The sequence below is a fragment of the Aquarana catesbeiana genome, linkage group LG07 (assembly GCF_042186555.1).
Source record: "Aquarana catesbeiana isolate 2022-GZ linkage group LG07, ASM4218655v1, whole genome shotgun sequence".
Taxonomy (NCBI): domain Eukaryota; kingdom Metazoa; phylum Chordata; class Amphibia; order Anura; family Ranidae; genus Aquarana; species Aquarana catesbeiana.
In genome coordinates this window covers 155589971-155878328 of record NC_133330.1, presented here as the reverse complement: position 1 = coordinate 155878328, position 288358 = coordinate 155589971, and positions in this window count along the sequence as shown.

The window sequence follows — 288358 nt, the reverse complement described above, 5'->3', positions numbered from 1 at the left end:
GATCTTGTAAAATAGGGTACCTGTGTCATTTGGGTGTGCCTAGAGCAAATGGTAGGTGAGGGACAGAGACCCCACTGGTTGGGGAAAATGAATATTGCATGTTAAGTTCCTGGGGAGAAGGGTCAACTCAGGGACAATGCCTCTATAGAGGAAGCATTCTGGTATCGGATCAGTGAAGTGGGGCTCCTCTTAGCAGCTTTAGGGGGCTGTCCTAGTGCACCACAAACCACCATCCCTTCAGCGAAAGCCATCCTTCTGTAACACAGGCTCAAGTCTGGTGACACTGTACTAATATCAACAGCTATATTGCCTGATATGCAATTGAGAAGAGAATGTATGTGAGTTTACGAAGGGGAGCAGGGGTCTGCATTGTATGTGGTAGGGGGCTGCAATGTGCATGAGTGTATATTGTATATAGGTTAATGATATTTAATAAAGGCAGTTTCTATAGGTACTAGTATCAGGAAAAATTAAAAATAAATGGGTAGTGGAGCTGCTAAATAGTATGAGATTTAATACATTCTTCCATCAATAAGACTTTGAAGTGCATACTCAGTATATATGTGGAGGGGGAGAGATGAAGAGGGGAGACCTGTATACAGTGCCTTCCAAAAGTATTCACCCCTCTTGGCATTTTTCATGTTTTGCTGCCTCGCAACCTGGAATTAACATGGATTGTTTGAGGATTTGCATTATTTAATTAACAGAACATGCCCACAACTTTGAAGATGTTTTTTTATTGTGAAGCAAACAACAAATGGGACAAAATAACAGAAAAAATCAATGTGCATAACTATTCACCCCCCCTAAAGTCAATACTTTGTAGAGCCACCTTTTGTGGCTATCGCAGCTCCAAGTCGCTTTGGATAAGTCTCTATGAGCTTGCCACATCTTACCTCTGGGATTTTCGCCCATTCCTCCTTGCAAAACTACTTCAGCTCATTCAAATTTGATGGCTTGCGCTTCTGAACAGAAATCTTTAAGTCTGACCACAGATTTTCTATTGAATTGAGGTCTGGGCTTTGACTAGGTCATTCCAACACATTTACATGTTTTCCTTTAACCACTTGCCTACCAGGCACTTACACCCCCTTCCTGCCCAGGCCATTTTTCAGCTCTCAGCGCTGTTGCACTTTGAATGACAATTGCACGGTCGTGCTACACTGTACCCAAACAAATTTTTTATCATTTTCTTCACACAAATAGAGCTTTCTTTTGGTGGTATTTAATCACTGCTGGGTTTTTAATTTTTTTTTTTAAAAAGACCAAAAATTTTGAAAAATAAATGTTTTTTACTTTTTTCTGTCAGTAAATTTTGTAACTAAGTAATTTTTCGCCTTCACTGATGTGCGCTGATGAGGCAGCACTGATGGGCACTGATAGGCTGAACTGGTGGGCATTGATGAGGTGGCACTTATGGGCACTGGTTAGGTGGCACTGATGTGGAGGCACTAATATGTGGCACTGATGAGCACTGATAGGCGGCACTGATGGGCACTGATAGGCGGCATTGATTGCCAGCACTGATTGGCATTGCTAATGGGCACTGATTGGTGGCACTTGTGGGCAGTGGTGGGCACTGATTGGTGCCACTGATGGGCACTGATAGCTGGCATTGGTGGGCAATGGTGGGCACTGATTTGTGACACTATTTTACTTTATTGTTATCAGGGCACTGATGATCAGTGCTCTGATTACATTCCTAGCTGTCCCCTGTGAGGAGTTGCCACTGATCAGCTCTCCTCTCCTCCCACTCTGTCAGTGTGAGGTGAGGAGTGCCGATTACTGGCACTTCCTTGTTTACATGTGACCGGCTGTGATTGGACACAGTCGATCACATGGTTAAAGAGCCAGACGCGGCTCTTTCCAGATATTGGGATTGCGTCGTGTCCTAGCAACACGGTGCGGCCCCCCTGGGAAGCTGTCCTATGAGGGCGTCCCAGAACGAGAGCCGCGCCGCCCCGCCGTCATTTGACGGTGGGTGGGTGGCAAGCAGTTAAACCACTCAAGTGTTGCTTTAGCTGTGTGTTTGGGGTCATTGTCCTTCTGGAAGGTGAACCTCCGTCCTAGCCTCAAATCACACACACGGAGTGGTACAGGTTTTGCTCAAGAATATCCCTGTATTTAGCACCATCCATCTTTCCCTCAACTCTGACCAGTTTCCCAGTCCCGACTGCTGAAAAACATCCCCACAGCATGATGCTGCCACCACCATGTGGCGATGGTGTTCTTTGGGTGATGTGATGTGTTGGGTTTGCGCCAGACATAGCGTTTTCTTTGATGGCCAAAAAGCTCAATTTTAGTCTCATCAGACCAGAGCACCTTCCTCCATACATTTTGGGAGTCTCCCACATGCCTTTTTGCAAACTCAAAATGTGCCACTTTATTTTTTGCTGAAAGTAATGGCTTTCTTCTGGCCACTCTGCCATAAAGCTCAACTCTATGGAGCGTACGGCTTATTGTTGTCCTATGTACAGATACTCCAGTCTCTGCTGCTCCTCCAGGGTTACCTTAGGTCTCTGTTTTGCCTCTCTTATTAATGCCCTCCTTGCTTGGTCCGTGAATTTTGGTCTCTTGGCAGGTTTGCTGTTGTGCCATGTCCTTTCCATTTGGTTAGAATAGATTTGATGGTGCTCCTAAGGATCATCAAAGATTTAGATTTTTTTATAACCTAACCATGACTTTGTCCCTTACTTGTTTGGAGAGTTCCTTGGTCTTCATGGCAGTGTTTGGTTAGTGGTGCATCTTGCTTAGGTGTTGCAGCCTCTGGGGCCTTTCAAAAAGGTGTGTATATGTAATGACAGATCATGTGGCGCTTAGATTGCACACAGGTGGACATCATTTCACTAATTATGTGACTTCTGAAGGTAATTGGTTGCACCAGAGCTTTTTATGGGCTTCATAACAAAGGGCGTGAATACATACGCACATGCCAATTATCAGTTTTTTATTTCTGAAAAATAGTTTTATGTATATATTTTTCTAATTTTACTTCACCAACTTAGACTATTGTGTTCTGATCCATCACATATAATTCAGATTAAAAAAGCATTGAACTAAAGGCTGTAATGTAACAAAATAGGTAAAACGTCAAGGGGGGGTGTGAATACTTTTGCAAGGCATTGTAGATTACTTTAGCAGTCCAAAACAACCTTGGCAGCCTTTGAGGGGGAAGTTGAAAGCAGACTCCAGATATACAAATGAGAAACACAGGCGCCTCTAGGTTAGAACTGTAAACATGAGATAGAGGTGCGCCATTGCAACCCACCAGTGATGTCATCATGCCCGGTGCCGCGTTCCAGCCCTCACTATCGGCCTGATCCAAGCCTCGGTTTCATCACTGTGGTTCTAGAGATCCTGCTGGCTAGGATTTCTCCCCCACAGGCAGAAAAATCAGCTGTTCAGAACGCCACTCTGCAGTGAATGCCACGCCAGTGTGGGTGGACTTATGCCTTACTTCTTTAACCTCCATGTAAGTGGATAATGCACCTGTATCTCATTAAAATGTTTACAGTTCTAAGCTAGAGGCGCCTGTGTTTCTCTTCTCATTTGCATATCTGTAGTGTGCTTTCAACTTCCCCCTCAAAGGCTGCCAAGGTTGTTTTGGACTGCTAAAGTAATCTATACAGGTCTCCCCTCTTCATCTCTGCCCCCTCCAAAAATACTGAGTCTCCACTTCAAGAACTTATTGATGGACTAATGTATTAAATCTCATACTATTTTGCAGCGCCACTACCCATTTTTTTTTTTTATATACTGCCTGATACCAGCACCTATAGAAACTGCCTTTATTCAATATCATTAACCTATATACAATATACTGTACATTCATGCACATTGCAGCCCCGTACCACATACAATGCAGACCCCTGCCCCCCTTCGTAAACTCACATACAATGCACCTGGATTCCCATTCCTACTCACACTTACATGAAATGAAGAACCACGCCCCTGCCGACATATTGCAGTCCCTGTCTGCTCACACATGCATACAGTGTACCCCACTTGCTCCTCCTTCCCTCACTCATACGTGCAGTGAAGGCCCTCTCCCTTCACATGTACAAACAATGCTGCCCCCCTCTCCCCCATTCAAACAATGCAGCCCCCTGCCCCCTTACACATACAAACTATGAAGCTCCCTTGCTTGCCCCTCACAAACATTATGTCCCCCACCACAGTAACTCACTACTCTCTTCCTGAAGATGCCAGGAGCTGTTGGTGGGCATGGCCATGTACTGTGCAGGAGCAGGAAGTGTCCTTATATAGGACTCGTTCACCCTGCCAGCAGAGATTGCAGGGCTGTGGGCAGCACCCCAGCAGCAGTCAGCAAGCTTAAGGAGGGCGTAGTTGGCCATGCAGTGCCTACCCTATGAAAACTCTGCACTTAGCAACTCCCTCCTGAACCCAATCATTGTCTGGGGTCCTCTGGCCTGACATGTTACTGTGCCCTTGTTTTTTCTGGTGCTTGATTTTGTACATGACCATGCTGTGAGCAGTGCAGTTATGCCAGTTGTTTTCCTGGAGCTCATTAAAAGCAGTGGCTTGTACATGCAAACGCAATTCAACTTCTTTAACTAAGGTAGGAACCTATGAAAATTACCGTAACTTTAAATTGTAGATATTTTAGATTTTAGAACAAGCACTCTAGGCGGGAGAACATAGATTGTGGTCATCAATCTGGTCATCAAGAATTTGAACACTTCTTCCATTGTGCTGCCATTGCAAAATTGAAGTTCAACCAACATCTCGGAGCCACTTGAGAAAATCTCAAATCTTGAACAGCGGGTGCTGGGGATCTCTGTGCGTCAGAAAAACCATGCCTCATTGTTTTATTTAATTTTTTAGGTCACCTTTCCACCTCAGTCTGCAGGCACCATCATTTTCTAACATTCTCAGAAAATTAAAATGTAGTGTCCTAGCATTTTGTATATCAGAAATGTCATAGCCTTTTTGATTGGCTCACTGATTTCTCAGAAGGATACAAGTCAAATTCAGGCATCTCTTGAAACAGAACTTTGATTTTTGGTGGGATTTGCTTGGGCTCATCCACTGCTGAAGGTATACAGACACTAAAGCTAGTTTTTAATACAACATTAACATTACAACAAATGAGTTTGTGATGAATGCTGTAAATCCTTTTCAGAAATCACATGTTGATGCAAACAAAAATTGGGTACTCAGCCTTTTTTGGGGGGCGGTGGAGCGCAGGGCGGTGGCCGGTGTCCTGGAGTAATTCTGACTTCATTCGCAACCTGGTGCTATTGGAATTGTTCCCAATAGTGTTGCCTGTTGAAATCTGGGGCCAGGACTTCCTGAACAAGCATGTGCGATTCCACTGTGATAACTTGGGTGTAGTACAGGCCATTAACACCGTTACTGCTTCTTCTCCGCCAGTTGTGCGTTTGCTTAGGCGTTTGGTTTTACAATGTCTGAGTTTAAATGCTTTTGTATATGCTGTCCATTTGCCTGGGGTGAATAACAGTAGCCGATGCACTTTCTCACCTGCAGTGGGAAAAATTCCGCCAGTTGGCACCGGAGGCAGAGCAGCTCGGAATTCCATGCCCCGATCACTTGTGGGACTTCGCCTTGCCACCGTAGCCGGTTTGATTCGGCAGTCAGTTTGTTCTTCCACTTGGACAGCTTATGAATGAGTCTGGGGCGAATGGCACGGATTGGTGAGTTCAGTGGGTGGTTGCTTTCAGGAGGAAGATCGTTTGCATGTCTTACTGTACTTCATTGGTAAGAAATTCGAGGAGGGAGTCTCTATCTTCTCGCTGAATCGAAAGATGGCAGGTTTGGCATTTCTGTTTCGACTCTCAGGTTTGGCAGACATCACAAAGTCTTTTTTGGTTAAAAAGGCTTTGCGGGGTTACAGGAGGGGTAGGCAGGTGCCTGATTCCCGCTGTCCCGTTTCCTTCGCTATGCTTGGAATACTTTTGCCTAAAGTTTGCTTAACTTCTTTTGAAGCGATCCTCTTTAGGACTGCTTTCATTTTGGCCCTTTTTGGGGTTCTCTGGGTGGGGGAACTGGTTAGTCCTTCTACTCGTGTTGGGGGTGGTTTGGGTGTTTTGGATGTCTTGGTTCATTTGTAAATCAAAGACCGATCAGTTGGGACGTGGGGCTAGCGTGGTGCTCGGACAGGTTCCCAATTCCTCTTCTTACCTGGTCACCGCCGTGCTCGCTTGGTTAAGAGCCAGGACGGCAGGGCCCGGGTCTTTTCTGACACACGCCGATGGGTCGGCGTTGTCCCGGTTTCAGTTTATTTCGGTTTTTAGAAGATGCCTACTGCCTGCTGGTTTTACACCATCGGCATATGCTTCCCATTCTTTAATAATAGAGGCTGCCATGGAGGCGGCCAGATGGGTCTGAGTGACCAGATCCTGCAGCAGATTGGTCGCTGGAATCCCGGCGTTTCAGTTTATATGTTCGTCCTCATCTCCTATAACTTGCTAGTTGTCATTGTATCCCTGTGTTCTTGTATGTCATGGTCTTGGGCAAGTTCTTTGTCTCCGTCTGTTTCTGCTTTTTTTCATTAAATGTTATTTCTTATACTTGAAATGATATGTTTTTCAGACAGAGAATGTTTGGTGTGGATACTCAGCCACTCTTACCTTTTTGTGGGGTGCAAAAATGGCTGCAGTCAGACTGTAAGGCAGACAATTGGGCTTCCCACGGAGCATGGCCAGTGTGAGGTGGATCAGAGTCCTGGGCATGCTGTGGTCCCAGTACATCGGTATGCCAGGTTGGATAGACCCCCGGACATCTTGTTATTGCATGTTGGGGGTAATGATCTTGGGCTCCGGGCTACACGGGAGTTGATTCAGGATATAAAGTTGGATTTTCTTGCGATCCTTTTGCCTAGACACTATTTTAGTGTGGCCCGACCATAGGTGTGCGCAGCCTATTGCATTAGGGTGTGCACCCCAAAGCTCATATGCATGTGTGTGCATGTGTATATACTGACAGTGTCAGTAGAGCAATGGACGGTGTCAGTAGAGAAGTGGACGGTGTCATAAGGGCAGAGATTGGTGTTATTAGGGCAGTTACAATATTATTTTAATTTTTTTTTTTTTAGGAGAAATAAGAAAAAAGGAGTTATTTTTTTATTTGGTGAAATATCAGTGGCCTAAACATTGTAAATATGCACCACACAGGGTGATTAGGGTGTCCCCAGGCACACCTGGCACACCCTGTGCGCACACCTATGGGCCTAACATTGTGGGTAGATCTGCCTGGCGTCTGGCTCGCTCTGTGGACAAGCTTATAAGACTAGAATTAAGCTGAACAAAGAGGTGGCAACATTTTTTGTTAGAAACGGTGGCCTTGCGGTGCGCTATTTAGAGTAGGAGAGTGACAACTGAATCTATTTGCGGGGGGGCGGGGTTCACCTGAACACCATCGACATTGATTGATGTGGTTCTTGAGTCTGCAGGACGGTGTTCAGAGGGCTTTTTGTCTGTGGCGGGCCACCCAAGTGTGAGGTTTTGCACTTGGGCATCTGTGGCAGGGCCATTTAAATCCATTCTACAGTGGTCGTGTCTTATTCATATAAGGTGGGTAAGGTGGGAGTCAAGTGTGGTCAGGGTGCCAGTAAGTCAGCAATACACCAGTCATGTTAAATGTTTGTTAGTGTAAACTACTGGAGCCCTAAGTTGTAAGCAAATTGTTACATCACTGAAACAAGATTGTAGACTAGCTATGCTTTACACTTAAAAAGGACCAGCCTTGTCCTTGGCTTTCCACATTTTCACTTTATCTAATTACATATTGTGGCTGCAGTCAAACAGATCACATCAGAACAAGGGGGCAGCCAAGCCCCAGGGAGCTCTGTTCACTCAGACTGTGCAGTGTTCCTGCCTATAGAGAAAGCTCACTCCCCACACTCTCCCTCCACCCATTAGCTTGTTAGCAGGACATACTGGTGATACTTCAGTGAGAGAGGATGCTGTTGGATAAAAGAAGCAAGGAAATTTGATAAATGAAAAAGGCTCAAACAGATAATCATAGGATGTACAAGAAGTGAAGAAAATAAAACTTGGATTGTTACCCAAAAACGTTTGGATGTGACAAAGCTTGAAAAATCAATACTGACACATAAAGGACGAATCAACTTTCTATGGAAAAGGGGTAATTGATTACTTAACACAGCATTAATGTTTCACACTGACCCACCTGGGTAATGTTTGTTTTTTAACAAAAATCTTCTTCTTTTCTAATAACTATAACTTTAGGGGCTGTCGGGAGACTCTGGTTGGAGGGAATTTTTGTTTATTTTTAATGTATAAGCTTTCAAACTTTATCTAAAAAAACTTGTACAACCATTTTTTTTTTTTTTGGAAAACGCTTTCCATGGAGGCATATGTGCGACTTGGTTTATATTGGCTTGTATTATGGGATTCCTTTTGGGTCACTGCAAGAACCCCAAACACAAAGGCAGGTTTGGCGGAAGAGACAATCCAAGGTACATATAAACCACCAATGCCAACAGAGTTACCAACAGAAGCTGACCGATGCAGAGGATACTATGATGTGATGGGTCAGTGGGACCCACCATTTAATTGCAATGCCAGCAGTTATTTGTACTGCTGTGGTACATGTGGATACCGCTTCTGCTGTCAGTTCAAGCACGGGAGGTTAGACCAAAGCATGTGTTCAAACTATGACACCCCAAATTGGGCAAACCCTGGTAAACCACCTGCCCGAGGAGATGAGTCGGGTGAGGACCCCAGCAAGGACAAGACCAACATGATTGTGTATATTATTTGTGGCGTGGCTGCACTAATGGTATTGATTGGGATCTTCACCAAACTGGCTGTGGAGAAGACTCAGAGGCCACCAACTGAAATGAATGTGTCTAGGTAAGCAGACAAGGCAAGTACTAGTGCATTCTTGCCTGCATTTTATATAAATGCATTGCTGAGTTGAAATATGTGGGGCACGCACAGTACAGGTTTACATAACACAAGGGCACTATATATATATAGGGATATGTGTATTAATTTGGAAAAACAGATATTTTTCATATCAATAAAATGTTGTGCTTCAAAAAACAAAAAAGCATTTATGTGTGACAGTGATTATTGACAGGCACAAGACTGATCTTATACTTAAACTCTGACTCTATTCCTGGAAACTAGGGGCAGTTGGCAGTCAGGGGTGTTGCTAGAGTCCTAAAAGACCTGGGGTAGCCTAAAATATTGTGGGTTTTGTAAAAGGCTACATTGTAAAGTGTGTGTTTGTGTGTGTGTGTGTGTGTGCTGGAGGGATGATGTAGTTGTCCCCATCTCCTCTTTTCTTTTTCTCTACTCCTTTCTTTGCTGTTTTTCCTCAGTTTGATTTTCTTCCCCTAATGCACGGTTAGACCCAAGCTAATGTCCTGGATGTTTGCTGACAGGGAATCTGAGCACGTAAGAGGATACCAGAAGTGATTTACAGATTCCCATCTTCTACAATTTTTTATGTTCCATATCCCTAATAGAGTCATACGAAAATAAGCTTGTAGTTGAAATTAGTTGAAACTGTCTTTCACTGATATTTAAAATCAGATGTAGGTCTACTATTATAAAACAAATTTGTTTAATTATTCATAGCACTAATATGATAAATATGATGCTATAACTAAAAAATAAAAATCTAATGTATGAAAAAAAAAATAGTTCACAGGTTGATAAACTGCATGGCATGCTGTTCAAAAAGGATATTGTGCATTAAAGTACAGGCAAGCATAGAAACCCTGTTGTTTATTTAAAAACGGATAGATTTTTAAAAAGCGAAATAATCTGCCTAAAATAACTCTAAACATTTTGAGTGTTATATGCATGTAATAGTCCAAGAAGTGGAGTTATGAGAATAAAAGATGATAAAAATATCAGATCCAAAGTTCTGTAGAGAATGACGTATTTTTTAACAGGAAAAATTGTGGCTGATTTCAACAACTGCTGCAAAGGAGTCCGGGGGCATGTTCTCTGAGTGCCAGAGTCTAGCAACTGCCACCAAGCATCCCTTCTACCCCTTTGACAACTACTGATTGTTAGTGTAACTAAAAGTGTATCTCTCTTTTTCGGTTTTATCAAGCCTCTTGACGAAGGGGGATAATGTTGAAGACAATAGATTACAATTTTTTAAACCAAATATATACATTCCCAAATTTGCCAGTAGTAGCAGTAAATAAATTCTTACAGAAGAATTTTTTTTTTTGTAAAACACTGTCATTAAATTATTTTTTTTTGTCAAAAATGCAATTTTCCCCTTACTTTGTTTTTTACAGTTTACACTGGAGTGTAAAATGCTGTGGTTGCAAAGCTGACCCTCTTTCCAATTTTCAGTCTGAGAATAAATTGTAATTGTGTCTGGGACTTGTGTCTGAGACTGTTGACTAGGAAACAGACAAAAGTACCTGAGTTTGGTTTGAGGCAGCTTTGGTGAACATTACTGAAGATTGGGTGGCAAATTGGAACCCAATTGATACCAATAGGAGCTGAATAATAAAATATAGCAACGGCCATTTTCTAAACTAATAGGCTGTGGTTGCAAAGCTGACCCTCTTTCCAATTTTCAGTCTCAGAATAAATTGTAATTGTGTCTGAGACTTGTGTCTGGGACTGTTGACTAGGAAAGAGCCAAAAGTACCTGGGTTTGGTTTGAGGCAGGTTCGGCGAACATTACTGAAGATCAGGTGGCAAATTGGAACCCAATTGATACCAATAGGAGCTGAATAATGAAATATAGTAACGGACATTTTCTAAGCTAAATTTTCTGAATTCAGAGGCCTTGTAGACTAAAACATTGGTAGTTACTATCTTTTATGTTGCACAATATTTGCAATTTTCTCAGGAAAAAATACACCTAAATGAATTTTAATGCACACAAACACAGTGTAACCCTCAATTGTCTTTTACAAAATAAAAGATGAGGTAGTCTCAAGAAAATAGATACCAAATATATCAAGCTTTTCAACTTTGTGCACCTGTGAAATGGCGAAAAATTACAGTACTTAAAATTATCAATAGGTGACAGTTTAAATGCTTTTACAGCTCATCACTTTAGAGTTAACCATAAATTAGTGACCTATAATTATTGATCTCGCTCTGGCTTGTGCTGTGATACATCACATATGTGGCGTAATCATTTACATACACTTGTGCACTCTATGCATGCTTGTGTTTTGTGGAGTGATGGAGGTGCTTTTATTTATTTTTTTGCAATTTTATTTATTTAATTATATTTAACATTTTAACACTTTTATTTATTTATTTTTTACTTTAAACTACATTGCTATCATAGGGGCTAACAAGCCCCCTATGTAATAGCACTGATCAGATTTCAGGTTCTCTTTATGGAGACATAAAGATAGACTTTATGGAGACATCATCTATTAGACACCTAATGTCTCCCCTGCCCTCTGCCTCTCCTCTTCCCTGCCCTTTACACGGGCGACCTTTATTGCTAAAAAGTGTTTTTAGATTTCAATAATAAACATGGATACCCCTCAACATGTCGAGGGTATGTGGCCTGGTATAGTTCAGGAGGATAGGGGGACAAGCACACTTCCACCTTCATGGCCACCTAGGCTGCATACTCAGATCAGGACCTGGTGTAATATTGCTGCTAAATGTATCACTTCCCACTGCTAATCGAGGTTTGACACAGCTGAATACCAATTTAGTTTGGCTATTTGCCAAACCTGCCAAACAAGCATAATTTGGTCCAGACCTGGATTAGGACTGTACCTGCAGGTCATTCCTGTTATTGACTTGAGTGAGTGTGCATTTGGAGAACTTCCCGCAGAGAAATCAATTGCTGATTTTATTATTTTATATATATTTGTAGATATATAGGGCAAAATGAATATGTCATGTTCTTGACTGATATCTGTACGCATTACATTATTTTGTTGATTGCTATGTTCCATTATTTTTGACACACACACTATATTTGAAGACTTCAGTCGTATAGTTTTACTCATGTAATAGTTGTACACTTGTTTAGGTCTATTGCAGCTCAGTACACTTTGCTCATATGAAGAATTCACTGAATCATGAAATGTTATTTTCATATATTGTATTTCCTACACAAATCATGTTGTCAACTATTGTTAATTAACATATTAAATCTGTTCAAACCACAAACAGATATTTTTCAAATTAACTGCCAATAATTCAAATTAAGCTTCCTTTTACCTATGGCAACAAAGGGGTGTTCAGAATTTTCACAGAAATGTAATTTCCTGGCGTATCATGGCAGCACACACTGGGTTGTGGCTCCACCCCCGCAACCTGATAGGACTGTTTGACTATAAGTTTTCAGCTACACCCCACCACAGCATTCTCCTTTTTGTCCTCACCTGCTTGGGACTGGATGGTTCGCGTGAGCACCCCTTACCCTTAGCCTCTCCTGGGTAGAAGTCCCTGTCCTGTACAGCCTCTAAACAAGCTCTTTGGAGGGAACCCCTGTGTGGTGGTCTTGGGGGGGTATTGGCTAGCATTGCAAAGCTTTTAAATGAAGCCTAATTCTTGCAGCAGTCTCCTGTTCTTTTCTTTTTTTTTCCCTTTCGCCTGTCTCTTTTCTTAGCCTTGTTGTCTTTCTCCTGTCTGTGACCAACTCCAAGATGGCGGCCGGAGGTGATGCTCTCATTGCCAGTTTCCAAGATGGTGACGGGGTCACATGTCACGTCTGAGCATATGTGGCGATTACATCACTTCCACCGCTCCGGTGGCATTTTTAAAAGTGCTTTTTTGTCTCCTTGCCCTTGCTGTACTGGCGGTCTCTGCACTAGGAGGTAGGGTGCCTCCTCTCGTTTGTAACCCTCTCTCTTCTGTGACCCTCCTTGGCACCCTGCTAGGGTGGTGGTGATAACGCTACTTCAAGGCAGGAGAAGCTCCACAAACAGCACTTATCTGAAAATCGCTTCCTCTCAGTCTCCCAGCAACAGTCCTGGAATTCAGTGTCTCCAGAGGTGGCCCAGGTTTTAAGTTCTTACAAATGGGGCTCAATGAGGACCTGAGTTAAAGTACCTTGAATGTCCAAGTTTCAGCCCTTCCAGCCATGACTGGGATAAAATGGACAGGGAATCCTCTTGTTACTCAATTCATGAAAGCATGCTTAAAAATAAGGCCACCTAAAAAGCCCAATTTCCCTTCTTGGGATTTATCGATAGTTCTGGAGGCATTATCACACCCTCCTTTTCATCAGCCACAGTAGGCCTCATTATGGGACCTAATACTAAAGGTGTGTTTTCTCATTGCTGTAACCTCAGCAAAGAGGGTATCGGAAATACAAGCACTTTTTGTACCTCATTTTATCTTCTATCTGGACAGAGTAATTCTGAGACCATCAGACCGATTAGCTACCGCTTTCCACTTCAATCAGGAGATTACTCTGCTATCTTTTCTTAACGATCAAGGAACACTGCATCCACTAGACATTGGTTTGAATATAAAGGCATACCTGACGACCACTGAATCATTAAGAAAAGCACATACACTTCCAGTAATCCCTCACAGGGTCAGAAGGGGCAAGTGGCATCTTCTCGCACCAGATCATCTTGGCTTATCAGGACCATAAAAAAACCTACTAAATTCTACAGCATCCAACTCTGGAAGGCTTGAGGGCACAATACACGAGTGCGGTGGCAACCTCCTGGGCAGCATACTGTAGAGTTTCTTCAGAAACAATTTGTAAAGCAGTGATGTGGACATCCAGCATTACATTCATTTCACACTACTCTATGGATCCGGCACAGCTTACGACAATAGAGATCCATTATCCAAGCTGATCATGCCAGTTCCGGTTAATAAATTAGATTTTTTTTTCTTGCACATTACCGACTGGCGAGTTATTTCCCCGTGTATGCTGCCATGATGCACCAGGAAAATGGAAAATTGTATACTCATCTTTCCTTAATTTTCCTTTCCTGGTGCACCTTCATGGCAGCATACAGGTTCTCACCCTTGAGGTAATAGATACAGAGAATGCTGTGGTGGGGCCTAGCTGAAAACGTATAGTTAGCCATTCCTATCAGATTGGGGGGGGGGGGGGGGGTTGGATCCACAACCCAGTGTATGCTGCCATGCAGATGTACTATGAAAAGGAAAATTACAAAATAGGTGAGTATACAATTTTCAGTTTTCCTGCTCATGCATCTGAGACAGATTTTCTGACCATAGCAGATGGACCCTTAAATGTAGCACTTAAGAGATAAGAAGTAAGTGAAGGAAGTGGAAGGTGAATGGAACGTAATTTTTGGCCAGCAGCAGGTAGGACTTGCATGGTGAAATTTGAGTGGACTTGTGTTTGATCAATTCCCCCCCCCCTCCCCCGCAGGAGATGGTTGCGAAAGCGGCAATCTGAGGCCTCCTTACCTTAGGAAGCAGATGACAAGGATCTGGGGTAGGGCTGCTGCTCCTCTCTTCAGCTACTCCTCGCTACGGGGCTGTTGCTTCTCCTCCTGGCCAAACAGGAAGTAGGTCCTGAGACCCGATTGGCCGGGAGTCCTTAGACTCCCTGGCCAATCGGGTTTCAGGACCCGCTTCCTGATTGGCCAGGAGGAGAATCAGGAAGACGATAGCAAATATTAATTTGCTATTGTTACACAACTGGGTGGGCTCAGGGAGCACTACTATAGGAGGTATGTTATTAGCCATATCACTGAGTGAAAACAAGAAAAAAAAAGAAAACTAATGCAGCCACCACTGCTAATGATTGGTAAGCTGCAGTATATTACATTTTTGGTTTTATCGCTTTAAATACTTGAAATTTATTACTGACCTGGAATGATTTCTTCCTCAAGAAAAGTGGAGTAACACTTCATAAAAACTTAGCTTTTGCACGTATATTTTACTGACTTGCATGATAAAAGATTTCTGTACTTATTTATACAATTGTGTATTTGTTCTGTCTCACTGTCCTCCTGTTTTATTAATCTTCAGGGAATGCAACTGAATGATGTAACACGCTTTGTTTGCAAATACAAAATTGACAGAAATTCTGTTTTATGTCAATAGCTAGTTATTGGCCATAAATACTGTTTAGGGGGGAAAAAAATCTGCAGTATGCTGTATGCTATATCAGAAAGTGTGTCCAATATAAATATTTAAAACACTAATAGCGCTTATAAAGTCCAAGAGTCTTTAGACTTAATGCACAGTCCACTTTTGATAAAATAGGAAGCAAAAATGCAAAAAAAGAGATTAACGGTGATCCACTCCAGAAGAAAAGAAGTAGAGGCAAGTTATAATTCATTGATCCAGACGATTAATCATCTCCGCGACACTTGTATGACAATCCCCCAAAGGAAGTTCACTTATCAGATATTACTGGATATACTGCATATCTCTGTGCATCAAGTCTAAAGACTCTTGGATTTTATAAGCGCTATTAGTGTTTTAAATATTTATATTTGGACACATTTTTTTATATATTGTTTTCCTATTATAGTAGCAGCTTTGTAGATATTGTACCTTTACCGTGAGCGCTGAGGGAGAGATATCTACTATTGGTTGATCATTTCTCATTTGTTTGTCAGTATGCTGTATGCTATATCCACTAAATGATGGATGTACCAGAAATTTCAGTAAGCAGACAGACCTTGCTTGTAATTTAGTGGGGTATTCCCTATTCATCAGAGATTAAGTCCAAAGGAACAGGTGAATCCAATAGTATTTTTGAAGCTGAATCCCACTTTGTTAGACACGGCACAAATAAACATGGCACATGTATATGGATAAGCAAGCTAGATGAAAAGGGAAAAAAATTTGAGTTCGTTCAATAACAAACTAATAGTTCATGTTGAATTTAAACAGTGTCAGCAGTACTTCTAAATTTTATATTTCAGTTAATGTAGCCATGTTTACGCTGTACTCCATTTTGCACACTAGCACTTTACTGGTGACTGAACTGTTAAATTCAGTATTGACTGTGTCTATTAGTTTCTGCAGGCCACTGAACTATACCACACGGACAGTGTCACCATAGTTACCCTGAACTCAATCCCGCACATGACTAATTCACTGGTAGTTGTACTATTTCAATTCAATATCAACTGTCTACTGGTCTTTTATCTACACTAGAGTATTTTTTTTTACAAACATCTGTTTGCTTATGTGTCACATTAATCTTACTTTATATGACAAAGGAGGTTGTACCCTTCAAAATGTTACCATTTTCGCCTGTGGGCTCTGCATCTCTAACATTGGAACTTGTCCTCTTATCCCTGCAAATGAAGTCTGTCTGTTTATAGAAGTTGTGTTCATATTATAGAGGACGCATTGTCCATTAACCATTTTTTTGTTTACAAAAGTTTTTATTTGGAAGATCATGAACAAACAATAAAAAAAATTAAATTTTTACATTAAGAAGCAGTTTTGTGGATTAGAGTAACAGTAGTCTTTTATCTATAACAACAATATAGTAGTTTACAGAAGGAATACAATCATGAAGTACATACAGTGGTTATGCTAGAGTTGTGAGGAGTATAAGATGGAGCTGTAGCATATAAGAGAATTATATCATGGATTAATAGGGATATCTAAGGGGGGGATAATAAAAAGGACTCATAATTGATAAACTGAAGATAGTAAGTAAGTGACTGATCAAGGTATATCCAAGAAACTCATTTTTTTTCGAAGATATGTAGATTATCATGGAGTGTATGGTGCATACGTTCTGAGAGTTTAATCACTTCTATTCTAGATAGAACCTGAGACCAGATAAGGTTGGGTGTTTTCCAGTTAAATGCAATCATCCATTGAATGGAACTGAACAAAGAGTGTAGCAATCTGTTACATGGAGTGGGAATATTCGGTATAGAGGCGCAAGAAGGCATACATGTAGAGTGAGAGTGATTGTTTTGCCTGTGGCCTGTGTTATTCTGCATTCGGTTGCTTGCCATATTGGTTGCAGAAATTTGCAGCTCCAAAATATATGTAGAAAGGAGCCTGGTTCTGTGCAACCTCTAAAACAATTGGGAGAGGTTGTAGGGTAGAAGGAGTGTATTTTGGAAGGGGTCATATACCATCTGGAAAGTAGTTTTGTTGGAGTTTCCCTGATTGAAATTGATTGGTTAGTTTTGCGAAGGTTATCAATCATGGTACTGCAGACCACAATATCATAGGAGCACTCCAATTCCTCTTCCCATTGCAACATTGGTTTCGATTTTTCAGGAAGAAAAAAATTATTAAGATGTCTATACAAATGAGAGATCAAGCCTTTGTCTCTCGGGGATGAAATTCAGATGTGTTCAAATTGAGAGTTAGGAGGAAGGAGGGTTAATGAATAGTGATCTGCATCTGCATCTAACATTTTTCAGTAGTAAGTATCAAGAGATTTCTAAGGGAGGAAAATTGAATTTAGCTTGGAGAGCTTCAAAAGAGATGAATTTCATATTAATGGTGAAGGATCCTAATGTTATGAGGTTATAGCAAATATAGCAAATGGGCTTCTGTCCTTATAGGCAGGTGTAAATCTAGGGTCGCCCAAGAAGGGGGCCAATGGTAGGACTGTAGAGGACAGTTTAAAGGCGTCTTTATGGCGGAGCCATCGTTGGTATGAATGGGCTACTATTGTGTTGTGGGTGAGGATTACACGAGGAGGGATTGTGCCTGACCAAAGTAGGCCTTGTAGATAAAAAGGGAGAATTGAGAAAGATTCGAAGGAGATCCATGAGACCTTAGTATCAGAGGCAAACCATTGAATTAGTTGATTGAAACTGGCCATCAAGAAGTATAGCCAGATGTTGGGAAGGCCAAATCCACCCTGAGGTTGTGGTCTATACATAAGAGAGTAACTGCACCTTGGTTTTTTGCCTGACCATATGAATTTGTTTATTTCTTTCTGTAGGGATGCTGTTCTGGTTTTAGGGATAATAATTGGGAGAGCACAAAAATAATAAAGTAATTTTGGAAGAATTGTAATTTTAATGGTGCATATTCTACCAAGAAATGATATTTGGTATGATGACCATAATTTTAATAAAGAGCTTATATGCATGAAATAAATGCTAAAATAAATATTATCCGAGGGTTGTTACGGAATTCCCTCTATTTATTCGATATATGTATTAACTTGTCTATTCCTATAGTTAGCTAGTCTATTAAAACTCTGATAATGCTACTGTTGTAAGCACAATGATAGAAGGTTAGCTATGAAAACAAACACCCTGCTTAGTACAACAACGTATTATTTATTTCCCAAGAAAATAGGAAAAGGCTAACATAAAAACACTAAAGGAAAATATTACAGAGCATATTACAAAAGAACATCAAAGATACTTATCACAAGGCTGTCCTCTAGATATTGTCTCGTCAGCTGGGCTCAAAATGATAACAGAGAGAGCCATGAAGCTCAGAGAAGCAAGAGAGAGCCAAAAGAGAGATCAATTTCCCTTCTGTGTGCACTTTTACACTGCATTCAGACCCACTCATAACCACACCCCACTAGCCTCCTGTCCAATGAGATATTGTCAAGAGGCAGTCCTTTTAATATATTATATTTCTGTTAGTCCTGCTGTATTGTCCTCTAGGGGCAGCATTCGTCCATTTATCATTGCCATGTGACCTGGGTCATCTTCAGTGTTAGCTGGCCCTTAAACCTTCTGTAGCTCAACTACATTAATCATCTCCCTTTGAAGCTGGCTTGCAGAGTGCTAATCAAGGATTTCCATCTTATCACACCAGTTGGTCAGGAGCCAAGCTTTTGCTCTACAAAGCTTTGATGTGCAACTTGTTACATTCCAGTCAGGCCACCTGGCTGTATCAACCAGGAAGGGAAACTCCAGAAATATGATATTAAACCATGTTGTCTTCCAACAATGCGTAAAAAGGGGGGGGGTAATTTGTTTGGAAAAGTAATTTGTGGGATGATGTAATATGTATACGTAGATATCTGAATAAGTGAGAGCATCAAATGAATGAAATTTTTTCCTATAAGGAAGCAGTCATATTAGGGAGGTTAATAGGTAGAGCTGAACATTTGGTTATGTTAATTCCCAAACCGGAAAGATTATGGAATATGTTTAGTTCTGCAATGAGGTTGGGTAGAGAAATAAGTGGGTCAGATAAAAATAAAAGAGCATTGTGACGGAACGTCCCCCACACTCCGCTTGAGTGCTTCCGTCAGTATACCATTTCTTCCCATTCTGAATCCTCTGGCATGCTGCTGAACGTGTTCTAGCAGTTTCCTGTATGCCCTTTCCAGATGCTGTTCCTTCCTTAGCAAATGGTCCAGATCAGGTTTTAGCTCTGAGACCCCTGCAAGACCGAGCAAAGCCTCTCTATTTTCTCACAGGTCCTCAAAGGTAGGTTCCCCTTCATCACCAAACACAAAACAATCTGTAAGGCTCTCCCACAGCAATCCAGGTCCTCCAAAGTCATATCCCTCTGGAGAAAGAGGAGCGCCACTAAGTAAAATCATTTATTCACCAATATAAAAACAAAGTATCAACTTACATTTAGGAGCGGTATATAGAACAGACAGATGTGATTCCTGATGGAAGAGGGGGAAGGGAACAGTCAGTGATTCCCCGGGGATGCCTCCAAACACGACGCAGTCTGGCGGGGAGGCCAGGACGGTACACAGCCTGTCTCTGCGGGAGGACGGAGCGGCAGCCCAGGAAGCCGCTGGCAATGTTGTCAATGAGGAGAAAAAACACAACGTGTTTCTGAGCATGCGCAGGGTCTGTACGGCACATGCGCGCTCCTTTATCAAGTGTAGAGTAGGGAAAACAGTGAAGAGCTATTTATAGCAGATCAAAGGTAATGGGTGGGCGTTCACAGCTGATTGAATCAATGCCAGAGTGTCAGTATATGAACCACGGACAATAGCAATGTTATATAACACGGCCAGAGCACATATCTGTATCTTTATGAGCAAGCTGGATGTCTGATAAAAGAAAGCTGGGGAGAAAAATTACTAGAGTACTATATATCTAAAACGGGTGAATGATTGAAAGAAGATGTGTCTCAAAAGTATATATATGCATATATATCAGAGCATTTATGATAAACTATCATAGAAGTATTATAAAATATATTATGAAGACATGATCACAAGGTAAATAGGATAATGAAAAAAAAGAGGGGGGGGGGGTTTAGTTAATTAAAAATTGCATGAAAAGAATTATTATATGACAATGTAAAAAATAAAAATTAAATGATAAAAAAATGGATGATAAAAGAAAAAGGATATATATATATATATGTGTAGAGAAATATATATATTAAAAAAAAAAAAAAAAAGAGAAATAATAATGAAAAAATAAATAATGAAAAAATGGAAACAAAAGTAAAAATAAAGGAATATTGCTATACATGATACATACAATATGCTGAATGTCACACCCCTGAATGATTGGTGCGACAATTATAAATTTAACAAAAGTCTGAGAGCTGACCCCTAACATGAAACACCTCCATCCCTAAATAACAGAGAAAACGAACGTCGCCCCTGGGACTTTAAATGAGATGTTCATGGTGATCAAAGGATAAACAAGTGTGGAAGTCAAAAATGGTTTATTGAGAATAATAAACATCATATAATCGCAGACATGAGCATGGGTAGACAAATTCATAAAAACAGCAACATTGCAATTGTGGTCCCAAAAACATAGCCATAATAAAATAGTAATAGTAATACATGTGATACAGATATGCATGGTACATCTCTAACCCAACGCGTTTCGTGAGCTTTCCTCGCTTCATTAGGGGCTGATGTGCATATCTGCTTTCTGTAAAAAACAGATAGAGTATATATTAGAGTATCGGTTATGATTGGGCAAATGCAAGGAGCCTGAACCCATCATACCCATACTTACTTGTCAGACAGGCTTCAGAGACTGAACCCAGGTGGGGGTCGGCAGAAGGCATCTCCCCCGGGAGCTGAAGAGACGGAGAACCCAGCAAAGAGGACCGAGGCCAGACATGGGGGTCAGCATGGCAATGTCGGAAGAGAAAGAAAGCATAAACCCACAGTACTCCCATGTATCTTGCAGGGCATACTCACTGTATGGGATATATAAATATGAGGTATGTATAAGATGGATGTCTAAAGAGTATGGAGTGATATGCATCATTGCACAAGGTACAAGAGTGTCCAACAAAGGAATTCTAAAGTGGTTGCATAAGGGCGTATAGGGTGTGTACTGAATGCAAAGTATGCAACAGTACGATGCAGAGTATTGGGGAGAAAGGCGAGTCAGGCGGAATGGAGGAGGACCGCACCGCACCTGCCGCTCAGCGGCATGCACTCGCAATCCTCAACCCCCGCCTGAATGGTACACCGCGCCCAATAGAGTGGGGGATACCGCTGGAGTGCGGACATCCCCAAATGGGCGTGGAGCATGACGCCGATGCACGGGTGGCTCTGCCCATCAGGAAACACCAGAGGGACAGAGACAGCTGGGGAGAAATTACTCCCCATTTGTGCATCGCAGCTCCCGGAGGGTGGAACAAACCACCCACCCCACAACAAGGGAGCAGCACAAAGGGCCGACAATTAAAACAAAAAGATTAAATATATTGGATTGCGACTTATGGAGCACCCATAATCGCATACAAATGATATGTGCAAGAAATGCGTGAATGACATTATTAGATAGCCAATGGTAAGTAAACCAGCTAAACAAAGGTAAATGCAAGAGAAACCATTCTGAATATATATAGGAAGGTGTTGGTTTCCAGTTCCTCGCATACATGATCGCATTTGTATGCGATTTGTTTGTATATATTGTTTGTATGTATTTGTTTGCATAAAAATGATATATGCAACAATGCGTGAATAACATTATTACCAAATAGCCGATGGTGGGCAGGCAAGCTAAAGCAAGACAAATAAAACAGAAACCATTCTGAATGTTTAGAGGATAGTGTTAATTTCCAGTTCCTCATTGAGTCCATTAGGGGCAAGCGTGTCAAGGGTGTAAATCCAGAACGTTTCGCGCTCGCACAAACGTGAGAAACGCTCGGCTTCAGACAGATCTTTTGATATGGACTCAGTGACCCAGACTTGTAGGCCTCTAGTGGAGCGAGCATGATATTTTAAAAAGTGACGTGGTACACTGTGTTTGTCGCTACCTAATTCAACCAAACGACGGTGCTTACCAAAGCGCTGTCTTAATGGGCAAATGGTCCGGCCTACATACAAAAGTTTACAAGGGCATATAAGGCAATACACTACGTAGTCGCTGGAACAGTTGTGGAATTTGTCGAAGGTGAAGAGTCTACCTTTATGGGTAAAACTTTTTTGGCCATGGTTCACAAAGCCACAGGTTAAGCACAATGGTTTATTACACCTATACATTCCCACTAAGGGAATGAGACAAAGGGAATTATCTTTGGTTTTGCATTTTAACTTACTGGGTGCTATTTTATTTTTCAAAGTAGAGGCCCTTCTGTAGGTGACTTTGGGTCTTTGGCGCAGGGAGGTGTTCAAGTGGGGGTCTTGTTTAAGGATATTCCAATGTTTGGAAAGTATATGTTCCATCTTTCTGTGTTGGCTATGAAAACCCGTAATAAAGCGTACCTCCGGTTCTTCCGGGGGTTTGGTAATCTTGGGTTTCTTGCCCGGCAAGTACTGGTGGTAGGCCTGTTCTATCAATGATGTAGGATACCCTTTCTCTAGAAACTTGTTTTTGAGGTGCGTACTCTGAGTGACATAATCGCAAGTTCTAGTGCAGTTCTGCCTGAGCCTGCAGAACTGCCCTTTCGGGATATTGTTCTTCCATAGAGGATGGTGGCAGCTGTCATAGTGCAAATAAGAGTTTCCAGCAGTGGCCTTGGTGTAGTTACGAGAAAAAATATGATCACCTTCATGATTGAGTTCTAAATCGAGGAAGGCTAAGCTATCCCTGTTCCAGACTGCTGTAAAGGAAAGGCCCAGGTCATTGGTGTTACAATGGGCGACAAAGTCATCGATCCGGGAGGGGGAACCATCCCAGATGATGACGATATCGTCGATGTAACGACCAAAAAAGACTATGTGCTTGGCAAAGGGGTTGTTATTCCAGATGAATAAATTTTCCCAATGACCCATGGTCAGATTGGCATAAGACGGGGCAAAATTAGCGCCCATGGCAGTGCCATGGGTCTGTAGATAAAACTGATCTTCAAAGTGGAAATAATTATGGGTGAGGCAAAATGACGTCGCTTCCAAAATGAAAGCAGCCTGTCTAGTATTGAGCATAGGGTCTGTTAATAGAAAGTTCTGTACAGCCAATAAACCCACCTCATGTGGGATAGACGTATAAAATGAATTAACGTCAAGGGATAACCAGGAGTAATTTTTGGTCCATTTATAGGGAGACAAGAGTTCCATTAAGTGTGTGGAGTCACGTATGTAGGACTGTAAGGCTTGGGCCAAGGGTTGCAAGAAGGAGTCTATATATAGCGAGAATCCGCTAGTGATGCTATTCATGGAGGCCACAGTTGGTCTACCAGGTGGATTTTTAGCATCTTTATGTAATTTGGGCAAATGATAGAAATAAGGCGTGCTGTAAAAGCCTTTACGTATAAAAGCGGCTTCCTTTTTATCAAGAACATGATCATTAATGGCGTGTGTGATAAGGAGATCAGCTTCTATGCGAAAGGAGGGTAGGGGGTCGCAAGACAATTTTTTATAGGTTTTACTGTCAGAGAGTAGCCTCATGGCTTCAGCTACATATGTGGATTTGTCTAAGATAACAATCCCCCCGCCCTTATCGGCTTGTTTGATGACCAGCTCTGGATTATTCAAGAATTGTTTCAAGGACAATAATTCTCCGGAGGTTAGATTGTGTTTGCTGCATTTTTTAGCTGGTTTTTGGCAAAGTATTTGAAAATCAGCGAACACAACCCTATAGAAGGCCTCCAGATAAGGTCCCTTTGATTGGGTGGGATAAAAGGAAGACTTAGGTTTTAAAGAAGTGTGTACTACTGGGGGAGATGTTTGAAGGTGCTGCGTGTACAACTCATAATTAGGGTCTACATCCAATAAATCATCAGCCTCTACTGGATCATTATAAACACTAGGAGGGCTATCCACCTCTACCTCCAAGTTGGTGTCAGCTGAAATAGGGGGAGGCGATATTGGGGGTTCAATGTTTTGATATATATGCATATATATACTTTTGAGACACATCTTCGTTCAATCATTCACCCGTTTTAGATATATAGTTCTCTAGTAATTTTTCTCCCCAGCTTTCTTTTATCAGACATCCAGCTTGCTCATAAAGATACAGATATGTGCTCTGGCCGTGTTATATAACATTGCTATTGTCCGTGGTTCATATACTGACACTCTGGCTTTGATTCAATCAGCTGTGAACGCCCACCCATTACCTTTGATCTGCTATAAATAGCTCTTCACTGTTTTCCCTACTCTACACTTGATAAAGGAGCGCGCATGTGCCGTACAGACCCTGCACATGCTCAGAAACGCGTTGTGTTTTTTCTCCTCATTGACAACATTGCCAGCGGCTTCCTGGGCTGCCGCTCCGTCCTCCCGCAGAGACAGGCTGTGTACCGTCCTGGCCTCCCCGCCAGACTGCGTCGTGTTTGGAGGCATCCCCGGGGAATCACTGACTGTTCCCTTCCCCCTCTTCCATCAGGAATCACATCTGTCTGTTCTATATACCGCTCCTAAATGTAAGTTGATACTTTGTTTTTATATTGGTGAATAAATGATATTACTTAGTGGCGCTCCTCTCTCTCTTTTTTACCTGGATGGATCTGCGTTTGACTTCTCTCAACAAGTAGAGCTGCCTTTCGTGAATCTGGCCACACAAATTCCCACAAGAAAAGAAAAGTTTTATTCCGGTGTTTTGCTTTACCTATGACTTATCCTCCAGGGATCCTCTCCTGCTTTATAGACTGTTTCCTGGCTCCTGTCCAAGACTTCCAACACCGTCCTGATTACACCATGATTAATCCAGCTTTTAGACTTTATAATTTTATTAACTTTTATAGTCATTTGCCTTATAGCCTCTGAGCGCCAGTTTATTTGTTTAAATATCCCTCTGGAGAAAATTCTGTTGTCTCCCCTAAATATCCCTGCTCTGCGTGTCATTGCAGAGCCTGATAATGATTGTCCAACTCTATCTCCTGCTGGACCAGCCTGTCCAACTCAGTCACCCATTGCTCCTGGGGCCGCTCTCACAGGAATGCCACCTGCAATGCCCGTTGGTCACTGGCCCATTGCTCTTGGGTTGGGAAGCACTTACTCTGTTTTATACCAGCGAGCTGGAGGGCTCCAATCCAGAGCTCCACCCGAATCTTCTGCCTGAGCGCCAGGTATTCATCCTCAGACACAGTCCTGGTGTATGCTGAAAGGACGATCCGCAACAGCCCCGGGAACTCTAATGCCAGGTCCATATCTCCGCTGGGGTGACCGAAGCCTGCTCTGCTGATCTTGGATCCAGGTGGAGGTTTGGATGTCCCCAGAATGCAGGAAGCGTCCCGCTGCTTGCCACCAATTGTGACAGAACATCCCCCACACTCCGCTTGAGTGCTTCTGTCAGTATACCACTTCCTCCCAGTCTGGATATAGATGTCAGATATTCCAACCGCTCATAAGCACAAAACAAGACGAGATTTGCTTAGTTGCTAACATGGACTCATTTATTAGAACCAGAATACAAGTCTTTTTATACAGTAGAAGAGGAGGTTCCCCCCTCCTGCTCATATTACTCTAACAATACACCTGTAACAAATTAACATGAGCTAATTAACTAATCCCTTTAAGCAGCCGATGTGACTCTGTCACCGAGCTTCACACAGTACATTATACATTATCATAAGTACAACCACAGGACATTTTCTCGCAATAGCAGGATCTCCACTAGGAGTCGGCCCATCTCCTACATTGTACAGAGGACAATGTGATCAGATTTCTCAATTAACTAACATGTTCAGTTCAGAATCAAACAAACCAAGAATAGTCTCTACATACATCCTAGGAGATATTGTGGACAAATATCACTGTCCCATTTTAAGTAGTCCAAGATATATTTTCTTATTCACCACGTGGATAATACATGCAAAAGAGTGATGGACCCTCCACATAAGGACAAAATGAAGGCTTACCAGAAGGATTGAACTCATAAGAACATACGTTCAATGAGTCAATCAAGCTTGTAACCCCAACGGGTAATCAAAAGGAGGAACCTTGCGACTGAATGGTGGTAAAGCTTCAGTATATGTCCACACTTCTGACGGAACTCAAGATAAATGGCAAACCTTCCCACGGGTCATCTCAGATGGATAATCCATATAAGAATAAAGAAGGGGAGCCACATAGCATAATACCGTTTGGGAAAAAAGATTTATTAAAATAAGTAAACAACTTACATTTCAGTAGTAAGAAAAGCGCTTCAAATTAAAATTATGGCAGGCAGTGGAGTCTCCCGACGCGTTTCGTCTTAAAAGACTTCTTCTGGGGTGCTCACTCACTGCTGCCATACCCCCTAATATAGATATCTAAGCCCCCTTAATGAGGATATAGCTCGTGTCTAAATTACAAAGGTACTTCCGGGTTTGGCCAAAATGGCGGACCCGCGTGTGTTCCACGCCTCAATTGGGTGTATGTATATGCGTTCCAGCATTGTACTGAGAAGTTGCTATAAGATATAATCAAAATATGAGTGTAGGGACAAATTAGGAATGTAACTGGAATAGGAAACACTTCCTAGTGAGGATATTTACAGTATAAAGCTGTTATTACCACTCTCTATATCATAGTGGAGAAAGGGAACGAGATACCGGACGTGCGTCACCCGTTCAGACGGGATGAACACGCGTCACTTCCCCTCACATGGACCGCTATGGATAAACAGCGGTTCAAGCCTCGTTTTGATGCCTATCGACCTATCAATGGAGATAAGGAGACCGAGATGTCGGATGTGCGTCACCCGTTCAGGAGGGATGAACACACGTCACTTCCCTTCACATGGACCGCTATAGATAAACAGCGGTTCAAGCCTCGTTCTGATGCCTAAGTGGGGCGTACATCGCCACGTCAAACGGGGCGAGAGCATGTGACTCCCTATCACGTGGGCGGCCGAAAATAAATCTTAAGTCAAGCCTCGTTTTGATAACGGACAACATAGTGACGTCAGTAAAGAACTCTATATGAACAACTTTGGAGAAGCACAATGTGCAATAGCATAAAAAATCTACGCCACAGAGAGTATGATCTTTTAATGAATAAATGGAAAATTTAGACATAATGACTCTTAGTGTGTTCCGTGAGTGGTGATATTGTGATAGATTAATAATGATAAATAATAAAAATATAAAAATAAAAATAAAATTAAAATTAAAATTAAAATAAAAAATAAAAAATAAAAAATAAAAATAAAATTAAAAATAAAAATAAAAAATAAAAATAAAATAAAATAAAATAAAAAATAAAATAAAATAAAATAAAATAAAAATAAAAAATGAAAATAAAAATAAATAAAAATAAATATAAAAATAAAATAATAAATAAATAAAAATAAAAAATAAATAAAAAATGAAAAATGAAAAATGAATAAAGTGAATATAAATAAATGTGCATATAAAGGGTGGTAAGGAAATTTTCATCTACATATACCATCTCAGAATGTTATGATGTGAATCAAAAAAAGTTAAATCTAAAGTGTGAAAGATCATTGGTAGTGACATTATCCATATCAGTGAAATCTTTGTATATATGTGTACATAAATTTGGCTTCCATAGACTCGAGATATATTCTCAAAAGAGTTCTTCACAGTTAAACACCAGTATACAAAAACTTATGATTACTCTAAAGTAAAACTAGGAGTCATTGATAAATGCATTAATGTCAATTTCCATATTCATACCCCTTGGGGAGAGGGACTGTAGCTCATGTATCCAGAAAGTCTCTAGGCGGGAGACGCCCCTGGTCTTAGCACCCCCTCTCCAAGGTGGAGTATATTGGTCGATAACTAGAAATTGTGAGCCTAGTGGGTTACCGTTATGGAATTCTTTGAAATGTCTAGGTACACTGTGTTTGGACTTCCTCCCTTTAATTAGGGCAATATGTTCACCCACTCTTCTAGTAAAAGTTCTCGTTGTGCGGCCAACGTATTGTTGGCCACATGGACATGTAATCAAATATACCACATATCTGGAATTACATGTGCAGAAAGGTTTAATGGTATACCTTTTCCCTGTGACTGTCGACATAAAATGTGTGGTCTTGCGTCCCGTTAATGTATTATGTTGGCATACAACACATTTCTTACATGGAAAAAATCCAGTCAGATTGTGGAAAAAAGAGGGACGAACTGGAGGGTTCGTAACATTGGGTGCTACCAGGCCACGTAGGGATGGTGCTCCTTTAAAGATTAGTTTGGCTTGTTCCGGTAGTATCTTAGCTAAAATATTATCTTGCTTCAACACCCCCCAGTGCTTTTTCATAATATTTTTAATTTGTTTGTGTTGCACTGAATATGAAGTTAGCATTGCCCACTTGTATGTGGAATCTGGTTCCCTGTCAGGTTTGACTTCAAACAGGGAATTTCTGTCAATATCTGTAACTCTCTGGAGGTCCAATTCTAAAGTAGTGTTGTCATACCCCTTGTCTAGAAACCGTTGTTTTAAAATATTTGCTTGTTCTATAAATACTTCCACGTTTGTACAGTTCCTACGAAGACGTAGAAACTGACTGCGAGGAACTGCGTTAAGCCAAGATCTGTGGTGGCAGCTATCTGTGGGAATGAAACTGTTTCGATCTGTTGGCTTAAAATATGTATTAAATTCAAATTGATCGTTAACAATCCTGATTTCTAGATCTAGGAAGTGGATCACATCTTCACTCGCTTCATAAGATAAGGAGATACCTCTATCATTATTATTAAGGTGTTCAAAGAATTGTTTCAATGATTCTGGAGTACCACTCCATAGGAGGAGGATGTCGTCTATGTATCTAGCCCAGAGGACTAGTGAGGTAGTCCCGTAGGCATAGACGACATCCTCCTCCCATTTGGCCATGAAGAGGTTCGCAAGACTCGGAGCGAATTTCGCTCCCATGGCCACTCCACGTTGTTGCAAATAGAACCTTTGATCGAACCAAAAATAATTATGTTTGGTCGCGAATTCAAGCAACTCTATCAAATAATCGCACTGGAAAGAAGCCAGAGATTCCTCCCGGTATAGGAAGTGTCTGACAGCCTCTATGCCTCTTTCGTGTGGTATGCACGTGTATAACGAGGCCACATCCGCTGTAGCCATGATGAAACCTTTCTGTAACTGAATCCCTTCCAAACGTTTAATCGTAGAGCTGGTATCCTTCAAAAAAGAAGGTGCCTTTGAAACGATAGGTTGCAAATAGAAATCAATGTATTTGCCTATTCTAGACGTGATAGAATTAATACCACTCACGATGGGTCTCCCTGGAGGGCACGTCGGGTTTTTGTGGATTTTTGGCAAATAGTAGATGGTGGGGATTCTTGGTGCAGAGGGGTACCAGGAAGGCTTTCTCCTTTTTATTTAGAATCCTAGAATCATAACCCTTGGTTATAATGGTCTGTAGTTGTTTCTTGTATATATTAGTGGGATTATTGGAGAGTTCTACGTAAGTATCTGGTTCTCTCAATATCCGATACATCTCCTTCTCATATTGGCTTTTATCCAACACCACTATACCTCCTCCTTTATCCGCGGGGCGGACAACTAAACTTTTTCGTGCACACAAGGATTGTAATCCTTTTTTTGGCAAGGATGAATGTCGAATATGTTTTTCTGGCAGTCTGGCAAGATCATCGAGAACGAGATCTCTAAAGATTTTCACTGCAGGAGTGATAGGGACCGGAGGAACGAATAAAGACGGGTTGGATAATCCCGAGTGTACAGTACCTGAGGTAGCTGCTGGGTAATCAGTTCGAGTGGGATTGGAAATCAGATACCTTTGAATGTTAATTTTACGTATGAATTTGTGAACATCAATGAATGTATGAAATGTATTCAGTTTCTTGGGGCGGGCATATTTGAGACCCTTATCGAGCACTGATATTTCAGCCTGAGTAAGTGCCTGGGTACTCAAATTAAATACCCCTTGTCCTACTACACTCTTTTTCTCTTTTCTTTTCTGTACTCTCCTCCCCCCTCGGCACCCTCTCTTGGGTCTGGACCCCTTTTTGTAGTGTGTCGGTCCTCGTGAAAAACCTGATTATGGTAGGTCGTAGGATTTTGAATATATGGAGGATCGACATAGCTGTCTCTCCTAGTGTGGGTATCTCTAAGAGGTGAATATCTATTATAGGTGCGGACTGGGGAGGAGGGGTACCGATAGTAAGGACTTTCGTCATAATAAGAAGAATTAGGACGTGTCTCATGTCTTGGAAAAGAGGGGCGTTGGGGTTGGTTATCATACTCCCAAGGGGGGACGTGTGGCAGAGTGGTATACATCCCCTCTGGGGTTTCCCCTACCTCCACGTTTCCCTCTATGATTGCCCCTACCCCTTGAAAGGTTTTTAGGAGTATGTGGGCTATAATGACGCACTCTTGGTTGGGATTTGTACGGGTCTTCATTATATCTTTCAGTGTCCCTAGAGGATCGACCCTTGGTGACAAGGGGATGGGAGGCTAGAGTTGTTGGAGGTATAGAGGCAGTTGTTGGCATGGCCGTTTCACTGTTGCCAGACGAAACTTCCATAGGTGGAGCAACCAAAAAGAGTTTCTGCCACCCAAAAACACCATTATTCCTATAGTCGCCAACATCTCTAGAATATTTCTTCTGTTTTTTATATTTCTGATCTCTGTCCTCCTTCTCCAGATGACTCTGGAGATTAGAGGACAAAGAGTTATATTCTTGAGTATTTTTATGTGCTAGTAGTTTGTCTTTCAAATCCTTGATCTCCCTATCCAGAGAGACCAATCTATTCTTTTTCTTAGAAATAAGTACATTTAAAAAATTAATACCAGCATCATTAAAGTATTTAAACCAGGAGTCTAAATCAGTTTCGCCCTGTTGAGGTTGAACTTCCCACCGGAGGCTTCTTGGTACCATTTGTTCAGAGATATATTGTTGTAAAAATACTAAATCCCACTGAAGGTGAAGTTCAGTGGTCAAGATGTTTTTTAATCTCAAAAATAGACCTCCAACCTCCGTGTCACTCCCAGTTGTGACAAATACTCCCTCGGTGTTAACCTTATGGGCGGCTCGATAGTCAAAAATGTCCATCTTGGCAGAAGAAGCCAATATAGATAAGGGTAGCTGCAGTGTTTGTTCCAAAATCGCATACAGACCAGAAAAGATAAAAGTGTAACCCTGCGCTTACCCAACAAGGAAGCAGCTCACACAACAAATAAGGATTTTGTCAAATTACAAATGCATATACAAGTGTAGCGCTGTGGGTTAAAAAGCTTATAAAATAATGGAAATAAAGAAAAAACGTCTGTGTCAAACAACTATGGTTGCAAATTATGTTAACTTCACAGATAAATAAAATAGACAAAATAAAGTCTCTGATGTTTCTTCAGATGTTTTTTAAAAGTTTGAAGAGAACTGATGTTAGTCCAAAGGTATGTATAGTTCCTTATTCACCACGTGGATAATACATGCAAAAGAGTGATGGACCCTCCACATAAGGACAAAATGAAGGCTTACCAGAAGGATTGAACTCATAAGAACATACGTTCAATGAGTCAATCAAGCTTGTAACCCCAACGGGTAATCAAAAGGAGGAACCTTGCGACTGAATGGTGGTAAAGCTTCAGTATATGTCCACACTTCTGACGGAACTCAAGATAAATGGCAAACCTTCCCACGGGTCATCTCAGATGGATAATCCATATAAGAATAAAGAACCGCTGTTTATCTATAGCGGTCCATGTGAAGGGAAGTGACGTGTGTTCATCCCTCCTGAACGGGTGACGCACATCCGACATCTCGGTCTCCCTATCTCCATTGATAGGTCGATAGGCATCAAAACGAGGCTTGAACCGCTGTTTATCCATAGCGGTCCATGTGAGGGGAAGTGACGCGTGTTCATCCCGTCTGAACGGGTGACGCACGTCCGGTATCTCGTTCCCTTTCTCCACTATGATATAGAGAGTGGTAATAACAGCGTTCAGACGGGATGAACACGCGTCACTTCCCCTCACATGGACCGCTATGGATAAACAGCGGTTCAAGCCTTGTTTTGATGCCTATCGACCTATCAATGGAGATAGGGAGACCGAGATGTCGGATGTGCGTCACCCGTTCAGGAGGGATGAACACACGTCACTTCCCTTCACATGGACCGCTATAGATAAACAGCGGTTCTTTATTCTTATATGGATTATCCATCTGAGATGACCCGTGGGAAGGTTTGCCATTTATCTTGAGTTCCGTCAGAAGTGTGGACATATACTGAAGCTTTACCACCATTCAGTCGCAAGGTTCCTCCTTTTGATTAACCGTTGGGGTTACAAGCTTGATTGACTCATTGAACGTATGTTCTTATGAGTTCAATCCTTCTGGTAAGCCTTCATTTTGTCCTTATGTGGAGGGTCCATCACTCTTTTGCATGTATTATCCACGTGGTGAATAAGGAACTATACATACCTTTGGACTAACATCAGTTCTCTTCAAACTTTTAAAAAACATCTGAAGAAACATCAGAGACTTTATTTTGTCTATTTTATTTATCTGTGAAGTTAACATAATTTGCAACTATAGTTGTTTGACACAGACGTTTTTTCTTTATTTCCATTATTTTATAAGCTTTTTAACCCACAGCGCTACACTTGTATATGCATTTGTAATTTGACAAAATCCTTATTTGTTGTGTGAGCTGCTTCCTTGTTGGGTAAGCGCAGGGTTACACTTTTATCTTTTCTGGTCTGTATGCGATTTTGGAACAAACACTGCAGCTACCCTTATCTATATTGGCTTCTTCTGCCAAGATGGACATTTTTGACTATCGAGCCGCCCATAAGGTTAACACCGAGGGAGTATTTGTCACAACTGGGAGTGACACGGAGGTTGGAGGTCTATTTTTGAGATTAAAAAACATCTTGACCACTGAACTTCACCTTCAGTGGGATTTAGTATTTTTACAATATATCTCTGAACAAATGGTACCAAGAAGCCTCCGGTGGGAAGTTCAACCTCAACAGGGCGAAACTGATTTAGACTCCTGGTTTAAATACTTTAATGATGCTGGTATTAATTTTTTAAATGTACTTATTTCTAAGAAAAAGAATAGATTGGTCTCTCTGGATAGGGAGATCAAGGATTTGAAAGACAAACTACTAGCACATAAAAATACTCAAGAATATAACTCTTTGTCCTCTAATCTCCAGAGTCATCTGGAGAAGGAGGACAGAGATCAGAAATATAAAAAACAGAAGAAATATTCTAGAGATGTTGGAGACTATAGGAATAATGGTGTTTTTGGGTGGCAGAAACTCTTTTTGGTTGCTCCACCTATGGAAGTTTCGTCTGGCAACAGTGAAACGGCCATGCCAACAACTGCCTCTATACCTCCAACAACTCTAGCCTCCCATCCCCTTGTCACCAAGGGTCGATCCTCTAGGGACACTGAAAGATATAATGAAGACCCGTACAAATCCCAACCAAGAGTGCGTCATTATAGCCCACATACTCCTAAAAACCTTTCAAGGGGTAGGGGCAATCATAGAGGGAAACGTGGAGGTAGGGGAAACCCCAGAGGGGATGTATACCACTCTGCCACATGTCCCCATTGGGAGTATGATAACCAACCCCAATGCCCCTCTTTTCCAAGACATGAGACACGTCCTAATTCTTCTTATTATGACGAAAGTCCTTACTATCGGTACCCCTCCTCCCCAGTCCGCACCTATAATAGATATTCACCTCTTAGAGATACCCACACTAGGAGAGACAGCTATGTCGATCCTCCATATATTCAAAATCCTACGACCTACCATAATCAGGTTTTTCACGAGGACCGACACACTACAAAAAGGGGTCCAGACCCAAGAGAGGGTGCCGAGGGGGGAGGAGAGTACAGAAAAGAAAAGAGAAAAAGAGTGTAGTAGGACAAGGGGTATTTAATTTGAGTACCCAGGCACTTACTCAGGCTGAAATATCAGTGCTCGATAAGGGTCTCAAATATGCCCCCCCCAAGAAACTGAATAAATTTCATACATTCATTGATGTTCACAAATTCATATGTAAAATTAACATTCAAAGGTATCTGATTTCCAATCCCACTCGAACTGATTACCCAGCAGCTACCTCAGGTACTGTACACTCGGGATTATCCAACCCGTCTTTATTCGTTCCTCCGGTCCCTATCACTCCTGCAGTGAAAATCTTTAGAGATCTCGTTCTCGATGATCTTGCCAGACTGCCAGAAAAACATATTCGACATTCATCCTTGCCAAAAAAAGGATTACAATCCTTGTGTGCATGAAAAAATTTAGTTGTCCGCCCCGCGGATAAAGGAGGAGGTATAGTGGTGTTGGATAAAAGCCAATATGAGAAGGAGATGTATCGGATATTGAGAGAACCAGATACTTACGTAGAACTCTCCAATAATCCCACTAATATATACAAGAAACAACTACAGACCATTATAACCAAGGGTTATGATTCTAGGATTCTAAATAAAAAGGAGAAAGCCTTCCTGGTACCCTCTGCACCAAGAATCCCCACCATCTACTATTTGCCAAAAATCCACAAAAACCAGACGTGCCCTCCAGGGAGACCCATCGTGAGTGGTATTAATTCTATCACGTCTAGAATAGGCAAATACATTGATTTCTATTTGCAACCTATCGTTTCAAAGACACCTTCTTTTTTGAAGGATACCAGCTCTACGATTAAACGTTTGGAAGGGATTCAGTTACAGAAAGGTTTCATCATGGCTACAGCGGATGTGGCCTCGTTATACACGTGCATACCACACGAAAGAGGCATAGAGGCTGTCAGACACTTCCTATACCGGGAGGAATCTCTGGCTTCTTTCCAGTGCGATTATTTGATAGAGTTGCTTGAATTCGCGACCAAACATAATTATTTTTGGTTCGATCAAAGGTTCTATTTGCAACAACGTGGAGTGGCCATGGGAGCGAAATTCGCTCCGAGTCTTGCGAACCTCTTCATGGCCAAATGGGAGGAGGATGTCGTCTATGCCTACGGGACTACCTCACTAGTCCTGTGGGCTAGATACATAGACGACATCCTCCTCCTATGGAGTGGTACTCCAGAATCATTGAAACAATTCTTTGAACACCTTAATAATAATGATAGAGGTATCTCCTTATCTTATGAAGCGAGTGAAGATGTGATCCACTTCCTAGATCTAGAAATCAGGATTGTTAACGATCAGTTTGAATTTAATACATATTTTAAGCCAACAGATCGAAACAGTTTCATTCCCACAGATAGCTGCCACCACAGATCTTGGCTTAACGCAGTTCCTCGCAGTCAGTTTCTACGTCTTCGTAGGAACTGTACAAACGTGGAAGTATTTATAGAACAAGCAAATATTTTAAAACAACGGTTTCTAGACAAGGGGTATGACAACACTACTTTAGAATTGGACCTCCAGAGAGTTACAGATATTGACAGAAATTCCCTGTTTGAAGTCAAACCTGACAGGGAACCAGATTCCACATACAAGTGGGCAATGCTAACTTCATATTCAGTGCAACACAAACAAATTAAAAATATTATGAAAAAGCACTGGGGGGCGTTGAAGCAAGATAATATTTTAGCTAAGATACTACCGGAACAAGCCAAACTAATCTTTAAAGGAGCACCATCCCTACGTGGCCTGGTAGCACCCAATGTTACGAACCCTCCAGTTCGTCCCTCTTTTTTCCACAATCTGACTGGATTTTTTCCATGTAAGAAATGTGTTGTATGCCAACATAATACATTAACGGGACGCAAGACCACACATTTTATGTCGACAGTCACAGGGAAAAGGTATACCATTAAACCTTTCTGCACATGTAATTCCAGATATGTGGTATATTTGATTACATGTCCATGTGGCCAACAATACGTTGGCCGCACAACGAGAACTTTTACTAGAAGAGTGGGTGAACATATTGCCCTAATTAAAGGGAGGAAGTCCAAACACAGTGTACCTAGACATTTCAAAGAATTCCATAACGGTAACCCACTAGGCTCACAATTTCTAGGTATCGACCAATATACTCCACCTTGGAGAGGGGGTGCTAAGACCAGGGGCGTCTCCCGCCTAGAGACTTTCTGGATACATGAGCTACAGTCCCTCTCCCCAAGGGGTATGAATATGGAAATTGACATTAATGCATTTATCAATGACTCCTAGTTTTACTTTAGAGTAATCATAAGTTTTTGTATACTGGTGTTTAACTGTGAAGAACTCTTTTGAGAATATATCTCGAGTCTATGGAAGCCAAATTTATGTACACATATATACAAAGATTTCACTGATATGGATAATGTCACTACCAATGATCTTTCACACTTTAGATTTAACTTTTTTTGATTCACATCATAACATTCTGAGATGGTATATGTAGATGAAAATTTCCTTACCACCCTTTATATGCACATTTATTTATATTCACTTTATTCATTTTTCATTTTTCATTTATTTTTTATTTTTATTTATTTATTATTTTATTTTTATATTTATTTTTATTTTTATTTATTTTTATTTTCATTTTTTATTTTTATTTTTATTTTATTTTATTTTTTATTTTATTTTTTATTTTATTTTATTTTTTATTTTTATTTTTTATTTTTATTTTTTATTTTTATTTTTATTTTTATTTTTAATTTTATTTTTTATTTTTTATTTTAATTTTAATTTTAATTTTATTTTTATTTTTATATTTTTATTATTTATCATTATTAATCTATCACAATATCACCACTCACGGAACACACTAAGAGTCATTATGTCTAAATTTTCCATTTATTCATTAAAAGATCATACTCTCTGTGGCGTAGATTTTTTATGCTATTGCACATTGTGCTTCTCCACTGTTGTTCATATAGAGTTCTTTACTGACGTCACTATGTTGTCCGTTATCAAAACGAGGCTTGACTTAAGGTTTATTTTCGGCCGCCCACGTGATAGGGAGTCACATGCTCTCGCCCCGTTTGACGTGGCGATGTACGCCCCACTTAGGCATCAGAACGAGGCTTGAACCGCTGTTTATCTATAGCGGTCCATGTGAAGGGAAGTGACGTGTGTTCATCCCTCCTGAACGGGTGACGCACATCCGACATCTCGGTCTCCCTATCTCCATTGATAGGTCGATAGGCATCAAAACGAGGCTTGAACCGCTGTTTATCCATAGCGGTCCATGTGAGGGGAAGTGACGCGTGTTCATCCCGTCTGAACGGGTGACGCACGTCCGGTATCTTGTTCCCTTTCTCCACTATGATATAGAGAGTGGTAATAACAGCTTTATACTGTAAATATCCTCACTAGGAAGTGTTTCCTATTCCAGTTACATTCCTACTTTGTCCCTACACTCATATTTTGATTATATCTTATAGCAACTTCTCAGTACAATGCTGGAACGCATATACATACACCCAATTGAGGCGTGGAACGCACGCGGGTCCGCCATTTTGGCCAAACCCGGAAGTACCTTTGTAATTTAGACACGAGCTATATCCTCATTAAGGGGGCTTAGATATCTATATTAGGGGGTATGGCAGCAGTGAGTGAGCACCCCAGAAGAAGTCTTTTAAGACGAAACGCGTCGGGAGACTCCACTGCCTGCCATAATTTTAATTTGAAGCGCTTTTCTTACTACTGAAATGTAAGTTGTTTACTTATTTTAATAAATCTGTTTTCCCAAACTGTATTATGCTATGTGGCTCCCCTTCTTTATTCTCATATGGATTATCCATCTGAGATGACCCGTGGGAAGGTTTGCCATTTATCTTGAGTTCCGTCAGAAGTGTGGACATATACTGAAGCTTTACCACCATTCAGTCGCAAGGTTCCTCCTTTTGATTACCCGTTGGGGTTACAAGCTTGATTGACTCATTGAACGTATGTTCTTATGAGTTCAATCCTTCTGGTAAGCCTTCATTTTGTCCTTATGTGGAGGGTCCATCACTCTTTTGCATGTATTATCCACGTGGTGAATAAGGAACTATACATACCTTTGGACTAACATCAGTTCTCTTCAAACTTTTAAAAAACATCTGAAGAAACATCAGAGACTTTATTTTGTCTATTTTATTTATCTGTGAAGTTAACATAATTTGCAACTATAGTTGTTTGACACAGACGTTTTTTCTTTATTTCCATTATTTTATAAGCTTTTTAACCCACAGCGCTACACTTGTATATGCATTTGTAATTTGACAAAATCCTTATTTGTTGTGTGAGCTGCTTCCTTGTTGGGTAAGCGCAGGGTTACACTTTCATCTTTTCAAGATATATTTTCTCACTCACCCTGTGCCAGGATAGCACAGGGTGACTTAGACATAAGAGGTGAATGGGGAGCTGAAACAAGGGCATCCCATACTTTCCAAGGGATTCTGGGTTCCACGGGCCCTCCCGTCACAAGCATCATCTGCATAAAGGCTTAATTTTAATTCATTAGGACCTTTGGTGTATCCTTTGATATTATTGTTATTTCTAATGGCATGTGCAAGGGGTTCGATCGTTAGAGCAAATAACAGTGGGGATAGGGGGCATCCCTATCTGATGCTTCTTTTTAAGGGAAAGAAATCTGAGTTACTGCTTGGTATTTTGATTCTTGTTTGGGGGGTGTGATAAGGGGTGTTGAATACATGTATGAATTTATTAGAAATGCCGAATTTAGGGAGCAGATAGTTAAGGTAGAACCAGCTAATGCTGTCAAAGGCTTTGTGTGTGTCTATACTGAGTAGACAAACTGGGTGGGAGTGTATGGTTTGCGTCTTGAATGACATTAGTGACCAGCCTAATGTTATCTATAATTTGTCTACCCTGGATGAACCCGGTTTGATCTATGTGAACTAAGGATGTGATCACATTAGCAAGCCTGTCAGAAAATATTCTGCCAAATATCTTTAGATCATTGTTGAGGACTAGAGGGCGAAAATTTAGTGGGAGACTGTGATCTTTGTTTGGTTTTGGTAATAAAGACATATTGGCTAATAGCATCTTTTGTCAGGGAATTGGTTGCCTTGTAGAATGTGGTTGTATAATTTGGATAGTTTGGGTGCTAATATAGAGGCAAATTTTTTGTAGTAGGTGGTAGAGTAGCCATCTGGGTCAGGGGCCATGGAGGTACAGGGTTCGTTAAGGGAGGCAATTTGTTGGCTAGAAACAGTTGGAAGTTGTAGTCCATCTAACTATTTAAGTGAAGCAGGTTTGAGATCAGAATGGGGCCCGGAGAGAAGATTTTTGTAGAAAAGATTTCTAAGACCTCCTGTGGGTGACCATATTGCCCCTCTAATCGCGTAGTTTATACACGTGAGGTGGTTTATAAGTCTGATTACATTTTTTGCAAACATTGTAGAGGTCGAGTTGCTATTCAGCATGAATTTAGCTAAGTGATCTTTCTGTGTCAGCAGATAGAAGTGTGTCTAAGGCCTGTCTTTTGAGTTGAATTTGTTGAGTGAGGTCTTGGGGCGGAGACTGATTTAATTTATTGTAAAGACGATCAAGGTCTCTTGTAAGAGTTTTAATTTCTGAAAGTCTTAATTTCTTTTTAGCAGCTGCTATATTAATTAGGTGACCTCTTAAGACCGCTTTATGTGCAGACCACAATGTAGTGGGAAGTATATCTTCAGTATTGTTGTGAAAAAAATGTTTATCAATGTGTGTAGATCAGTGTTGCCAACCGTCAGTATTTTTACTGGCAGCCAGTAAAAAATGGGCACTTTTCTCCTGCCAGTAAATGCCAGTGACAGGAAAAGGTTGCCAGTAAAAAATATGGCTGTGGCGCTCGGCTGGCCGAGACCCTCTGAGTGCCTGCTACAGTGTGTTTGGGTGGCGCCGGCGGGTCTGGAGGAGGCGGTGCCTGAGCGTGTTGTGTGATGTCGTGGTTCAAGAGAGCCGAGTGAAGTGGCCGAAGCCTTGTGTGAGGGTCTGTGGGACGGGAGCAAGGCAAGCTGGGAGTGGGACTGTCCATGCTGTTTGGCCTGGAGTGGACTGAAGGGACCACCTAGCATTAAGAGAGACTATCACTGTGATTCAGTAGGGGACGTGACGGTAAGGTGTCATCATCTGTGCTGCTGTCAGTCTCACTGTGAGAATCAATTTCATGTGTGTGTGCGCCTACCCATTCTATTTTCTTGCCCTCCTGAGTCCTGTCCCTGAGTTACTTAAAAAAAATAAAATAAGATATATGTTTTTTGCCTTAATCGATCTTAAATCACACTGCTAATTGCATATTGTACTTGTTTTTAGCCTAAATACTGAATATTGCATTTACAACAAATTTTGTAACCTTTGGAAATGCCAGTAAAAACTTGGCAGTGCAAGTAAATTTTGGGTGTCTTGTCAGTAAATTTCAATCTGGTAGGTTGGCCACACTGGTGTAGATATTTGTTGAATAATTGAAGGGTCTGTTAACAGAGAATCATTAATACGCCAATTAAAAGGAGTGGGAGTTAGGCCTATATGAGATGTGTGAAGAGAGACCATGGACATGAATGAATTAGGGCTTTGGAGGAATTAGCTAACAGGATTGGGGTACAGAAAATATAGTCTAAACGGGCGTAACAATCATGTTGGTGGGAGTAATGGGTGTATGCTTTTATACCTATGTTGTGTGCTCTCCAGGAGTCTATCAATTGGAAGTTGTTAAGAGAGTGAGTCATAGATTTGGAAAATGCTTCAGAGGATGGGACTACTTTGCTTCTGTCTAGTGCTGGATGTGCAGCCAGGTTAAAGTCACTGCCTAATATTAAATGTGGAGAAGTATAACGATCTAAGGTACCAAAAATTTCTTTAAAAAAGGAAGATTGTGATTCATTTGGGTATACTGAGGCAATTGTCAATAAGCTACCATTAATAGACCCCTTTATAATTAGGTATCTGCTGTCAACATCCTTATATACATGTTGTATTTCAAAGATTAAAGAATTGCGAATAAAAATGGCTACCCCACAAGATTTAGAAGAGAAGGTAGTATAGTGGAACTGGCTGTAAGCCCTGTTAAAGTATTGTGGGTGCCTAGAGGCAGAAAAGTGGGTTTATTGTAGAAGTATATCTGCTCCCAGTCTCTTGTAGTGACAAAATACTTCTTTGCATTTATGGGAGGAATTAAATCCCTGTACATTATGAGAAAATATTTTAAGACCCATTAAAAACAAATGGATGGAAGCAAGAGATGCTATGTAGCCAAATAATAAGCCACTGAGTATAGAGAGAAAAATTAAAGGCATATGGGTGATTAAAGTGGAGTTCCACCCAAAAATGGAACTTCCGCTTTAAGCACTCCTCGCCCCCTTATATGCCACATTTGGCATGTAATTTTTTGGGGGGGAGTGGGGGCTTCGTTAGGAGGGGGACTTCCTGTCCCACCTCCTCCTTCCACCCAGGGACCGCCAAGGTGACTCCTCCTTTCGCCTTAGGCGGCCCCTTCCTCTAGGCGATCTCCTGGGACATGTGACAGGTCCCAGGAGATCACCTGTCCACTCCGGGAGCGCAGCGTGACTCGCGCATGCGCCGTGCGTGCCCGGCCGTGAACCCGAAAGCTGTCACGGCTGGGTGCCCAAAGTGGCAATGGAGGCGCCGGCGTAGAGGAGGGGGAGAGGATCGACGCTCCATTCGGCCGCATCGCTGGACCGTGGAAAAGGTAAGTGTCTGTTTATTAAAAGTCAGCAACTACACTTTTTGTAGCTGCTGACTTTTAATAAACATAAAAAACCTGGAACTCCGCTTTAATGTAGAACCCACAGGCAGCTCCACTACAACTAGCATCTGAATTATATTGTAGTGTGGGATATAATACCAATACAACTGTTTGTATAATCAGTATGTACAATATGAAAACTGCAATAATCCTCTTGGAGAGAAAAAAAATTAGAGGGTAAATAAGATCTTCCAGTAAATGTACAACAAAAAAACCCTGGACATAAGGGCCAAATAAAAAGAGAAAAAACAAAGGGCGTCAAACTTTGTGTGACTTGACTTTTTAAAGTAAATGAGAGGAAATAAATGTCCAGTACTTGCTAACGAAGTCCGAAACCACCATCCCAGAAATACTAGGGGGTGCCATCGGGCCACAGAAGCAAGCAGGGGGACAAACCAACAACGGCGGATGAGCCAAGCATTGTTAAATACTTATATATAATACATAATTGTGCATGTGGAGATAATTATATTACATATAAAGTGAAATTAGATGAGATGAGGAAGTCTTTCATGCACAGGATCACGGGGAGATTTATCTGGTGGTGGCTTTGGGCGGGGAGCTCTATGGATCCTGTCACATGTAAAGGCCGAAAGGGGTTTGTCAGGCAGGAGTTTGTAGAATAGTTTGGAGATAGCCGGCATAAGATCAGTCACTGATTCAGGAATACCACATAGCTGTATAATATTACGGCGATTTCTGTTATCTAGGTCTTCAACCTGCGCCTGTAGATAAGAGAAGTTGTCTGCCATCATTTCATAATCCTTCCTGAGGTCATTATGTGCCAAGGATGGTTCATCGTGTTTTGTTTCTAATATGTCGGTGCGGCTGCCCAGGGCTGCAATTTTCCGGAAAAGGGCTTTAGTAGATTTGTGTAGCCCAATTTGTATTTTATCTACCAGTTTATCATAAATTGCTGACAAACTTGCATCCAGGTCTGCTTTAGATAGAGGTGGAGGAGAATACTCACTGTCCCTCTTTGCTGCAGTGTGCTCTCAGGCGTGGAGCTGCTAGAGGCCACTGGTGACTTGGCGCCATTTTGGTTCATTATTGGTGTCTCCTTGGTGCGGAGTAAGTAGTTTGTTAGTGAGTGTTTGGATCAGCGACTATGCATCTTTTTGCCCGACGGCATGCACGGGAGTAGCCCACAGGGGGTGTGTGTGTTGATCGGGTGAATTTAGTAGCTGATAGCCCTGGGAATCTCGCTTGGTTGTCGGGGTCTGGCGGAGCTGTTCTCAGACACGTCCATTCGGCATCACGCTGCTCATGTGCCCCGTCCATTAGCAATTTTATATGCAGCACAATTTTTTTATATGTGCAACAAATACGCCCTACACCACAAGGGCCAATTATTACACTTAAAGTGGTTTAAAGGCTCAAGGTTTTTTACCTTCATGCATTCTATGTGCAGAAGCCCCCCCCCCAATACTTACCTGAGCCCCATCTCAATCCAGTGATGTGCACAAGAGCAGTGACTCTCCTGGGTCTCTTCCTCCTCATTGGCTGAGACAGCAGCTATAGCAATTGATTCCTGCCAGCCAGTGAGCCAATGAGGCGAGAGCAAGGATGGGGCCGAGCCAGGCACCATGTGTGAATGGACACAGAGCAGTGGCTTGGGAGTGAGCCTGTTCTGGTGCCCCATAGCAAGCTGCTTACTATGGGGGCACTTGGCAGGAGGGAGGGGTCAGGAGCGCTGGCGAGGGACCCCGAGAAAAGGAGGATTGGGGCTGCTCTGTGCAAAATCACTGCACAGAGCAGGTAAGTATGTTTGTTATTTAAAAAAAACTGCCTTGAAAGGGTTTGTTACCCCAACATTTCATATTCCTGATATGTGTCTGCTGTACGATGTACTTGTATGAAAAAGTATCCTGTTCTCTTTGTATTGCTTTCTTTGTATGAAATCCCCATGGTCAGTTCTCTAGCTGTGCTGGGAACTCAGTGAACGCTCCTCAAATGATCAGATTTGTCCTGACACGGCTCCCCTGTACAGCCATTCACTGGGAAGCTCAGTGTGCTGCTGCTTCTCCTCCTCCCCCAGCTCTTATGCAGCTGAGAACAGAGAGCATGGAATCACTTATAAAAAAGAGAAAAAAAGGTATTTATAATTTTTTTTATATCTATACAAAAATGTTTTGCCTTTGATTTCTATTTTAACCACTTGCAGACCATATACTGCATATATACAGCTTTGCTGTGCAGAATCGCGTACCTTTACGTGATTCTACACTTCCGGGTCTGGGGCACATACACGCGCCGCCGGCGACCCACTCCCACTGTGATATGACACAGCGGGAGCCAATCAGCAGGTCCGGTGGACTCGATGTCTGCCAGGACCTGCCGATCGTTCCCAAGAGAGACAGAATGGCGGTCTGCCGATGTAAACAAGGCAGATTGCCGTAGAGATCCTGTGTTTCTGCTAAGCAGGGACATGTATCTCTGCCTTTTCACAGTAAAAGCACATCTCCACAGTTAGTAATCACTCCCTAGGAACACATTTAACCCTTTGATCGCCCCTGATGTTAATCCCTTCCCTACCAGTGTCATTAGAACAGTGAAGGTGCATATTTGTAGCACTGATCACTGTATTGGTGTCACTGGTCCCCAAAAAAGTATCATCAATTTGTCCGACGCAATGTCGCAGTCCCGCTATAAGTTGCTGACCTATTACTAGTAAAAAAAATATATACAGTATCTCAGAAAAGTGAGTACACCCCTCACATTTTTGTAAATATTTTATTATAGGTTTTCATGTGACAACACTGAAGAAATGACACTTTGCTACAATGTAAAGTAGTGAGTGTACAGCTTGTATAACAGTGTAAATTTGCTGTCCCCTCAAAATAACTCAAAACACAGCCATTAATGTCTAAACCGCTGGCAACAAAAGTGAGTACACCCTTAAGTGAAAATGTCCAAATTGGGCCCAATTAGCCATTTTCCCTCTCCGGTGTCATGTGGCTTGTTAGTGTTACAAGGTCTCAGGTGTGAATGGGAAACAGATGTGTTTGGTGTTATCGCTCTCACTCTCTCATACTGGTTACTGGAAGTTCAACATGGCACCTTATGGCAAAGAACTCTCTGAGGATCTGAAAAAAAGAATTGTTGCTCTACATAAAGATGGCCTAAGCTATAAGAAGATTGCCAAGACCCTGAAACTAAGCTGCAGCACGGTGACCAAGACCATACAGCTGATTAACAGGACAGGTTCCACTCCGAACAGGCCTCACCATGGTCAACCAGAGAAGCTGAGTACACGTGCTCATATCCAGAGGTTGTCTTTGGGAAATAGATGTATCAGTGCTGCCAGCATTGCTGCGGAGGTTGAAGGGGTGGGGGGGGTCAGCCTGTCAGTGCTCAGACCATACGTCGCACACTGCATCAAATTTCTCTGCATGGCTGTCGTCCCAGAAGGAAGCCTCTTCTAAAGATGATGCACAAGAAAGCCTGCAAATAGTTTGCTGAAGACAAGCAAACTAAGGACATGGATTACTGGAACCATGTCCTGTGGTCTGATGAGACCAAGATAAACTTACTTGGCTCAGATGGTGTCAAGCATTTGGCGGCAACCAGGTGAGGAGTACAAAGACAAGTGTGTCTTGCCTACAGTCAAGCATGGTGGTGGGAGTGTCATGGTCTGGGGCTACATGAGTGCTGCCGGTACTGGGGAGCTACAGTTCATGGAGGGAACTATGAATGCCAACATGTACTGGGACATACTGAAGCAGAGCATGATCCCCTCCCTTCGAAGACTGGGCCGCAGGGCAGTATTCCAACATGATAACTACCCCAAACGCACCTCCAAGACGACCACTGCCTTGCTAAAGAAGCTGAGGGTAAAGGTGATGGACTGGCCAAGCATGTCTCCAGACCTATTGAGCATTTGTGAGGCATCCTCAAACAGAAGGCTGAGGACCACAAGGTCTCTAACATCCACCAGCTCCGTGATGTCATCATAGAGGATTGGAAGAGTGGCAACCTGTGAAGCTCTGGTGAACTCCATGCCCAAGAGGGTTAAGGCAGGGCTGGAAAATAATGGTGGCCACACAAAATATTGACACTTTGGGCCTAATTTGGACATTTTCACTTGTTGCCAGCGGTTTAGACATTAATGGCTGTGTGTTGAGTTATTTTGAGGGGAAAGCCAATTTACATTGTTATACAAGCTGTACACTCACTACTTTACATTGTAGCAAAGTGTCATTTCTTCAGTGTCGTCACATGAAAAGATATAATAAAATATTTACAAAAATGTGAGGGGTGTACTCACTTTTGTGAGATACTGTGTATAAATTCAGTAAATCTGTCCCATAGTTTGTAGACGCTATAACTTTTGTGCAAACCAATCAATATAAGCTTATTGAGATTTTTGTTACCAAAAATATATAGCAGAATACATATTGGCCGAAATTGATGAAGAAATTAGATTTTTCCATTTTTTTATTGGATTAGTTTTATAGCAGAAAGTGATCAAATACCACCAAAAGAAAGCTCTATTTGTGGGAAAAAAAGGACATAAATTGTATTTGGGTACAGTGTTGCACAGCTGCGCAATTGTCAGTTAAACCATTTTAATACCATGCACTTTCCCCCCTTCCAGGACAATTTTTAGCTTTCAGTGCTATCACAATTTGAATGACAATTGCGCAGTCATACAACACTGTACCCAAACTAAATTTTTATCATTTTCTTCCCACAAATAGAGCTTTCTTTTGGTGGTATTTGATCATCTTTGTGGTTTTTAATTTTTGAGCTTTAAACGAAAAAAGACCAACAATTTTGAAAAATAAAAAACTGATGGGCGCTGATAGGCAGCACTGATAGGCGGCACTGATGGGCACTAATAGGGGGCACTGATGGGCACTGATAGGTGGCACTGGATAGGCAGCACTGATGAGGAGATACTGACAGGCATTACTGAATGGCACTGATTGGCGCTTTGATGGGGCACTGACAGGCATTACTGATGGGGCACTGATTGGCACTTTTTTGGGCACTGATTGGCACTGTTGTGGGCACTGATCAGCACTGTTGTGGGCACTGACAGGCATTTATAGAGGGGGACAGGCTGGCAGGTGATGGGCACTGATTGGCAGCTGATGGGCACCTTTTGATGGGGGCTGTGCTGATAATCAGTGTGCTGATTATCAGCACAGACCCCCCCTCTGACAGCGTCAGCGTGAACCGAGGAAAGCCGTTTACCGGCACTTCCCGGTTCACACGATTATCAGCTGTGATTGGTCACAACTGATCATGTGGTAAGAAGTCTCTGTCAGAGGCTTCATACCACGATCGGAGTTGCAGTGTGTCAGACTGACACACCGCACCTCTGATCTCTGCGCTGCGTGCCCCCACGGCGCGTGCTGGCTCTGTTATCCTGATTACGTCATATAACGTCCGATCAGGATAACACAACCACTTTGCCGCCATCATTTTACTATACGGCAGGTGGCAAGTGGTTAAGTAACGCAGTGCTGTACCACAAAAAATGGCCTGGTCTTGAAGGTGGGGTAAATGTTTTTCGGAGCTCAAGTGGTCAAACTGAATGGATAGATCCTTTACAATTACTTTAACTGCTTGCCGACCAGCCGTTGTCATTATACCGCAACAGGTTGGCACGGCTCCGCGAATCGCTCTAGGTGTACATCGGCTGCTTTAAGAGCTATAGGGGGCGCACACGTCGCCGGAGGTGCGAGGCCAGAGCAGATACGCGTGGCTGGCAGCCGTGATGTACGCCGGCAACCCGCGATCGCTCCTCAGAGAGCCAGAACGGGGATCTGTCAATGTAAACAGACAGATCCCTGTTCTGTCAGGGAAGTAGAGAGAGATCTGCTGTTCCTAGTGATCAGTAACAATGATCTCTCTCTACTCCCAGTCAGTCCCATCTCCCCACAGTTAGAAACACCTCCCTAGGGAACATTTAACCCCTTCATCGCCCCCTAGTGTTAACCCCTTCCCTACCAGTGACATTTATACAGTAATCAGTGGCTATCTTTAGCTCTGATCACTGTATAAATGTCAATGGTCCCAAAAAAGTGTACAATCTGTCCGATGCAATGTCGCAGTCCTGCTAAAAATCGCTGATCACTGCCATTACTAGTAAAAAAAAAATATAATAAAAATGCCATAAATATATCCACTATTTTGTAGACGCTATAACTTTTGCGCAAACCAATCAATATACGCTTATTGCGATTTTTTTTTTTACCAAAAATATGTAGAATACATATTGGCCTAAACTGATGAAGAAATATTTTATTTATTTATTTATTTTTTTAATATTTATTACAGAAAAAAGTAAAAAATTGTTTTTTTTTTCAAAATTGTTGGTCTTTTTTTTGTTTATAGCCCAAAAAATAAAAAATGCAGAGGTGATCAAATACCACCAAAAGAAAGCTCCAATTGTGCGAAAAAAAGGACAAGAATTTTGTTTGGGTACAACGACGCACGACCGCGCAATTGTCAGTTAAAACGACGCAGTACCGTATGGCAAAAAATGGCCTGGTCAGGAAGTGGGTAAATCCTTCCAGGGCTGAAGTGGCTAATATCGCTTTAAGGCTGTCTAAGCACTTGCAATTACTATCATGCTTTTTCCCAGGCTGTTGCGAATTCCAGGTAAACATTTTAACATGAGCTACATCCTCTTGTCGAGTTCTAAATTCAGCAGCTGGTTCTCCTACTATTGCCTCAAACAAGGATCTGACGTGTGAATGAGTTGATTGATGCAGATTTTATGTTAACCACTTGCCTACAGGGCACTTTCACCCTCTTCCTGCCCAGGCCAATTTTCAGCTTTCAACGCTGTCACATTTTGAATGACAATCATGTGGTCATGCAACACTGTACTCAAATGAAATTTGTATCACTTTTTTGAGACATATAGACCTTTTTTATCATTTTTTTTAAATCACCACTGTGTTTTTTATTACTTGCTAAACACACTGCTAAAAGACCAATAATTAAAAAAAAGATTTCTTTGTTTCTGTTATAAAATGTTGCAAATAAGTAATTTTTCTTTTTCACTGATGTGCGCTGATGAGGCTGCACTGATAGGCGACACTGATGGGCACTGATATGCTGCACTGATTGGCACTGATGGGGCTGTACATAATCAGAGCACTGATGAGTGTACGTATCCCCTATCATAGGATAGGCAGTTATTGGCTTTCCTTTCCTCACACACTGATAGCACCCCATCAATAGCCGGCCTCCTAGAACTGGACAACTGCTCTGTAGCCGTCTTTCGGCTATAGTACGGTCGGCAAGTGGTTAAAGCCTATATAAAGCCAAAACTATTGTATGTAAAGTGGTTGTGGAAAAAGTGGGAAAGCTGAAAACTCCTGTCAAGTTTTTCTTTGTAAGACACACCGGGAAGTTTGGGGAAATCGCCCCAAACTGAAGGAAGATCCCCTCTATGACAGCTGTTGCCAGAACCAGGGTTCTGATAACAATTGTGAAATTTTAAATTTCCTATCACTTTCTGTCCCAGAGACAATCCTTACCAGGATAAATAGAGGTGATGGCATTGAGTGAAAAAAAAAACCTGCCTGAGGTTCTAATATTTCCCTACTGTATCTAAAACCATAGAAAATATTTTGTCTTTATATATAAATTAAATAAATTGGTGCTATTTACTAATAAGTAAGTTTACATATTCCTACCCCAACTGTAACTCACTTGTACTGTATTACCACTTCAGCTCCAGCGACATACCTGTACGTCACTGGAGTTTGAGTAGTTATCCCGGGATGATGCCTGTAGCTGCGGGTATCATTCTGTACTGTTTTTTAGAGCCGACGGTTATATAAAAGCTATCCTAGCAGCAAACTAGCCACTGGATTATTTTACAAGCAGCGCGAGGGGGCATCCCCACCTTCCTAGGATTTCTCAGACTCTTCTGTTCCACCAGGAGTCTTGATCAACCAGCCGGCACTTCCGTCGATCAGAGAGCCGAACAAGAATTGGATCCACTTTGTTCCGCACACGGCTATGGTAACCTGGAAGCGATAACCTCACTTCTGGTTTACCCGGATGTAAATGGCGCCATTTTTAACAATTAAAAGTATTTGATTTTACCGATCTTGGTGTGACCTAATGCTTTTATGGGCAGAGGGGGGATCTGGGGTCTTATAGACCCCAGATCTCTCCATAAAGAGTACCTGTCACATGCCTATTGCTGTCATAAGGGATGTTTACATTCCTTGTGACAGCAATAAAAGTGATAAAAAAAATGAAAAAGATTAAAGTGCCCCCATCCCCTGTAAGTGCTGCGACAGCACTTGTGGGTCCCATGCGAATACAAACAGCGATCGTCCCACACATGTGAGGCATTCACCGCGAATGTCAAATCATGAGCAGGAATTCTAGCACCAGACCTGCCTGAAGTAGTAACCTGTAACCCCTTTTAAGCATTGCCTATTGGTTGAACTGTATGGACTTTTTTCAACCAGATTACCTATGTAACTATGTAGCATATATATAGTAAAATGTGCGTCGCTTGTCGCCGTTTCATGGGCATGTGCAATTTTAAAGCATGACTTGTTTGGTATCTATTTACTTGGCGTAACATCATCTTTTGTATTTCACAAATATAATTGAGTTACGTATTGTGTGTTTTTTTTGCATTCAAATTCAAAAAAGTGTATCCCCCCCCCTCCAAAAAAAAGTATTTAAAAAAATGCTTTGCAAATACCGTGTGACATAAAAAATTGCAAAACTCACAAATTAATTCTCTAGGGCCTCTGCTTTAAATTATAATGTTTGGGGTTCTAAGAATTGTTTTAGCAAAAAAATACTGATTGTTACATTAAGGTTCTAGAAAATCATTATTTATAAAGGCTGCACTTATAGCTGCTTTAGTTCCCAGCTATAGGTTTTAAAAACCACCTTACCACTGCCGTAGGTTCATTAACATTAAACCCAAAAGCAAACATTTATTGAATTGCAGCTTACTAACCAATAGATGTGGTGGCTGCATTAGCTTTCTTTTTTTAGGCTTTTTTCCCCCCTCTGTTTTCACCTGGTAATCTGGCAGTTAATACATCTCCTGTATTAGAGTGCTCCTACTCTGGATGAAGGCACACAGAGACACCTTTGGACAGCAGCATTGTCAGTTTAGGGGGTTAGATGCATTAGCAGATTTACAGTATATGCTCTGAAAAATTTAACCCAAACTCCAGCTATCACTTGAGGCCTCATGCACAAAGACGTTTTTACTGCCGCTTTTTTGAGCGTTTTTTGCAGCTTAAAAATGCATGTCTATGTTAGTCTATGGCTTCATGCCCACCTAGGCAATTTTGGAGTGCAAATGGCATAGGCGTTTTTAAGCTGTAAAAAAAACCCAGGACCAGTAGCTTCTGAGACACGTTTTACAGCTGTAAAAACGCTCCAAGGCTGATAAACGCTCAAAAACGCTCAAAAACGTTGCCAACCAACGTTTTTTAACGTTTTTGATCCATTGAAAAAAAAAACGCTAAAAAACCCTGAAAAACGCTAACGCGGAAAACCGCTAAAAACCACTAATAAACGCTAAAAAACGCTATTGCAAAAACGTTGCAAAAAAGCTGAAAAAAGTTTAAAAAAACTCACTGCAAAGCTACTGGCGTTTTCATAACTTTATTTTAACATCCCGTGTGCATGAGGCCTTATAAGTAGTTAGAGCAACAGTGTGTTTTGCTTTTAAGATAAAGGTTTTACATAAATAAATAAAAACAGATCATTTTAAGCACCCCTGCCAGTATTAAATGGTTTGACTCAACATTCTAACCGGTACATCTGCAGGACAGCTTGTTCTGTTAAAAAGCAACAAACTTACTGGCAGGATCACCAGGTGAAAATAAGAAAAAGAAAGTTTAAACAAGAAAACTAGTGCAGCCACCACATCTAATGCTTGGTAAGCTGCAACTTTGTGTTGGGATATCTGAATGTTGCCTGCAGCTGCAGGCAACATTCAGATATCTTAATTTTCAGGCGGCGATTCCCTGCACCATAAAACATCACAGCGGCTGTTCATCTGCTTGATTGCTTTTACAATCTAAATAAATAAAAATATCTCTGTGTTGGTCTGGTATGGAACTGCTGCAACTCAAATCTTGGAAGGGATAAAGTACCAGAAATGTCTAATTGTGCGCTGCTTCTTTAAATAGTGAACTGATGTGATAATGAACAAAATAAAGTGAATAAGCAAGATATCTTCCTAAGTGTTCAAGCATAAAGTGTGTGTGTGTGTGAACAATGTGATAGCAACTTAATGATGCAAATAACAGATGTCATAACAAATGCATTATTCAAAATGTCAATGTGCAAAAAAGTTCCAGTGTGTAAAAAAAATTAGGTTAAATTGAAAAAGTTCAAATCTATAAGAAAATCCATACACTTACCCTAGGTTCACACCTATGTGTTTTTTAGTGCATTTTGCAGAAACGTACTACAGTCCATTTAACATGGTTTCCTATGGTACAAGTTCACATCTATAGGTTTGGCGGCCGGTGCGTTTTTGGAAAGGGTCGGGGACTTTTTTCCCACAATTTGTGGGTAATAAAGTTCAATGGAACTGCACCAGAAATGTAAGTGTTGTGTTAGTGATGCGATTTTTGATATGTTTTGCAATTTGCGGTTTTTATTTTAACACTGTATATAGCTGGTTGCTAAGCAGGGGGCCGGGAAGCTGGCTGCCGCATCCTTAACAACTGATGAGTCATCAGCTGTCAGCAGGGTTGCCTGCTGACAGCTGAATGTAGGAAAAATTGCCGGCACAAAAAAAATCACGAAAAAAAACGGCGTGGGGTCCCCCCCAGGTCCACACCAGGCCCAAAAAGACAGCTCAGAGCTATTTTAATAATAAAAGACTTGTCAAAAACCGTTTTGTTGTTTTTTTTTACATTTTATTGCTTTTTGAGGTGAAAGGGTAGGGGTAGGAAGTACCCGATACCCGTTCACATGGGGGGGTGGGATCTGGGGGCCCCCTACTTAAAGGGGGCTTCCAGATCCCGATAAGCCCCCTGCCTGCAGACCCCAACCATCCAGGGTTGTTGGGAAGAAGCCCTTGTCCCCATCAACATGGGGGCAAAGCACCCATCCCCCCATGTTGAGGGTATGCGGCCTGGTATGATTCAGGAGGCAGGTGGCATGCTCCAATTAGGGTCTGGTATGGCTTTTGGGGGTGACCTCATTTTTAAAAAAAAATTTGAGGGGGATCCCCCCAAATCTATACTAGACCTGAAGGGCCTGGTATAGACCTGGGGGGGGGGACCCCACGCCGTTTTTTCGTAATTTTTTACCAGATCTGATGGATCCCTGTTACAGAGATCAAGAAAGCTTATGCCGGGATGATCACAGGTGTGGAGATTTTAAACTGCCTGTCTTGATACACTTGCTGGGACGAGCGCCATGTGTTCAAAGATCATATACGAAAAGGGAGAAGCCTCATAGTGTAAATCAGCCAATTTTATTTTAAAAATATATAGATGAACTTACATAAAGGTTAAAAAATTCCAGCATGAATGATATCTCTAGTGGCAGTGTCTTCCAACTAGATGGATAGTGTTGCGAGTACTCTCCAATCCAACGCGTTTCCACACAACTTTCATCTACTGGGAAATGGAGACTCCATTTCTCAGTAGACGTCAGTTGTGTGGAAATGCGTCCATAAGAGGCTACTCTCTTTTCTTATGGACTTGAACTTTTTCAGTGTAACCTAATTTTTTTACACACTGGAACTTATTGCAATTTTTTGCACATTGACATTTTGAATGATGCATTTGTTATGACATCTGTTATTTCCATCATTAAGTTGCTATCGTATTGTTCACACACACATATACTTTATGTTTGAACACTGTCAAAATATAAAAATATTCAAATATATATATAAAAATAAGTAAAATAAGCAATAAAAAAATAACAATAATTTAAAGCGCCCCCTTGCTCGCTCGCAGAAGCGAACGCATATGTACGTCATGCCTGCATATGTAAACAGCATTCAAACTACACATGTGAGGTATCACCGCGAACATTCAATCAAGAGCAATAATTCTAGCACAAGATCTCCTCTGTAACTCTAAACAGGTAACCTGTAAAAAAAATGTAAATGTTGCCTATGGAGATTTTTAAGTAACAATGTTTGGCGCCATTCCGCAAGTGTGCGCAATTTTAAAGTTTGACATGTTACGTATATATATATTTTTTTTAAATTCTTTTTTTATTCAGTTTTAAAGCATAGAAATAGCAACAGGCCACATTTGCGGCCGACAACCACCGACTATAACAAAGTTGCCGGTGGACATTTACATACAAAAACACAAACAAAAATCAAACATGAATTTAAATCCCCCCCTCCCTCCCCCCCAAACAACAAAGCTTTTGCCTAGATATATACTGTCCAAGTTGGCCTCCAACTGGAGGAAGACACTAGGAGAAACCGCACCCCCACTGTCCGACAACTTGGGTCGTGATGCTAAATACAGTCCAAAGCATGACCCGGCTCTCTCTCCCTCCCCCCCCAGCCCCAAGAATTTCATGTGAAGAAATAACTCTCCCCCCCTACAAGTGACCAGTTATCCTAATGCAGAATTATCGATATTTCTCCTGTATGCCAGTCATATACATCTCCCGTTATGGCCTAATACACCAATATCGATAGCTATAGGTTATCTGTAATTAGTCTGATACCGTATCCACCGATGCCATCAAACCCCCCCATACCTTGTCAAATTTGGTCAGTGCCCCCCTACTCAAATAAGTGGCTTTATAAAATGGTACTGCCTTATTAACCAATGCTTTCCAGGATTCCAGGGTTGGGGCTGAGGAACTCTTCCAGGAGAGAATAATCCGCTTTTTGGCATAAACCAACAATAGGGTAAGAAGAGTTCTAATAGCCCTGGTAGTAGCCAGGGGCTCTACCAGATGCAGTAAGCATACCTCAACTGTCATGGGAATCGAAATAGAGGTGACCGACCTTATGCAGCCTGCTACATCCTGCCAGTATGCTTTGACCTGCAGGCATTCCCAAAAGATGTGCATAAAATTCGCTAGTGGCGAGGAGCACCTCCAGCAAGAGGAATGCTGGTTCCCAAACATTTTAGCAAGTCTAGCTGGGGTCAGATAGATCCTGTGCAGGAATTTAAAGTGAATTAGTCTGTTCCTAGTGGAGACCAGGGTCTGAATTGCAATTCCCCATACATCGTCCCAGTCATCTCTATCCAACCCCGAGGTTGCAGCCTCCCACGCTTGTCTGCAAGGTTCCAACAGTTTCGTTGTTTCCTGAAAGAGATCTCTGTATAGGCTGGAAACCGGTTTAGATAAAGAGTCACTGCGAGTCAGCAGTTCTAAATCACTGGGCTCAAGGTCGAGAGGTTCTCCTCCAAACTGGGATTGAAAGGCATGCCTTAATTGAATGTGCCGAAAAAAATGTGTATTTGGTAGGTCATAACGTGATTTCAACACGTCAAAGGACATTAGGGTGCCATTCGCTACAATGTGATTTAGTGTCTTAATTCCGTATTTTGACTACACTATCGGATCCGGGTAGTCGAAGAAGTGCGGCAGACCGGGATTCCTCCACAAGGGGAGATTTGGAGAAAATTTATCATGACTAGAAGGCCGGAGCCCCTGAGTCGCGGACCATGCCCTAATTACAGAGTGCATGGAGGGCGTCAGAGGGTAGGGGGCCCGTAAACCCCTATATACCAAGTGGGATAGTGTTTCATGTGAACCCACACATGCCGCCTCCAAAGACACCGCAGCATCATCCGAAGGTGTGGTCAACCAGCGGTGCTCCACCTTTAATTGACCAGCTAAAAAATATTTATGGAAATTTGGTACTGCTAGGCCTCCCTCCCCCCACGGTTGCTGTAAGATGGTCAGTTTAATGCGGGGGATTCCCCCCTTCCACAGAAAAGAAGAGATCATACTGTCTATTGACTTGAAGACTGTTTTTGCTATCCACACTGGAAAATTTCTAAGGGTATACAGGAGTAGGGGTAGAATTTTCATTTTGATTAGATTTATCTTCCCAATAAGTGACAATGGGAGATTTTTCCAGGAATGTAATTTTTTAGAGATGATGTCTAGTATTGGGGACACATTAAGACTGATGAATTCTGTCACCGAGTTCGTAATTTGAAGACCCAGGTATTTAATTTGTGTTACCCATTGCAAGGGATTACTAGGTTCTGCCTGTCTATTTGCCATGTGGGAATGTAGCGGAAGTATCTTAGATTTATTCCAGTTGACCCGGAGTCCAGAGACCCCAGTAAATTGCTCCAGTAGCGCCAGTGCAGCCTGTAGAGAAGGTCCAGTATCTCTAATGAAAAGGACTACGTCGTCTGCATAAAGGGCTGTAGTTTCGGTAAGGGTGCCCACCCTAATACCCTGAATTTGAGAGGAGGAGCCCAGTGCAATCGCCAGAGGTTCCATGATCAACGCAAATAAGCCCTATGACAATGGGCACCCTTGTCTGGTGCCTCTGGATACTGGAAAATTGTCAGACACCCCTCAATTTAGGCGGAGTGCTGTCACCGGCTGCTCATAGAGCATTGATATCCATTTGAGGAATATAGGACCAAATCCCATGCGTTTAAGTACCTGGGTCATATATCCCCAATCAATGGAGTCAAATGCCTTTTCCAGATCGAAAAACACCAGAGCCCCTCCAGAAGATATCTCCTCATCTATTTGCGTGTGGGTGTACACTCTGCGGATATTAATGTGAGTGGCTTTCTTGGGCATGTCTGATCTGGTGATATCAAGTGCTCTAGAATCCTCATCAACCTATTGGCAATCATTTTGGTCAAAATTTTGAGGTCCATGTTTAACAGTGCTATGGGCCTGTAGGAGGAGCATTGAAGAAGGTCTTTATCAGGCTTGGGAAGTAACACCACATGAGCCTCATACAACGAGGGTGGCAATCTCCCTGCTTCAAAGCATTCTTCATAAAGTTGCAAGAGTCTGGGAGACAATTCATATAAGTTTTGTACCACTCTGCTGGTATCCCATCAGGACCCGGAGCTTTACCATTGGGGAAGGAGGCAATGGCCGAAGCCAGTACTTTAGGAGTAAATGGAGCTTCCAACTCCGCTGCCACCTCCCCCAGCAGCTCTGGTATGCGAAGGGAGCCCAACAGGTCCGATAGCACTTGGTCGTCATATTTGGGTATAGCTGTATATAACTCTGAGTAGTACGACACAAAAGCCTGCATAATACCCTCTCCATCTCTAACTAGATTACCTCCAGCTGAGTAAATGCAGGGGATAGCTGTATGTGTTCGGGTATCTGCCGCCAAGTAGGCCAACAGCTTCCCATTCTTATCACCTTTTTCAAATAGTTCCTCAGACCTTCTCTTAAATGTACATTGTGTATGAGTTTGAAAATGAACCAACAAGGCCCTTCTGGCCATCTGTAACTCTGCCAGGGTGGAGGAGGAGGGCGCATTGGCATGGAGCTTTGCACATTGTAGTTCACGGGTGTAAAGCGCCTCCGATTCTGAGTTTTTCTCCACCCTAGCAGCTTTGATGGCAGCTATATACGCCCCACGGTTGGATGCCTTGAACGCATCCCAGACTGTGAGTCCATCTGTTGAAGCCTCATTGATGTCCCAGTAGTCCTGTATGTGCGGGGAGACCAGCGCCTTAACCCCACGGTTGGATGCCTTGAACGCATCCCAGACTGTGAGTCCATCTGTTGAAGCCTCATTGATGTCCCAGTAGTCCTGTATGTGCGGGGAGACCAGCGCCTTAACCGAGGGCTCACTCATCCACCCCGAGTGCAGCCTCCAAACTCTACGACTATTGCCTGTGGTTCGGCTCAACATTACCTGTAGGGGGTATGATCAGAAAGCACTCCCGCCAGGTAATCGGCCTCCGCAATCTGTGGCAACAGTGCTGAATTAGCAAAAGCCAGATCAAGACGGGATGAGAAGGCACTGACATGGGAGAGGTAAGAGTAACTGCGCTCACCAGGATGTTTCCACCTCCACACCTCCTCCAACGCCGCCGTGTCCACCCAGTGGCCTAGTTCTAGATTCCGCACCCGAATCGAGTTAGAGGTGTTTAGCCCATAGTCTAGGATGTTGTTAAAATCACCCACCACAAGCACTTTTAATGGGCCAAAGGTGGGAATCTTCTCCAAAACCATGTATAGAACCTCATTTTTGAAGGGGGGTGGAACATATACATTCGCTATTACCAGTAACTGAGATTCAATGGCAAGGACCACAATTGCATATCTCCCATAGGAATCCGTTATTACATGTTCTATAGCACATGCTAATTTCTTATGCATTAAAATGGTCACTCCCCTGGCATATGAGGAGTGCATGGAATGTATGGCTCTCTGTACCCAGTTCCTGTTCAGGGATAAAATTTTGTTACTCACTAGGTGGGTTTCCTGCAGGAGGATAATATGGGGATTCAGGGATTTCAGGTACTGGAGGACCAATGAACGTTTAAATTTGGAATTTAATCCGCGGACATTCCACAAGATTATTTTGAGATCACTCATAAAGTGGAGCTATGTATTGGATAAGGACAGGAGTTGTCCTGTAAACTGAGGAGGTCAGTGGGGAGGGACCCGGGCACAAAGATCAATAGAGCATCACATCACTACAAATGAACGGCATATATCTTGATAGGCAATTTACATCCCCATGTGTTCGCACCAGTGAGGTGAGCCACAGAGGGAAGCATAAAAAACAGTTATTCTTCCCCAACAAAAAACACAAAAGAGAAAAAATTAAAAAAGGACTTGCAAAAAATAAGAAAAAAAGAAGAGTCACAGAAGAAAACATTCTAAGAACCCAAACAGAACAGGCGAACAGAACCAAAAAAAGAGCAAAACCGCCGGAGAAACTTTATTCCCATCAACTTGGTGAACAAAAAGTGGAACGTTCCAAGAGTCTATCCACTTAAAAAAGGGGGTTCGGGAAGACTTGTAGGTAGTGCAAACATTTAGAACAGTACCTGAAGCTCCTACAGTGCACGGATGGCAAGTCTCAGAGATTGTCCTATACTGCAGACCGCCAGGGGGACAAAAAACTTTGGGACAACCGGATTCCAAAAGGTGCCGCATCAGCAGGAACCACCACTCCCAGCATCAGTACCACATGAAAGTAAGTATCTTCCAGACCTAATCCACATGTTTTCATGAAACAGATTCCACCATCAGATCCTAGCATTATGCAATGGCATCCAGCCACTCAGCCGCCTCTGCAGGGGATTCAAAGAATTTTGCAGCTCCACGATGAAGTACCTTTAGACGGCTAGGATACAGCATGCTATAAATCAGACCTTTCTCCCTCAGGCGTCTGCGGATATCTGTAAAGGAGCGTCTTTTCTTTTGCAGTTCTGGCGAGAAATCAGGATACAAATGGATGACAGCATTTTCATCCTCAATACAGGGTGCTTGCGGGCCTCCACCAGGATCAAATCTCTATCCCTGAAATTCAGCAGGCGCACAAGAAACGCACGTGGCCACGCACTTGCAGGTCTCTGGCCCGTGGGCACCCTATGCTCCTGCTCCACGACATAGACAGGAGATAGATGTTGCAGGCCCAGGAGCTTTTTGAAAAAGGCCTCCGCAAACGCCACAGGGTTAGCGCCTTCTTCACCCTCAGGGAGCCCAACCACCCGGACATTATTGCGCATGAAGCGGTTTTCCGTGTCCTGAACGGGCCATTCGAGTTTTGACCTGCTGCTGCAGCTCTATCAACGATTGTGCCGTGCAGGCCACCACGTCTTCCACTGCAGAAATGCGCTGCTCAGTTTCTGTTAAACGGACCCTAATTTTGTCCATATCCTGCCTTATCAGCCCACATTCAATCATCAGGGTATCTATTTTCCCCTCCATGGATGACTTACTGTCCGCAATGGCCGCCAGTATCATTGCGGTTGACCGCTCCCCCAGCCGCTCCAATGGTTCCCCCATGAGCGTCTGGGACCCCTCCTGACCCGAGGCCTCAAGTGCCGCCATCCAGGTGTCTGTACCGCTACAGAGGCCGGAGAGGATGGTGCTATAGGCAAGGTGGCCGTTGCACGTGTGTTCAGCTGCGAGTTTCGGGAGATGGAATTAGCTGCCTTCTTTGCTGATTGACGTTTCCCGGTCATCGGAAGGACCGGGGGAGCCCCCCAGACCGGAGGAAGGTATTTGCTGAGCAGAGTGGCTTAAAACAAACCAGGATGGAGACGGACTAGAGTCACGGATGGCAGGAGCTCAGGCTGAACACTCCTGTCTCCTAGCTGGTGCCAAGGAGACAGGAGGGCCGCAGGTGATCGCCCGGGTGTATCAAGATGGCCGCTTTTTACCAGGCTGGTACCTCAATTTTCCCCTTCTGCCAGTTAATTGGAGTGCCACAATGGGAGCTGCAGGCAGCAATCGGCCAGCTGCGAGGTCTGATGGTGTAGCAAGAGGAAACTGGGCTCAGGGTGGTCAGGGGGTCCGGTAGCACCTGCCAAGGCCTTCACTAGGTGAAGCAAGATGGCCGCCGAGGGCTAGGCCGGAGCCGTGGCCCGTCCCACAGGCAGCTGCAGGACTAGGGAGCACCGCAATGGCGGCCCGGATGGTGCAGCGGCAGTAGCTGGAGGAAACCGAGCTCAAGATGTGCAGGGGGGCTAGGAGTACTTGCTGGGGCCATCGCTGGGTGTAGCAATATGGCCACCGCTCTGGAATCTAGGCCGGAGCCGCGGTCCGTCCCTCAGGCAGCTGCAGGATGAGGAGAAGAAACATCGCAATGGCGGCCCCAGGTGGTCGGGCGGCTGCAGCAGGAGGAGATCGGGCTCAGGGCAGTTAGGGAGGCCAGGAGATCTTGCTGGGGCCACCGCCGGGTGAAGCAAGATGGCCGCCGCTCCGGGAGCTAGGCAGGAGCCGTGGTCCGTCTCTCAGGTGGCTGCAGGCTGGAGAAGTGCTGTGATGGTGACTCCGGGCAGCACTCCAACAAGCTGGGAGGCTCTGAGGACTGCGAAGGGGGCAAAGCAGGTCTGCTGGAGTCCAAAAACTGAGGATCAGGATGGCAGGAGCTATTTACACACGCTTCTGTTCAGCCCACATCCGGCCATGTTACGTACATATTTACTCGGCATAACATCATCTTTCACATTATGCAAAACAATCGGGCTAACTTTAGTGTTTTTTTTTTTTTTAATTCATGAAACGTTTGAAAAAGCGTTTGAAACAGTATTTGAAAAATTGCTGCGCAAATACTGTGCAACATAAAAATTTGCAATGACCACCATTTTATTCCCTACAATCTCTGCTAAAAAACATATATAATGTTTGGGGGTTCTGAGTAATTTTCTAGCAAAAAAAATGATTATTTTTACATGTAGGAGAGAAGTGTCAGAATTGGCCTGGGTGGCAAGTGGTTAATATTACTTTAAATATCACCAAAGTGTCACCATAATGTATATGCTGCACATTTAAATCAAAGGTGTTTTGTGTTTTACAACTCCTCAGTAATGCAAATTGACATAAAAAAAAGAATTTACATCTTTAACATTGATATCATCTTCATAGAATACCACAAAAGAGGTATTTACACCATTTAAAGCAGAACGCCAGACAAAAATTACAAGATTGAAACTAATAGCCCACTTGGAATCAAACTTCAATGTAAATTGTCTCAAAGTGGGAAGAAAAGAATATAGGCTAATACAGCCCTCAAATTTTCCACTCCCGAACCCCGCCGGCAGGTGGGATTGAATGAGATTCCCTCTCCCAGCGATTACGGAGGGGAAGAGAGAAGAGAGAGCCAGCCGGATGATCAGAGCGCCGAGGAACATCACTGTAACAGCTTTCATTTCAATTGCTGTGTGTTCCCTGCACTCGCTGTCATGTACAGCCCTGCCTCCTGTTCCCAGGACTTTGATAGATCACCCGTCCAATCCCAGGACGTGTGATATGTATCAAAGCTCCACGGCCATGAGGCGGGGCTGTGTGTAATGGCGAGTGGCGGGAACACACAGCAGTTGAAATGAAAGCTGTTCCAGTGATGTTCCTTGGAGCTCTGATCATCTGCCCAGCAATTCTCTTCCTCTCCTCTCTTCCCGAGCACGGGTAGGCTGCATGGTGGGCACAGGCATGCTGCATTGGTGGGCACAGGCATGCTGCATTGATGGGCACAGGCATGCTGCATTGATGGGCACAGGCATGCTGCATTGGTGAACACAGGCGTGCTGCATTGGTGGACACAGGCATGCTGCATTGGTGGGCACAGGCATGCTGCATTGGTGGACACAGGCATGCTGCATTGGTGGACACAGGCATGCTGCATTGGTGGACACAGGCATGCTGCATTGGTGGACACAGGCATGCTGCATTGGTGGACAGGCATGCTGCATTGGTGAACACGGGCATGCTGCATTGGTGAACACGGGCATGCCGCATTGGTGGACACAGGCATGCTGCATTGGTGGACAGGCATGCTGCATTGGTGAACACAGGCATGCTGCACTGGTGAACACGGGCATGCCCATTGGTGGACACGGGCATGCCACATTGTGGGCTCAGGCATGCCGCATTGTGGACTCAGGCATGCTGCATTGGTGGACACAGGCTGCATTGGTGGGCACAGGCATGCTGCATTGATGGGCACAGGAATGCTGCATTGGTGGGAACAGGCAAGCTGCATTGATGGGCACGGGCATGCTGCATTGGTGGGCATGCGGCATTGGTGGGCATGAACATGCTGCATTGGTGAACACGGGTAGGCTGCATTGATGGACACGGGCAGGCTGCATTGTTGGGCACAGGTGAGGATGCATTGTTGGGCACAGGTGAGGCTGCATTCTTAGGCACAGGTGAGGCTGCATTGATGGACACAGGTAGGCTGCATTGATTGAACAAACAGTGGAACGTTCCAAGAGTCTATCCACTTAAAAAAGGGGGTTCGGGAAGACTTGTAGGTAGTGCAAACATTTAGAACAGTACCTGAAGCTCCTACAGTGCACGGATGGCAAGTCTCAGAGATTGTCCTATACTGCAGACCACCAGGAGGACAAAAAACTTTGGGACAACCGGATTAAAAAAGGTGCCGTATCAGCAGGAACCACCACTCCCAGCATCAGTACCACATGAAGGTAAGTATCTTCCAGGCCTAATCCACATGTTTCCATGAGACAGATTCCACCATCAGATCCTAGCATTAGGCGATGGCATCCAGCCACTCAGCCGCCTCTGCAGGGGATTCAAAGAATTTTGCAGCTCCACGATGAAGTACCTTTAGACGGCTAGGATACAGCATGCTATAAATCAGACCTTTCTCCCTCAGGCGTCTGCGGATATCTGTAAAGGAGCGTCTTTTCTTTTGCAGTTCTGGCGAGAAATCAGGATACAAATGGATGACAGCATTTTCACGCTTTAATTCAGGGCGCTTGCGGGCCTCCGCCAGGATCAAATCTCTATCCCTGAAATTCAGCAGGCGCACAAAAAACGCACGTGGCTACGCACTTGCAGGTCTCTGGCCCGTGGGCACCCTATGCGCCCACTCCATGACATAGACAGGAGATAGATGTTGCAGGACCAGGAGCTTTTTGAAAAAGGCCTCCGCAAACTCCACCGGGTTAGCGCCTTCTTCACCCTCAGGGAGCCCAACCACCCGGACATGATTGCGCCTGAGGCGGTTTTCCGCGTCCTCTGAACGGGCCATTAGAGTTTTTTTTTTTTCAAATATAAATTTTATTAATTTTCATAGAAAAGGGCAAAGCCCTAAACGGAGTACCATAATGGCACAAGATAAAAGAGTGAGGTCGCAGCCTCCCGACTGTATATTACATTAACCCATATTATACTTTTTAATACAAAAGAGAAATTCTTAATAACCTATTGCTGTGATATGGTATTGTCTCACACATTGACGCCTTTACATCATTATTCCAGCTCTGACTTTCACATTCCATTTCTACACATAAAAAATCAGCAATCAATATCTTATTTAAGCATTCGGGCGTTAAGTTCTGAATGCATAAGTCAGGAGGCGACTACCAGAAAATAGATTAAGAAGGGGAGGAAAGAGAAAAAGAAAAGTAAAGTAGAAAATAGGTAGGAGTAAGAAAGAAAAAGTTGGGGAGGGGGGGGTGGGGGCGGAGAGGTGGGGAGGGAGGGGTGGTCAGGCCCCAATAGGAGCTTATGAATGAGTTAATCTTCCTTCAATAAGGAGACTATTAGTTGTCCATAAGAGCTTTACCTTCAGTTGAATATTTAAACATATTCCATAGCGTCCAAGTTTTCTTATAAACTGCTTGTCTATTTTGGGCCGTCAGTATAATGTCTTCCAATCTATTTATATCCTCTACTTTCCGTAACCACATCGATACAGTTGGTGGGGAATTTTGTTTCCATAACAGGGGGATGCAGGATTTGGCTGCATTTGTTAGGTGGCGTAGTATAGATTTTTTATAAGTTTTGAGTGGTATGGAGGAGACATGAAGTAAGAAAAATGCCGGGTCCTTCGGGATCTGGAAATCTGTGAATTTTTGAGAAATAGAACGGACCGCCGTCCAGAAATTCGTCAGTCTAGAACAGGACCAAAACACGTGTAGTATCGTTCCCTCCTCCTCTTGACATCGCCAACAGTATTTGGATGTATCAGGAAATATAGTATGTAAACGACTAGGTGTTAAATACCACCTCGTCAGGATCTTATAATTCATCTCTTGTAATTTAGTGCATATGGAGGATTTAAGGGAAAGAGCTATCATGTTTTGTTTCTGGACTGCTGTGAAACTACACTGAAGGTCTGATTCCCACTTTATAATGCCTGGTAGATTCGGTGGTTGTGGAGGTGTATTTAGTAAAGTGTACATCTTGGATAAGACCTGAGGCAGTGGTTCTGTGTCTAAACATAGTTCTTCAAATGTAGTTAGGGGCCTATTGTATGCTTGAGGGTTTAGGATTGTCTGAAGGAAATGGTGGAGTTGTGCTGCACTCCAAAATGTAAGTTTGAACGGGCCATTCGGGTCTATTAATTCTGCAATAGAGGGCCATTTGTCTTGCTTCACAAATTGCAAGGCTCTAACACAACCAGAGCTCTTTAGTATCTGGAACTGCCTGCATGAAATCCCAGGGGGAAACTTGGGGTGTCCTAGAATAGGGGTCAGAGGGGATTCTTTAGTCGTCAATGAGGTCTGTAGTGTAGCTTGGATGCATTGCTGTATAGTATTTCCTATGAAAGGATGGGATTTTAACTCTAATGGAAGGGAATCATGACACCACGGTGCCGTCTGTAGAGGTATATTTGTTTGATGCTGCTCTATTTGTGTCCAAAGTTTGGATTCCTTATGTCGGTGCCAGTCTACCACTCTACCCAAATGAATCGCCTGGTAGTACTTCCGGATATCTGGGAGCGCTACCCCTCCATATTGTTTTGATAAACATAACTGTGATCTTGGGATTCTGGGTTTTTTATTCGCCCATACAAAACGCGTGAAGAGGGATTGCACTTGCTTAAAATATGACGTGGGTATCTTAATCGGCAGAGCTTGAAAGAGATATAAGAATTTTGGCAATATGCTCATTTTTATTAAATTGCATCGCCCAAACCAGGAGTGCAATCCCGTATTCCATTCATCCATTAAGATTCTAGTTTTAATTAATAAGGGGGAAAAATTACTGTCATACAGTTGGGCTGGATCTGGCGGTATTTTCGTGCCTAAATACGTCAAGGCTGAGTCAGTCCATCTAAAGCTATAATTAGATTGCAGGTGTAGGAGATTGTTGGGTGTTAACGATATTCGCATCGCTTCCGACTTGGAGAAATTAATTTTTAAATTCGATAGTGCCACATATCTTTCAAATTTTTTAAGGAGATTGGGTAGGGATATCATTGGTTTTGTCAGTGAAAAAAGTAAGTTATCTGCATATGCTGATATTTTGTGCTGCATGGGGCCTACAGTTATTCCTTGTATGTCAGGGTTCAATCTAATGGTGGAGAGAAAAGGTTCAAGAGAAAGGGCAAACAGCAGAGGCGATAAAGGGCAACCCTGTCTCGTCCCATTTGTTATAGGGAAGGGATCTGACAAGACTCCGTTTGCCTTCACCTGTGCTGTGGGAACAGAGTATATGCTCACTATTTGGTTGAGCATCACCCCTCCCAGGCCTATATGTCTGAGTAACGCAACCATAAATGGCCAACTCACTCGGTCGAACGCCTTTTCGGCATCTGTATTGAGGAAAACACAAGGAATTTTCCCAGATCTGGTGATTTGTAATAGATTAAGCACCTTCGTGGTGCTATCTCTGGCCTCCCTAGACAGAATGAACCCAACCTGGTCTAGGTGAATAAGTTGCTGGAGATGCTGCGCCAACTGAACAGCCAGAATTTTAGTAAATAGTTTAAGATCCAAATTTAACAGTGAGATGGGTCGGTAGCTACTACACGCTGTTGGGTCTTTCCCCTCCTTGTGAATTACTGAAATATGAGCCTCCAGTGTGTCTCTAGCAAAGGTTTTACCAGTCCCTATCATGTTAAACAACGTGACCATACGGGGGCCCAAAATTGGAAAAAGGGTTTTATAATATTGTAATGTATAGCTGTCCGGACCAGGGGCTTTGCCCGTTTTCATTGATCCTAAAGCCTTCTGAATTTCCATTAAAGTTATGGGGGATTCCAAGTCTTCTCTAATTTCCTGAGGAAGAGACGGCATTTGGGAAGATGTTATATAATTCTCCATCTCTGTAGCAGGGGGACTCTTATGTGGTAAATTATATAAGTTGGAATAAAATTGTTTAAATACCTCGGTTATTTGTGTAGGTAGGGTTACTGTTTTGCCTCCTGGTGTAGATATGTGTGGTATGTAGGACATCGATTTGTGGTTTCTAACCATTCTGGCCAGCATTTTCCCACATTTATCCCCGAATTCATAGGTCTGTTTGCGGCAAAACTGTAGGGCCGCTTTCGCTCTATATTGCAAAAGGTCAGTGATTTGTCGTCTGAGAGTGGATAGTTCCGACTCTGATGACTGTGAGGGGGCATGTTTATGTCTGGCTTCCGAGGTGGCCAGTTCTTGCAGAAGTTGTGTCAACTGTTTATTTCTTTCTTTTTTAATGCGGGTCCCATGAGCTATAAGGATTCCTCTAAGGACTACTTTGTGAGCCTCCCACAGTATCCCTGGGTCGCAATCTGGTTGGTCATTTTCTTGGAAATATAGGTTTAGAGCTTTAGTCATGTCTGACAGTACTTCGGGGTTCTGTAGAAGGCTTTCATTGAGTCGCCAAAAACGATGTCTGGGAGAGGGAGTGTCAGATAGACGGTATGTTAGGTATATGGGTGCATGGTCTGACCATGTCCTGTTACCAATCGAGGCCTGTTCCACAGCGTGTAGTTGTGTATGGGGAATTAGAAAATAATCAATTCTGGTGTGTACCTGGTGCATATGTGAGTAAAATGTAAAGTCTTTTTCCCCTGAATGTTGTAAGCGCCATATATCTATTAACTGTGATTTATGCAGTGTTTTGGCTATTCGCTTAAGTTGGGATGGAGGGATCGATGTTTTACCTGTTGAAGTGTCTACCGAGGGGATCAGTGGGACATTGAAGTCCCCTCCTAAGATCAATTGCCCTTCTTTAAAGTCATTTAACTTCTCTAGGGTCGCTTGCACAAACATAGCTTGTTGTTCATTAGGGGCGTAGATGGTCGCTAATGTTACTTTAACATTACCAAGCAGGCCTTTGAGAAAAAGATATCTCCCTGTCGAATCTATTTCAGAACTCTGACATTGCCAGGGAACTTTTCTAGAGATTAAAATGGACACTCCTTTGGACTTAGATTCTGGGTTCATAGAATGGTAGGTTGTTGGAAAATGTCTGTTTTGTAAGTATGGTAATTGATTAGTTTTAAAGTGTGTCTCTTGGATAAAGGCTATATCTGTGTGGCTCCGTTTTAAGTCATCTAACAACATACGTCTTTTCTCAGGTACGTTAAGTCCTTTTACATTCAGAGACATCACCTTAAGTTTGTTGGTCGTCATAGTAGTATAAACCAGTGAGGGGGGGGGGTTAAGTCAAATCGAGGAGGGAAAAAGAAGGGGAAGAGGAGGAGAGAAAAAAGCAGAAAGGAGAAGTAGAACAGTAGATAGAAAGTAAACGAAATAATATAAGGTGCAGACAGGACCTAGTGTCTTGTCTGTAACGGTCCCCCTACAATTTTGGGGGTTGTTTTCATGCATATAATCCCCAGGAAGTACCTATCGGTCTCCCAGGGGTATATGCTGACCTGTTTGGGAGAGAGGTAGGTCACGGCTCGAAGAGAGAGCCTCCCATTCGCCTCCCCATCCCGGCATATCTAAAATATATAATTATATATGATTAACTATGCAACTTTATAAAGTTATTAACAGAACAACTCCATATGTCATAGTGAGCATGACAACATTATAATTTTCAGCTGTTAGCGTTCCAGCGAGGAGAGCAAGCACCCTAATCGGAGTATAACCCCGCATTGAGAAAGCCTTCCTCCTCCCGCCTGCAACAGACCAACCTGTCCCCCGAGCTGAAGATGAGAATAGATAACTGTATGCATCTTTTAAAGCAATCTTATATCTTAGTATTAGTATTTATCTTAACAAAATAGGATGGTTTACTTCTCAATGCTTACTTGTCAGAACTGCTTGGTGGCCGCCTCATATCTCCACCAATCAGGAAACGACGCGGCCCTTCCTGGAGCCACCAAGAACCAGGCTCTGCAGTTCTAGACTGTACCATTGGCACCTAAAAGAAGGTGTCTATGATCGGTGTCTGAAAAAGAAATATTAGTTATAGCCAGTATCTACTCAGTCTGGGCATCAAAATGTGTTGACAGTTTTTCAGGAAAGGCTCTTGAAGTGTTGCATAACAGGTCAAATCAAATGTATTGGCTTTAGTTCGTTGTCTTGGAGGTTTCTTAGCTAAGGGCAACATGCCCAGACCGTATGGCTCCTGTGTAATGTCAGTAGGCCTCTTTAAAGGTACGCTAAGCCATATTATCTAGAGATTTGCTGCCGTATATCCCTGGTTGAGATATATGGAAAGTGCAGTTTCGACCGAGCGTGTCCAGAGTACATCACGCGCCATATTCGGTTGTGGGCTGATAGACCGTGTCTGGGCATGCAAAACTCAGGTAATGGGACAGTGAAAAGTCATCCTGCTCCTGTTGACTGGTTGGCCAGAGGCTTATTCATAAGCAATAGAGAGGAAAAAAAAAAAAATATATAGAGAACCAACTCAAACATTTGAAGTATAAAAAAAAGGGAAAAAGAAAACCCAGAACTTCTTTCTGTAGCAATATTAGGCTCACGACTCACGTATATCTTCTTGAGAAGTTGTTCTGGGGCGTCGGCGATTCCGCTGCTGCCTCGGCGGTAGGTTGTCGCTTTGTCTCGACGTGGACGGATGACCCAGCGTGCGTGGAAGTGGACCAAGCCAATTGGGGACCTCTACAGGATCTGCATCAAGGAAGTCAAATAATGCCGGCAGGGCATCAGGTTTCCGTAGCGTGAAGCTTCTCTGGTCCTTTCTAAATGTAACAGAGAGCGGGTACCCCCAGCGATATGTAGCACCTTTCCTCCTCGCCAGATCCAACAGCGGTTTAAGGATCGCACGTCTCTGCAGAGTTGCCCTGGAAAGGTCTGGCAGAATTTTAATCGTAGCACCGTCCAGTTCCGGGTCATCTGATTCCCAGGCCCTACGCAGAATTTGCTCTTTGTGCACGTAGTGATGTACTCTACATACCACATCCCTAGGTCTTAGGGGGTCAGTTGGTTTAGGGCCCAGTGCACGGTGTATCCTAACAAGTTCAGTATGATCTGGTAAATCAATACCGGGTAGTCTTCGGAAGATTGCGACTGCTGTATCTGCCAGGTCTTCAGGTCCTGTGGCCTCTGGGAGACCCCGGAGGCGCAGATTATTCCTGCGACTTCGGTCTTCTATTTCTTCCAAACGTAGCCATTGGTCTTGCAATGCCTCTGCATGTGCTTCTTGGTTTCCTTCTAATGCCATCATTCGATGTGTTAATGCAGCTAGGGAGCTCTCCCCTGACTCCAATCTGGTAGTTAGTGCACTGACATCTGCCCTCACTGCTTTCATTTCTGTGCGGTGCGTGGCTTCCACCGTCGCTATCAGGGCCGCAATATCAGCCTTGGTGGGTAGCGCTTGTAATATAGAGCGGAGCTCTGCGTCCACTCCTGTCACCTGGTAAGGGGGTTGCGATCGCTCACAACAGCTGGAGCGGAGGTCTGAGGGGAAGCCCGCGTATGTATCTGTGAGCAGCATGTCCCTGTGTGAGGAAGAGGAGCCTCCCGCTGTCTGTCCTAGCGATTGCTCACCTCGAGGTGTCATCGCCATTTTGAGTTCTGGGGAGCCGAGAAGGGAGAGCTGGAATCTCCGTCTAAGATCCGCAGATGTGGGCGGCTGGGGAGTGGGTTTCATCGGCTTGTTGTTTTTCTTCACCGACTTCCTTCTGGAAGAGTGCATAATTTGCGGGTCAGGCTGAAATCGCCGGGATAAGGGAGAGACGGCCGGGAGCTCAGTGTCTGCACGTCTCTATTCAGCCATGTCCAGGCCACACCCCACCATTAGAGTTTTGACCTGCTGCTGCAGCTCCATCACCGATTGTGCCGTGGAGGCCACCACGTCTTCCACTGCAGAAATGCGCTGCTCAGTTTCTGTTAAACGGACCCTAATTTTGTCCATATCCTGCCTTATCAGCCCTCATTCTATCATCAGGGTATCTATTTTCCCCTCCATGGATGACTTACTGTCCGCAATGGCCGCCAGTATAATTGCGGTTGACTGCTCCCCCAGCCGCTCCGACGGTTCCCCCATGACCGTCTGGGACCCCTCCTGACCCGAGGCCTCAAGTGCCGCCATCCAGGTGTCTGTACCGCTACAGAGGCCGGAGAGGATGGTGCTATAGGCAAGGTGGCCGTTGCACGTGTGTTCGGCTGCAAGATCCGGGAGATGGAAGTAGCTGCCTTCTTTGCCGATTGACGTTTCCCGGTCATCGAAAGGACCGGGGGAGCCTCCCAGACCGGAGGAAGGTATTTGCTGAGCAGAGTGGCTTAAAACGAACCAGGATGGAGACAGACAAGAGTCACGGATGGCAGGAGCTCAGGCTGAACACTCCTGTCTCCTAGCTGGTGCCAAGGAGACAGGAGGGCCACAGGTGATCGCCCGGGTGTATCAAGATAGCCGCTTCTTACCAGGCTGGTACCTCAATTTTCCCCTTCTGCCAGTTAATTGGAGTGCCACAATGGGAGCTGCAGGCAGCGATCGGCCAGCTGCGAGGTCTGATGGCTGTAGCAAGAGGAAACTGGGCTCAGGGTGGTCAGGGGGTCTGGTAGCACCTGCCAAGGCCTTCACTGGGTGAAGCAAGATGGCCCCTGAGAGCTAGGCTGGAGCCGCGGCCCGTCCCACAGGCAGCTGCTAGACTAGGGAGCACCGCAATGGCGGCCCGTATGGTGCAGCGGCAATAGCTGGAGGAAACTGAGCTCAAGATGTGCAGGGGGGCCAGGAGTACTTGCTGGGGCCATCGCTGAGTGTAGCAAGATGGCCGCCACACTGGAATCTAGGCCGGAGTCGCGGTCCATCCCTCAGGTAGCTGCAATGGCGGCCCCAGGCAGTCGGGTGGCTGCAGCAGGAGGAGATCGTGCTCAGGGCAGTTAGGGAGGCCAGGAGATCTTGCCGGGGCCACCGCCGGGTGAAGCAAGATGGCCACTGCTCCGGGAGCTAGGCCGGAGCCGCGGTCCGTCTCTCAGGCAGCTGCAGGCTGAAGAAGTGCTGTGATGGCAACTCCGGGCAGCACTCCAACAAGCTGGGAGGCTCTGAGGACTGCGAAGGGGACAAAGCAGGTCTGCTGGAGTCCAAAAAACTGAGGATAAGGATCAGGATAGCAGGAGCTATTCACACACGCTTCTGTTCAGCCCAACATCCGGCCATGTTACGTATATATTTACTCGGCATAACATCATCTTTCACATTATGCAAAAAAATCGGGCTAACTTTAGTGTTTTGTTTTTTTTTTAATTCATGAAACGTTTGAAAAAGCGTTTGAAAAAGTATTTGAAAAATTGCTGCGCAAATACTGTGCAACATAAAAATTTGCAATGACCACCATTTTATTCCCTACAATCTCTGCTAAAAAGCATATATAATGTTTGGGGGTTCTGAGTAATTTTCTAGCAAAAAAATGTTGATTTTTACATGTAGGAGAGAAGTGTCAGAATTGGCCTGGGTGGCAAGTGGTTAATATTACTTTAAATTTCACCAAAGTGTCACCATAATGTATATGCTGCACATTTAAATCAAAGGTGTTTTGTGTTTTACAACTCCTCAGTAATGCAAATTGACATAAAAAAAAGAATTTACATCTTTAACATTGATATCATCTTCATAGAATACCACAAAAGAGGTATTTACACCATTGGGAAGAAAAGAATATAGGCTAATACAGCCCTCAAATTTTCCACTCCCGAACCCCGCCGGTAGGTGGGATTGAATGAGATTCCCTCTCCCAGCGATTACGGAGGGGAAGAAAGAAGAGAGAGCCAGCCGGATGATCAGAACGCCGAGGAACATCACTGTAACAGCTTTCATTTCAATTGTTGTGTGTTCCCTGCACTCGCTGTCACATACAGCCCTGCCTCCTGTTCCCAGGACTTTGATAGATCACCTGTCCAATCCCAGGACGTGTGACGTGTATCAAAGTCATGAGGCGGGGCTGTGTGTAATGGCGAGTGGTGGGAACACACAGCAATTGAAATGAAAGCTGTTCCAGTGATGTTCCTTTGCGCTTTGATCATCTGGTCGGCAATTCTCTTCCTCTCCTCTCTTCCTGAGCACAGGTAGGCTGCATGGTGGGCACAGGCATGCTGCATTGGTGGGAACAGGTATGCTGCATTGATGGGCACAGGCATGCTGCATTGATGGGCACAGGCATGCTGCATTGGTGAACACGGATGTGCTGCATTGGTGGACACAGGCATGCTGCATTGGTGGGCACAGGCATGCTGCATTGGTGGGCACAGGCATGCTGCATTGGTGGGCACAGGCATGCTGCATTGGTGGACACAGGCATGCTGCATTTGTGGACAGGCATGCTGCATTGGTGGACACGGGCATGCTGCATTGTGGACTCAGGCATGCTGCATTGTGGACTCAGGCATGCTGCATTGTGGACTCAGGCATGCTACATTGGTGGACACAGGCATGCTGCATTGGTGGGAACAGGCAAGCTGCATTGAGGGGCACGGGCATGCTGCATTGGTGGGCATGCTGCATTGGTGGGCATGAACACGCTGCATTGGTGGGCATGCTGCATTGGTGGACACGGGCAGGCTGCATTGATGGATACGGGCAGGCTGCATTGATGGACACAGGTGAGGCTGCATTGTTGGGCACAGGTGAGGCTGCATTGTTGGGCACAGGTGAGGCTGCATTGTTGGGCACAGGTGAGGCTGCATTGATGGACACAGGTGAGGCTGCATTCTTAGGCATAGGTGAGGCTGCATTCTTAGGCACAGGTGAGGCTGCATTGATGGACAAAGGTAGGCTGCATTGATGAACACGGGCAGGCTGCATTGGTGGGCACGGGCAGGCTGCATTGGTGGGCATGCTGCATTGGTGGGCATGGGCTTGCTGTATTGGTGGGCACGGGCAGGCTGCATTGGTGGACAGGCAGGTTGCATTGTCATATATCTGCTTCTAAAAACAAGTAGTGACAATAAGTCCAAAGTGCCCTACTGGGCAGTGCTGCCCATCCAAATGAGTAAATATATAGAAAGGTCACTTTGATCTAAATTATTATATGTGCAGTGATGATCTTCCAAATTAGTGACTCCACTCCATGCAATCCAGTGCTCCACCACTGTGCAAATTGGCCGCTCATCTGAAAATTCAGTTTAAAGTGCTTTTGTTTATGTTCATTTTATTTTCATGCCAGATATAACCATATGCAGCTTCCCGACATATCTCTCAACCGGCCATCACTATGCCATGGAGTGCAGCAGTGTCCTCTTGCAGTCCAAAGTTCTTCCTCAGGGATCTGATTTCACACTGCACACTTGGATTGATATCATGCACACAAGAAAAGGTTTTGGGACCTGGCAAAGGCAAGCAGTGTGTATGCAGCATGTCTGCATATACAGTATGTGGCGGTTAGTATGATTTTTGTGCATGTGCACACACATACTGCTTGCCATTGCCAGGTCCCAATTTGTGTGATAGCCAGGTACCATATCATCATCATTTGATACTCCATCTCAATTTTAGTCATGGTTAGCGAACACCTCACTAGATTACCCCAAATAGGGATGTCTTGCATGTATTGGCACTTTATTGGGCTATAGTATAGAGATTAGGTTGTTCTCCCCCAGGTTGTGTAGTCGGATATGCTCAAAGCAGATCAATGGCTTGGTAGTGTCATTATTTCAGAAACAAGATCCAACACTGCATCTGTAAGTAGCAGTATTGTTCAGTAGGCAGGGGCTCCTTCTGCTTCTTTAGACTCGGTTCAGACTACTGCAACCTGAAAGTCGTGCAACCTGAAAGTCGTGCAACTTACAGTTCGACTCTTCCAGGTGACTTCCTGGCGATTTTCTGGCGACTTGATGTGACTTGAGTATTACTTTTAAGCGACTTTAAAGTGAGGAGGGGCTACACTGCAGGGAATGCCTGGGTAATCTACCTGTAATGTCGGATCCAAATCACACCAATATAGATGAGGATCCAACTTGGAGGCGACTTTCATTAAAGTCTAAAAGCACAAGTCGAATAGAAGTCGCCAGGATAGAAGTAGTGCAGGAACTTTTTGTAAAGTCGGAGTGACTTCAGTAGTGCTAATTAGGACAGCTCTCATTGACTAACATGGGATTTCACATGCCATGTGACTTGGGTCTCACGGGTCGGATCCCAAGTCGTGGCAGTGTGAGCTGTGCCTTATACATGTCCAAGAGGTAGAGAGGTCAGAAAAGGTCCACCATGCAAATGATTTTGGGTCAGAATAACCTGGCTAAAATAGAGATTGTGACCTGAGGGGCAGAATGGCATATGAGGAGAACACAAGTTTTCTGAGTACTTTATAGACTCACAAATGTTTAAATTAAGCTTCATTAGGCTTTCATCTTCAGGGCTGGTAGATGGGATAAGTCAGGGTAACGCAGAAAGGGCTGTGGGGTGACTACAGAGTATCTGTAATGTCCACAATGAGGCCATCACTGTCTAATGGGGGAGTAATAACTGGCAGGCATTGTAATAGTGCACACTGTTTGGCAGACCTATGCCTCCTCTCTTCTATGCCTATAGCTGTTGCACTGTATGCATCTAGATGTGAGAACCTGGATAAGGTGGATGTGTACACTGATGCTAACTTGCTTCTGGCAGATAATTCCCATTTGATCATGATTAATTATGGAAGCTAGGAATGTATTGATTCTGGTAGCTAGAATTTAACGTGTTTTGATTGTAGACAGTAAAGTGTTAATAAACCCAGGACCCTGCATTCACTATATTTGGTCTCCCACAGTACATAGAACATCTAATGTCGCGTACACACGAGCGGACCAAGTCCGGCGGACAATTCGACCGTGTGTGGGCTTCATCGGACCTGCAGCGGACTTTTTTGGTCGAAAATCTGACGGACTTTAGATTTGGAACATGCTTCAAATCTTTCCGACGGACTCGAGTGCGGTCGAAAAATCCGCTCGTCTGTATGCTAGTCCGACGGACAAAAACTGACACAAGGGCAGCTATTGGCTACTGGCTATCAACTTCCTTATTTTAGTCTGGTCGTACGTCATCACGTACGAATCCGTCGGACTTTGGTGTGATCATGTGTAGGCAAGTCCGGTCGTTAGAAAGTCCATCAAAAAGTCCGTCGTAACTCCGTCGAAAGTCCGTCAGAAGGACCGTCGCACCTTTGTTGTCGAAAAGTCCGACCGTGTGTACACGGCATAAATGCAATTATTTTAGAAAATATAAACTGCTAAATACCTTTTCTCATCAGCAGTATATATCAGTCTTGTGACGTCTATTAGTGTCCGGCTGAGCACTGGTTAAAGCTTGCAGGAGAAGTTTTCATTCTCCTCTGACTGTCCTGAGGCTGCATGACCCCTGACTCTCTAGCAATACACACTAAACTGAGCATGTGCAAAGTGCCTCCAAGGCTCTGTATTATCAGGAGTAGGGATGAGCCGAACACCCGCCGATTCGGTTTGCAGCAGAACAAGCGAATAGGCAAAAAGTTCATTCGAACAAGCGGACACCGTTTAAAGTCTATGGGACACGAATGTGAAAAATCAAAAGTGCTAATTTTAAAGGCTTATATGCAAGTGATTGCCATTAAAAGTGTTTGGGAACCCGGGTCCTGCCCCAGGGGACATGTATCAATGCAAAAAAAAGTTTTTTTCAGGAGCAGTGATTTTAATAATGCTTAAAGTGAAACAATAAAAATGAAATATTCTTTTAAATATCGTGCCTGGGGGGTGTCTATAGAATGATTGTAAAGTGGTGCAGTTTTCCCTTGTTTAGAACAATACCACAACAAAATGACATTTCTAAATAAAAAAAAAGTCATTGAAAACTGCTTGCGGCTGTAATGTATTGTCGGGTCAAGGCAATATAGATGAAAATCATTGAGAAAAAATGTCCCCCCCCCCAGTCCATTACCAGGCCCTTTGGGTCTGGTATGGCTATTAAGGGAAACGCCGCACTCAAATTTTTTTTTTAAATGGTGTGGGGGTCCCCCAGGCCTCCAGACACTATATACTCTGAACAGCAGTATATATACTATACGGCCTGCCCTATATACTCTGCAGAAAATTGGGCCTTTGGTGGTACCAAAACACTGTAAGCCCTCACAGTTACTCTTGGTGAGCACAGGAACAGGCCCTGCTGTGAAATACTATATGAAAAATTGTAATTACATGCCCCTGTCAAACAGGGGCAGAAAAATTAGGCCTTTGGTGGTGGTGGTGCCACAGCACTGTAAGCCCTCACAGTTACTCCTGGTGGGCGCATGAACGGGCCCTGCTGTGAAATATTAGATCAAGAATTATAATTACATGCCCCTGTTAAACAGGAGCAGAAAAATTGGGCCTTTGGTGGTCGTGCCACAACACTGTAAGCCCTCACAGTTACTCTTGGTGGGCGCAGGAACGGGCCCTGCTGTGAAATATTAGATCAAGAATTGTAATAGCATGCCCCTGTTGAATAGGGGCAGAAAAATTGGGCCTTTGGTGGTGGTGCTGGTGCCACAACACTGTAAGCCCTCACAGTTACCATGGTTTTTTTTCCAACGGATTTTGGCTCAAACTTGTCTTGCATACACACGGTCACACAATGGTGTCAAATTCCAAACGCCGAACGCAGTGATGTACAACACGTACGACGGCACTATAAAAGGGAAGTTCAATACCAAGTGCGCCACCCTTTGGGCTCCTTCTGTTAATCTCGTGTTTATCTCGTGTTAGTAGAAGTTTGGTGAGAGACGATTCGTGCTTTTCAGATTGTTACTGCTCTTCGGTTTGCGCTTGTGGGTTCGTATCTGGTTTTCAGTGCGTATAGTCAGTTTGTATCTGTTTTTTCAGTGCGTTCTTGTCCACTCGTTTCTGATTTTCAGCTCGCTCTTCTCAGGCCTTTCTCTTTTTCAGTACTTTCTGTTAGTTCGTTCTGACCAGCTGACCGTTTTGAAGCCATGTTGCACTTACGTACTCGTCGTAGTGTTCGTGCTGTGCAGGGGCTTGGTGTTGGGGTTCATACTTTGACAAAAGCCCAGTCCATGAACAGGGCGAGTTCATGGACAAAGATTTGGTTGCTCCAGCGTGACCAATTCTCTCATATGCCTTTGTTGCGGGAGATCCGTGAGAATAATCCTGATGATTTCAGGAATTATCTCCGGATGACGGACCCCGTTTTTCACCGTTTGTTGGCTTTGCTGTCCCCTTATATTACGAAGCAGGACACATGCATGCGGCAAGCCATCACTCCCGAGCAGAGGCTAGTCACCACCTTGCGGTACTTGGCGACAGGGAGAAGTCTGCAGGACATCAAGTTCTCGACAAGCATCTCCCCCAGGCTCTGGGGATCATTATTCCAGAGACCTGTTCTGCCATCATTCAGGTCCTGCAGAAGGACTATATTAAGGTAAGATTTCTCCTTTAACATCACATTCTATGTATTTAATGTTTGCTAATGTATTGTATTTCTTTCATCATTCCCTAATTACCATGATTGTAATATGCTGTGAATGTCCCCTTTGTCCTCATGCATGCTGGAAGTTTTTACTCCTCCTTTTTTGTCCTTCATGCATATTTGCCTTCACTAACCTCCCCAGCATGCTATCCTGGGCCCATACCCACCTAGCCTAGTCACTTAACAATGTATTTTGTCAGCTCCATAGTAGTGCTTTACCCTAAACACCCCTAAAATGTGTTTAAATGTTATTTGTGTGCTTAAATTCATGCAGAGTGCCAGAGGCTTTTTTTGGGGTCCAAAAATAATTTGCAACCCTCCCTCCCCCCAACAGCTAAGTCAACCGATACCAATCCTTTATCTGACTTTGCCAAACCCATACACACTATGTCTACCTCTTTTGTGTTCATATTTATGGATGAATTCACCAAAGCATGTAGTGCAAGGGCCTGCCTGAATACTTTCAAATGGTACTGTTTAAAGTTTTGTTCTCCTATTATCTTGATAGGTAATTGCAGAATGTAAAAAAGTGCTTCAGTTTGTACAGTGTGTATTATTTTTATTTTATTATGACACTTCTTACCTGTCCAGTGGGCTGCCAATAGTGTAAGTAAGGAGGGGCTGGCCAAATTAACACACATTATTTAGGCATTCAGCTCTCAATGAAGTGGAGAGGGTTACCTGTCCAAAACATACCCCCCCCCCCCTAAATATTTTACAATGGGCCATCAGAGGGTTTGAGGAATCTAATAAGTGGACCTTAGATTTTTGTCTTTAAATATTCCTTAAAATAAATGTTATACTGATGTTGGCCAAGAATGTTTGTGTCTAATCTGCTTGCAATGTTATGTGCAAAATTAGTAATTTTTTTTCTTGTTTGACTCCACAGTTTCCTTCAACGCCACAGGAATGGCAGTCTGTGGCTTCCCAATTTGCCCAGTGGGGGGACTTTCCCAACTGCGGAAGGGCAATTGATGGGAAACACGTCCACATTTTCCCACCCCCAAACTCAGGGTCTTACTATTATAACTATAAGGGGTTTAATAGTATTGTGATGTTGGCGGTGGTGTCGGTGACATATGAGTTTCTCTATGTGGATGTGGGGAAGAATGGTCGGATGTCGGATGGTGGAGTCATCGCTCAGACTGAGTTTTATAGACGGCTCTAGAATGGTGGCTTGGGATTGCCACCTGCTGAAGAGAACATGGAAGGACTCCCATTCCTTTTTGTCGCTGATGAAGTGTTTGGGCTGGGTGAACACCTGATGCAGCCGTTCCCGATGAGGACCCTCACCCCGGACCAGAGGGTTTTTAACTACCGGCTGGCCAGAGCCAGATAAGTGGTGGAGAATGCTTTTGGGATAATGGCCAGCCAGTTCCGCCTATTCCTCACTGCAATAAACATGGCGGAATATAAAATTAATCACATCGTTCTTGCATGCTGCATATTACATAACTTTTTAAGAAAAAATGCATCCAACTATGTAGCCTCAGTTGGGACTGAGGCCGGCTTATTCCCGGATCCAACACATCTGACAGCTCTTCAAGCTGGCCATCCTGGCTTGCCCCCCCCCCCCCCCCCAAAGCGCCTGCGAAGTTCTCGAAAAGTATCTAGAGTACTTTGTGGGTGGGGGGGCCATTGATATGCCAGACAATGTTTAAGAAACATTTTAAAAATACATTTTTTGGTTAAACTAAAATAATATTTCCTTTGATTTAATGCTTGTGTTTCTTTTAGCTGTCTCCTAGGTTCCCCAATAGGCTTTTTTTTTGGCCATTTTCTTCAATAGTGCAATCGTAATTTATTTATTAGCTGTCTCCTAGGTTCTCCAATAGGCTTTTTTTTTTGCCCATTTTCTTCAATAGTGCAAACGTAATTCATTTGATACATGAGGTGACAATCTCTTCTTCAGCGAACTATTATGTTGTGGGTTTGCTACACACACACCTTTTTTTTGTTGTTAATGTATGTAATGCATTAATGATAAAAAGATTCATCATTCTCCGCACCATGAATTAATTTTTGAGAGTCCAGAAAATGGCGTGATTGTGGCAAATTATAAAGCACTGTGGGAGTTATTTACTAAAGGAAAATCCACTTTGCACTCCAAGTGCACTGCAAAAGTGCACTTGAAACTGCACTGAAAGTGCACTTGTAGTGCAAAGTGGATTTGCCTTTAGTACATAACCCCCATTGTCACTGTAAACACCAAATTAGTACCAAAACTGCTATTGAGCATTGAAAGAAGAAGCCACACATTGTTGATTTTAATATTTTTTACTCTGTGCACATTCACATGTGCTTTAGAAAAGGGTTTTTGAACAAACCAACATATTTTTGCAATAACATTTTGGGTATAGACAGTACAAATAGCCTTTTTGTGTTAAATAGCCATGTTTAAAACCATAAAACAATACACAACTCAGGAACTTATAAAGTTCAACTTTGACAAAGTGAAGGCAATATCAGACATTAGTATGTCCAAACCGTGTTGATCTTGCCTTCATCAGATGGGTTGATGACACCCCTGTGAAAGCCAAATTTTGAACATGCACACAAATTGAGAGTCAAAATGGGGATTTCCCTCCAGATCCCATGCCTAATGTCAACATGTGCTAGCTCCCATCATGGGGGATCAATGGACGTGTTTCGGGGGTGCAACCCCTTCCTCTCAGCTACTTTAGTTGCGAGGAAAGGGTTGCACCCCCAAAACACGTACGTGTTGACACACTGTGTGCATCTTCAAAATTTGGCTTTCAAGATACTTAAAAAATTGGTGAAAAATCACAAAAAATGAAGACTTTAGGTGTTGTTTTTTTTAGACTCGGCCTAAAACATTGATTATGTTTTTGATTATTTTTTCAATATCATTGATGTCTTCCTTGATCTTTTGTAAATCACGATTGCATACCATGATCTCCCCAATGAGGACTTGTGCACTTGCACTTGTGAAATGCAAATCTTCTTCCACAACATCCACATCACCTAAAATAAAAAAAACACACCAATGTATTATAAGTATGCAGGCATCCATCTATTACCTGAAGCTGTGGTCTCAGACACTCACCTGTTGTGGTCACTATTTCACCCACTTCATAAACCTCTCCTTCCTCCACATCCTCAGATTGTGGTGTGGGGATTTCCTTTTCTTTAGGAGGTTGGTGGTCCCTGGTGTCCTCTGATGTCCTGAGTCTTTTCTCCTCTATGTGAATAAAAAAAATGTATACTTAGCACACAGATATTTGAGGGCAGAAATATTAATATGAAACATTGCTTTTTGGGCAGAGTTCCAAGCTGAAGCCATTTTTTTCTACAGCTGGAATACTTACCTTTTTTGTACAATTTTCACACATGGAGAGACCCCTAGTATCCACTGGAGCACCTGTGTGGGACACCCTAAAAAGTTTGTTCTGGTGTCCCACACTAGTGCTCCTGCGTTCAGATGTGTAAACAGCTGCTGAGTGTCCTCTCCTTACACTGAATCAAGTTTGCATTTCATTCTAGTTACAAACCCATCTAGACAACAATGTACTAAACTTATTTTAATACAAATAGCCATGAACAAATGTAGTTAACCTGGATCTGCCCCAAACATCGTATTAGTGGGCGAACAAACGATGTTTACTACGAACGATTACTGTGCCCACGAACCTGAAACTTGCCATTTTAAACTGTACAAAAGTAAAGAAAAGCACATGGAGCAGCATGCAAGTAATAATAATAATAGGAACACGACAACTACTTGCTCTTTTGAAGAACTCTCTTGATCCTTCTGTACTGATCCTGCTCCCTCAATTTCAGGTCTGACCAGCGTTTTCTCAGTTGATCCTTGGATCGCCGTACCCCAAAATTCTTTTTCAGACTTTTCACAACTTTAGTCATGATCTTGGCCTTTCTGACATTTGGGTTTGGGTAAGGTCCATGCTTCCCATCATAGTCGGCCCTCTTCAAGATGTCCACCATCTCTACAAGGGACATATTTGAGGCCTTAAATCTCCGGGATCGGGACGTTCGTGGCTCCGGGCTTTCGTCGTTGCTGCTGCTGTCTGCATGCACTTGCTCTGTCTCCGCCATGTGCTCTCCCACTGCGCCGAAAGAAAAGGGGCGGGGAATAGACTGGAAAGAACGTCTGGGGCGGGCCGAGTTTCACGCATGCACAGTGTATATAAAGCGTAAGATGCGTGCGTTGTGTGTACGATCTGTGAGCGGAGGAAGGAGTAGCAGAAGCGCCGATCATTCTAATGAAGGTACAATTTTAACTTGGTGCATCAGTGGCCTATACTGCTTATAGATTGAGGCCTATATTGGGACAAGATTATGAGCGTTTAGCCTGACATTAGGGTTTGTCTTGTGTTGTGTCTTACATAGTTACATAGTTACATAGTTAGTAAGGTTGAATAAAGACACCAGTCCATCCAGTTCAACCTGAGTGAGTGTGTGTCTACAACCCTGACCCTGACCCTTGTCCCTAACCCTGTACATCGCACACTCACATCAGTCCCTACCCTCAATCCAAGGTCCCCATTCATATACTAGGGCCAATTTTGGACAGAAGCCAATTAACCTACCAGCATGTCTTTGGAGTGTGGGAGGAAACCGGAGTACCCGGAGGAAACCCACGCAGGCACAGGGAGAACATGCAAACTCCAGGCAGGTAGTGTCGTGGTTGGGATTCGAACCAGCGACCCTTTTTTACTGCTAGGCGAGAGTGCTAACCACTGCACCACTGTGCTGCCCCAGAGAAAATGGATGGCTTCAATGATCATACCTTTCTACCCCTGTTCAAAGACAAGTACAGGGAGCTGCCCTGTCTGTGGCAGGTGAAACATCCGCATTATAATCATAAACAAAAGAGGCAAGGAGTGATGGAGAAACTGCTGGAGTTGGTGAAGCCGGTGATCCCCACGGCAACCATCCCCAATTTAAAGGCCAAAATTTGTGGGCTGAGGAGCACTTATAATAGGGAGCGCAATAAGGTCCAAGATTCCATGAGATCAGGAGCAGCAGCAGATGCCATTTATGTCCCCAGGCTGTGGTAATACGGCAGACTGCGTTTTTTGTCAGACCAGACTGAAGTCTGGCAATTCCTCTCAACCCTTCCTTCCACTCTTCCTTCCACGCTTCCTTCCACCCCAGCTGAGGCTTCCGACGTCCAACCTGGGCCTTCCAGCTAGGAAGAAGTGGAGGAGCCCAGCTTGAGTCAGGTATAGCATTGTTTAAAATATCTCTGGTCGTAAAATTAATGATGTTAACTAGAAGTTATTATTGATCACTAATTCAATAAAGAGATCGCTGATTCAATAAAGTGTTTTACATATCAATAGACAGTAGTGGTCAAAAATGTTTGGGACAAGAATGAAAAATGCTGGGGTCAGAATGATAGTCTTTTCTATTTGTTAACATTCAACCGTCATGAGCTGAAAATTGTGTGTGATTGATGAACAAAAAACTAAAACTTTGTCCCTTTTTCATACACAGGAAAGTCTCAGGAGGCCGTGGAATGTGGCAGCCAGGAGGTGGTGGGGGAAAGTGGCAGCCAGGAGGTGGCCCGGCCCAGTAGCCTTACCGAATCCCAAGTCCTTCCCCTCTGCCTTCCATCCAAAAGGCCCAGGAAGGGGAGTAATATGCAAGAGGCAGCACTTGGGCTGATTCGGAGGCTAAGGTGGCCCTCGGAGCCACCCCCACTCCTCAAGAGGCTTTTGGCTGCATGACTACCAGCAAAATGCAGCAAATGGAGGAGGGTCAATGCCTCATTTGTGAGGAAATAATGTATACGACACAAAATAAGGGGTTGAGGGGCCAACTCACAAACAAAACACACCTGTGTGAGTTGGACCATCCTCCTCCTCCTCCACCTCCTGCCACACCTCCAACACCACAGCCTGGAAGCAAGCGTGTAAGGAAGAGTGGAAGTAAGACAAGAAAGTGATGGCTAGGGTTCAGTCTGGTCTGACAAAAGACGCAGGCTATGGTATGACCACAGCCTGGGGACATATATGTCATCTGCTGCTGTTCCTGATCTCTTGGACTCCTGGACTGGATTGTGCTCACTATTATATGGACTCCTCAGGCTACCAATTTTGGCTGGAAAATAGCTTCGCCAATTTCACCAGTTTCTCCAGCATTGCCTTCCTCTTTATTTTCTTATGACCCATAATAAATGACTATTTTTTTTCACAAACACTTGCCTATGTATTTTACTTCAAAAAGGACAGTTTGTTTGTGAGTAGGCAGGTACATTTCAAAAATACTATGTCAAATTAACAAGGGACACCAACACAGGTTAAAAAAATACAAGATAATAATGGTGTTGTGGTAACTTGACACTCAAAAATAAAAACAATATTATGGAGAGCACTAGAAAAAAAACAAAAAAAACCAAGGAGCTCTTGATAAAAAAAAAACACTATAAACCAAAATTAAATACATTATTATGGAGATCTGACAAAAACCAAAAAATAAAATATTCAGGAGATCACGAGATAATAAAGAAATCAGTTTGTTAGAACTCTGTGTGAATATGAGCAGCAAAACAACTTCATTATTCTAGTATTCTAAAGAAGAAGAGAATGCGCTGCATTAAAAGATGTAAAAAATTCCAGCGTGACGAATGTGCTATCTCCATTATGAACGCTAGTTTTACCAGACCGAGCGCTTCCGTACTTGATTCTGAGCATGCGTGGAATTTTGTGTGTCGGAATTGTGTACACACGATCAGAATTTACAAGAACGGATTTTGTTGTCGGAAAATTTGAGATCCAGATCTCAAATTTTTTGTGTCGGAAATTCCTATGGAAAATGTCCGATGGAGCCTACACAAAAAGCTCCCATCGAACATTTTCCGAAAATCCGACAATGTGTACGGGGCATTACGCTTGGGCGCAAGAACGGGCCCTGCTGTGAAATATTAGATCAAGAATTGTAATTACATGCCCCTGTTAAACAGGGGCAGAAAAATTGGGCCTTTGGTGGTGGTGGTGGTGCCACAACACTGTAACTCCCCACAGATACTCTGGTTGGGTGCAGGAACGGGCCCTGCTGTGAAATTTTGGATTAAAAATTGTAATTACATGCCCCTGTTAAACAGGGGCAGAAAAATTGGGCCTTTGGTGGTGGGGGTGCCACAACACTGTAACCCCTCATAGATACTCTTGTTGGGCGCAGGAACGGGCCCTGCTGGTAAATATTAGATCAAAAATTGTAATTACATGCCCCTGTTAAACAGGGACAGCCTAAATGGGCCTTAGGCAGTGGTGGTGGTGCCCCAAACCAAAAATATTGTTGGAAGGTAGCATCATCAAGATTGGGGAGGAATAGGATAGTCACTCAGCATAGGCAGTCTTCAAGGCATCCCACATCCATAGAAAATTCAATCGGTTACATCTGCATCAGGTGCTTGATAGCTGCTGATCCAAGACTGATTCATTTTTATGAATGTGAGTATCAACGGAGCCTGTGGACAGGTGCACGCTATGATCCATTACAAACCCTCCAGCAGCACTCAATGTGCATTCAGAAAGAACACTGGATGCAGGACAGGCCAGTAGCTCAATTGCATATTGAGCAAGTTCTGGCCAGTGGTCCATCCTCAAGACCCAGTAACCCAGTGAATGCTCTGTTGGAAAGGTCTCTGTCACAGACCTAGCCAGAACAGAGGCTGTTGGAGAGGACTGTATGCAAGCCTGTTGCCATTTGATTATTGGCCCTGGATTTTCAATGGATTCATTCTGTTGGGACACATCCTGTGAGGAGATGCTGGTGTCATCAACCTGTGTTTATGTTAATTGAATGAGCTAATGACATTGTCCTCTATACAATGTAGGAGACGGGACGACTGCTATAACTGTGTGAAGCTCGGTGACCACAAGTCTGGGCGAAAGGTCATGTCTCAGTCACCTAGGCTGTATAAAGGATTAGATAATTAGCTCATGTTAATTAGGTTACGTTTGTATTGTTAGAGTAATCTTCTCCTGTGTATATAAGACTGTATTCTGGTTCTGAATAAAGTCAGTTCTTGGTAGCAACAAGCAAGCGTCGCCTTGTTTGTGCTCAGAGAGGTTGGGATATCTGTATACAGACTGGGAGGAAGTGGTATATGACGGAAGCACTCAAGCGGAGTGTGGGACGTTCCGTGACATTGGTGGCAAGCAGCGGGAAAGCTTCCTGCAGTCTGGGACATCTAAACTTCCATCTGGATCCAAGGTCCAGATAGCAGGAGAGGAGAGGTACAGATACCAGCCGCCATGGATGAGGAATTCAGAAGGAGGTTGCGAGAGATGCAGATACAGCACAGAGGACCAGTATCGGAGCAGGTCCTGCTGGGATGGTGTGATTCTATTCGCTGCAAACTCTGGAAGGAAGTGCTAGCCCGTGAGCAGCGACACCAGGGAAAAGTTCTCCCCTCCATCGAGGAAAGGTACTGGTCGCAGTACGGACTGCGGGTGCGGTTTTTGGGAGAAAAACCACACAAGAAGCAGACAGCTGAATTAAGCAGGCTGGTCTGGGCAGAGATAAAGCTGGATGAGAGCTACAGAGCCCTCCGGTGGCATGTATCCCAAGCATGTCCCTGGATAGCAGGTAAAAGTCCAACGGAAGGCTTAAGCTACGGCGGCTTGGGACTGTTGTTTGTGAAGCTGACAGGGGACCCAAACTTTGGGAGTGATTTGGAGCGGCGGGTGGACGAAATCATGGATTTCAGAGAAGGGCTACTGAACATTTTGGAAGTGCACTGGGCACAGGAAGATTTGGAGTTTCTGGCCGTTCAGGAATGGGAGCTAGAGATCGCCTACAGACGGCTGCTAGACATTGCTCAGTGCCAGGGCTGGGCTCCCTTTGGCTGGGACTATCAGGAAATACCAGCTGACAACCCTGAAATCCTGGCTGAAGAGTCGGCAATGTGGCAGAGCAATAGTGTGCTTTGCCAACCTGCCCCCACAGCTATGGAGGCAGAGGTCTTATGGCGGATGCAGCAAGTGCTTACTGACCTTGATGATCCTGTTTCTGCATGGGATGATCTTGGATGGAGGAATGTGCCTGTCCAGCAGCATGCCAGAGAATCTGCAGTGGAAAATCTGGAGATTGCCATCCCCAAAGCTGAAGTGCTGACAACAGGGCAGAGCTCTGCTAATCTCTGCCCAGCACTGATAACATCTTCTGGGTTCCATGGACAGGAGATGGTGAACCTCCATCCCCAGACACCAGTTGCAGAGACAGGGGATTTGATAGACTTTTCTGCTGAGGAAAAACCATCGGGTGAGCCCCCAGCAGAAGAGTTGGGATTAGGGCCAAACTTCATTGCGCTCTGCTCAGCACTGATGGCATCTTCTGAGTTCCACGGACAGGAGAGGGTGAACCTCTATCCACAGACACCAGTTATAGAGGTAGGGGATTTAATAGACTTTTCTGCTGAGGAAGAACAACCTGATGAGCCTCCAGCAGAAGAGCTGCTATTGGGGCCAAACTTCACTGTGCTCTGCCCCGCACCAACAGCAGTATCTGTGGAGTTACAGGGAACTTCCCCAGTTGAAGCACCGGCAACCGGGCAGAGTGCTACCAACCTCTGGCCATCACCTGCAACAACTACAGAGTTCCAGGGAGGTGGGGCAGTCGGCCTCCCTCCCCAACAGGTAGCCAGAGCAGATGGTGTGGGGTTTCCAGCAGAAGGGCTGGCAACAGGGCCGAGGACTGCTGGACTCTGCCCTCAACTAACAGAGGATGGATTTCCTGTGGGGTGCTGGGCAGTGGGCCCCGATCCCCAACAGCATGACAGAGTGAGCCCAGACACCCTGTCTTCTCTCCAGCGGCAGAAAGGATTCCAGGGAGAAGAGCCAGTCCAGGCCTCTCCCCAGCGGCAGATATGTTCTCTGAGAGAGGCAGAGGTTGGCTGGGTGAGTAATACTCTGTTTGGAACAATTTGTTTGGGGTACTGTTTGGGTACAGGCAGTAGAGGACTGGAACTATGGACTAACTTCGGAGTCAACCCGTCTGGGGTCTCCTCCTGTGTTAGTCTCCTGCCGAAAGGGGAGAAATGTCACAGACCTAGCCAGAACAGAGGCTGTTGGAGAGGACTGTATGCAAGCCTGTTGCCATTTGATTATGGGCCCTGGATTTTCAATGGATTCATTCTGTTGGGACACATCCTGTGAGGAGATGCTGGTGTCATCAACCTGTGTTTATGTTAATTGAATGAGCTAATGACATTGTCCTCTATACAATGTAGGAGACGGGACGACTGCTATAACTGTGTGAAGCTCGTGACCACAAGTCTGGGCGAAAGGTCATGTCTCAGTCACCTAGGCTGTATAAAGGATTAGATAATTAGCTCATGTTAATTAGGTTACGTTTGTATTGTTAGAGTAATCTTCTCCTGTGTATATAAGACTGTATTCTGGTTCTGAATAAAGTCAGTTCTTGGTAGCAACAAGCAAGTGTCGCCTTGTTTGTGCTCAGAGAGGTTGGGATATCTGTATACAGACTGGGAGGAAGTGGTATATGACGGAAGCACTCAAGCGGAGTGTGGGACGTTCCGTGACAGTCTCCAAGTCTGCTTTTGCCCCTAGATATTCCTGCACCATATAATACAGACGCTGGCGATGGTTGTTTGAACCATTTAGACCTTGGCGCTGAGGACTGAAAAATTGTCTAAAGGCATCGGTCAGCCGGCCACCTTCTCCACCGCTCTTTCTCTGACTGAACAAAGCCTCAGCAACACGTTGTCCAGCACCAGGAAATTGTAACCTCTCAGGGTCTGGAAATTAATTGCACAAACCTTTCTTCAAGGCCTCCTGAAGACGTTTCATCCTCTGCGAAGACAGGATAGGTTCTGCAACCTTACCCTTGTAACGTGGATCAAGAAGGATTGCCAGCCAGAAATTATACCTCAAATTCTAGGGTCCTTTCGCAGGCTTTGTAGAATCAGGGAGGCCATGCAGCGTAAGTTTGCAGAGGCATTCGATTCTGGGTCACTAAGGATCACATGATCTGTAACAACCTCCTCCCAGCCACGTACAACTCCTTGGGTTTCTGGGGACTGAAAACCATCCCTTGAAGACTGCTGCTGAGTGTTATCCTCCACGTCCATGCTGACACAATCCTCCTCCTCTTCTTCCTGTGTGTTTGGTGGGCCTACAGAAATACTATCTGGATAAAGGGGGCCTTGAGAGGTAAGGAAGTCCTCCTCTTCCTCCCGCTGTTCTACCTCAAGTGCCCTGTCCATTATTCTACAAAGTGTGTGCTCCAACAGGAAGACAAGAGGGACAGTATCACTGATGCATGCATTGTCGCATACAACCATTCCTGGCTGAAGCTGGCATGGCGTCAACCACCTCTAAGCCTGCCCCTGCAGAGCTGACAGAATCTCTGCCCCAGTGTGGCTCCTGTCCCCTAAGCAGACCAACTCAAGCACCGCATGGCATCTTTTTGAATGACTGCTTGTGTAGCCCCTTGAACGCTTATGGAGCACTGCTGGTTCAGAGGACAAATCTGCAGAAGAGGCCATAGAGGAGGAAGAAGAGGAGGGGGTGGAGGACAGAGCTGTGGTGGAATCACCACTAGCATTTTGGAGACGTGGTGGCACAAGCTCCAACAATACTGAACCCTGTCCTGCATCCTTCCCAGTTGCCAGCAGAGTTACCCAGTGCACCGTGAAGGAAAGGTAACGCCCCTGCCCATGCCTGCTGGACCATGAGTCAGCAGTAATATGCACCTTACTGCTGACCGCCCTGTCCAACGAGGCCAAAACATTGCCTTCCACATGCCGGTAGAGAGCCGGAATGGCTTTCCGTGAAAAGAAATGGCTTTTTGGAACCTGCCACTGAGGTACAGCACATTCCACAAATTCATGAAAGGGGGCAGAGTCTACGAGCTGAAAAGGCAGTAGTTGCAGTGCTAGCAATTTGGCCAAGCTAGCATTCAGATGCTGAGCATGTGGATGGCTGAGACCGAATTTCTTTTTACGGTTTAGCAACTGGGGTAGAGAAATTTGCCTACTAAAATCAGATGGTGGTGTACTGCTAGCAGATTGGCTGCAAGTACCTGTGACACCTATTGCTATATCTTCATTCCTCTCAGTGCAGGTTTTTGAGAGGACTCGAGGTATAGTGGGTTTGGAGATCCCAGATGAGGAGCAAGGAGAAGTATGCCTTTTCTTTGATGTGGGTCTTTCAAGTGCTGTTGCCAACGGACTGCATGGGAGGTCGTCATATGTCTGGTCAAGCATGTGGTGCCCAAGCGGCTGCTGTTCTGGCCATGCTTGATCTGCTTCAGGCATAGGTTGCAAACAGCAACGGTGCGATCTGCTGCACACGTGTTGAAAAAGGCCCACACCAGGGAACTTTTCAAAATAAGCAGAGAGTCAGCAACGCCCTGCACCTGCGGAGCTCTGTGGTGTGATGCAATAGGGTGGCTGCCCTTAAGCTGCCCCCTAGAGGACATCCTGCCTTGTTGGAGTTGTGCCTCCTCCTCCTCCTCTCTTCTATCAGGCACCCAAGTAGAGTCAGTGATCTCATCATCCCCTCCCTCCTCGTCACTGGAGCAAACTTGGCAGTATGCTGCAGCTGGGGAACATGACTACCAGTTTCTTGTCCTTCTTGGGCCTCTCTCTAGGCTCACGTTACTCCCTTCCTCAACCTGGGAACCAACATCGGAGCTTTCAAATTGCTGCGTATCCTCCAGCAGCATGTAACTGACACTGTGGTCGAATAGTTCGGGGGATTCCTCCGTGCATGATTGTGTGGCTATGGAAGGAGTGACTGTGGACAAGGAGCAGATGGAATAGGCCACTTTGGCAGCTGTATTGGAAGGCAAACTACTCTGAGCCTGGGTGACAGAGGATGAGAAGGATGAGGACGGCTTTGTTATCCACTCCACCAACCATTCTGCATGTTCTGGCTCCATAACACAGCCAGCAGCAGAAAAAAAGGACAAGCGTGCCCCACAGCCACCTGCTGAGGATGCACCATGTCCACGACCAGCACTGTTGACTGTAGATGCAGAGCCTGCTTGCCCTCTTTTAGTGGCCTGTGAGCATCTGCTTCTCCGTGGCGCCTTCCGGACATGATGTATATTTTGTTTTGCAACACCACACTACACTGTATTAGATACTGTGTACACCACCAGAAGTGTAGTAGCAACTGTACTATGGCTGCACTGTATTGTGTACACCACCAGAAAAGTAGTAGCAACTGTACGACGGCTGCACTGTATTGTATACACCACCAGAAGTGTAGTAGCAACTGTACTATGGCTGCACTGTGTTGTGTACTGTATATGCCACCAGAAAAGTAGTAGCAACTGTACGACGGCTGCACTGTATTGTATACACCACCAGAAGTGTAGTAGCAACTGTACTATGGCTGCACTGTGTTGTGTACTGTATACGCCACCAGAAAAGTAGTAGCAACTGCACTGCGGCTGCACTGTATTGTGTACTGTGTACACCACCAGAAGTGTAGTAGCAACTGCACTACGGCTGCACTGTATTGTATACTGTGTTCACCACCAGAAAAGTAATAGCAACTGCACAATGGCATCACTGTATTGTGTACTGTGTACATCACCAGAAAAGTAATAGCAACTGCACTACAGCTGCACTGTATTGTGTACTGTGTACACCACCAGAAAAGTAGTAGCAACTACATTATGGCTGCACTGTATTGTGTACTGTGTACACCACCAGAAAAGTAATAGCAACTGCACTATGGCATCACTGTATTGTGTACTGTGTACATCACCAGAAAAGTAATAGCACCTGCACTACGGCTGCACTGTATTGTGTACTGTGTACACCACCAGAAAAGTAGTAGAAACTGCACTATGGCTGCACTGTATTGTGTACTGTGTACACCACCCGAAAAGTAGTAGCAACTGCACTACGGCTGCACTGTATTGTGTACTGTGTACACCGCCATAAAAGTAGTAGCAACTGTACTACGGCTGCACTGTATTGTGTACACCACCAGAAGTGTAGTAGCAACTGTACTACAGCTGCACTGTATTGTAATAAAATTCAGAAAGTCGCGCTGGAAAAATGGTGAGGGTGGCAACAAACAAGTGCCTTAAAAGCCTCATAAAGAAATATGAGGATAAGTGATAATCACTGAGCAAATACTTCAATAATAATCAGTGTATCAATGTACCACAATAAAATTTATGAAACACAGATATTACTTTCTATGTCCGTGAAAAAAGAAAAGAACAATAATGTGACTTAGTGTAGGCAACAAGTGAATGCCTCAAAACGCTAGGACAAAATATAACAATGTGACAAGTAGGTGCCTCAGAAAACCATAACAGAACACAGGGAAAACTAGAAAAATAATATTCAATATGTAGAATGAACAGATCTTATGAGACCCAGAGATTGTCCATGGCTGTACCAAAAACAATAATGATTATAGTCCATACATGCTGTATAGCACAAATACAAATTAAGTGATAAATGTCCCCAAGTGCTGAGTGAATATTGAAAAAACTTGCTGCAGTGAATAGGGTGCGTAGACGGACCTCCACCTTTCAAAACTGCTGCCTCTTACCAGAAAAAGTTGGTCTATTAGTTATAGGAGACCTTAATGGGCAGATGGCTGCAACCCCAGCCAGGGATCTGTACAACAGGCACTAGATGTCATCCGATTTCCAGGGACTCTCTCCGCCAGTCATACCACAATGGATAAGATGTGTCACCATAGAAGAGATAAAGAGCTCCACATAGCATAAAATCTAACGTTTATTGAGTAAAAAAGCCAAAGATTGCACTTACAGAAATCGGTTGTGTAAAGGCATGTAAAGAAAGCCGGCCGGCTCCAGAACGACCCGTAACTTCCGGGTACTCGAATCGCGGTGTCGTTGGGACGTAGCTCCTCCTCCCACCACACCACCAGAAGTGTAGTAGCAACTGTACTATGGCTGCACTGTATTGTGTACTGTGTACACCACCAGAAAAGTAGTAGCAACTGCACTATGGCTGCACTGTATTGTGTACTGTGTACACCACCAGAAGTATAGAAGCAACTGCACTACGGCTGCACTGTATTGTGTACTGTGTACACCACCAGAAAAGTAATAACAACTGTACTACGGCTGCACTGTACACCACCAGAAAAGAAATAGCAACTGCACTATGGCTGCACTATATTGTGTACTGTGTACACCACCAGAAGTATAGAATCAACTGCACTACAGCTGCACTGTATTGTGTACTGTGTACAACACCAGAAAAGTAATAACTGTACTACGGCTGCACTGTACACCACCAGAAAAGAAATAGCAACTGCACTATGGCTGCACTATATTGTGTACTGTGTACACCACCAGAAGTATAGAAGCAACTGCACTACAGCTGCACTGTATTGTGTACTGTGTACAACACCAGAAAAGTAATAACTGTACTACGGCTGCACTGTACACCACCAGAAAAGAAATAGCAACTGCACTATGGCTGCACTATATTGTGTACTGTGTACACCACCAGAAGCATAGAAGCAACTGCACTACGGCTGCACTGTATTGTGTACTGTGTACACCACCAGAAGTGCAGTAGCAACTGCACTAGGGCTGCACTGAATTGTGTACTGTGTACACCACCAGAAGTGCAGTAGCAACTGCACTACGGCTGCACTGTATTGTGTTCTGTGTACACCACCAGAAGTGTAGTAGAAACAGTACACAACGGAATGCACTGTAGATATAGGCTACACTGGATGCAGAGTATATATATATATATATATATATATATGAGAATGTGTATATACAGTGTGTGTATATATATATATATATATATATATATATAAAATACACCGCCTGAAGTATATTAGAAATAGTACCACGGAATGCACTGTAGATATAGGCTACCCTGGATGCAGAGTATATATATATATATATATATATATATATATATAATTAGACTGACTGTGTGTATATATATATATATATATATATATCAAATACACTGCCACTAACTGAATAACCTGCCTGCTTAATCTAAATCAAGCTATCTCTCCGTCCACACCAACGGGCCGCCGTGTAGGCAGCCTTATATAGTGTGGGGACTTATGTAGTGAGTGGACTTAGTCCTCCTGAGCCATGATTGGCCAAAGGCACCCTGCCTTTGGCCAAATATGGCTCTCTTAGAGGGCGCTGGGATTGGCCAAAGCATGCAGGTCAGGTGCATTCTTTGGCCAATCATCATACAGCAATGCACTGCGATCTTGCAGTGCATTATGGGGCGTTCTGCGGTGCTCGGATTTGTCGCGAACACCCCATAATGTTTGTTCTTTGGCGAACGGACAAACACCCGATGTTCGAGTCTAACTTATGTTCGACCCGAACGTTGAGCTCATCCCTAATCAGGAGATGGATTGGGGACTGTGGAAAGAAGAGGAGGATCAGAGAAGACAGGATCAAACAGCCATTTTACACAATGTGCAGAATTAACCTCTTATGTTCCACAGTGAGTATAACAAGCATGCTTTACTGCATATACAGACTGATTTTACTGTTGTGGGTTTAGTAACACTTTAAGTAACTATATTTGTCTATAGATAATGTGGTCTAGGCTAACATTATTTGGTTTTAAGACCATGGTAATGTAAGCTAAGAGAAAAGAGGAACATCATTTCTGACTCAAGGGAGGTAAACATGTGCATCAGTGCAGAGTGGTGCAAGCTTTTTTTAATGGCTAAAAATCCATCAGGCTCTAGAGCCTTTTTAGGATTTCAGAGATTTAAATGAGGATACCACCTCCTCATTTGGAATGCTATAATTAAAGTATATATGAACCTTTACCTTGTGTAGCCAGGTGCTGGGTACAGCAATATGGAAAAAGGAGACATCGCCTTTTATTTTTCTCTCCCTCTACTGAGATACTAATGTTATGCCGCGTACACACGATCGGAATTTTCGTTGGAAAAGCCTTGGATGGTTTTTCCAACAGAATTCCGCTCAAGCTCGTCTTGCATACACACAGTCACACCAAATTCCGACCGCAAAGAACGCAGTGACGTACAACACGTACGACAGCACTAGAAAAGGGAAGTTCAATACCCAATGCACCACCCTTTAGGCTCCTTCTGCTAATCTCATGTTTATCTCGTGTTAGTAGAAGTTTGGTGAGAGACGATTCACGCTTTTCAGCCTCGTGCTTTTCAGATCGTTACTGCTCTTCAGTTTGTGCTTGTGGGTTTGTATCTGGTTTTCAGCGCGTGTAGTCAGTTCGTATCTGTTTTTCAGTGCGTTCTTGTCCGCTCATTTCTGATTTTCAGCTCGCTCTTCACAGGCCTTTCTGTTCTTCAGTCCGTTCTGTTAGTTCGCTCTGACCAGCCGACCGTTTTGAAGCCATGTTGCGGTTATGTACTCGTCGTAGAGTTCGTGCTATGCGGAGGTTTGGTGTTGGGGTTCTTGCTTTGACCCAAGCCCAGTTCATGAATAGGGCGGGGAGGAGTTCATGGACAAAGAATTGGTTACTCCAGCATGACGCAAAGCCTCCTGGACTTGTGCCCAAGTGGAACAAAGACCACGGAGATGCTCCTCTAGTGCAGGAATACTCTGCGGAACAAACAAGTCAGGCAACATGGAAGGTTGGAAACCATAATTTGCCATAAACGGAGACAATTGGAAGCAGAATTCAAGGCACTGTTGTGAGCAAACTCTGCCCATGGTAATAGGTCTGACCAGTTGTTGTGATGGTCAGAAATATAGCAACGTAGGATTTGGTCCAAGGACTGATTGGCTCATTCTGCTGCCCCATTAGACTGCGGGTGAGAGGAGAAAGCAAGCTGAATTCCCAGCTGTGCACAAAAGGGTCACCAGAACCGGGACACAAACTGACTACCCTTGTCCAAGACAATCACCTTGGGCAGCCCATGTAAGCGAAAGATCTCCCGAGCAAAAATGGAAGCCAGTTCCTTAGAAGTGGGCAACTTCTTAAGTGGAATACAATGACACATCTTTGAGAACCGGTCAACCACCATTAGGATAACTGTGTTGCCTTGGGAGTTGGGCAACTCCACAATGAAATCTATAGACAGGTGGGTCCAGGGCCTCTCTCCATTGGGTATGGGCTGTAGGAGGCCCACTGGAAGGTGTCGTGGAGTCTTACTCTGAGCACACACAGAACAGGCAGCTACGAAGGCAGTTACATCAGCACGTAGACTAGGCATGCATACCCCGCCCCCCCCCTTTTACTTTTTCACTTTTCTATTTATACCACACTACTACTCTCCCTCTCTAGCTACGAATAAGCATCCAAATGATGTGAAACGCATTAGCAGTCTACCACCCTGTACGTCTCTGCAATTGACTGTATGTTTGGATTTTATTGAAATAAAGACGTCCTTATCCCAGAGTGCGGCTATCCAGGATTTCTTTCTACCTCACTGCAAACCAGCAAAGCCAGCACCTGGAACCAGTTCTTACTAGGGCGGTGTCATTCCAGAGCAAGAGTGTTTGTGCGCTGCATCTCCTTTTTTCCTGTCTACTTACCTGGAAAAATCCAGGTGTGCCTTTGCCTGCTCAACACAATTGCCTATACATCGTGATACACCTTGATCGTTTTGGAGGCAACTTTTTTGCACCATGGATATCCCTTTGAACCAGACATCTATAGATATTACGTCCAACCCAGCCATTCCAGAGCCTGACATGGGGTTTAGCCAGACTCTCATGGCTCCATCCGATAACCCACTCAGATCTAGCCAGTTATGCTCGTCCCAAAATTTAGTCTCCAGCGATGTATCACTGCGGGGTACCTTCCGCAAACTTGAAAGCCTCATGGCTAAGGAGATTCGCATTTTTTGGGATATTAAGGCTTTGACCGACTACGTATCATTGAAGCAGATCCCTCGGGGTCTAAGAATAAAAAAGTTTCCTACTTTTGAGTTCACAGATGAAGAATCAAAACTTGAATGGACTAATGCACTTTCCACTTGTTCCTTTAAGTTGATGAACATCATCATAGATTTTAAGCAAAAGGAATTGAATCGCATACAGAGTGAAATGGCCCTAATCCAAAAAGACCTCATAGCACAACAACAAGCACCTGATTATGCTAATCTTGATGGGCAGTTGAACAAAAGACTGGACAAACTTGAAAGAAATGTCATTTCCACTAAAAACGATAAAAGGACAAGGGATCAATTGGATTATGACACCAACAAAGTGTACTTATGGAAAAAAAAACCTTTTCAATCCCACTATCCACGGAGGTCCACCCCAAAGAAGAGGGTCCGTTTTTCTGACACAGAGGGGGAGCGCACTTGTGATACCTTAGCAACTACCGAATCCGATTCCTCTTCTGATGGTAATCGCACCACTATCAAAACCAATCCGATATCTTTAAACCCGGGCGGACATGGCCGAAACAAGAAAAAAGGGAAGAAAAGAGGAAAACACGGAGGGGGGAAAAAGGCACAGAAGAGACAGGTACAAATCGATACCAGCTGCGCGGTCGGAAATAATGGACACCCTTAACGTAGTCAACCTTTCATCTCGCCTTCTATCCACCTCTGATATTTCCCTGTTGTGTAGGGGTTTGAATTTTTGCCCCACGAACCACTTTGATTTGTTCAACACTATTCTTGATGTGAACAGATTCGTACGGACTTTGACACTACAAAAACACTACTATATGGAGAATGAAGATGATCAAATCATCCCACATCCGAATCAAACTACTTTACAACAGAGTCTTCAGCCAACTGGTGAGTCAACTCCTTTTCCCATTTTATTTTCTGATGTATGTACATCAGTAGACCTATCATCACACTACTATATGGAGAATGAAGATGATCAAATCATTCCACATCCGAATCAAACTACTTTACAACAGAGTCTTCAGCCAACTGGTGAGTCAACTCCTTTTCCTATTTTATTTTCCGATGTATGTACATCAGTAGACCTATCAGATTTAGCTATTGAATCAAGCTCACATACACCGGCAGATAACACCAAGTGTCATACAGTATCCTTTAATTTGAAATCTGACTTTTACCCCATTAACTCCAGAGGAAAGGACATGGACACATATCAGAAATTGGTAGAGAAGGATTTGGCACAACTTGCAAAGAGCATTGTCCATAACAAATCTGGGAACCTCACTGCTGAGGAGAAAAAATCTCTTAGCAACTTACATAAAGATCCCTCGATTGTAATAAGAAATGCAGATAAAGGGGGGGCTGTGGTGATCCTAAATGCCTCTGCATATAGAGAAGAAGCTCTACGCCAGCTGTCAGATTCTTCTACCTACAGCAAACTGAAAGGTGATCCCACTGAACCTTTCAAAAAGGAGTTGGTATGTCTTCTATAGAGACAGAGCGGTCTCTATAGGCATCTTTACCCTTAAAGAGAAAGATATGTTCATCCCTGCATTTCCAGTTATGCCCATTTTCCATCACCTTCCTAAGCTACATAAAGGCCTTTCACCACTTACAGGAAGACCAATTGTAGCTGGCATTGACTCTCTAAATGAACGTTTGGGCCAATGGGTTGATCAGCAACTACAGCCTCTAGTGACTAACCTTCCTGGATATTTACGGGACACTAAACAACTTCTGTCCAAACTGAAAGGGATGTCCTGGGAGAAGAATTTTCGCTGGATCACTTGTGATGTGTCCAGCCTGTTCTCTTCCATCCCACACAGCTTAGGCCTTCGGGCCGTGGCCTTCTTTTTGGAAAGATCTGGTCTTTTTTCTCTAGTTGTGCAGGAATTTATCATCATGTGTTTAGATGATTTACTTACACATAATTTCTTTATGTTCGACGGGGAGTACTATCTCCAGAAGTGCGGCGCCTCTATGGGCGCGAAGTTCTCACCATCCCTGGCCAACCTTTACATGGGGTGGTGGGAAAGGCTCCGCATTTTTGGGGATGACAGTCCCCGCCGATTAGATACGGTGTTTTACTGTAGGTATATAGATGACCTGTTATTCATTGTGTCTGACCCACTGGTTGAAATTGATAAGTGGCTTCTTTACTTAAACGATAATAACTTGAATTTAAAATTCACGGGTAAAATGGATCCAATTTCTATTGAGTTTCTGGATGTTCTCTTCACATCGGATGGTCCTGAGGTCACTTCTAACCTATACAGAAAACCCAGTGCGGGTAACACACTCCTTAGGGCCGATTCTAATCATCCTAGACATACCATTAGGAATATCCCACTTGGACAGTTCCTAAGGCTGAGAAGAATCTGCAGTAAGGAGAGTGATTTTGATAGGGAAGCTATCTCTATGTCCTCTAGGTTTATGGACAGAGGATATTCTCCAGCTACCATCAATAAAGGTCTGTCCATAGCCAAAAAGACACCCCGTCACCAGCTCCTTGTGGATAAGATTAAAGATAGGGAGGATCCTAGGTCCCACAAGGGACCATCCTTTATCCCCACTTTCTCCACACCCTATAGTGTGGAATTCCACAAGATACAAAAAATTGTCACTAAGTATCTCCCGGTCCTGTCCAATGATCCCATCTACTCCAAAGTTTTGGCTAAGGGTATCCGCAGTGTCTCTAGAAAAGCACTATCCCTTGGTAACCTGCTGTCACCCAGCCTCTTTTCCAGCAAAAACAAATCTAAAAATTGGTTATCATTTCAGGGCACTTTTAAGTGCGGTGCTCGTAACTGTAACTATTGTCCATTTGTTAAGGGTGGAGACGTGGTGACTTCAATGTCCACAGGAAAGTCCCATAAAACTAACTCTTTTGTTAATTGTAACACACGTTATGTAATATACGTTATTACATGCACTACATGTTCCATCCAATATGTAGGGAGAACTACACGCAGGCTGAAAGACCGGTTGTACGACCATCTCTACGACATTGACAAGGACATGCCACAAACGTTGCACGTCATTGGAACAAAGTCCATCAGAAGGACACGTCTTGCCTTGTTATACAAGGCATTGACAAAATTAGGACACCACCGAGGGGGGGTGACAAATTTAGAATCTTATGCAGACGTGAAGTCCAATGGATTTTCTTTCTCAACACTAGACGACCCCTCGGGCTCAATTTCGAGTGGGATGTGTCACATTTTTATGAATAACCGTACATGCGTCCTGCGTCTTCGCATACATATAAATGACTTTACCTGTAGTTTTTGTTATCCATATCCTCAGTAGTCCACCATCTGGGATTTCACCAACATTAATCAGTTCCCCTAAATTTGTTATCATTAGAAAATTGCATCAGCCTGCTCATGCATTGTCTACTATTTACTATGTTTCATTGATATTTACATTATACATTTTTTTTACTGTTGATAGATTAGATATCCGGTTTTCGTATATTCTGCACTCCTGGTAGATTGGAAACACAATTCCCCAGGCCTAAGTTGTTTAGGCTTCAGCTTTATGCCATAACAAGTAGTAGCATTTTTTCAGCAGTTTGAGTGAGACTCCTCAAGAGACCCTTTTGAGTCTCCGAATGCACGGCATAATACCGTAAGGCTCGGTATAGACTATTTTGTCTTCTCTGCCTTTCGGCTTTATTTATTATTTTTTGTCAGTCTCACTCTGGATTTGTGGTGTCTCTATAGCGGGCTGTGGTGTCCTGCAGCACGAGAAGTGAGACTTCGGGAATTTCTAATTGCATGGTATTATGCAGCAAGGCCGCCATAACAATATATAATATAAAAAGACTGGTCTATCTAGTCAGATATACTAAACTGTAGTCCCATTGACATTAATTTTTTTGATAGTTAACTGTGATGTGCTGCAGCACTTCAAGTGAAACCCTTTCGAGTCTCCGAATACATGGCATAATGCAGTTAGGTTTGTTATAGACCATTTTGTTTTTCTCGCCTCTCGGCTTTATTATTTTTTTTGTCAATCCCACTCCAGATTTATGGTATTCCTATAGCGGGCCATGGTGTTCTGCAGCACGAAAAGTGAGACTTTGGGAATTTCTAATCACACGGCACTATGCAGCAAGGTTTCCAAATACTCATACATTTTGCATTTTTGGTAGATGGGAAACACGATTCCCTAGGCCTAAGTTTTTTTAGGCTTCAGTCTTATGCCATAGCAAGTAGCACTATATATATTTTTTCAGCAGTTTGAGTGAGACTCTTTAAGTGAGACTCTTTTTGAGTCTCCGAATGCATGGCATAATACAGCAAGGCTTGTTATGGACTTTTTTGTCCTTTCTGCCTTTTGGTTTTATTTTTGTCAGTCCCACTCTAGATTTGTAGCATTTTAATAGCAAGCCGTGGCGTCCTGCAGCACGAGAAGTGAGACTTTGGGAATCTCTAATTGCATGGTATTATGTAGCAAGGCCGCCTTAATAATATATAATATAAAAAACTAGTTTTATTTAGTCAGATACAATAAGCTATAGTCCCATTGACATAATTTTTTGACAGTCAACTGTGAGATGCTGCAGCACTTCAAGTGAGACTCTCTCATGGCTCAATGCTGTTAGGTTTGTTATAGACCATTTTGTTCTTTTTGCCTTTTGGCTTTATTATTTTTGCCAATTCCACTCTAGATTTATGGTATTCTTATAGTGAGCCATGGTGTTTTGCAGCACGAGAAGTGAGACTTTGGGAATTTCCAATCGCATGGTACTATGTAGCAAGGCCGCCTTAATAATTCTTAATTTTTCTTTTGGATGCAGGTCTGGGCTTTGTTTGATGCAGATTCTATAGCCACCCTACTATATATCTGTGTGCGTTTGAGGTTACTCTCTTTCGTGTTATTATTCAACTCAACCTATTTCAGCACATGGAGTGAGACTTATGGTCTCTATACATTTGCTGTTGTAGCATAGTCTGCCAGCATGTTGATCTATGTGGAAACTGCATTAATTTAATAGTTCATTCGGTTCTTTGTTTTGATTCCTTTGTTGGGTTTTTCTATGTTTCCTATGTGGTTGATCATACACCTTTTCATTATTGACCGCACAGCTAACATGATATTGTCATGGGAGTTTAATATCAACAACAATGGATATTTATCTATACTTTTTTGTGGTTCATCTGGTGTCTTATCCATTTTCATGCTTCTGTTTGTCTGTTTTTTACTGTTTTTTCTTTTCAGAAAGTAAAGACTTATCTGACACCAGTGCTTTGGATGCGATGCTACATGTTTGACACTTTTGACACATTTGTAACCACTCTTTCGGGTAGTTGGACCGACCCCTTTTTCAGATCTATGTATATATTTTTCACTGCATATATTTTTGTCAACTCTCTCGTCTATAAAATACAAGTGGTTAAGAATGATTGGAGGAGTTGGAGGAGTAATGTGCATATATCGCTAAATTTCATGTTTAATGTATATACATGCTGATCTCATGTCTAATATGCTTGTACTTTGATCTCATGAAAATGTGTGTATATTTCATTTAAACTGCTTATGCACATTTGCTGTTTTAGGGTTGTGAGAGTACTTTGACACCTTTTTAGCACTCCCAACTACCCAAGTTTGTTCCATTGTTGCGGCTTCACCTGCTATGGAGGGTTTTTAGCATCCAATACCTACCTTTTTCTTTTCTCTTTTTTTTTTTCAGTTATTTTTATAAGTTCGTGCTGATTTTTATTGGCATGACAGTTTTGTCTACTTATATTTTTCATTATGCATTTTGGTTAGGTTAACAATGGATGTTTTCTCTCCTCTTTTAGCAGGTGTAGTTTTTTAATGGGATCAGTATTGTTTTAATCACACTGAGAGGGTGGGTTTGCTATGCAGCACGGTGAATGGTTGTTTTACCGGCATGCATACCCCACCCTCCCTCTTTTACTTTTTCACTTTTCTATTTATACCACACTACTACTCTCCCTCTCTAGCTACGAATAAGCATCCAAATGATGTGAAACGCGTTAGCAGTCTACCACCCTGTACGTCTCTGCAATTGACTGTATGTTTGGATTTTATTGAAATAAAGATGTCCTTATCCCAGAGTGCAGCTATCCAGGATTTCTTTCTACCTCACTGCAAACCAGCAAAGCCAGCACCTGGAACCAGTTCTTACTAGGGCGGTGTCATTCCAGAGCAAGAGTGTTTGTGAGCTGCATCTCCTTTTTTCCTGCAACTCAGGTTGTACCGGAGCAGCCACAGTGGGGGATTCCAGGTGAGCCGTGCGACTCAGGAGCGTTTGTAACGTCATGGTAAACTGATCCATGCGGTGATCTTGCTCATCCAATCTGGAAAAAATATTACCAACGAGTGGATTGACTGTATCTTCTGAATTCATGGCCTTCGCCTACTGTCAGAAACCACGAACCAGACCGAGACAGAAGTACAGTAAAATCACACTTGTTTATTAATAAAAATAAAAAGGTAAATAGAGTAAGCGTAGTCAAAGCATAGCCAGAGTCCAGTAACCAGATCGGGTAGTCAGCCAAGCCAGAGCCCAGTAACCGGATCGGGTAGTCAGCCAAGCCAGAGTTCAGTAACCAGATCGGGTAATCAGCCAAGCCAGAGTTCAGTAACCAGATCGGTTAATCAGCCAGGCCAGAAGTCAGGAATCCAAGTAGAGGAACAGCAAGCAGGATAAGGAGCCAGAAGGGATGTCAGCAAAGCCAGTCTTTAAACAGGAACGCAGGAGATGGTTTCTTGTGATGTGGCCAGGGCGAAGGCAGAAATGAAGTGTGCTGGAGATCTTTAAGTAGGCGGGACTGACGAGCAGATCCACAACAACTGGTTAACTGTGGAGAGAGATGAGAGCTGGCAATTAGCCGACAGCTGAGCGGCCAGCTCAGAGAAGAAAGGCTGAGCCAGCCCTGACACCCTTCTTTCGGAGGTGGGGGGTTCCTGGTGTCCTCAGACGTCCCGAGTCTTTTCTCCCCTATGAGAATGAAACAAAAGGTATACTTAGCACACAGATATTTGAGGCCAGAAATAGGAATATGAAACATTGCTTGGAAGTGTGGTACAATTGTCTGTTTTGGCAGAGTTCCAAGCTGAAGACATGTTTTCCCTTACCAAAGCTGGAATACTTACCTTTTTTGGACAAGTTTCACACATGGAGACACCCCAATTATCCCCTGGAGTACCTGTGTGGGACACCCTAAAAATGTTGTTCTGGTGTCCCACACTAGTGCTCCTGAGTCCAGATGTGTAAACAGCTGCTAAGTGTCCTCTCCTTACATTACACTGAATCAAGTTTGCAATTCTTTCTAGTTTCAAACACATATAGACAACAATGTCCTAAACTTCTTTTAATACAAATTAGCATGACCAAATGTAGTTAACCCTGTATCTGCCAAAAACATTGTATTTAGTTGGCAAACGAACGATGTTTACTGCGACCGATTACTGTGCCCACGAACAAGAAAGTAGCCATTTAAAACTGTACGTCAGTAAAGAAAAGCACATGGGAGCAGCATGCAAGTAATAATAATAGGGACACACGACAAATACTTACTTTTTAGAAGCAGTTTCTTGATCCTTCTGTACTGATCCTGCTCCCTCAATTTCAGGTCTGACCAGCGTTTCCTCAATTGCTCCTTGGATCGTCGTACCCCAAAATTCCTGTGCAGGCTTTTCACAACTTTAGACATGATCTTGGCCTTTCTCACATTTGGGTTTAGGTAAGGTCCATACTTCCCATCATAGTCGGCCCTCTTCAAGATGTCCACCATTTCCACCATCTCTACAAAGGCCATATTTGAGGCCTTAAATCTCCTGCGGGATCACGACGTTTCGGGCTCTGGCTTTCCTCCTCGTTACTGCTATTACGCACCTGCTGTGTCTCCGCCATGTTCCTCTCCCACTGCGACAAAAGAGAAGGGGCGGGGAATATTCTAGAAAGAACATCAGGGGTGAGCGACGCGGGCGGAGTTTCACGCATGCGCAGTGTATATAATGCTAACTTGCATGTGTCGTACGTACAATCTGTGTGCGGAGGAAGGAGGACTGGAAGCGCCGAACATTCTAGCGAAGGTAACATTTTAACTTGGGACATCAGTGGCCTATACTGATTCGAGATTGAGGCCTATATTGGGATAAGATTAGGAGAGTTTAGCCTGATATTAGTGTTTTTGTCTTGTGTTTTGTCTTGCAGCAAATATGAAACAATTCAAAGACCCTGAAATCATGGGCCAGTTCATAGACAGATACAGGGATATAAGAAATTTGTGGGAGGTTAAAAACCCCTTATATCGAAATAAACCAGCTAGGAGGGCATTGCTGGAGAAACTGCTGCAATTTGTGAAGATGCAGGTCCCCGATGCAGATATTGAGTTTGTGGATAAGAAAATTGGTAGCTTGAGAAGCACGTATAAGAAGGAGCTTAATAAGGTCCAGCCTTCCATGAAATCAGGACCAGCAACGAAGGATGTGTATGTACCCAGTCTGTGGTACTACAACAGGATGCGGTTTCTGGAAGACCAGATTGAAGCCAGGGAATCACTTTCTACACTTCCATCCACCCTTCCCTCAACCCCAGCTGAGGCTTCCGAGGACCAACCTGGGCCTTCCATCCTGGAAGAAGTTAAGGAGCCCAGCTGGAGCCAGGTATAGTATTTTTTAACATATTTATTGTCCGAAAATGATTGTTGTTAACTAGATGTTGTTATTGATAACAAATGAATGATTTAACAAAAAAGTGTTTTACATAGACAGTAGAGGCAAAAAATGATTGTGAATAGAATGAAAAATGCTGGGCTCAGAATGATAGTCTTTTCTATTTATTAACATTCAATTTGCAACAGTCATGAGCTGAAAATTGTGTGTGATTTATGAACCAAAAACTAAAACTTTGTCCTTTTTTCATACACAGGAAGACCTCAGCCTGGACAGGGCTCTGGAATGTGGCAGACAGGAGGAGGAGGCGGGGGTAAGTGTCAGCCAGGAGATGGGGGTAAGTGTCAGCCAGTAGGTGGCCAGGCCCAGTAGCCTCACCCAATCCCAGGTGCCTCCCCTCCGTCTTACAACAAAAAGGGCCAGGAAGGGGAGTAACGTGGAGGAGGCAGCACTGGGCCTCATTAAGGAGGCTAATGTGGCCCTGAAAACACCCCCCCGACGCTGAAGAGGCCTATGCCTGCTATGTAGCTGCAAAATTGCAGCAAATGGAGGAGGGCCAACGCCTCATCTGTGAGAAGATTATTTTTCAGGCCCTTAATAAGGGGTTGAGGAGCCAAATGACTGATAACATGCACTTATGTGCACTCGCCCATCCTCCTCCACCTCCTCCTGCCACAAGTCCACCTCCAGAGCCACAGCTTCCAAGGAAGGCTGCAGGGAAGGCTGCAGGGAGGGCTGTAGGGAAGCATGGACGGAAGTCTGCAGGGAAGACATGAAAGTGATGGCCTGGGTTCAGTCTGGTCTGACAGAAGACGCAGGCTGTTGTAGTACCACAGCCTAGGGACATATATGTCATCTGCTGCTGTTCCTGATCTCTGGGAGTCCTGGACCAGATTGTGCTTAGGGTTGCCACCCTTTCTTCAAATCAAACCCGAACAGTTTAGCGGCGCACAGCAATTTTTTTTTTATAGTATAAACTATACATATATTTTGTTATTAAATAACATTTCTAATCATATGACGTTCATAACAAGAGTCCCCCATTTCACTGTAGTGGAGGACTCTGCAGACTCTGATGTAATGGAGAACTCTGGGGATTTAAGGGGGAACACTGAACACTCTGATGTACAGAGAGGACTCTGCTGTAAGGGGGAACACTGTGGCCTCTGGTGTAAAGGGGAACTCTGATGTAAGGGGTGCTCTAAGAACCCTGATTTACCTTAGTGTACTCAGAGTCAGGATAGATAAGGGGGGAGAGTTCAGTCACAGACAGGGATGGATGGTGAGCTCACTTACCCCTTGGCAGTCAGTACCTCTCATTCAGATGTATTTGAGGCTGCTGGACTTCAAATTTCCGGCCCCCACTATCTTTTTCTCAAGGCACCGCACCGGGGATTGGAGTGTGGGCAGACACAAAGGGGTAGGGGGGGAGAAAGAGGTGCAGAACAAGCCCTCTCTCCTCTCCCGTGTGTTTTTTTTGGGGGGGGGATTGTTAGTGCTAGCTTTGGGCACTGTGAAAGAGAGTGTAACAGAAACTCTCAGCTTAGCCAACTGCAGCCAGCAACCCTGCTGGGAAGCTATAGTCCAGTCTGAATAATGTGTCCGGGTTTCAGGCAGTCTGAAACACGGACGCATGATTCTAAACCCGAACTGTCCGGGGGAATCCCGGATAGGTGGCAACCCTAATTGTGCTCCCTATTATATAAACTTCTCAGGCTACCAATTTTTATTTAAGGAGAGTTAATGTGTGCCCTGGGGTACAAAGGCTTTGCAAATTCAAGCAGTTTCTCCAGCGTTGCCTTCCTCTTTATTTTTTTATAAGCCAGAATAAATGTAGATTTTTTTATATGAAAATACTTGCCTATGTGTTTTTCTTCAAATAGGACAGTTTGTTTGTGAGTAGGCAGGTACATTTCAAAAATACAATGTCAAATTAACAAGGGACACCAACACAAACCAACCTCCTTGAGCTTTAAAAATACAAGATAATAATGTTGTTGTGGAAACTTGACACACACAAAAAAAAAAAATGGAGATCACTAGAAAAAAAATTAAAAACAATCAAAAAAAACAGGAGATCTTGATTAAAAAAATGACTATAAAAAATAATTCTAAACATTATTATGGAGATCTGGCTTTTTTCTACTTGTTTCTGAGCATGCGTCGTTTTTTGCACGTCAAAATTGCATACAGACGAACAGAATTTCAGATAGGAACTTTTTTCGACGGGAAAATAGAGAACCTGCTCTCAATCTTTTGCTGGCAGGAATTCCGCCAGCAAAAGTATGATGGAGCATACACACGGTCAGAATTTCAGACCAAAAGCTCTCATCAGAGTTTTGGTGGCGGAATTTCCGATCGGGTGTACGGGGCATAATATACTGCACCATTCTCTTCAAGCCAGCAGGGGTGTGCTAAAGCCAAGCAAGCCCATAGACTTCTATGCAGAGTGCTGAGACTCTTGGTATTTGAGATGGCCGTCTTACATTGAAGCCAATTGACTCCTTACACTACAGATCCCAATAGGCACTGCGCAGTAGGAGCGAGGGATGATTTTTATTAAACTGCCTGGGGGGGTGGGAGAGAGAATCTGTCTGAATATTCACCTGTCAGTGGAAGATCATACCAGTGGAGATACGACCCCGAAACTGGGAGTGAGGATCCCTGGAGTCAATGCAGCACCACCCACATCACTCACCCTCTACTTCCCAATCTCTGGATGCCTTTGGGGAAAAACTGAGGGGCCCCCTTGTACAGTGAGAGGTCACGCAGCATCCAGGGGATTGGTGAGAGGGTTATTTGCCCATTGCTGATACTGCTAGCAAGGACTGAGCCACAGAGAGCAGAACGCCAAGTGTACCAAAGCCATACTGCATTCTACACCACACTTATTCCAAACCTAGTATTAGGACCTGTGTCTGAACCTGTGAACTCTACTGTATCTGGCGATGTCTCATCTTGTTGAGCCACCTGGGATGCTGGACAGCTTCCTGGACAATTCCTTGAATGATCTTGCCTTGAACCCTGTTTTTCTTGAACCTTGAACTCTTTACTCCTCCCATAAACTTCCTGATTTTAGCCATGTTTCTGCACTTCCCGTTTGCCAGATTATTGTGCTCTCTCCAGCCAATATTTTGCTCTCATCACGCCTGCTGCCATCCATATCTTTACTGCCACTCATTTTATATTATCCTTGTGCCCAACCTGCAACCACTCGTTACCGATCTTTGGCTTGTTTAGTGACTACACTTCTGTTTTTCACTACCTGCTATATCTGCTACTGGACCCCGACCTGCTCACCTCCTGGTGGGACAATCCTGAGGACCACAACCTTCATACTAATGCAAAGCAAAACCCATCTTCACCATCAGGAGCTTTGGTGAACACTGGTTAGTACTTAGACTCCTTACCTCCGGTGAACCCGTGTCATCCGTCAGGGTAAACTGCTTCTGTACTTATCTAGCTGTTCAGTGGGTGGCTCTCTACTGGGAGGTGATTACACAAATAATATTACGGATATTAATAAATAATATAAAGTAAAAAGTGCAGGCAAATAACAGTAGTATCAAGAAAACATGCCCCCAATACTACAGAACAAATTCTAAATAGCATATAAATCACAGACAAATATTGACTGTGATACCCAGCAGCATTAATGCTGCAAAGAAGAAAAAAAAACAACTACAGTATAAAATCCAAGGCCACAAACTGGCGAAAAGTATGTAAAATATTAACCATCAAAGGAGATGAGGCAAGGGCTGAAGTCTTTTTGCAGGCCCCGTCACTAGGGTTGCCACCTGTCCGGGATTCACCTGCACAGTACGGGTTTTGAAACAAGTGCCCAGGTCTCTGACCACCTGAGACCCGGGCACATTATTCATTTCAGACCCGCCAGTGGCTCCCTGTGCCATCAGTGCACCCGTGTCTCCTCAATTTCGGGTCCACAGCGCCGCATCGCTGTTTGATTTCTGCTCCTGCTCAGCTGACAGCTGTCAGAGTGCGGGACGGGAGTCGGGACACAGAGGTAGAGGCGGAGCCTCCATGTTGCAGGCCAGGTGCTCTCCTCGAATCCTCTGGCTGGCTACAGAATGGACAAGGAGGTGGGCGGAGCCTCCCCATTCCCCGCTGCTCTGGAATGTGTACAGAGATCACGCTGGGACTGCAGCCAAGCTTCTAAGGTAAGTTTTTGCCATGTCAGGATTTCAAAGTACTCTCGCCTCTCCTCCCGCCACCATTCACTATACATACACCCTCCCACACACACCATCCATATTTACATTTCTCCCCCCCTTACACCATCCATATATACAGTCTCCCTATATATACAGCCCCCCCATACACCATTCATATATAGAGTTCTCACCGAACCTTCCACTGCCCTACTGACACCGTCCACTGCTCTACTGACACCGTCCACTGCTCTACTGACACCTTCCACTGCCCTACTGACACCGTCCACTGCCCTACTGACACCTTCCACTGCCCTACTGACACCTCCCACTGCCCTAGTGACACCGTCCACTGCCCTACTGACACTGTCTACTGCTGTACTGACACCTTCCACTGCCCTACTGACACCGTCCACTGCCCTACTGACAAGGTCCTCTGCTCTACTGACACCATCCACTGCTCTACTGACACCGTCCACTGCTCTACTGACACCGTCCACTGCCCTATTGACACCGTCCTCTGCTCTACTGACACCATCCACTGCCCTACTGACACTGTCCACTGCTCTACTGACACCGTCCACTGCTCAACTGACACTGTCCACTGCCCTACTGACACCGTCCACTGCCCTACTGACACTGTCTACTGCTGTACTGACACCTTCCAATGCCCTACTGGCACCTTCCACTGCCCTACTGGCACCTTCCACTGCCCTACTGACAAGGTCCACTGCTCTACTGACACCGTCCACTGCTCTACTGACACCGTCCACTGCTCTACTGACACCGTCCACTGCCCTATTGACACCGTCCTCTGCTCTACTGACACCATCCACTGCCCTACTGACACTGTCCACTGCTCTACTGACACTGTCCACTGCTCTACTGACACCGTCCACTGCTCAACTGACACTGTCCACTGCCCTACTGACACCTTCCACTGCTCTACTGACACCGTTCACTGCTCTTATTACACCGTCCACTGCCCTACTGACACCGTCCACTGCTCTACTGACACCTTCCACTGCTCTACTGACACCGTCCACTGCTCTACTGACACCGTCCACTGCGCTACTGACACCTTCCACTGCTCTACTGACATCTTCCACTGCTCTACTGACACCTTCCACTGCCCTACTGACACCATCCACTGCCCTACTGACACCTTCCACTGCTCTACTGACATCTTCCACTGCCCTGCTGACACCTTCCACTGCCCTGCTGACACCGTCCACTGCCCTACTGACACTGTCCACTGCCCTACTCACACCTTCCACTGCCCTACTGACACCGTCCACTGCCCTACTGACACCGTCCACTGCCCTACTGACACCGTCCACTGCTCTACTGACACTGTCCACTGCCCTACTGACACCTTCCACTGCTCTACTGACACCACCCACTGCTCTTATTACACCGTCCACTGCCCTACTGATACCGTCCACTGCCCTACTGACACCTTCCACTGCTCTACTGACACCTTCCACTGCCCTACTGACACCGTCCACTGCCCTACTGACACCGTCCACTGCCCTACTGACACCGTCCACTGCCCTACTGACACCTTCCACTGCCCTACTGACACCATCCACTGCCCTACTGACACCTTCCACTGCCCTACTGACACCTTCCACTGCCCTACTGACACCTTCCACTGCCCTACTGACACCGTCCACTGCTCTACTGACACCGTCCACTGCTCTACTGACGCCATCCACTGCCCTACTGACGCCATCCACTGCTCTACTGACACTGCAGTGTCGACTTTTAAGGTAGGGTTTTTTAATATTTTAACTGACATTTCTTTTATTAATCGAATCATATTTTATGAGTACACTAATGCTTTTGTTTTATTTAACTATGCCCCTTTAAGCCGCCCCCCGTTAATGCAATTTGGCCACATCCACTGTTCACCGTAGCACACCTCATTACTACTCTCTTTGGGTAACCCAAGGTATTTTACAATTCTATAGCGTGTACTACAGAAAAATTGCCGTGCGCCACGAAAGTGTTCCGGTTTGGCTTGAAGAAAAGGTAGCAACCCTACCCGTCATTTGAGCCTGACCTACAAGTGAATAAGCACTTTCTCTGTCCAAGCTACAGGTCCACTACTCCAGCCACATCTTCCCAATCAAATCTGCAGTCAGGCCTCCCAGGTGATCCAAGATCTGCTATTCTTATACTTGTTCCCTCCATTTGGCCTCATTTGAGGAATCTCTGGTCCAAATAGTACAACCATACCTGTCTCAAGAAAGCGATTGGATGGAACTCAAGTCCTTTCTGCTATGATATTTGTCCCATAATAATTAAGATGTCAGGTTAGTCAATGTCTACAGCAACATTTGTCAGGTCTGCCATCACCCTAGGCTAGGAAAAACAGTCTCCAAATTAGCATGCTAAAACCCTATAGGCAATTGTTAGATGCAGTGTCAGTATACACACACACCACCACTTTCCATCTAGAAATCATCCTGATGGAACACACTGCTGCTGCCCCCATCTCCTGGCATGCTGGTACTTGTAGTGCCCCAGCAGCTCACAGACACATTAGGAGGTAATACAGGAGAGGAGGGGACTGTGCCTGTGTACTGGTGGGCAGGCAATGAGTAGGGAGATGTAGCAGAGATTGGGGGAGACATTCAGAAAGTCCTACCTCCAGGAGTAGTGCACTTATTACACAGAAAAACGATCTAATAGCCTCAGAGGCAGGAGGAGCCATGCTAGAGGAAACACATCCTCCCCCCTGCTCACCAGGGTAAGCCACTGACAAGAATGCATTTAGCTGGGGCCAGTTAGCTTACCTTCTATCAGGCAGCAGTCCGTACCCACTCTGCAGGCTGTGTCCCCTCCTCCCTCTCCTCTCCTCCAGCAGTCGGCATCTCCTCTGCTACAGACAAATAAGCCATGCTGGAGAAGGGGGCATGTACAGTGGGTTTCTATTGGCTGATGAGGTACTGGAGAGGCGGGGCAGCTATAATCTCGGGATTTTTAGACCAAAAGGATGTCGGTAAGGGACATTTCAGGGACAGATATAAAAAAACACAGATTTTTACATACTGTCCCTGGTTTTACTGAGGCTGGCAACCCTGATGGGGCCCCCTAGTGGCCCAGGGCCCTCGGGCAGTGCCCGAATGGTCAGTCTGCCCCTGGGTCCCAGCAATAGCCAGCAGAAGAACATCTCAAAGGACTGCCCTTTGTTCTCTTGTTCGCCTTCCTCTATCATTCTGCTTTTCTTTTGGACAGTGTATACCCAGTCAGTCTAGGACTAGCATCACCACCATTACTGCGCTCTGGCAGTATAGTTCTAGCACTCAGTAGCTTAATACTGCTCACTGCTGCACTTAAGGTGACCTTGCTACTGTTTATACTGATCTGGAAGCCAAATGCTATCATATGCCTAGCCCTTACTGTTAATTACTTTTTGTTATTACCATTGTTAATCCAGCAGAATGGCAGTTTTCCCTGTACTGAGTTCCCGGGTCTGTAGATCTGCTGTGCTCATGAGGGGTTCCCACCTTCCCCGTGCTGAGTTCTTGGGTCTGTACACCTGCTTTGCCCATTATGAGGGGTTTCCATCATCCCTGTGCTGAGTTCCTGGGTCTGCACACCTTCTGTGCCCATTATGAGAGGTTCCCATCATCCCTGTACTGAGTTCCTGGGTCTGTACACCCACTGTGCCCATTATCAGGAGTTCCCACATTCCCTGTGCTGAGTTCCTGGGTCTGTACACCTGCTGGCTGCTGTGCTCATCATGAGGGGTTCCCACCATTCCTGTCCTGAGTTCCCGGGTCTGTACACCTGCTGTGCCCATTATGAGGAGTTCCCACCATCCCTGTGCTGAGTTCCCAGGTCTGTACACCTGCTGGCTGCTGTACCCATCATGAGGGGTTCCCACCATCCCTGTGCTGAGTTCCCGGGTCTGTACACCTGTTGTGCCCATTATGAGGGGTTACCGCCATCCCTGTGCTGAGTTCCCGGGTCTGTAGACCTGCTGTGCCCATTATAAGGGGTTCCCACCTTGATATCACTGATATTCATATGGGGGGGGTCCCTCCTCATATGCATCCCATTGTACTGCATGGGATTACTATTCCGCCTGTAGCCCATAATTCATTCCCTTGTTGGTATCCAATGGTCTATCGGCATTGGTTTACTGATGGGTGGAGAGAGGGAGAGATGCATGTGTATATGTATAGATATGTGTCTTTGCGTGTGATGTGGATGTATATATATGTGTATACATGTATATATATCTTTCTCTACAAATATCTAGTATACTTCAGGTATACATAGTATTAACTATACCAATTATTATGGTTATTCTCAATTTTACCTATAATCCTACTCTCAATTTAAATTTTATTTAGATTTTTAATTAACTCCCTAAATAATAGGTCTTCAATTAATTCATAACTTATAATTTTTTTTAAATTAAAAACAATAAGTATGTTTATTCATTTTTTATTAATTTATATTTTCTAATGGATTCATTATATGTGTTTTTCTAGTATACTTGATAAAACGGCTATATTTGTAATTATCTTTAATCATTTGTATCCTTATATAATCTATCTTGAAGCTTTATTACCTATCAACTTGTAAACTAATATATCAAATACCCTTTACGACACACTAGGGGGTTAAAAAGCTAAACAGCAAAAATGTCAAAAAACGAAACAACTAAAAAGTTAATGGATACAAACAACCAATATATTAAAACACGATTCGATAAAAAAATCAACTTGTGTGAGTATATGTGTGTATATATATAATAAAACCAATGAATGAACTATATAGCGATCTTATTTTTATTTATTTAATTTTATTGAAATGTATGATTCAGTTTATTTTTAGATTTTTTTTTGCCAAGAAAATATATGTAATTCTTTCTATTGATATATCTTAGGCATATTGTATGCTGTTTTTGAATGATATCTAGTTGCCATACTACTCCCTATATGTTTCCAGTAGAAGTTCGGTAATCTCTGAATATAGCGTTAAAAAACCCGGGACAATCAATCTCAGCTACAAAAGGGATCTTTGGAGAACAGGGGGTGGATTTGAGGAAGAAGGCCACGCCCTCTGAAATGCGTTATCCTGGCAACCATACAGTGTCCTCCGTCAATTGGCTCATCCGAGCTCTTCCTGGGACAAGTGTTGAAGGTGCCCCACAGCTCTCCCCTGACCGGCCATCTCTGTAGCCAGCGAGCGACTCGCTTGCGGCCTGTCGGCAGCTGCTTGATGAGCATGTGTCTGTGGAGCCAGCCCATCCATCCATCCATCTAGTGGACCTTTCACCTACTCTGAAGCGCAGATGTGTCCCTTGTTAGGGATCCCTTTTGGAGAAACTGTTTGACGCTGTTGATTCACCATCACTTGTGAGTGTATCAATTTCATCCTTTTATATTTAATAAAAATACATTATTGCACCATGAGCCTGTGTGCTCATATTCCCTTTTGTACACCTAATGTGCCTGTTATGAGGGGTTCCCACCATCCCTGTGCTGAGTCTCTGGGTCTGTACACCTAATGTGCCAGTTATGAGGGATTTCCACTATCCCTGTGCTGAGTTCCCAGGTCTGTACACCTGCTGTGCCCATTATGAGGGGTTCCCACCATCCCTGTGCTGAGTTCCCAGGCCTGTACACCTGCTGTGCTCATTATGAGGGGTTCCTGGGTCTGTACACCTGCTGTGCCCATTATGAGGGGTTCTCACCACCCCTGTGTGGAGTTCTTCTTTACAAGTGTGGTCTCAGATCTGGGCATTCCTCTCTAGGGGTCCAATCACTGACTGTCTGCCTGTAACCCTTTCCATCCCACATTACTTTTTAATTTAAGTTGGCCATAGAATAGAGGATTCCTTTTTAATTTAATACCTACTACGGCCACCTTAAATGAGTGCAGAGAATGTACTGAGCTGCCGAACAGTTTGGAAGAGATAAAAAGTAATGTGGGATGGAAAGGGTGTCAGGCAGACAGTCTGTGATTGGAATGGTCAGATCAGGACACAGTGACAATAGCATAGCAGGGTCCTGGCCCTGCAGCATATACTGTACCTGGAGATTTGTGTGTGATCCCTCTGTGTGCACTGCTGGTTGCCGAGTCCGTGTCACAGGGAGATGGATGAACTGCTGCCTCTGCCTCTGCCTGCTGCACGGACCTATTGCTCCCAGTCTGAGCCTGCCACCGTTCTTCTGCTGCTGATTTCCTGCCAATCAATAACAACTACAGGAAACCTAATGCTAGAGGTGGAGTGTTCAGGCGCAAGGCTCTTAGCCCCAAGGACACTGTAAACTATTCCAATAGAGCTTCTTAGCCCCAGTCACGTGTTTACACACACGTCATGCCTCCAATAGCACCTGTGTGTCTGGCGCCCTTAACACACACTTTAAGGGGCACTTTAAAAAAAATTATGATAAGTAGCTTGGGGGGGGGGGGGGGGGCGGCGCCCCTTTGCCCCCTATTGACGGGCCGCCACTGCTCAACATCACTGGATCCAACTTGGCAATAAGCTGCATCTGGGGAAACATGACTGCCAATTTGATGTTTATCACTGTTCTCCCCTCTCTGTAGGCTCATGTTCCTACCTTCCTCAACCTCAGAGTCATAACCAACATCAGAATCAAGTAATGCCTGTGCATCATCAAAGAGCAAGTGGCTGATGCTGTGTTCAAATAACTCAACTGACTCCTGCAGGATGCATGATGCTGGGGCTATGGCAGGAGTAGCTGTGAACAAGGAGGCATAATAAGCCACTCTGGCAGCTGTGGTGGACTGCGCACTAGTATCAGCTTGGGTGATAGAGGATGAGGGGGATGAGGATGGTTTGGTAAGCCAGTCTACCACCTCCTCTGCATGCTGTGACTGGATAGCATGGGCAACATCACTAGAGAAAATGGTACCCTAACTGTGGACACATTCCCTGCTGGCCCCCTCACAGTGGCATGGGAACATCTGCCTCCCCTTGTCGGCCTCCCAGACATGATTGGGAGGCTTGTTATTGAAATCTAATAGAAACTGGGAAATGTGTAATTGGATGCACTTTAACCACTTCAGCCCCGGAAGGATTTACCCCCTTCCTGACCAGAGCACTTTTTACAATTTGGCACTGCGTCGCTTTAACTGCTAATTGCGCAGTCATGCAATGCTGTACCCAAACGAAATTTGCGTCCTTTTCTTCCCACAAATAGAGCTTTCTTTTGATGGTATTTGATCACCTCTGCCGTTTTTATTATTTGCGCTATAAACGGAAAAAGGCCGAAAATTTTGAAAAAAAATGATATTTTCTACTTTTTGTTATAAAAAAAATCCAATAAACTCAATTTTAGTCATACATTTAGGCCAAAATGTATTCGGCCACATGTCTTTGGTAAAAAAAATGTCAATAAGTGTATATTTATTGGTTTGCGCAAAAGTTATAGCGCCTACAAACTAGGGTACATTTTCTGGAATTTACACAGCCTTTAATTTATGACTGCCATTTCTTGAGGTGCTAAAATGGCAGGGCAGTACAAAACCCCCACAAATGACCCCATTTTGGAAAGTAGACACCCCAAGGAAATTGCTGAGAGGCATGTTGAGCCCATTGAATATTAATTTTTTTTGTCCCAAGTGATTGAATAATGACAAAACAAAAAAAAAAATTACAAAAAGTTGTCACTAAATGATATATTGCTCACACAGGCCATGGGCATATGTGGAATTACACCCCAAAATACATTCAGCTGCTTCTCCTGAGTATGGGGGTTCCACATGTGTGGGACTTTTTAGGAGCCTAGCCGCGTACGGGGCCCCGAAAACAATCACCGCCTTCAGGATTTCTAAGGGTGTAAATTTTTGATTTCACTCTTCACTGCCTATCACAGTTTCAGAGGCCATGGAATGCCCAGGTGGCACAAACCCCCCCCAAATGACCCCATTTTGGAAAGTAGACACCCCAAGCGATTTGCTGAGAGGCATGGTGAGTATTTTGCAGCTCTCATTTGTTTTTGAAAATGAAGAAAGACAAGAACATTTTTTTTTTTTCTTTTTTCAAATTTTAAAACTTTGTGACAAAAAGTGAGGTCTGCAAAATACTCACTATACCTCTCAGCAAATAGCTTGGGGTGTCTACTTTCCAAAATAGGGTCATTTGGGGGGGGGGTGTGCCACCTGGGCATTCCATGGCCTCCGAAACTGAGATAGGTAGTGAAGAGTGAAATCAAAAATTTACGCCCTTAGAAAGCCTGAAGGCGGTGCTTGGTTTTCGGGGTCCCGTACGACGCTCCCAAAAAGTCTCACACATGTGGTATCCCCATACTCAGGAGAAGCAACAGAATGTATTTTGGGGTGTAATTTCAGATATTCCCATGGCATGTTTGAGCAATATATCATTTAGTGACAACTTTGTGCAAAAAAAAAAAAAACAAAAAACAAAAAAAAATGTGTCTCTTTCCCGCAACTTGTGTCACAATATAAAATATTCCATGGACTCGACATGCCTCTCAGCAAATAGCTTGGGGTGTCTACTTTCCAAAATGGGGTCATTTGGGGGGGTTTTGAACTGTCCTGGAATTTTATGCACAACATTTAGAAGCTTATGTCACACACCACCCACTCTCCTAAACACTTGAAGGCAAAGCCCTTTCTGACACTTTTTGTTTATATGAAAAATTATTTTTTTTTGCAAGAAAATTACTTTGAACCCCCAAACATTATATATTTTTTTTAAAGCAAAGGCCCTACAGATTAAAATGGTGGGTGTTTCATTTTTTTTTTTCACACAGTATTTGCGCAGCGATTTTTCAAATGCATTTTTTGGGGAAAAACACACTTTTAAATTTTAATGCACAAAAACACACTATATTGCCCAAATGTTTGATGAAATAAAAAAGATGATCTTAGGCCGAGTACATGGATACCAAACATGACATGCTTTAAAATTGCGTACAAACGTGCAGTGGCAGCAAAATAAATACATTTTTAAAAGCCTTTAAAAGCCTTTACAGGTTACCACTTTAGATTTACAGAGGAGGTCTAGTGCTAAAATTACTGCCCTCGACCTGACCTTCGCGGTGATACCTCACATGCATGTTGCAATTGCTGTTTTCATTTGACGCCAGACCGAAACTTGTGTTCACCTTAGCGTGAGAGCAGGGGGGGACAGGGGTGCTTTTTTTTTTTTTTCTTTATTATTTTTTTGCTTTTTTATCTTATTTTTAAACTGTTCCTTTCTTTTTTTTTTTTTAAATCATTTTTATTGTTATCTCAGGGAATGTAAATATCCCCTATGATAGCAATAGGTAGTGACAGGTACTCTTTTTTGAAAAAATTGGGGTCTATTAGAACCTAGATCTCTCCTCTGCCCTCAAAGCATCTGACCACACCAAGATCGGTGTGATAAAATGCTTCCCCAATTTCCCAATGGCGCTGTTTACATCCGGCGAAATCTAAGTCATAAAATGCTTCCGTAGCTTCCGGTTTCTTAGGCCATAGAGATCTTTGGAGCCACTCTGGTCTCTGATCAGCTCTATGGTCAGCTGGCTGAATCACCGGCTGCATTCTCAGGTTCCCTGTTGTGACAGGAGAGCCAGAGAAAAACACGGAAGACGGTGGGGGGGAGGGAGCATTCCCTCCCACTGCTTGTAAAAGCAGTCTAGAGGCTAATTAGCCGCTAGGATTGCTTTTACATGAAAGCCGACCGCTGACTGAAAAGAATGATACCAACATGATACCTAAACCTGCAGGCATCATTCTGGTATAACCACTCAAAGTCGTGAATGGCGTACCTGAAGACAAAAAAATGGTTAACAATAAAGCACAGTAAACGGTAAAGTATAAAAAATTGCATAACTGAAAAGCAAACTTGATAAAACATAATAACAATAAAACACTGCAGAATAGAATACAGTAAAAAAGAGCAGAACAATAGAGAGAGAATAGAGAGAGAGAGAGAACAATGAAACGACAACTATTTTTTTTTATTCTATTTTTTTTTGTGTTTTTTTTTTTTTTTTACACACTTTTTTTTGTAACTGTAACTTTTATAACTGTAACCGGTTCCAGGTTCGGGTCTCTCAAAATGCGATGGCATCTTGGGAGACCCCGAGAAAGTGTGCCTAGTCTGTGCAATGTTGTACCCTACGCTAATACTCAACTAGTGTATGGTAGCGTTCAAAACATTCACCAATGCAAAGACTAGGATTGTCAGGACAGGAGGGACGATAATAGCGGGTGTCACGCCTATATCCGCGCTTGCTGCAGACATGACATCTTTTTTGGGGGGGTTCGTTGGGTAGGGGTACCCGGGAGGACATAAAGAAAATGCCTCTCATGCAGCCGACTGCATTTGGTTGGGGATGTGAATGGGGTAGGTACAGGCGCCGCAGAAGTGGTGGGTTCCCAATTAGGATTGGCAAATGCAGCAGGAAGGGCATTATGGGCACGACGGGCCTGTGTTTGTCTTCTTCTTGGTGGCAGCGGGACACTACTTGTGCTTGCCACCTCACCAGCTTGAACTGCACTTAAGGGACTCGCCACGTCACCAAGTGTTACTGCAGTGCTGGTTTGACTACAACCGGGGTGTACTAGGCCACTGGCACTTGCCAGTTCACCAAAATGCTACCAAAAAAACTGTTAGCGATCGCAGGGATCAGGCCTGACTCTGCGAACGCTGCAGTTATGCGTTTAGTGTTTTGTAAGTGACAGTGATTGATCGATACTGCACTTGGGTGGGCTGGGCCGGGCGGAAGGGCAAAACACAGGTGCTAGCAGGTATCTGGGTTGATCCCGCTAACACTGCATTTTTGGGAACCCTAAACTGCTGGGGACGCTAGTATAGATCTGATCAGATCAGATATTGATCCGTTCAGATACTATACCACTAAGGGAGGTGTACGGTGCGTGCGTGGGTGTTAGCGCTACTGGCGCTAACCTGACGCTGCTTGGGGCTGGTGCTTGCCAGTTCACCAAAATGCTACCAAAAAAATTGTTAGAGATCGCAGGGATCAGGCCTGACTCTGCGAACGCTGCAGTTTTGCGGTTAGTGTTTTGTAAGTGACAGTGATCGATCGATACTGCACTTGGGTGGGCTGGGCCGGGCGGAGGGGCAAAACGCAGGTGCTAGCAGGTATCTGGGCTGATCCCGCTAACACTGCATTTTTGGGAACCATAAACTGCTGGGGACACTAGTATAGATCTGATCGGATCAGATATTGATCCGTTCAGATACTATACCACTAAGGGAGGCGTATGCTGCGTGCGTGGGTGTTAGCGGTACTGGCGCTAACCTGACGCTGCCTGGGGCGACGCATATCACCGCCGGGCGATCAGGGGCTAAATCTTTATTAGGTAATAAACGGCGAATGCCCTGACACTATAAAAAATAAACAAACTAACCAGCGTCACCCGTAACGGTTATACGGTGATCAGTGGTGAAAGGGTTAACTAGGGGGCAACCAAGGGGTTAAAACATTTATTAGGTAGTATATGGGGGTCCCTGTCGCTATAAAATTCTGACGGCGAACCTAAATATTTACCTCCCTAACTAGCGTCACCAGCGACACTAATACAGCGATCAGAAAAATAATCGCTTAGCGACACTGGTGACGGGGGGTGATCAAGAGGTTAAAACTTTATTAGGGGGGTTAGTGGGATACCCTAGACCTAAAGGGGGCTAACACTTACTGCCCTACCACACTAACTGTCACAAACTGACACCATGCAGTAATCAGAAAAAAAAACTGCTTGGTGTCAGTGTGATGGGGGGGAGGGGTGATCGGGGGGGATCGGAGGGGGACGGGGTGTAAAGGGGGGTGTAAAGTGTGCCTGGAATGTTCTACTGTGTGTGTTGTGTTGTGCAACTCACTCAGATGTCTTCTCTCCTCGGCGCCGGAACGGAAACTGCCGAGCAGAGGAGAGATGACATCACAACCCCTGCCTCTATGTACTACACAGAGGCACGGGAAGATTCTCATTGGCTGGGAGCGATCGCGGGGGGGGGGCCACGAATGGATGGCCTCCCCCTCATCTCTGATCGCTGCCAGACCAAAGCCGACCGCCTCGGGCACCGGGGGGGGGGGTCCAACCGGTCACCCCACCCGCGGGAAGGCAATCACGTGCTAGGTACGTGATTTTGCCTGCCCGTGCCATTCTGCCGCAGTATATCTGCGTTAGGCGGTCGGCAAGTGGTTATTCAATGGAAAGTGATGGTTGGTGCACTTTAACTTGAGGACTGCTGCTGACAGAAATGTCACTTCAATATACTGCAGTAAAACTGCACTGGCGCACTACAATATACTGCAGTAAAACTGCACTGATGCACTACAATATACTGCAGGAAAACTGCACTGACGCACTACAAAATATACTGACACACTTCCATATACTGCAGTAAAACTGGCCTGACACACTACACTGACACACTTCAATAAACTGCAGTAAAACTGCACGGATGCACTACACTGACACATTTCAATACACTGCAGTAAAACTGCCCTGATACACTACACTGACACACTTCAATATACTGCAGTAAAACTGCAGGGATGCACTACACAGATGCTGCACTATCACTATATTCACACTACACTGCCACTCTACACTCATAATATCGCCACTCCTATATCACACTGCAAATGGCTCCTCTGGGAAGGAACTTTTTATAGTGTGGGGTAGGTGACAATGAGCCATGATTGGCTTAAATCATCATGACTTTCTCCCATCATGGCTCTGACAGTGTTCTGTGTCCTGATTGGGCAAAGCCTTCATTGCTTCAGCCAATCAGGGATTAGAATGCACTGTGCGGCACACAGTGCATTGTGGTAAGTTCAGCGGGCCAAACAAATCATCTAACGCCCTGCCAATTCGGGTGTTCGCTGAACAGACGAACAGCCAATGCTCAGGCCAAACGTATGCTCAGCCCGAACCGTTCGCCCAACACTAGTGAGCAATGCATACATGCACCATTATGAGCATAGGCCCGCACTGGTTTTTTGATGCTTGGAATCTGGTTCACCTTACAGGGAGTTTGCTTTGAATATTAAAAATAAATGAAATCACGTTTTTTGTTTGAGGTGCTTAGATGCAGTGTACTTCCACTTTAAGTTCATAAAATCATATCTTTTTATTGTCATCCAATTAAAGCATATAAAAAGATATAACGGCTCGGCTAGTACATAGAAATTGCTGTTACATAAATACCCATATATCCAAAACCAGGGAAAACAATTATGTCATCATCCTGTGTAACTGTATACAGTAAGTCCCTGATATTGGGATAGCCCAAATGCGCTTCAATTGCTCTTCTTCAGGGTTTGTGGGTAGATCGTATAATGTATATTACAAACCATACAATCAAGTCACCCAAATATTTAAAAAAGTGTTGACCCTGCACCACTGCTGTGATGATGGATGCATTGATGGATGTCTAACACAGGCTGGGGATATCCTGCTCTTTTATCCTCAGTGGTTTGTACATTGCCTACTGTAGGGGTTCCTCTTCCTGACTGGTGGTTCGGGGATAACCACCAGTCTTGTTTTTAAATATTTGGCTGATTTGATTGCATGGTTTGTAGTATCAATTATATGATCTACCCACTAACCCCTGAAGAAGAGCAAACAAAATGCGTTGAATCTATCCCAGTATGGGGGACCTACTGTATAAAGTTACATAGGACGATAACATAATTGTTTTCCCTTGTTTGGGATATATGGGTATGGGTATCAGCCATTATACAATTATAGCCATTAACCTTTTTATATGTTTCAGTTGGATAACAATAAAAATATGATTTATGAACACAGTTGTAACATATGTTGCTTGTAAAGTCCCATGGGTATTTAATTGCTTTTTGTGCATGATGTATGAATAAATTGCTTGTGTCCCATACTGTACTCCAAGATATGGAATCTACAGATAAGTCAAAATTTCACTTTTTCTATTGTGATGTAATCCTATTGTGATGTTGATTTTTTTGAAGGGTTTGTAATTGCTCCATAATGAAATAGAGAATTCTCCTCCCATTATATGCCCTCTGAGCATCCCTACCTATCACCCTCAAAGAGCTTAAGAGGGTAGATAGTAGAATTGGGTGACAGTAATAATGGTTGTGTGAGGATTTCTCTATTGTGTGTTATTGGACAGTAAAATACTCCCATTGTGATGTTGATAATGATAGTAATAATAAAAACAATACTAATAAGTTAGTTATAACACAAAAATAATGGGAGAAATTCTGTTTACTTGCTTTTCAGTAAACCCCCATAGAGAAATCCTGTTTTTTCTATCTACCCTCTTAAGACCTGTGTTGGGAGTGGTAGGTAGGGGTGTACAAAGGACATATATTGGGTGCATATCTCTCCTTTTCCAATCACCCCCCCCAAAAAAATATCATCATCACAATAGAAATAATACATTTTATTTCCTTAAGCCCTCAAGCGCCAGCAAAATAGTTTTTCTCTGGTTTTACCTGTGCAAAGGCTCTTTGTATGCAATCAAACTCTTGTCAATAGGTATAGAGGGAGACAGTTGTGCAAATAATGCAGTTATGGTTGAAGTGAGGTTTTTGATTTCTGCATGTGGCGTGGTTTTTTTAGATCTTCTAGCTTTTTCAGGTCTAGGGCAAGATCACTTCTCACTGGAGTTGATTTGCCAAATACAAATATGCTGTTTTCTTTGCAATGGAAGTTGCAATTCAATATTTCCCAGAGCTTAGTGAATTTGGTGCAATTTCCCTTTGCAAAAATACCCAATAAAAGGAAAGCTTTATGCTATCGGTGTATTTAAAAAGGCTTTTGTCGAGAGGCGTGGACTATAAAACCACCAAGATAATGGGTGGATTTATTAGAGTATAAAATTAAAATTGTCAATAAACGTAAAGAGAACTATTATTAGAGATGTAGATAAAGGCCACAAATGTAAATTTTTATTATTATGGGCACAAAACATGACAATGGCAGCCAATGCAAAATGCTGAGGACTGTAGATACAGTTTACTGCAGTGAAGGGTAAGTTATGTTGTTCGAAGTGGAGGTGAACATTACATTTTGTATAGAGCTTTCTGTCTTTAATAACACCCCTGCATAGAAGTGACACTTTGTATTATTACATTTAATGAATTGCCACAAGAAATAGCCATGCTTTGTGGTTGGAAAAAAGGCTTACCTACATTTTGCTTTATCTTTGTTTAGCACCCTCTAGTGTGCTAGAAAGATAGTGTATGTTTTTTGTGTGAGAGTAGGTCAATTTCCAGGCTTGGCTGGGAGCCAAGCCTGAATGTGTTTTGATCTGGGTTGGGAGTGACTCAGAGTAGAGCTGGGTGACTCACAGGCAGCATCACCAAGGCCCCGCACTTCTTTCCAGAATGTTCTAGTGTTTTCTGGAAAGGAAACGGAAGGTGGTGCTATCTTGGGTGTTCTAAGAAATCCTGACCATTCCCCAATCTGGATTGGCAGGGGGCAGGCCTCCTTAAATACCTAGCATCAGCCCAGCTGGGGAGGGGTTGTTTGGGAGGAAGCTGGAGATGGAGTGCTAGGCTGTCGTGGCCTTGGAAGGAGCTCCCCAGTCTGGGGGGCCTGGTCAAGAGGCACAGGAGCAAGGAGAGGGCAGCAGGAGAGAGCACAGCCAGGCAAGTCTCCAGGGAGGAACAACAGGTCGCAGCCAAGATGGCTGGTGAATGACACACAGTCAGGAGAGGACTGGAGAGGCATGCCTGCGAGAACTGGGAGATTGCAGTCTGAGATGCAGAGCCAGAGGAGTGGACTGGGGTGTCACGGCAAGTGAAGGGAGGCAGCTGTAGCCATGAGGCCTGGCAGGGCCTGAAGATGTGGTACTGGGCTCAGTAGCCACGTGGACAGCTAGCATTAAGGACTACCATATTTTTGGTACACTAAAGGGGCCCGCGGTCCCTGCCTGCAAAAGTAATTCACCCTAGGCCTGGCTGAGCCAGTGTCAGGCCTACTAATCAGTGCTAGCTGATCCAGGAAGTACAAGAAAGTGATGTGCTGGAGGTGAAGATTGGAGTTGTATATGCCGGAGGTGTATATAGTCGGTCCCATATATATTGTTCTGCAAATCAGTTTGGGCATCTCATGAAAATCCAATCCCCATTCAAGTTTATTCCCCTCAATAAAAATAAAAACAAAGTTCAAGGACTGGATTTCTGCCTGAGGGTGACTGAGAATTGTGTGCCTGGCTGGGCAGGGTGACAGACGGACTACAACATTCAGCATTCCGCAAGATGGTACCGCTACATTTGTATGACACTTTGTGAACTTCTTCTTTCCTTCTTGAATTGTATTTCGACTTGTTACTCTCTGTTGGTATGATCTTTGTGAACTTGTCTGCATATACAGTATAGTATATCAGAGAATTTTTTTTGCACTGTTGTCCTGATATAAACTCCACTTCGTACCACACGTGGAGAAAAGGATTTAACTGTTTTTCATGCCCACTGGAGGAAGTAATTACCATTTGATGTATCCATTTGTTCTGTTCCTTTTGTACGTTTTTCTACTACTTCTCTCCCACCCCCAACCACAATAGACTGCAGCACACTATTAGTGCATATTTTCCTTGGTTATTATATGGTCATATGCTTCACATGAAAAAAAGGCTCACTTTTCTTGGCTCTTTATATCATATACAGTGCTCTCCACCTATTTTTTCCCAGCTCGCTAATTTGCTTCATATAACAACCCTTCCTCTGTAAACACCAATGTTCATTAAATATCTGTTTTCCTGCATTCCCCAAAAAATAATCTCAGTGCATCCTCTGCCCCTTGCTCCAACATTGGCTCTTACCACTCCCCCTCAATCCCCACTGCTTCCCATTATTAACTCTCAAATCACCCATCCACCAGCAGGTCCAGTCTTACACTACCCATTCATCAGCAGGTCCAGTCTGACACTACCCATTCACCAGCAGCTCCAGCCTGATACTATACTATACTTCCCTCCAGTTTCTCACATTGACTACCACCAAATGATGCCCCTTCTCCACCAACAGTTCCTATTCCTCCTCACCAGCTCTTGTTTCCTCTCCACTGTTTAAAGATAAAAAGCTTTTTTAGAAAATCATATGGTTAGTGTGTTCATAAAAAATCTATCTGGTTTAATATGTGAAAAAATTAACATGGTCAGGATTTCTATTGATACTTTTATGGCTTGCAGAAAATAATAATCAATAGAACATATTGAACAAATATTTAAACTACTGTAAATATGGTGTCAAATTGGTGTGTATGTGGCAGAACATAATCTAAAGCTATAGTTATAAGGAAACTTGATCACTTGAACCCATGATACATTTAGAAATCAAATTTGCTGTGGATATTGGGGATTTACTCATTCACTTTGAGTAAATCCTGGCCAATTATTCTCAAGCTAATTTTTGCACCCACCTATAAAGTTCTGCATAGCTGTAAAATGTTCTGGAGCTGCTGAAGCGAGAGGAAAGGGATAGCTGCTTAGGTAAAGATTATTTGAAGAGAGAGCTGACTAACGTCTTAGAGATTATTTGTATTGGTATTTTCTTTAATGTTCATTGAAGACGGGTGTGGCCTGACGCAGCATGTGAGCAGACAACTTTCTCAGCAGCTCTCTGATCCCTCTGCACAATCCTGTGTAATCCTGCTCACCTGCCACACAAACTCGGCTGAAATTTCTCCTGTACGCTTGGGGAAGACTTTGTAACATTCGTGGGGGATTCTGGTGGATGGGAAAACGAAGGAAACAGCCCCCGGCAAGGATGAGTATTACTACACATTCTGGCCAAGATGGCCGCCGCTCCACCATCCCACACTCGTCTCTGGCATCCACGCCGGATCTTTTTGATGAGGAGCCAGATCCTTTGCTACCACCTTCTCCAGGGACCTCAGCTCCCCCGGCGCTATCGGTCATCCCTCCCCATAGTGATGATGGCCCTGAGGATGGTCCAGAACCGGAACCCACCCTGCTGGATGTCCTCAAACTGATCAAGGTAAATCACTCTGATATCATGGGGAAAGTGGAGGAACTTAAACTGGACATAACAATTATGCGCCAGGACATGCATAAAATGAGGGACCGGGTTTCTGAGACTGAATGCCGTATTAGCGATTTGGAGGATGCTGTCGGCCCGGTCCAAGCTACTCAAAAAACGCATGGCACTAAAATCCTCTCTCTGGAGGACAAGGTCGACGATTTGGAAAACCGTCTGCGCAGAAACAACCTGCATCTAGTGGGCCTCCCCGAGCGGGTTGAGGGCACTGACCCGGTCTCCTTCCTGGAAAGTTGGTTTACCCAAGAATTTGGTAAAGACTGCCTTTCCCCATGTTTTGTCCTGGAGCGTGCACATAGAGTGCCTGGCAGGCCGCTTCCTGCAGGCAACCCTCCACGCACTATGGTAATCCGTCTCCTCAATTATCGTGATAGGGACGCTATCCTGCAAGCTGCCCGCATAAAAGGGAGCCTAAAGATCAACAACGCATCTGTGTCATTGTTTCCTGATTATTCCCCAGCGGTCCGTGCCTCAAGAGCCAAGTACCAACACATTAAGCTGAAATTGAGGGAGAAGACCATCCAATATTCTATGCTGTTTCCTGCCACGCTGCGAGTCGTGCACCAGGGCCAGGTGCATTTTTTCCAAACCCCTGCAAATGCTCTTTCCTGGTTTGAGTGCTTGCATCAACCGGGTCGAATGTCTGGCCGGGCCCTGGACACCTGAACTGGTTACTCTCCTGGAAATTTGTGAAATTTCTCCTTCCCTTTTCTTTTTCCCCGGCCTGTGTGCCTTTATCTGTGGCAGGTGATTCAAGATACCTGTTTTCACATGAGGACAAGATCTCAATCTGGGATCTATGCTGCTAATTGTATGCATATTTGGTTGACATCTGATTTTCTTTAAGTTTTGTTTGCTGATGTGCCTGTATTGGCCATGTTTCTAGTATGTACTAGCAGTTTGGGATCTAAGCCTGCTCCTGTTTTTTCTTTTTGGGGTAAGGCAGGGGTTAACTATGTGCTACTGCCAGTTTTCACTGTGTTGTTACTGATCACAGGAATGTTGTGTGAATGGATGATTGCGGTGTGTAAGTGTGTGTGTGATTTTTGTCCTGCCTTGTCCTCCCTCTGGGATTGCAGCCGTGATGATAACCTTGATCTGCTGATTTTCACTAACTTCATATGTCTTTAGTCAAATGTATCTCCTGGAATGTCCGGGGTTTAAGGCTCCATTCACACTAGCGCGTTTTTTGATGCATTTTGCATTTTGCAGAAATGCATGGGAATTTTTTAACATGGGTTCCTATGGAACATGTTCACATCAATGCTTTTTTGTATCTCTGCGTTTTTGGAAAGGGTCGGGGACTTTTTTTCATGCAAAAAGCAGCGTTTTGCATGTAATGGATTTCAATGGACAAGCATCAAAAACGCAAGTGCACCGTTTTGCAGCGTTTTTGCAGCGTTTTTGGTGCATTTTTGGTGCGTTTTTGCCGTTTTTTTTTTTTTTTTTTTTTTTAAGACTGTAAAAAAAAATGAAAAAAAAAAAAAAAACGCAAAACGCAAATCGCGGCAAAAACGCCGCAAAAACGCTACAAAAAAGCTGCTCAAAAACGTGCCAAGCATGAAAAAAAAACCTCCAAAAACGCTCAAAAGCAACATGCATAGGTGTGAATCGAGCCTAAATTCCAAATTTAAAAGGGCTTCCCTGTTTGAATTTCTCAAGGCTCATAAGCCTCATATACTGTGCCTGCAGGAGACACACCTTATGGGGTCTAAGGTGCTTGCTTTAAAAAAACACTGGGTCATGCATGGATATCATTCCACATTTTCTAATTACGCCAGGGGTGTGTCCGTCCTCATAAGGAAGGGCCTCCCCTTTTCATGTGATAGAGTGATTTTAGACCCTAATGGGCGGTATATTTTCCTCCAATGTAAGATACATGCCACCCCATTACTTCTGGTGGTTGTGTATGCTCCCCCTCCTGTCACGGCTGCACTCTTTACAGATCTGTGCACAAGGTTCTTGGATCTGCCTACATTAGCCACCCTTATTGTGGGGGATTTTAACTCTGTTATGGACCCTAATTTGGATAGACTGAAACCCATTCAGTATGAATCTAAGCTGTTTTGTCAGTGGTGTGCTTCCTTTGGATACATTGACCTATGGCGACAACAAAACCCATTGGCTAGGGAATACTCTTGTCAGTCCTGGTCTTATCGTACTCTTTCCAGGCTGGACTACGCCCTTGGGACTTCTGACCTGACCTCATATACCCGGACAATATACTATATATCTCAGACAATTTCTGACCACTCCGCCCTGTGTGTTGAATTAATACTCGGTCACAGACCCTCTTTTCGGTTGTAGAGGCTCAGTCCCCTCTGGGTTTCCACCCCTGAATTTGAAGAGCCGGTCCGGCAGGCCATGTCCCTATATTGGGGGGACAACGCTGGATCGGCTTCTTTTGGCCCCACATGGGACGCCTTTAAGGCGTCTGTACAGGGCTCATATATCTCAAACATTGCTAAACATAGGAGGTCCTCCTGTGCTGCTCTTCTGGCCTTGGTGTCCTCTCTGGAGGCTGCTAGGGCCCAGCACTCTGCGCTCCCCACCCCGGATTCTCATGGAGTCTTGGTGGGGGCGCACAGGGCCCTGGATCTCCATAGGGTGGACGCAATGCGGACTCAGCAGTTATATCTGGCTGCCAGACTACATGAATATAGTGGGAAGAATAGTAAAATGTTAGCCTTTCTTTCTCACGCAGAATACATTGACAGGACCATATCACAGATTCAATTGCCTGACGGCTCAATCACCTCAGACCCATTGACCATAAATCGGACGTTCAAGTCCTTCTATGAGACCCTATATGAAGCCCCCCACCCCCCAGATGAATTGGAGACATTGGGGTTTTTTTACTCCCTTCAATTTCCTGTATTGGATGACTCCCACAGCTCCATCTTAGACACTCCCTTGACAATCAAAGAGATCACCGAGGCTATTTGCTCTTTACCCCCCAATAAAACCCCTGGGTTGGACGGTTTGCCTGCAGAATGGTACAAAACCTATGCTGTGGAATTGGCACAGAAACTTTTATCTCTCTTTAATCGGGCAATGGAGGAGGGTGAACTTCCCCCCTCCATGAATGAAGCCCTCATTGTTGTGCTACCCAAGCCTGACAAAAACAAACTGCTGTGTGGGTCATACCGTCCAATCTCGCTACTAAACAGCGATGTTAAAGTACTAGCGAAGGTCCTAGCCTTGAGATTACAAAAGGTCATTCTTCACCTTATTCACAGGGACCAGACAGGGTTCATGCCTGGTAAGAGTACATATGACAACATTCGTCGCCTTTATATACATATTCACAGGGCTGCCACGGACAGAAGAAGCAGACTGGTACTATCACTTGACGTGATGAAAGCATTTGATTTGGTTAGCTGGTCCTTCCTTTGGGAAACTATGCATCGTATGGGTTTCAGCGTCCAATTTATTAAATGGGTCAGGTTGCTTTATACTAACCCCAGGGCAAGAATATGTACCAACAAAGATATATCGGATATGTTTAGTTTGCAGAGGGGAACCAGGCAGGGCTGTCCGCTTTCTCCACTTTTGTTCGCACTAGCCATTGAGCCATTTGCTCTGGCAGTGCGTCAAACGGAGACAGTGGGGGGCATCTACTATGGCGAACTGTCTGAGGGGATCTCTCTATATGCAGATGATGCCTTGATTTACTTAGACGGCTCTGAACAGGCCTTTGTCTCTTTGATGGAGGTTGTGGACGAGTTTGGGAGGGCTTCCGGACTGAGAGTTGGCTGGGAAAAGTCTGTGGCATTCCCCATAGGCCCTGACAGGGGTTATGCTTACCTAGCCCAGTCCAAGCTGACTACACATCATACATTTAAATATCTAGGAATACATATTCATAATAATCTATCTAGTTTCCAGACCCTTAATATCACCCCGATCATAACTCAAATGGAGACCAGGTTACGCTCCTGGGCCTCATTGCCACTAAATTTGATTGGACGCGTGAATATTTTCAAAATGATATTTTTACCTAAATTTCTCTATGTTTTTCGGGCTTCCCCAATATTTTTATTTAAGAAACTTTTTATCAAAATTAACTCACTCGTATCCTCCTTCCTTTGGCAGGGCTTGAACCCGAGAATCGCTAGGGCCTCACTCCAGGCTGCTAAACTGGATGGAGGTTTGGCCTGCCCTAATTTAAGGCACTATTTTATAGCATCACAGCTGGCTTATGTCTATGACTGGTTTCTGGAGGCCTCCTCTTCCTGCTCCGCCGCTCTATTGAATGCTCTTAACGGCCCCAGGGCCTCACTAGTGGACACATTACACAGGTCCATGCCTCGACGTTGTTCTAGGGGCTCACCGATTGAGGTGGGCTGGCTGGCCTGGCATGAGGGTAATAAAGTAATCATTAACCAGATAGGGGTGTCCCCCAATGCTCCTCTATGGCATAATCCTAACTCTCCAGAGCTCCTGGGCCATCCAGATTCTCAGTGGTGGATAAGACTTGGTATTACCCACGTCTCTCAGATCTACTCAAACGACTCTTTTTTCTCATTTGCGGATCTGAAGGCTAAGTGTGGTGTAACAAACAGGTTTTATTTTAGGTATCTTTCACTGCGCCATGCCATCAGGGCACAATTTTCTGGTTTGTCCCTGGAGCTCACTGAATCACCTCTAGAGGTGCTATTGTCATATCCCGATATTGGGAAAATTGTTACTACTATATATTCTCGCCTTCAGGTGGCGGGCGTTAAACCCTTTCAGATTGCTTAGCGGAAATGGGAAAAGGAAATTCCCGGGTTGTCAGAGGAGGGGTGGGAGGAGGCCTCAGAGATGTGCTTTCTGGACCTTATTGGATCAAATGACCAATATGTACAATATAAATTTATACATCAGATGCATTACACTCCTGCTAGGCTGGCCCGTATGGGATATGACTCTGCAGCCTCCTGTGTTAGGTGGGGGTTCTCAGAAGCTGGATACATGCATATGTTTTGGTCCTGCCCTGTTATGTCCACCTTTTGGAGGGACTTATTTTCCTTTTTTGAAAACACACTACAAATAAAGGTGTCCTGCACCCCGGAGGTTGGACTATTGGGTGTGCTGAATGATTTCATACACAGGACTCATACTCGAACTCTTGTCCGTATAATACTGTTTTATGCCAGAAAATTAATTTTGATGCAATGGAAGAATGCAACTGCCCCAGATATTCAAGTTTTGTATCGTATGATGAATAAAGTTATACCAATTTTTAAACTGGTTTATAAGGGTAGGGCCTGCCCAAAAAAATTTGCTAAGATCTGGAAGCCCTGGCTTGATATAGCAGACTCCTTTTGGAAGGACACTCCGCTCTCACAACAATAACTATATCCGGCCTCCCCTTGATGGGTTTTCTTTTCTTTTTTTTGTTTTGACGTCTAGGGGAGGCTGTAACCTTTGGATGGTGGGTCGTTTGTGTACCTGGAGGGACGGTGTGGTGGAGGCGGGGTGGGACAAGGTTTGCCTTTTTGTGTGAATGAGTATAGATGGGTGCATGTATGGTGTGGATGTTGTGTTCATGGAAATATCCCTGCTGTATATAGCATTGTGATTTTAGGTTGTGGTGCCCTACGAGGTCCACACTCATTACCCTTATGTGACCAGTGGTATACTTCATTCCTCCGTTGAGGAATTTGGTAAATATGATGTATAACTATAAGAGTTGGCCCCCGTTGGGCTATTGTACTTTCTTTTATATTTTGTAAAAGAGATTTGTTTATGGATGCATTTTTACTATCTGAACCTGTAAACTACTTTCTATCAAAACAAATAAAAAAAACTATTTTGTAATGTTCATTGAAGACTCGTCAGCATTCTTGAACATAGGGTTCTAGCACCACCTTCAGGAGTAGGACACTAGGCAGAAAAAAGAACACAGCACCCCCTATGGGCAGGACTTGTTGTCAAATCCCCATCTGCCATAGGCAGCTTAATTTTACAAAGTTAATGTTTGGGAATCCTTGGATGCATGTTTTGGCTGCTGATTTTTTAGGTGGCTGTTTGAGGTTTCTTGTTCCTCTTTTTGGGGGTTCTTAAGTGTTTTTGCATGTTTTTTTCTCTGCTTACCCACCCTTCCATGAGGCACAACTTTGGGACATCCCTCCAGTCAAGATTGCTGACGAGCTGTATCCTTCCATGAACGTAAGAGAAAGTTGGATTTTTATTTTGTTACTCACCCTAAAATCCAGTTTCTCTTAACTATTGGAAGGACACAGCACCCACCCCTCTACATAATTTTCTTTTGCTTTGTGAGGACCTGACCCGCATATAGCAGGCAGGGGATTTGACTACAAGTTAGGACTGTCCATAGGTGGTGCTGTGTTCTTTTTTTTCTGCCTAGTGCTGGTGAGCTGGTGAGCTGTGTCCTTCACTGAAATCAGGATTTTACAGTGATTAACAAAAAAAAAGAAAACATTTTTCTAGTGCTTTTTTTATTGCAGTTTGCAGTGGTGGGGTATATTTTTTTTCTGTGCCCCTTCCCCACTCCGCAACCCCCCCCCCCCCCCCGCACACTTTTTTTGTGTTCTGAATATTGAGGGCTTTAATTTTAGTTTGTGCTTGAACATTCATTTGCTGTTGACAATTTTTTCTTGAAGCTACCTTTTGATCTTAGGACACCAGTGCATCTGTTAGAAAAAAAAACAACTGAAATTATCGGGGGGCGTGGTTTGCCTTGAGAGAAGATGGCTGCTTGATCCCTAGGCTCCCGCTCACCACTGCCTTTTCATTAGCTTACACCGGGGACCACCGACATTTCTTGACCACTCACTATGGGAACTTCTTCCCGCGGAAGCTCGCAGTCACGATCCCGCTCCCCGAGAGAAATTACCGGCCGCACGAACCACACTATACTGGAGATATTCCGCACCCAGAGACCTAATATGGCGGCTCCTCTTCCCGCCTCACCTCCTCCTCAGGCACTGGCAGAGATTGTCCTCATCCCTTCCGAACCCCACACTTCGCAAAGGGAGACCGACGGAACATCTCTCCGTCAGCCGAGCTTACGTGATCTCCAAGCTGTGGCAGCTGACATTAAAGACACCCTGTTCTCGGCCATCTCAGACTTGCGCCACGAACTACAAGCCATCTCAGGGAGAATGCAGCGTGTCGAGGATGATGTGGCACTACAAGGCTCAGCAGTGAAAGCAATTCACTATAAAGTGGACTCCCACACCATGCAACTTAGAGATCTTCAACGCCATGTTGAAGATCTCGATAACAGGGGTCGCAGGCACAATCTAAGGGTGAGAGGCCTACCCGAATCCGTGGAACAAGACCACCTCCTCCAGGTTGTTACAGGCCTCTTCAACCAACTCCTCGATAGGCCTCGGCACACCCCACTGGCTATGGAACGTATCCACAGAGCGCTCCGTCCCAGAGACAGGGACACAGACCCCCCGAGGGATATTATATGCTTTGTGAATGACTATGCTACCAAGGAAGAAATCCTCAAGAAAACCCATGACAAATCGCAATTGGAATACGATGGATGTCATATCCATATTTACCAAGACCTGTCAGCGATTACACTGAGGCACCGCAAAGATCTCCGGCCACTACTGGAAGTCCTGCGGAACAATGGAATCCGCTATCGCTGGAAATTCCCGTTCGGTCTATCTGCCTCTCACCAAGGCCGCTCTGCATTACTGAGAGTTCCAGAAGACCTCAATGTATTCTGCCGTACCCTGGATATACCATATGTGGCGGTCCCAAACTGGTATGCGGAGTTCAACATCTCACACCATACCCGACGTCCATCAGAAGAGGAACCGATGGATGCACATAACACCAGCTTTCGTAGACGCAGATCGCCATCACCCACCAGACCCAATTCTTCATTGGGGCCCCAGACACCCGCCTCCTAGCCCCATGACAGTGCCCCTGCCTCGCAGAGCTCGCCGAGACCGCTGATCTTCTTCCATGCCCCTAAGTACGCTGCCCTCACAAGACGCTCTCGCTGACAGCCTCTGCTCCACTTCTCCCACTTTCTCCTCTCTACCCGTAAATGGATTTCTATCAACCACCTCTCCCACACTCACCAACACCCCACGGAGGAAACACCGCTTCACCCGAATGCTTTGCAGTATCGCCCGAGACCCGGCCTTCATGCCTGCAATGATCTTTCCCACTTGTGCACTGACTCTGATGACTGCCCCTGAAACTAAGAACTGATGCCTTAACTTTTCATCCCTGACGGTCTTCCACTTTACAGACTACCGACCTGAAACAACCACGAACTCTGTGCTGAAGACACCGCTCTCCACTGTACTACGATCTGTCCCCGTGGACCGCTCCATCTGCTTCCTTTACAGATATTTGTGCATACCAATGCTCAATCTTGGCACCAGGACCCGCAGTATATGTCTCATCGGACTTAATACCTGCAGACCCTTTGTCTCCTGAGAAAAGACCGAAGGGTATAATGTTAAATGTTATAGTTTAATGTTATAAGTTATAGTCTTTAAGCGGTTACTGCCTCCTGTATCGGGAAGACACTATTATACTACACTACACACTGACAACACATGAGAGAAATATCTCTTACATAACCCTTTTACCAGTTTAATCTCCTTCAAACTGACTAGCTCCTTATGCCACAATTAGTTCTTTGAAGTTTAGCTTTCTGCTGCCCTCTGCTGGCTTTAGATCCATCTTATCTACATTCCTACATGCTATGTTCCCTCATTTACCCTAATACATTACAACAAACACGATTAACACTAAATATATCACGCACAACCAACACTTGTCATCATTCTGACTACAATAGGGTACTATACTTATTATTATACTTACTACAATCCGTTAATCACTTACGTGTTTACACATACATAAAATTTGAGGATTAAACCCTCCTAGTTGTGCTGTTTATGCCTGGATCTGCTGCAAATACCCACAGTCCTTCGCTACTCAGATTAAGTTCAATTTATTTTCTGATTGATGTTTATTCTGTACATGCATAGTTGTATTAATATAACTGATTGTTACTGCACACGATATGCTACCCTGATTACTCCACTTTACGCTCGTCTATCATATGGACCGGCTGTCTAGCTACAATTATTAATGTCTTTGCATAGAAACGACTGTTACTGCTATCCTTCTTTATGCCATCCCACACCTCGTTTCTATGACCTTAACTTGTAACCACAACCCAGACAATTACTCCCCCCTCCACGGTCTATAGCATAAATAACTGCTGATAACTTTACTCAATTAAACCTCTCATCACCACAAATTATTGGCCACCTTACTAATTCTGTAGACTCATTCCACCACATATCCCAACATGAGTATTATATATCTGTCCCCCCTTTTTTCCACCGTTTATATAAAATAAGGCTGATGGTGAGTCAGACCTCACTGACAGACTTTCTCATCTCTATACATCTCTCGATTGCTAGACCAACCCCCACACAGTGGTTACGCAAATCTTATCAAATCTCTCAAATCTACTAACTTACACATACCACTGACCTCTACCGGCTAGTAAATTGTTGTGATCCTACTCACCGACTTAGGTGATTGAGATCACATTCATTGCCGGTATCGCTCGCCCTCCCTCTCCCCCGTCCTCCGATTTGCCTCACCAATACGCGTACACCCTCCAGCCCATCCCACCACATCCACTACCGCAGCACCTATTCTCCTCTTAAATACATACAAATACCTATACAATGACAAATCCATCCAGTACCACAAATAGCTCCATGCTCAAAATAATTTCACTCAATGTAAAAGGCCTTAACACGCCAGAGAAACGCTCTAAACTCCTCCTCACCATGTACCGAAATAAGGCTGATATTATATTCCTTCAGGAAACCCACTTTCGATCCAATGCCATGCCAAAATTACAAAACTACCGGTATCCCACGGTGTATCACGCTACCAACCCATTGCACAAATCGAAAGGAGTTTCAATACTTATTGCAAAATCCTGCCCCATCCAAATCACTGACTCGCTAATAGATGTGGAAGGCAGATACTTATTTTTAAAAGGATCTCTTCTCAATAGGAAAATCACCTTGGCTAATATATACGTTCCCAATATCCGTCAGGTACCTTTCTTTAGAAACATCACGACTACACTCACGACCTTCCAAGAAGGAACCCTCATCTTGGGGGGAGACTTCAATATTCCACTTAACCCTATCCAAGACACGTCCACCAGCTCATCCTCACATATTTGGCCCTTAAGACAATTAAATCTTTACTCAAGCAGCTACTGCTCTATGATTCATGGCGCACCCTGAACCCAAACGTCAAAGACTTCACCTTCTATTCCGCTCCTCACGACCGATATTCAAGGATTGATTACATTTTTCTGACACAACAAGATCTATCTCTAATCCACCAAACCTCCATTGACCCCATGCTCATTTTGGATCATCACCCCATCTCTTTAACACTTAAATTCCCAAACACAAGATGGCGCTGTGAGCGGCGGCTTTTCCAGAGAGCTCCGCTCAGCAGATTTTATAATCCGGATCCATCGGATCACCCCAGCTGCTCGGGGGGGGGACCTGGCACTCCCTGGTGAGTGAGGGGAGAGGAGGATTTCCCTTCCCGGGCCGAGATCGGCGCCGCCGCGAGCTCCCGGCCTGCCGTGGACGACTGGGCCGAGGCCGCGGCCTTTCCTAGCGGGCCGCGCGGCGCATCACGAGTCCCCTGGCGCGATCGGTCCTATTGTCCGGCCTTCCTGACTGCTGTAGACTGTGGATGGGGGCAGGTGAGGAGACTCTGGACTGCTTATGGGCCACGCTCTGGGCCTAGTCTCCCCTTCCCTCCACGCGTGACTAGGCCACAACCGCGGCCTCTCCTGAAGCTCTGGAGCCACAGGACTGACTGAGGGTGAACCTGATATTACTGGCCTAGAGGAGGAGGCCCGGTGCTGAGTGGGGATATATCCTTGTTTAGGGAAACAACTCCTGGATTACCTCCCCCCCCCTGTCCTCCAGATTCAGGAGATCCCTGGCTGAGCTGCATACCCTGATCTATCTGGGGAGACCTGAAGTGGATACCTTCTGCATCCTATAAATGCAGGTGAGCAGAAAATCTGTTAAAGGGACATATACGGGGGCGTGGTCTGGACATGGCCGTGTGAAGACATGCTTCTGAGCGGCTCCCGGTCCGTCCCAGCCTTTCCTGCCCTTAAACCAGCCATACCAGCATTTAATCAGCGGCATGTACTCTGCTGGAAGACGCAGAGGAAAGAGCAACCGACAACATAAAAGAACACCGCCAAAAACACAGCGGAACGGAGCCATCAGACAATATCTTTCGGACCCCAGTGACCCATCCCCCGCTCCAAAGATGGCGGCCGCCATGCAGGCGAACGAGCATGTGAGTACCCCACAGCACTGCTCACTGACACAGCCCATGGCCCCCGGTGCATCTGACAGAAACATTACTACCCCTCTGCTGCTCCGGACAACAGAGCTTATGAGTACCTCACAGCACTGCTCACTAACACCGTCCATGGCACCCTGTACGTCAGATGGAGACATCTCTACCCCGCTGCTACTCAGGGATGTCATCCAAGACACACAGGTCTCACATAATACACCCCTGACCCTGCACGCAGATGAGGAACTGAGAGCACTGTTGAGAGCAATACCTACCAGAGCAGACTTTGAATCTCTAGCCAGCAGGCTGGAAGCCTCACACCGCAGAGACATAGCAGCAGTGCGCACCGACATCATAGCACTGTCAAATCGCATGGGTGCAGGAGAAGCCACAGTAACGAAGCTTACACAGCGCCTAAAGCAAGTGGAAGATATCCAAGCAAATCAAACAAAATCACTATTGACCCAGCAACTTCACCTAGAAGAAATTGAAGATCGCAGCAGGAGGAACAACCTGCGTATAAGGGGCCTACCCGAAGCCACGGGTACAGAGGATCTCACAGCCACTGCTATAGCCATTTTCAGAGACATAGCAAGAGCGGACTTTCCTGCGACGATGTCCTTTGACCGGATACACAGGGCGCTGGGGCCGAAATCAACGGATCCGAACCGCCCAAGAGATGTGATCTGCAGAGTACACCAGTACACCCATAAAGAGATCATCTTGCGGAAAGCATGGGAGATGAGAGATGTGAAATTTGACGGTGCATCTATCCAGATCATGCCTGATCTTTCCAGAGCCACCCTACAGCGCAGAGCGATGTTGAAGCCAGTGCTTAAGTTGGCCCAACGCGCGGGCGTCACGTATCGCTGGGGATACCCCATATCGGTGACTTTCAAGAAGAGATCACAATTTTTCACCTTACGATCCTATGCGGAACTTCCTACACTGTTTGATTTTCTAGAAACCGATCCAGTAACGGTTCCAGACTGGCTTCAACTGATCCCAAGATTTGCTAACCGCCCGGGGGGTCCAAATCTGAGAAGGCCAGGCTCACCAAGACCACAACCCACTCAACGCAGATCAAGGATCACGTCTCCAGCAGAAGACAGAGAAACCTAGAGTCGTCTGCGGTGGTGAGAATATGTATGTTGCCCCAGATGCTTTGACTTTTGCCTTTTTATCCACTTTTTTTTGGATTTCTTGTTTTTCATATTTTACTGTTCACCACTTAAGGCCCCATTCTTAATGCTGTGTAGTCTGAACTCCCCTAACAACATACCAAAAGAACCGACTGTCCTCCCCTCAGAGTTGCAGATATGGGCCACCCCCCCCCCCCCACTAATCTGGCTGCTTGGGACAGGATATGGTTACTGCTGTGACCAGGGAAGTTGGAGAAGGAGTCCTGGAATTGAGTCAGGTTAACACTGCACCCCCTAATGGTAGTCCCTGGAATAAGGAAATTTCTATTGATGAAGGGGTTTTGATGGTGACTCTGCCTGTGCCATACAGACGGCAGGAGTTAATTTCTCCTGACCCTGTCTACACGCTATGCAATGGACAATCAGTATTGGGAATACCGTGTATCATTACGTCACTGCTCCCTGTGCCGGAAATGTTCTATCCTGGTTCCTCACCAGTGTGTTTTTTCTGTTGGAACTATCTTGCACTAAGTTACGCACACTTTAAATATGTCTGTGTATTGCTGCAGGGAACTATTTCTCAGGAATTTGAAAACTTAGGGTTCACTGTGAGCCACGATTGCATATCAGTATTGCGGGAGGAGGGTCAACTGGGGAGGGGGGAGAGGGAAAACAGAACATTTATGTTTTGAGTAAGAGGGGTTGGCATGGAGGGAGGAGGGAAACACTAATTAGATTGTTGTAAGAAGGGCCAGTTGGAATTTGCTCAGTTATATGGCAATAGCAATGAAGGATAAGATTGGGGGCAGACAATACAAGGGATGCAGATAGATAAGAAGTTACCAACAATAAGAATATGGTTGGCGTTTTACCTTATCTGTTCATTTAATAATGTTTGTGATGTTTACAATGCTTACATGCCTATCTTATATGTAAGGGTAGGGGAGAGGGCGGGCCGGGATTAGCTCCTCCGGTCGTAGTCTAACCTCATCCCCATTAGGCCGAAACACCTTCCCGGTGATAACTGGAGTGTGTTTCATTGCAAGGAATTGCACCTAGTTGCCTAACGACAACTAGTACGTGTAGGACGATCTTTTGGTTTGATCGTCCACCCCTTTTCATTGTTTTTGTTTTGTTTCTAGAGCTCTCTTTGCTCTTATTCTTTTTACCTTTTCCTTTTCCTCCCCCTGCTCCTTCAAGTCTTCTATTCCCTATTTCATTACTAGCCCCCCCCCCCCTTTTTTTTTTGTAAAGAAATTTCTTCTTTACTGGCGTGAGCGCGATGGATCAAATTACTATTTATACCCTAAACACCAAAGGGCTGAATGTGCCGGAAAAGCGTCGCATGCTCCTGAATGATCTTAAAAGATCTAAAGCAGATGTGGCGTTTGTCCAGGAGACTCACTTTAAGACGAGTGCACCGATGTGTTTGAAAAACCGATATTTCCCAACTACATACCACGCTACCAATCCCTCAGCCAAATCAAAGGGAGTGTCTATACTGATCTCGGGGAATGTGCCCTGGACCTGTAGAGACACCAGAATTGACACAGAGGGGAAATATGTGTTTCTCAAAGGACTGATTGGTGATGTACTGGTGACTCTAGCGACTGTATACGCCCCAAATGACAGACAGGATATTTTCATATCCAAAACATTGAACGAACTGCTACCTTTTGCAGAGGAACAACTGATACTAGGCGGCGATTTTAATGTTCCTCTGTGCCCATCGGTAGACACATCAAATGGAGCGTCCTCTCTTCGGAGGGGTATACACAAACGAATCACCAAGACACTACACGAGACCAGACTGATTGACGTATGGAGACTTTTACACGCCGGAGAGAGGGATTATACATTCTTCTCATCACCACACAAATCATATTCCCGCATCGATCTTTTTCTTCTGCCTCATAACCAACTGGAGGCAATAGACAAAGTTGACATAGGCACAATCACCTGGTCTGACCATGCTCCTATTACCCTGAAATATTCCCTCTCACGAATAGCGACGACAAAATCAAGATTTTGGCGACTAAACGAAAGTTTACTTCAGGACCCCACAGTGTTAGCTGATGTCACAAAAGAACTTAAATTTTATTTTCAGACGAATGATATTGACAATTGTGACCCTGGGATACTCTGGGAAGCCCATAAGTCTGTGATCAGAGGAATCCTGATCAAACATGGTGCACATATCAAAAGGGAACGGGAGAAACAGTTATTAATTCTATTACAGAAAACCCACGATTTAGAAAAAACACATAAACAAAACCCGACCACATCCATAGAAACAGAACTCCTTACATTACGTAGACAGACGGTAGATATACTACATTACCAAGCGAAAGCAGCTTTACAAGCGTGTAGAAAACTCACCTATGAATCGGGGAATAAATGTGGGAAAATTCTTGCAAGGGCAGTTAGACAACAGAGGTTACGCGTATATATACCACAAATCATATCCCCATCAGGACAAAAAAGGGCGACACCCACGCAAATAGCAGATGAATTTAAAAATTTTTATTCCTCCTTATATAACCTCCCGAAGTCAGGAGTCACTGACACCGCAATAAGGGAATATCTTACTCTAGCTAATACCCCCAAACTATCAGCAGAAGATGCAGCTGCCCTAGAAGAACCCATCACAATGGTAGAACTACAAGGCGCAATTAAAAACATGAAACCAGGTAAAGCTCCGGGTCCGGACGGTTTGACTCTGCAGTACTACCAGACTCTGCTGCCGATTCTAGGCCCACGTATGTTGAAACTATTTAACAAGCTTACGGAAGGGGGCCACTTGCAGAGAGACACATTAAGCGCGCACATATCCCTTATACCTAAGGAAGGGAAAGATCCCGCGGCCTGTGGTTGCTACAGGCCCATATCTCTTCCAAATATAGATCTTAAACTCCTCACCAAAATCTTGGCAAATAGATTATCCCAACATATGACTAACCTGATACACTTAGACCAGGTGGGTTTTGTCCCTACGCGTGAAGCTAGGGACAACACCACAAAAGTCCTTAATTTGATCCATAGAGCTAATATATCTAAAGCGCCTTGTACCTTTCTCAGCACAGATGCTGAGAAAGCATTTGATCGGGTGAGCTGGGAATTTATGACAGCAGTCCTCAAGCATATCGGATTAGGTAACCACATGTTGCAATGGATCTCTAATGTTTACTCGTTACCTACGGCTAGGGTCAAGGCTAATGGAATCCTGTCTGCTCCTTTTAATATCTCTAATGGTACCAGACAAGGATGCCCGCTGTCACCCCTTCTTTTTGCCCTGGTACTCGAACCCTTTCTAAACACGATACGCAGGAACCCAGATATCTCTGGGATTTCCATAGGGCACAGACAATACAAGATTTCCGCATACGCGGATGATCTTCTATTTTCCTTAAAAAACCCGATTATCTCCCTCCCAAATTTAATTAAAGAATTTCAGATATACGGGAACATGTCCAACCTAAAGATTAATTTTGACAAATCAGCAGCAATGGGAATCAATCCTCTCTGAAGTCCAAATTTAATTTCAAGTGGTCAGACAGTCACTTCAAGTACCTGGGCACTAACATACCCAGGGATCTGAAACGCACATTTGAACTGAACTTCCCTCCAATCCTGAGCACAGTTAAAGAGTTACTCGCAGAGTGGGGCAAAGGTCTTCACTCATGGTTTGGGAGATGCAATCTAATCAAGATGTGCATTCTCCCAAAATTTCTATACCTATTTCAAGCCTTACCTATAAGAATCCCCGGTAACTATTTTAAACAAATACATTCCCTATTTATAAAATTTGTGTGGTCACACTCTAAGCCTAGACTAAAAAGATGCTATTTGACTCTACCGAAACACTATGGAGGTCTCGCCCTCCCGGACGCAAAACACTATTATCAAGCTGTGCACCTAGGGAGGATCATTGACTGGAACAGACACGACAAAACCAAACTATGGATCCAAGTAGAGAACCATCAGGTTAATATACCCTTGAAGGGGGCTATCTGGTGCTACGATAAATTACCTAGGGACATGACTTCACACCCGACCATTGGTGCCACGCTGTCAGTAGGGTTAAATATACTTAAAAACACTTCATTGACCTCCAAACAATCCCCCTTATTCCCTATTCTGGGGAATCCAGCGTTCGAACCAGGGCTAGACTATTCAAACTATGAGACGCTCTGGGAGGCAGGTAAAGACTGTGCATCACATTATGTGGAAGACGACCACTGGACCTCAATTCAGTCTCTGACGAATGATAACGGGGGTTTTCAATTGTCATTTTGGAAAGCGATTCAGCTACACCATTTCCTTTACTCAATACCAGAACCGATGCGATATAAGCGCGATATGACGACGCTAGAAGAATACTGTAGAGGGGAGGGCACTCTGCCTCAGGTGCTCTCCAAGACATACTCGCTACTCAACACACCGACTGAACAACCAGACTTGTTATTTTTACGAAAATGGGAACAGGATCTAAAATGTAATTTTACAGAAGCACAAACACAAAACATACTTCAACTTACACTGAAATCATCCATCTGTACAAAAATTCAGGAGACAAATTACAAAATTCTGACTAGATGGTATTACACACCTCAATTATTACACAAATTTTTCCCCGGCACTTCTGATAGATGCTGGAGGTGCGGCTCTGAGGAGGGGACGCTCCTACACATTTTTTGGACCTGTTCACTAGTACAGCAGTTTTGGGTAGCAGTAGAGACAATTGTTAAAAAATTCACGAATCACATAACGCAGAGAGATCCAGCCGTTTTTCTGTTACATGCCACCTCGGCTCCAATTAAATCATATAAAAAGTCAGTGGTCAGACATCTGCTCAATGCAGCGAAGTCCTGTATTCCAGCATTGTGGAAACAGAGTACACCCCCTACGGTGGGAATGTGGCTACGTAGAGTTGAAGAAATCAAAAAGATGGAAGACCTAATACTGACTGCCCAACACAAACAAGACAAACATTCAAGAAACTGGTTATCCTGGAACATATATATTTTCTCAGATGAAGGACAAACCTTACTAAATTCTTGAGAACCCCTTGACTAGGTAGCGGCTACGGGATAGAACCTTGGCCGGATCCATCGCGCTCGCGTCTATCTATAACCCCCCCCCTCCCTTTCTCACCCCTTCCACTCTGCCCTTACTTCTTATATATATTTTTTTTCTTTTTCTGTGCAATAAGTGGTCTATTATTTCAGTAACAGACAACTTTCCATTCACACCAACTATGATGGAATTATGTAAGAATAAGCAAATATTGGGAAGATTTCATTCCGGTCATATTGTAATACTGTATGGTGGTTGATATACCTATGGACTACAAAGACGGATTCACGAATCTAAAGAGGATAAATGATGTCATAGGCCAGCTTCCATGCAGATAGAATGGAACACTTTAATGGAAAGGATATATGATGACGGTATTTGTCAGAATGCTAATAGAAAGACCACGGATGTATTATATCGATTATGACACGCTTTTTCTTTTTTCTTATTTGTTTTTGTTTTCTCTTTTCCTTGTCAAAAATTCAATAAAAATTATATTTGAAAAAAAAATTCCCAAACACGACACCCCGTTCACAAACATGGAAGTTGGATCCGTCATTATTAAATGACCCCTCCATTGCGGCAGAAGTTGAATCCAGTCTCAAATATTTCTTCCATGAGAATAATTCAGCAGATACATCCCCACTTACCAACTGGGAAGCACATAAATGTGTAATTAGGGGAGTCTTACTTGCGGCGGCTGCTAAACGAAATCGCGAACGGAGAAAACAATACTCAGAACTCATAAACAAAATCCATAGGCTAGAAGGCGCTCATAAACAAACCCAAGCCCTCTCCACCATGGCTGAACTGATCCAAACTAGAAAAGAACTATTAGACATGTTAGACACTCAAATCCGACGCAAATATATCCTTTCCAAAAAAACATTTTATGAATATGGCAACAAGGCCAGTAAAATGCTTGCTCGAGCTTTACAAGCGACAAAAGCTTACACAACGATTCATTCCATCACTGACCCATCGGGATGCAAATTTACCAAAACTCCAGATATCGCGCGACAATTTGTCCACTATTATAGTAAACTATATAACCTTCACCCATCTAACTCCTCCACAGATAAAAACAAGAGAAAAGAAATGATAGTGGACTTTCTGAAACAACATGGCCCTACCCCTATTTCTGATTCCATGGCCCAAAATCTAGCCTCCCCCCTAACCAAAGAAGAAATAGACCTAGCCCTGAAACAACTAAAATCAGGTAAAAGCCCTGGCCCCGATGGCTTGACAGTCGGCTACTATAAAACTTACGCAGGAATACTCACCCCCTTTTTCTTAAACGTCTTTAATTCTTTCGCAACTCCCACGCCACCGCCTCGAGACCTTCTAACTGCCCATATAGCTGTTATTCTAAAACCGGACAAAGACCCCTCCCTAGTTACCAATTACAGGCCCATCTCGCTTCTCAATGTTGACTTAAAATGGTATGCGAAAACTTTAGCGAATCGTCTCCTACCATTATTGCCCCAACTTATAGATCTTGATCAAGTTGGCTTTGTTCCGGGGAGAGAGGCGAGAGATAATACTCTAAAAGCTCTTAATATACACCATTGGCTTACATCCAGTCACTCTAGAGGATTTATGCTTTTTCTCGACGTGGAGAAGGCGTTTGACAGAGTGGCATGGGACTATATGTTAGAAACTCTACAGATTATAGGTCTTCCCCCAACAATGCTAAATTTCATATCAGCCCTTTACTCTAGTTCTACTGCCAAAGTCCACGTAAACGGTCACCTGTCGGGCACCTTCTCCGTGTCGAATGGAACCCGTCAAGGTTGCCCGCTCTCCCCCTAATTTTTATTTTATCACTGGAACCCTTCCTACGACGCATAAGAGCCAATCAAGAAATTAAGGGAATAACTATCAAACAATGCACATATAAACTAGCTGCCTTCGCGGACGACATACTCCTCTTTCTCACAGACCCGCTCACGACAATACCCAACCTCCTTAAAGATTTTCAAACTCTTCATACCCTTTCTAACCTTCAAATAAATTTCTCGAAATCGACAGCCCTTAACATTTCCCTTACCCCTGAAACTTGTCAACAATGCCAACTCAACTATCCGTTTTCGTGGAATAATCGAGCAATCCCATATCTAGGTATTTACTTACCGACCTCCTTAAAGGACTTATACAATCTAAATCACGCTGCAATCTTAGAGAAAATACAATTAGACTTAAAAAAATGGTCTACAGGACTTTTTTCTTGGTTCGGCAGAGACGCGATCATCAAAATGAACATCCTGCCCAGAATCTTATATATTTTGCAAACTATTCCAATTAAACTCCCACAAGCATTCTTCTCAACCTATCAAAAAGCCTGCACAACATTCATATGGGGTAAACTGCACCCGAGACTGAGCTTCCTGAGATTGACCACCCCTAAACTTCTAGGTGGCATAGGACTTCCTGACATACGTAAATATCAACAAGCGTGCCATCTTACTAGAATTGTAGATTGGAACATACACTCCAAACATAAAGACTGGATTCACTTAGAACAATCGTTTTCAGAACTTCCATTGTCTCATCTCCCCTGGATCACTAAACCCAATGTCCCCCTTGCATTTAAACATCATCCACTAATTAACCCAACATTGGCCTCATTCCATACATCCTGTAATCTCCACAAAATCTCTTCACTTAACGGCCCAATGACCCCAATCCGGCTGAACCCGGATTTTTTGCCAGGAATGCACTTATCCTTCTTAGCAGACCACTGGCCCCATCCTACTGTACGAGCAGAACATTTTTTTGAAGGGAATCATTTCTTATCCCAACCTGCGCTGGCTTCGAAAATGAAAATTTTTCAGCAAACCTAAACCCAAACCAGATTGGTCCAGACAAACAACCACATTTGAAAACCTATTTTCAAGTGGGGAACCCCAAAAACACTTGATATCCCAAACATATGCACTCCTATTCACCACCCGCACACCAACAAAACACTGGACCACCCGACAATGGGAACACGATCTCTCGATAAACCTTACTGACGTAGAATGGGGGAAAATATACACCCTGACCCACAAAGGATCAATCAATGTGCAAATACAGGAAAACGCTTTTAAAATACTTTCCAGATGGTACAGAACACCACTCGCGTTGCACCATATTGACAATTTCCCAAACCTGTTGGAGATGTAAGACAGAGATTGGATCGTTCTTACATATCTGGTGGTCATGTACCAAAATCCAATCTTTCTGGAAAGAAGTACACAAATTGATCGGCCAAATAACTACATACACATTAGATTTCAACCCTGCATTATTCCTGCTCCATCATTCCACGTCACCATTGTCGGCCTACTTCCGATCTCTGGCCATGCACATGGTGAACGCTGCCAAGATGTGTATCCCCCTCAAGTGGAGCTCCACCGACCAGCCTTCTATAGCAGACTGGTTTACACGCATACAAAAAACAATGGTCATGGAGGACCTCATACATCAGGCCAAAGAAACACCAGCTAAGTTCACCAAAACATGGACATGCTGGATACACTTTACTACCACTGATGAATACAAAAAATACCTCAACTGAAGGAAGTATAGGTGCTGTGACGGAAACTAAGATATTGTATGCTTACCTCACCCTTAATACTCGCTGCTCCTTCCTTTTCCCTTTATACTAATGATGAATACAAAATTTCCCCGAACTCATGATGATACTCATAAAATTCCTACCTTTTACTGATAGGACACACAACAGTCCCCCCTCTTATACTCTTCTGGTTTACCCCCTGACAGCCCCTTCTACCAACACCTGTTCACAAGTAAAACCACTTGAACCAATCTTAACACAAGTCCTACAAGATGAAGCTCAAGATTAGATAATTCTCCTTCCTACCCACCTCATATCAATCCTTATCCATGATAACATGTAAAGATGGGTTATTATTACTCAGTAACAAAATCGCTAAAGTATTGAATCCTTACTACATAAGAGAATATTTACCCCTACTGTACAATCAATCATTACAGTTTATATATAACAACTTTATTTTTTCTCTCACATTACTAGCGGCTGCGTCCGCAAATGTATATTTTAATGTATTTGAATCACCTTTATGCTTTTTTCTTCCTTTTTTTTTCTTCCCTGTTACCTTTGTTTAAAAATTCAATAAAAATATTTAACAAAAAAAAAAAAAAGAAATTATCACCTGAATTTTCCACACATCCCTATCCCAGTAATAAAAGTTAGAAATATACCTTAAAATAAACATGACATGTCAAGCAGATGTAACAGCAGTGCTGCTGAACGTTGAGGTGGTGATTGGCTGCCAAACTGTGGTATATTGGTGCGTTTTTGCTGTCTGTAAGAAAAGCATCTTTTTAAAAGAAAAAATTACAATTTCACAGCCAACTAAGCATTGCCAGAGTACATAATTAAGTACGGCAGTCAGTCAGGTTGAAAAAAGACCATCTAGTTAAACAAATAGAAAATAATAAATAAATAAATAAGTAGAGTAAATAAATAGAAAACCACGATATACAGAATCTTATCCTCCCAGCTGATTGAGAGGAAGGCAAAAGACCCCCATAAAGCATGATCCAATTTGCTCCAGCTGGACAATCGAATACTTCCTGGATCAACAATCCCTGGTATATTATCATCTATCCAGTTATGTTTTGTTTATTTAGGAATGCATTCAACTTTTTTTTTAAAACAGTATGCCAAACTGTCTAAAACTAGTTCTTAAAGGAAGATCTTAAGAGAGAATAAATTCAGTGCTGTTAATGTTTCCTCATAACAGAGGTCCTCCATGTCTCTTATCTAAGTTTAAAAAAATAACTACAGTAACAGTTTTTTATATTGCAGCAACATCAACACACATAGCAAAGCAAATACATCTTTGCACGCTGGTACTGACTAGTTTTCCAGTGTTTCTCTTCTTCCTCAGTTTCTCTCTATCACGCAGATAATGTGACCCTAGTGCTGATGGAGAGGGGCATTGGAGGGGTAAACAAGAATGCTATGCAGGCGCCCAATGTCCTCCTGTTCAACTGGTAACATCATTGGTTGTTAGGGCACCAGTGTTTACAAGGTTTTAATGGTGCACAATGAAAACCTGTGGCTTTGTCTAACTAAAAGGCAGGCTTCATCCTCCTGGCAACAATGTTTGGCCAATTTTTAGGAACTTTGGCAAGGCACTGCTGAAGAAACCTGAAGGCACCCCAGGATGCCTGGGCACCCTGGTTGAAAAAGGCTGGTTTATGATCTACCAGAATACTCAAATCCTTCTCGATCATTGGCTCCTCCAGTTTTACTCCACCTTTGATGAATGCATGTTTTTAGACTCCAAGTGAATAACTTTACATTTATCAACATTAAACAGTGCAATAAGATCTTGTAATTTGAGACATCTCGTAAGTACATTATTCTACTACAAAGTTTGGTGTCATCTGCAAATACAGAAATGGTACTTTTGATCCCCAATTTTTATATAACACCACACCAGTAGGGGCCACTGGTAATAACTGGTTCTTCCCTAATAACACAGAGGCTGCCCAAAAATCACAAGCACCAGTCCTTTCACACTGGCTCCAATAACACAGTCTAGGGCGAGGGTTGCCAACCTGTCAATAGCAATCTATCCATCAACCATGGACAGGCAGATTGCAAACCTGTTCTGGCTTTGTCGACCCAGTGCTTTCCCCCAGAGCTGTTACATAGTTAGTCAGGTTAAAAAAAGACACAAGTCCATCTAGTTCAACCATAAAAATAAATAAATAAAAAATAATATCAAACAATCCCATATACCCAATCCTATACCCACAGTTGATCCAGAGAAAGGCCAAAAACCCCAGCAAATCATGATCCAATTTGCTACAGCAGGGGAAAAAATTCCTTCCTGACCCTCAAGAGGCAATCGGATTTTCCCTGGATCAACTTTACCTATAAATATTAGTACCCAGTTATATTGTGTGCATTTAGAAAAGCATCCAGGCTTTTCTTAAAGCAATCTACTGAGCTGGCCAGAACCACCTCTAGAGGGAGTCTATTCCATATTTTCACAGCTCTTACTGTGAAAAAACCTTTCCGTATTCGGGTCGGTGTCTGAAGAAGAATCTTTTTCTGCTGGTGTAACTAGTTGAAAAATCAATGTTTGTGGTTTTGGAATCATGTCTTCCAAAGAATGGAATGGCTGAGTGCACAAACTAAGGCAAACTGAACAGATTTTCAGGAAATGCAGTATATTGGCTGCATTATTAATTGTCTAGTTAAAGCAGTTATTTCACTCCTGACAAACATTTGGTGGTTCCATAGATATATTATATATAGATATCTTATATTAGCACTGTACTGACAGTTATAGTAGAAGATTATTTAGCAACGAATGTCCAAGGAATAAATTAAGGAAATTAAGTTTAACAAAGACCCAGGGGGGGCATGGCCGGATGTGAACGAGGCAGGACGTGATCCCTTGGAGCTCCGGTTAGCATCCGCTACATTTGTCCTGATTGCGCCCGACCGATCGCCCTATCCTCACCGCTAGTAAGCTCCGGATCTGGGGGAGGTGACAGGGAACACAGCGATGCCATCCGCGGGGGTCAAGGGGCAACCTAAACAGCACTCGCAGCCGCCGTTAGATCAGAGGCGGCTACGTTCACGAGAGAGCATGGCGCCTGGCCCCTCCCACACCATCTCACTTGCTGTGTCGGCTACACAGCGCGCCAAGACACAAGCTGGTGAGATGGCGCAGCGTGAGTCTCTCACACAGCAGGCTCCGGAGTCATCTCCTTCTCTGCCTCAAGAAATTGAGGTGGACACTGACGCCATCACAGGGCCAATACTGGAGGCCATAGCAGCCTCAAAGACTGAGCTGGTTAGTCGCATTGACTGTTTGGCGTCGGAATGCAATTTGATCCGCCATGACTTGGATAAAATTAGAAGCAGACTGACAACGGCAGAGGATCGTATATCGGAGGTGGAGGATGTCACACACACACAGAGCTCCCAGTTGCATGAACTGAAGGATATGGTCAGGGCGTTGCAACACAGAGCAGATGATGCGGAAGACCGCCAACGCAGGAATAATGTAAGAGTGGTGGGGCTCCCTGAGGGGGTGGAGGGGTCGTCCCCATCGACCTTTGCAGAACAATTCTTTAAGAAGTTACTATCTCTGGGGGACTTGCCACCCACCTATGTGGCGGAAAGGGCACATAGAGTCCCTACTGGACCCAGGCCCTCCGGTGCCCCACCCCCGCCATTCTTGGCTCGTTTTCTTAACTACAAAGACAGAGACATGCTGTTGGTTGAAGCGAGGAAGCATCAGGATCTCAGATATGAAAACGCCAGGATCATGCTTTTTCCAGATTTCTCGGCAGAAACACAGCGCAGACGCCGATCCTTCACGGATGTAAAGAAAAGGCTGCGAGAAAAAGATCTGAAATACAGCATGCTATATCCAAGTCGTCTCCGAGTCCAATATAAAGGTTCAGTTAAGTTCTTTGACACCCCACAAGAGGCATGTGATTGGCTGGATGCTACCATATAAATCTACAACAAACCCAGATAAATCTGCAATGCGCCTCAGTTTTTATGTTTTTCTGATCCAGTCATGTTACAATTAAATACCGCTGGCAATTTTGGAGCAGATATCCAATGGTAAATCAAAGCAGACGTGGGGGAGTGATCCAGCTGTTTTTGAATCCCCGCAATATTTTGTACCCCTGTTCTTTTCCCTAATGCCCATGTGATTTTTCTTGATTCTTCTATTTGGGTGGTCGGGTGCAAGCGATTCCGATACCTGAAATCCACCGGAGACTTCATTACAGTTCACAGACAATCTCTTTATGCAAAATATGCCGTACTTTTGTTCTACAGGGTGGAACTCTCCGAGGGTCGGTAGTTTTCGGGATCAAGATGCATACCGGACAATTTTTCTTTTTTTTTGTATTTTTCAGTTTTTTTTTCTTTTTTTGTTCCGCCTATTGTTTGGGTGGAACCATGTTTCAGGTTCTCCAGGTTCTGGTATGATAGCAGGGGGGGTTTTGTTAGACCACTGTCACGGATATTTTATTAACTCAACACATCTGTCTTTAACGCTACACATGTCCTCATATAGTTCTTTTCAAATAATATCTCTTCAACTACAGTTTATCCTGAAGGTTGTGTGTTACCTGATATTCCCTGATGGATAGTAGAATAAGAATTTTATCATGGAATGTCAGAGGTTTGAATAGCAAATTTAAAAGAGCAACGGTTTTCCAATATTTGAAACAGGTGAAGCCACATATCGTCCTCATGCAGGAGACACACCTGGAGGGCAGCAAGATCTTGTCTTTACGTAAGCCATGGGTACAAAGAGCGATTCACTCAACCTATTCTACATATGCAAGAGGGGTGTCTATATTAATCAGTAAAGCAGTAGCCTGTATAATACATCAGGAGATTACGGATCCGGGAGGACGATATGTGGTGGTTTCCTTGGAAGTATATAATCACAAATTCATATTGGTTAATGTGTACTTGCCTCCCCCATTCCAGGTGCAGTTTTTGTTTGATCTGATGGTAACACTGGCTCCCTTCCTTCATTTGCCAATCCTACTTACGGGTGATTACAATGCCATTCTAGACCGGGTGCTGGACTCCTCCAATGCTGCTAGGTCGGCCTCGGTGGACCTCTGCTCATGGGCCGATATGGCAGGACTAACAGAGATATGGCGATGGAAACACCCTGATGCTACGGCCTACTCACATTTATCCTCTGCACACAGATCTTCCGCGAGGATCGATTTGGCCTTTGGTAATACCTCCTTGTTGAGGTTTGTGTGTGCATCAGAATATTTGTCAGGAGGGATTTCGGACCATAATCCTCTGCTTCTCACAATGAGGTTTTCCTCAGGTACCAAAAAAGGGTGTTGGAGGCTATCTCCTGATTGGCTAATGGAGGATCAGGTGTGTACCCATGTTCAAAATTCAATAGAAACATATTGGAAATGTAATGAAGGTTCAGTAAACCCAAGTATAGAATGGGATGCCTTCAAGACAGTAATTAGGGGGGAGTGCATCTCTGCCATCAGCTCAGCAAGGAGGGATCAAAATTCTGAGGGAGAGTCTCTTCTTGCCTTGGAACGGGAGGCAGCGCAGCAACAAGCAGACTCTCCCTCCGAGCCAGGGTATATTTCCTTATTGGAAGCAAGACGCTCGGTTGATATCCATTTTAAGACCCTGGCTGACAGGGAAATTAAGCAGAGGGCGGAGGTTATCTTTGCTGAAGGAGACAAGAATGGCAGACTTTTGGCCAATATGGTTGCGGATCACAAAGCTCCGGTTAGTGTTTCGATAATAAAGGGAGAGGATGGGACCCTCATCACTGAACCAGAAGGAGTTCTAGGGGAATTTATCCGTTTTTACTCAAAGTTGTATTCTCCTATACCACAGTATAATAATGAAGAGTTAGATGAGTTATTGCAAACTCTAAATATGTCTAAACTATCGGAAGCTGATGCTGCATCATTAGACAAACCTATTTCTGTGCTTGAAGTAGAGGCTGCCATACTAGCGTTCCCCCCTAAAAAGGCGCCAGGTCCGGATGGATTCCCCGCAGACTTCTATAAATCATATTTATCCCAAGTGGCACCTAGGCTGACAAAACTTTTTGCTTTTTGTTGGGAACAGGGTACTTTGCCGGTGTCCATGATGGAGGCACATATGGTGCTCCTTCTGAAGCCGGAGAAGGATCCTTTGGAATGTTCCTCATACCGCCCCATAGCACTTTTAAATATGGATCTGAAAATTCTTGCCAAAGTATTAGCAACGCGAGTAGCAAAGGTTCTCCCCACGGTGGTTGATATTGACCAGACAGGTTTTATGCCTGGCATGTCAACTGACACAAATTTAAGAAGACTTTTTAACCATATTCAAATGGAAGCACCTGAGTTCCCGGAGAGGGTCGTTGTCTCCATAGACATCGAGAAAGCTTTTGATACCGTAGATTGGGGGTATATGCGTAAAGTCCTGACGACTTTAGGGTTTGGCCCGGTGTTTTGTCGCTGGATAACAATGCTGTATAGTAAACCCAGGACGGCAATAAGGCTGGGGTTGTCAATTTCTGAATTCTTCGGTATTAGTAGGGGCACTAGGCAGGGGTGTCCCCTCTCTCCTTTTCTGTTTGCAATGATGATGGAACCAATTGCCAGGGCATTAAGGAGATCTAGTGAAGTAGGGGGCATACAAGTGGGGACAATTCAGGAATGTGTGGCACTGTACGCAGACGATTTGCTCCTGTTCCTACGAGATCTGGGACCTTCACTGAGAGCTGCACTTAAGATCCTAGATAGTTTTGCCACCTATTCTGGGTTGAAGGTGAACTGGGGCAAGTCGTCTATCTTGCCGCTTGGTCCTAGGGCACAGGCTGCGAGGGATAATTCTCTCCCGTTGCGCTGGGTCTCCACAATCACATATTTAGGGGTTAAAATCACAGCTAGCGTTTATGAATATGTGAAGTTGAACCTTCTCCCCCTAGTGACTAGGTTAAAACAAAAGGTCCAATCATGGCAGAAACTACCGCTATCTCTTATGGGAAGGGTGAGCCTGTTAAAAATGAAATTCTTATCCGTCATCTTGTACTACTTGCGCCATTCCCCCACCTGGGTACCGAAATCCTTTTACTCCACCCTTGATGGAATAGTGGGATCTTTTATATGGCATCCACAGGCACCAAGGATTAGCTTAAAGACTCTTCAGGAGCCATGGGGACAGGGAGGGTTGGCTCTTCCAGACTGGCAGAAATATTATTTGGCTGGCCAAATGGTTTTTGCCAGACGGTGGCTGCTGGCCGATAATGGAGACTCAGCTAATGTTCTGGAAGCAGCATATATTGGATCGTATGAAAGCCTGAGCTTAACCCTATACAGAGGCCCGAAGACAGGCCTGCCTATTACGGTCTCTATGAAAGCCACTATTAGAGCCTGGGAGGATGCTACTAAGTTAGTATCCCCTAGTTATGTGGGAGTTACGCCATCAGCGCCACTATGGTTTAATCCGAATCTTTCCCATTTCTGCTCTATTCCAGATCCCACTGTGTGGTCAGGTAGGGGCATAAAAAAACTGGAGGATATTGTTAGAGAGGGGGATCTCCTTACCTTTGACCAACTCAAGATAAGACACGATCTTCCAAACTCTGTTTTTTTTCGGTACCTGCAGCTGCGCCATGCTTTTGGGGTGCAGTTCGGGGACCGAAGGGTAGAATACTCCCCTTCACCTCTGGAAATTATGTTAAAGGACGATGACTTATCCAAACCATTATCAACAATATATAAATCCCTGTTTAAAAAAACACAGATTGGGGTGGTTAGGTGTAAGGAACGTTGGGAAAGAGAGGTTCCAGAACTACAAGGGGAGGATTGGGATGATATGTGGGATCACCCATTTAAAAATCTAGTCTCAGCACGGGACAGACTAATTCAATTCAAATTTCTCCATCGCATCTACTTAACTCCAGCCAGGCTATCACGGATTTTCCCGTCCTTAGACGGACGGTGTTGGAGATGTATACTTTCCCCAGCGGATACAAAACACATTTTTTGGGATTGCCCGAAAATAAGTAATTTCTGGAGGGAGGTCACAGATTGCCTGACAGAGGTGCTTCATACCCCGATACCTCTGACCCCCAGGGTGTGTCTTCTTGGTTTGGTGGAGGGGGTGGTGCCTTCCTTGGCACACCGCACTCTACTAAACATAGGTTTATTCTATGGTAAAAAAGCTATTTTACTAAAATGGAAAAAGTCAGAGGCACCCACACTTTCTTTCTGGAAGGCTTTGGTTAATTCGGTTATACCCTTGTATAAGGCTACATATAGAATAAGAGGTTGTCTTAAAAAATTCACCAAAGTATGGCAACCATGGTTGGATACAAACGCAACAGTGGGCTAATAAAATAAACGTACTTGTGGGCTGGTAAATTGATGTCTTAGAATGGGAATGGTTGAGGTGGAGGTTGTCGTTGTTGTATAGAAACTATCTACGTTTCCTGTAATGTTTTGATATATGAAAAGGATGAAGATACTGTTATGCTTTCAGAGGACAGAATGAAACCATATATACAATGTATAACTGCATTTTTTGCGCAGCATTGAAATATCCGTGGCAGCTGGTCGGGAAGGGGTGGGATAGGGGGGAGGGTTTAGGGTATAGTTGGTTATGTTAGGTACCTGGTGTACAGCCCTGCGTGGCAAATTCAAAGATGGGTATGTTGCCCATCGGGTTTTAGGATGAAAAGTTGTATTGTTTTCCTTTAAAGCAAAATCAATAAAAAGAATTTAAAAAAAAAAAAACAAAGACCCAGGGATTTGAACAAGGAGTTCAAAATGTATATAACAAAACAATATATATATATATATATATATATATATATATATATATACATATATATATATATATATATATATATATATATATATATATGTAGTACTCCTCCATTCTGGTGAGGTAGACTAGTATTTCACTTCTTGGGGCAGAATCCTTGGCAAGGAAATTGGGCGCCAGTCACTTTAGTATGTTTTGAAGGTTTATTTAGCGGTTTTGCTTTGTAACATTTAAGGCCATTGCGGTAAAGCAAGGAAGCATAAATCTCTGTAGTTTATTGATGTGCATTAATAAACAGTATTGCTGTACATACAAACTACTTACAATTGTAGGAAAACAAAACAAGACATACAAAGTATTACAGATGTACATACAACACATGCACATGCTACCTAACCTTTCTAGCAAAAGAGCATGGACAGTGATCTTTGTAAAATAGGAATACACTAAAAATCACTTCCCCAGGCAAAGTTCCTACATTGGTCATCTTGTGGTTATGCAGCTCCCCTGACACAGACCTTCCTTGCTGTTATGGAGCCTACCTTTCAGCTTATGTTGTTGACTTTTTATTTGGAAAGTTGCGGTAGCCATTCCCACATTGATGTATCCTTTTCTGCATCAGTTTCCGAGTGAACAATTTCCCAACTCAAACTCTAGATCGCATTGTTGTATCATACATGCCATAAGTCAAATATGTCAAAAGGTCAAGCATTTGTTGACCCTTTGTGACATAGCTTCAGACACAATGTTTAGCATGACAGCATCTAAAACAATGGAAGCAGCTAAAATGTGTACATTGCCCAGATTTGCAACAAAGGTATCTATTTTCCCATTGTTTTAGAGACAGCACAGTGTAAACATTTCCAAAAGCATTTGTTTGAGAAAAGTTCACCCAATGAAGCTGGTGTTTACTTGTAAAACAAATGGATTTTATTCATAAAGCTGGCCATAGATGGATCAAATGTCGAGATTTGATACATCTATGGGCAGGCTGGTTGTACTGAAGTCAATCCATTGATTGACTTCAGTACAACCAGCTTGTCAGATTTTTTGTATTTGATTAATGCAGATGGCTAAAGCCACCAGCAGTAATCATTCTGTTCTGCTGCCAGTGAAGGCTTCCCATTGACAGAACACAATAGCGCTGCAACACTCAGTGCTGATGGGGAAATGTGCCATATGTCCTGCAACAAAAGAAAATGTCATCATCTCTGGCTTACTTTAGTTTGAGAAAATCACCAAACTTGACACATGACACTTTGCTACAATGTGTACAGTAGTACAGTAGTGAGTGTACAGCTTGTATAACAGTGCAAATTTGCTGTCCCCTCAAAGTTACTCAACACACAGCCATTAATGTCTAAACCACTGGCAACAAAAGTGAGTACGCCCCTTAGTGAAAATGTCCAAATTGGGCCCAATTACCCATTTTCCCTCCCCGGTGTCAAGTGACTCATTAGTGTTACAAGTTCTCAGGTGTAAATGGGGAGCAGGTGTGTTAAATTGGGTTTTATCGTTCTCACTCTCTCATACCGGTCACTGGAAGTTCAACATGGCGCCTCATAGCAACGAACTCTCTGAGGAGCTGAAAAAAAGAATTGTTGCTCTACATAAAGATGGTCTAGGCTATAAGAAGATTGCCAAGACCCTGAAACTGAGCTGCAGCGGGATGGTCAAGACCATACAGCGGTTTAACAGGACAGGTTCCACTCAGAACAGGTCTCTCCATGGTCGACCAAAGAAGTTGAGTGCATGTGCTTAGCGTCCTATCCAGAGGTTGTCTTTGGGAAATAGACGTATGAGGGCTGCCAGCATTGCTGCAGAGGTTGAAGGGGTGAGGGGGTCAGCCTGTCAGTGCTCAGACCATACCCCGCACACTGCATCAAATTGGTCTCCATGGCTGTCGTCCCAGAAGGAAGCCTCTTCTAAAGATGATGCACAAGAAAGCCCACAAACAGTTTGCTGAAGACAAGCAGGCTAAGGACATGGATTACTGGAACCATGTCCTGTGGTCTGATGAGACCAAGATAAACTTATTTGGCTCAGATGGTGTCAAGCGTGTGTGGCGGCAACCAGGTGAGGAGTACAAAGACAAGTGTGTCTTGCCTACAGTCAAGCATGGTGGTGGGAGTGTCATGGTCTGGGGCTGTATGAGTGCTGCCGGCACTGGGGAGCTACAGTTCATGGAGGGAACCATGAATGCCAACATGTACTGTGACATACTGAAGCAGAGCATTATGCCCTCCCTTCAGAGACTGGGCTGCAGGGCAGTATTCCAACATAACGACCCCAAACACACCTCCAAGAAGACCACTGCCTTGCTAAAGAAGCTGAGGGTAAAGGTGATGGACTGGCCAAGCATGTCTCCAGACCTAAACCCTATTGAGCATCTGTGGGGCATCCTCAAACGGAAGGTGGAGGAGCGCAAGGTCTCTAACATCCACCAGCTCTGTGATGTCGTCATGGAGGAGTGGAAGAAGACTCCAGTGGCAACCTGTGAAGCTCTGGTGAACTCCATGCCCAAGAGGGTTAAGGCAGTGCTGGAAAATAATGGTGGCCACACAAAATATTGACACTTTGGGCCCAATTTGGACATTTTCACTTAGGGGTGTACTCACTTTTGTTGCCAGCGGTTTAGACATTAACACCTGTGTGTTGCATTTTTTGAGGGGACAGCAAATTTACACTGTTATACAAGCTGTACACTCAGTACCTTACATTGTAGCAAAGTGTAATTTCCAGTGATGGGAGTAAGTCACACATGTGCAAGTCACAAGCAAGTCTCAAGTCTTAACCTTCAAGTCACAAGCAAGTCCCAAGTTACTGTGGCAAAAAGCAAGCACGTCAAGTCGAGTCCCTGCTCGAAGTCAAGCAAGTCAAGTCAAGTCATTTATTTTGGTCAAGTCACAAATTAAGTCAAAATACTGATCTACCCCGAAGCCGGGACTCGGGGGAGCTTTCTTTTGTGGGGGGGGGCGGCTTTTGCCTAGGCCAAGACACAGAACTGGTGGTGCCAAGTCATTGCAAGTCATTGCAAGTCAAATAGCCCAAGTCAAAGTCAAGTCGCAAGTCATTAGTGACAAGTCAAAGTCAAGTCGAGTCATTTATTTAAGTTTGTCAAGCAAGTCGCAAGTCCTCAAACAGGTGACTCGAGTCTGACTCGAGTCAAGTCATGTGACTCGAGTCCCCCACCTCTGGTAATTTCTTCAGTGTTGTTACATGAAAAGATAGAATAAAATATTTACAAAAATGTAAGGGGTGTACTCACTTTTGTGAGATACTGTATGTCCTGTCGTGGGCCGAGGCTCGGGTGCTGGAAAGGATCCCAGAGGAGCATTGCTGTTATAGAGCCTCAATTTTCATTCTGGATGAGCCCAGTCAGAGTACCATCCACTGTCCTGAAGCTCATCTGCAAATACAAATATAACCCCAAATGGTCTGGGGTTTTCTGCCTAGTTTCTTCCTGTCTAGACCTAACCTAATCTACTGCCCTGCAAGGTTTTGTTTCAGTGATCTATAGCTCCTTCAACTGGCTCAAAGGGGTAGTGGCTTCATGAATCTCGCTGTTTAATCCCAGGTCTCTCAACATGGACAATAAAGGAGCCCTGAGATTAGGTGGCAATGGCTTCATTAGCTTTGAATGCAAAGCAGACATAAAGGGTTTACATATCTGGACCTATCCATTCTGGGATCTTGATTAATCCAGTTATACAACCCATCTCACATAACCTGTCAATACCTTCTCCTATTGTTCTGCACAAGTAGATATTTTCCAGGTCACTAGGGTTAGTGTATATTTAGACTATCCCCGCTCACAAGGTGTAACAGTGAAAAGTTCAAAGCAACCTCTCAGGCTTTTCACATGGCCTGACGCAATTGTGGATCATGGGTTAACACTCCCATAGTCACTGCTTCCTTGCCTGACAAAGTAACGCTGTCCATACCTTCATCCCTCAAATGTAGGATCAAAAGTTTCTCCAGATTTCTGTTTGCATTGTTTTGCCAGCTCATGGAGCTCAGTTTATGTAAATTCCCTTAACTCTTCAAAGTCCAGATCTCTGGGGTTTTGGTAATGTACCTCTGCCATGTCCTCTTTATCATGTTACCTTTTCTTATGCTTTGTAATAAGAGGTCTTGGCACCTGGGTGATCATCATCAGAAATATCAAATTTTATCTTCTAATCCTCACCATTGCTCGAGTAGAGCACATTTTCACAATTCCAGTTTTTGGATGTGACAGTGGCACATACCCTGGCCTTACTAGCATATTTGCAGTCCTTCTTTTTCCTCCTTAAGGCATTAATTGATTTGGTCATGAGGGTAGCACATTGCTCTAGCAAATCATCAGCCCAGCTAGCAGTAGGCAACTGGTAGCTGGGCTTTAAATGCCTTAACTTCTGCCTTCCCCTTTGTGATCCAGTATAGAGAGCATGAAAAAGTACCAGCCAACTAGAGACACTGTCTTCTCTGCTTTACTTAAATAAAAACCCTGATGGCTAAAATCCACAAAATGATCTGAAACCTTATCATCCTAAGTACTATTCAAGAGAGAAACGTACTTTGCAAGTTCCTTAGCAATTTTTTCTAAGCACGAACAACAGAAAATCCTAAAGAAAACAGGTCCGCTTCCATTAACCTTCATCGCAAATCACACCATGAACCCCCAATGAATATGCTTTATATTTTTTAGGTTACTTTGCACTAAAGCAAGGAAGCATAAACCTCTGTAGTATATTCATGTGCTTTCCTAAACAATAATGCTGTACATCTAAACCATTGACAATTCTAGAAACACAATACAAGACATACAAAGTATTACAGATATAATACACCGCTATCGAGCCCTCACACAAAAACAAGCACTTGTGGAATATTTGAATGTCTCTACAATACCTTTATAGGTTAATTCGTTAATAATGTGACCAATTGGGTCTAAAGCTGCTACCGAACACACCTACCCATGGAAGGTTTAAAAAAAAAAACACACACAGTCCTTATTGTTTCAGGTGTGCAATCATACAACTAGTGCAAACATATGTAAAGTCCACCTAAGACACGATTTTGTGCTGTATGTCAGCACCCAGAGGTATATACAGTCCAAGCAGTGGTTTTATTATCCACACTGAGATGAAAAGAGCTGTCAACAACACCTCCACGCGTGAAACAGATGGGGGATCTCTCGCCAAATCCTGTTGCAGCCGGGTGGGTGGATTAAACGCTAATAGGCTCATTCAAAGGAATAAGAAAGAACTCCATAGCGTAATCCAGTTTAAAACAGTTTAATTGTATTCAAAACAACCCCCCTTTTAGGATTTGCATTTAACTTATCAGTATGCCGCTGGGGATCTCGCCGGTGTCTCCTACCGCACTCTGCTCAGCTTACTTACTGTAACGGTGTCCCTGAGTGGCATGCTGACGTCAGTGTTTGTCACTAGGGATGAGCCGAACACCCCCCTGTTCGGTTCGCACCAGAACTTGCGAACAGGCAAAAAATTTGTTCGAACACGCGAACACCATTAAAGTCTATGGGACAGGAACATGAATAATCAAAAGTGCTAATTTTAAAGACTTATATGCAAGTTATTGTCATAAAAAGTGTTTGGAGACCTGGGCCCTGCCCCAGGGGACATGGATCAATGCAAAAAAAAAGTTTTAAAAACGTCCGTTTTTTCGGGAGCAGTGATTTTAATAATGCTTAAAGTGAAACAATAAAAGTGTAATATCCCTTTAAATTTCGTACCTGGGGGATGTCTATAGTATGCCTGTAAAGGGGCGCATGTTTCCCGTGTTTAGAACAGTTTGACAGCAAAATGACATTTCAAAGGAAAAAAAGTAATTTAAAACTACTCGCAGCTATTAATGCATTGCCGGTCCGACAATACACATAGAAGTTCATTGATAAAAACGGCATGGGAATTCCCCACAGGGGAACCCCGAACCAAAATTGCTGTCAGACTGTTCTTAACACGGGAAACATGCGCCCCTTTACAGGCATACTATGGACACCCCCCAGGTACGAAATTTAAAGGGATATTACACTTTTATTGTTTCACTTTAAGCATTATTAAAATCACTGCTCCCGAAAAAACGTCCGTTTTTAAAACTTTTTTTTGCATTGATCCATGTCCCCTGGGGCAGGACCCCAAACACTTTTTATGACAATACCATGTATATAAGCCTTTAAAATTAGCACTTTTCTTACACCTCTGACTCGAGGCCCCTGGTAGAGCAGACAGGAGGCGCAAGAGTGCAGAGTCGCACAAGTGCCTGGCAGGATCACCGACAGCGGAGCTGGACTGGAACTTCTAGCGGGATTGTGTAAGACACAGTGGAAGACCAGGGACAGTGGGTAGCTGGAAGCTGGAACAGACTGATACTGGAACACCACCGGCTGAGAAGCAGATGCAGCTGCAGGTGGGATGGATGCTCCCAGAGGGCTGAAGAGGAGGCATGTACAGGCAGGCTTTTGGCACCATGAACTGACACAAGGTGCGCGCACGAAGGTGCACCCGCGGCATTCTCCTTACAGGAATTGAAGGCTCAGAATGTCTTCTGTGGCTACCATCTTGGTTGCTGGCATGCTCTTCCTGAAATTGCCCCCCCCCCAATAGGCAGCCTCTGGATGCCCAACTGGGCCAATTTGGCAGGATGAGAATTTTTGAAAGCCTAAATAATCCTTTTGACATGAATATTGCCTTCCGGTTCCCATGAGTTGTCCTCTGGCCCATACCTTTTCAATTTAATCAGGTACTGAACTTGATTCCTCCTCTTCCTGTAATCTAAAATTGCTTCAACTTCAAATTCTTCTTCTCCGTTGACAATAACCGGTTCAGGTAGACCAACATTTCATCCAGGAAAAAGGATGAGGGATAGCGGGCTTCAGCAGGGTTATGTAAAACACGGGATGAATCCTGAAAGAGTCTGGTAGTTCTAGCTCGTCCCACGGTCCCACAAATTAAGGGCCCAGTTTCTTCAATGGGCAGGCTAAATTCAGGTTTGTTGTAGATAACCAAACTTGATCATGAGGATTTAGGATCAATTCTCCTCTTCTCTTTTTGTCAAATACCTCTTTGTTATACGCCTGTGTTTTGGCCATTGTTTCCTGAAACAATGTGTCCTTAGTACTAAACAAATCCATTGTTTCAAGAACAGCTAGTACAGGACACTCTGGTAATGTATTAGACAGAAAAGAAGGATGGAAGCCGTAATTGGCAAAGAATGGTGACTGTTCACTGTTCTGCGAGTGCACGTAGGTCTGCAAGTGGACGTAGGTCTGCGAGTGCACGTAGGTCTGCGAGTGATCTGCGAGTGCACGTAGGTCTGCGAGTACCTGTGTATTGTCTTGTTGAGTACCTGTGTATTGTCTTGTTGAGTATTAGTGTCAGGAAGCTAGTTGTTAGGTAATTTGGACAGGGTATAATCCCCAATCCTCATTAAATTTAATAGGTACGATGCCCAGCGGGTGTGGAGAGGCGACTCGTTGTACATCTTGCGGCATGTATGCGTTCTTTGATCATCCAATCGAGGGTGAATACTGCTGTGCAAAATGTAAGTGCATTGTTTCCCTGGAAGCCCAGGTTCTGAATCTGGGGAAGCAGCTGTCAGCACTGAGAAGTCCCTCCATACTAAAGGAGAGCCAGGAATGTACACGACAGGTGCCAGCTGGGGCCAGTACAGAGGCGGGTGGAGATAAAGAGGTGCAGGCACCAACAAAGAGTAGATTGGTGACAGTCAGGAAGGGTAGAGGGGGGAGTGCCAGTGAGGTCGATCCAGGGCTGGAGCATCCCAATAAGTACACTCCATTGAGTGATATTGGTGAAACCTGTCAGGGACCAGCACTGCTGGAGCTGAGGGACTCTCCTAGCTGCCAGGGGAAAGAACTCCTCCAGTGAGAGTTTGGCTTTGGAAGCAAAGGGAAAGGAAATACAGATTCTGGTGGTAGGGGACTCAATTCTTAGAAGGATAGAGAGGCTAATCTGTAACAAAGACCTGAAGCGCCGAACAGTATGTTGTCACTCGGGTTCAGCACATCACGGATCTAGTAGACAGATTACTGGGAGGGGCTGGAGAAGACCCAGCTGTCATGGTGCATGTTGGCACCAATGACAAAGTCAGAGGCAGATGGAGTGTCCTAAAGAACGATTTTAGGGACTTAGGAGCTAAATGGACAAAAAGGACCTCCAAGGTAGTATTCTTAGGAATACTACCGGTACATCCAGCCACACCAGAAAGGCAGAGGGAGGTAAGGGAAGTAAACAAGTGGCTGAAGAGGTGGTGTAGTAAGGAGGAGGTTTGGGTTCCTGGAGGACTGGGCTGACTTCTCAGTTGATAACTGGTACTATAGAAGGGACGGACTGCACCTAAATGAGGAGGGTGCAGATCAGCTGGGAATGAAGATGGCCAAAAAGTTAGAGGGGTTTTTAAACTAGGAGATGGGGGGGGGGTCCAGAGGTAGAGATAGTTAGTGCAGAACATATTGCAGAGGGTAGTATTGGGGGCATTAGTGGTAGGTTGACCAAATCACATAAACCCAAGGTAAGTATAGTAGCAATATGCGACTGATCTAAGCTACGTGGCATGTTCACTAATGCCAGGAGCCTGGTGGACAAGATAGGTGAACTAGAGATACTGTTGTACGAGAAGGATTTGGATTTTGTGGGAATTTCAGAGACCTGGTTCAACAGCTCTCATGACTGGCTGGCAAACATTCAAGGGTATACCCTTTATCGCAAGGATAGAGAGGGTAAAAAAGGGGGAGGGGTATGCCTATAAATCAAGAATACTGTACAAGTGAATGTGAGAGATGACATCACTATGGGAGCTAGGGAGGGGGTGGCATCTTTATGGGTGTAGCTCCAAAGGGATGAAGCTAAGGGGAAAATAATACTGGGAGTATGCTATAGGCCCCTTAACCTGAGGGAGGAAGGGGAGACAGATCTCCTATCACAATTGGGATTAGCAGCAAGGATGGGAAGTGTTATCTTAATGGGGGATTTTAACTATCCAGACACAGACTGGGCAGAGGGAACCGCGCATTCATCTAAGGCTCACCAGTTACTAAATGTCTTGCAGGACAATTTTATGGGTCAGATGGTAGACGCATCAACTAGAAATAAAGCGTTACTGGATCTACTAATTACCAATAATACAGACCTGATCACGGATGTGGAAATACGGGGCAATTTAGGTAACAGCGATCACAGGTCAATTGGCTTCAGTATAAATCACACAAATAGGAAACATAAGCGGAATACAAAGACACTGAATTTCAAAAGAGCCAACTTCCCTAAACTATGAGCCTTGCTAGAAGGCATAAACTGGGATAAAATCTTAGGAACAAAGAACACGGAGGAGAGATGAGTTTGCTTTAAGAGCACATTAAATAAGGGCATTAGCCAATGCATCCCATTGGGTAGTAAATTTAAAAGAGCGATCAAAAGTCTTGGATGGCTTAACTCCAATGTAAAAATGCATATAAAAGCAAAGGAGAAGGCCTTCAAAAAATACAAGGTTGAGGGATCATCAGCAGCATTCAGACTTTATAAAGAATGCAACAAGAAATGTAAGGGTGCAATAAGGACGGCTAAGATAGAACATGAAAGACACATAGCGGAGGAGAGCAAAAAAAAAAATCCCAAGAAATTCTTTAAGTATGTAAACAGTAAAAAAGGGAGGACAGATCATATTGGCCCCATAAAGAATGAGGAAGGAGATCTGGTTACAAAGGATGGGGAGATGGCGAAGGTATTGAATTTATTCTTCTCCTCAGTCTTTACGAGGGAATCGGGTGGCTTCAGTAACCAAAACTGCAGTGTTCATCCCCATGACACATGACAGGAAGCACCTCCATGGTTAACAGAGGACAGAATAAAAATTAGACTTGAGAAACTTAACATTAATTAATCACCAGGACCAGATGGCTTGCACCCGAGGGTACTTAGGGAACTCAGTCAAGTAATTTCCAGATTATTGTTCCTAATTTTTACTGACAGTCTACAGACTGGAATGGTACCAGCTGATTGGAGAAAAGCCAATGTAGCACCAATATTTAAAAAGGGCCCAAAATACATCCCTGGGAATTACAGACAAGTTAGCCTAACATCAATAGTATGTAAACTCTTGGAGGGGATGATAAGATTGTATATACATATATACATATACATAGATGTATACAAGATTTTAGTAATGAGAACGGTATCATTAGCAGTAATCAGCATGGATTCATGAAGAATCGTTCTTGCCAAACCAATCTATTAACCTTCTATGAGGAGGTGAGTTGCCATCTAGATAAAGGAAGGCCTGTAGACGTGGTGTATCTGGATTTTGCAAAAGCATTTGACACCGTTCCCCATAAACGTTTACTATACAAAATAAGGTCAGTTGGCATGGACCATAGGGTGAGTACATGGATTGAAAACTGGCTACTGGGGGCAGGAGGCGGAGCCTAGCAGAGCAGACATACATTGTTAGAGCTCCACACCGCTGAGGAGAGAAGAGAAGGACAAAGCGGAGCCTGCAGGCTCAAAAGGTATCCATTTGAACCTTTTTGCCCCAGGGAACAAACTGTGAAAGTTTGGGCAGGAAATATGGTACTGGGAGGAAACCGTGGCAGAAATAAAAATCACCTCACAAAGAGCTCACAGGCACTCACTGCAGCTGAAGCAGCTCCAGTCACCTCACAAGATACAGCATCAGGGCGCTCTCACAGACAGAAAATGTCACAGCAAGACTCTCCATTTGAGTCAGATACAGAACAAATCCTCTCACAAACTTCTCCACAAGCCTCCTCAGCATCCCCAGTAATATTATTACAATTTGAAAAGATGCTTCATAAGGCTTTAAAACAAACCTCAGACCAAATAACAAAAAGCCTAACCAAAGAAATAAGAGAGCTGGGAAACCGCACCGCAGCCTTAGAAATAAAAATGGATGAAATTGAAATTACAACCCAAGAAAATATAACAGAATTGGAACAATTAAAAAAAGAGAATTTAATACTTCAAACTAAGCTCGAAGATTACGAAAATAGAGCCAGACGTTCAAACTTGCGCATAAGGGGAATACCTGAAACTGTGACAGACCTGCAATCTACTATTACTGCTCTATTACAAGAACTAAAGCCAGATATCCCTATTGAACGTTTAGAACTGGACAGAGTACACAGAGCCCTCACGGCCAAAAAGAAAGATGGACCCCCACGTGATATAATCACAAAATTTCATTATTACAGAACGAAAGAACAAATACTAATTGCTGCAAGAGAAAAAAAGGAACTTAATTTTCAAGGACACAATTATCAAATTTTTGCTGACCTATCCCAACTTACTATTACTAAAAGACGATCCATGAAACCCCAACTAATGGAACTGCAACGCCACAACATTATGTATCAATGGGGCTTCCCCTTTTCAGTCAGATTTAACTACCAAGGTACAATTTACAGAAGCAGATCAGCAGATGAACTACAACAAACCCTTTTAAAATTAAATCTGACAGAACCCACAAGCAGCAACTCTCCCACACGCAGAAGAATGGCGTCATCTTCACCTTCAGGCAGCACCCAGAAAATTTCAGAACAAAATGGGAATCATCATTCTCACAAAATATGCCACATCATCCATGGACCAAGAAGATTCAATGGACTGACATCCTAATTCCTGATATCTCTTCATTTATTATACTAAGAGATGGTTCTCTATAAAAAACCTATATTTATAACTGAATGTAACTGCATTCTGATAGTCACACACTGTGTGGGATCATGTTACATTCCAGTTATATTTCTTATTACTTCTGATTCATATAGCCTTAGAATATATAAGTGAAATAAGGAAATTCTTGTTCAGTTATATATTATCAGGTAATAATAGATTTATTACTTTTTAGGACAAATATGTTCAATAATCCAGAAGTAATGGAAGCTTTTTCTTTCTTTTCTTAAAACAAATATATTATTATCTAACTAGTTCCTAGAATTATGTTTTTGTTTATTCTAATCTGAAGCAATACAACCTCAATTTTATGAGTTAACATATCTAAACAGTTGCATATGAATAAAATATGTAATTGTTTACTCTTAAATGGTTAAAATCCCAAAATAATTCAAACTATCTTCATCAATACCAAAGTTATTAACAGTACCTTTCTAACTGAATTATTTAGCCTAGGGCAAGACTAACCATATACAACCACCCTGGAATAAATAATTTCAACAAAAACTATATTCTGCACTCCAATTAATGAAACATCATTTTGATGTCTTTTGACATAGCACTTCTCTCCTGTAAGCGGAAGATCCGTGTACCCCCATTAGCCCTCCTCATTCTCCCAATCATATTATGTGGGAGTGTGACGAAGGCACTTATTCCCCTGAGAGAGATATTTACTCTCTTTCACGGGTAAATTGTGATTACTTGCAAAAAATAATTTATACAATGTATCATCTAATCTCATATGTTTTTTGTTTACTCTTTACTCCAGAATTCACTGGTTTCTTTTCTATCTATTCATCTCTTCAGTCCACACAGGTTGATCTGCGCAGTCAGCTCTGCATAACAAAAAGTAAGTCAAAACTATTTGATCTATTGCCATGGCACCACTGAATATACTTTCCCTGAATGTTCAGGGAATAAATGTCCCTCAAAAAAGGACCAAAGCCTTCCGTACTTTCCATAACAAGAAGGCTCACATAGTATGCCTCCAAGAAACACACTTCACCAAAGATTCTACTCCAAAATATATTTCTCCTTTTTATCAACAAATTTACACGGCTTCTGCCTGTACCAAGCAAAGGGGAACTCTAATTGCATTTCACCGATCCACACCATTCACCTTATCATCAGAAATTAAAGACCCAGAAGGTAGATACCTGATACTCATGGGTTATATAATGGATACAGCAATCACTGTGATTTCCTACTACGCTCCTAACAAACAACCTACACCATTCCTCTCACATATATTACAAGTGATTAATACACACAAAATAGGAACAGTGATAATGTGTGGGGATTCGAACCAGGTCCTCCTCCCATTTCTAGATAAATCACCTTTTACACCATCCAAAATAACCTCTAGATTACCTTTTTCTCAACTTCTTTCCAAATACAATCTGGTAGATTCATGGAGAGAAAGTAACCCAATGAAAAAGAAATTCACTTATTTCTCGCACCCTCATCAAACCTTCACCAGAATAGATCATATTTTTCTAACAATAGGAATGATACCAGAAATTATTGCATCAGATATAATTCCGATTCCGTGGTCTGACCATAATGCAGTATACACTACTATAGCCTCAGCCATACCAAAAGCGCATGACCCAACGTGGTACTTACTGAACATAATGCTCAAACACCCACTACATCAGATGGCCATTGAACAAGCTTTAAAGGAATACATATCAATTAATAATACAACAGACATCTCCCCAATAACACTGTGGGAAGCTCATAAGCCTGTCGTGGTACAATACAAAGACAAATGGCACTATTTAAACGGGAACGCAAAAATCTAGCAAAAAAACTAGAACTCAATTTTAATGCAGCCTACATATCATTTCAAGATAATCCATCTCAGAGTACAAAATCTCATCTGGAAAAATCTAGATTGGAATACGATCTATTTCTCACTGAGTCAGTTGATAAATCCCTCAAACGCTCCAAACACAATTTCTACATGAATACAAACAAACCTGGTACATATTTGGCTCGGGCATTAAATTCAACTAACAAATCTTTCAAACCAATACGTTTGAAATTATCAAAAAATGTTTACACTTGTAATCCAGTTAAAATAGTCCATAAATTTCACTCACATCTCGCAACTTTATACAAGACAAACAATGAATTTAATCCTACAGAAGCTGAATCCTTCTTCTCAAAAATAAACTTACCTGAGTTATCTCAGAATCAAAAAAGCAGTTTGGATGAGCCTATAACTATAGATGAAGTTGCTAACGCCATAAAAGACCTAAAACTTAACAAAAGACCAGGCCCAGACGGCTACTCGGCTTTATACTATAAAACATTCTCAGAAATACTCTCTCCCATTCTCACTGAAACTTTTAACAAACTTCTAGATGGACATTCTTTTCGGCAAGAAACACTAATGGCAATTGTTTGTATGATCCCAAAACCCCTTTCTATGATACTTCCTGTGTGAATTATCGGCCTATCTCTCTGTTAAACCTCGATATTAAATTATTAGCAAAAATAATAGCAAAACGCCTCAATAGCATTATAGGAAAATTAATACATAGAGATCAAGTAGGCTTCATGCCAAATAGACAGGCAGGCGATAATATACGCAGGGCAGTGTTATTGGCACATATTGCTAAAAAACGGAAAATCCCTTTATGTTTTCTATCTCTCGATATTAAGAGGGCATTTGACACAGTATCCTGGCAATATATGCAATATTCATTACAAAAATGGGGTTTTGGACCCCACTTTTTAACATGGATCAAAGCATTATATAATAAACCCAAAGCCTATATAAAATATGCTGGATACAAATCTGAAGCCTTTAATATCGAAAGAGGTACCCGACAGGGTTGCCCATTATCTCCCTTATTATTTGCCCTTATACTCGAACCCATGGCCCAATACATCAGAACAAACCAAACTATAACTGGCATTGAAGTAGGAGGTATTACACACAAATTATGTATATTTGCAGACGATATATTACTTTTTCTATCATCACCACAGGTCTCTGGTCCTAACTTAATACCAGCTCTTGATGGATTTGCAGCCCTATCCGGCCTTATGATTAATCCTAAGAAATGCCTAGTGCTTAATATTTCACTCACAAACATGGAATTGATCCCGGCTAGGGCTGCACTCCCATTCACATGGGCAGAAAAATCAATCCCATATCTTGGAATTCATTTAACAGCATCTCATTCTGACTTATTCTCAACCAATTATCCTCCTGTATTAAGACAGATCACAAATCTAATAAAACAATGGTCGCAACTTCCTTTATCCTGGATAGGGAAAATTAATGCAATCAAAATGACTATTCTACCCAAATTGCTTTATCTATTCAGAGTCCTCCCTATTCCAATTCCTTCCTATTTTTTGAGAATAGTACAAAAAAGAGCAACTTCGTTTATATGGGGCTCTTCTAAACCACGTATACCTATACACACACTACATCTTCCCAAAAATAAAGGAGGCCTGGGATACCCTAATTTTACTAACTACTACAGAGCAGCACATTTGGCCAGTCTGTCCAAATACCATGCAAAACAGGAAATCCCATTATGGGTATTTATAGAGGCTTCAGAAAATGACCCTCTATTAATATCAAATTTATTATGGCTTGATCCTAAAGACCGCTTTAAAATTCATAATCCCATAACTAAACACTTCTTATCTCTCTGGGATAAACTAAAAACCAAATATCAGTTACAATCTCCACACAATCCTCTCCTTTCTTTTATCAGAAATCCGGCCTTTTATCCGGCATGGATCTACCCAAATTCTTTTAAAGCTTGGACAACATCAGGCATTCAGACACTAAATGACTTCATAGCATCTAAATCATTCCTTTCATTCCCATCGCTTAGAGAAAAATATGATCTACCAAACTCTGAGATATTTAGATATCTCCAAATCAAAAATTTCTATACACCATTCCTAAAGGGGGATACACCATTATCCCAATTATCCATTTTTGAATCAATCTGTACAAAAGATCCACTTGCTAAAGGTACAATTTCATCACTTTATAATCAATTATATGGAGTAGCAAATCTTAATAGACCCTCTTACGTTCAGAGGTGGGAGGAGGACCTGGGACGAACTTTAGAAGACACGGACTGGTCTAACATATGGCTCACATCTAAGTCATCTTCACCCAACATCTTAGCACTGGAGACAAATTATAAAGTCCTAACTCGCTGGTACCTTGTACCCGCTAGAGTGGCAAAATATTCACCTAATACCTCAGCTCTTTGTTTTCGAGGATGCCCAGAAATAGGCACATATTTACACATATGGTGGACGTGCCCAGTAATCCAAACCTTCTGGAAGGAAGTTTTCGTGATTGCATCTAAAATATTTAAAAAGATAATACAACCAGATCCATATTTAACTTTACTTAATCTAAAACCGGAATGGTTAACACTCTCTCAATTCAAACTTATGATCCAACTAATAACGGCTGCAAAACAAACAGTGGCCAAGGCATGGAAATCTCCTACATTGGTACTAGCAGAAACAATTCACAGAATGAATAATACAATGTCCCATGCTAAGATGGTAGCCATCGATCAAAATCAAATTCCAAAATTTGAAAAACTTTGGCACCCTTGGATAAAACAACAGTTCCTGTCAAATTTCAATGACTCTGTCCTGTTGCCATGGTAACAGATTAAATGACTTACAGAGACACCCATTCTAAGGCTTCAAAGAGAACTAAAAAGAATAATAAACTGACGAGCGGGACAACCTTGTGGACCATACCTCTACCTTTCAACCCTTTTTCTTCTTTCTCTTTCCTTTTCTCCACCTTACGATTAAAGCTCATTATCAGAATTTATTTGACCTATATACACTCTACTTGTAAACAATATGTATAGTAGGTATAAATCATTTAAATACCTACAAAAGTAACTAAGGAAATGATATATATCTTTAATTTAGGTTTACGTGAACCCAATGTTTAATATTTGAAATTTCATGATATTTACCTATATAAACCCTACTGTAAAACAATGAGCTTACTTTATAGATCCTTGTAAACTTACTTTATGTATCTTTATAACATTGTATACTCAATAAACTTCTTTTGACAAGGAAAACTGGCTACAAGGGCGAGTTCAGAGGATGGTAATAAATGGGGAGTACTCAGAATGGTCAGGGGTGGGTAGTGGGGTCCCCCAGGGTTCTGTGCTGGGACCAATCCTATTTAATTTGTTCATAAACGACCTGGAGGATGGGGTTAAACAGTTCAATCTTTGTATTTGTGGATAATACTAAGCTAAGCAGGGCAATAACTTCTCAGCAGGATGTGGAAACCTTGCAAAAAGATCTGAACAAATTAATGGGGTGGGCAACTACATGGCAAATGAGGTTCAATGTAGAAAAATGTAAAATAATGCATTTGGGTGGCAAGAATATGAATGCAATCTATACACTGGGGGGAGGACCTCTGGGGGAATCTAGGATGGAAAAGGACCTGGGGGTCCTAGTAGATGATAGGCTCAGCAATGGCATGCAATGCCAAGCTGCTGCTAACAAAGCAAACAGAATATTGGCATGCATTTAAAAGGGGATCAACTCCAGAGATAAAATGATAATTCTCCCGCTCTACAAGACTCTGGTCTGGCCGCACCTAGAGTATGCTGTCCAGTTCTGGGCACCAGTCCTCAGGAAGGATGTACTGGAAATGGAGCGAGTACAAAGAAGGACAACAAAGCTAATAAAGGGTCTGGAGGATATTAGTTATGTGGAAAAGGTTGCAAGCACTGAACTTATTCTCTCTGGAGAAGAGACGCTTGAGAGGGGATATAATTTCAATATACAAATATCATACTGGTGACTAGGGATGAGCCAAACAGCCCCCGGTTCGGTTCGCACCAGAACCGAAAGTTTGCGTGAACTTTAGAACCCCATTAAAGTCTATGGGACTCGAAAGTTCGAAATCAAAAGTGCTAATTTTAAAGGCTAATGAGCAAGTTATTGTCCTAAAAAGGGTTTGGGGACCCGGGTCCTGCCCCAGGGGACATGTATCAATGCAAAAAAAAAAGTTTTAAAAACGGCTGTTTTTTCAGGAGCAGTGATTTTAATGATGCTTAAAGTTAAAAAAAAAGTGAAATATTCCTTTAAATATCGTACCTGGGGGGTGTCTATAGTATGCCTGTAAAGTGGCGCGTGTTTCCCGTACTTAGAACAGTCCCTGCACAAAATGACATTTGTAAAGGAATAAAAGTAATTTAAAACTGCTTGCGGCTTTAATGTAATGTCGGGTCCCGGCAATATGGATGAAAATCAGTGAGACAAACTGCATAGGTACCCCCCCGTCCCCGTCCATTACCAGGCCCTTTGGGTTTTGTATGGATATTAAGGGGAACCCCGCACCCAAACTAAAAAAAGTAAAGGTGTGGGGCCCCCAGGCCCTATATACTCTGAACAGCAGTATACAGGCGGTGCAGGACAGGGACTGTAGGTTTGTTGTTAAGTAGAATCTGTTTGTAATTTTGAACTGGTACATTTTTAAAGTGTAGCTCCAGCCAAAAAATCTATTTTTAAGCTTTTTGGAAAATATAGGGAAGGGTTATCACCCCTGTAATATTTGTTTTGCTGTCTGTGCACCTCTTCAGAAGATTTCACCTCACTTTCTGTCTCAATGACAAAAAAAAAAATTTGGGGTTTTTAGTGAAACAAGGATTGGTGATAAAGCATCAGTGAAGAGGAGACACGTTTTTCCCATATTAACTCTTACAGGAGAGAATGTCCCTTCCTAGGGGTAGATTTCATCTCACTTCCTGTTGTCTCCTTCCGTTTGCAAGTAGGAGTCATTTGTAAGTTGGATGTTTGAAAGTAGAGGCCTGCCCTATATACTCTGCAGAAATTGGACCCTTAGGTGTTGGTGTTGCCACAACACTGTAAACCCTCACAGTTACTCTTGGTGGGTGCAGGAACGGGCCGTGCTGTGAAATATTAGATCAAGAATTGTAATTACTAGATATAGATCCCAATTACGATAATTTTTCGCCCTTTCTTCTCCCCCCCTCTATTCCCCAGCCCTCCCCACCGCTGTCGTCCACCCATCCCCCTCCCACCCTAAGCCCACCCAGAATTGCCCTCCCCCCTCCACCCCCAAATATTAGAATTACCCGGAATATCTTAAGTCCAACTAGTATTTTCCCTATTCTATTCCCACATTCACATCAATATAATTTATCATCTAGCTTCCTCCAAGTTTCAAGGGGGAACACCAAGCCAGTCTAGCCATAGGCTCCATATCTTTACGAATTTACCAAGGCTACCCCTTCTAGAATATGTTGTCTTTTCTACCCACACCAATTTGTTCATTACTTCAACCCAGTCTTCCGGAGTTGGGGGTGTAGCAGAAAGCCAGGACTGGGCTATCAACTTCCTTGCCTGATAGAGGCACCTTCGCACAGCGATGTTAGTAGACCCTATATTTTCGCTTGTCAGGCCAAGGATACATACCCTGGCCTCCAATGCTAGTTTGATTTTCCATCTGGTTTCTATGATCTTTATTATCTCTCTCCAATACCTTGCTAGTTTTGGGCATCTCCACTTCATGTGAATGAGATCTCCTGTGTCCAGACACCTAGGGCATTTATCGTCTAGCCTGCTACCAAATTTATGTAGTCTTTTTGGGGTATAATAGGCTCTATGTAGTAGAAGAAGGTGCGAGGCCTGCTGTGATGGAGAAACAGACACCAACGGGCAATACTCCAAGATCTTCCTCCACTGATGGTCCGCAATCTCCCCCACATCTATCTCCCACCTTGCCCTGACTCCCATAGACGACTGTGGGGTTAATAGCTTTGCAGCCAGCTGCCCATATACCTTTGCTATCAAGCCCTTGGTGCTATTATGGTGCCTAACCTGTAGGTAATAGTAGAATGTTTTTTTAGGAACTCCGTATTCAGTCCTAAGCTCGATAAAGGATTTTAGCATTTTGTTGTCTCCATATAGTTGAGCTAGCCTACTAATTCCTTTGAGTTCCCAAAACCTATTTTTTTCCAGGGTCATCAATTCCTGCAGAAATTTATTGTGCCATATGGGTGAAAATTCAGTGAACCCTCTGTAATCCATAATCTGTTTAGTCGACTGCCAAACTTTGTTTACTAGTCTACTTGTTGGAGGCCCGTCCTGCAATGACCCGGCCTCCAGTGCCTCTATCAGGGATTTATGTGGACTATTCTGTAGCATAATTTCTCCGCTAGTGTCTTTCCAACCCCTAGTCGCACATCCCCTTATATGTTGCAGCTGGGCAGCCAGGAAGTAGTTGTATGGTTGGGGGACTGCCAGTCCCCCCTCCCTGGTAGGACGCTGTAGTGTCTGCAAGCTGATCCTTGCCTGCCCTTTCCTCCAGATTAGTTCTCTAAACAAGGTATTGATTTTTAAAAACCATTTCTTCCCAATCCAGACTGGGGAATTATGGAGTACATGCAGAAGCTGTGGCAGCCATATCATTTTAATTAGGTTGGTTCTACCTGCCATAGATAGGGGTAGTTTACCCCAAATATCACTTTTTCTTTTGAATTTTTCCAGCAGGGGAACTAAGTTATCATCGATGTATTGATGGGGGTCACTAGATACCGTTATTCCCAGATACCTCATTTTCTCTGCCGTTTTCAGCCGAGGCATACAGCCAATCGGGGCACTAACAGTTGGGTTTATGGGTAAAAGCGTGGACTTGCCCCAGTTCACTAACAGTCCCGATAGGTTCCCAAACCTTTCCACCAGCTGGATCGCTTTTTCTAATGATGGACCAGTGTCCTCCAAAAATAATAGCACATCATCTGCAAACAACGTTATCCTATCCTCCCCGTTGCTTCTTGTAAACCCCTGCACTCCAGTTGCTGTTCTGTCTACTTCCGCTAGCGGCTCCATAGCCAAGGCAAACAACAGGGGTGACAATGGGCACCCCTGTCTTGTCCCTCTCTCAAGAGGGATCCATTCAGAAAGTTCGTTATTTATTTTTAATCTAGCTCTTGGGTAAGAGTATAGAGTTTTCACCCATCTTGTAAACGTGGGGCCAAACCCAAATCTCTCCAATACCCACCAAAGATAGTCCCATTCCATACTGTCAAACGCCTTGGCGATATCCAAGGATAGTATTGCCCTAGAGGCGTTTTCCCCTGCTGGAGATTGGAGGCACAAGTCCGTCCGTCTGATATTTATGCTAACAGACCTATTCGAAATAAATCCGACTGGTCCGGGTGCACCAAGCCTGAAATACATTTATTTAGTCTAGTTGCCATTATTTTAGCCAGGATTTTGATATCAGAACAGAGCAATGAAATTGGCCTGTATGATGATACGTCAAGAAGGTCTTTCCCCTCTTTCGGTATCAGTATTATGTTGGCCTCTAGCATCGAAGAGGGCAGCCTTCCTTCCATAATTACCCAGTTCAGTATTTTCAAAAGAAATGAGAGCAGTACCGCTCCAAAGTGTTTATAGACTTCCAAAGGCAGTCCATCCGGGCCTGGAGATTTTTGGTTAGGCATATCTGCTACTGCTTGCTTTAATTCTTCAAGGGTTATAGGGGATTCCAGACCAGCCCTATCTGATTCAGAAAGAATCGGCAGTTTAGCATTCTCTAAGAAGCTTTTCGCTGTCTTTTGATCTAGCCTGCCTTGTGATTTATATAAGTCCTTGTAGTAGTTAAAAAATACTTCCTTGACTTTCTGGGGGTCAAATGAGTTTTCTCCGTTAGGAGTCCTAATCATAGGTAGTGATGACGAGGAAGTGTTGGTATTGACCAACATTGCCAACGTTCGGCCCACTCTCTCCCCCTCTCCAAAGTACTTCTGTTTCCGAAACAGTCTCTTGATCTCGGCCTTTCTAATTGTGTCCATCCTATATTCCTGCTGCTTTTTTAACCATAGCGCCTGGTTTTCTGGGTTTGGGTCTTTAACATACTGCCGCTCCGAGTTTGACACCTCATCTCTAATTTGCTCGCTATTCGCTTTTGATTGTTTCTTGGCCCACGCTACCTGCTGTATAAGCACCCCCCTCAGGAATGCTTTTAGGGAGTCCCAGACCACCCCCTCCGATGCTGTACCCTGGTTATTTTCAATGAACTCCTCTATTTTCCCAGGAAATATCTTCTGTTCCGCCCATAATCTCCAGCCAAGCCGGGTTCAGCGCCCAAGCCCTATGGATGTATCTATCGTAAAATTTTATCTTCAGCGTTAGAGGGGAGTGGTCTGAGATCCCCCTCTGCTGATATTCTATCTTGGCAATGAGGGACTGCATCTCCCCGTTACCAATCGCTAAGTCGATCCTAGAGAGTGTGTGGTGCGACTCTGAGAAACAAGAATACCGCCGAGCTCCTGGATTTAGGGCTCTCCAATGGTTGCACCACCCAACCTCCTCCAGGAACTGGGTCAACCGCCCCCCAGATACTCCTGTCGACCCGGGCCTAGGTGGAAATCGATCCAGGCAACCGTCGAGGACCATGTTGAAGTCTCCCACTATTAAAGTCGGGACATCAGCTTTGTCCTCCAAATACTCCAATAATTGATATAGGATTTCCAGCTTGGAAGGTGGAGGAATATACAAGTTGGCTATGATAAGTGGGTAGCCCTCTATAAGGCAATACAAAAACATGTAACAACCTAGTGTATCAATCTTAACATCTCTACAAAAAAACGTCATACCTTTATTGACTAAAATACTAACCCCCCTTGAGTAAGACGAGTATACTGAGTGGAACTGAGCCTGGAGTTTCCTATTTCTAGTTAGTGGTATAGTCTCGTTGGTCAGGTGTGTCTCCTGGAGGCACACCAAACCCGAGCCATGTGACTCCAACTCGGCAAATATCATTGCTCTCTTAACAGGGTCGCCCATACCCCTAATGTTCCATGAACTAACACCTACAGTATTAAGTGACATTTAAAGGAAATACAATCCCTGCCATCAGGAAACCAAAAAAAAAAAAAAAAAGGTGTTCCTAGCCCCTCTATCGTGTTCACCCTCTCTAGAGTATCTATTTTTTGTGCGCTCATTCCTATATCGCCAGTTCCCTCCTCTAACTTCATTACTTGGTGTTTCCAGACTGTATTTGTGCCTCTCAACATACTATGAATCCTATTAATCTTTCCACTCCCCAACTTTTGGTCCTGTGCAATGTGAACTTTTTTTTTTTTTGTTTATTAGTTAATAATCCAAATAATTTATGTAAAATTGTATGCCTTGGGTATGTGTGTTTTACACCAAAATTAACTAAGAAAAAGTACAAAACCAGAAGAGGAAAATATATACCACAATGATGTGAACTGATGAAGGCGACAGTTAATGAACGTTAATCTGATTCTGCCCTCTAGTGACTTTCGCTGATGTGGAAAAAAAAAAAAAAAGAATTGTAATTACATGCCATTGTTGAACAGTGGTAGAAATATTGGGCCTTTGGTGGTGGTGGTGGTGCTGGTGCCACAATACTGTAAGTCCTCACAGTTACTCTTGGTGGGCGCTGGAACGGGCCCTGCTGTGAAATATTATATCAAGAATTGTAATTACATGCACCTGTTGAACAGGGGCTGAAAATTTGGGCCTTGGGCACTGGTGCTGATGCCACAACACTGCAACCCCTCACAGATACTCTAGTTGGAGCGCAGGAATGAGCCCTGCTGCAAAGTATTGCATCGAAAATTGTAATTACACGCCCCTGTTAAACAGGGGCTGAAAAATTGGGCCTTGGCCACTGGTGGCGGTGCCCAGAACCAAAAATGTTCTTACAAGCTATCAGCATGAAAATTGAGGAGGAAGAGGATTGTCACTCAGCATAACAGGATAGTCACTCAGCATCAGCATAGCTAGTCTTGAAGGGATCTCACATTAAAAAAAAAATCAATCGGTTACATTCGTTCGACCAATTCGGTGGACAGGCGCACCCTGTGATCGGTTACAAAGCCTCCAGCAGCACTAAATGTGCGTTCCGAAAGAACGCTGGATGCAGGACAGGCCAGTAGCTCAATTGCATACTGTGCAAGCTCTGGCCAGTGATCCATCCTCAAGACCCAGTAACCCAGAGGATTTTCGGTGGGAAAGGTGTCCAAGTCTAGGTAATACTGCACCATGTGAATCAGACGCTGGCGATGGTTGCTGGAACCAATCAGACCTTGGGGTTGCGGACTAAAAAAATTGTCTGAACGCATCGGTCAGATGGCCACCTTCTCCACCGCTCCTTCTGTGACTGATCGAAGACTCAGCAACGCGTTGCAGGAGGACCAGGAAATTGTAATCTCCCAGGCTCTGGAAACGCGTTGCACAAACCTTTCTGGAAGGCCTTCCCAAGATGTTTCATCCTCTGCTCCCTCTGCAACGGCAAGATAAAGTCCGCGACCTTACCCTTTTAACGTGGATCAAGGAGGGTTGCCAGCTAGTAATCATCCCTCCCCTTGATGCCACGAATACGAGGATCCTTCCACAGGCTTTGCAGGATCAGGGAGGCCATGCAGCGTAGGTTTGCTGAGGCATTCGGTCCAGAGTCCTCTGGGTCACTAAGGACGACATGATCCGCAGCCACCTCCTCCCAGCAACGTACAATTCCATGGGTTTCTTCGGACCATGCGTCAGCAGTAATATGCACCTTACCGCTGACCACCCTGTCCAGCGAGGCCAAGACATTGCCTTCCACATGCCGGTAGAGAGCCAGAATCGCCTTCCGTGAGAAAAAGTGGCATTTGGGAACCTGCCACTGAGGAACTGCACATTCCACAAACTCACTGAAGGGGGCAGAGTCTTCCAACTGAAAAGGCAGCAGTTGAAGTGCAAGCAATTTAGCCAAGCTAGCATTCAACCACTGGGCATGTGGATGGCTGGGAGCGAACTTCTTTCACTGGTGCAGCAGCTGGGGCAGGGAAATTTGCCTGGTACAATCTGACGTCGGTGTACCGATAGCAGATTGCCTGCAAGTACTTGGCTGTGACACACCTAATTCTACACCTTCAATCCTCTCGGTGCAGGTTTCAGAGAGGACTGAAGGTATAGTGGGGTTGGAAATCCAAGCTGATGAGGAGCAAGGAGAGGTCCGCTTTGTTCTTTGGTATGGGTCTTTTAGGTACGCTTGCCAACAAACTGCATGGCAGGTCAACATATGTCTGGTCAATAGGGGTGCAACGGATCAAAAATCTCACGGATCGGATCGATCCTCGGATCAGAGTCACAGATTGGATCATTTTCGGATCAGCAAAAAATAAACAACACACAAATCTTGTTACACCCACCGGAGTTTTAGATTTAAAAGCTATTTTCAACACAAAACCGAGCTTATATGCATAAATACAGTATTTGTAGATCGGACAGACTGTTTAGATGTTAGATTTTAAAAGCAACAGCAAACCTGCTGACCTTACATGGTTGCTAATGTGAAAATCAGAGGTGTTCTGTCACATTAGCAACCATGTAAGGTCAGCAGGTTTGCTGTTGCTTTTAAAATCTAACATCTAAACAGTCTGTCCAATCTATAAATACTGTATTTATGCATATAAGCTCGGTTTTGTGTTGAAAATAGCTTTTAAATCTAAAACTCCGGTGGGTGTAACAAGATTTGTGTGTTGTTTATTTTTTGCTGATCCGAAAATGATCCAAACAACACACAAATCTTGTTACACCCACCGGAGTTTTAGATTTAAAAGCTATTTTCAACACAAAACCGAGCTTATATGCATAAATACAGTATTTGTAGATCGGACAGACTGTTTAGATGTTAGATTTTAAAAGCAACAGCAAACCTGCTGACCTTACATGGTTGCTAATGTGAAAATCAGAGGTGTTCTGTCACATTAGCAACCATGTAAGGTCAGCAGGTTTGCTGTTGCTTTTAAAATCTAACATCTAAACAGTCTGTCCAATCTACAAATACTGTATTTATGCATATAAGCTCGGTTTTGTGTTGAAAACAGCTTTTAAATCTAAAACTCCGGTGGGTGTAACAAGATGTCCGCTTGCCCCTTCTCACTCTATCATTACTGTACTGTGCAGGAGTGTGGGGTGTAGCAAGATGGCGGCGATGAAACGTCACTTCCTGTCGAGACAGCGGCCGCTTCCGGGTGTACCAAGATGGCCACCGTTACGAAGATAGGCCGAAGCCGCGGCCTTTCCTATGGCCGAGGCCGCAGAGTGCTCCATGGATCGCGGGTGTGCCGATCCGCGGAGATTGATCCGTACGGATAACGGATCGGCAACGATCCGTTGCACCCCTACTGGTCAAGCATGTGGTGCCCAAGAGGGTGATGTTTTGACCACACGAGATACGCTTGAGACATATGTTGCAAATAGCAGCGGTGGGATCTGATGCACTCATCTCAAAAAAGGCCCACACCAAAGAACTTTTAGAATAACGCGCAGAGACAGCAGCGCCCTGCACATGCGGAGCTCTGCAGGGTGATGCAGTCGGTGTGCTGCCCTTAAGCTGGCCCCTGGAGGGCATCCTGCCTTGTTGGAGATGTGCCTCCTCCTCCTCCTCTCTCCTATCAGGCACCCACGTGGAGTCAGTGACCTCATCATCCCCTCCCTCCTCATCACTGGAGCAAAGCTGGCAGTATTCTGCAGCTGAGGGAACATGACTGCCAGATTGCTATACTTCTTGGGCACCCCCTCTCTCTGGGCTCACGTTACTGTCTTCCTCTAGCTGGGTACCATCATCAGAGCCTTCAAAATGCTGGGCATCCTCCTGGAGCATGTACTCAACACTGTGGTCAAACAGTTCGGGGGACTCCTCAGGAGGACATGGTGGGGCTAGGGAAGAAGTGACTGATGCCATTGAACTGAGGGAAGAGGCCGCGTTGGCAGCTGCTTTGCCAGACAAAGTACCCTGAGCCTGGATGAGAGAGGATGAGGAGGATGAGGACGGCTTGGTCATCCACTCTACCAAGTCTTCCGCATATTGCGGCTCAACACGGCTAGCTGCCGAAAAAAAGGACAAGCATGTCCCACGGCCACGTGCTGATGAGGATGCACCTTCTCCACGACCAAGACTGTTGCCTCTAGACACAGAGCCTGCTTGCTCTCTTTTATTGGCTTGTGACTGTCTGCCTCTCCTTGTTGGCCTTCCAGACATACTAATGGCCTGCAGCGAGATGTAGCTGCACAAAGCTGGGATGTATATATATACTGATACTGCAGCTAGCAGAATCTGCCTGCCTGTAGTATTATTAGTATGAGAACACCAGCAATTGTCTTCAGGTAGCTTTAGGTGCACACTGTGCAGAGGACACAGTACACTAACTGTAAATACTGCAGCTGCCTGCCTGTGGAATTAATAGGATCAGAAAAACAGCAATTGTCTTCAGGTAGCTTTAGGTGCACACTGTGCAGAGGACGCACTACACTAACTGTAAATACTGCAGCTGCCTGCCTGTGGTATTAATAGGATCAGAACAACAGCAATTGTCTTCAGGTAGCTTTAGGTGCACACTGCGCAGAGGCTGCACTACACTAACTGTAACTACTGCAGCTGCCTGCCTGTGGTACTAATAGGATCAGAAGAACACCACCAATTTTCTTCAGGTAGCTTTAGGTGCACACTGTGCAGAGGACACAGTACACTAACTGTAAATACTGTAGCTGCCTGCCTGTGGTACTGATAGGTTCAGAAGAACACCAGCAATTTTCTTCAGGTAGCTGTAAATACTGTAAAAACACCTGCCTGCCTGTCAGTAGGAAGAGAGCTAAACTGAATAAAGAGTATATATATATATATATATATATATATATATACATACACACATACAACACCTAGGATGCATATATATACACAATACACTGTAAGTGCAGCTAACTGACTCGCCTGTCTACTCTATCTAACTTAAATCAAATGACACTGTTTCTCTGTCTATCTCTCTGCCGCCGCGGCTCTCTGTACAGACGGCGCTGTGATTGGCGAAGCATGCGGGTCATAGTGAATGCTTGGTCCATAACGTTCGCAATTCCATGAACGGTCGAACAGGCGATGTTCGAGTCGAACATGGGTTCGACTCAAACTCGAAGTTCATCCCTACTGTTGACTCCACAATAGGGATAAAACTTTTTCGCAGAAGGGAGTTTAACAAGACTGCTGGCCACTCATTAAAATTAGAAGAAAAGAGGATAACCTTAAACTACGTAGATAGTCCTTTACTGTAAGAGCGGCAAGGAAGTGGAATTCCTTTCCACAGGTGGTGGTCTCAGCGGGGAGCATCGATAGTTTCAAGATATTATTACATAAGCACCTGAAGGACCGCAACATACAGGGATATACAATGTAATACTGACATATAATCACACACATGGGTTGGACTTGATGGACGTGTGTCTTCTTTCAACCTCACCTACTATGTAACTATGTAACTATGTTTTGTGGCCGAGTGAACAGAATTATTGTAAGAGAATTCGGCTAAGGGAAGTAGTGAAACCCAGTCATTTTGGGAAAACAAGGAGAAGCAGCGTAGGTATTGTCCAAGAGTTTGATTGGTTCTTTCTGTCTGTCCATATGTTTGCGGGCGATAAGCTGATGAAAATGAAGGTTCAATCCCAAGGGATTCACAAAAAGCTCTCCAGAACCTGGAGGTGAACTACACCCCTCGATCAGACACAATATTTGCCGGAACCCCATGAAGACTTATAATCTCCTTGATAAAGATTTGTGGAGTTTCTTGGGCTGATGGTGTACCCTTCGTAGGTAAGAAATGTGCCATCTTAGATAATCGGTCTACTACCACAAAGATGGTATTGTAGCCCTCGGATGGAGGAAGTTCCACAATAAAGTCTATTGAAATCATTCTCCAGGGTCTATTTGGGACAGGTAATGGTTTCAACAGACCCCAAGCCCTGGATTTGCTGTTCTTGTTGCGGATGCAAGTAGTGCAGGATTCCACATGCCTCTTATGGTCCTTCTCCCTCCTAGGCCACCAGAATGTCCATTGCAGAAGTTCAGAAGTCTTACTAATGCCAAAATGCCTTGCTAGCATGTGATCATGACACAGCCCCAAGATGGAAATTTGGAGATCCTCCAGTCCGTCTTTTGCCTGTAAAGTGATTCCAGATGGTGGGGAGCTCCCCTCTGAAGCTTGTTTAATCTGAGCCATCAAGTCCCTGAGGAGGAAGTTCCCAGAAGACAGAATGGTATCTGGAGGTGAAGTTTCTTCAGACTTACTAAACATGCGTGAAAACGCATCGGGTTTTGTGTTCTTTAGACCCAGGCCTGTACGTTATATGAAAGGCAAATCTGGAAAAGAATAGTGCCCACCTGGCTTGCCGGGATTTCAACCCCTTTGCTGTCCCTTAAATATTCTAGATTTTTGTGATCTGTATAGATCAAGATTGAATGTGCAGCCCCTTCTAGTAAGTACCTCCATTCTTCCAGAGCAGCTTTGATTGCTAAAAGTTCACGGTTCCCGATATCATAGTTTTTCTCAGTTGATGGTTTGCGGGAGAAAACGGCAACTGGGTGCAACAGAGCCTTAGACCCCTGCCTCTGGTAAAGTATTGCTGTTTCTGAAGCGTCTACTTCTAGAACGTATGGGAGGGCTGGATCAGGATGTTTCAGAACAGACGCAAAGGTGAACAGCTTTTTTAGAGTCTCAAAGGCAGCCTGAGATTTCAGGGACCAACGGAATCTAGTGCTTTGTTTGGTCAGCTGTGTGATGGGGGAGATGATTGCTGAGAATCCCCTGATGAATTTTCGGTAAAAATTTGCGAATCTCACAAAGCGTTGGATACTTTTTTTATCACTTGGAGTTGGCCAATCCAAGATGGTAGTGACCTATTATAGATATGATCAGACCCAGAAATTGGATGCTTTGGCGCTCAAACTCGCACTTTTTCGGGTTTGGCATAAAGTCCATGCTGTCAAAGGCGGCCCAGTACACTCTTAACATGTCTGCGCTGGTTTTCTAGAGAAGGAGAGAAGATTAGTACATCATCAAGGTATACTACGACAAACAGATCCAGGAAACCTCAGAAGACATCGTTAATAAAATGCTCGAATGTAGCGGGGGCATTGCAAAGTCAGAAAGGCAACACAAGATATTCAAAATGCCCAAACCGCCTGCGGAAAGCTGTCTTCCATTCATCCCCCTCTCGTATATGGACCAGGTTATAGGCATCTCGGAGGTCCGGTTTCGTGAATATGGTGGCAGCACTGAGCCTCTGGAATAATTCTTACACAAGTGGAAGGGGATAGCATTTTTAACGGTAACTTAAGTTCCTGATAATTCACACAAGGCTGTAATGAATGGTCCTTTTTTTCCACAAAGAAGATTCCCGCTCCGGCCGGGGATGTGGATGGACGGATGAAACCCTTTTTCAAGTTATCATCGATATAGTCCTTTAAAGCGACAAGTTCAAATTCGGTTAAAGGAAGTATTCTTCCAAAAGGGACTTCAACCCCGGGGAGAAGTTCGATTGGACAATTGTATGGCCGATGGTGAGGAAGAGTTTCTGTCCCTTTTTTGCTGAACACATTCAGGAAGTCATGATATACTACTGGTAAATATTGACAGGCTTCAGAATCTGTGTTGAGTTACAGCAGGGAAGGTTGGTCACAAGGGGTTTCTTGCAAGCAGTGTTGGAGGCAATAGGGGGAATGAAACTTGATTTCCTCTGTGGCCCAGTTAATATGCAGGTTGTGAGCTTTTAACCATGGCATGCCAAGTATGACCGGGAACAGGGGTGAAGCAATGGCATCCAGGCATAGCATTTCTTGATAGTTCTTGGTAACGGTGGCAGATAGTGGAAATGTTTCTTGGGTGACTACTCTGGATTTAATGGCTGAACCATCTGCCAGATGTACAGAAAGTCTCTGATCCTTAGGTCATAGTGGAATATGGTGTTTCGCAGCAAAGGATAAGTCCATGAAACAGCTGAAGGCTCCGGAATCAATTATAGCAGGAACCTGGATGGTCCTTCCTGGAAGCTGCAACAGAACTGGAAGAGCAAGGTGAGCAGAACAGCTGGGCAAGGTTGGAGTTGAAGTAGAAGTAACTGAGAGACACTTACGAAGTTTAGCTGGACAACACCTCACGTAGTGTACTGGTTCTCCACAGTATAGGCAGAGATTCTGCTGGCGTCGACATTGGTGTTCTTCTGTGGATAGTGAGGGGTGAAGTAGGCCCAGCTGCATTGGCTCTGGTGTCTCAGGGGCGAACGCTGCAAGAGCTGGTAGAGCAGAATTGAAGGAGCTGGGCACTCGTGGTAGCATCCATACTGGATGTGACTGGCCTGTGGTTTTTTCTGATCTTCGTTCTCTCAACGATCAATCTGAATGGATAAGTTAATGAGGCCTCCAGGGTAGAGGGGCAAGCTCGTCATTGAGGGGTTGAGAAAGGCCCATACGGAACTGGTAGCGCAGAGCAGCATTGTACCATTTAGTGTCGGAACTCCAGTGTCTGAATTCTGAAACATAATCTTCAACTGCTCTGCGACCCTGTTGAAGTGTATGTAGAGCTGCTTCTGCAGTGGTAGCTTGCTGGGGGTCCTCATACAACTGAGTCATGGCCTCAAAGAAAGAGGCTAAGTCAGTTAAAGATGCAGCCTTTTGTTCTAATAGACGGTGAGCCCAGGATTGTGGTTCTCCCTGCAGTAAGGAAATGACAAAGCTGACCTTGGTTGCTTCCAGGGAGAAGGTGCGTGGCTGCAGTGCAAAGTAAAGTTCACATTGCAAAAGGCCCTGAATTTACTGCGTTACATAGTTACATAGTTACATAGTAGGTGAGGTTGAAAAAAGACACAAGTCCATCAAGTCCAACCTATGTGTGTGATTATGTGTCAGTATTTCATTACATATCCCTGTATGTTGCGGTCATCCAGGTGATTATCTAATAGTTTCTTGAAGCTATCAATGCTCCCCGCTGAGACCACCGCCTGTGGAAGGGAATTCCACATCCTTGCCGCTCTTACAGTAAAGAACCCTCTACGTAGTTTAAAGTTAAACCTCTTTTCTTCTAATTGTAATGAGTGGCCACGAGTCTTATTAAACTCTCTTCTGCGAAAAAGTTTTATCCCTATTGTGGGGTCACCAGTACAGTATTTGTAAATTGAAATCATATCCCCTCTCAAGCGTCTCTTCTCCAGAGAGAATAAGTTCAGCGCTCGCAACCTTTCCTCATAACTAAGATCCTCCAGACCCTTTATTAGCTTTGTTGCCCTTCTTTGTACTCGCTCCATTTCCAGTACATCCCTCCTGAGGACTGGTGCCCAGAACTGGACAGCATACTCCAGGTGCGGCCGGACCAGAGTCTTGTAGAGCGGGAGAATTATGGTTTTATCTCTGGAGTTGATCTCCCTTTTAATGCATGCCAATATTCTGTTTGCTTTATTAGCAGCAGCTTGGCATTGCATGCCATTGCTGAGCCTATCATCTACTAGGACCCCCAGGTCCTTTTCCATCCTAGATTCCCCCAGAGGTTCTCCCCCCAGTGTATAGATTGCATTCATATTTTTGCCACCCAAATGCATTATTTTACATTTTTCTACATTGAACCTAATTTGCCATGTAGTCGCCCACCCCATTAATTTGTTCAGGTCTTTTTGCAAGGTTTCCACATCCTGCGGAGAAGTTATTGCCCTGCTTAGCTTAGTATCGTCTGCAAATACAGAGATTGAACTGTTTATCCCATCCTCCAGGTCGTTTATAAACAAATTAAATAGGATTGGTCCCAGCACAGAACCCTGGGGAACCCCACTACCCACCCCTGACCATTCTGAGTACTCCCCATTTATCACCACCCTCTGAACACGCCCTTGTAGCCAGTTTTCAATCCATGTACTCACCCTATGGTCCATGCCAACGGATCTTATTTTGTACAGTAAATGTTTATGGGGAACTGTGTCAAATGCTTTTGCAAAATCCAGATACACCACGTCTACGGGCCTTCCTTTATCTAGATGGCAACTCACCTCCTCATAGAAGGTTAATAGATTGGTTTGGCAAGAACGATTCTTCATGAATCCATGCTGATTACTGCTAATGATATCATTCTTATTACTAAAATCTTGTATATAGTCCCTTATCATCCCCTCCAAGAGTTTACATACTATTGATGTTAGGCTAACTGGTCTGTAATTCCCAGGGATGTTTTTTGGGCCCTTTTTAAATATTGGTGCTACATTGGCTTTTCTCCAATCAGCTGGTACCATTCCAGTCAATAGACTGTCTGTAAAAATTAGGAACAACGGTCTGGCAATCACCTAACTGTTCCCTAAGTACCCTCGGATGCAAGCCATCTGGTCCCGGTGATTTATTAATGTTAAGTTTCTCAAGTCTAATTTTAATTCCGTCCTCTGTTAACCATGTAGGTGCTTCCTGTGTTGTGTCATGAGGATAAACACTGCAGTTTTGGTTACTGAAGCCCCCCGATTCACTCGTGAATACTGAGGAGAAGAATAAATTCAATACCTTTGCCATCTCCCCATCCTTTGTAACCAGATGTCCTTCCTCATTCTTTATGGGGCCAATATGGTCTGTCCTCCCTTTTTTACTGTTTACATACTTAAAGAATTTCTTGGGATTTTTTTTGCTCTCCTCCGCTATGTGCCTTTCATGTTCTATCTTAGCCGTCCTAATTGCACCCTTACATTTCTTATTGCATTCTTTATAAAGTCTGAATGCTGAGGATGATCCCTCAACCTTGTATTTTTTGAAGGCCTTCTCCTTTGCTTTTATATGCATTTTTACATTGGAGTTAAGCCATCCAGGATTTATTGTTCGCTCTTTTAAATTTATTACCCATGGGATACATTGGCTAATGCCCTTATTTAATATGCTCTTAAAGCAAACCCATCTCTCCTCCGTGTTCTTTGTTCCTAAGATTTTATCCCAGTTTATGCCTTCTAGCAAGGCTCGTAGTTTAGGGAAGTTGGCTCTTTTAAAATTCAGTGTCTTTGTATTCCGCTTATGTTTCCTATTTGTGTGATTTATACTGAAGCCAATTGACCTGTGATCGCTGTTACCTAAATTGCCCCGTATTTCCACATCTGTGATCAGGTCTGTATTGTTGGTAATCAGTAGATCCAGTAATGTTTTATTTCTAGTTGGTGCGTCTACCATCTGACCCATAAAATTGTCCTGCAAGACATTAAGGAACTGGCGAGCCTTAAATGAATGCGCGGTTCCCTCCGCCCAGTCTATGTCTGGATAATTAAAATCCCCCATTATGATAACACTTCCCATCCTTGCTGCTAATCCAATTTGTGATAGGAGATCCGTCTCCACTTCCTCCCTCAGGTTAGGGGGCCTATAGCATACTCCCAGTATTATTTTCCCCTTAGCTTCATCCCTTTGGAGCTCTACCCATAAGGATTCCACCTCCTCACTAGCTCCCTCAGTGATGTCATCTCTCACATTCACTTGTACATTATTCTTGATATATAGGCATACCCCTCCCCCTTTTTTACCCTCTCTATCCTTGCGGTATAGGGTATACCCTTGAATGTTTGCCAGCCAATCATGAGAGCTGTTGAACCAGGTCTCTGAAATTCCCACAAAATCCAAATCCTCCTCGTACAACAGTATCTCTAGTTCACCCATCTTGTCCGCCATGCTCCTGGCATTGGTGAACATGCCACATAGTTTAGACCGGTCGCATATTGTCCTCGTATTGGGTGTTTCAAGATTGCAACTAGGACTTGCTACTATACTCACCTTGTGTTTTTGTGCTTTGGTTAACCTACCACTAATGCCCCCAATACTACCCTCTGGAATATCTTCCGCGCTGGCTATCACCGTCTCTGGACCCTCCCCCCCATCGCCTAGTTTAAAAACCCCTCTAACTTTTTGGCCATCTTCATTCCCAGCAGATCTGCACCCTCCTCATTTAGGTGCAGTCCGTCCCTTCTATAGTACCGGTTACCGACTGAGAAGTCGGCCCAGTCCTCCAGGAACCCAAACCCCTCCTTACTACACCAGCTCTTCAGCCACTTGTTTACTTCCCTAATCTCCCTCTGCCTTTCTGGTGTGGCTCGATGTACCGGTAGTATTCCTGAGAACACTACCTTGGAGGTCCTTTTCCTCAATTTAGCACCTAAGTCCCTAAAATCGTTCTTTAGGACACTCCATCTGCCTCTGACTTTGTCATTGGTGCCAACATGCACCATGACAGCTGGGTCTTCCCCAGCCCCTCCCAGTAATCTGTCCACAAGATCCGTGATATGCTGAACCCGAGCGCCCGGTAGACAACATACTGTTCGGCGCTTCAGGTCTTAGTTACAGATTGCCCTCTCTGTCCTTCTAAGAATTGAGTCCCCTACCACCAGAATCTGTCTTTCCTTTCCCTTTGCTGCCCCCCCACTCTCACTGGAGGAGTTCTTCCCATGGCAGCTAGGAGAGTCCCTCATCTCCAGCAGTGCTGGTCCCTGACTGGTTTCACCAATGTCACTCAATGGAGCGTACTTATTGGGATGCTCCAGTCCTGGATCGGCCTCTCTGGCACTTCCCCCTCTACCCCTCCTGACTGTCACCCATCTACTCTTTGCTAGTGCCTGCACCTCTTTGTCTCCTCCCGCCTCTGTGCTGGCACCTGCCATGTACGTTCCTGGCTCACCTTTAGTATGGAGGGACTTCTCAGTGCTGACAGTTGCTTCCCCAGATTCAGAACCTGGGCTTCCAGGGAAACAATGTGCTTACATTTTGCACAGCAGTATTCGCCCTCGATCGGTTGATCAAGGAACGCATACATGCGGCAAGATGTACAGAGAGTCGCCTCTCCACACCCGCCGGGCATCGTACCTATTAAATATAGTGAGGATTTGGGGATTTTACCCTGTCCAAATTACCTAACAGCTAGCTTCCTGGCACTAATACTCAAGACAATACACAGGTACACAACAAGACAATACACAGGTACTCACAGACCTACGTGCAATCGCAGAAAAGTCGCAGACCTACGTGCACTCGCAATACTCAAGTATACAGTACACAATACACAAGTACTAACGATCCACACACACTACTCAGACAACACTCAGATACTCGCACTACACAGGTACTATGACCCCTGTTATAACCTCTTGTTTTAAACTCTGGTTTTTAACTCCCACTTATACCAGCTCCACTTACACCGAGTTCCACAGCCTCAGACTGAGCACGCTCATACTGAGTCCTACACCCAGTTAAATAGGCACCTGTGAGCAATTAACCACCCCCCTTAATTGATAGACTGATGGAACCAGAGAAAAAAAAAAAAGCTATTTAAAAAGTGACAGCAAAAGGCAAATGAAAAACTAAAAGGAAAAGCCCCAAAAATGCAACCCAGCAAACAAACAGCAAGCAAACAAACAGCAAACAAACAGCAAGACTTGTACACTCTAACTCTGGTTTTTAACTCCCACTTATACCAGCTCCACTTACACCGAGTTCCACAGCCTCAGACTGAGCGTTCTTCAAGAAATCTTTCCGAGGTTGGGACTATGGGTTCAGGAAGTAGCATAACAACTGCAGTAGCAGTAGAGGCTCCTGGTGAGGTGGAGGATGCTTGTGTAGATCCCTGGCTGGCAGCTGGGGAAGACAAGGCCTGCATACGTCCTTCCAGCCGGGTTTATCCTTCTTGTAAGTCTTTAACAGCCTATGTAAGGCCTGCTAGATGCTGGCAAAGTTCCTCCATAGCAGAGGGTCCTCGCACAGACTCAGACATGGCTGTCTGCTACTGTCATGTACCTGGTGGTATAGCCTGATATGCACAGGATGGCCACTCTTACACCTCTGACTCGAGGACCCTGGTAGAGCAGACAGGAGGTGCAGGAGTGCAGAGTCACACGAGTGCCTGGCAGGATCGCTGACAGCGGAGCTGGACTGGAACTTCTAGCAGGATTGTGGAGGAACACTGACACAGTGGAAGACCAAGAACAGCAGGTAGCTGGAAGCTGGAAAAGACTGATACTGGAACACCACAGGCTGAGAAGCAGATGCAGCTGCAGGTGGGATGGATGCTCCCAGAGGGCTGAAGAAGAGGCAGGTACAGGCAGGCTGGGTCATACACTGGCAGGCAAGTCATTAACTGATGCAGAGGCTGTAGCGGAGTCAGGGTACAGGCCAGATCAGTAACAGGTTGACAAGCCGGGTGGGATACAGGCAGAAAGCAGGGAACATCAGGAAAAAGCCGGGTCAAACAACTGGAACCGGTATCAGGCAACGGATAGCAGGGACACACAGGGAACTCTGTAGAGCAGACAGCATTGAATCTGGGTGCTGACCCAGTTTAAATAGCCCATTTAGCGCCATGAACTGTCACAAAGTACGAGCATTTTCCTTACAGGAATTGAAGGCTCAGGAGGTCTTCTGTGGCTACCATCTAGGTTGCTGGCATGCCCTTCCTGACAGTGTTGGTCATCGCATGGCCCCACACTAGAGCATTTCGTCATCCTGACATCATCTGAGTGTGTGGCCATACGACACGATGTACCAGGTTATATGCAGGCTGATTGGGGAGCATTTAACACTTCACCGCCTAAAACGTATATCCGCTGACTAAAATGCCTCATAGGCTAGAAGACATACCATCTCTACGCGTATGGGATCGCTCGAACGGCTAAACTCCCTCCCCACCCCGCAGACCGGACTCTGCATGAGGGGAGGAATAGGACAACTGGGTAAACACTCATGAACACTGCCCATGAACCTGTTATCAGTGTTGCATATAAGATATAAAATTCATAAATAACTTACAAATATATTACAGATGTACTTACAACACATGTGCACACTACCTGACTCTCCTACCCTGTTTCCCCGAAAATAAGACCTAGCGTGATTGTCAGTGATGGCTGCAATATAAGCCCTACCCCCCACATAAGCCCTAGTTAAAGTCCTTGTAGGTCTTCTTTTCAGGGTAGGGCTTATTTTCGGGGAAACAGGGTAGGCCTTATTTGGGGGGTAGGGCTTATATTGCAGCCATCACCGACAATCACGCTAGGTCTTATTTTCGGGGAAACAGGGTAGCACATGATAATGGACAATGGTCTATGTACAATAGGAATACGCTAAAAGTCACTTACCTTGGTTTACAAAGACTTCATGATCTCTGTAGGCAACCAGGGTTCCCGGCTATTTGAGTGATTGCAGAATTAAGGCTTTCTCTTGTTGTGAAGCTTGAGCATCATCTCCAGGTGAAGTTCCTTCTTTGGTCATCTTGTGGTTATGGAGCCCCCTTTCAGCTTATGGTGCTGCCCTTTTATTTGGGAAGTTTGTGTAGCTATTCCCACATGGGCATCAGTTTCTATGAGTGAAACAATTCCTAACTCAAACTCTAGCTGGTACTGTTGTATCATACATGCCATAGATCAAATATATCAAACGATCAAGCATTTGTTGACCCTTATTGACATACATTGGACCCAATGGTGACATGACCTCCTCTAAAACAATATATATATATATATATATATATATATATATATATATACTGACACTTTTGTGTTTGCTCCCTATTTATCATGAGCTGTACGCAAAGATCTACGACTTTTTCTATGTACGCAAAAGACCTATTTCTCTCAAATATTGTTCACAAATCTGTCTAAATCTGTGTTAGTGGGCACTTTTCCTTTGCCGAGATAATCCATCCACCTCACAGGTGTGGCAAATCAGGATGCTGAATAGATAGCATGATTAATGCACAGGTGTGCCTTAGGCTGGCCACAATAAAAGGCCACTCTAAAATGTGCAGTTTTATCACACAGCACAATGCCACAGATGTCGCAAGTTTTGAGGGAGCGTGCAATTGGCATGCTGGCTGCAGGAATGTTCACCAGAGCTGTTGCTCTTCAATTGAATGTTCATTTATTTACCATAAGCTGTCTCCAAAGGCGTTTCAGAGAATTTGGCAGTATATCCAACCGGCCTCACAACCGCAGACCATGTGTAACCACACCAGCCCAGGACTTCCACATCCAGCATCTTCACCTCCTTGATCGTCTGAGACCAGCCACCCGGACAGCTGCTGCAACAATCGGTTTGCATAACCAAAGAATTTCTGCACAAACTGTCAGAAACTGTCTCAGGGAAGCTCATCTGCATACTCGTCGTCCTCATTAGGGTCTCGACCTGACTGCAGTTCGTCATCATAACCGACTTGAGTGGGCAAATGCTCACATTCGATGGCGTCTGGCACTTTGGAGAGGTGTTCTCTTCACGGGTGAATCCCGGTTTTTACTGTACAGGGCAGATGGCAGCGTGTATGGTGTTGTGTGGGTGAGCGGTTTGCTGATGTCAACATTGTGGATCGAGTGGCCCATGGTGGCGGTGGGGTTATGGTATGAGCAGGGATATGCTATGGACAATGGACACAGGTGCATTTTATTGATGGTATTTTGAATGCACAGAGATACCGTGACAAGGTCCTGAGGCCTATTGTTGTGACATTCATCCACGACCATGACCTCATGTTTCAGTATGATAATGCACGGCCCCATGTTGCAAGGATCTGTACACAATTCCTGGAAGCTGAAAACATCCCAGTTCTTGCATGGCCAGCATACTCACCGGACATGTCACCCGTTGAGCATGTTTGGGATGCTCTAGATCGGTGTATACGACAGCGTGTTCCAGTTCCTGCCAATATCCAGCAACTTAGCACAGCCATTAAAGAGGAATGGATCAACATTCCACAGGCCACAATCAACAACCTGATCAACTCTTTGCGAAGGAGATGTGCTGCACTGCGTGATGCAAATGGTGGTCACACCAGATACTGACTGGTTTTCAGACCCCCCCCCTCGACCCCCCCAATAGAGTAAAACTGCACATTTTAGAGTGGCCTTTTATTGTGGCCAGCCTAAGGCACACCTGTGCAGTAATTATGCTGTCTAATCAGCATCTGGATATGCCATACCTGTGAGGTAGATGGATTATCTCGGCAAAGGAGAAGTGCTCACTAACACAGATTAAGCCCTGGTTCGCATTGGCACGATTTGACATGTCAAATCTGTGGCAATTGCCAGCAATGGCACTGTCCTAATCAGTGTGATGCTGCATTTGCGGTGACACACTGATTTCAAAAAGTAGTCTCTGTACTACTTTTTGCGATTTCGGGCTGTGATTTACCTGATTACCGATTAACCTACACAGATGTCTCTGAAATCGTGGCCGAAATTGGGATTTACATGCGGGAGTGAAATCGTGCGAATTCAGCTGAACTCGCACGGCTTCATTCTCACAGCTCAGTGTGAACCTGGGCTTAGACAGATTTATGAACAATATTTGAGAGAAATAGGCCTCTTGTGTACATAGAAGAAGTCATAGATCTCGTGATAAATAGGGGCAAACACCAAAGTGTTGCGTTTATAATTGTGCTCAATATATATATATATATATATATATATATATATATATATAAAAACTTTTCATTGGGGTACAACCTTTATGCCAAAGATGGTTTGCAACTAAATGGAATGAGGTCTGCTGTACTTGGGGAGAGGTTTATGGGAAGGTTGGAGGAGTATTTAAAGCAGAGGTCCACACAAATTTTTAAGTTAACATCCATTGCTTTCTTGCCTTGCATACATTGTCAAATGGAAAAACATTTTTTTTTTCAGAGGGGGTACCTGTATATCCATGTTTTCTTGGTTGCTTCTTGTCCCTGACCCCCGCAGGTATGGGCGGATATGGTCATCATATCCTGCCGCACACTGTCTCCTGGGAGCTTATGTGTCATTATTCCCAGGAGTCAGTGCGGATGGCTGCCGCTAATTTTCGCGAGATTGGGAGACCGGTTTATCTTCTTTGCCATCACTACCGGGTGGGAACTTCCGATGACTCCCCCCAGTGGAGAACTGGAGAAAGTGCAGAGAAGGGCAACCAAACTGATAAGAAGCATGGAGGAGCTCAGCTATTAGGATAGATTAGATGCAGGGGTAGGCAACCTCGGCCCTCCAGCTGTTTTGAAACTAGTCCCATGAGACATTGCAAGACCCTGACAATCACAGGCAGGACTCCTAGAAGCATGATGGGATTTGTAGTTTTACCACAGCTGGAGGGCCGAGGTTGCCTACCCCTGGATTAGAGGAACTGAATTTATTCTTACTCGAGAAGAGGAGATTAAGGGGGATATGATCAACAAGTATAAATACATAAGTGGTCCATATAGTGAACCTGGTGTAGAGTTATTCACTTTCAGCTCATCACAGAGAACAAGGGGGCATTCTTTGCGTCTGGTGGAAAAGAGATTTACTCTCCATGTACGGAAAGGCTTCTTCACAGTAAGAGCTGTAATAATGTGGAATAGACCCCCTCAGGAGCTGGTTCTGGCCAGCTCAGTAGATTGTTTTAAAAAAAGGCCCGTATGCATTCCTAAATGCACATAATATAACTGTATATTAATATTTAGAGGTAATAACACCAGGGATAGTTGATCCAGCGAATATCCTGCCAGGGAATCAGGAAGGAAATTTTTACCCCCACTGGAGCTTATTGGGTCATGCTTTATTGGGGTCTTTTGACTTCCCCTGGATCAACTGTAGGTATAGGATTGTGTATATGGGGTTTTTCAATATCTTTTTCTTGTTGGTTGAACTAGATGGGCTAGTGTCTTTTTTCAACCTCAGTCTACTCCACTCTACAAAGTTCATTTTAGGGCTTTTTCTGCACACTTTTATTGAAAAGAAAGTAAATATTCACAGCAGAATAGTTTCTCTCACAATGGTTCTCACCATCAATGTGTCAAAACAAACAGTACTCCACCTTGTGGCTATTCTCTACAGTGTCTCTGCTTAGGCCTCCTGCTTTGGTCCTCCAGACCGTCAAACACACAGTCCCCATGCTTGTGTACTAAATGCTGAATCTTCCTCAACACTGACTGTTTCTCCTGCAGATCCCTGCTGCTACATCCTTACCGTCTTTCACTGTCCCCACATGGTCAGTGCATAGCAACATGCTCCTAACAGCTCCCTTGCACAAACTGACCCTCTCAGGAGGTTGGGGCCACTAACCTCTACTCCCAGCTCTACCATAAGCCCAGTGCACACCTGGCTCATTAGTGTGCCTGTTTTCTGCAAAACATGGCCTAAACTGCCAAAATAAACAGTGTCACAGGCTTGTGACTAAATTTAAACCTCTAGAGATAAGTGGAGTAAAGAGTAGCTCTCAAATAAATAAAAAATGAAAAAATAATAATAAAAATGAAAAATAAAAATGTGCTAATGAAAGCAATGATCAATCTAAATGAACAGTAAAGGTATATATGTGTGAATATTGACAATAATACCCTCATTGAAAATCAGTCACAATATGAATGTGATCTGACAAAAAAGTTATTGGTGAACACTGTGAGCAAACACATCCTATCACATAATAATCAAAATAACACACCCTGTGACAGATGTGAAAATAATGAATAAAGTGTTGACATAAAGTTCATAAATATTCTGATGAATGGTCTGAAAAAATCTATAAATGAAAACCTTAGTTGTTCTTTGTGATCTTCCACCACACCTCAGTGTTTGTCCTTTTGTGCTTCCACTCCCACTTAAAGTTTTGCACTCACCATCTACAATTGCCTCCCACTCTCGTTCTTTGGCATAACTCGCCTCAACCCACACTTATTGGGGGGTTAAAATGTCATCTCCAGATTCCAAACGTGATCTCCAAATAGCGAGCGTAAATGCAACAAATCGTTTTCCTCAAGAAGTGATTGCTCCACATGAAAATGCAAAAATGCTCCAAATAGTGTGATAAAGTACAGCAAATTTATTAAAAATTCAAACCATCGCACACAATTGCATTCACATGTGTAAAAACCAAAGTAAGCCAAAAAAACACTCCAAAGGAAATCGTAACATAAGAGTGTTTTTTCATTTTCATGTGGCGCAATTACTTTTTGAGGAAAAGGATTTGTTGCATTTACACTCGCTATTTGGAGATAACGTTTGGAATAAATATATCCCTCTATAGTGTGTATTTGTCTCAATTAGGAGCAGTCAGTGTAATTTCTTTCTGCAGCTTCTTTCTTGCGAACCTGTGTCCTTTTTACAACCATTTTAACAGTGGCAGGGCCTTGCACTGTCACACACCCTCCTTTGTTTTGATCCCTGAGTCCATACTCTTGATTGGGAGATCTCTGTGCCAGCTGTCAGCCACGTAGGCCCAGTTCTTTTTCCAGGTATGTGTCCAGACATGCCTTTCCCTAAATCCCTAAATGTCCAAGTTAAAGAGGAACCGGTTCTTGAACAATATATATGTGGCAAACTGTAAACAGAATGGCTCATACAACAGAGTCCATTAATAAATAAAGTCCATAAAGGTCCGGGGGCAGCTCACTGAGGCAGCTCAGTGTAGAAGCAAGAAGTGGCTCTAGAAGAAACAGAAGGGGAAACACAGGCGCTTTCTAAGTGTAGCTTTGAAGCAAGGATTTATTACAAGTTAAAATTAAACTACCCACAAGTGTAGTTAAAATCAGGCATATAAAGTAGCTAAGCACTGTGTTGGGTAGGGTCCTTAGCAGCACTGTCCGGGGGGTCCCCATGAGACGTGGTCATCCATCCGGTGATGCAGGTGGTTGACGCCGGTGCCACCAGCGCTTCCTGGTCCGTGGATTGCACTGGCGAGCTGGGGATGACGTCACTTCCCGGATACAATGCTGAGATGTCTTAGCATCTTTGATGCTTTTGCGTAGCATACGCTCCTTCTTCAGGCCATTATGGAGCCATTTTGGAAGAGGGCTTTATATGGACATGATCGTTGCCGTTGTTCGAGCTCACTCCGCCCCAGGGAGATTAACACATTGGGGGCTGAAAACAAACTAGTCACGGTACTAGGGTACATATAGCAATATTTTAAAAAACATGAACAGTATTTAAAAGAACATAGCAATGTTTAAAAGCCATAGCAGTATTAAAATACAAATTAGTATAAAAATACACATATATTCTGTTAAGACTGGTGGTAATTCTAGAAAATTACATGGAATGTTTTTGGCACATGTACGAGAGGGACCATTGTTTAAAGAGACATAGCTAATGATAAACGGCGGGCATTAAGAAAGATTGTATGAACAATAAATATTTATATGGGTGAGAATAGAAATAATAATGAAAATAAAAATAATAATAAAAAATTTAAATAAAAAATAATAAAAATGAAACTAAAAAAAAAAATGAAAAAAAATTAAAAAAAAAATAATGCATTGAAAAAATAATTTGAAAAAAATAAATAAAAAAAAAATTTGAAAAGAAGAGAGAAGAGACAGGACCTGTATGAATCTACCTACAATACTCACTCATGTAGGGTTTTATATACGTGAGCGTATGACAAAGCCCACTTACATGAGCTGCACATACCTAGATGTGCACACTGTGGGTGGTAGTGGGAATCTAATAATGATGTTAAGGGGGGTGGGTTGTTACTATAAGTTTAAGATAATTTTAGTTCAGTAGTACTTATTGTAAAAAGTGTCTGGGAGGACCTTAAGAGTCTATAACAATATGGAGATTAACCCTGGGTAAAAAAGGATACACATTATTAATATGTCATAGGCTATCTAGATACACTGAAAATATATACAACCAAACTTGCCCACACATGTGTGTATATATATATATATATATATATATATATATATATATATATATATATATATATATGTAAACACATACATTGGCAAGCACATATACACACACGTGTGGTCCTCCTACCAATGATTCATACCAGTTGAGGTTATGGCAAAATGTTTGCCACTGGACTAGTGTGGTGGTGAAATGATGTAGCTAAGGTGGGGTATAGGCGAAGGGTTGGAATAATTAGTGAAAGGAGACACCATATGGATTCAAAGGAGGGTATTGACCTCAATCTCCTCATTCAGGCCTTCAGGCGTGAGAGAATACAAAGTGTAGATCCAGAAGGTCTTTCTCTGGCTGAGATATTGATAAGGCTCTGCCAATGAGAGGGACTCCAGGATGGACTCGACCCACGGCCTCAGACTCACAAAGGATTTTCCGTGGTGCTTGAGGAAATGACGTGGAGCGCTGTATTTGTCATTGCTTTCCTCCTTAAAGTGGCGGTGCTCTCCAAACCCCTTCCTCTGTGTTCTAATGGTTCTTCCAACATAAAAGAGACCACAGAGACATGAGAGGCAGTAGACGACAAATTCACTGGAGCAGTTGTAATATTGTTTGATAGTGTAGGTTTTGCCCTTAACAGTGAAATTGTTTGGCCATGGGTGACATGTTTGCAGGTGAGGCATAAGGCTTTTTGGCTTTGAAACATGCCAATGAGGGGAAGAAGACACAATGTATGAGATCCGGATGTGAGTACAGGTTTTAGTTTACTGGGGGCTACTGAATTTTTAACATTTTTGGCTTTTCTATTTGAAACTTTTGGTCTGGGGGGAATAGCAGATTTTTGATACAGGTCTTCTAATAGAATGGGCCAATGTTTAGCTAGTATCTGCTCCATTTTCTTAACACTAGTGTGGAACTGTGTGGTAAATCGGATGGGTTGCGTATTGGGTGTGTTTTTCATCGGAGGGGGTACAGTGGTCAGATATGTAATGAGAGTGTGCTTGTTAAATTAGTGGCTCAGGGTACCCTTTATCTGAACATTTTTTGGTTAGTAACAGGCTTTGGTCCTTGTAATCGCTTTGTCTAGTGCAGTTTCTCCTTAACCGGCAAAACTGACTGGGATGGTGGCAACTGTTAAAGCACAGGAAGGAATTGCCAGCTGTGGGTTTCACATTGTTTTTGGCCATTATTTTGCCTTCATTGTGGTATAGCAGGAGATCTAGAAATGCTAGTTGGTCAGGATTTTGGACAGGAGATCAGCCCATATGTATTATTGTTTCAGTGTGAGACAAATTCCCGGAGTAGTTTCTCTTTAGAGTAATTGTATACATCCACCAATAGGGGGCTAATTGTTGCCAATCCCGAGATAGGTATGAACGAATGGATACCCCCCAGGTAAGTATTGAGGGACTTTTTAGGCAACAAAGGAAAAGATAAACAAAAATGTATAAATGGTATTTATTTATAAAGAAGATATAAAATTATTCGGGTGCAAACATCACCAAAGAGTATAAGGAATAAAAACAACAAGTTTGAACAATAAATCGTTGCGTGGTAGTTTTGTGGATATTCGGCCTGACGTGTTTCAGGACACTTGTGGGGTCCTTTCATCAGGGGCGTTCAAGACAAGGTAAGACTACCATAGCACATTCTAAAAACAAGACAAAAAGAAATATAATAGTAATGATAGAAAATAAACAAACAAAAATAGAGAGCAGCAAACAAAGTTCATCATGGACGAGGGTCAAGAGAAGAGGAGCATCGTTGAGACCGAGATTGGGAGATCACCTACCGATTATGTGAACTTGATACTGCATACACCTCCAAACAATATGCCAACTGATGTCATACGGCCATAACAACACAGCGGATGCTGTGGAGAAGTGTGGGATAAAGATGGCTAGTTAATTGTAGCTAACCAAGAGTTTTGTGTGTTGAGTGTAAATTGGTATAACACTTTGATATAGCAAATAGCCACACTCTAGGCAGAAAAATGTCTGCAAAAAAGAAAAATGTATAAATAAATAAATAACGTCTTTAAGTACAGAGCTCATCAAGAAAGCCGTTATTCTCCACCATGATATTGTCATTAGAAATAAAGAGTGTATTTATTTATTGAGGCACCCCTGCCAAATCATTCATTGATAGGTGCTGGTGTTCCTCATACAGGTGGGGGTTAAGGGTAGAAGGTAAACAATATTGATATTGGTCGTTAATATATATCTCAAAAAGAAATAACATAAAAGATAAAGAATAAAGTCAGTTGTATAAGTCCCTATGCTAATCATAAGCAGGCAATATACAAAAAACCTTCAAACGCAAGCCCCAAAATAATTTAAAATGATTTAAAATGGACAGGTAATTTATGTAATAGAGTATTGAAGCACTGAGCCAGTACACAAGTTCCTAATCAAGTGCTATATAAACATAGGGGGATACTGTCCTGTTACCAAAGTCATATAATGAAGATTGCATCCCAAAACTGGGTACTAGACTGACCTTGTAGTGGATGTTAATATGGGGCTATCCTAAACACATGCTGACGTCCATCCTGAAGTGAGTGGAGGAGGCTGATGCCTGTGTTTGAGCTGCCCATTATATGGTACTCCAAAAGACATGGTGGTAGGTTCATTTGCTTATGTCCAAAATTGGCCCCATTATATGAATGTGAGTTGGGGACCTTGGATTGTGGGCTCCTTGAGGGTAGGGTGTGTGGAGCGCTGTGTAAAAATTGACAGCGCTATATGGGTACCTTAAAAAAAAAAAAATATATAATAGGTGAGCATCTTAATGAGACACAATGTGCAGGGGTAGGGAGAATTGTAGACACAATCCCACACTCACTCAGGTTGAACTGGATGGATTGGTGTCTTTATTCAACCTTACTAACTATGTAACTATGGTGAGGGAAAAGACGCCAGCGCGTGCGCAGTGTCCATCCCTGCGCACACTGTGTAGTGTAGGATGGTGGAGGCGTACCATGGGCGGGGTCTGACGTCAGTATCAGCCCATGTAGTACACGCCCATCACCTTGTGACGTCCATAGGCAGATGTGGAGAGCGCACGCAGCAGCGTCAGCAGCACCCAACGTCCACCTTCTCCATGTCCCCATAGACTGAAAAGGACATAGGGGGCGGGGCTAGAATGCTGAGCAAGCTAGATGTACCTGTGTCTTTTGTTCACTCGCAGTGAAGATTCCCCCCCACAGCAGCAGGGGGAAGGAGACAAAAAAACTGTCAATCTAAGGGAGAAAAAAAAAAAAAACGGCCACACAACACAGCCCCAAACAGGACCAGATCCAAAAATCATAAGGATACTGGCTATGCTGGGACTGAAAAGGAAAGAAGCAATACCGATGGCATAAAGATCATGCATATTGGCTATACAGGGATATGCATGCAGTCATGTAAATACACACAGTATTGCCGTTTTAGTAGACATCCTGTGGGCATATGATACTGGTCCTATACATGTAAATTAAGGAACAGAATGAGGCCCAGAGGTAACAATAGCTACAATCACTCCCAAATCATGGACTCAAGGGATTATAAGGTCTAATACATAGAGCCAAGAAATTTAGGGATGTGAGGTACATATTGAAAACAGTTCAGAAAAAACAGTAATAAAGCATACGTGTATAATTATCTATGCTTTTTTCTTGTACTTTATATAGCGCACATATACAGCATATTATAGGGCGTATCCTCACATTTATCTCTATAGTGAACGTTGTTTCTAAACAACGTTTGTCAGTCCTTAGATAGATTTAAAGACCACTAGAGATCTCTCTCACACACTCCTGACTCAAAACCCTCCAAGAAAGGCCTAAAGCTGAGTTGGGTGTTTAGGCCTGGGAAGAGAGTGGCGTTCAACTTCACTATTCATCGAGTTTCTCGCTGTAGGAGGAGTTTATTCCACCTTTATCCCACACTTCTCCATGGCATCCACTGTGTTGTTATGGCCGTATGACATCAGTTGGCATATTGTTTGGAGGTGTATGCAGTATCAAGTTCACATAATCGGTAGGTGATCTCCCAATCTCGGTCTCAACGATGCTCCTCTTCTCTTGACCCTCGTCCATGATGAACTTTGTTTGCTGCTCTCTATTTTTGTTTGTTTGTTTTCTATCATTACTATTATATTTCTTTTTTGTCTTGTTTGTAGAATGTGCTTTGGTATTCTCACCTTGTCTTGAACGCCCCGACGAACGCATCAACCTGAATATCCACAAAACTACCACACACTTAACGATTTATTGTTCAAACTTGTTGTTTTTATTCATTATACTCTTTGGTGATGTTTGCACCTGAATAATTTTATATCTTCTTTATAAATACCATTTATACATTTTTGTTTATCTTTTCCTTTGTTGCCTAAAAAGTCCTTCAATACTTACCTGGGGGGGTATCCATTCGTTCATGGAGTAATTTCTCTGAGCCATCCCAGATGACAACAATATCATCTATATACTTCCCCCCAAAAAATAATATGGGAGGTATATGGGTTATGCTGCCAGATGTGGTTGGTCTCCTAGAGTCCCATTGTTAAGTTAGCATAGCTGGCAGCAAAATGTGCCCCCATCGCTGTGCCAACGAGTTGGAGAAAAAAGTCACAGTTGAATTCAAAATAGTTGTGGGTGACAAAATTCGGTGGTGTCTAAGATAAACTGGGCTTGTTGGGAGTTTATTAGCGGGTCTTCTATCAAGAAATGTGTCACTGCCTGTAGGCCTACTGCATGAGGGATGGAGGTGTAGAGGGAATTTACATTGAGTGATGCCCACCTGTAGATGGGCTCCCAGGTGTAGTGCACTAATTGCTCTAGCAGTTGACAGACACACTGTGCGTTTGTGTGTGTCTGTCAAATATCTGTTTAAAGCGGTATTAACTAAGAAAAAAAAAGTATTATATTGCAGCTTACCAATTCTTAGATGTGATAGCTGCATATGTTTTCTTTTTTTAAGCATTTTTTTCACCTGGTGATCCGGCCAGTATGTTATTTTTCAACTCCCTTTAACAGACCAAACTGTGAAGACAAAGTAGCAGTTGGAGGGTTGAGACAAACCATGTACCACTAACATGGGTGCTTACTAAGCGCTTTTAAAAAACTGTGCTCTCACCGCTTATAATGCGATAGCTGGAGTTCAGATTTAATTTATCCCGGAGCGAAACTGACACTGTCACCCTAACGACACGCCAACGATGGAATCTGTCACTCCTTTCCCTCCTGCACAGCTATCAGGGCACAGTAAAAGCTGGTTATTAAGGAGTGGGGTCTGGAAGCTGGCCGGGGCAACCATAACAACCAATGAGTCATCAGTTGTCAATAGGCTTCCCCATTGACAGCTGAATAATAAAAAAAAAAAAAAATAGCCGGAAAAAAAAAATTATTAAAAAAATGCCCCCCCCAAAAAAAATCCATACCAGACCCTTTTCCGAGCATGCAGCCTGGCAGGTTAGGAAAGGGAGGGGATGAAGGTGCCATACCATGCCCTCAACATGCCCCCTCCCCACCCCAAAGCATCTGGTCCCTATATGGGGGGCCCAACGCCGTTTTTTCTTTTTTTTTTTTTCAATAGCTGGGTGCCGACAATTGCAACTGTCAATTTAAATGTCATTTGACTCATTTTTTTTTTTCTTTAGAAATGTCATTTTGCTGCAGCATGTTCTATGCATGCTACAGATGCACCACTTTACAGGCAGACGTAGGGGACCCCCTAGGCACTATATTTAAAGAATTTATTTGTTTTTTACTGTTGCACGTTAAAATCACTGAAAAAACAATAATTAAAAAAAATGCATTGGTACATGTCCCCGAGGGGAGCACCCGGATCCCCATACCGCCATACCCCTTTTATGGCCAATTACTTGCATCTAAGCCTTCACAATTGCACTTTTTTATTTTTTTGATCTTGTTAATATTTTTTTAAGAATATATGTATAGTAATACATCTGTTATTTACAGTGCCTTGCAAAAGTATTCACCCCTTTGGCTTTTTACTTATTTTGTTACATTACAGCCTTTAATTCAATGTGTTTTTAATTTGAATTATATGTGATGGATCAGAACACAATAGTCTAAATTGGTGAAGTAAAATGTAGAAAAATATATACATAAAACTATTTTTGAGAAATAAAAAAGTGATAATTGGCAAGTTTGTATGTATTCACCCCCTTTGTTTTGAAGCCCATAAAAAGCTCTTGTGCAACCAGTTACCTTCAGAAGTCACATAATTAGTGACATGATGTTCACATGTGTTCAATCTAAGTGTCACATGATCTGTCATTACATATACACACCTTTTTGGAAGGCCCCAGAGGCTGCAACACCTAAGCAAGAGGCATCACTAACCAAACACTGCTATTAAGACCAAGGAACTCTCCAAACAAGTAAGGGACAATGTTGTTGAGAAGTACAAGTCAGGGTTAGGTTATAAAAAATATCCAAATCTTTGATGATCCCTAGGAGCACCATCAAATCTATCATAACCAAATGGAAAGAACATGGCACAACAGCAAACCTGCCAAGAGACGGCCGCACACCAAAACTCATGGACTGGGCAAGGAGGGCATTAATCAGAAAGGCAGCACAGAGACCTAAGGTAACCCTGGAGGAGCTGCAGAGTTCCACAGCAGAAACTGGAGTATCTGTACATAGGACGACAAAAAGCTGTACCCTCCATAGAAATGGGGTTTTATGGCAGAGTGGCCAGAAGAAAGCCATTACTTTCAGCAAAAAACAAACTGGCACGGTTTGAGTTTGCGAAAAGGCATGTGGGAGACTCCCAAAATGTATGGAGAAAGGTGCTCTGGTCTGATGAGACTAAAATGTAACTTTTTGTCCATCAAATAAAATGCTGTCTGACGCAAACCCAACACATCACATCACCCAAAGAACACCATCCCCACAGTGAAACATGGTGGTGGCAGCATCATGCTGTGGGGATGTGTTTCAGCAGTCGGGACTGGGAGACTGGTCAGGGTTGAGGGAAAGATTGATGGTGCTAAATACAGGGATATTCTTGAGCAAAACCTGTACCACTCTGTGTGTGATTTGAGGCTAGGACGGAGATTCACCTTCCAGCAGGACAGTGACCCCAAAAACACTGCTAAAGCAACACTTGAGTGGTTTAAGGGGAAACATGTAAATGTGTTGGAATGTAAAATAAAAGAAGGAATATTCCCACACTGCCTAAGATAGCAAGGATTGAATCCTAGTTGCAGCAAACAATGAATGGGTCATCCAAAACCCAAAAAATGAGATAAAATAAAAATCAATGCGTGATGTTGTGCTCTAGGTATTGACTAAATAGACATGACATACAACATATGTGAAATAAAATAATCAGTAGTAATCATAATATGCCAAGGGGCAGCTAGTATAAAGTGCAAGTGCTACAAGTATAATTAGAAGAAACTTTGTGTAAACTAATGTTGCAATAATAGAAAAACACATAGGTAATTCATACAAAATAAGTTAGTGCTCAATAATATATAAAAAGTCCATGTAACAGTGAACTGAAATAGTGACATGCTATGCCAAATAGCAATTGGTGCAAATCCAAAGCAGATTATAGGTGACTTGGTGATAAGATTCTTTGAATACCTCAGCGGTAGGTATGATTAAAATAGGGGAGACACTCAAGGTCCAATATGATGTATAAGAGGGAGAGAAAATGGAGGTCCAGATCGTGAAGTATGTTAAGAAAAGGTACGTTTTATTAAAACAAAGAGCCGAATGTACTCACATTAAAAACAAACAAACAAAGCACAGCACCGCAAGCGGCAAGCTCACAACCTGACGTCACTTCCGGTGCCTATCTGTTCCGACGCGTAGCGTCACGATCACGTGACTTCATCAGGGATAGAAGATAGGCATTGGAAGTGTCCTTAAATAGCTATACAATTAGGCATAAACGAGCAGCCATTTCTTGTAGCCACACGTTAATACACAATATAGCGGCCATTTTCCAGTGGATATTTGCAGCAGTTGAGCCCGCCGCGATATCCCTCTGGTTCAGATATCCTCTTCTAGCCACAATGATTCTCAAGATACTATAGACGAGATCATAGCATGATTGGTAAAAAAACTTCTATAAAACCCCAAATAAAAGCAAAGATTTACAGGCATAGGACAGCTAATAGTTATAACAGGTGGCCATTTTCTTGGAGTCCTATGTAGCTAAATAGTACGGCAGCCATTTTTTTGTAGATATAGGTTATGATCTACAGTCGCAGCCATTTTCTTGTGGTCTTCCAGTTTACCCAAATGGTAGTAGTGAAGAAACAGTTGTTGCCCAAGTAAATCGATAATATACTCTAGTGGGATCCTAAGAAGGAACATTGTGCAGACATCTCAAGTGTCCCGGAAGGTGTGGGAGACTCCCGCATTTCTGCGGCGGTTCCCGCACACCCACAAGCACCTCCCAATCTCCCGAGAATGATCAGTGCGGCAGGGATCAGCTGTGATCACCGATCTCCTTTGTATAGATTTTTAGCTGACAGCCGCTTCTCCTCTCCCTGTCAGCTAAAAAGCTATACAGGAAGATCGGTGATTACAGCTGTCCCTCCAGCCGCACCGATCATCCCCATGCTCTTTGTGCTCCTCCCGGGCCCCCTCTATGTCCTTTTTCTGCCCACGTTCTCCTCTGGCCCCCTCCATGTCCTTCTCTGTTCACGTTCTCCTCCGGCCCCCTCCATGTCCTTCTCTGCCCCGTCCTCCTCCGGCCCCCTCCATGTCCTTCTCCGCCCCCGTTCTCTTCCGGCCCCCTCCATGTCCTTCTCCGCCCCCCTTCTCTTCCGGCCCCCTTCATGTCCTTCTCTGCCCCCGTTCTCCTCCGGCCCCCTTCATGTCCTTCACCCCCTTATTCTACTCGGGCCCCCCTTGTCCCCTGCAGCCAACTCCCCTCCTCTCCTGACGGCTGCGGGGGGAACTATTTAATGGACACAGCGAGCGAGATCGCTCCTGTGTCCTGTGATAAATGAGCAGAGTAAACACTGTGTTTACTCTGCTCAGTTTATGAATGGACAGGAGCCTCTGTCTCCTGTTCATTCATCTTTAGTGCCAAGAAAGGGACTGGGGAATGTGTGTCCTCAGTCCCTTTGTCTCAAAGGGGAGATGTCAGGGGTCTGTTTAGACCCCTGACATCTCACCAAAGCCCCCCAAAAAAATATAAAAAAAATATTGTGAAAAAATTAAAAAGTGTAAAAAAATAAAATAGAAAAACTACTGACACCATTCCCCCCTGCCCTACCAAAACTGTCCACTGCCCCAACCCCCTCCCCCCCAAAAAGCATTGTGAAAAAAAATTAAAAACAAATTAAATTGTAAAAAAAAATAAATTATTAAAAAAAAAAAAAACTACTGACCACGCCCACCTTCCGGGGGGGGGGGGTTGCGTTTGCGGGCATGAAGCGCCACCTCCCTGAAATGAGTTTGCTACCTCCCTGAAATGAGTTTCTGCAGGTTGGGATGTCTGCGATAACAGTAGAGCACTATCGATGGGAGTAATATAACTCAGAGTAAGGGAGAAGAAGCAATCAGGAAAAAAAATAAAATGTGTCACATATAGCTCATGGGTGCACAGGGGACACTGGAAGTGATATCAGTAAAACATAAATAAAACATAATGGCATGTCTGCATAGACTTAATAGCAGAACACAGAATGTTTTAAACAATAGTGGACAATAATGGGCAAGTTATGTATATAATAGAAACATTAAAAACTAGATAATCAAGACAAGGAGGTAGGGGGAAGTGGCTAGAAAGAGTAAAAAATACTACATAGAAATAAAGCCCAATAGCTACATTGGGTGCATATTGTGTAAAAATTTAAAAATCATTAAAGGGGCAATTGAGGTCAAATTGCAAAGAATACTATACAGTGGAACCTCGGATTACGAGCATAATCTGTTCCATGAGTATGCTCATAATCCAAAGTACTCGCATATCAAAGCAAGTTTTCCCATTGAAGTCAATGGAAACGAAAATAATTTGTTCTGCATTGACTTCAATGGGATGCAATACCGCATGCGGCCAGAGGCGGGAGGTGCCGGAGAGCCTCGGAAATGGCCGCAAAGGCCCGAGGACACTTCGGCTGACCTCGGCAAACCTCGGAAAGACTTCCTACCTGAGATTTGCCAAGTTCAGCCGTGCTGTTCTCGGGCCTTTCTGTGCATTTCCAAACGGCGACGATCGGCGATGTTCGGCTCTGCTCGGCTCTGGCGCCCCCCCACTTCAGGCCAAAAGTGGTACTGCACACCGCTTTGGCCTGAATCGTGCTCATTTTGCGAGACAACACTCGCAAACCGAGTTACCATTTTTAAAAATACAGCTCGTTAACCTTGTTACTCGCAATCCCAGGTTCCACTGTATAGCCAAATGTAGCTCAATAATAAAATAAAGTGCATATTCCATATGTATCAAAAATCATTAATAAAGCAATTGAGGTCGAACTCAACATTTAATCCCCGAGGTGCAAAAGTGTCTAATATAAAAATCCATTTGGATTCTAACTGGCTCAGAGTCCTGACTATATGGCTGCCTCCCCAATGTCTCTTATACGATTCATTCCCCCAGAACCTCAAATGGGTCGGATCTTTATTGTGGCGGATAGGGAAGTGTTTAGAGACACTATGCTTATCGAAACCTTTGACGATGTTTTGCACATCTTCCCTAATACGTACTCTCTGTGGTCTTTTTGTACGTCCTATGTATTGTAGTCCGCAACTACATTCCAAGGCATAGACTGCCCCTTTTGTGTTGCAGCCTATAAAGTTTTTGATCTCATAGATCTATCCTGTACTTGCAGATGTAAAATTTATTTTTTTTTTTTTTTTTATTTGGTCGTTTTGTTTTAGCACATGCAAAATAAAGTTTTCAAGGAAAGAAACATTTGCCTGTGTAAAACATAAAGCTACTCGGGGGTGGGTCTGGAATGCTTTTGACAATTTTGTCACTCATGGTGGGCGCTCTCCTATATATAAATTTGGGGTTAGCAGGGAGTACCCCTTTTAGTTGTACATCTGTTAAAAGTATGTGCCAGTGCCATTTAATAATTTTTTCAGCCTTTTTGTGTTGTACATTATAGTTCAAGATAATCGGCACTGTATCCAACTTAAATTTGTGTTTCTTCTTATCTTTAATTAATTCCTTCCGGTCTATTCCCGCTACTTCTGTTATTTGTTCTTTTACAGATTAATTGTCATAACCTTTCATCACAAATCTATGTCCAATCTGTTCAGCTTGGTCTAGAAAATCATTTTCTTGGGTACAGTTTCATCTAAGAGGCATCAGTTGGCCTTTAGGGATCTTAGGCCCCTTTCACACTGGGGCATCGGCGCCATCGGCGGTAAAGCGCCGCTATTTTTAGCGGCGCTTTACCATCATTTTTGTGGGGGATTTCGGCCACTGGCGGGCGGTTTTAAACCCCACTAGCAGCTGAAAAAGGGTTAAAATGACCCGCAAATCGCCGCAGCGGTGCCCATTCAGTTCAATGGGCAGAAGCGGTGAAGGAGCGGTGTATACACCGCTCCTTTACCGCTCCAAAGATGCTGCTTGCAGGAGTTTTTTTAACTGCCTGCAAACGCACTGTTCCAGTGTGAAAGCCCTCGGGCAGGCTCTTTACAGGCGCTATGCAGGCGCTATTTGTAGCACCTGTAAAGCGCCTCAGTGTGAAAGGGGTCTTATGCAACCATTTTTTATGATGGCAGCTCTGGAGTGGAAGGTAGCTTTTTCTATCAACATTCTTAATGAACCTTCCATTTATTTGTGTAATGTCCAGATCTAAAAATAATACAGACTTCTTACTGATATCCCAAGTAAGCTTGATGTTTTTATCGTTAACATTGAGTTTTTCAAGAAAGTATACCAGTTAGTTCTGTTCGCCTTTCCACAGGATGAAAATGTCATCAATATATCATTTAAAAATGACCAATTCTGTGGGTGTATTTGGGAAAATAGTTTCATCCTCCCATTGGGCCATAAATAGCCCAGCTACACTGGGGGCAAATTGAGCTCCCATAGAACCCCAGTTTTTTGGAAGTAATACTCGCGATTATACCAAAAATAGCTGTTCTTTAAACAAAAATCAAGACATCTGACAAGATACTTTATTTAAATACAGGGTAACGTCGTATGTGTTCTTAGGCCCCATTTTGTGGCTTCACACGCTTGATGGTGAAAAATTACTGTATATTGCGAGGAAACATCCGCTGTGGCCATAATCCAGGTCCCTTCTTCGTTGGGTATTCCTTCCAAGATCTGTATCATTTGTTTGGTATCTCTCAAGTATGCTCTTGTTTTCTGTGCGGCTGGCTGTAAGTATTTATCAATATCTTGACCAATCCTAGCAGTAAGGGAATAAATCCCATTTACTATTGGTCTTGAAGGGGGATTGGACTTATCTTTGTGAATCTTGGGTAGCATATATATGTATTGAGTGTAGGTGCTTCGGTCTTCCAAATGTTTGAGCATGTTCGAATTATATTGCTCTTTGGAAAGAATCACGATCCCTCCCCCCCTTTATCTGCCGGGTGAATGATGATGTCATTCAGTCTGGTATAACCCTCTTGAAGGCTCTTCACAGCCTGTGTGAGACCCGCCAGGTGTCTGCATAGTTCCTCCATGGGAGAGGTCCCCTGCTTGGGCTCGGACATGGCTGTCCGATACTGTCAGACTTACACGTACCTGACTGATGAACCCGATATAGCAGGGGAAGGCCTCCCGTACGTATCTGGTTCCCGGCCCCTGATAGAGCCTGGCGGGTGATTTGCAGGGATAAGGCCCAAGATCCTGATGCAAGCTGGTAGGAGATAATTGGTAGACTGAAGATCAGCTAACAGGTGCAGAGCAGGAGCAGAGCAGGCAGATCCGGTCACTAGCAAAGTTGGCAGCAGGCGGTCAGCACGGTACAAAAGGAGCAGGCAGATTCAAAGTCCAGGTCACAGGCAGGTTTGGCAGCAGGCGGTCGGCACGGTACAAGGGGTCAGGCAGGTTCAAAGTCGGAGGCAGGCCGGGGTCAGATGCAGGCGGATAGCAGGGAAGAGTCCAGTAAACAAGCCGGGTCACAGAGAGATCAGACTAGCACACAGGCAAACAGGAAGTACGGGAACAGGAAGCTGATGATCGGACAGCACCGAGCACAGAATCCCAGCACCTTAAATAGAGCGATCGGCGCTAAACATCACGTGCACGCGTGCGCCGACGCGCTCAGGCGCGTGCCCGCGCACTCCAGAGTGCCCAGCAATCGTCCTATACCGAGATCCTCTCTGACAGTGCCCCCTCCTTAAGGGCAGCCTCCGGATGCCCAGCCGGGCCAGCCTATCCGCATGGGTGCTCCGAAAATCCCTTAAGAGTTCTTCAGCGTGCAAGTTAACTTCCGGTTCCCAAGAATTATCTTCTGGTCCATACCCCCTCCACTTGATTAAGTATTGGATTTGGTTGTGTCTCTTCCTGCAATCCAAAATTGCCTCCACCTCAAACTCTTCCTCGTTGTTGATAATTACTGGTTCAGGCGGGCCAGTATTGCGACCTAAAAAGGAATTGGGGTAACGGGTTTAAGCAGGGACACATGAAAGACCGGATGGATCTTCAATGAATTAGGTAAGTCCAGCTCATAGGTCACATCATTGATCTTCCTCTTGACTGAAAAGGGACCCATGAACCTAGGACCCAACTTCCTCGAGGGACGAGCCATCCTTAAGCTACTGGTAGACAGCCAGACCTGATTGCCAGGTTCTAACAACAGTTCTCCTCGCTTCTTCCTGTCATACATCCTTTTATTGTATTCCTGGGTTCTAGCCATAGTTTCCTGCAATAATTTGTTGTTGTTGATGAAGAAGTTCATAGTTTCGGAGACTGTGGGAATCGCAGATTCAGGTAAGGAGCCGGTCAAAAAGGATGGATGAAAACCATAGTTTGCAAAAAATGGTGTTTGTTTGATGGCCGAGTGCACAGAGTTGTTGTAGGCAAACTCGGCAATAGGCAGAAGAGAGACCCAGTCGTTTTGTCAGAAAGCAGAAAAGCATCGAAGGTACTGTTCTAGAGTCTGATTAGTTCTCTCTGTCTGTCCATTCATCTGGGGATGGTAGGCAGACGAGAATGCCAATTCTATCTCAAGAGACCTACAGAGAGCTTTCCAAAACCTGGAAGTAAACTGAACCCCACGATCAGATACTATACTTGAGGGAACTCCGTGTAGACACACAATTTCCTTAATTAATATTTTTGCAGTCTCCAAAGCTGAAGGGGTACCCTTCATGGGTAGGAAGTGGGCCATTTTGGACAGTCTGTCTACAATGACGAAGATGGTGGAGTAGCCTTCTGCCAGCGGGAGCTCAACGATGAAGTCCATCAAAATCATTTTCCATGGCCTTTCCGACACGGGTAAGGGTCTTAATAGGCCGCAGGCCTTCGCTCGGCTATTCTTGCTCCGAGCACAGGTGGTACAAGACTCCACAAAACTCTTGCAATCGCTTACCAGCTAGGGCCACCAAAAGGTATGTTGTACCAGCTCTGTTGTCTTCAAAACACCAAAATGCCCAGCCAACTTGTGGTCGTGGCAGAGTTCCAGTACTGCAATCCTCAGGTCCTCTGGGACCATGATTTTGTCCTTGTATCGGAACAGGCCGTCTTGTAAGCTTACATTGACCTCCACAGAAGGGGACCAACTCCTTGAGGCCTGTTTAATCTGGGATATGACATCCCCCTAAAGAAGCAGGAAATTTCCAGCAGGGAGAATGGTGTCTGGAGGCAAAGACTCCCTGGAGTCATGAAACATACGGGATAATGCATCCGGTTTGATGTTCTTGGTGCCTGGTCTATACGTAATGTGGAATTGAAATCTAGAGAAGAACAGGGCCCACCTTGCCTGCCGTGGTCTCAATCTCATGGCCGTTCTCAGATACTCTAGATTTTTATGGTCCGTGTAGACCAAAATGGGGTGAGCGGCCCCCTCCAATAAGTAGCACCACTCTTCAAGTGAGGCTTTAATGGCCAACAGCTCCCGATCTCCTACATCATAATTTTTCTCCACATTGGAGAGTTTTAGTGAGAAGAAGGCTACGGGGTGAAGGAGAGCCTTGGCGCCTTGCCGCTGAGAAAGTACTGCCCCTACCGCGACCTCCGATGCATCCACTTCAAGGACAAACGGTAAGGCAGGGTCTGGGTGCTTCAGGATAGAAGCGGAGGTAAAAAGTTCCATGAGCTTTTCAAAGGCCGATTGCGCCTGAGGGGACCAACAGAATCGATTCCCTTGTTTCATCAGTTCTCTGATGGGGGCGATTATAGCACGAAAAACCCCTTATAAATTTCCGATAAATATTGGCGAAGCCGACAAAGCGTTGGACCCCTTTTTTATCGGAGGGAGCGGGCCAGTCCAGGATAGCTGCAACCTTTTGAGGATCCATCTTAATACCATTGGTAGAGATGATTAAGCCGAGGAACTGAATGCACTGGAGCTCAAATTCACATTTTTCCAACTTGGCATAAAGTCCATGCTGCCTGAGCCGGGTTAACACATTCCTGACATGCCTGCGATGTTCAGTAACTGAGGAGGAAAAGATCAGAATGTCGTCCAGGTATACTATAATGTATAAATCCAGAAGGTCACGGAAAATGTCATTGACAAAATGTTGAAAAGTTGCTGGTGCGTTGCACAGGCCGAAGGGCATGATGAGGAATTTGAAGTGTCCGAACCTGGTACGGAAGGCCGTTTTCCACTCGTCTCCCTCTCTGATGCGAATTAAGTTATAGGCCCCATGGAGGTCGAGTTTAGTGAAGATTTTTGCTGAACCCAACCTTTGAAACAGCTCTGGCACGAGAGGTAAAGGATAGCGATTTTTGATGGTCACTTTATTGAGTTCTCTGTAATCGATGCAGGGTCGTAGCGAGTGATCCTTTTTCTCGACAAAGAAGATGCCGGCTCCGGCTGGTGATGTGGAAGGACGGATAAAGCCTCTCTTAAGATTTTCATCGATATACACCTTGAGGGTATCCAGCTCCTGCTCTGTTAAAGGGAATATTCTCCCAAAGGGAACTTCAGATCCAGGCAACAGCTCTATAGGACAGTCATAAGGTCTATGGGGGGGAAGAGTCTCTGCCCCTTTTTTACTAAAGACATCAGAGAAGTCCCAGTAAGGAGCGGAAATTGCCTGCTGCGATTCCATGTCGGTGTCCAGACACAAGAGTCGACTGGGTTTCGCAGGAGTGCTGTACAAACAGTGCTGTTGGCAGTAACTGGAAAGGAACTTGATTTCCCCAGAAACCCAATCAATGCTAGGGTTATGAGCCTGCAACCAAGGCATTCCTAGAATAATAGGGAAGAATGGTGAAGAAATGGCGTCCAGCTGGAGAAATTCCTGATGACAAGTGTTCATGATAGCCAGCAGTGGGATGGTTTCCTGGGTGACCGGACCAGAGCTAAGGGTGGAACCATCAGCGAGGTGGACAGCAAGTCCCTGCGACTTTGGTCGGAGAGGGATGCGGTGATGGGCCGCAAAGGTGAGATCAATGAAGCAACTGCAAGCTCCTGAATCAATGATGACTGAGGTGGGCAGATCCTGTCCTGGAAGCTGGAGGATAATGGAGAGAGCCAGATGGTTAGCAAGGTTATGCAAGGCAGGTGCAAACTTAGAAGTAGCTGAAAGAGACTTACGTGTCTTATTTGGGCAAGATCTCACATAGTGACCCGATTCTCCGCAATACATGCATAAATTATTGACTCGTCTGCGCTGTTGTTCTTCGGGGGTGAGGGATGGGCGGAGAAGCCCCAGTTGCATCGGTTCAGAAGTATCAAGGGCTGAGGTAGCTGGTGCATGAAGACTTTGGCCTACAGAGCTGGTAGCACTAGGGACCTTGGGGAGGACCCAAGTGGGACGGAACTGGTTGTCAGACCTCTCAGAACGACGCTCTCTCAAGCGCAGATCAATCTGCACAGACAGGTTAATAAGGTCTTCCAGAGTTTGGGGTACACTAACCCGTGCCAGTTCGTCTTTGAGTGAATCGGATAACCCCAAACGGAATTGATAACGCAGGGCCGCGTCATTCCAGTCCGTATCTGAACTCCAACGCCTAAATTCCAGAACATAGTCTTCTGTGGGCCTGCGCCCTTGTTGTAAGGCGTGTAAAGCGGATTCAGCAGTGGCTTTTAACTGAGGATCCTCATACAATTGAGACATGGCGGTAAAGAAAGTATCCAGACTACCCAAAAAGGTTGATTTTTGCTCCAGAAGGCGGTGGGCCCAGGCCTGTGGTTCTCCAGATAGAAGGGAGATGACAAAACCCACCTTGGTTGCTTCTAAGGAAAAGGTGTGTGGTTGCAAGGCAAAGTAAAGTTTGCAGGCATAGCAAATGCCTTCTGTTCGCCTCGGTGGGTGGTTTTCTGCACCCCTCCCTAAAAAAGACCTATCATATTTGGGATCTTGATGTTGTGCCTGGTAGTATTGGTCTCCCCTGTTATCTTCATATCGATCCTTCAAAGGAGCATAGTAGTTGTAAGCAGGTATTGGGCTATGTTCATGAGGGCGGTGGGGTCCTATCCCTCACCCATAATGGTGATTCGGTGGGGGGCTTCTGCCTCATTGTCCGTATGTCTCGTAAGGCGGTCCTCTTAAATCCCTTTGCTCATAAGGTGGTCTATTCCAATTGTTTCCATTATGAGTTTTTTTATTATTATTTTTCCAATAGTGGGTTTTTTCCACCCGTTTTATTATGATTACCATTTCTCTCGTCATATCTCTGATGTCTTGGGGTTTCCACTCTATTTCTGTTCCTGGTATCATTATCTGGGTGTGGTCTATTTGTCATATTATGATCAGGTCCTGTATTCTCATATTGCGGGTGGACTCTGACTATTTTTTCCTATGTGGAATAGGTTGAAATAGGGTCCAAATGACCCAACTGGCTTTGCCATTTGAAAACTTGATCTGTCTTAAAATCGTTAATATCTCTAGTAGGGATGAGCCGAACACCCCCCCCGGTGAGGTTCGCATCAGAACCTGCGAACGGACCGAAAATTTGCGCGAACTTTAGAACCCCATTGAAGTCTATGGGACTCCTCGAACGTTTGAAATCAAAAGTGCTAAATTTAAAGGCTAATTTGCATGGTATTGTCCTAAAAAGGGTTTGGGGACCCGGGTCCTACCCCAGGGGACATGTATCAATGCAAAAAAAAGTTTTAAAAACATCCGTTTTTTCGGGAGCAGTGATTTTAATGATGCTTAAAGTGAAAAAAAAAAAAAGTGAAATATTCCTTTAAATATCGTACCTGGGGGTTGTCTATAGTATGCCTGTAAAGTGGCGCGTGTTTCCCGTGCTTAGAACAGTCCCTGCACAAAATTACATTTTTAAACGGCTTACAGCTTTAATGTAATTTCTGGTCCCGGCAATCTGGATGAAAATCAGTGAGACAAACGGCATGGGTATCCCCCCTCCAGTCCATTACCAGGCCCTTCGGGCCTTGTATGGATATTAAGGGGAACCCCGCACCCAAATTAAAAAAAGGAAGGGAGTGGGGCCCCCAGGCCGTATATACTCTGAACAGCAGTATACAGGCGGTGCAAACAGGGACTGTAGGTTTGTTGTTAAGTAGAATCTGTTTGTAATTTTGAACTGGTACATTTTTAAAGTGTAGCGCCAGCCAAAAAATCTATTTTTAAAGTGCATGTAAACCCAATTTTTTTTTATCATACTGTAGAGTATAAGAGTTCCTATCATTTGAGCCCAGTCTTGCCACACAGAGTTAATCCATCTCTGAGCAATCCTCTTTTATTGTTCAGTGAGAAAAATCTTGACAAACTGAGAAAAACTTTGTCAAATTCTCCCCCTTGCTGTGAGTGACAGCCTAAGAGACATGCATTATTTTTTAATTACCTCCCCTACTCCTTTCTTCAGCAGCTCTGCAAGGATTGGCTGTTCCACACCTCAGCATGATTTGGTATGCCGAAGTCATGTGGTTACTTTCCTGTCTTTTCACTGGATGTTAGAGATCATAGCAGAAGTTCAGCAGAAGTTCAGTGTTAGAAATACACAGCAGAAAATGCATATTGACAAGGAGTGTAGAGGTGGGCGGGGAGTCTACTGACATCACGACTTCACCCACCAAGCTCCAGACAACAGACCCACCCACAGAATATGCAGTTTTTCAGGTCTAATAACAGACAGAGGGGAGACATTTGACAGGTAAAGATACATGCAGGAGGCGTGTACATCCTTATAGATAACCCCTATGGCAGTAGTTTAGAAAGGATGACATTGGGTTGTGTTTTTTATTATTGATGGGGGGATTAAAAATAGATTTGTTCCTCAATTCACTAAGTAGGATATCCTCATTGCCAAGTAAAGGTTTAGCTTTAATCGAGTTGTTCACCATATATTTCTTGATGTTCAGCTTTCTGATATACTTTTGAATTCCTATACATGTTTCAAATTTATCAAGATTCTTTGTGGGTGCATATTTTAGCCCCTTATGCAGCACTCCAATCTCCTCCTGTGTGAGTGGTTGACCACTCAGATTAAAAATACCCTCTCCTTCTACTTTCTTTTTTGTTTGATTTCACCTCACTTTCTGTCCCAATGACAAATGTTTTTTGACAATTTGGGGTTTTTAGTGAAACAAGGATTGGTGATAAAGCATCAGTGGAGAGGAGACACGTTTTTCCCATATTAACTGTTACAGGAGAGAATTTCCCTTCCTAGGGGTAGATTTCATCTCACTTCCTGTTGTCTCCTTCCGTTTCCAAGTAGGAGTCGTTTGTAAGTTGGATGTTTGAAAGTAGGGGCCTGCACTATACTCTGCAGAAATTGCGGCCTTAGGTGTTGGTGTTGCCACAACACTGTAAGCCCTCACAGTTACTCTTGGTGGGTGCAGGAACAGGCTCTGCTGTGAAATATTAGATCAAGAATTTTAATTACATGCCCCTGTTGAACGGGGTCAGAAAAATTGGGCCTTTGGTGGTGGTGGTGCTGGTGCCACAACACTGTAAGTCCTCACAGTTACTCTTGGTGGGCGCAGAAACGGGCCCTGCTGTGAAATATTATATCAAGAATTGTAATTACATGCACCAGTTGAACAGGGGCAGAAAAATTGGGCCTTTGGTGGTGGTGTTGCCACAACACTGTAAGTCCTCACAGTTACTCTTGGTGGGAGCTGGAACGGGCCCTGCTGTGAAATATTAGATCAAGAATTGTAATTACATGCACCTGTTGAACAGGGGCAGAAAAATTGGGCCTTTGGTGGTGGTGGTGCTGGTGCCACAACACTGTAAGTCCTCACAGTTACTCTTGGCGGGCGCAGAAACGAGCCCTGCTGTGAAATATTAGATCAAGAATTGTAATTACATGTCCCTGTTGAACAGGGGCAGAGAAATTGGGCCTTAGGCACTGGTGCCACAACACTGCAACCCCTCACAGATACTCTAGTTGGAGCACAGGAACGAGCCCTGCTGTAAAGTATTGCATCAAAAATTGTAATTACACACCCCTGTTAAACAGGGGCTGAAAGATTGGGCCTTAGGCACTGGTACTGGTGCCACAACATTGCAACCCCTCACAGATACTCTAGTTGGAGCGCAGAAATGAGCCCTGCTGCAAAGTATTGCATCAAAAATTGTGATTACATGCCCTTGTTGAACACGGGCTGAAAAATTGGGCCTTATCCACTGGTAGCGGCGCCCAGAACCAAAAATATTCAGCATCCGGTGCTTGGTAGCTGATGGTGATCCAAGACTGATTCATTTTGATGAAAGTCAGTCGATCGACCGAGTTGGTGGACAGGCGCACCCTGTGATCGGTTACAAAGCCTCCAGCAGCACTGAATGTGTGTTCCGAAAGAACGCTGGCAGGACAAGCCAGTAGCTCAATTGCATACTGTGCAAGCTCTGGCCAGTGATCCATCCTCAAGACCCAGTAACCCAGAGGATTTTCGGTGGGAAAGGTGTCCAAGTCAGATCCTGCCCCTAGGTATTCCTGCACCATGTAAAACAGACGCTGGCGATGGTTGCTGGAACCGATCATACCTTGGGGCTGCGGACTAAAAAATTGTCTGAACGCATCGGTCAGACGGCCACCTTCTCCACCGCTTCTTCTTTGACTGACTGAAGCCTCAGCAACACGTTGTCCAGGAACAGGAGTTTGTAACCTCCCAGTCTCTGGGAACGCGTTGCACAGACCTTTGCGCAAGGCCTCCCGAAGATGTTTCATCCTCTGCTCCCTCTGCGACGGCAAGATAAGGTTCGCAACCTTACCCTTGTAACGTGGGTCAAGGAGGGTTGCCAGCCAGTATTGATCCCTCTCCTTGATACCACGAATACGAGGATCCTTCCGCAGGCTTTGCAGGATCAGGGAGGCCTTGCAGCGTAGGTTTGCTAAGGCATTTGGTCCGGAGTCCTCTGGGTCACTAAGGACGTCATGATCCACAGCCACCTACTCCCAGCCACGTACAAGTCCATGGGTTTCTTGGGACAGTAAATGATCCATTAAAGACTGCTGTTGATGCTGAGTGCCAGGCTCCACCTCCATGCTGACACAATCCTCCTCTTCCTCCTCCTCCTCCTCTTCCTGTGTGATCGGTGGGCACACAGGAACATTGTCTGTATAAAAGGGGCCTTGAGAGCTAAGGAAGTCCTCCTCTTCCTGCCTCTGTTCTGCCTCAAGTGCCCTGTCCATTATTCCACGCAGTGTGTGCTCCAACAGGTGGACAAGGGGGACAGTGTCAATGATGCATGCACTGTCACTGCTCACCATCCTCGTGGCCTCCTCAAACGGTGACAGGACAGTGCATGCATCCCTGATCATGGCCCACTGCCGTGGGGAAAAAAAAACAAGCTCCCCTGACCCTGGTGCCATAGTCACACAGGTACTCATTGATGGCCCTCTGCTGCGTTTGCAGCCGCTGCAGCATGGCCAACGTTGAGTTCCACCTGGTGGGCATGTCACAGATTAGGCGGTTCTTGGGCAGGTTAAATTCCTTTTGCAGGTCAGCCAGCCGAGCACTGGCCTTATATGACCAGCGGAAATAGACACAGTCTTTCCTGGCCTGCCTCAGGACATCCTGTAAGCCTGGGTACCTGCCCAAGAACCGCTGCACCACCAAGTTAAGGACGTGAGTCAAACAGGACACATGGGTCAGTTGTCCCTGTCGGAGGGCGGAGAGGAGGTAGGCGCCATTGTCGCAAAACACCATACCTGTTTTAAGCTGGCATGACGTCAACCACCTCTGAACCTGCCCTTGCAGAGCTGACAGAATATCTGCCCCAGTGTGGCTCCTGTCCCCCAAGCACACCATCTCAAGCACTGCATGGCATCTTTTGGCCTGCGTGCTTGCGTAGCCCCTTGAATGCCTACGGAGCACCGCTGGTTCCAAAGACAAATCAGCACAGGAAGAGGCCATGGAGGAAGAAGAAGAGGAGGGGGTGGAGGAGAGAGGTGTGGCAGAATCACCACTAGTAATATTTTGGAGGCGTGGTGGCGGAACAACCTCCAACACTACTGCACCCTGTCCTGCATCCTTCCCAGCTGCCAGAAGAGTCACCAGTGCGCGATGAAAGAAAGTAACGTCCCTGTCCATGCCTGCTGGACCATGAGCCAGCGATAATATGCACCTTACCGCTGTACCTTACCTTACCGCTGCACCTTACCCTGTCCAGCGAGGCCAAGACATTGTCTTCCACATGCCGGTAGTGAGCCGGAATCGCCTTCCGTGAGAAAAAGTGGCGTTTGGGAACCTGCCACTGGGGAACCGCACATTCCTCAAACTCACGGAAGGGGGCAGAGTCTACAAACTGAAAAGGCGGCAGTTGAAGTGCTAGCAATTTAGCCAAGCTAGCATTCAAACGCTGGGCATGTGGATGGCTGGGAGCGAGCTTCTTTCGGCGGTGCAGCAGCTGGGGCAGGGAAATTTGCCTGGTACAATCTGACGTTGGTGTACCGATAGCAGATTGCCCCCAAGTACTTGGCTGTGACACACCTAATTCTACACCTTCATTCCTCTCAGTGCAGGTCTCATAGAGGAGTGGGGTTGGAGATCCCAGCTGATGAGGAGCAAGGAGAGGTCCTCTTTGTTCTTTGGTGTGGGTCTTTTAGGTACGCTCGCCAATGAACTGCATGGCAGGTCAACATATGTCTGGTCAATCATGCGGTGCCCAAGCGGGAGATGTTTTGGCCACGCGAGATACGCTTGAGACATATGTTGCAAATAGCAGCAGTGGTATTTGATGCACTCGTCTCAAAAAAGGTCCACACCAAAGAACTTTTGGAATAACACGCAGAGACAGCAGCGCCCTGCACATGCGGAGCTCTGCGGTGTGATGCAGTCGGTGTGCTGCCCTTAAGCTGGCCCCTGGCGGGTATCCTGCCTAGTTGGTGATGTGCCTCCTCCTCCTCCTCTCTCCTATCAGGCACCCACGTGGAGTCAGTGACCTCATCATCCCTCCTCATCACTGGAGCAAAGCTGGCAGTATGCTGCAGCTGGGGAAACATGACTGCCAGATTGCTGTCCTTCTTGGGCACCCCCTCTCTCCGGGCTCACGTTACTGCCTTCCTCTAGCTGGGTACCATCATCGGAGCCTTCAAAACGCTGGGCATCCTCCTGGAGCATGTACCCAACACTGTGGTCAAACAGTTCAGGGGACTCCTCAGGAGGACATGGTGGGGCTATGGAAAGAGTGACTGATGCCATTGAGCCGAGGGAAGAGGCTGCATTGGCAGCTGCTTTGCCAGACAAAGTACCCTGAGCCTGGGTGAGAGAGGATGAGGAGGATGAGGACGGCTTGGTCATCCACTCTACCAAGTCTTCTGCATGTTGCGGCTCAACACGGCCAGCTGCTGAAAAAAAGGACAAGCGTGTCCCACAGCCACGTGCTGATGAGGATGCACCATCTCCACGACCAGCACTGTTGCCTCTAGACACAGAGCCTGCTTGCCCTTTTTTATTGGCTTGTGACTGTCTGCCTCTCCTTGTTGGCCTTCCAGACATACTAATGGCCTGCAGTGAGATGTAGCTGCACAAAGCTGGGATGTATATATATACTGATACTGCAGCTAGCAGAATCAACTGCCTGCCTGTAGTATTATTAGTATGAGAACACCAGCAATTGTCTTCAGGTAGCTTTAGGTGCACACTGTGCAGAGGACGCAGTACACTAACTGTAAATACTGTAGCTGCCTGCCTGTGGTATTAATAGGAGCAGAACAACAGCAATAGTATTCAGGTAGCTTTAGGTACACACTGTGCAGAGGACACAGTACACTAACTGTAAATTCTGTAGCTGACTGCCTGTGGTATTAATAGGAGCAGAACAACAGCAATTGTCTCCAGGTAGCTTTAGGTGCACACTGTGCAGAGGGCGCAGTACACCAACTGTAAATACTGTAGCTGCCTGCCTGTGGTATTAATAGGATCAGAAGAACACCACCAATTTTATTCAGGTAGCTTTAGGTGCACACTGTGCAGAGGACACAGTACACTAACTGTAAATACTGTAGATGCCTGCCTGTGGTATTAATATAGGATCAGAAGAACACCACCAATTTTCTTCAGGTAGCTTTAGGTGCACACTGTGCAGAGGACACAGTACACTAACTGTAAATACTGTAGCTGCCTGCCTGTGGTATTAATAGGAGTAGAACAACAGCAATTGTCTCCAGGTAGCTTTAGGTGCACACTGTGCAGAGGACGCACTACACTAACTGTATATATTGTAGCTGCCTGCTAGTGGTATTAATATAGGATCAGAAGAACAGCACCAATTTAATTCAGGTAGCTTTAGGTGCACACTGTGCAGAGGACACAGTATACTAACTGTAAATACTGTAGCTGCCTGCCTGTGGTATTAATAGGATCAGAAGAACACCACTAATTTTCTTCAGGAACTTTAGGTGCACATGTGCAGAGGACACACTACACTAACTTGTAAATACTACAGCTGCCTGCGATACTAATAAGATCAGAAGAACACCACTAATTTTCTTCAGGTAGCTCTAGGTGCACACTGTGCAGAGGACGCACTACACTAACTTGTAAATACTGCAGCTGCCTGCGGTACTGTACTAATAGGATCAGAAGAACACCACTAATTTTCTTCAGGTAGCTTTAGGTGCACACTGTGCAGAGGACACACTACACTAACTTGTAAATTGTGCAGTTGCCTGCGGTACTGTATTAATAGGATCATAAGAACACCACCAATTTTCTTCAGGTAGCTTTAGGTGCACACTGTGCAGAGGACGCACTACACTAACTGTAAATGCTGTAGCTAATAGGACTAATAGGATCAAGAACACCAGCAATTTTCTTCAGGTAGCTGTAAATACTGTAAAAACACCTGCCTGCCTGACATTAGTAGGAAGAGAATAACAGGAATGGATCTAGCTAAACTGAATACAGTATGTGTATATATATATATATATATATATATATATATATATATATATATACACAATACACTGTAAGTGCAGCTAACTGACTCTCCTGCCTACTCTATCTAACTTAAATCAAATGACACTGTCTCTCTGTCTATCTATCTCTCTCTCAACCCCGGAACACACTACACAGGGCTGTCGTGCAGGCGGCCTTATATAGTGTGGAGCGTGTACTAAACCCCCTGAGCCATAATTGGCCAAAGCCACCCTGGCTTTGGCCAATTACGTCTCTCTGTACAGATGGCACTGTGATTGGCCAAGCATGCGGGTCATAGAGCATGCTTGGCCAATCATCAGCCAGCAATGCACTGCGATGCCGCAGTGAATTATGGGCCGTGACGCGCCACTCGAATTTGGCGCAAACGGCCCATATCGTTCGTAATTCGGTGAGCAGCCGAACACACGATGTTCGAGTCGAACATGGGTTTGACTCGAACATGAAGCTCATCCCTAATGTCTAGTGTATTTCTTGCCTTTCCTTAACTGAACTTCTTTATCTTTCTTCATCAGGTATTTATTCAACTGTGCTGTAAGAGCAGTAAATTCAGCTGTCTCCTTATGGACTTCTAATTCTTCCCTCACTTCTCCAATAATTTGTTCAATCTTTCTCATTTTTCTTTGCTTACTTTCTAATAGAAATGTTAATAACCCTAGACCAGTGGTCCCAAACCTTTTTGGCACCAGGGACCGGCATTGTGGATGAAAGTTGTGCCAAGGCCCGGGGGGTGTCTGGGTGAGGATGCATTTTTTTGCGGCCAATTTGTCAGGAAATGGCTGGTGTTAGCACTTCAATCATCACAACACCATGGTTAGTATGGTATTAGGATGATTGAAGTGCATTATTTTTATTATTATATTGTAATATAAAATTAAATTGTTCAACTCACCATAATGCAGAATCTACCACCAGATGCAGCTTGTCACTTGCCACCAGATGCAGATTGCCACATCGCCTGCCACCAGATGCAGATTTCCACTTGCCACATGGCATACCACCAGATGCAGATTGCCACATGCCACCAGATGCAGATTGCCACAGTCACATGCCACCAGATGCAGATTGCCACATGCCACCAGATGCAGATTGCCACAGTCACATGCCACCAGATGCAGATTGCCACATGCCACCAGATGCAGATTGCCAGAGTCACATGCCACCAGATGCAGGTTGCCACATGCCACCAGTCACTTGCCACATACCACCAGATGCAGACTGCCACCATCACTTGCCACATGCCACCAGATGCAGATTGCCACAAGCCACAGTCACATGCCACCAGATGCAGTTTGCCACAGTCACATGCCACCAGATACAGATTGCCACATGCCACCAGATGCAGATTGCCACATGCCACCAGATGCAGATTGCCACAGTCACTTGCCACATGCCACCAGATGCAGATTGCCACAGTCACATGCCACCAGATGCAGATTGCACATGCCACCAGATGCAGATTGCACATGCCACCGTCACTTGCCACATGCCACCAGATGCAGATTGCCACATGCCACCAGATGCAGATTGCCAGAGTCACATGCCACCAGATGCAGGTTGCCACATGCCACCAGTCACTTGCCACATACCACCAGATGCAGACTGCCACCATCACTTGCCACCAGATGCAGATTGCCACAAGCCACAGTCACATGCCACCAGATGCAGTTTGCCACAGTCACATGCCACCACATACAGATTGCCACATTCCACCAGATGCAGATTGCCACATGCCACCAGATGCAGATTGCCACAGTCACTTGCCACATGCCACCAGATGCAGATTGCCACAGTCACATGCCACCAGATGCAGATTGCACATGCCACCAGATGCAGATTGCACATGCCACCGTCACGTGCCACATGCCACCAGATGCAGATTGCCACATGCCACAGTCACATGCCACCAGATGCAGATTGCACATGCCACCAGATGCAGCCTCTCAAATGTAAATTGTCACTAAGCACAGAGGCAGTGCAGTGGAGGGGTGGGCGGTGAGAGATGATGTAATCTCTCTGCTCCGCCGCTTCACCTCCAACAGTATACCAGCCGGGCTATGTGGGCGGAACAGCGGTGATGCGGGCGGGTGGTGGCAGATGATGTAATCTCTGCTTGCCTGCTTTACCCCCAACAGTATAGCGGCGGGGCTGTGTGGGCGGAAGTGCGGTGATGGCAGTGATCTCTCTGCTCGCCCGCCACTGCACCTCAGATAGTGCAGACTTTGAGGCCCGGCTGTAAACAGGCTGCAACCCAGTAGTGAAAAGGAAGAAAAATGTGCAGTGCTATATACAAACTGATGTGGAGAATGATAATTATCGACAATATTGAGGAAAAAATGATCAGAAAATCAAACAAATGGGAATATTGTCAATGACAAAATAAATGAAAATGAAAGTGACATATAATCAATGTAAAAAAAATGAAAATATTGAAAAATACAATAATAAAATTCAATAAAAATGAGTGTCCATATGTGATGATGAGGGACCACATAAGATCATAATAAGTTCCAGATGATGCCTGTTTAGGTGAAACGCGTCAGTTTCCACACTGGTCCACAGTTACTGTCTCTTTCTTAAGCGCTTGTTTTCTCATTGGCAAATGTAAGTTTAATTCTTATGCTTTTATCCCTATTAAATATCCGTTACAGAATCACGCTATGTGCCCCATTTTTTCCTCTTTACTCATGATATGGCTGACCTGCCTCTGCATGTAATCTGTGTTCATCCTGCTGAACCCACCACTTCGGAACGCCCACCCGTATGAACTGAATTGGTGCCTTCCTGGTTACCTTCCAAGCTTGATTGGCTTATCAGGTGTATACCCGCATAAGTCCAATCTTTCTGGTAAGAGACTGGTATCTCCGGTGGTGGATTCTCTATGTTACGCACTACTCACCCTGATGTTTGCTCAATATCCCAGTGATTGTCACATATTTGTTTGGATCACTCACTTTTGGAACTTATTATGATCTTATGTGGTCCCTCATCATCATATATGGACACTCATTTTTATTGATTTTTATTGAATTTTATTTATTTTTCAATATTTTCATATTTTTTACATTGATTATATGTCACTTTAATTTTCATTTATTTTTTCATTGACAATATTCCCACTTGTTTGATTTTCTGATCATTTTTTCTTCAATATTGTCGATAATTATCATTCTTGACATCAGTTTGTATATAGCGCTGCACATTTTTCTTCCTTTTTAATGTCACATTTCACACTTCTGTGCTGGCTGCTTTTTCACGTTTTTTGACAGCGCGGTATATTTTGTTTTCTTGCAGCCCTGTAGTGGGTTGCGGCCCGGGGGTTGGAGACCCCTGCTCTAAACCTTTCCAATTAAAAAATGTAAACCATTCATCGATAGATTCCTGGTCTACCAGTCCGTTGGGATGTCCCACCTCAAGCGTCTGGGGACCAGGCCATCTTCAAGATATCTCTCGAGAGTGATCGTATCCCACCATAGACTCGCTTTCTTCTCCATATTGTGGCTCAATTTCCTCATAAGGCTTTCTAAGTTACTATTTTTTGTACTGGTGTCCAAAGTGTTAAAAACTCTAAATTGATTTTTCTTTTTTCCATAAATGAAAAAACATCAATGGTAGCTGCAGGAATGGATGCCTTATAAACAGAAGATAAAAGAAGGAATATTTCCGCATTGCCTAAGATAGCAAGGATAGAATCCTAGTTGCAGCAAACAACAAATGGGTCAACCAAAACCCAAAAAATGAAATAAAATAAAAATCAATGCATAATGTTGCGCTCTAAGCATTGACTAAATAGATATAACATACAACATATGTGAAATTAAATCCTCATTAGTAATCATAGAATGACAAGGGGCAGCTAGTATAAAGTGCAAGTGCTACAAGTAATAATAGAAGAAACTTTGTGTAAACTAATGTTGGAATAATAGAAAAACACATAGGTATTTCATCCAAAATAAGTTAAAGTGCTCAATTACCGTATTTATCGGCGTATAACACGCACAGGTGTATAACACGCACATTAATTTTAAGATGGAAGTTTCAGGAAAAAAAAACATGTTAAATAAGGAATTTTGAAGCAAAATAAGGGTCAGTGCCCATCTGCAGTCACACCATTGCCATCAATACAGCCTGTCCACTGCCCATTTGCAGCCTCACCATTGCCACCAATGCAGCCTCATCCATGCCCATCTGCAGCCTCACAAGTGCCATCAATGCAACCTCATCAGCCAAAATCAATGCAGCAGCCTCACCATTGTCATCAATGCAGCAGCCTCACCATTGCCATCAATGCAGCAGCCTCACAATTGCCATCAATGCAGCAGCCTCACAATTGCCATCAATGCAGCAGCCTCACCATCATGCAGCCTAATCGATGCCCATCTGCAGCCTAGAGGGGACAGGGAGGGGGGCGGCCCAGGAGACGGGACTTCCTTTTACAGAGGCAGCCAAGTAAACAGGAGATTCTCACTGTATGTAATCTGACAGCGCTCGTCTCGCCCCCCTCCCTGTCCCCTCCGAGGCATCTAAAATTGAAGTATTGACGTATAACACGCACGTGCTATTTGCACCCAATTTTTAGGGTGAAAAAGTGAGTGTTATACGCCAATAAATACAGTATATAGAAAAAGTCCATGTAACAGTGAACTAAAATAGTGACATGCTATGTCAAATAGCAATTGGTGCAAATCCAAATCCAATTGGTGCAAATCCAAAGCAGATTATAGGTAACTTATAAGGCGCCGGAAGTGACGTGGTGCTGTGCTTTGTTTTTAATGTGAGTACATTCAGCTCTTTGTTTTAATAAAACGTACCTATTCTTAACATACAGTGGGGACGGAAAGTATTCAGACCCCCTTCAATTTTTCACTCTTTGTTATATTGCAGCCATTTGCTAAAATCATTTAAGTTCATTTTTTTCCTCATTAATGTACACACAGCACCCCATATTGACAGAAAAAAACAGAATTGTTGACATTTTTTGCAGATTTATTAAAAAGAAAAACTGAAATATCACACGGTCCTAAGTATTCAGACCCTTTGCTGTGACACTCATATATTTAACTCAGGATGTGGAAACCTTGCAAAAAGATCTGAACAAATTAATGGGGTGGGCAACTACATGACAAATGAGGTTCAATGTAGAAAAATGTAAAATAATGCATTTGGGTGGCAAGAATATGAATGCAATATTTACACTGGGGGGGGGACCTCTGGGGGAATCTAGGATGGAAAAGGACCTGGGGGTCCTAATAGATGATAGGCTCAGCAATGGCATGCAATGCCAAGCTGCTGCTAACAAAGCAAACAGAATATTGGCATGCATTAAAAAGGGGATCAACTCCAGAGATAAAACGATAATTCTCCCGCTCTACAAGACTCTGGTGCGGCCGCACCTAGAGTATGCTGCCCAGTTCTGGGCACCAGTCCTCAGGAAGGATGTACTGGAAATGGAGCGAGTACAAAGAAGGGCAACAAAGCTAATAAAGGGTCTGGAGGATATTAGTTATGAGGAAAGGTTGAGAGCACTGAACTTATTCTCTCTGGAGAAGAGACGCTTGAGAGGGGATATGATTTCAATATACAAATACCATACTGGTGACCCCACAATAGGGATAAAAAATTTTCGCAGAAGGGATTTTAACAAGACTCGTGGCCACTCATTAAAATTAGAAGAAAAGAGGTTTAAACTTAAACTACATAGAGGGTTCTTTACTGTAAGAGCGGTAAGGGTGTGAAATTCCCTTCCACAGGCGGTGGTCTCAGCGGGGGGCATTGATAGTTTCAAGAAACTATTAGATAAGCACCTGAAATACCACAACATACATGGATATACAATGTAATACTGACATATAATCACACACACAGGTTGGACTTTATGGACTTGTGTCTTTTTTCAACCTCACCTACTATGTAACTATGTAACTATGTAACTATGACCTCCATCTTGTTGATATCTCCTTTTCCTACAATATATGTGCAAATATTATGCGTAGATACAGTATGTCGTTCACGATGGATGGAACACTGATTGACCATAGCAAACAATGAGCTTATTCAGCTATGCTTGCTATGGGCAACTGCTCCTGTATATACAGTATATGTCAACTTTTGCCCCCCTGCAATCTATTCACTTACCTCTGTTTTCATGTTCAATTTCAGGCATACTTTCCCAATTTGGAGTCAGAAATCAGTACACTTCCTCCCATTTCATCCTTTTCATGACCCTGTTCGGGTATCCAGGAAATTCAGGGTCCCAGATCTCAGGGCAGTCATGCACTAAAGCTTTAATGGCCTCATGGGATATATATCACGGGCAGCCATCATACTTCTCCTTATTTGCACCCTCCCTACAACCTCCTAGGGTCATTCCCAGGTATTCCTTGTAATTCTGATGTGATTTCTGTTATTTTTCTTGCCGCTGCTATCCACAGATGTGTACTGCGTTTAACCACGGTTATGTACAGATAGTTGCAATACTTTACTTCTGGATTCTGTCAACTTTATTTTTTCTAAACGCACAAAACCGCATGTAATTAAACAGTTGCTAAATGAAGTGTGTAATCGGGGCCATTGTATACATTGTATGCATTTAGCTGCGGTAAAACATTTCCTCTATTTGCAGCTAAAAGCTGAATTCTAATCACATGTATGAAAGGGGCCTATTTGTTCCACTTTAAAGGATAAGTTCAACTTTGGGAACATGTTTCACCCATGTAACATGTTCCCACTCCTGCAGCCACTCCCCAAACCAAGCCCACTCTGTGAGAGCAGGCGGGGGATCTTCTCTCTATACATGCTGTCACTATTTGAAAACAGAGCGGCCTTGCGGGACCCCTCCCACAAGGCCCAATCATTCATTCAGAGTTCTGTGAATGAATAAACTACAAGTACTGACAACCTTTGCGGCTGTTGGCTTGTAACTCTCAAAGAACTACCATGGCGCTCTTGAGCACTGTAGGTAGTTCATCGATTCCTCCTGTCTTTGTGAAACTGCCTGCCTGTACAATTGATGGGCAGACAGCTTACACTGACAGTCTGTGGGAGTCCTGCATGGTACCCGCAATCTGCTGATCCCGGGTGCAATGCTTTCCAGGCTCCTACAAAAAAAATACTAAATGCATGTTTTTACCTGCAAAAAAAGGTGCATTTATTATTTTATTTAAAAATGTGAATGGTAGGTAAACTCTTTCAAGAGGTGATCTAGATAGTTTTGGTCCAGATTTAGAAACAAGCAGAGAAATCTCACAATTTAAAACAGTAGTGAGGTTAAAATGGTTGTTACCCAAAGATGTATATTCACTGGCAGCCCCTCTCCTGTATTGAGCAATAACACACGCTGTAAGTGTTTTTTTTGTAAACAAAGCCTCTAAATACATTTTTACTGTTATCTTTAGGCCGGTCACGTGACTCCCGGCCGCTCTGCTTCTCCGATCCCCCGGTTACAGCGGGAGGAGCCGAGATCTCCCTCTGACGTCAGCTGGGAGGTCACATGACCGCTGTGCTGGCCGCTCGGCTCTTCCCACTGTAGCCTGGGGATCGGAGTAGCAGAGCGGTCGGGAGACGCGTGACTGGCCTGCAGATAACAGTAAAAAGGTATGTAGAGGCACCGTTTAAAAAAAATTCTTACAGCGTGTTTTATCGCTGTATACAGGAGAGGGGCTGCCAGTGACATTTTAAAAACTTGTATACTAATAGCGGCGGGGGGGCGGAGACAGCTCACACAGACACTAACACAGAGATGACAGGCAGGGAGGGGGGAGAGAGGACAGAGGAGGACAGGAGGGCTGCGGATGATGGAGGCATGTAAACTGACCACGGTGTCAGGGCTCAGCAGCCATGATAAATCATGGTCAGTTTACAGAGGGTAGGGCAGAACCAGGCAGGATCAGCCAGGTATTTTACGTCTTTGAGAGGGGCAGGTTAGATAGCACAAGCACTGTGCTGTTTAACCTGCATTAAGGAAACAGTATTTCTCTTTTTTCTTTTTAGGGTTACAAACACTTTAACATGGGGATTGTATACACTGACTGTTGTAGTTGTATGGTACCCACACAAAAGAGTGTTGTAATCTGTCTCTTTTTACTGATGGGAAAATGGCACACTTTTTTAATATTAAAAACTCTTCCTTGTTCCCTCTACTGGTTTTGGTTATGTTCCCATATTTTAGCGTAACTTATTTAAAAAGTGTTAGATGTAAATAAAAATTGCAAAGGTAGTAACGATACTGAAGAACTATAGCTTTGTGATATGTAAAGGCTAAAAAAAAAGCTTAATGAATGTTATTGTATTTGTGTACTTGTTTCCAGAACCCTGACTGATCTCTTGAAGCAACCAGCTCAAATTGACTTCCTAAGTGATGGGCATCGAGGCAGTATACAGGTCCAAATCACAGAAGTTATACCAAGAATATCACCACGGAACAGTATAGGTGAGAGCACAGAAAACCTCTTTACTTTTGCGCTGCCAGTGTGTACTTACTAATTGTGCTAATTGTAAATCTCATATTCAAATGTTTACAAAGTAAAAGTGGTGATACCTTTATTTTTCTAATGCCACATATTATCTACCTATATTGGGGCTAAAGTTCATAGATGTAATATTGGGGGAAATAAGGGGACACAATCTGAGCAGAGAGTGACTTTAGATAAGATCAGCAAATAAACATGTACCTTATTTCATGATGCAATTTCATAGTCTCCCATCATTTTGGCGCTGGACTAAAACCAATAGCTATCGGTCAATAAAGTGTAATCTTGCTAAAATTAACCAGTAATAATCATTGTATTCCATAAATGTAAGGTCTCGTTCACACAGGCATAACGCTGTGTACACCCATGCGTGTTTCATGCAGAAAGTCCCATTAATGCCAATAGGGACACAGCGGCTACACGGACACAGCCACTGTTCCTAATTTGACAGCCATGCAGGTACACTGCCCCAAATGCAGACATTGTCTTAATCCTGACCCCTGGACTATGTGCTTAACTTAACCCTGACCCCTGGTCTCTATGCTTTTACTTTGTCATGACCCCTGAACTTTGTGTGCTACTTAATCCTGACCCCTGAACTCTGCGTGCTACTTAATCCTGACTCCTAAACTCTGTTCATTACCTAATCCTTACCCTATGATCACTGTGCACTTCTTAATCCTGACCCTTACATAATTCTGACTCTTGAACTCTGTATGTTACCTAATCCTGAATCTTTACTTTTGTTTGTTACCTAATCCTGACTTCTCAATTTTGTGCATTACTTAATCCTAAACCCTGTACTTTGTGCATTAGTAAATCCTGACCCCTGAACTTTATGCATTACTTAATCCTGACCCCTGAGCTTTGTGCATTACTTAATACTGACCCTTGAACAATGTGCTATTTAATCCTTTTTTTTTTTTTAATTCTTTATTTAATATTTTATCAATACAAAACCAAACCCTACAAGCATAAATCAAATTTACCGAATTACATCATATTCATATCAATCTCCTTAAAACCCCCCCCCCAACCCCCCACCCCCCCTCTCCTGCAGATGGTTACAGATAGAACAGCCTACACAGTTGCTCCTACCAGTCACTCCCGGATCTCTAGCCCTCATACAACACTTAGGATCTCCTCCAGATATCTCCAAGTATTTTTAAATTTTTGCCATACTGCCCATTTGTCTACCCGTTCATCCCCCTCATCAGGTACCAATCCCCTACTGTCCATACTCTCGACATTGTAGATTTCATTTATGCAGAAAAACCAGTCTCGAGTGTTTGGACTTGCCGGATCGATGCAATCTGCTTCTTGGCTGCGTCCAACAATATAGGGACAATAGAAGATTGGTATCTCTTCACCGACTCCTCCGTACCATGGAATAAACACACCCATGGATCCTCTAAAATTGCTTCCTCTGTAATTTCCTTAATCAGTGTTATGATTTTTTTCCAGAATGTTTTAATAATGGGGCACTCCCACCAAACATGGGCCATTGTTCCCAAACAAGCACACCCTCTCCAACATGTCTCAGATTTAGTACTATCGAATTTACTTAATTTGTCTGGGGTGGCGTACCATCTTGCAAGACATTTAAAATTTATTTCAGTTCTCTTAGTATCAAGTGCCGAATAGTGTACCATCTTCAATATCTTCTCTAACGTGGATTTACTGCATTGTGACCCTAACTCCCGCTCCCAATTTTTGATGTATGGAGGTACCTCCAGCTCCCCCCTAGCCCCCAGAATCTTATAAATTTGAGCGATAGAGCCACCCAATTGCTCCCTCACACAGAGCTGCTCAAGTGGTCTATACTCCTCCTCGCTTCTGAGTGGTTTCTGTAACCTATCTATGAAGTGCGAAAGCTGGACGTACCTCCACCCATCCATCACCCAAAACTCAGATTAAGCCTTCAAGTCGGCAAACGTGCGTATTTCCCCCTTGCTGATAAAATTTTTTAGTTGAATGCAATCATCTTTTATCCAATTCCCCCCCACCTCCCTCATCCCAGGCTCAAAAAATATGTTGTCTTTCATGTAAATCAAAGGTGAATTGTGTCTCCACTTATTCTGTGTGTGAATCTGGTCCCAAAATTTAAGAGTGTTACGTGTCAATACCGCCGTGTTAGTGCCCAGTGCTCTGTATTTTGGGGGATTCCAAATAATATGACCTAGTTCAGTGTTGCTCAAATAGTGTTCTATATTGACCCATCTCTTCTCCAAACCCTTCTTTGACCATTCAATAACGTGTGACAATATTACTGCTAGATAGTACTTATTAAAGTCAGGCAGAGCTAATCCCTCTTTTTTTTTCCCCTACTCAGGACTGCATAGGAGATACGTGACTTTTTACCACCCCAGACAAATCTTGCTATCAAATTTCGTAAAGCTCTTAGATAAGATTGGGGGAGTGGAATTGGCAGCATCTGAAATTTATACAATATTTTAGGTGTAAACATCATTTTAACCGCATTCACCCTGCCAAGCCATGAAAGGGGCCTTGATGATAATCTTCTGTCTTCCTGCCTAATCTCATCCAACAACGGAATATAGTTATTTAAATACAATTTTTTTAATGTGTTGGATAATTTTATCCCCAAATACTTAATTTCCTTTTTCCAGGGAAAGGGGAACAGCTCAATGAGGCGAGCCTCCTCTTGTTTTCCCACACTGATATTCAGGATCTCCGACTTCCTCAGATTTATTTTAAAATTGGAAATCTCCCCATATCTTCTAAGGATCTGTAGTACATTAGGTATGGTAATTCTGGGGTTCACAATAAAGAACATAATGTCGTCGGCAAAAGCCACGAGTTTGTGTTCCTCTGCTCCTTTCTTCACTCCGCTACAGTCTGGATTATTACGGATAGTGGCTAGTTAAGGCTCAAGGGACAGGACAAATAGGAGGGGGGATAGAGGGCACCCCTGTCTAGTACCATTTTCCATATTAAAGAGTTTGGAAAGAACCCCATTCACCCTTATGGATGCCGTGGGGTTATTATATAGTATCTTGACCCAAGAAATAAACCTTGGGCCAACCCCCATTACTTCCAAAGTTTTAATCATGAACCCCCAGTCTATCCTGTCAAACGCTTTTTCCGCGTCCACTGACAGGAGTAGAACTGGGGTCCCTCCAAGTTTGCTGGATTCCAGTAGGAGCGCTGCTCGCACCCCATTGTCCCTGCTCTGTCTCCCCGGCACAAAACCCGTCTGGTCTGCATGTACCAGGGTGGTCATTTTATCCTTCAATCTGCTTGCCAGCACTTTAGCAGCGAAATGGGTCTATAACTCGAACAGAGCCTAGCATTTTTCCCTTCTTTTAATATCAATGTGATAGAGGCTGCTAGGGCTTCTCTCTCCATTACACAATTGGAACCCAACTCATTCCAAAAATGACAGAGCCTAGGAAAGAGGATGTGTTTCAATTCTTCTAGGTATAGGGTCGTGAACCCGTCTGGACCTGGGCTCTTGCCCTTTGGGGAATTTTTCAGAGCTGCCAAGATTTTCTCCACCCCTATAGGTCTATCAAGGATACCTCTATCTTCCTCAGCTAGCTCCACTACACCCGCCCCCCTCAGGAATTCCTCTGCCCTCCCCATATCAGTTAGGTCACCTACTCTGTGTTGCCCAATGGAGTATAGGGCCTCATAGAACTTTTTAAACTCTTCTGCTATCCCTTTACTAGTGACTATTGTCTCCCCTTTTTTATTTTGTATTTTTTCAATAAAGTTCCGGTCCCTTTTCTTTCTTACTAGTCTGGCCAGGTGCTTGCTCGACTTATTCGCCCAAAAATAATTATCTCTTGTTATCTTATTGAGAGCTCTTTTGGAGTCCTGTTCCATATAGTCCCTCAACTCCTCCCTTTTAGCAGCTAACTGGCGGAAGCCGTCCTGATTCTGCCCCTTCAACTTTTTATGATTCTGTTCCAGTAAAAAGATTTCCTCGATCAACCTTTCCCTTTCTTCTTTTCTCTTTTTTTTCACCCCTGCCCCAATGGAAATGAGGACCCCTCTAATATACGCTTTGTGCGCTTCCCATAAAATGGAGGGGGAAACTTCTCCTGTGTCATTTGTTTTAAAGAAAAATTCAGCTTCTTCCTGGAACCTTTCTAATACTTTTGGATCATTGAACAAGTATTCATTCAGCTTCCACGAGAAGGGTTGCCTTTGCAACTCTGGGATCCTCAACTTCATCGTGACCGGTGAATGATCCGATAGGGAGATAATTTCTATTCTAGTTTCCTCCACCCAATCCAGCAAGCTATGGTCCGCAAATATGTAATCTAGTCTTGAATACGTCCCGTGCACAGGGGAAAAGTAGGTGTAATCCTTAACCTTTGCATGCTGCATCCTCCAGACATCCATCAGGTGACAACGAAGCAGCCGACGCCCTATTGCGCTAAGTAGGGCCTTCCTTGTCCCCTGAGCCCGAGACGTACTATCCAGATCAGGACTAAAGCAAAAAAGTTAAAATCCCCCTCCAGAACCACCGCCCCCTCCCTAAACTTCACTAGTTTCGCCAGAACCTGTCCCAGAAACACCGTCGGAATTTTCTTGGGGCAGTAGACATTCGCTAAAGTAAACATTTTATTCCCCATGTTGCCCTTCAAAAAAAATAAAATGGCCATCAGGGTCCGTCACCCTATCTACTAGTGAAAAATTAGAGGCCTTTGAAAACCCTATTGCTACTCCCTTAGATCTCTTAATAGGCGTATCACCATAGATCCACAGGGGCAAACCTGGGGAGAACAGCCTAATTCTAGAATCAGTGGCCAGATGGGTCTCCTGAAGAAATACTATATCGGCTCTATAATGTTGAAGTTCCTTAAGTATTTTGTGTCTTTTCGTAGGCGAGTTCAATCCCTTCACATTATATGTTAAGAATTTGAGCTCTGGCATTTAGCTCGATTTATCCACACTCCCCTGACGGCTGCTCAGCTGTAGCCCCCCTGCAGGAAAACCCCTCCCCCCCTCTCCCCCCCTTCCCACCCCCGCCCCAACCCACCCCCCTCCCACCGGCTGTAAACCAGCCCAAAGCCCACACGTAGGGGATAGTCTAAATCCCATACTGCACGCCTCATTTCCGAGGGTGGTACTCCGACGACAACCTCCGGTACCCCCCCATCCTTTAATAGGGCGGGGGGAACAGGAGGGGTGGAGAACGAGCACCCCGACCAGGGACGTCAGCCTCCCCAGACCCCCCACCCAGCAGCAGCCCCCATTTTATCAAATACTCCCCCCCCTTATTCCCCAGTCCAAGCTTTTTTATAACTTGAGTCCAGTGTCGTTTCCTGTGGGCTCCCCAGAGCAGATGGTAGAGAGGGGGAAAAAAAAACAAAACAAAGGACACACCACATCCCCCCTCTCACCCCCCCAATCCCCCCCCCCCCCGGTTGTCCCTCAGTTCCTCTATTTTTTTTTTTTTTTCTTTTTCCACTTCAGCGAAAATTTTTCTGAGAGACATTATTTCAACTTTATATGTCAAACTTTATCTCTTCTCATTTTTCACATCATTGTGGATTGTTTCCGTCACATCTTTATTGTTTTTCCCTTCTAGGATATTATTTAATAATTTTAAAAATCGACGACAAAACGCCTCCTATAAATATGAACCCACTATTATCTTATTCTCTCTCAGTCCCTCTTATTTCCCCCCACCCCCCCTCCCCCTCCCCTGTATTTGGTCCGTTCCTTTATGTTATTTATTTATCCACTTGGCTCTGCACCTATTCTTTCTTTTATCTTATCTAAATAAATGTCTGAGACTTTGTATTTTTTCCAACTTTCCCATCTACTATTATCCCTTTTCTCTCCTCCTTCCATTTTGTAGTGATAATCTATTTCCTTTAGCCAGTTTCTAATGTCTGGTTTTCCACTTTTTAGCCAATTCTTGGAAATTAAGGCCTTGGCCGCATTCAGGAGGTTAGGTACTATTGATTTTCTATATTGTTTCTTAGGTTTATTATAGATATGGAAGAGGCAAGTCCAGATGTTTTGTTCTATTTCTTCTTCAGTTATTTCTTTTATGTTATTTAACACTTCCTTCCAGTACTCCATTATTATTGGGCATTCCCACCATATGTGTATGATCGTTGCTATTTGGCCACATTTTCTCCAACACAAAGAGGTTTTGTCTTGATGAAATCTGTGTATTCTTACTGGGGTCATATACCATCTTGATACTAGTTTATAATTCATTTCAATAGTCTTCATGTCCCAGGCCTTATTATATCCCATTTCTATCATTTTTTCCACTTTTTGGTTATCTATTTTTATATTCATTTCTTTTTCCCATTGATTTATGTATTCTGGTCTTTCTTGTGCTTCCAAATCTGTCAGTGTACTATAAATTTTTGATGTTCCGTTTTTCAATGGTATTTCATTGCTACATAGCTTTTCCAGTGCGGTTAATTTCGTTTCGTCTCTCAGTGGGTGTGGTATTGTGCTTACTAAGTGCCTTAGTTGATTATAATTCCATTCATTCATCTTCCATCCATTCCTTTCCTCTATTTCTACTCGTGTTCTTATTTTGCCATTTCTAGTGATATCTTTCAATTGTGGGTTACGTATTCCTTGAATTCCAAATATTTCCTTCCCAGGGGTGAAGAAATTCGATCCTGTGAGTGCTAATAGTGGTGAATTATATTTCCATTCATTCTTTAAGTGAATGGTGTCCCAAATTTTAAATACATTTTTTGTTATTTCGTGTGTGTCAGTGTCCAATGTTCTATATTTCCGTGGAATCCAAATATTCTTATGTAATGTGACTCCGCTTATTATGTTTTCCATTTCCACCCATTTTTTTTCATTTTTCTCATTTGTCCACTCTAACATTCGTGTTAAAACTATGGCTTTATAGTACCTACTTATATCTGGAGCGGCCAGACCTCCGTGCTCCTTTTTCCTTGTAATCAGCGTGTATTTGATTCTTGGTTTTTTATTAAACCATATGTATGTTAACAAAATTGTTTTAATTATTTTAAAAAAGCTCTGCGGGATCTTTACTGGTAGCATCTGTAATCTGTAATTTATTTTGGGTAGTATCATCATCTTGAAGATATTTATTCTTCCAATCCATGAAAGTGGCTGTATTCTTAACTTTTTCATTTCTTCTTTGACCTCATTGATCAATGGGATAAAATTTGCCTGGTACATTTTTTCCACTCTAGGAGTTATTTTAATTCCAAGGTAATTTAGTTCTTTTACCCACGTAAATGGGAATTCTTTTTGTAAAAACTGAACTTCCTTTTTCTCTAGTCCTATGTTTAATATTTCCGTTTTTATTGGATTAATTTTGAAGTTTGACAGTTCTCCGTATTTTTTTATTTCTTTCAATATGTTTGGGAGTGACACTCTTGGGTTGGATACGTACATCAAGATGTCGTCCGCGTAAGCTGCGATCTTATGCTCTTTTCCTCCTAGTCTCGCTCCTTCTACCTCTTTGTTATTGCGGAGTGTTGCTAATAATGGTTCTAAAGCCAATACGTATAATAGTGGAGACAGTGGACAGCCTTGCCGTGTTCCGTTCTGCATCTTAATTATTGGAGAGAGTCTACCGTTTACTTTTACGACTGCTGTCGGGCCATTATACAAATTTGTTATCCACTTCATCATTTTTGTCCCGATACCCAAGTGCCGCAATGTATCCATCATGAAACCCCAGTCTACCCTGTCGAATGCTTTTTCTGCATCCAATGACAGGAATAGAACTGGGGTCTCATTCTGCACCTTCTTGTGCAACATCAGTAATGATTTTAGGCTGTTGTCCCGCCCCTCTCTCCCCGGGACAAAACCAGTCTGGTCCGGGTTGATCCACTGTGGGATTAGTTTTTTTATCCTAGTGGCCAGGATCTTGGAGTACAGCTTCATATCAGCGTTTAATAGGGCTATTGGCCTGTAGCTTGAGCAGTTAACTTTGTCTTTCCCTTCTTTTGGTAGTATTGTAATATGAGCTAGTAGCGATTCACTTCTTATTTCTTCATCTTCCCCTAAGGAATTCATATATTCTAATAGTTTTGGAGTCAGCTGTTCTTCAAATTTTTTATAGTATTTGACCGTGAACCCGTCTGGTCCTGGACTTTTTCCTACGGGAGTTTCCTTTAATGCCAGTTTTACCTCTTCTTGCGTAATATTTTTTTCCAATTCTTCTAGTTGGTCTATTTTTATTTTTGGTAAATTTGCTTTTTTTAGATATTCTTGTATCCTCTTTGTTCTTGTATTCGCTTCTTTCCAACTTTCCTGTCCTTTTATTGCATATAGGGAGCTGAAGTATTTTTGAAATGTTATCGCTAATATCTGTAGTTTTATTTACCACTTCTCCTTTTTCATTTTTGATCTTCTCAATGTAATTCAAAGACTTCTTTTTTTTTACCAAATTTGCTAGGTATTTTCCTGGTTTGTTACCCCATTTGTATTTTTCTTGTACTACTCTGTTGTACTCCTTCCTTTCTTCTTGTTCCATCCAGTCTTTTAATTGCTCTCTCTTTTGAGATAATAGGCCGAAGATTTTGTTGTTTACTTGATTTTTGTGTTTTCGTTCCAATTCATAAATTTCTTTAATTATTTGTTGCATGTTTGTTTTCCTTTCCTGTTTTTTTGTTGCCCCTATGGCTATTAATTTGCCCCTAATAACAGATTTATGCGCCTCCCATATAGTTGCTTTCGATACCTCTGGTGTATCGTTTTCCTCAAAATATCTTTTAATTTCTTCTATGATACTTTTTTCGGTCTCGCTGTCTTCTAATAAAGTTTCGTTGATTCTCCATGGACCCCTTTCAAAGACTTCTCCTTTTATTTTCATTCTCAACGTTACTGGGCTGTGATCTGAGGCGGTTATTATACCTATTTTTGTTTCTTCTATTTCTTCCAAGTTTCTATGTTCGACCATGATGTAATCCAATCTGGAGTAACTTTTGTGTACTGTTGAGTAGAATGTGTAGTCCTTTGTGCTGGGGTGCTGAATTCTCCAAGGATCTATTAGTTGCTGTTCATATAGTGTTCTTTTTAATTTCTTTAGTTGTTTTACCTCTTTGTCCCTTACTATTGAGGTGCTGTCCATTTTGTTATCCATGCTGAAGTTGAAGTCTCCGGCTAGTATTAATTTTCCTTGTTTGAATTCCATTAGTATTTTAATGATATCTATCAAATATTTTTTAGGGTTCTTATTAGGACAATAGACATTAGCCAATGTATATTTTACCCCTTGTATAGTTCCTGTAATAAAAAGATATCGACCCTCCGGATCTATTTTCCTTTGATCTATTAGAAAACGTACATTTTTCCCTAAACCGATGGCTACTCCTTTGGCCCTTCTTATTGGCGAGTCTCCTTGATACCATGTTGGTATGTTTCTTGAATAAATTTTGGTATTTGAGTTTTGGGTTATATGCGTCTCCTGTAGGAAAATTATTTCTGCTTTACTTTTTTCTAGTTCTCGGAGAATGATGTTTCTCTTCCCTGGGGAATTTAGTCCTCGGACATTATAGGAGATTATTTTTATGCTGTTTACGTTTTCCATTCTTGTGCCTTTTCTTCCCCGCCCATCCTCCGGCCCTCCCCCCCACCCGGTCCTCTTAGAAGGCCGGGTGGAGGGGACACCCAGCGGACGCACGGGGTCTCCTCATCTCTTGTCTCAAAATAGGTGCGCCTATGTAACCACTCATGTGGATCAGACCTTTCCCTCCCCTCCCTCCTTCCCTCCCTTTTCCCTCCTCCCCCTCCCTTTTTTCTGATATGGGTTTTTTACCCCCATATTCTCTAGAGCTGAGAGCATTTTACTTTGTTTTGTGGGGCACACCCTCTGCTCTATTTATTGTGAGGCGGAGCTCTGTGAGACACCCTATTCCCCCCTCGCCTAAGCACTAATAGGGCGACCCCCTGTCCACTCCGTGAGTCCCTGTCTTCCTCTCCCTGCATTTTTGTTGTGTTTTACCAATCCTTTCACTTTCCTTTTTTCCCATCCCATCAACCCCAGCCCCCCCCCCCCCTTCCACTCTAAGGCCCCTTGCACTAATGTGTGGTATTTTCTCAGTTATTAATTTCCTCGAGATTCCACATCTTGATGTCTGTTCCTTGAATTTAATTGCCATTGCAGGTCATCTCCTGCCGTTATTTGCTCCTGTCTATTTGCATATTTTTCCAGTTCTGGGGAGGGGATTTCTAGTTTGTTGCAAAAGTCCGGAATCTCCTCCACATATCTTAGCCTCGCACTTATTCCGTTTTTCCTTGCTATTAGACATGCTGGAAAACCCCAGTTGTATTGAATTTCTTGCTCCCGGAGGATTCCTAATAGTGGTTTTAATGTCCGTCGTCTTTTCAACGTTTCTTGAGACAAATCTTGAAATATTTGTAATTTACCTTCCGCAAACTCTATTTGTGTTTTCCTCTTTAGGTTTATCCAGATCTGTTTTTTTTCTTCCCATTTTTCGAAGCGTACTATTACATCTCTAGGTGTTTCCCTTGAGAACCTTTGAGGTTTTTTTACTCGAAAGACACTTTCTATTCCTATTATGTTGGTTGCATCCTTTCCCAAGATTTGGTTGAAGAGATTGTTCATTTTTTCTATTAGGTTTTCTGCTTGTTCTGTTTCCGGTAACCCGCGTATTCTCAAGTTTTTCTTTTTATCTCTATTTTCTTGCTCTTCTATTTTATATGATTGTTCCTGTTGTTCCCGTTTTAGTTTCTTTATTTCCTCTTCCAGTTCCTTTATGTTTTTTTGATGTAGGTCTACTTTGATCTCTACTTCTTCCACTCTGTTTAACATATATCCCATGTCTTTATGGAGTGTTGATATCTCTGCTTTTAGGGAATTCTCTAGTGCCGCGAACATTTTTTCCATATCCTGTTTTGTTGGCAACTGTGGCCCTTGTTGTCCTTCCTCCTTTCCTCTGTCTTCCTCTCCCATTTCTGGCTCCATTCTGGGTTCTGAGAGGTGGCTGGTTTCTGTTTGTACTTTATACTGGCCTTTTTTATCCTTGTTGTCCTTCTCTTTTGTATCTATTTGTCTGCCCTTTGAACCCACTTGTTTCTCTCCTTCTCCGATTCCTTGCTGTATATACCTGTTCATAGGGCCTGGACTTGGGCCTAGGCTGGTCCTAGGTGATTTCGGTATTGCTCCCGCACTTCTTGTTGTTTTCCCCTTCATGTTTGTTTCTATGGCTGGATTTATAAGATCTTCGAAGCTGCCTTCCAGAATACCCCTTGGTTGGGGTCTCTTAATGATGAAAAAATCTCCCAGCCTTCTTAAATTGACTTATTTTTACTAATATTTCTTTTGTTCCGTTCTCATACCCACCATCCTCCCCACAATCCAATAATAGAGATAATTAATGAGATATGAGTAGTCTCCGTTTCCCAGAAGTTATGTTACTACCTTAAGTACATTAAGCATTCCTTGGTGCTGTTCAATTGTTTAAACCATAGTATTAAGTCCCCATGCACACGGACATCTCTACAGCTGCTTTTCTAAGCCCTTTCTGCAGCTCAAAAAGGCCTGTCTATGTTAGTCTATGGCTTCATGCCCACCTAGGCGTCTCTGAGCTGCAAGTGGCATAGGCGTTCCTAAGCTGCAAAAAAAAAAAAAAAAACCCAGGCCCAATGGGTTCCGAGAGACGTTTTTCAGCTGCAAAAACGCTCCAACGCTAAAAAACGCTCAAAAACGCTCAAAAACGCCCAAAAACATCATTCTCCAACGTCCTCCAGCGTTTTTGATCCATTGAAGAAAAAAAAAAAAAAACGCTCAAAAACGCTATTGCAAAAACGCTGCAAAAAGCTGAAAAAAGATAAAAAAAGTCACTGCAAAGACACCGGCATCTTCACAGCGCTTTTCTAACAGCCCGTGTGCATGAGGGCCCAGGTGCTCAGCAAAATAATTCAAATGTTTTAGCGATATAATGCAATCTAATTCAAGTATTCAGCAAGATGATTTATATATTCAGCAGTATAGTTCCAGTATGAGCTTATATGTTCCAAATTTTTGTTACTATGAAATTTCTTCTTATTCTATAGTTTGTACTATCAAGCCTATAGTTAGTACCATTTGCAAAAAAAAAAAAAAAAACAAAAAAAAAAAAAATCACAAGAAAGGGAGATACTGCAGCAGCAGCAAGCAGGTGGGGGCTGGGAGACAACTCTTCCGTTGGCTTGTCTCTGTTTCACCTTCTCCTTCTCTTCTCCCCTGTTCCCCCCCCTGTTTTTATTGTTTTTCTTAGCTCACTTGATTCAACTTTTTCAGCTCTTTCGCCTTCATTTACTTTCATTTACTTTCACTTTTCATTCCATTTTATTTCAATGTGTTCTTTCCCTTTCCCTTTCTTTTGTTCTATTACTTTTCCTTTGCTTGTTCACTTCAAAAAAACAATTGCAATAGAAAAAAGCCAAAAGAGGAAAAAAAAAAAAAAAAACGCTATTGCAAAAACGCTGAAAAAAGCTGAAAAAAGTTAAAAAAAGTCACTGCAAAGACACTGGCGTTTTCACAACGTTCTCCCAACAGCCCGTGTACATGAGGGCCCAGGTGCTCAGCAAAATAATTCAAATGTTTTAGCGATATAATGTAATCTAATTCAAGTATTCAGCAAGATGATTTATATATTCAGCAGTATAGTTCCAGTATGAGCTTATATGTTCCACATTTTTGTTACTATGAAATTTCTTCTTATTCTATAGTTTGTACTATCAAGCCTATAGTTAGTACCATTTGCAAAAAACAAAAACAAAAACCAAAAACAAAACAAAAAAAAAAAAAAAAAAAATCACAAGAAAGGGAGATACTGCAGCAGCAGCAGCAAACAGGTGGGGGCTGGGAGACAACTCTTCCGTTGGCTTGTCTCTCTTTCACCTTCTCCTTCTCTTCTCCCCTGTTTTTATTATTTTTCTTAGCTCACTTGATTCTACTTTTTCAGCTCTTTCGCCTTCGTTTACTTTCATTTACTTTCGCTTTTCATTCCATTTTATTTCAATTTGTTCTTTCCCTTTCCCTTTCTTTTGTTCTATTACTTTTCCTTTGCTTGTTCACTTCAAGACAATTGCAATAGAAAAAAGCCAAAAGAGGAAAAAAAAAAAAAAAAATACGGTACTTATCTTTTAGTTGTTGTTGAAGTTGGGACACAAAGGGACGCTCACTACTGCTTGCTGCTGCTCTCTGATGCTGCGAACGCTCAGGTGCTGTTTCTGATGTTATCAATCTGCCCAGGTCTGTCTGACCCGCTGAAGTCGCAGCTGTTCTCCGCTCTCAGCTCTTCAGTGTCCGCTGCCGCTGCTCCTTGCTCCGCTCACCCACCTTCCTGGCTCTCTCCTCCGAAATTCCCCGGTGCACTTCAGCTGGTTCCTCCGCTCTCCGCGGCCGGCAACACCGCTGGGGACTTGAAACAGCCCCCAGCAGCGCACCGTTTTCCCTGCTGCCGTCGCTTCCGAAGCGCTCCGATCTCCGCGGTTTTCCAGTTCTCCTAACCCCCCGTCCTCGATGAGCCTTCTAGCCCGTCCGACTACGGAGGGGTGGGGGGGGGGGGATGCAGGCAGACGCAGGTACAAACTTCCTCTGGCTTACACCGCAAGACAGCTCAGAGAGTGATGAGCAGGGGGGGCGGGGAGGGAAGCTACCTACACCTTCTCATCAGGCCGATCATTCCTCTCAGCTGCAGGGAGAGGGTTCTCAGGATCCTCACGCCGTGCACAGAGCCATTACCAGGCTCCTCCCTCTCCTCAGTTCCTCTATTGAATGCCATGTTGGTGTCCTTTGTACTCAACGACTCTCCCTTCTTGCCGCATCAGGAATAGGCAGACCCAGACTGTCACAAAAGTCCTGCATCTCTTCCTGGAATCTCATCTTATAAGATCTCCCTTCCTTTATGACAATCAGGGATGTTGGAAACCCCCAGCTATATTTCAAATTGGTTCAAAAACGTTCAATATTTCTGCTTTTATAACGTTTTCAAGTTTGGCGAACATTTCCATCATTTCTATTTTATTTGGGGCGAGCGCCATGCTTCTTTGCTCTTCAATATCGCTGCTAGCATACGCTCCTTCTGGCTCTGGATCTTCCCTGGGCCTATCCCCCTGTCCCCCCTTTTGTTTCTGTTGATCTTTCTTTTTATCTTTTGTTCCTGATTGTTTCGTGTCCATTCTGGGGCTCTTTAAGCTTGCTTCTTTAAGATATTTTTGTATTGAGCTGGAGTTTAGACTCTCCCTTGGGTTCTTAGGTTCTGTTGTTCTTTGGGACTGGCCTCTCATGCTTCGCCCTCCTGACGGCTCTTTACCTCTGGTAATTGATATAGATGTTTAACTTGTGGTTTCCAAACCTCCAACTACCAAACGCTGCCACGTTGCTCCGTTGTACTTCATGCTCCTTCCCACCCAGGGCACTAGTACTGCTTGTATTAATTGTCGCAGAGAAGTCCCAGTTTTTCGCCCCTCTTGTACCTGACTAGACTGGTACGCACATGGGGTGCACCCCTGCTCCCCGGTTCCTGGGGTCTAGCTTGCCTAACTCATAGGCTACCCAGCATAATGCACAACAAAAGGAGGGAAGAGAGAAGGAGGGACAAAAAGAAAAAAAAAAAAAAACACGGGAAAGTCCTGGTCTATGATGACCCTTGATCACCTTTCTCTAAAAGCTTTCCTAGTGACTCCAGACTCCAGACCACATCCTTCTTCCTTGTAAGTCTTCAGTATATAGTTAAAAAAATTTTTCATACCTTTTGTCTCCAGCTTCCTAACGCTACACCCGCTGTGGACTGCCTCAATTCGGTTACCTTGAACCAGCTGAAGGGTGGGGAGTAATAGGCACTTGAAGTTGGGGATGGGGGAGGCAAGATCCGGCCAGCCAAGCATCCAGACCAGGCTCAGCGAATGCTGCTGTCTGCTCCAACTTCAGCTCCACAGTCGGGGCTAATCACCTGGCAAGCCTCCACTTCCTCCCTTGCTTTCACGCTGCTTCCAGTCCGAGACTGCTGGGGGCCCGTCTCTAACCCAGCCGCTCCTGCCGGCAGAGGGGGTTTGCTCTGGGCTTACGCCGCTGCTGGCGTTTTCAGGGCTGGGTGGATCATATAGTCCTTTGGGGATTCCTTTCCCGGGCACGCCGCGGGCTCTCACCCCGCTCCTTGCATACCCCGTCTGATCGGTGCAGCTCGTCCCCGACCCTCACCCCAGCGCCGCCATCAGGCCCCTCCCCCCGCTCAGACGTCACACGTCACGTCCTCATCCTGCGTGCTATTTAATCCTGACCCTAATCCCTTTGTGTTACCTAATCCTGACCCCTGAACATTTTGCATAACTAAATCCTGACCCCTGAACTTTTTGAATTACTTCATCCTGACTAGGGATGAGCTCGATGTTCGAGTCGAACGTAAGTTCAACTCGAACATCGGGTGTTCGCCCACTCGCTGAACAACGAATATTATGAGGTGTTCGCGGCAAATTTGAGTGCCACATAACACCCCATAATGCACTGTGAGATCGCAGTGCATTGATATCTGATGATTGGCCAGAGCATGCACCTGTAAAAAAGAAAGAAGGACGGCGCCCTCTAAGTGCAGCATGTATGTTAAAAATATTTATTACAATAGATAAAAACACCTACATTTGGGTTGTTAAAAACCAGCATATAAGTAGTTTCATCCGCGTGCTCTCGGGGGATGTGGGTGTCACGGGGCAGTGGGGGGGTTCCTGGGATGTGAGTCCTGTGACCTGGGTCCTGGTAGCTGTTCCGGTGGTGCCGAGGGTCCTCAGAGCCTCCGGGCAGCCAGGATGTCGGTCATGGATCCTCCATGGAGCGCCGTGCTGACCTGCGTCTTCACTTCTAGGAGCGGGGTGAGGCGGGCGGTGCTTCACGTTCGGAGCATGCATGCTCCTTCATCAGGCTCTGCTCTGCACCTGACCTGCATGCTTTGGCCAATCACAGCGCACTCTGCTGCGAGAGCCATAATTGGCCAAAGGCCAATCACGGCTCAAGGGGACTAAGTCCACGCCCCACGCTATATAAGGCTGCTTACATAGCGGCCGTGTATAGTGTGTGACTGTGGACAGTGATAGATTGAGCTAGATTAGGCAGGCAAGTTAGTTAGTGGCAGTGTATTTAATATATATATATATATATATATATATATATATATACATACATACAGTATCTCACAAAAGTGAGTACACCCCTCACGTTTTTGTAAATATTTTGTTATATCTTTTCATGTGATAACACTGAAGAAATGATTCTTTGCTACAATGTAAAGTAGTGAGTGTACAGCTTGTATAACAGTGTAAATTTTCTGTCCCCTCAAAATAACTAAACACACAGCCATTAATGTCTAAACCGCTGGCAACTAAAGTGAGTACACCACTAAATGAAAATGTCCAAATTGGGCCCAAAGTGTCAATATTTTATGTGGCCACAATTATTTTCCAGCACTGCCTTAACCCTCTTGGGCATGGAGTTAACCAGAGCTTCACAGGTTGCCACTGGAGTCTTCTTCCACTCCTCCGTGACGACATCACGGAGCTGGTGGATGTTAGAGACCTTGCGCTCCTCCACCTTCCGTTTGAGGATGCCCCACAGATGCTCAACAGGGTTTAGGTTCTGGAGACATGCTTGGCCAGTCCATCACCTTTACCCTTAGCTTCTTTAGCAAGGCAGTGGTCATCTTGGAGGTGTGTGTGGGGTAATTATCATGTTGGAATACTGCCCTGTGGCCCAGTCTCCGAAAGGAGGGGATCATGCTTGGCTTTATTATGTCACAGTACATGTTGGCATTCATGGTTCCCTCAATGAACTGTAGCGCCCCAGTGCCGGCAGTACTCGCGCATCCCCAGACCATGACACTCCCACCACCATGCTTGACTGTAGGCAAGACACACTTGTCTTTGTACTCCTCACCTGGTTGCCGCAACACACGCTTGACACCATCTGAACTAAATATGTTTATCTTGGTCTCATCAGACCACAGGACATAGTTCCAGTAATCCATGTCCTTAGTCTTGAATCAAAAAGGGCTGGCAACTTGGATGCTCTTGAATAAAAGTCCTTTATTGGTTACATGGGTACACGGGTACAGGCTATACGCGTCAGCGTATTGCCTGTACCCGTGTACTCATGTAACCAATAAAGGACTTTTATTCAAGAGCATCCGAGTTGCCAGCCCTTTTTGATTCAAGTATTGTATTTGGGGCCTGAACGTCCTGGCTAGAGCACCGGATCACAGCTCGTGGACTTTCATATTGGCAGTGGAGCTGGGGTAACATTTTGTTTCTGTCATGTCCTTAATCTGCTTGTCTTCAGCAAAATGTTTGCAGGCTTTCTTGTGCATCATCTTTAGAAGAGGCTTCCTTCTGGGACGACAGCAATGCAGACCAATTTGATGCAGTATGCGGTGTATGGTCTGAGCACTGACAGGCTGACACCCCACCCCTTCAACTTCTGCAGCAATGCTGGAAGCACGCAAACGACTATTTTCCAAAGAAACCTCTGGATAGGATGCTGAGCACTAAACTACTTTGGTCGACCATGTCAAGGCATGTTCTGAGTGGAACCTGGCCTGTTAAACAGCTGTATGGTCTTGGCCACCATGCTGCAGCTCAGTTTCAGGGTCTTGGCAATCTTCTTAAAGCCTAGGCCATCTTTATGTAGAGCAACAATACTTTTTTCAGATCCTCAGAGTTCTTTGCCATGAGGTGCCATGTTGAACTTCCAGTGACCAGTATGAGCGAGAGAGAGTGATAACACCAAATTTAACACACCTGCTCCCCATTCACACCTGAGACCTTGTAACACTAACGAGTCACATGACATTGGGGAGGGAAAATGGCTAATTGGGCCCAATTTGGACATTTTCAATTAGGGGTATGCTCACATTTATTTTGCCAGCGGTTTAGACAATAATCACTGTTGAGTTATTTTGAGGGAACAGCAAATTTATACTGTTATACAAGCCGTACACTCACTGCTTTACATTGTAGCAAAGTGTCATTTCTTCAGTGTTGTCACATGAAAAGATATAATAAAACATTTACAAAAATGAGAGGGGTGTACTCACTTTTGTGAAATACTGTATATATATATATATATATACTTCCACTAACTAACTTGCCTACCTAATCTAGCTCAATCTATCACCGTCCACAGTCACACACTATACACAGCTGCTATGTAAGCAGCCTTATATAGTGTGGGGCGTGGACTTAGTCCCCTTGAGCCGTGATTATATATACTGTGGCCCCCAGATCCCGCCCCCCTATGTGAATGGGTAGGGGTACAATGTACCCCTACCCATTCACCAAAAAAAGTGTCAAAAAAGTAAAAACGGCAGGAGACAGTTTTTGACAATTCCTTTATTTAAAAACAAAGTGTCCCACGATGTCCATCCATCTTCAATCATGGCGCCCGATGGACCCGAAAAATAGAAAAAAAAAGCTTTGCCTCGATGGGAGGCCTCCTGGCAACTACTGTCTCTTGGCTGTGTAGCACCCTGGAGTTTAGTCAGGGAGCTCCTCACAAATTTACTTGCCAAGAGTAGTTATCTTGGTCAATTGATAGGAATCTATTGATTTCCCCCTAAGCTTGGCCTTGTTGCACTTTTCTCTTCTACCACTAGGTGGCCGGGTACTTGGTGGTACTAGATACGGGAAGGGCAACCCAAGGTCAGGTTATGGGTATGTGGGTGTCCCAGCCAATGGGCAGGGGTTTTCTTGAATCCCTTGGCCTGCTGGGAGAGCCTAGATATTCGGGTGAGGTCAGTTGACCTGTGTTCTGTGCCACCTGGATGGCTGTCTGGGTGGACGTGTGTCGTACGCCCCAGGCTGCTAGGCCAGAGATTGGGCCTATCCCAGGGGCATCTGGCTGCTACGGATGCAGACTCATGTGATTGGGCATGTAATTGCCATCATCTCTTGTAAATTGTACAATAAGAAGAAAACCTCTGTTGTGGGATTTTAAAGGCATTGGAAAGAAATTTTTAGAAAAATTCATTTATTTGACAACATAGAAAATTCAAGCATATAGAATTTAATTGTAAAAACATTGTATATTGAAATACGGTGAAAGGTGATACTTAATCCAACGCGTTTCAAAATTTAGTAGTAGTTAAAATCTTCATCAGGGATACTGAAATCTCTGCAATACTTAATCCTAACCCCTAAACTCTGTGGCTAAATCCTGACTCTGTTTATTACCTAATCCTGACCCTGAAACCTGTGTGCTACTTAATCCTGACTCTTGAACTTTGTGCATTACTAAATCCTGACCACTGAGCTCTGTGTTACTAAATACCGACCCTGAACTTTGTGAAATTCTTAATCCTGATACCTGAACTATGTGCATTACTTAATCCTGACCCCTGAACTCTGTATGTTACTTGCTCCAGACCCTGAACTCTGTGTGTTACTTAACCCTGACCCCTAAACTGTGTGCATTACCTAATTCTGTCCCTTGAACTCTGTGTGCTACTTAATCCTGAACCTTGAATTTTGTGTGTTACCTAATCCTGACTTCTCAACTTTTTTTTTAAAATACTGTTTATTGCAAAAGTACAAAAAATACAGAAGTAAAAAATTATGAATAAACTGATTACAAACCAGACTGTGTTCGGTCTCGACATATCTAGATTCCCGGAGCCGCTGGCAATTTTATGGACTGGGGAACTGCGTCTTCCATGAGACTTACCCTTTTGCCCCTTACAACGCCATTGGTGGTCTTGGCAATTGATGGCACTGTTCTTCCAGGGGGCTGTATCCGCTTCCAGACCCTCCCTGTTAAGATGTCGGTAGGGACACTCCACCAGGAGTGGATATCATTCCTTGTCTTACCTAAGGCTTCATCTCCTATCATATTAGGTCTTCCTTGTTTACGGCTCCATTCTCCACGTGTTGACTGGACTGCTGGACAGATCTTGACTTGGGGTTCCTCCTGTTCCTCCTCCTGCCTACTCAAGGTTACCCCAAAAGAGAAACTTCCTGTTGCCACCATCCCAGTATCTTCTGCTCTTCCCGCTGCATATAGCGATTTCTGGAATGTCTCCTGTAATAGTCGGGCTGAGGCACTCTCTTGGTCGTGTGGCACTCTGGATGAGGAGCCCACCTGTGAACCTGAGCCGATCAGTCACTCCAGTTTGCATGGCCATTTCCCTTTGCCTGTCCCTGGACCCCCTTGGACACACACCCAGGCTGACTCTTCCACCAGTTCCACAGTCGCTACGCCCTGCGATAAAATTCTGGTGGTCGCTGCACCTGGCGATGCTGTTCAGTCGGCCTCTGCACCAGTCCAGCCTATGCCCAGTGAGCTTCCTGCTTCTTGTTCAGGACCTTCTGTAACCTGGCCTCACCCTACTGCTACTACGTCCGTTCAAACCTGTTTAAGAGGCTCAATCCATCCATTGGATAGACTGCCTCATTCGGCCAGGTGGGGTTTTCAATCTTTTGTTCAGGGCTCTCTACATTCTGTTTGTGTTTCAGCTATCCAGCTTAACTCTTGTGACACGTCACCTTCTAACCAACCTGACCTCAGGGATCCACCGACCTCTACCCAGTCTGATGGTCCTGTGTTGGATGTCCAGCTCATCTTTAAGGGTCTAGGGGACCCTGCTCAGACTCCTGATGGTCTTCTTATGCCTTTACCCATTCCTAAGAAGCCTTTAGCCCTCAATAAGTCCTCTAGTCCTCTCCTTACCTCGGTTTCGGTCTCTGAGGATAATCTTAAGTACGAGGTTAGTCAAGTTCTCGATTCCCGGTGCCGTGGAGACATTCTTCAGTACCTCGTACATTGGGAAGGGTTTGGTCCTGAGGAGAGGTCTTGGATCACTGCATCTGAGAACTTTGCGCCTCGTCTGTTGAGGAGGTTTCATCTGGAGTTTCCCTTTAAGCCAGGGCCCAGGTGGGGGAGGGGGAGGCCTCATAAGAGGGGGGGTACTGTCATGGTTATGCAATAGAGTTTTCTGTCAGCTTACCTGTCTCCATGTGTTCATCTCTAAAGACCAGCTGCCTCTCACCTGACTGGTTTTATATCCTCTCCTCTAAGCATGGCCCCACCCCAGGCCCTATCAGGGAATCCTATATTAACCTGTGCACTGCAAGCCAGCAGTGCTGATCAACCATTGTGTGTTAGCTTTCATGTGTACTTGCTGTGTTTCCTACGTCTGATTCCAGTTACTGACTTTGGCCTGTTCTTAACTATTCCTGTCTGCTCGTGACCCTGACCTTTGGCGTGTCCCCGACCATCCCTGTTTGCCTGTGACCCTGAACCTTGGCGTGAACTCTGTTGTCCTTGTCTGCTTGTGGCCCCAATCTTGGCTTGTCCCTTACTTTCCTTGTTGTTCCAGCCTGCTGCCTCCTTCCTCTTCTCCTGTAGTCTACCGTGAGCGTGAGCTGTGAGACCCTGGGGGCCGCGACCTGGAGCCAGACTGCAGCCCAGTCCATCCTCACCACTGGAGGCTCTGGTGAGCACCTGCTGGCTCATAGACTGCACACCCTGGGGAATCTATGCTCTAGCTCCCAGTGAGATCTGTGTCAGTGATCCAGTAGACCTGCTTCCTGAACCTCCCAGCACAGAGGTCAAGCTGGCTAATGCCCAACATGCGACCACCGTGACAGCCAATCAAAGTGGTCACATTAATGCCGATCCTTCTTACCCCCTTGACATTTAGAACTTTTTAAAGGGACGCCATGGCAGGTGGCATGGGGTTAATAACAAGTTTAGGCATCGATAAAACAGGACCACCTGGGAGTAAAGTGCTTATATTTCTGAAGATTCTGAACTAACCCTCTGCTATATACCCTTATATATTTCTAGCAAACTTGCATAAAAACAAATAATCCTGGTTTGCAAATAATACAATACATGTTTAAACTATCTGTTTTAAAGATATCCCTCTATGGCTGCTCTATAGTCTACTTTGCAAAATGTCATATACTTACTTATAGCATGTTTTAATTAACAAACAATATCAATATGGGGTGAAATGACATGATTGGAGGTGAGCTATAGACCCTGGTCAGGTCACTAACCTGCACTATAAAACAGAACTTGGGAAATGTCTGTGTCCAAATCCAAATAGCTTGTAGGCAGGTGCCTACTTTGGGTGAAAGCTTGACCGTGTCTCGTGTGTTCATTTTTGGATTTCTCTAAAATAGGTGCGCTGTCATTTTAAGAATATAATGAAAAACAAAATCAGTATAAAAGATAGGTACGTTGTCCCTTTAAGACATGACAGACAATATCATAAAAACACAAAATTGGTGTACATAATGTGTAGTAATATAACAGTAGAATATACAAACTGTATTATAAAGTCCACCAAGTGCAAACATTTCAGCTCAGAATGCAGGGATCAGGAGTGCACTGCACTCAAAATGCAGGGTTAAGGTGTGCGTTATGCTCAGAATGCAGGATTAAGTAGTGTATTGCGCTCAGAATGCAGGGATCAGGAGTGTGTTGCACTCAGAATGCAGGGATCAGGAGTGTGTTGCGCTCAGATTGCCGGGATCAGGAGTGTGCTACGCTCAGAGCGCAGGGTTAGGGAGTGTTTTAAGCTCAGATCGGGAGTTCGTTGCTCTCAGAATGCCTGGATAAGGCGTACGCTGTTCTCAGAATGTAGGGATCAGGAGTGCGTTGCGCTCAGAATGCAGGGTTCACGAGTGCGTTGCGCTCAGAATGCAGGATTCAGGAGTGTGTTGCACTCAGAATGCAGGGTTCAGGAGTGCGTTGCACTCAGAATGCAGGGTTCAGGAGTGGGTTGCGCTCAGAATGCAGGGTTCAGGAATATGTTAGGCTCAGAATACAGGGTTAAGAAATGCATTACACTCAGAATGCAGGGTTAAGAAGTGGGTTACACTCAGAATGCAGGGTTCAGGAGTAGGGATGAGCCGAACACGCCCCCCCCGATTCGGTTCGCACCAGAACCTGCGAACGGACCGAAAGTTCGCGCAAACTTTAGAACCCCATTAAAGTGTATGGGACTCTAATGTTCAAAATCAAAAGTGCTAATTTTAAAGGCTAATATGCAAGTTATTGTCCTAAAAAGGGTTTGGGGACCCGGGTTCTGCCCCAGGGGACATGTATCAATGCAAAAAAAAGTTTTAAAAACGGTCGTTTTTTCAGGAGCAGTGATTTTAATGATGCTTAAAGTGAAAAAAAAAAAGTGAAATATTCCTTTAAATATCGTACCTTTGGGGTGTCTAAAGTATGCCTGTAAAGTGGCACGTGTGTCCCGTGCTTAGAATAGTCCCTGCACAAAATGAAATTTTTAAAGGAATAAAAGTCATTTAAATGCTTGCGTCTTTAATGTAATGTCGGGTCCTGGCAATATGGATGAAAATCAGTGAGACAAACGGCATGGGCACCCCCCCAGTCCATTACCAGGCCCTTTGGGTCTTGTATAGATATTAAGGGGAACCCCGCACCCAAATTAAAAAAAGGAAAGGTGTGGGGCCCCAGGCCCTATATACTCTGAACAGCAGTATACAGGTGGTGCAAACAAGACAGGGACTGTAGGTTTGTTAAGTAGAATCTGTTTGTAATTTTGAACTGGTACATTTTTAAAGTGTAGCTCTAGCCAAAAAATCTATTTTTAAGCTTTTTGGAAAACATAGGGAAGGGTTATCACCCCTGTAACATTTGTTTTGCTGTCTGTGCACCTTTTCAGAAGATTTCACCTCACTTTCTGTCCCAATGACAAATGTTTTTTGAAAATGTGGGGTTTTTAGTGAAACAAGGATTGGTGATAAAGCATCAGTGAAGAGGAGACTCGTTTTTCCCATATTAACTCTTACAGGAGAGAATTTCCCTTCCTAGGGGTAAATTTCATCTCACTTCCTGTTGTCTCCTTCCGTTTGCAAGTAGGAGTCATTTGTAAGTTGGATGTTTGAAAGTAGGGGCCTGCCCTATATACTCTGCAGAAATTTGGGCCTTAGGTGTTGGTGTTGCCACAATACTATAAGCCCTCACAGTTACTCTTGGTGGGCGCAGGAACGGGCCCTGCTGTGAAATATTAGATCAAGAATTGTAATTACATGCCATTGTTGAACAGTGGTAGAAAAATTGGGCCTTTGGTGGTGGTGGGGGTGATGGTGGTGCTGGTGCCACAACACTGTACGCCCTCACAGTTACTCTTGGGCGCAGGAATGGGCCCTGCTGTGAAATATTAGATCAAGAATTGTAATTACATCTCCCTGTTGAACAGGGGCAGAAAAATTGGGCCTTAGGCACGGGTGCCACAACACTGCAACCCCTCACAGATGCTATAGTTGGAGCGCAGGAATGAGCCTTGCTACAAAGTATTGCATCAAAAATTGTAATTATATGCCCCTGTTTAACAGGGGCTGAAAATTTGGGCCTTGGGCACTGGTGCTGGTGCCACAACACTGCAACCCATCACAGATACTCTAGTTGGAGCGCAGGAATGAGCCCTGCTGCAAAGTATTGCATCAAAAATTGAAATTATATGCCCCTGTTTAACAGGGGCTGAAAATTTGGGCCTTGGGCACTGGTGTTGGTGCCACAACACTGCAACCCCTCACAGATATTCTAGTTGGAGCGAGATAGGATCGTCTGTTTGTTGTTGTTGGTCTTGGGGACCTATAGATATAACATAGTGTAATGAGTGAAGGTTGAATAAAGTAACCAGATATGCTAATAGAATTAGAATTAGAAGTCTTCAAAAGCTCAAGGCTTTGGTAGGAGTAAAAAGAAATGAATGAAATCATCCATGGTTGTGACCTACGCAATGGTTGATTACGGTATTGCAGCCTAAGATCTGTGACTGTATGTCCACTTCATTGCTGGGCTGTTCCAGGCGATCCACCTATGCTATGGCTGTGCAGCATCTCCTGTTGAGCTGTAGCCGTGTTGAACTCCGCAGCATTAGCGCTCATGTATGTGCTTCAGTGAGGTAGAGGTGTAGGTGTGAGCGGCTGCACAAAATATGGCCGTGTGACTCAAATCCCGGAAGTGCTTCCTCCGGTCATTGGAATGCACACCATCATTAGTACAGACGATGGCCAGAGTGATGCATTGACCGCATCAGTGTCCTCTGGCATATCAGAGCCCGGAAAAGCAGTCTGTGGGCAGGCCTATTTGCGTGGTGACCTGCAGGAGATCACAGTACCAACTTATGTGTTGTCAGATGAAGTAAAGTGGGGGAGGAAGGGAAAGACATGTAATGTGTCATTGGTATGAGCCTAGATATAAATATCTGTGTAGGTAAATATGAAACAAGGGTGAAATAAACAATTAGTTATGGAATGATTTAGAGTTGATTATGAACTAATTATAGACTGATGTTATTATTATTGATCAACTATTGATAATTAATGCTGCTGGTGGCATTATACAGTATATTGATGAACTGTTGATGAACTGTTAATGATTTTTGCTGCTGGTGGCACTACATATGATGATGATACAGGATACTTGGTAAACGGAACATGTGTCCATGTGGAAGCGAAGGGGTGTAGTCTTCATGTACATATATATATATAGATATATATCTATATATATATATAGATATATCTATATCTATATCTATATCTATCTATCTATCTATCTATCTATCTATCTATCTATCTATCTATCTATCTATCTATCTATCTATATATATATATATCTATCTATAGATATATACAGTATCTCACAAAAGTGAGTACACCCCTCACATTTTTGTAAATATTTTATTATATCTTTTCAAGTGACAACACTGAAGAAATGACACTTTGCTACAATGTAGTGAGTGTACAGCTTGTATAACAGTGTAAATTTGCCGTCCCCTCAAAATAACTCAACATACAGCCATTAATGTCTAAACCGCTGGCAACAAAAGTGAGTACACCCCTAAGTGAAAATGTCCAAATTGGGCCCAATTAGCCATTTTCCCTCCCCGGTCCGGATGTGAGCCGAGGAGGACGTGCGACTGAACAGCTCCTGAAGCAATCCTTAGCCATCCTCTCCACAGAACACCCCGGTGAGCTAAAATAAGTGCTCTTCCTGCCCCAGGACATTACCTGCCTCTGTCCCTTCCAGATTTTTGAAGCCCAGCCGGCCTGTTGTGTTAATACACAGCCCGCAGCCCTCCCCACGCAGCCAGGGCCTGCTGCCATTTTGAGGCCTGCAGAGCCTCCCGAATCCTCCGCGCTCGGGTGCTGCGATCAGCGGGACGAGCGGTTGCCCCACACCCACAGGTCAGTGGCTACATCCCGGGGGAGTCCGACCAGGGGCACAGCATCAGGGGTTCCCGGGGGGTCCCGCACGGCTGGCACCGCACATTCCGTGACCGCCGCCATCTTGAGGCCTGAGGGGTCTGATATATCTCCCTGGTGCCGTGATCTGTGGAAGAACGGCAACCCCACACTTCTTCCCCTGTGAAAACATCCCTGAAGGGGACAGGGAGTGAGTGCAGCATCTGGGGACTGACACCCGACACCACTAGGCCTCAGTGGGAGATCTCAGCACCAAAACCAGCCACAGGCATCTGCCTCCCCTGCATGCAAGTCTCCTTCTCTGCAATCACAATCTCTTAAAGGGGACAAACCTACCATCCTGTCTTTTTATCTGTACAACCCCATATCACCTGCTCATGCCCTCAAAGAGCAAAACAGTGACCAAAAAGGCGCCAGCCCAGCCTGCCCAGTGTCCCAGTGCCATTTTGGATCAATTTAAAGCGCTGCTGGCGGACATGGAACAGGCAGCGAACCCCACGGCCACCCTACCTCCGCAGGCGCCACCTCAATTGAATAACACCACTGTTATCCTCCATAGAGCAGAGCAGAACCTCCTTACTGGTCCGCATCGACCACCTGGCTGTGGACTGTAACCTCATCAGAGCAGATTTGGACAAATTCAGAGGTAGGCTTTCTGAGACTGAGTCACGAATCTCTACCACAGAGGACCTCACTGCCCGCCATGATGAAGCCCTCTACACATTGCAGTGCACCGTCCAATCACTGGTTGCCAATCTGATGACGCGGAAAACCGCCTTCGGAGTAATAATGTAAGGGTCCTGGGTGGAGGGGGACCATCCAGCTGAGTTTCCGGAAGCATTCTTTAAGTCACTTCTTAACCTGACTGAGGTCCCCCCAACCTATGTGGTGGAGAGGGCCCATGGAGTCCCAACTGGCCGGAGCACCCCTGGGGCTCCACTGAGGCCCTTCCTAGTGAGGTTTCTCAACTACAGAGACCGTGATCGCATCCTCCGTGAGGCCTGCAAACATCCCACCCTTCCCTTTGAGCATACGGTGGTACATCTTTACCCTGAATTCTCCGCGGACTTGCATAGACGGCGCAAAACTTTCACTGATGTCAGAAGGCGACTCCGGGAACGTGATATCAAATACTCCATGCTCTACCCAAGTCGCCTGCGAGTTCAGCATGGTGGTTCGGTGAAGTTTTTTTAATCTCCTGACGAGGCAGATACCTGGCTATTATCTTTGTAGTAATCCATGTGCTTACTTTCTAATCTACATTCCTGACCAAATTTATTTATTATTTTTAAGTTCACTTGGTCAGGTTCTCCCACGGATGGGACACACAGGAGAACTCCTTAACCAGTCATCTGACATTTTCCCCATTCCTGTGACCAACTAATGGAGCTGCCTAAATTACCTGCAGCTGGCTCATGTTATTCCCAGAGTCTCAATGCAGGCCCCTTCCATGGCGGGTGGCGGGTGTGGGGCAATGCTTTCTCCTGATCTTACTTGATCCTTGTCGATCGGAGCTACGGCAAGATATTTCAACATACCTTCTTAAAGACAAGAAGACCACGTGGGGTATCAGTGGATTATCCGGTCCCCTACCGGATGTGATGGATCCACGTCCCCTCGTACTCGCCTACTGTTAAAGGCCAGGCACTAACAGGGATCCTCTCTGGAAATTTGAGCCTCATGTAGGCGATTTTTAGTTGACATAAAAGTTTAGGGATCAAACTACAAGCCTGGTTAAGTTGAGGTATTGGCTAAGTAGTAGTAGGGTGTTATTTACAAAAGTTGAAACTGCTATCACGGCATTGTTTTTTTTTTTTTTGGGTATAGACCACTTTCCGGCCCACCCCATGATGTTCTGGAGGGCGTTGGGAAATAGTCCGATAGGCACCAGGTGCTTGGGAGATGTTAGTATGGTTGAATTGTTTTTATATATGTTTATTTTGTGTCTCACGTACAATGGCTCTTGGTCCACTGCTGCTCACTGGGTGTCGTCTGCTCGACTACTATCAATCTTCCTTAATTATTATGGCTGGAGTGAACATGGCATCACGCGATCAGGATACCTTTTCTGTGGTGTCCTGGCCTCAACTCTAAATTTAAGAGGGCGCTTCTTTTTCAGTATATCAAACAATATAATCCAGCTGTTCTAGTCCTGCAGGAGACACACCTGGTGGGCAGTAAGCTAAGGGCTCTGAACAGGCCCTGGGTACAAAAGGTCTTTCATGCCTCTTACTCGACGTACGCGAGGGGGGTTTCCATCTTGGTACATAGATCTCTCCCGTGTGTCATGGAGGCTCACGCTGTGGCAGGACAGGTATGTCTTTGCTGGCATATATGTGCCGCCTCCTTTAAAGCTGAAATTCTATATGCTATACTGGAGAGGATCGCCCCCTATTGTCCTGCAAAAATTTTACTACTGGGCGATTTTAATGCCATCCTCTCCCCAGACCTAGATAGACCCTTACCACCTAAGTCTTTCACCGGGGAGTTGTCAAACAGGGCTTTATCTGCAGGGGTCACGGAAATCTGGAGGTGGAAATTCCCATCCACCAAGACATTTTCATGTTTTTCTACCTCCTACAATACCGCCTCCAGAATTGACTATGCATTTGCCAACCCCTCGATGCTAACAGATGTTCTAAAAGCTGCCTATTTGCCCAACGGCCTGTCTGACCACAGCCCCCTTGAGATTACCCTGCGCACTTCTGCCTCTCATAGTGGCTCTATGTGGCGTTTGGGTGCTCAATGGATTTCCCAACTTGATATAGCCGAGCAAACCCCACTGGCCCTCTGACCGCTGTATCCCCGAACGCCCCGCTCTGGAACAATCCCAACCTACAACACTTTCTCGAAATACCAGACCCTGTGATATGGGCCAGGTACCATATCAAGGCTCTCTCAGATATCACCTCAGACCTAACGATATTCTCCTTTGATCACTTGATGTCTCAACACAACGCCCTGCTCAAGCATAAATTCAGATATATACAGTTGTCCCATGCTTTCAAGGCTAGGTTCCCTCCAGGTGAAAGACAGATGGTGCAATCATCCGACCTAGAGCGGATTTTGCGGTTTGACTGCACCAAAAAACCCACCTCAGTGCTATATGCACATCTCCTCCAGGTCTCTTCTCCTGAGCTGTCCAGGCTCCATCAGCAGTGGGGCCGGGATGTTCCGGAGATGGACTCTCTTACTCCCGCTCAGGTGCACAGGATGAGGTCTTCTCTCTCTCCGGAATGCTGGCAGTGTGACCATGCCCCTGGGGACTTTATCCACATCTTTTGGTCCTGCCCGGTAATTACAGGTTTCTGGTCACAAATTCTTTCAGAGGTGAATGATCTGCTAAGTATTTCTATTCATCCATCCCCAAGAATATGCCTGCTGGGGCTGGTGGAGGACTTAGTGCCTAGGGTGGCAGAGAGAACCTTGTTGGGTCTCCTGCTGTTCTATGCCAGGAAATCCATTGTCCTATGCTGGAAGCGAAAGGCCCCCCCCTCTATAGGCTTATGGAAAACACTTGTTAACAATGTGATACCCCTTTACAGGGACACCTACACACATGGAGGCTGTCCAAAAAAACATAACAGAGTCTGGAGTAAGTGGTTAGCTGAACTCTCCACTGCTGCAAAAAATTAGGTGACCTCTCTGATATATGATAGCCCTCCTTAACATCCTAATAGACCAACCCGAGTTAATGGGATATTCTAGGTAAGCTAGCTCATTGTCAGTCCACCCATGGAGCAGGAGCCATGATAAACTAGTGTTGTTGCTATACTAAGGTAGTCATAAATATTCAAATGGTCCTTGATATTGTAACGATACCCTGTGACCCCTGCGTGGGTCCCTTCCCTGTTAATAGCCAGATGTTGGCAGAGCTGTTGTGCGTCTGTATTGTTTTGTGTTTGTCAAGAAAAATAAAAAATGTTTTTAAAAAAAATATATATATACGCTCGCGCTAATGGTGTATCAAAAAAAAAAATTGCAGCTGCTATACACAAAGTGCTAATCACTTGAAAAACATAAAAATAAGTATAGCACTTGCAAACACAATAAGTGAAAATTTGTTAACCAAAAAGAATGTCCAAAATAATGTTGTAAGTACCCACTCCCTTTTTCAGTTGTTGTGATCTGGTGAGTGGGGATACATGAGGGGGTCTTGCACACCTGAATTTCTCTGAAGCACCTTATATTTCCTTCACTTTGGATTGGAGCACCTTCAGTCACCCTATTCGGACTTTATTTTCACTTATTGTATTTTGGACTTTCTTTTTGGTTAACAAATTTTCACTTATTGTGTTTGCGAGCACTATATTTATTTTTATCTGTGAGATACTGTATATATATCTATATATATATATAGATGTAGCGCTGGTAGATTTACAATTTACAAGATTTACAGATTAGGTAAATTTAGTAAATTCTACCCAAATCTATCTGTCTACTCCTCACCTCACTCCTTCAGTCTCCTCTCGCATTACTAACTTACTAACTGACATATCAGCACGGATGTCGCACCACTTCCTTAAACTAAATCTCTCTAAAACTGAGCTATTAATATTCCCCCCCGCCCGTGCACCCCTCCATGACTTTTCCATCAAAATCAACAATGCAACCATCAGTCCCTCCCCTCACGCCAGGGTACTAGGTGTAATCCTAGACTCTGACTTGTCTTTTCAGCCTCAAATCCAATCGTTGTCAAAAGTTTGTAGAATTCACCTCCGTAACATCTCTAAAATTCGCCCCTTTTTAACAAATGAAACCACCAAGCTCCTCATTCACTCACTTGTTATCTCTCGCCTTGACTATTGCAACTCCCTTCTCATTGGCTTACCTCTCCATAGGCTATCCCCTCTTCAGTCTATCATGAATGCTGCTGCCAGACTTATCCACCTTACCAACCGCTCAGTGTCTGCCAACCCTCTACTCCAATCCCTACACTGGCTCCCAATCACCCAGCGAATTAATTTAAAAATACTAACCACAACATACAAAGCCATTCACAACTCTGCCCCGAACTACATCACTAATCTTGTCTCCAAATATCATCCAAATCGACCTCTCCGCTCCTCTCAAGACTTCCTGCTTTCAAGCTCTCTCATCTCCTCCTCCCATGCTCATCTCCAGGATTCCTCCAAAGCCTCTCCCATCCTCTGGAACTCACTACCTCCATCTATCCGGCTATCCCCTACTCTTGCTACCTTCAGGCGATCCCTGAAAACTCATCTCTTCAGGAAAGCCTATCATGTCTCCAACTAATCTCCTACCACTTCCACCAGCTCATTCCCCACAGTTACAACCTTTTGTACCACCTGCCCCACCCTATTAGATTGTAAGCTCTTCTGAGCAGGGCCCTCTTAATCCTCTTGTGTTTTATTGTATTATAACTGTATTGTCTCCCTTTTATATTGTAAAGCGCTGCGTAAACTGTTGGCGCTATATAAATCCTGAATACTAATAATAATAATAATAAATTGTGTGTTAGGAAGGTTAAAAGTTCGCCTCTGTTCCAGCTTGGCTGACGTTGTGTGTGCTTCTGTGCTGACCGGTGGGTGTCGCTGTTACCACTGGTCAGTGTTGGAAAGGCAACGTGTCAAAGTGTATAGATGCTCCTCTGTCTCGGAGACAAGCTCGGTGGAGGTGGTCCTCTGAGTTGCATTCTGGGAAGGGGGTATTTATGGGACAGACGCCATGTTCTAGGGTCGTTTTACAGCCACCTGCTGGCCCTCCTGGCTGACAGGTATGCGTTAAGGAGCTACCTCGCGGTCCTCCGATCGGGAGGCCCGCGATGCTACGGCGCAGGGGTGGGTCCAGAGGCTTGTCTGGGGCCTACCACCGCGGCCGAGGAATGGTCAGCTGGACCGCCAAGGAGATCCCAGGGGAGGACCCGTCTTGGAGAGATCACGCAGTGTGCTGGTCTATAGAGGGGCCTGGTGATTCGGTTGGAGGATGTATCCAAAAGAAGTAACCATACAGCATAGTGTTGCCGGTTCGGCTTAAAGGTTCAAGCACTGTGACTGACTGTTCACTGCAGAAAATCTGATACATCCTGTGGCAGAGGATCGTGCAGATTTACCCCCCAAATAAGTCTGCGGCAGAGACTTTTGATTCGTGCTGCGTACTGGCTGCTGGACCGGTGAGAGAGGCCTATCCAGACGAGCAAAGAGTGTGTCCCATGAGGGGAGCGCATTCCACATAATTATCTGAATTCTACCGGGACATGTATCGCTAAGATTTTGTAAGAAGATATTTGAGTTTCTCCTGAAAGTTTCCTTTTCCGTCTCTTTCCTGCTACTTCCTAAAGTTTGACTGTTCAATAAAGCATTGAAAACGTACTCCAGTGTTGGTGCGTGTGTCGTCCAGCAGTAAACTCAACGGAACCCCTAGACCCGGTGCCGGTGAAACAGAGGGAAGCAAAGTGAAGGTAACAGAGCCGCTTAAACCAGCAGCTCCACCGTGAGTTAGTGCTACATAGATATAGATATATATCTATATATATAGATATATATACACACACACACATACATATATATCTCTCTTCCCACATGTCTACACCTGGAGAACAGACAGGGCAGAGCCAATCTCATGATGGACAAGGGGGTTAGGGGAACACTCCCATACCCATTAGACTACACCATGGACCTCTAGGTCATTCATTCCATCAGGAACCAAAGAACCAAGGGTGAAGATCCAGAATGTCTCTCTCTTACATAGCTTCTGGAATCTTCTCCCTCCATCAGAATCTTTGTCGATGACTTCAATGCCGAACACTTGTTGGCCCACAGGGTTCCCATTGTGGCAGTCTTTGAAATGACTTGGTACTGAGTAATTGTATCTCTTTTTGATTTTAGTGTTGGGGTTGTTCACATTGCCATTGATGATATTGCATTTGTGTTCACTGAACCTCACCCTTAATGGGCGTATAGTGCGTCCAACATAGGGAAGACAGGATGGCCAAATGATGCCATAGATCAAAAATGAGGTACCACACTTAATGAGTTGTCCAATTCTGTGACTGTGGCCATCCAGCCCACCACCTCTTTTTTACAGTGTGACATAAACGTACAGGCCCCACAGTTCGTGACCCCACATTTATAGTTCCTTTTTGGTCAAATATTGATGACCAAGGGCCGGTGGGGATCTTTGTTGCATTCGGGGCTTTGCATATTCTGCTTGGTGCTATGAGGCTTCTGAGATCTCTGGGTTTATGAAAGACGACTTCTGGTCTAGAGGGAAAGACTTGGCTCAGGCCTGAATCTTGTTTCAAAATATTCCAAGTGCATTGGATTACTCGTTGGATGTCAAACGTCTTGGTGCTAAATTTGGTGCTGAATCTAATGGAATTGGCCCTATCCAGCCCGCTGCAGATCTGTTTGTTCTTTGGGAAGGTTCTATCATCTTTCTGTATGCCATGTGGGTGGCCTTCATCTTACTGCATTCAATATTTAATGAAGGTCTTCTTTATACCCCTTTTCCAAGAATTTCATCTTAAGGGTAGACCCCTGCTTTTCCTAGTTGCTCTTTCTGATACAGGTTCTCCTTGAAGAATTGCCCGTATGGGATGTTGTGGATCCGTTTGGGATAGTGGTGACTTTTGGCATGGAGGTATGAGTTGCCTGTGCTAGGTTTAAAATGAGTCATGGAAAAAATGTTGCACTCTCTATCAACCTGTAGTTCTAGTTATAAAAATACAAGTGAGACTTTGTCTACGACATAGGTAAAATGATATGCCAAAAGGGTTGGAGTTACAGTACTCAATGAAGCTGTTCAACTCTATTTCTGATCCGTTCCAGATGATCAAAATGTCATCTATATATCTTGCGTACAGAGCAAGAGGGGCCTTAAAGGGGTTATTTGCCCAGATTGCTAGGTCCTCCCAGAAGCCCATGAACAGATTTGCATAGCTTGGAGCAAATCTGGCTCCCATGACTGTCCCTCTGACCTCCCTGTAGAATTCTCCCAAATAGGAGAAATAGTTGTGAGTCAGGCTGAACTCTTCGGAGTCAATGAGGAACCTGGTTCGTAGGGGATGCAGATTGCTCTTGGCTAGATAAAGTTCTACTGCCTGGACACCAAATTTGTGTTCAATGGACATGTAGAGTGATGACACATCCAGCGACAGCCACTTCAACTGGGGGTGCCAGGTAAATGTAGAGAGGATCTCAAGCATATGTCCTGAGTCTCTGACATAAGACGGGAGTTGTGTTACCCAACAGGCCAACAGACTATGGGAACATCCTAATAAAAAAATAAATGAAGTGAAGCCTTTTCAGCTGCTGACACCAATCACACTCCCATATGTTGTGTCAAATCAATAAATAAATAAATGTTGTGCCGCGCTGTGTAAATGTTATCTCTCCATCAATCCAACAAATTAATGTCCAAACATGATTTCAATCCTTAAAGTGCCAATGCAAATAATAAATAATAAAATCAAATTGTAGTGCCACAAAGTATACATTTCCTCAGATGCTTCAATAGTGATGTCCTCGATTCATATATATATAAGAAATAGGCTGGATAGTGTGATATCGCTTTAACTCAAAATTTATTGTATAAATTAAAATCAGTGATCCCCAATCCAAGTGGCAAAGAGATTCTGTGCTTCTAGCAGCCGTGTTGGGAGATCAGCGTCTCAGCTGGCTCCTCCACTATCCTATCCCCTCCCCATCGTGTGCCAACACAGAGCTTGTCACATGTCTTCCTCAGGGGGATTCTATTGGACGGTCAGTTTTGATAGAATTTATAATGGCCCGGAGGCCATTTTATTGTAGTTCAAATCCACGCCAAATTTCACCATTTTGTTGTAGATATATTACACTTCTGCACTGTTGCCAAGCAGCGTGAATGCAGTACTGTAAGAATGCAAATGGGAGAAACATATCGGTAGGACAGGTAGAGAGGCACAAGCAATGCCTCATGGATTGGGTGTCACAGATACAAGTATTAAAAAAGCCTAATGAATATACAGTGGGGACGGAAAGTATTCAGACCCCCTTAAATTTTTCACTCTTTGTTATATTGCAGCCATTTGCTAAAATCATTTAAGTTCATTTTTTTCCTCATTAATGTACACACAGCACCCCATATTAACAGAAAAACACAGAATTGTTGACATTTTTGCATATTTATAAAAAAAGAAAAACTGAAATATCACATGGTCCTAAGTATTCAGACCCTTTGCTCAGTATTTAGTAGAAGCACCCTTTTGATCTAATACAGCCATGAGTCTTTTTGGGAAAGATGCAACAAGTTTTTCTTACCTGGATTTGGGGATTCTCTGCCATTCCTCCTTGCAGATCCTCTCCAGTTCTGTCAGGTTGGATGGTAAACATTGGTGGACAGCCATTTTTAGGTCTCTCCAGAGATGCTCAATTGGGTTTAAGTCAGGGCTCTGGCTGGGCCATTCAAGAACAGTCATGGAGTTGTTGTGAAGCCACTCCTTCGTTATTTTAGCTGTGTGCTTATTGTCATTGTCTTGTTGGAAGGTAAACCTTCGGCCCAGTCTGAGGTCCTGAGCACTCTGGAGAAGGTTTTCGTCCAGGATATCCCTGTAGTTGGCCGCATTCATCTTTCCCTCAATTGCAACCAGTCATCCTGTCCCTGCAGCTGAAAAACACCCCCACAGCATGATGCTGTCACCACCACGCTTCACTGTTGGGACTGTATTGGACAGGTGATGAGCAGTGCCTGGTTTTCTCCACACATGCCGCTTAGAATTAAGGACAAAAAGTTCTATCTTGGTCTCATCAGACCAGAGAATCTTATTTCTCACCATCTTGGAGTCCTTCAGGTGTTTTTTAGCAAACTCCATGCGGGCTTTCATGTGTCTTGCACTGAGGAGAGGCTTCCATTGGGCCACTCTGCCATAAAGCCCCGACTGGTGGAGGGCTGCAGTGATGGTTGACTTTCTACAACTTTCTCCCATCTCCCGACTGCATCTCTGGAGCTCAGCCACAGTGATCTTTGGGTTCTTCTTTACCTCTCTCACCAAGGCTCTTCTCCCCCGATAGCTCAGTTTGGCTGGACGGCCAGCTCTAGGAAGGGTACTGGTCATCCCAAACATCTTCCATTTAAAGATTATGGAGGCCACTGTGCTCTTAGGAACCTTAAGTGCAGCAGAATTATTTTGTAACCTTGGCCAGATCTGTGCCTTGCCACAATTCTGCCTCTGAGCTCTTCAGGCAGTTCCTTTGACCTCATGATTCTCATTTGCTCTGACATGCACTGTGAGCTGTAAGGTCTTATATAGACAGGTGTGTGGCTTTCCTAATCAAGCCCAATCAGTATAATCAAACACAGCTGGACTCAAATGAAGGTGTAGAACCATCTCAAGGATGATCAGAAGAAATGGACAGCACCTGAGTTAAAAATGAGTGTCACAGCAAAGGGTCTGAATACTTAGGACCATGTGATATTTCAGTTTTTCTTTTTTAATAAATCGGCAAATATGTCAATAATTCTGTGTTTATTGTTCTGTCAATATGGGGTGCTGTGTGTGCATTAATGAGGAAAAAATATGAACGTAAATGATTTTAGCAAATGGCTGCAATACAACAAAGAGTGAAAAATTTAAGGGGGTCTGAATACTTTCTGTCCCCACTGTATATGTATATACAGATGTATGCATAAATGAGCAGTGACTGATGACATGATAAAAAATGTATTAATTAAACGATAAATGCACAAAACCTCAAAATTAAAAAACAACACAGACACCTCATGTATGCTAATGCGATAAAAAATTCTGTGCTCCCATAATGAACAACACTTATAGAGTATATTATTCCAATAAACCAAGGTATGATAGCTAACAAAAATATAGATTGATCACATGGGAGTACCCAGCGATAAATCCATAATTTCAAGGGCTCACTACACACAAAGAGAACCCTTAAAAATTATATAGAGCATATTAAACCCCCACTTAAATATAAATATTATAAATCTAATCTACCCCCAATGTAACACCAATCCCAGAGGGTAGTGGAAATATTTATATTTAGGTGGGGGTTTAAGGTTGAGGTTCTGTTTGTGTGTAGTGAGCCCTTGAAATTATGGATTTATCGCTGGGTACTCCCATGTGATCAGTCTATATTTTTGATAGCCATCATACCTTGGATTAATATACTCTATAAGCATTATTCATTATGAGCGCACAGATTTTTTTTATCGCATCAGGATGAGGCGGCTATGTTGTTTTTAAATTTGAGGTTTTGTGCATTTATCGTTTAATACTTTTTTTATCATGTCATCAGTCACTGCTCATTTATGCATACATCTGTATACACATATATATTCATTAGGCTTTTTATTAGTATCTGTGACACCCAATCCATGAGGCATCACTTGTGCTTCTCTCCCTGTCCTACTGACATGTTTCTCCCATTTGAGTTCCTATAGTACTGCCTTCACGCTGCTTGGCAACAGTGCAGATGTGTAATATATCTACAACAAAATGACCTGGTTCGGCACGGATTTGAACTACAATAAAATGACCGCTGGGCTATTATAAATTCTAGCAATACTGACCGTACAATATGATCCCCCTGAGGAATACACGTGACAAGCCCTGTGTCGACACTCGTTGGGGAGGGGCTAGGATGGTGGAGGAGCCAGCTGAGATGCTGATCTCTCAACACTGCTGCTAGAAGCACAGAATTTCTTTACCAATTGGATTGGGGATCTTTTTTTGTTTATGTTAAATATGGAGTGGTGCACTGGTAGCACTTCTACCATGTGAGTACACTGGTTTAATTTTATACAATACATTTTGAGTTAAAGCGATATCACACTATACAGCCTATTTCTTTATATACCATATATACTCTAGTATAAGTCGAGATTTTCAGCCTTTTTTTAAGGCTGAAAGTGCCCCCCTCGACTTATACTACATGATCAGCGTGTCATGCAGGCAGATGGCGGCCAGCGTGTGATAATAAAGTTTGGAGGCTATTCCAGCTTTCAAAAGCCGCGCCTCCTCCTCGTCTGTGATAGGCTGAACACTCCATTTCCCAGCAGTCAGTGTACAGCCTATCACGGACATTCTCTCATCCTCATCCGTGATATGAGAATGAGAGATTGTTCATGATAGGCTGACTGCTGAGTGTTCTGCCTATCACAGACGAGGAGGAGGCGTGGCTTTTGAACAGTGAAATGGCAGCCGAACTGTATTATCACACACTAATCGGAGGATGGAGATCGCCACAGGGAGGATGGAGATTGCCACACGGAGGTTGCACAGGACATAGGTAGGCTGCACAGGGACACAGGACACAGGACACATACACATGTACAGGACACATGCACATACACAGGGACACAAGGACACATGCACATGTACAGGACACAGGGCACATGCACATGTACATGTACAGGACACAGGACAAATGCACATGTACAGGACACATGCACATGTACAGGACACATGCACATGCACAGGATACAGGTAGGCTTCACAGGACACATGCACAGGACACAGGGAGGCATGCAGCTGCAGATGGGAATTGTTTACCCTCTTTTTCCACTTACAGTAGCTGCTGCATTTCTCACCCTCGTCTTATACTCGGGTCAATAAATTTTTCCCAGTTTTTTTGTGGTAAATTAGGGGCCTCGACTTATACTCGGGTCGACTTATACTCGAGTATATACAGTATATGAATCAAGGACATCACTATTGAAGCAGCTGAGTTAATTGCAGAGTCCATTAACCTTGAGCCCAGTGTTGATTCTACTGCTTGTCTGACCAAACTTAGCTGTGCGGTCACAACCCCCGAAGTGAGCACAATCACACAGGGGGGAGCACGTGTGAAGTCACTGAAAGCTGTAACTTTGAAGCACCATCACAGGTCACTGAGAAATTGCTTTGGAGCACTATATATAGCATCTATTGATCCTTTTAAGGACTGAATTTGACGTTTACTAATGAAGATTTTTTTACTCGTGTAAAATTTTATGGTTATTAGTTGTTTAACAATTTTGACAGTTTGCACATTTATAATTGATATCATCACTACTTTATAGTGTTTGCATTTGCACTTTATGGTTTGGAATCATGTTTGAATAATTATGCAGCATTGATGTAGAGTCGTTTACACTTTGTGGCACTACAATTTTATATTATTATTTGCATTGGCACTTTAAGGATTGAAATCATGTTTGGACATTAATTATGTTGGATTGACGGATAGATAATATTTACACAGCATAGCATTTATTTATTGTTTGGGACACTATGTCACCCTTATTCCGAAAGGGGTACAATTTATATGTGGACAATTTTTATACAAGCGTGCCACTTTTTAGACACCTCTTTCACTTAGGAATTGGCGCATGTGGCACCATGCGATCTAATCACCAGGGCTTCCCCCAACGGCTTGTAGATACCCAACTTAGATGAGGGGAGAGAGCCTGCTTGAGGTCCAATGAATTGCTTGCAGTGAGATGGAAAGACAAACGGAATGTATTTGCTCTGTCTTCCATTCACGCAGACATGGCAGTCCAAGTTACTACGGCAACTGGTGTTGCCCCTCTGTGTCTACGAATACAACCTTAAAATGGGAGGGGTGGACTTCAACGACCAGATGATGGCGCCGTACTTAATTGCCTGTAAGGCCAGACGCTGGTACAAAAAAGTGTCTGTATACCTATTCCAGTTGGCTCTGTTCAACGCTTATGTACTATAATGTACTATGGATATGGATTAGGGATGAGCCCGATGTTCGAGTCGAATGTAAGTTCGACTCGAACATCGTATGTTCGCCTGTTTGCCGAATAGCGAACAATTTGGGGTGTTCGCGGAAAGTTGAAAAGCCGCGGAACACCCTTTAAAAGTCTTTGGGAGAAATCAAAAGTGCTAATTTTAAAGGCTTATATGCATGGTATTGTCCATAAAAAGTGTTTGGGGACCTGAGTCTTGACCTAGGGGACATGTATCCCTTGCCACTCAAAAACTCCATTCCATACAGGCAGTATCTGCATCTTCTCAGGAACTGCTCGAATAATGCCCTTTTCAATGAAGAAGCTCAAAATCTCTAAAGCAGACTTTTGGCACGTGGTTATAGCCAGTCGTGCTTACGTAAAGCAAATAATAAAACTGTTACCCAATCACGATTCGAGCTATTGTTCAAGCATAAGGTGAGGGATGATTCTAACTCTGATTCTACTAGGATAATCCTGCGCTTCTCTAGATAACACAATGCAATCAAACAAACAGTCTGCAAACATTGGACTGTACTTACTGATGATCCCAAAGTTAACACTTTCGTGCCAACTAATCCCTCCATTACTTTTAAAAGAGCTACCTCGATTAAGGACAAACTTGTTCGAGTTCAAAAATGAATCAAAAAGGAAAAAACATTGTCCAGCCTTTGGTTCATTTCCATGTGGTAATTGCTCGCATTGCCCCCTCATAAGAAGAGAAAATGTTTTCTCTCTTCCGAATGGGGAGGGCCTTTAAACCCTCACATTTCGTGAATTGCCAAACTTGCAGGGTGGTGTACCTCATGGTTTGTGAATGTGGTGCCTATTATATAGGCAAGACCAAACAGGTGTTTTGGCGTCGTATATCTCAGCACGTGTTCAGTATGCAGATTGGAAATCGCCATCTCCCAATCGATAGACATGCCGTGCTTGAAAATAATTACAAAGTACCAAAAATCTCCTTCACTGCGCTCGATAGGGTTCATATTCCCGATCGAGGAGGTGATTGGAATAAAATCCTACTCCAATTAGAGCAAAGATGGATTTTTAGACTACAAGCCACCTCCTTCCCAGGTCTAAACAAATCAATTTTCTTCACCCCCTTCCTAAGAGGTTTTTCCTCTGGAAAAACCCATTGAAATGATTCTACTATATTGTATGAATTGTCACAATTTGTTGGTGGATTATGACATTACTCATTACTAATGTCAACATTGCACAAATGGTGCACAACTTCTGTGATCTTTTTGAAAAACATTTTTTCATGTAATGTTATATTTGATAATTTACAGAAATAGATATATAAAGAAATGTGTTTATGACATTGATATTGCCACATATGATGTTGTTATATTGTATGTTTAATTTTTAATTGTATGTGCATTGCCAGTCTTACACCATTTTTGCTATAATATTATTCCTATATCTGTTTTTCAGACTCCCGCGTTGCCTTCTTGGTTGGGCTCCCTTGGTTGGTGGCGTTCCTCCTCTGTGCGCCTTCTGGCAAGGGGGGAGCATAAATACCTGCACTCCCATTTTTCTTCACTAGGTGGCCGTTTCTTTATTTCGGCTGCTTGTGTGAATGATCTCCTTGCCGCGGCGTCACCGATCATTTCTGGACGTCTCAAGTCGTGCGCACGTGCGTGGTCTCCCCGCGGGTGCGCACAACGTCATGACATCACGTGTTTACGGTGGAAGTGATGACAGCGGTCGGGGACTTCCACCTTCCGGAGCTCACACATGCACCGCTTGTCTGGCTGCCATAACCTTCCTCGGCCTGTCAGGTAAGTGGGTGGTGGTCATCAACACCTGCGGCTTGTTCTTAAGGTGCTTTCCTAATTTAGGACATTATATAAACTTGGGGAGGTAGGTTGATCTGGAGATGATCCCTTCACATCCCTCTTGGATGGTCAGATGCCTTTCTTTTTACCACAGGAGTAAGTAATATGTGTTCATTAATTTACTATTGTCGGCCATCTGCCATGCTTCGCTAGGCTATGTCTTAATATGACATCCTAACCAGCGATTTTTATTAATAGGCACACTGGCCACAGACTTTCCATATGACATTTATTCTTGACAACACAGTTACTTTTGCGATGGCACTATCATTATCCAACCAGTAAGGTTAAGTTCTCAATTGTCTAACTTATACACATGTAGCATGCACATATTTTCCTTTCATTTAACATATATTTTTTTCCCACATGTCCTCATCACTCAATCCTCATTTACTTTTTCTCATCATCATTTCCACTTTTTTATTCATTTATTTCGTCCTCTCTTCTGCCCTTGCACTCACTCATTCTCACCACACTTCATTATTTTTGTTCACTGCATGCCTTTTCCTCCCTTCTCACTTCACACTATTTTCCTCACTTTTTTCATAATATAGTTCACCTTTTTTTCCAATTTCACTGTGCCCCACACCCACACGTATTTCTCTTGTCGTTTTCCTTTTTTGTTTTTCATTTCTTTTCCTTTTTCCCTATTATTTTTAATTTATTTCACTTAATTTGCATCCATGCCGTCTTCCACTCACTTGTTTTCACACACACCCCCTTTATTTAAATTTATTTTTGTTCACTGCATGTCTCTCTCTCTTCTCACATCACAGCACTTTTCTTCACTCCTTTCATATCACAGTTTACATCTTTCTTCCTTCACTGCGCTCTCATCATTCACACGCATTTATTTTGTCGTTTTCTTTTTTGTATTCTATTTCTCTTATTTTCACCACATTTTTATTTTCTTTATTTCACTTTATCTGTATCTATGCTGTTTTCCACCCACTTGTCTTCATTCTTTTCCCTTTGTCCCTACCCCATTTTTCTTTTTTTTTTTTTTTTCTTTTCCTTTTCCCTATTTATTTACTTGCTTTTACATTATTTTCTATTGTTTTTACACCTGGTCTTTTCTTTTTCCTTTTTTCTCATCTTCTTCACTACCTTTTTTACCTATTTATGTCATGCCCCTGTGCCTTTTATGATTCTCTTTCACACTAACATTTTTATTCATGCAATAATTATTCATATTTTTAGGATATTTATATAACATAGACAATACTACTTTGGTGGTTTTTCTGACCGTTCAATAATAAAATTTAAATTTAATATGGATACAAATATGTTATATATCCCACGAATTTACGCTTTGGAACTTTGCCGCAGGTGCCGATCCCACTTGCCCTGCTGAGCCTTGAGAGGGGGTGTCTAAACGTGTGACTCCTTGTAAGCCGCACTCAGTGAGATGCCGTCTCCTCCTGGGGTCCTGCCTGACCTTGAATCACGCGGGATTATCTGACAGCTTTTAAGGAAATTCTGGTTGGGAGGTCCCTGACGCATACATTGGTAATTATGTGAGATGGCCACTTTGTGTATATACAATTATTTATGCATTTTTCAATCTGATATGCTAAATGCAGTTTCTTTGCAGCAAACCTCTGAGTCCTCTGAAGAAGACCCTATTCGAATGGGTCAAAACACATCAGGCTTTGTCATACATTAGACATTTTGTCATGTAATGTTATGTACAATTCTGTGTTTGCATCTTTTGCACTTTTGGGCATGCCCCCATCAGAGCTCATATTTTAACTATTATGGAAACATTGTCTGCTAATAAATTTTTTAATAAAGAATGCATTTTTCTAAATGTATGTATTCCTTGGCTGCTAAAAAAACCCCTCTGGGGGAACCTTTGCATATTATATCACCCGGGTGTGCAGCACCACTATCTTTCTATATATGTGTTTTTCCCATGCTACATAACTTGTGTAAAACTTTTCTCCCAGCGTAAGAATAGGCAAATGTTAAAGCCGGGAATCAGCTAGCAGCGCATAGGTAGACTGATAATTAGGTATCTGTTTGTAACGCTGAAACTAGAAACAATAAAAATAGCAAAAATAATATAAGGGGTTAGCGTTGCCCTCAAAGGGTGCCTCCGGATAAAATCTTGTGAAGGTCAGGGTTCCCCGTCAGGCAACACTAACTATGGTCAGTTAAACGAACAGTAACATAACATTTCAAAGGTATTGGCAATACAAACTGGTCAAATGACTGGATGGCGCAATTGCACCTCATTTATTCTATCCCTCACAAGGGTGACCACTCCGAGATCTCACAAATGTGGGGGGAGCATTTCCACTCAAACACATGGGTGACCCTGTCAGGGACTAACGGTGTGCCCTGGGGACAATGCCATCAATTTTGGGTTTCTTTTATAGAATAGTCCCTACAAAACTAGGGATTTTGAAGAACCTGTGAGGTGCCAGTATTTGCCCACCCCCACATATAAGATCGTAGAGGCCTCCCGATGGAGCATAAACAGTTAAGCCCATACACAACCCCCTATTGAAGCTAGTAGGATCCAATAAGGAACACTCGAGTGAGGTTCTACTCACCATCCTGGAGCGTTAGGCAATATGCGGACCAGTCTTGGTGGCAATGGCCTCGGCACTGGGTTTCCCAGAAATGCTCGTCCCTTAGAACGAGTTCTGTTCTACATAAAAACTATGCATCCAAAAATATAGAAAATTTAACAAATCAAATCATTATTATTCAACCAAAAAATAAAATAAAAGCCTCTTTCATGTGTCCTGCTTCTTAATATAGGGGTCAACAATGCCAAGAGTTGGTGAAAGCAGGGGTCCGTCATCCGGAGATCATTCAAAAAATTATCTGGATTATTCTCCTGGAGCTTCCACAGCAAAGGCATACGACATAATTAATCACGATTAATAAAGAAACCAATTTTTGGTCCAAGAACTCCTCCTCCTCCTCCTGTTCCTGGACTGGACTTGGGTCAAAGCAATAACTCCAAGGCAATAATAAATAATATGTTATCTCCTCCGATTCCACAACATGTTTGGTTGACGAATGGCTGTTCAGAAACAAACTGAAAAGCACGAAATGAAAAGCGCAAAATGAAAAGTGCGAATCAACACTCACCAAACTTCTACTAACACGAAATTAGCAGAAGGAGCCCAAAGGGTGGTGCTAAAGAGCTGAAAAGCACGTAGTACGTCACTACGTTCGTGTTTGTTGGCCGACAATTCCTTGCCATTTGTATGCAAGATACAATTCAATTGTTGGCCAACTGAGCGTCAGATTTTTGTCTTAAGCCTCGTACACACGATCCAATTGTTGGCCAACCGAGCATCAGATTTTTGTCAAAAGGGCGTGTGCCTGGATCTTGTCTTGCATACTAACGGTACACAATGGTCGGACAACAAACACAAACGTAGTGTAGTACTAGACTTACTACGAGGAATTTCAGCTCTTGAGCGCTACACTTTGGGCCCCTTCTGCTAATTTCGTGTTTGGTGAGCATTGATTCCAAGCATGCATGTTCGTACTTTCGATTTTTGTGTGATGGACTTGTGTACTGACCATCAGAAAATCTGACAACCAACCGTTTAAAAATTTAAGCCTCGTACACGCAATCAGATTGTTGGCAGGGGATTGTCTGTTGACAGAATGTTGTCCTAAAATCTGACTGTTAAGCCTCGTACACACGATTGGATTTTCCGCAGACAATGTGTCAGACTTTTGTTCAAAGGGCATTGGCCATGAACTTGTCTTGCATACAAACGGCACACAATTGTCGGCCAACAAACATGAACGTAGTGACGTACTACGTGGCTTTTCAGCTCTTTAGCGCCACCCTTTGGGCACCGTCTGTAAGTTGTTCGTGGAAAATTTATAAGCCTGCCATCCAATATTTGTCCAATGGAGCGTACAGATGGTTGGATTTTAGGCCAACAGTCTTTCAACACACAATTCCCGTCGGAAAATCCGATCGTGTGTACGAGGATTTAAGCCTCATACACACGATCAGATTTTCGGCAGGGAATTGTGTGATAACAGACTGTTGGCCTAAAATCCGACCAGGATTTTCCACGGACAAATGTTGGATGGCAGGCTTATACATTTTCCAGGGACAATGGTCTGTCGTCAGATTTTCTGATCATGTGTACACAAGTCCGTTAGACAAGTCCAAAGTACAAACACGCATGCTCGGAATCAACACTCACCAAACACAACATTAGCAGACGGTGCCCAAAGGGTGGCGCTAAAGAGCTGAAAAGTCACGTAGTACGTCACTACGTTTGTTTGTTGGCCGACAATTGCGTGTACGAGGCTTTAGTGCGCTCCATTTGACAATTGTTATCCAATTTTCTGCCAACAAATGTTGGATGACATGCTAATAAAGCCTCATACACACGATAAGATTGTTGGCCAACAGAGCGTCAGACTTTTGTCAAAAGGGCGTGTGCCTGGATCTTGTCTTGCATACTAACAGCACATGTCGGCCAACAAACACGAATGTAGTGACGCACTACGTGAAATTTTGTACTTTTGTGTGATGGACTTGTGTACAGACGATACGAAAATCTGACAACAGACCGTTTTCCGACGAAAATTTACTTTTGTTGGCCGAAAGTTGGACAATTGTCTGAAGGAGTGTACTGAAGGTCGGATTTTAGGCAAACAGTCTGTCATCACACAATCCCCTGCCAACAATCCGATCGTGTGTACAAGGCTTTAATTTTCAGTGGACAACGGTCTGTTGTCATATTTTCTGATGGTCAGTACACAAGTCACATAAAAGTTGAGAGTACAAACACGTATGCTCAGAATCAATGCTCACCAAACATGAAATTAGCAGAAGGGGCCCAAAGTGTGGCACTCAAGAGCTAAAATTCCTTGTAGTACGTCACTACGTTCCTGTTTGTTGGCCGACAATTGTGTACCGTTAGTATGCAAGGCAAGATCCTGGCACACGCCTTTTTGACAAAAATCAGACGCTCGGTTGGCCAACAATCTGATTGTGTGTAAACGAGGCTTTACTAGCATGTCATCCAACATTTGTAGGCAGAAAGTTGGACAACATTTGTCAAAAGGAGTGTACTAACAGTCAGATTTTAGGACAACAGTCTGTCAACAGACAATCCCCTGCCAACAATTGGATTGTGTGTATGAGGCTTTAAGGGCATGTGCCTGGATCTTGCACAATAACGGTACACAATTTTCATGAAACAAACACGAACGCAGTGACGTACTACAAGGAATTTCAGCTCTTGAGCACCACCCTTTGGCTCCCTTCTGCTAATTTCGTGTTTGGTGAGCACTGATTCCGAGCATGCGTGTTGTACTTTCAAATTTTGTGTGACGGACTTGTGTACGGACCATCAGAAAATCTGACAACCAACCGTTGTGCGCCGAAAATTTACTAGCATGTCATCCAACATTTGTTGGCAGAAAGTTGAACAACAATTGTCAAAAGGTCAGATTTTAGGACAAGAGTCTTTTAACAGACAATCCCCTGCCAACAATCGCATTGTGTGTACGAGGCTTAAAGCCTCGTACACACAATTGGATTGTTGGCCAACAGAGCGTCAGACTTTTGTCAAAAGGGCGTGTGCCTGGATTTTGTCTTGCATACTGACGGCACACAATTGTCGGCCAACAAACACGAACGTAGTTACGTACTAGAGGTACTACGAGACTACAAAGAGGAAGTTCATTTCTCAAGCGCCACCCTTTGGGCTCCTTCTGCTAATTAGTTAGTAGAAGTTTGCCGAGTGTTGATTTGAGCTTTTCAGTTTGTGCTTTTCAGCTTGTTTCTGAACGGCCGTTCATCAACCAGCCATGTTGCAGAATCGGAGGAGAGAACAACGTGCTATTATTGGGCTTGGAGTTATTGCTTTGACCCAAGTCCAGTCCAGAAACAGGAGGAGGAGGAGTTCTTGGACCAAAAATTGGTTGCTTAATGGTGACCAATTATGTTATATGACATTGCTGCGGGAGCTCCAGGAGAATAATCCGGATGATTTTTGGATTTATCTCTGGATGATGGACGCCTGCTTTCACCAACTCTTGGCATTGGTGACCCCCTATATTAAGAAGCAGGACACATGCATGAGGCTTGCCATCACTCCAGAGCAAAGGCTCATAGCCACCTTGAAGTACTTGGTGACAGGGAGAAGTCTCCAGGACCTCAAGTTTACCACTGGGATCTCAATCCCAGGCTTTGGGACTCATTATTCCATAGACCTGCTCAGCCCTTATTCAAGTACTGCAGAAGGACCATATTAGGATAAGCTTTTACCTTTAACCACTTCAATACCAGGCACTTAGACGCCTTCCTGCCCAAGCCAATTTTCAGCTTTCAGCGATGTCGCAATTTGAATGACAATTGCGTGGTCATACAACACTGTACCCAAACAAATTTTTTATCATTTTGTTCCCACAAATAGAGCTTTCTTTTGGTGGTATGTGATCACCTCTGCATTTTTTTATTTTTTGCACAACAAATAAAAAAAGACAGATAATTTTGAAAAAAAACACCTTTTTCTTTGTTTCTGTATTTTTGTAAATAAGTAAGTTTTCTTCTTCAATGACAGGCACTGATATGGCTGTACTGACGGACACTGATAAGGCGGCACCAATGAGGTGGCACTGATGAGGTGGCACTGATAGGCACTGATTATGGGCACTGATAGGTGGCACTGATGGGCACTTATAGGTGGCACTGGTATGCAGCACTGATGGGCACTCAAAGGCGGCACTGATGGGCACTCGTAGGTGGCACTGATGGGTACTTATGGGTGGCACTGATAGGTGGCATGGATGGGGACTGATGGGCACTGATAGGTGGGCACTGATGGGCATGGATGGGCACTGATAGGTGGCACTGATGGACACTGATGGGTGGCACTGATGACACTGATGGGTGGCATTACTGATGTTACATCTTATATAATGGTGCCAGTCAGTGTCCATTTGTGGGCACTGATTGGCACAGATTGGGCATAATTTGCACATGTGGATGGCCATGGGGTACATACCTGGCCATCCACATGTTGCCCCCCTCCCTAGGTGGGCATCCGAGGGGCGGCTGTGCTGATAAACAATCAGTGTAGACACCCCTGTCAGGAGAGCCGCCGATCGGCTCTCCTCTACTCGCGTCTGTTGGACGCGAGTGAGGAAAAGCTGATCAAAAGCTTTTACTGTTGACATCGTAATCAGCCGTGATTGAACATGGCTGATCACGTGGTAAAGAGCCTCCGGCGGAGGCTCTTTACCAAGATCGGTGTAGCGGTGTGTCAGACTGTTATTGTTGTCCTCAAATTCAGGCAGGGTGCAAGAGACCATTTTTTTGGCCCCCAAAAATGCTAAGTCAACAGATACAAATACTCTATCTGCTGACTTTGCAAAACCTATACACACTATCCCTCATTTGTGTTTATATTTCTGTATAAATTCACCAAACCATGTAGTGCAAGGGCCTGCCTGATTACCTACAAATTGTAACGTGGAACGTTTTTGTCTCCTATTATATTGCTAGGTATTTTCAGAATGTCAAAATGTACTGCAATTTGTGTTAGTGTTCAGGTGGTCTAGGGATGTGTAGACCCTCGATATCTCTGTATAGAGTGTTCTTTCAAACCCAGCAGGAATTCCTGGAGATCCCCTTGAGAAACTTGGAGACACACGCAAGTTGGTTTCTCAAAGTTATCTAAAGTTTTATTATCTTAGCTTCAGTATATAAGGCAGTAGAAAAAGAATTTTTCAGAAGGTTCAATAAAACAGAGGCACAATCGAAAAACGAAACTTAATGTGTTACATCATTTATAATAAATCACATGACTTCGGGGAAATAGGAAATTGGCAAGTATAACATACTGCATCATACACAGGAAATAGAAACTGATTAACAAAAACAGTGTGAAACGAAACTAGATTAGCAAAAGCAATACGTGTGCAACCTTATATATCAAATGGAGTACAGAAAAACATAAAATGGAAGCGAACAAAGCTTAATATTCCTTCAATTTGATCGAGTAGATTGGTGCTTCATGATGGAATCACTTTGAAATATAGGACTGGGACCAAGAATTATGAGATGGATAAGCAATCTATATAATAACCCAACAGCCAGGGTGGGGGTTAATGGGAGTATGTCATCTACCTTTGAGATGTACAAAGGGACAAGACGGGGTGCCCGTTGTCGCTACTCCTGTATGTAATCGCACTAGAACCTCTATTAACAAAAATCCAAAATAATGTGGATATAAGGGGAGTAAAACTGGGAGATGAAGAGCATAAAGTTGCAATGTATGCAGACTACATACTCCTATATATGACCAAACCAAAGCTGTCATTACCCTGTCTAATTAAAGAACTGAAGGATTATGGAGCTCTATCGAATTTTTAAATAAATCCCATAAAAACTGTAATATTGAATCTAGGAATAAATAGAAAAGAAGAAAAACTATTACAACAAGAATTCCCTTTTACGTGGGAAAAAGAGGACATAACATACCTAGGAATTAAAATTAACATCTACTGAAGATAAATTATTTAAAGCCAATTTTATTCCACTACTAAATGAAATTAAAACAGATAAAAAATATAGCTAGGAGACCAATTTCATGGGTAGGCAGAATAAATATGTTAAAAATGGTGATTTTGCCAAAAATAATATATAAATTCCAGATGCTCCCGATAGGAATACTATCAAGTTTTTTTAAGGTAATTAAAACAATATTTCTGAAGTATATATGGCAGAACAAAAAACCTAGGGTAAACAACAATTTGCTAACTAGGAAAAAAGAAAAAGGGGGGGGGGTTGGCACTCCCGGACGTGGGTAGGTACAATAAAGCAATAACCTTAGCTAGATTGGTTGAATGGACCAATTTAAACACTAAAAAGAGATGGTAAAAGATGGAAGATACACTTTATGGGACACAACTTCAAAAAATGATTTGGATACCACCTAAATACAGAATGTATAGTAAAACGACACAAGATAACTAAAACAACACTTAAAATATGGGTTACACTTTATCGTAAAGAAAAATGGAAATATAATTCTCCATTAATCTCACTTGCGGGCACAAATTTTTTCACACCATGGAAAGGATCACGGATAGGAAAACAAATGGGAAACGCACAATTAAAAGATATTACAGTACAATGGAAAATTATGACAAAGCAAGATTTAATAATGAAGCACAGGTGGTCTTACTTAAAAGACTGGGAATACCTAAATTAAAACACTTTGTAAACACAATCCCTCAACCAATTAGAGATGAGAAAGAATTAACACCAATAGAAAACCTTTGTAATATCAAAAATCCTGCAAAACACGGCATATCCCAAATGTATGAAAGCTTAATGGGAACAGGATTTTGGCCTAAAACTGGATGAAATGCAAATGATAAGTGCAGTATACAACTATGCATCTGATATCTCCTCGATAGAGGTAAATTATAAGTGCATGGTGCGTTGGCACCTGACAGATAGAATCAATAAAATACATCCAAGCAAGTCCCCACAATGTTGCAGGGATTGTAAACAACAAGGAACAACATTGTACATGTGGTGGGAATGCCCAGAGATAAAAGAATATTGGAGAGGTACCGTATTTATCGGCGTATAACACGCACTTTTTTCCCCTTAAAATCAGGGGAAAGTCGCAGTTGTGTGTTATACGCCGATCCCCGCCGATCCCGAGCTGTCCAAATTTCAAAATCGCGGACCGCGATTTGAAAATGGCGCCGCCGGAGCCGAAGTACACAGAGCCGGTCCTCGGCTCTTTCCGGCGGCTCTCGTTTACTTTCGGCTCCACTCGTAGTCCCGAGCGGAGCTATCCGAACCTACTCGGATAGCTCCGCTCGGGACTACGAGTGGAGCCGAAAGTAAACGAGAGCCGCCGGAAAGAGCCGAGGACCGGCTCTGTGTACTTCGGCGCCGGCGGCGCCATTTTCAAATCGCGGACCGCGATTTTGAAGCCCTGGAAGCAGGGACAGGGGATCCCAGGCTGCACTGGGGCAAGGCTGCACTGGGGAAGGCTGCACTGACAAGGCTGCACTGACAAGGCTGCACTGGGGAAGGCTGCACTGACAAGGCTGCACTGACAAGGCTGCACTGGGGAAGGCTGCACTGACAAGGCTGCACTGACAAGGCTGCACTGACATGGCTGCAATGAAGGGCATTTAAATGTAAGTTTTTTTCCCTTCAACTTCCCTCCTAAAAGTTTTTTTTCCTTAAAATTCCCTCCTAAATTGGGGTGCGTGTTATACGCCGGTGCGTGTTATACGCCGATAAATACGGTATTTTAAATCATATAGAGATAATAACAGGAGAAAGGATTCCTCAACACCCCTGGAACTGTCTGTTCCACGGAACAACCAAAACAAGGAAACATTATAAAAAGACTTTGGTCCCGTTCCTGCTCAACACGGCAAAAGGTCTTATCCCTAAAAAAAATTGTTGTGCACTAAGAAACCAAGTATTAAAGAGTGGTTACCGTGAGTTGATCACATTAGCAATATGGAGTACTTGTGCAGCGCGGAGCAGGGATGAATAGAAAATTATAGGGCAACCTGGGCGACTTGGAGAGCATTTAAAACATCAAAAAAAATTTGCAGGTAATGGCAGAAATAGGTTAATGTAAAACCACGTTGAGGAAAACAGATCAAGAAGATTTTGAAATATGTGATACAATGATCAACCTTAAGATGTGATTTGATGATTTTTGTTTGTATATATAAAAAATTAATTATAAAAAATTCAATTCTTCTTTGGGATTGTGACATAGATTGCCTGATGATTCTTCATGTATGTCATGTAGGACAGAACCTTATCATCAGGAGATTGAATGCGTGCAATTATGCAGGTACAACACTTAAAACAGAAGTAAAGAATCAGGGCAAGGATAAGAATCATAACAATGACAAGGACAATGTCTTTCAACCAGGAAAATATACCTCCAAGCCCAAATCCTGCATTGTCAAATGGACTCCATGTTTAGCAATGTCCCTAGTTTCCTGCTGGAGCTGGCCTACTTCCTTTCGGTGTTGTGCAATAATATCATAGTAGTCAGGTACTTTGACACTTGTGTTATAGATCCAGGTACAGCACTCATAGTCCTCAGTCATTTCACATAAACCTGTGAGAGCTGCACTCATG